Source organism: Sapajus apella, unplaced genomic scaffold (assembly GCF_009761245.1).
Source record: "Sapajus apella isolate SASKATOON/1434 unplaced genomic scaffold, GSC_monkey_1.0 scaffold46, whole genome shotgun sequence".
NCBI classification, from domain to species: Eukaryota; Metazoa; Chordata; class Mammalia; order Primates; family Cebidae; genus Sapajus; species Sapajus apella.
The window spans coordinates 19,121,017-19,348,232 of NW_022436986.1; the positions used below are offsets into that span (position 1 = coordinate 19,121,017).

At 42.9% G+C, this 227,216-nt stretch overlaps 8 protein-coding genes and 2 pseudogenes across 32 annotated transcripts in view; 5 read left to right on the plus strand and 5 right to left on the minus strand.

Moving 5' to 3' along the window:
• Window positions 1–2,783, plus strand: part of LOC116524620 — a 9,530-nt gene extending 6,747 nt beyond the window's left edge. Inside the window, exons 2-5 of the mRNA XM_032239899.1 lie at window positions 82–189; window positions 268–527; window positions 1,159–1,265; window positions 2,326–2,783. Of these exons, the coding sequence (XP_032095790.1) occupies window positions 82–189; window positions 268–527; window positions 1,159–1,265; window positions 2,326–2,774 (924 nt within the window). The 3' untranslated portion in view covers window positions 2,775–2,783. The remainder of the gene's footprint in view (window positions 1–81; window positions 190–267; window positions 528–1,158; window positions 1,266–2,325) is intronic.
• Window positions 2,784–33,882: 31,099 nt separating this feature from the next.
• On the plus strand, window positions 33,883–47,972 carry SLC31A2 (solute carrier family 31 member 2). 4 transcript variants are annotated; one of them, XM_032240392.1, is made up of 5 exons: window positions 33,883–34,036; window positions 41,851–41,917; window positions 45,074–45,263; window positions 46,600–46,771; window positions 46,882–47,212. In XM_032240392.1, the coding sequence occupies exons 1-4, from the start codon at window positions 34,031–34,033 to the stop codon at window positions 46,766–46,768; spliced, it is 432 nt and encodes a 143-aa protein (XP_032096283.1). In that variant the 5' UTR covers window positions 33,883–34,030; the 3' UTR covers window positions 46,769–46,771; window positions 46,882–47,212. The 4 variants fall into 4 exon arrangements, with proteins under 4 accessions (XP_032096283.1, XP_032096284.1, XP_032096282.1 ...); XM_032240393.1 differs by having other exon boundaries at window positions 46,600–47,972; XM_032240391.1 differs by lacking the exon at window positions 41,851–41,917 and having other exon boundaries at window positions 34,018–34,036; window positions 44,708–45,263.
• A 1,206-nt stretch (window positions 47,973–49,178) lies between these two features.
• FKBP15 (FKBP prolyl isomerase 15) lies at window positions 49,179–106,253 on the minus strand. Of its 5 annotated transcripts, none has more exons than XM_032240382.1 (28): window positions 106,050–106,141; window positions 96,531–96,646; window positions 90,857–90,941; window positions 90,330–90,399; window positions 85,993–86,067; window positions 85,559–85,657; window positions 83,148–83,297; window positions 82,183–82,251; window positions 81,349–81,495; window positions 78,776–78,918; window positions 78,244–78,301; window positions 75,222–75,329; window positions 73,147–73,249; window positions 72,550–72,656; window positions 71,012–71,126; window positions 69,477–69,586; window positions 69,075–69,182; window positions 68,529–68,623; window positions 67,550–67,652; window positions 62,502–62,673; window positions 60,132–60,268; window positions 57,649–57,804; window positions 56,679–56,831; window positions 55,526–55,648; window positions 54,774–54,881; window positions 53,491–54,209; window positions 52,469–52,565; window positions 49,179–50,303 (listed from the first exon to the last, which is right to left on the minus strand). In XM_032240382.1, exons 1-28 carry the CDS (start codon window positions 106,100–106,102, stop codon window positions 50,226–50,228), a joined length of 3,657 nt encoding a protein of 1,218 aa, XP_032096273.1. In that variant the 5' UTR covers window positions 106,103–106,141; the 3' UTR covers window positions 49,179–50,225. The 5 variants fall into 5 exon arrangements, with proteins under 5 accessions (XP_032096273.1, XP_032096276.1, XP_032096272.1 ...); XM_032240385.1 differs by lacking the exon at window positions 49,179–50,303 and adding an exon at window positions 50,524–50,709 and having other exon boundaries at window positions 106,050–106,253; XM_032240381.1 differs by lacking the exon at window positions 49,179–50,303 and adding an exon at window positions 50,524–50,709 and having other exon boundaries at window positions 67,580–67,652; window positions 106,050–106,241.
• A 131-nt stretch (window positions 106,254–106,384) lies between these two features.
• Window positions 106,385–150,723, plus strand: SLC31A1 (solute carrier family 31 member 1). Of its 3 annotated transcripts, none has more exons than XM_032240388.1 (5): window positions 106,385–106,539; window positions 142,376–142,545; window positions 143,044–143,116; window positions 144,915–145,083; window positions 146,510–150,723. In XM_032240388.1, the coding sequence occupies exons 2-5, from the start codon at window positions 142,411–142,413 to the stop codon at window positions 146,709–146,711; spliced, it is 579 nt and encodes a 192-aa protein (XP_032096279.1). In that variant the 5' UTR covers window positions 106,385–106,539; window positions 142,376–142,410; the 3' UTR covers window positions 146,712–150,723. The 3 variants fall into 3 exon arrangements, with proteins under 3 accessions (XP_032096279.1, XP_032096280.1, XP_032096278.1); XM_032240389.1 differs by having other exon boundaries at window positions 142,376–142,542; XM_032240387.1 differs by lacking the exon at window positions 106,385–106,539 and adding an exon at window positions 108,445–108,672 and having other exon boundaries at window positions 142,376–142,544; window positions 143,043–143,116.
• LOC116524873 lies at window positions 136,789–140,406 on the plus strand (annotated as a pseudogene). The gene has a single exon (XR_004257514.1). The product of XR_004257514.1 is annotated as a putative glycerol kinase 5 pseudogene (transcript).
• A 1,896-nt stretch (window positions 150,724–152,619) lies between the features above and the next one.
• CDC26 (cell division cycle 26) lies at window positions 152,620–161,689 on the minus strand. 4 transcript variants are annotated; one of them, XM_032240402.1, is made up of 4 exons: window positions 161,501–161,689; window positions 159,360–159,469; window positions 158,467–158,560; window positions 152,620–153,046 (listed from the first exon to the last, which is right to left on the minus strand). In XM_032240402.1, the coding sequence occupies exons 2-4, from the start codon at window positions 159,410–159,412 to the stop codon at window positions 152,870–152,872; spliced, it is 324 nt and encodes a 107-aa protein (XP_032096293.1). In that variant the 5' UTR covers window positions 159,413–159,469; window positions 161,501–161,689; the 3' UTR covers window positions 152,620–152,869. The 4 variants fall into 4 exon arrangements, with proteins under 4 accessions (XP_032096293.1, XP_032096294.1, XP_032096292.1 ...); XM_032240403.1 differs by having other exon boundaries at window positions 158,467–158,588; window positions 161,501–161,687; XM_032240401.1 differs by having other exon boundaries at window positions 161,349–161,514.
• Window positions 161,690–161,732: 43 nt separating this feature from the next.
• Window positions 161,733–178,789, plus strand: PRPF4 (pre-mRNA processing factor 4). Of its 3 annotated transcripts, none has more exons than XM_032240395.1 (14): window positions 161,733–161,884; window positions 162,662–162,839; window positions 165,146–165,332; window positions 169,002–169,089; window positions 169,487–169,566; window positions 169,740–169,833; window positions 170,629–170,723; window positions 172,186–172,244; window positions 172,685–172,808; window positions 174,144–174,233; window positions 176,382–176,504; window positions 176,615–176,722; window positions 176,813–176,931; window positions 177,418–178,789. In XM_032240395.1, exons 1-14 carry the CDS (start codon window positions 161,858–161,860, stop codon window positions 177,609–177,611), a joined length of 1,566 nt encoding a protein of 521 aa, XP_032096286.1. In that variant the 5' UTR covers window positions 161,733–161,857; the 3' UTR covers window positions 177,612–178,789. The 3 variants fall into 3 exon arrangements, with proteins under 3 accessions (XP_032096286.1, XP_032096285.1, XP_032096287.1); XM_032240394.1 differs by having other exon boundaries at window positions 161,748–161,884; window positions 162,659–162,839; XM_032240396.1 differs by lacking the exons at window positions 161,733–161,884; window positions 162,662–162,839; window positions 165,146–165,332; ... (1 more) ...; window positions 169,487–169,566; window positions 169,740–169,833 and having other exon boundaries at window positions 170,628–170,723; window positions 172,147–172,244.
• A 4,520-nt stretch (window positions 178,790–183,309) lies between these two features.
• RNF183 (ring finger protein 183) lies at window positions 183,310–190,416 on the minus strand. Of its 3 annotated transcripts, none has more exons than XM_032240399.1 (3): window positions 189,990–190,414; window positions 185,779–185,977; window positions 183,310–184,459 (listed from the first exon to the last, which is right to left on the minus strand). In XM_032240399.1, exon 3 carries the CDS (start codon window positions 184,420–184,422, stop codon window positions 183,844–183,846), a length of 579 nt encoding a protein of 192 aa, XP_032096290.1. In that variant the 5' UTR covers window positions 184,423–184,459; window positions 185,779–185,977; window positions 189,990–190,414; the 3' UTR covers window positions 183,310–183,843. The 3 variants fall into 3 exon arrangements, with proteins under 3 accessions (XP_032096290.1, XP_032096289.1, XP_032096291.1); XM_032240398.1 differs by having other exon boundaries at window positions 185,779–185,980; XM_032240400.1 differs by lacking the exon at window positions 185,779–185,977 and having other exon boundaries at window positions 189,990–190,416.
• Window positions 190,417–200,940: 10,524 nt separating this feature from the next.
• WDR31 (WD repeat domain 31) overlaps window positions 200,941–227,216 on the minus strand; it is a 26,969-nt gene continuing 693 nt past the window's right edge. For 2 of the 8 annotated variants that reach the window (XM_032240408.1, XM_032240410.1), the window contains exons 2-12: window positions 225,618–225,822; window positions 224,026–224,210; window positions 219,508–219,651; window positions 218,616–218,748; window positions 217,245–217,319; window positions 209,479–209,623; window positions 209,279–209,379; window positions 207,983–208,050; window positions 206,829–206,970; window positions 203,936–204,098; window positions 200,941–202,055 (exon numbers count right to left, since the gene is read on the minus strand). In XM_032240408.1, coding sequence (XP_032096299.1) covers window positions 201,895–202,055; window positions 203,936–204,098; window positions 206,829–206,970; window positions 207,983–208,050; window positions 209,279–209,379; window positions 209,479–209,623; window positions 217,245–217,319; window positions 218,616–218,748; window positions 219,508–219,623 — 1,104 coding nt within the window. In that variant the 5' untranslated portion in view covers window positions 219,624–219,651; window positions 224,026–224,210; window positions 225,618–225,822 and the 3' untranslated portion in view covers window positions 200,941–201,894. Of the gene's footprint in view, window positions 202,056–203,935; window positions 204,099–206,828; window positions 206,971–207,982; window positions 208,051–209,278; window positions 209,380–209,478; window positions 209,624–217,244; window positions 217,320–218,615; window positions 218,749–219,507; window positions 219,652–224,025; window positions 225,252–225,617; window positions 225,823–227,216 lie in introns of those variants that run through there. The other 6 variants (XM_032240411.1, XM_032240405.1, XM_032240412.1 and 3 more) reach the window with 5 other exon arrangements.
• LOC116524881 lies at window positions 214,602–215,429 on the minus strand (annotated as a pseudogene).

Below are 227,216 nucleotides of genomic sequence, written 5' to 3' on the forward strand. Positions count from 1 at the left end.
CAAGCACCACCGTGGCCCTCCGTGTCGATGGTTGAAGCCTGGAGAATGTGGTTGTGAAAACAGGTGTCTTGTGTCTTCCAGATTTTGAGGCTATGTCCTGTTTCCCAAGAGAACTTGGAGCAGGTCTTTGCATTCAGGCCTGACCGAGAGGGGATCCTATTCAGACATGTCAAAGGCATGAAGATTTCCGTACTTTTAAGCAGTGGCTCCAAGGCGTATCCCAGTAAAGGAAGCAGGCAAGGCTGAAGCCGAGCATCCCTCCGCCAGGAGCAGAGAGCAAGGGACCAGAATGTCAGCGATTCCGCGAGAGGCCGCCAGGGGCGAGCGACTAACGCTCGGCCGCGAGCTCCCCGCTCCCCTCGCTGCGCCCCAACGGCCAGCAGAGGGCGCGCGCCTGGCGTTGAGCCCAACCGCCGCCTCCAACCGGACAGGACGGGACCCGGCAGGACAGGATGGAGGTTTGGGTCCAAGCCCAGCTGTGTTTGCGGCGCGTACGGGGTCGTGGAAGCCGCTGGGCGGCGCCAAGAGTGAGTAAAAAGTCCTGAAACAGCCTCAGTTCCATAAAATTAATGAATTCGTTTCGGAGCGGGCCCTTCCTCTTCCGGGCTCCCTGGGCCCTGTCTTTGGTGACTCGGAGCTCCTGCGGCCCTCGAGCCGCGCTGGAGACTCCTGGGAGCCGCTCTCTGATCCCATCAGCTCTTTTCTGCAGTTGCACCCCCAGTTAAGTTGCCCACTTTGGCTCACGCCTGTAATCCCAGCACTTTCAGAGGCCGAGGAGGGCAGATCACAAGGTCAGGAGATCGAGACCATGCTGGCCAACATGGTGAAGCAACATCTTTACTAAAAATTCAAAAATTAGCTGGGTGTGGTGGTGCATGCCTGTAATCTCGGCTACTCTGGAGGCTGAGACAGGAGAATTCCTTGAACCAGATAGTCGGAGACAGCAGTGAGCCAAGATTGCGCCACTGCACTCCAGACTGGCTACAGAGCGAAATTCCATCTCTGAAAGAAAAAAAAAGAAAAGGAAAGAGAACACGATCGTAGGGTGGGCAGTATGTTTGCATCTTCCTGTGGCCGGCAGCCGGGACAGCAACGCTGTAGGCACCTCCTTCCCTTAGGAAAAAGTCGGACACTTCACCAAGTCCTCTGTCCTTTTAGACGAAAGTGGGAAATGGTCTTCGTCATGAAAGCCCCAGTCCTCGGGGAGCAGACCCCTGCTCTGTGGCAGTGCCATGCGCCTGGGAGCTGCATGGAACATTCCGCAAGTGAGTCCTTTCCCTTTGCTTTGGTGACAACCTTATAGGTTGAATGGAACTGGCCAAAGCTTCGTTTCCCACCGTGCCCAACACTCGTACAGCCCTCAGAGTGTTGCAGTTACAGGGTCTGACCACGGCTTGGTTTAAAATGTGGATGTTTTGCCCACGGTGAAAGGTTTAGCACGAATTTTGATTTTTTTTTCTTTTTCTTTTTCTTTTTTTTTTGAGACGGAGTTTCACTCATGTTACCCAGGCTGGAGTGCAATGGCGCGATCTCGGCTCACCGCAACCTCCGCCTCCTGGGTTCAGGCAATTCTCCTGCCTCAGCCTCCTGAGTAGCTGGGATTACAGGCACGCACCACCATGCCCAGCTAATTTTTTGTATTTTTAGTAGAGATGGGGTTTCACCATGTTGACCAAGATGGTCTCGATCTCTTGACCTCGTGATCCACCCGCCTCGGCCTCCCAAAGTGCTAGGATTACAGGCTTGAGCCACCGCACCCGGCCAAATTTTGATTTTTAAAATGTTGCATTAAGGCTGGGTGCAGTGGCGCTCACTCCTGCAATCCTAGCACTTTGGGAGGTCAAGGCGGGCGGATCACCTGAGGTCAGGGGTTGGAGACCAGCCTGGCCCACATGGTGAAACCCCATCTCTACTGAAAATACAAAAATTATCCAGGCGTGGTGGCAGGCACCTGTACTCCCAGCTACTCGAGAGGTTGAGGCAGGAGAATCTTTTGAACCCGGGAGACGAAGGTTGCAGTGAGCCGAGATCATGTCACTGCACTCCAGCCTGGGCGACAGAGACTCCGTCTCAAAAATGAAAATAAAATAAAAATAAAATGTTGCATGAATATCTTACTTTCTCATGGGAATGGTAACTAACGAAGATAGAAGTGATGACATCGCAGCACCGCGGCAATCGCTCTGGGAAGCTGAGGCGCGCTGCCCTTTTCCTCCCCACTGGGGATCCATCGGGGGCTCTGGTGGTTTCTTCCTAGACTTACTTCATGGGGACTCCCAGGCCACAGGTAGGTGAGTGCGCTTCTCCTGGGCTCTTCTTTTCCAGCGGTCACTCCCGGGCCCTGCATTGGCCTTGACCACAGGACCCGGAGGCACAGGGAGAAACCTCCCCTGGATGCGGTGAGCCGACTTCAGTGGCTGAGACTGTCCGGGAGAGCCAGGAGCACCGCATGCTTCCTGCAGATAGCGGGGAGGCCTGTGCGCATGAGCACCTGCATCCCTGAAGGGAATCTCCGTGGCGCCACCTGGTCCAGGCAGGTCACAGAGGGCTCCTCGGCCCTGAGCGCAAGAGGGTGCACCAAGGACAAGATTCAGCACCGTGACACCAGAACAGCTACACGGAGCCACAGGTTACTTTCCAAAAAGGCAGTTTCCAGGCCAGAAGCCACCCCTGCAGCATTGCTTTATGCTCCAAGAGAAGGTCTAGCACACAGCTCTGCTCAGATGGAAGCACTGTTCCCTGAGCGTCCTTGTCAGCACCAGGTGACTTTCTGACGGAACCCCTCCCTCCCTCTCTGCCTCGTTTTCTCAAGATGCCGTGTTTGCCTGAAAGGACATTTGCAGCCAGCAGTGGTGGTGGCTGGTCCTTTGGATGGGCACGAATGCCATTGTCAGGTCACAGGGACAGACTCCGGGAAAGGTGCTTCCCTTCCTCCAGGTATGTGCCCCGCAGGGAGTCCTCATTCTCAAGTTCAGAGTTAGCCTGCAGACTGCATCGCACCTCACCTGCTTCTCCGTCCCCCTCCGGTCAGCAAAGGACCCACCACAGCAGGACCCCCCACCCTGTGCTCACCCAGCGCTTGTCCATGGCATGGAAACTCCTTCCTGGTCCTGATTCCCTTCTGGGTATGGGGTGGGAGGGACATGTGGCCTGTGCCGAGGTCTAATGCTGTGTTCCCAGCATGGAAGTAAGCTCCCTGAAGAGGAGTGGGGACACCTATAGTGGCATGCAGGGATTCTGTGTAGAAAACCATGACGTTACCCCTCCTCCCCACTCGGTTTTGCTAGTGGACCACTCCCTGGCCCCCCCTCCTTGTCCGACTCCTGGCAGGAGAGAGGAGGAGAGGATGTCACTTTTCCCCTGCACCAGCCCACCCACGGTCTGCAGGGACCCTGAAGCTGGCCAGGGCCGATCCACACTTGGTGGTCAAGTAACTGTCCCTCACTCTGGGCATCTGTGTCCTCTCTGGAGTTGGGAGAGGAAAGAAAGTCAAGACCTTTAAATGTGCCTTGAGTCAAGACACGTTTCTGTGGAATTGGGTGAGGAGGAGCCAGGCCCCCGTGTGCTCTCCACACCCCAGAGCTGGCGCCCTGTTCCTCGGGTCCCGATGGACAGCAGGGAAAAATGGGGCTGCTGGACTGTGGGTGACAGTGCAGGGGGCGCCACCTCCAGCTGATGCCCAGGGACTCCTGGGGGCCCTGGCCACTGGTCCCAGCAGTGGGTTCTGTTTCTTCTTTGCCCTGTAAATGCAAGGCCTGCCACCCCCAAAGTGCCATCTGCATTTGGTGAAATGGGAAGCTCCGTGGCTCTTACTCCTCCTGGAAGCTGAATGAGAGGTTCCCTGTCATAGGAGCCGCGGTGGCGTGGCCCATACCCACCCTGCACTCAGCTGCAGAAAGTAAGGGACTGTCAGAGCACGGCAGAAATTAGGTTTATATATGTCCTTGGCCAGAGTTCTGTTTTTCCTCCAGAAGAGAGGTTTCTGAACATGCTGCTGTATTCTTCATTCCTTCTTTTGGAAATGTATGAAGAAAGGGTGGCATTTTGGAGTTACTGGTCTGTGAAATCTCTACAGAAGGCGGTAGATGTGGGTGTGTGTGGCCATCTCTCTGCCTCCCCAGCACAGTGGTGTGTGGGTAGCCCAGGCAGGTGCTCAGGAAGGGCGAGGTGGAGGCTCGCGTGCTCTGAGCACAAAGTCCTGGGATCCCTTCAACCCAAGCACTGCCCGGACAGCAGCCAGCATAGCTGATAGAAGAAGCGCTATTGGTTGGAAGTCCAGCTGTTGCCAGACAGAGGGCGTCACTAGAGAGCCGCTCTCCGTGGGGGTCATTCGTGTTGTCTCCGTGTACGCGGACACTGTTGCTTCTAGAGAGTCAGAAGTTCCATGTGGGTAGTGTTGGAGCAGGATTTTGGGACAGTGATGGAAAGCGTTCTCCCAAGCCAGCTGGGGAGTAAGGGGAGGGGTGGCTGGAGGAACCTGGCATCCCCGGGTTAGGGCCACAGGGGTGGCTCTGTCCGCAGCTCGGCCTCTGCCCACATCTTGCCTCTCCATGCTTTGGCCGTCAGTCTCCTCGTCCTTCCCTCTTCTCAGTGCAGGGGGACTCTGGATCAAAAGCCTCATCCTGGTTTGTATTTTACCCTTGGATGAAGCTTGCAAACCCTGGGGCTCTGTGGACCTTGCAGAAGCTTGCAGATTGTGGGCTCAGAGACTCTTCTCCCTGGGGCAGGAGGCAGTGCGGTGTGTGGACAGGGCTGGCCTGGAGCACAGTGGCTGCCCCGGGGACTCCCTAGCTTTCTGGGCCTTTCCAGCCCTGAGTGTGACCTTCCTATTCTTCATCACATCCCCTAACCTGGGAGCCTGCTGGAGCCTGCAGAATGCGGCCTCGTTCTCTTCCTCTGTGAGAAAAGAGGGGGCCTGGCAGTCCCGGGAGTCTTGGACCCTTGCTCCCCACCTCCCTGGTGAATACGTTGTTGGTGGACTTCTCTCCTTGCCTTCACTCTAGAGAATGCCCCTGTTTTGTGATGTACCATGTGGTCAATGACTGACGCGTTCTTCAGGGTGTCAATATCCCTCTTGACACGGCTCTGATTTCTGGTGCTCCCGGGCTCTGCACACAGCAGGCGCCACTCTGGGCTCCGTGAGATGCATCCTGCAGTTCACTGGTCTTCTAGGTGGCTCTTTTCCCTGCGTCCTCTGCCATTGCCCTGTTCTGGGCAGGAGGCTCTCACCCTCACGTGGAGGGTCCCGCCTCTGCCCCCCGCCTCCCGCCTCCCCTCTTTGACCCTTTCCTGTAAGGGTCTGCTGGGGTCCTGTGTGTCCTGCATTGTTGATAGATTCCCATCTTGCTTGCTGTCCTCTCCATTCTGAGGGACCTCTGAGATCCTGTGAGCACTTTACAGGGGCCTCTCCTGGCCCCTTCACCCATGGAATTCCCGCAAAGGGGACATGTTTGTGAGGGGCACATCCTGGGAGTTTGGGACCTCAGGTGAGAAGGGAGTGCCCATCCTTGTCCGATGGGCTGCTCCAACAAAGGGCATTAGCCTGGGAGTTATAAGCCCCAGAAATGTATCGTCAGAGTTCTGAAGGCCGAGAAATCCAAGATCAAGATGCCTGAGGATTCAGAGCCTGGTGAGGGCCGGTTCCTTAAGGCAGTGCCTCTAGCTGTGTCCTCATGTGGCTGAAGGGGCCAGGGGAGGTTTCTGGGGCCTCTTTGATGAGAGCACTAACTTCTCCAGGAGAGTATTGTTAACAGTGCTGGTCTGGCTTCTTGACAATTCCAAAGGCCCCAGCTGTTCATTCTACCCCATTGGGAATTAGGCTTCAACATATAAATTTAGGGGACACTGACATTCAGGCCATAGCACGTCAAAGATGAAGTGAGGTGTGCATGTGGAAAACCTCCCAGAATCTGGATGTGGACCAGACAGAAGGAAACTGAAAGTGATGGGGTGACCGATGGTCGCTGGTCTGTGTAGGACTCAGCTGTGAACGTGGCCCTGGGCACGGTGGCAGTGGCTGTTGGAAGATGACAGGGAACATGCGGGGTTTTGGGGTGGGTGGAACCCACCATGAATGGAAACTCCTTGCAGGCCCAGGAAGTAAAACTAGAGGAGGCTCCCCCCTCCCCTCGCTGCACAGAGCGTCACTTCTGTGGTGGTCCCGTTGTCTGCCTTAGCGCACAGGTGTCGCTGTAACAACTCCTGTAATTACCTTCAAAAGGAGGCTTGTGCAGGTGCCTGCAGGAGACAGGAGGCCTGAAGTGCATCCTCAGTGTCCCGGGGACCGGCAAGCCTGGCAGGGGTCCACACTCCGCAGTCCCAAGTGCTGCCTCAGGGACAGGCAGAGCATGTGCTTGGTTCTGACTCGCAAGGTCCCCATTTCAGAGCTGTGGATAGTCATAAAGGGTCCATGAGCATGAAGAGGGCCACAAATGACCCATGAACGTCAGGTCTCTCTGCTGCCATCAGCCAAGTGCAATGCACCAGCCTTTCGGGCCTCGAGATCCTTCTGTCCTCTGGGCCTTGCTGTTTTCCTCCTCTGGCCCCTCTGTGTGTATGCACACACACATGCATGCACACACACACATTCATTGCAATTCCTCTCTGTTTCCCTGTATTCCCCAAAATTCTATGGGTTCCTCTTTACTCCTCAAAGATGTAGACCTGGGCCCCATCTCAGCCTGTAGAGGCCTGAACCTTTCCCAGGACTGTTTCTAATTCTCAGGTCCTGCTTTCAAATAAAAAACTAAAACGCTCTCTGGAAGGAATTATACACCAATATAAAGTGCAGTTATCCTAAGCATGTGGTGTGTATGTTGTTTTGAACTGACTATGCTGTGAAACCACCATCTGTGTCAAAACCCAGTGTTTCCCAAGACCTGGAGGTGCTCCCCAGTTACTGACTGTGATCACCTGTCCTGATCACCACTGAGCCCTGAAGGTCACCCTCTCCTGACCTCTTACAGCACTGATTGCTTCTGCCAGGCACAATTTTATACCTTTGCTGTTGAACAATCTAATCAATCCCATAATCCTATGAGATCATCATTCCCATATGACAGAGGAGAAAACTTGGGGACATGGGAGCTGTGTCCTGGATGAGGCTTGCTGGCAAGAAAAGGCAGAGCTGGAGTCCAGCCAGGAGCCCAGCACAGTCCTGTTCTTCCCTCACTAAACTGGGCTGTGTAACATGTCATGGCAGTCTGGGGAGCAAATTAGCTCCGTGCCGATGGAGGTGCTGACGGATGCCCACCACTCTCCACTTGGTAGGAGGAAGCCTTCATGTCCCCCTCGGGTCTGCCTCTCTCTGTGACTCAGAGCCTTGGGAAAGTGGGAGGCTCAGAGGAGGAAAGGGACTTACTTGCCCAAGGCCCACAGCTGCTAAGTGGCAGATAGGACCATTATTCTCCTGTCCCTTTCACAGAGGACAGGAGGAAAGTGAGGCCAGGTGGGGTACATGAGCTTAGCCTCCTTCCTGAGGCAGGCCCAGATCAGCTCTGCACATGGTTGGTGCTGACCTCGAATGCAGCCTGAGAGGGCACTGTCTCTGTCCCGAGTGTTGAGGTGCAGCCTTCTTCTTTGTTCTGTCCACTGCCAGAACGGTGGACACACCTCCAATGTGTTTCTGTGGATATTCTTGTGTGCATAGATAACTACTGTTGTAACATTTTATGCTGATTAAAAATGCTCTAATGTATTGAAACCTTAAAAGGAATTGTGTAATAAAACATTTTAAATTAATATTTGTGTTTTTGTCAATGGATAAAATCAAGTTCTCTGTTAAATATTATGATTTAAAAGGTAATATTGACATTCAAAATGTTTCCTCAGCAGGAATGATGGAGAACCCTTCAGTTTTCCTTTAGGGATTAAATTTTTGAATTTCCACCTTGGGTAAGATATTCTTGGGATAAAAATGTTTGCACACTGGAAAATGGGCTATTTTATCTAAAACTAGCATGAGTGATTTTGAAATCACACAAAAATGATTTTATTTTGAATTTAAAAGACAAAACAAGAAGTATGTCCTGCTCTAGGGACCTGTCTTCAGATGCTTTCACCAGCTGCAAAAGCAGTCTCTTCCCACCTCCATCTGAGGATCCTTCCTCCACCTCCTCAAATCAGAGACTGCATCATCAGAACCACCTGGGGGGCTCGTGGAAACACCGATCGCATGGCTCGCCCCAAGGGTTTCTGAGCAAATAGTCCTGATGGAGCTGAGTAGTTGCATTTTTTTTTTTTTTTTTTTTGGGGGGGAGTTTTACTCTGTAGCCCAGGCTGGAGCGCAGTGGCATGATCTCAGCTCACTGCAACCTCCGCCACCTGGGTTCAAGTGATTCTCCTGCTTCCATCTCCCAAGTAGCTGGGATTACAGGCATTCACCACCATGCTCAGCTAATTGTTTTTTGGATTTTTAGTAGAGACAGGGTTTCACCATGTTGGCTAGGCTGGTCTCAAACTCCTGACCTCAGGTGATCCGCCTGCCTCAGCCTCTCAAAGTGGAGTAGTTGTGTTTTAACCGATTCCAGGCAATGCTGATGCTGTAGGTCCTGCATCCACACTTGTGAACCGCTCGCACACTTGGTAGAACTGGAAAGCCAGACAGGGCACCATGGCTCATGCCTATAATCCCAACAGTTTAGGAGGCTGAGGCAGGAGGATCCCTTTAGGCCAGAAGTTCAAGACCAGCCTGGGCAACATAACAAGACCTCATTTCTTCAAAATTTTTTTAATTAGGCAAGTGTGGTGGCGTGTGCTTGTCTAGCTACTCAGGAAGGCTGGTGGGAGGATCACTTGAGACCAGGAGGTCAAGGCTAAAATGAGCTATGATTTTGCCACTACACTCCAGCCTGAAGGACAGAACAAGGGCACGCACAGACACACACAAAAACAAACAACAAAAAAAACCTAAAGGCACCATTTCCTTGGGGTTCCTCATCTCATGTGTTCCTTTAAAGACCTGGAAGAAGTAAGCATCTTACATGGGAGATGTTTGCCAAGGACAGTTTGCCGTTGTTTACTCTCTGCACATTGGCACAGATAAGGTGGCCTTTTTTCTACCTAGAGAAGCTGTATGTAGAGGCTGTTTTAAAACAACAAAACCAGATGCTCCCCTAACAATTTAAAGATCGTTTTTAAGGCCTTTTAGGGAAAATAGTCAAATGCTTTTTTTTTTTTCCTAGAAGAGTTTCTGGTGCTCATGCATGTGGTTGAGTGAAATCAACATCAACCGTAGCACCAGTGATGGGGAACAATATTGTGGACACAAAGTGAGCCACAACTCTGAAAGGCGATCTCAGCGTGAATGATGTATAATGATCCAATAATTTTGTGGGAAAATGTGCTTGGCAAAGGGCAAGATGTTGTAGGTCATAGTACCTATACAGATGGTCCCCAGTTTACCATGCTTCCACTTATGATTTTTTTTTTTTGAGACGGAGTCTTGCTCTGCTGCCCAGGATGGAGTGCAGTGGTGTGATCTTAGCTCACTGCAACCTCTTCCTCCTGAGTTCAAGCAATTCTCACCCCTCAGCCTCCCAAGAAGCTAGGATTACAGACATACACCACCACATGCCTGGCTAATTTTTTTTTATATTTTTAGTAGAGACGGGTTTTCACCATGTTGGTCAGGCTGGTCTCGAACTCCTGACCTCAGGTGATCCACCCGTCTCAGCCTCCCAAAGTGCTGGGATTACAGGAGAGAGCCACCATGCCTGGGCAACTTAATTTTTTGACTTTATGATGGCACAAAAGCAGTTTGCATTCAGTAGAAACCATACTTCAAGCGCCCATAAGACATTTTGTTTTTCACTTTTGGTACAGTATTTAATAAATTACATGAGACATTCAACACTTTATTATAAAATAGGCTTGTGTCTGATTATTTTAGACCACTGTGGGCTAATGTCAGTGTTCTGTGCATGTTTAGAGTAGGCAAGGCTGAGCTATGGTGTTCAGTAGGTTAGGTGGATTAAATGCATCTTTGACTTAAAATATTTTCAACATGGTGGACTTATCAGGATGTAACCCTGTTGTAAGCCAAGGAACACCTGTACTAAAAGACACTGAACTGTTCACTTTAAAAGGATGAATTGTATGGCATGACATTGTCAGGGAAACAGGAGAATAGGAGCGCCAGGGTGATGCCATTTTAAAATCAACTCCATCTTATTGCATCTCAGCCTTTTGTCTAAAATCAAATGTAAAATCAGCTCCCTCTTAAAACTAGCAAGCCACATTCCTTGCCGATCACCACCCATGGTCTTAAGATGTTTATGGCTGAGTAAACAGCTTAATAATACCTGCAAGGACAAACTCCTAGGACAGCAGAATGTCCGGTTCTCCCAAGATTGCATAACGGTATATGCTTTGCAGATGATTACAGACATGCTTTGATGTACTTAGCCACTAAAATGCCAAAGATAGTTTTATTTAAATCAGAAAAATAATAAATTGTGTCACACTGTCAGCCCACCCACAAGTAGACATAGCTTAGCTTTTACATAGATAAGACCCCTGTATAAGGAAAACCAACCAGGCACCGTGGCTCACACCTGTAATCTCAACATTTTGGGAGGCCAAGGCAGGCAGATCACTTGAGGTCAGAAGTTTGAGACCAGCCTCGCCAACAGTCTGAAACCCCATCTCTGCTAAAAATACAAAAATTAGCTGCGCTTGGTGGTGCACACCTGTAATCCCAGCCACTAGGGAGGCTGAGGCAGGAGAATCACTTGAACCTGTGAGGTGGAGGTTGTAGTGAGCCAAGATCACATCACTGTACTCCAGCCTGGGTGACAGAGTGAGACTCTGTCTCATACACACACACACACATACACACACACACACACACACACACACACACACACACACAAATGGTAATCAACAGAGGCCGTGACTGTGCCAGCTATGGGGCAGGACACACTCATTAAATAATATTGCTGGCTTAACCAAATGCTGATACTTAGCCCCACGGATGCCTAAGGGAATACTCATAGTTAAATATGAAGGAGAATACAAATATGCAGCTGTAACATAGTTTTTAAATGTCATATTGACCCAGTTTTGAGGATCTGTGTAGAGGCCAGTTTCGCTTTCTGAGCAGTCTGCATCCCCAGCCACCTCTGTTATGGGGCTGTCATACTCCATGCCTCTGTACACGAGCCCTAATTGGCCCAGAGCCAGGTACCAGACGACCATGGACCCCCCTCTATCCCAGAGGCCACTGAAATTCTTCCAGCAAACCAGCCCTAAGCCTGCTAACCCTGTATCCCCTCTTCCCTCCCATGGAGACTACAATAAAGGCATTTACCTGATGTCCCATCTCCCTGCCCAGTGACCCACCCCAAGCTTATCCGAGTGGACCTTCAGTGGCCAGTGATTTCCCCAGGGAATTGTAAGCAACAAAACTAAAACTTTTTTCGGTTTCTCTCTTTTGATCTGTGTCTGGTCCTACCATGACTACAAATGAAATATCCAGAATAGGCAAATCCATAAAGACAGTAGACGAATGGTTATTAGAGGAGAGGGGGAGGGGGAATTGGGAGTGACTGAACATCAGTAAGGATTTTTTTATGATGAAAATATTTTGGAATTAGTGTTGATAGTTACACCACATTGTGAATGAACCAGAAACCATTGAATTATACACTTTAAAATGGTTAACATGAGGAATTTTGTTATGTGAATTTTGTCACAATAAAAAAAAATCTACCAAAAGAAAAAGGAATGACTCCAAGTTGCTTGGCTCTTAGCAACTAGAACAACGGAGGTGCCACTTTCTGAGATGAAGAATTATTTGGATGGGGGAATTCAGGGGAAGGAAGTGTTTCAGATAGATGTCTGCTAGACATCCAAGAGGAAATAAACATAAGAGTCCAGAGATCCTGGGGAGAGGCTAAATGGTAGTGCCTTCAGTACTAGATGGTTTTTTATAGTATTCAAAGCCAATGAGTGCATGAGATCACCAAGGAGTGTGTCTACATAGAAGAGTGGTTCCAAGAGTGAGCCCTGTGGTGCTCCAAAAAGAGGTAGGGTTGGCCAGGTGTGGTGTTTCACAGTAATCACAGTACTGAGGCAAGTGGATCACTTGAGGCCAGGAGTTCGAGACCAACTCCTGGCCAACATGGTGAAAATTTTTGTATTTTCTCTACTAAAAATATAAAAATTAGCTGAGTGTGGTGGCACATGCCTATAGTCCCAACTGAGAGGCTGAGGCAGGAGAATCCCTTGAACCGGGAGGCAGAAGTTGTAGTGAGCGGAGATTGCGCCACTGCACTCCAGCCTGGTGACAGAGCGAGACTCCGTCTCAAAAAAATAAATAAATAAAAATAAGAGGAGCCAGCAAAGGACATGGAGACAGGCAGGCCACCAAAGAATGTCGTAATGACAACTCCTGCTTATCCTTCCAAGTCGTAGACCAGTCTCCCTTAGATTGGGGTAATGCCTCCCATTTTTTTTCCTGTAACCTCAACTACATTTGTTTATGGCACTGTAAAAATTAATGTCCCTTTTTCTAACCTCTTGGAATTCCCTGAGGACAGCATTTCTGTGTCCCAAGCACCTAGCATCTACGAGTGGACAGGCATTTTCTGGGCTCAGGGCCCCTTACTGCTCTCTCATCCTTAAGCATTATCTGCTGGCTTACTTAAAGAGGAACCATCAGACTGAAGTGGTTGTAATGCCTTGGGTTCCCACAGAAGCAAACCAAAACCTAAGTCAAATGCATGTCTCATAAATGACTGACCGAGAGGAAATGAAGTTTAAGCTTCACCAATCCAAAACCTCCAACTAACCTCTAATTACATAACTAGGGGATTTCCTATCCAGATAATCCAAATAAGGCAACAACATAATTGTAAACAATTATTTTCCATGCTTTACGTCCTCATTCCCCTTATAAAATCCTTTCCTTCAAGCCCTTCAAGTGGAGCCCCAATCCGAGGTTGAGTGCTGCCCATTCCATGGACCTTTGTTTGCTCAAAAAAGCTCTTTGAAGTGTTAATTGTGCCTGTTTAATTTTTAACACAGTCAACCTTCTTCAGTCCTTCAGTGAGGTAGAAGATATGGAAGAAGTCCAAGGAAAAATTACCTAGGCTCCACACAGAAAGTAAAAAGAAATGAGAATGCACAGAAGAACAGTTCCCTTTGAAGTATTAAGGGAGCTTCCTTAATCCTACTTGGACAGTGAAGATCACTGAGGCCATCAGTGAGGACATCTTCAGACCACCCCCATATTGTTATTATTTTTTCATACAGAGCTGAAGTCTCTGTTGCCAGGAGTGCAGTGGTGTGAAATATCCAGCTTACTGTAACCTCTGCCTCCTGGATTCAAGTGATTCTCCTGCCTCAGCTTCCCAAGCAGCTGGGACTACAGGCATGCACCACCACACCCAGCTAATTTTTTGTATTTTTAGTAGAGACAGGGTTTCACCATGTTAGCCAGGATGGTCTCAATCTCTTCACCTCATGATTAGCCCGCCTCGGCCTCCCAAAGTGCTGGGATTACAGGTGTGAGCCACCGTGCCCAGCCCCCATATCATTTTTATTTTTTAAAAAGTTTTGAGACAGCATCTTGCTCCATTGCACAGGCTGGAGTGCACTAATGCAATCACAGCCCACTGCAGCTTCAACATCCTGGGCTCAAGCAATCCTCCCACCTCAGCCTCCTGAGTAGCTAGGATGACAGGCACACTCCACCATGCTTACCTAATTTATATTTTGTAGATATTGGGTCTCACTATGTTGCCCAGGCTTGTTACAAACTCCTGGGCTCAAGCAATACTCCCTCCTCAGCCTCCCAAAATGCTGGGATTACAGGTGTGAGTCACCATGATCGCCCCTACCCTCCGTATAGTGCTGACATGTCATTTCCTGAAACAGACTCTGTTTATTCTCTCATTTTTTCAGAAGAGAAACTGTTTCCATTATGTCTTCATACATAACTTTTTTCTTTTTAAATTCAGACATGCACAAATCTTTCTGTTGTATCAATTAGGAATAGGTATGAATGCTCACAACAGAAAACCAAATTTATAGTGACTTAGGTTTTATTTTTCTGAGGTAACAAGGAGAATAGAGGTAGGCAGTCTAGGACTGGAGTGATGGCTCTGCTGTGCCACCAAAAGTTCTGCTCCTTCTCTTTCTGCCTGCCCAGCCTGACCTTGTGGCTTGTGTCCTCATGCGTATCACCTTCTGGTTACAAGATGCCATGACTCTTCTGGTTACCCTTCTGCCGGCCCCATTTATCTTTCTATATGTCTGTCCTATTCCTGGCCTGCCTGGACCAACCTCTAGCGTAGGATTCCACTTCTAACCTCAAAGGAAAGAGAAGACAAAGGGCAAAAATCTTGCTCTGAGTTAGCCTCCTTGTAAAGAACTTTCCTAGAAGCCCCACCCAACAACTTAGGTTTACATCTCATTGGCCAGAACTGTGTCATGTGGCCAGTTAGGGCGCAGGGTAGGCTGAGAAGATTTAAGTTGGGCACATTGCTATCCTGAATAAAATCAAGGTCTGTCCCTAGGGAAGAGGAAAGAGTAAATATTGTGTATATTTACTCTTTGGACAGCAGTATCTAACGTAACTGTCCAAAAAAGAAAATTTGGGTCGGTATTAGATTGACATAATCTTCCTGGAAAATATTTTGGCATTATGCACAAGGGCCTTAAAAATAGCTCCACTCTCACCTAGCAATTACATTTCTAGAAGCCTGTCCTAAGGAAAGAGTCAGAAATACAAATTGAGAATTCTGTGCATAATTTTTGTCTTTAAATTTTAATTAAAATAAATTCTAACTTTTTAAAGAAGTCATACATTTACATGCTTCAGAATTCAAAAGGTACAAAAGACTTCAAAGAATAATCTCCCACCCACCTGTCTTCCCCTAATTTAGTTTATCTCTTCTGGAAGTAACCAGGGTTATCGCTTTCTTAGTCTATTTCTGAAAGTACTCTTTTTTTTTTTTTTTTTTGAGTCGGAGTTTCGCTCTTGTTACCCAGGCTGGAGTGCAATGGCGCGATCTCGGCTCACCGCAACCTCCGCCTCCTGGGTTCAGGCAATTCTCCTGCCTCAGCCTCCTGAGTAGCTGGGATTACAGGCACACACCACCATGCCCAGCTAATTTTTTGTATTTTTAGTAGAGACGGGGTTTCACCATGTTGACCAGGATGGTCTCGATCTCTTGACCTCGTGATCCACCAGCCTCGGCCTCCCAAAGTGCTGGGATTACAGGCGTGAGCCACCGCGCCCGGCCTGTCTGAAAGTACCCTTTACATATACAGCAAATACATGACTGTGCATTTGTGAGATACACACGCATTATTTTCTGTTCCACACAAATGCTAACATGCTATTCATGTGACTGTGTGTCTTGTTTTTTTTCACTTAACAAGGTATTTTGGAGATAATTTCAGTTAGAGTTTCCTTGTACTTATGAAAATATGGACCGTAATTTATTTAATCAGATTCTTATAATCAAACATTTAGATTGTTTGTAACAGCAAAACTATACTGCAGTGTACAATCCTGTATATAATGCCATTTTGTAAATGTTTTATCTACAGGATAAATTCCTAGGAGTAGGATTGTTGGGCCAAAGGACATGTGCATTCACAGCATTATTTATAGTGGGGAAATATGGAAAGTAAATTAATTGTCCTACTTAAGGGAGCAAATTATGTAAATTATATTGCATTCATATGTGCAATATTATACAGTCTGGGAAGATGCTTATGAAATATGTTAGGGAATTGTGAGGTACACATACATAGACACTTGTGCGTACATATCCATAAAGCTCTAACTATAACTGAAAGAACGTATCACTGCCCATTGTGGTTTATTTGGTAATAACTGTAGGATTACAAAGGTATGACAATCCCAGATTTTGTCCCATACTGGCATGTTATTAAAATAATAAAGGAGTTTGTGGATTAGCCAAGTATATTGTCTTCTCAGGTGTCTAGATTCAATATCATCCCCCACTTCTTTCAAGACTAGAATCTGCAAGAAGTCTTTAGAGAAAAGAAGGATGCTTTTTTGACATTCCAGGTATTTCCTAAGCTTGAGCAATTCAACTCTTTTATGTCTACCTTGCATTTATACTTACAAATAGGAACAGGCAGGTCACAGAAAAAAGCTTAACGTTCAAGCTCAATAATAAAGAAATATCGGCTGGGCATAGTGGCTCATGCCTGTAATCCCAGCACCTTGGGAGGCCAAAGCAGGCAGATCATTTGAAGCCAATAGTTCAAGACCAGCCTGGCCAACATGGTGAAATCCTGTTTCTCCCCAAAAATACAAAAATTAGCTGGGTGTGGTAGGACATGCCTGTAGTCCCAGCTACTTGGGAGGCTGGGACACAAAATCGCTTGAACCTGGGAGGAGGAGGTTGCAGTGAGCCAAGGTCACATCACTGCATGCCAGCCTGGGTGACAAAGAGAGACTCTGTCTAAAAAATAAAAATAAAAAGAAGGGGGAAAGACATACAAATTAAGGGAATAAGATTCATTCACCTATCAGATCGGCAAAGTAAGTTATGGTATATCTATATGATGAGATGTGGACATGCAATACAAGGCAAGTCTTTTAAAGAGACTTTAATCACTATTAATGGGCTTGGAAAGGGGGCCACAGTGTGTTAAATGGAGAGAGCAAAAATTGCTGTTCAATAAGTATGATATTTTCCCATTCTCTATAAATACATTTTGTCTCTGTGGCGATAAAGAAAAGATTCCTGAAGACCATATATAGGACTGTTAATAGCAGTTTCCTCTAGGGAATGGGATGAAGGGTGATAGTCTAAACTTTTTACTTTTCTTTTGCATTATTTGATTTTTTTTTTACAGTTTTACAGCAAGCATGTATTACTTTTGAATTAAAAACAAAAATTTAAAATATTATTTTACATGATGAGGTTGCTTTCTAGTCTCTGCCTGGAACACGTTCCCTTCTTAAAATTCTTTTAAAATGCTTTTTGCACATTGCCATAACTGTTTACTTTTTTAACTTTCCAGCCTGACTGCAATCATCCTGAGGGGATGCTGTCTGTTTGGTCTTTGCTGATTCCCTAACACCTGGCACTGATCCTGACATTAATAGGTGCTAGTTAATATTTGCTGAAAAAACACATCATCTCTCCATAATATTTCTGGGCTCTCTCCTGTTCTACCTGTACTCCCTGTTGTAGTCCCAGCTACTTGGGAGGCTGAGGCATGAGAATCATTTGCGCCTGGGAGGCAGAGGTTGCAGTGAGCCAAGATTGAGCCACTGCATTCCAGCCTGGGTGACAGGAAAGGTGATGGGCTGTCCAAGACTACAGAGTGAACAGGGCTCCTTAGATTGCCTTTCTGTAGCCTAAAAATAGGTGCTTCCTTGGGACAGACTTGGCTTATGTGAGTGGCACACCTGAGCACCGCTTTACACAGGGGCTAAGGATCTGACATAAGTGAGATCAGCTGCCCTATAAACCAAGCGAGCCTGTTCTCCTTCCACTGATGTTTGCCATGCCTTGAAGAGCAGCATCCAACCCCGAAGATCAACCAGACCCTCCCCAAAGCTTGACCTTCCTGTCTTAAAGACATACTCAGGGACTAATTCTGCCCTACGTTGTTTTTTGTCTCCTTAAGGATTTTCTTTTCTAACCTTAAAAATGGGAAATTCAATAACCTAAATCTGTCACATTGTTCGGTAGCTTTCACTTTTCCATTCTGTCATTCTGACAGTGGTGTGAACAACCCAGAAAATCACACTAGGAGTCAGTAATCTTTGTTTTCCACATTTGCCGAAATCATGCCTTGGTGTGCTTAAGACTATAAGAAAAGGGTTCAGTATCAGGAATGAGAGAACTCTTCTTGCTGACCTGCCTATAAAAGATTTGATCATGGAAGCCTGTCTGTATTATTGATTCAGTAGCTCCTCCAAATCTATTTACTCACAATGTTTATTGTGTCCCTCATGTGTGTCACACGCCACGTTAGTAACTGGGGACACGTGACCTGACTTTAGGGAGGCCTACACTTTAGCAGAGGAAGGTGTAGAAACAAGTGCAATAAAGGATTATAGATGTTGTGGTGGTGTGAAGTGTGTGTGTTTATGGTGTGGGACAGAGAAGAGAGTGGTCAGTTCTATCAGGGATGAGGAATTGCCAGAAGTTCTTCACAGGGGACATGATGCTTAAACTTTGTCTAGCAGAGGCATTGGGGAAAGAGCAGACTTTGAAGCCAATATTCTTTTCCAACCTTGAACCCCAGAATTTTCTAGCTGTGTAATACTGGGCTGGGGAACCTTTGAGCCTGTTTCCAGATATGTAACGTTAGAATAATAATCGTAATCTCATACTGTAGGGATGAAGCTTACTTTGTTTGGTTAGCTCTGAAAGTGCATCATCAACATGAAACTGCCATTTCTGAAAGCAACCACTTTCTGGTTCTCAAAAAAGAGCCTCTTGTAGGCGGAGGTTGCAGTGAGCCAAGATTGTTCCACTGCACTCCAGTGTGGGTGACACAGCGAGACTCCGTTTCAAAAAAAAAAAAAAAAAAGCCTCTTGTAAGGGGCAAATGAAGAAGATTCATACTGGCTGCCTCAGACAGGGATCTCCACATGGAAACATTAAAGAGCAGACAATTCCTGGTGGGCAGGTGAGTAGGGGAAAAGATATTCAAATCCACACTACCTGTGCTTAAAAGAACTCTAGTTCAAAGTATCTGAAAAGCCCGTGTCCTTGGAGTTGTCCTTGGTCCTGATCTCGCCAAGGCTTAACTCTTCTTGTCTTTGCAAAGCCTGCTTGGCTCTCTGCCATGTCACTTTGCAGGGGTCTGAACTGTTGCCTCCATCCAGCAGTAACTTGGTGGATTTTTCCATGTTCTCCAGCTGCATGATAGGAGTGCCAGGCTCGCATTCTAAACTTCTGCCATGGAAACACATCACTCCCACAAATGCATAGGAAATATTTAGCTCTTGCTAGAGAAGTGGTTCTCAACCTCAATCAGGGCCAATTCCACCCCTCCCCACCCCCCAGAGAACACTTGGCAATGCCTGGAGATATTTTTAGTTTTCACAACTCAGAGGTAGGGGGCATTTGCTAGTGGCTCCGAGAATACACAGGCCAGGGATGCTGCTAAACATTCTGCAATACACAGGACCATTCCCCTGTCAAAGAATTCCCCAGACAAATAATTATCTGAACAATTTAACCCAATGCATCAGTGGTACCAAGACAGAAACCCTCCAAAGGAGCTGAGGCAGTTGGTGTGGTGATTAGAACTTTGCTGGACATAGGTCTGGCTTAATAATCTGGATTTACCAGTTAGGACTTTGGATAAGTCACTGAACTGTTCTAAGCCTTATTTTCTATGTGTGAATGTTTAGGCACCTGAACTAGATGACCTCAAAGCCCCCCTCTGTTCTAACTCAACATGTCTTTAGTCCATAAAGAGTTGGTGACTAGTATGCTCCTAGCAACTAAAATTCTGCAAGACTATGAATATAAAATGCATTGGAATGTATAGGACATTAAAAAGAAAGGAACGGAATGGGTAAAAGTTGTAAGAGCTGATATGATAAAAGGTTACTACTCAAATATACAACAAATCTATACAAATATGCATGTTAGACAAAATACAGGTTGTAGATCTTCAAGTGGTGAGAAGAATGACACCTTCACCAGCAGTTAAAGAAATATAAAATAAAATATGCCACTTTTCCTAATATTCTAAAAGGACCAACTCAGTGGCATTGGGATCATGAGGAAGCAAATGCACTTAGATGTTCTTCTGTCTCTGAACAAACTGACAATCTGGCATCATGAAACAGTAGCAACGAATGTGGTTCTTCAGCTCAATCAAATTATTCCGTTATAAAGAGTATACTTGAAGTTCATCTTTACATCTATAAAATTCATGGCAACCTAACATTTTAAAGTAAAGACATACTAGATTACCCCCTACAACACACACTCACACACACACACACACACACACATACACTTTATCCACTAAACTGGATATCCTGACTTCAGGAAAAGTCACTGGATTTAAAGAGTTAGTTTTCAGAATTAGGAATAATCCTTTGTATTATGTCTTCCTCTTAAATATCTTAAATACCAGCTTTAGACCTCATGGGGGCCAGGAAGGCACACAGGTTCTAGAAGGACAGGAGCCATCCTGGATTGTGGGTCTGGTCTTCGGGAGAGGAAGGTGAGAAGCTCCTGGTGCAACTTTCCATGGGGAGATCCCTGTCTGAGGCAGCCAGTGTGGATCTTCCTCATTGTCCCCTCACAAGAGGCTCTCTTATAAGAAGAGTCAGATAGAGGTGCTTCCAGAAATGGCAGTTTCAAGTTGGTGATGCACTTTAAATATACAGACCCCTACCACGCTGGTTCCAAGTAACTTGGCAAGGACATGCCAACCTAGCTGTGCCAAGGAGAAAGCACACATCTCAGGAATCTCTTTTAAAACCATCTTTTCATGGCCTTCATTGCATCTCCCTTGAGTTTGAGGAAACATCTTTATCCTTCCTATAGATCAGGGATGGAGAAGTAGCTGCCACCACCACCACCACCAGCACCACACAGGAAAAGCTACAACTGTAGGAGTGAATCTAGGAAGTATTCCTCTGCTCCCTGAAGTCTCACTTGACCCTACAGCATTTTCAAAGGAACTTCAAAAGAGAATTCAAAGACAGTTAGTTGTAAGCAGTGACTGAAACAAAGGCAATGAGATGAGAGGTGGGAAGGAGAACAAATATAAAAGAGAGCAGAAACTTGAGAGGACCTGTGGCACAGAGCAAGACCAAAGGACAGCAGCTGTCCCCACCCTGGGCACAAGAGGTTGGTCGCATGAATATATGGTAGTGGACCAATACTGCATATTGCAAACACTGCAGGTATGGGCATGTGTGCACATGGTCAATTGCATTTGCCCGTTTACATATGTATTAAGATGTCTTTATGAACACAAATGCATATGTGTAATAAATGCATGTGTGTATATGAACATGTAAACAAAAGTATGCACATATATCCATACCTACAGTGTCACATTCTGAATGTTATATGGAGAACATTTTGGTAATTTTAGGCAACCTAGCATCCAAGGGACAATGTGCTCCTCAAAGCAAACCCATTGGTGTGTGAGGGGACCCTGTTCATATCTTTGGTCATAAGCAACTGGCTGTTGGTTGAATGATCCCTGGAAAATCCTCAAGAGAGTTGTCCCCTGATTGACGTGGAGAAGGAGATGGCTGCCTGGGGTGGAGGCCATCGCTGCCTCTATTAGTCCAGGGACCAGCAGCATCAGTGCCCAGTAGTCTAGGCAGGGCACTTGGCATACACAGTTACCAGGCCCCTAGGTTGTGCCAGAATGTTACAAGCTGTGGCAGTGGTCTTTCTCTTTTGTAAGACCTCCATGCCTTTGATCTAGATGTTTTCCTTCCTGGAATGTCTGCTCAATGTTTGGGGCCTGGCTCCAGCGACACTGTTGCATTCAGGAAGGCTTCCCTTGTCTCCACCTCCCCTTCTCCCAAGTTGAAATGTATCACTACATTCCCAATGCACTGTTTTTATCTTGTTGCATTGTAATGTAGTCATGTGAATACCTGCCTCTCACGTGTGTGAGAAACAAGATCTTTCTATCTTTGCATTTGCACCATCTGGTATAGTACCAAACATTTAATACTCAGTGTACTCAGTGTACTGTTGATCTGAAATGGCTCCGTGGCCTTGGGCATTCACGCCCCTGTATTTGGGGTTTGATGAGTACACACATCCTTCCTCTGATTAAGGCAAGTAACATTTAGTCACTGCTGGGGTCTCATAGTGTAGAGAAGAATACAGACATTTAAAACATCATTTTAATGAAGTGGTGACAGGATACAGGCACAGAAGTTGCACATATTTGGGCCTCAGAGTGACAGTGCAGGCACGGTTGCTCACTATGCAGTCCTTTAGCTGATGCGTGAGTCAGGCAATGGCCTGGCAACTGGGAAGGGTCAGAGAAGCCTTGCCAGCCAGCAGGGCCAGGTGGCCTCCCCATGAGCTGCTGAAACATGCCAGGGCTTGGAGCTTCATTCCTTTGCCAGGATAAAGCACCCAGATAGGGACACAATCATTCTCATGGGAACCAGCTAGGTCGCTCATGTTCCTGGCCCAGCTCCAGCACCCAGCCCAGTGCCTGAGGGAGGAAATGCCCTTCCTAGCCAAACCTGGTTTCAGCTTCCGACTGTGATGGAAATTGTGTTCTCTGGCCTTGCAAATACATAATGGAGACAATCTGGAGTTTTTTGACTCCATCTGCCTCAGCCTGGCCAGAGGAATCAAAACAGGGACGACCCACCTTTGGAGGATGCCCGTCTTTACCAGCAACCTTGTGACCTTGGACCAGCCATTTCTACTCTGGGCTTTCTTCTCAAGGCTGTGAACCCACAAAGACAGGACTGTAAATGCCTCATTCACCACTGAATTCCAATCACTTCGCGCCATGCTTGGCATGTAGGTATGCTCCATGGATATTTTTAAAGGATGTGAATATATCTCATCTGCTCTAGCATACTGTTTTAGAAATAAAGGACACTTTTACTCATAAAACTAAGTGGGTTCAGCTAAAATCATAATCTTATTTTGTCTTTTTTTCTCCATTGGGAATATTCTTGCACCTCAGAGTTTACTCACACATTCCTCAAATTACACGGAAAGCAGAGGGGTGACATGAAAGTTGAGATCAAGGGCCATTCTTCCAACTGTTGGGCTTACTCAAGTAGTTTAGGGAAGACACTCCAGAAGGGTAGTTTGGTCGGAAGGGAAACTCTGTGCTCTGGGAGCCAGGAAGCTTGTTCTGTTTCCAGGTGGCACCAGTAGCTGTGTGAACTGAGAGACAGGCACAGCACACAGGCTCTGTGGCCCTTCTCACCTCTCCCTTTCCAGGTGCCCATCCAGAGCATGCATATGAGGACATCTCTGTATCAGGGCCACATGCAGTCCCTCTCCATGTGCATGGGAGATAATTGCTTAATATTAATGAAAAACTGCCACTGCCACGCTGGGCACTCAGGCTGAGTGTCTCTTTTAACTCAGGACCATTCCAGACACCTCAGTAGCAAACCCTGCCAGAGGTCAGTCCATCCTTGGGTATCTCTTTTGTAAGAGAAGAGTTGCTTCAGCTTCACAATCAGGACAAGGAGGGCCAGCTGCAGCCCAGGGCAGGAGGATGAGCCCAGGTCTCAGAGTTGGAGTTAAAAGATTGTTAACAGTATCAGGAGATCAGGAAATTGGTCATTAGAAATTGTGCAACCTAGAAAAGCCATTTAGTGTCTCTGGACTATAATTTTTGGGAAAGTCAGTGAGACAATGCAGTTGAAAAGTAGATTCCTAAACTGGGCACAGTAATGCGTGTTGTAATCCCAGCTATTCAGGAGACTGAGGCAAGAGGATCGTTTGAGCCCAGGAGTTCAAGACCAAGCTAGGCAACATAGTGAGACCCCGTTTTTTAAATAAGCATGTTTTTTTACTAAACAGCTGTTGAAATTTAAACATTTACACCCTGCCTTTCACAAAGCCCATTTTTCTGAGAAGAAAAAGGAAACTGGTAGAACATCATTCTTCTTTGAAGAATTGTCAAGATGATCTTTCTACAACCCTCTGAGATCATTTCTCTCCTTTGCTCAGAGACCTTTAATGCAGGAATTATTGCCATTTTCTTTTTTGTGAATCCGATTAAAATTATGGATCCTCTGGAGAGATAAATCCGCCTGCATGTAAAGTTTTGCATATAACTCCTGTGGCTGTTTTACACCGGGAAGTCTATGAATCCGGGTTGTACAAATCCAGAAAAGGAGTGTTTGAACTCTGAAGCATCTCAGAAGCCAGGATTTTGATCCTTGATTACACTGGCCAAGCCAGTCTAGACAGTGCCAGTAGCCTGCCCTGTCTCTCAACTTCTGGATCATCTCCAGGAAATGTTCAGTTCAGACCCACCAAAGTTGACAGTCCAGGCAAAAGTCTGCCTTTGAATAGCTCTTCCCTCACCCTCCGTGCTCCTCAGACACTCTCAGCTGCCCTCAATTCGCGGCACTGGTATCAGAATAAGTACGATGGTGAAGCAGTCAGAAGCAGGTGGAGGTTTTTTGACGATGAATCAGGGCTGGTTTCCAGCTCTGCTCTGCTACTAGTGCTGCGGGGTCCTTGGCAGGCCAGGTCCCTTGATCCCAGGCCAGCACTCCTCCCTCCCTCTGCTGTACCACTGCCCTAGGCTCATCTGCAGAGCGATGCCTGGAACGTCACACTTGAGGAAACAGGCTGTCTCCTAGGAGAGATCTCAGCTTGAATATAAGGTCCCACAAATCCAAGAAACTCAGAGAAGGGCAACAGGGCAGATATGGAGCTCACACTGTGCTTTCTCTCACAGAGCATAACAGATGTCCTGTACTGTCCCTAAAAAGGGACAGGAATGGAAAATGACCCCCATCAGGCTTCCAAAAGTTTGGAGTCAAGGTATTGTCCCCACTATGTTGATTTAGTTAGAGATTTAGATCTCACACTGGGTCAGTGTCTGGAGGGTAAGAAGCTTCAGCTGGACACAGTAGCCCACACCTGTAATACCAGCACTTTGGGAGGCTGAGATAGGAAGATTGCTTGAGCCCAGGAGTTTGAAGTTATAGTGAGGTATGATCATACTGTCATACTCCAGCCTGAGTGACATAGGGAGACTCTGCCTGGAAGAGAAAGAAGACGAAAAAGGAAAAGGAGAAGGAAAAGGAGAAGGAGAAGGAGAAGGAGGAGGAGGAGAAGGAGGAGGAAGAAGAAGGAGAAATACCTGAAGTCAATGAGCCAGGGCCATAGCTCCAGCTCCTCCTTTGCCCTCTAAGTGGACCCTCTCGAGAGAGGAATGACCCTTGATGTACATAAAGTTTTGTATGTAACTTTGGTGGCTGTTTTACACCCGGAAGTCTATGAATCCAGGTTGTACAAAACCAGAAAAGGAATGTTTGAACTCTGAAGCATCTCAGAAGCCAGGATTATGATCCTTGATTACACTGGCCAGGGGAAAGCATTGTCTTTTCTGGCATCAGTTTTCTCTACTATCAAATGGAAAGTATTTAACATGATGATCCCCAAGGCTTTCTCATATCAAAATGTCTCATAATCTCTGTTATTTCTTCACTCCTGACCAAGCAAAGGGGAAAACTTCTAAGGGAGTGCCTGATTTCTGTTTGTCACAGGTACCCTTCATTTTTTTATGGGCTCAGGTCCCTTGGAGAGAAAACAGATACACTTAGCATCTCAGCACAATTCCCTCCTTACCAAGCACTGTCACAATGGCACTTTGGGACAGAGCAGCCAGGTGGTGATGGTTCTCCCATTTGACAGATGAGGAAAGGGTTTCAGAGAGGCTGTATGACTCACCCAAAGTCAGACATGGACTCACAGGATACTGGTGCTAGAAAAGATGCCAGAGATTAAAAGAAGATAATCCCCACTGTCATTTTAATGATAAGAAAACTGAGGTCAGGGTAGTGGCAATGGTTCTAAGATGACTAGTCCCAAGTTCTTCCCATAAAACTGCTTCCATTTCATCATCCATAAGCTGAGGCTAGTCATAGAGCCCAACTCATAGGGTAGTTGTGAGCCCTGAGTACTTAGAGGTAAACTCTCAATCAGTAACAGCCGTTATATGATGCTGCCTGCACTATCTTCTATATCCACTTAAGATTTATCCATCTTTGGCTAGAACTACGCCAAACAGACTTTTCATAAAATACTCACCTTTTTGTCACCTGCAGTGGGGACTGAGAATGGGTTGGGTAAATAAAGAGGAATGAGGGCTGCAAGAGTTGAGGGCCTTTTGTTTGGAGGGTGGGAAGGTAGTTGTGCTATTGGGAAAGATTCTCCTACAGATGTAGAAGAATCCAGAGCCCAACAGTCCCCCACTGCAGAGATGACTGCAATGGAGAGGGACATCCAGGCCCAGCTGGCAGCTCACAAAGAGTTATTGTCACTGTGTCTGACCTTGTTCAAAGTCACTGAAACAAGGGCAGCTGAGTTCAGTGCCAGTCATCAGAGCACAAAACAAGCTCTGTGTGAGTTCCTGCCTCTCTTCACATGATGTTATCTCACTTTGCACTGCACTTTACAGTTTATCCCGGGTGAGATTTAGGCAGACTTTATCTTACCTTATCCCCACAGAATCTCTGTGCAGGAAAAAGAGAATATCTGTCATCATCTCATAAGATTTCCATCTCCATTTTACAAGCTGGAAACTGAGATTCAGAGACAGTTGAACAATTTTATATAAGGTCATACAGCTAGGACACAGCTTAGCCAAGACCCAAACTATTGTCTTTGATTCCTTATTTAGTTCTGTCCAAGTCTTCTCTCCAAAGGACTATATTGACCAAGTGATTTTAGTGTCTTCCATTGCTTGACTCAAACCATAAATACCCTGAGAAGCTTCATACAGTTCTATGTGAAGGTCACATTCTTTCTTTCTTCTCTATTTTTCTACTCTGAGCTATCATGAAACTACAACAGAGCCCTGAGTATACTGCCTCATTTGCTGGGATGGAGCCCTTCAATATAATTAAAGGATTATAAGCATTTGTGCTCCAGGAAATCTCCAGGCCTTATAGTGATGACTTGCCATTTTGAGTAATCATGTTTTTTTAATAAAGCAGTGTTTCTAAGAATTACAAATAACCTCTGGGTTTCAGAGAAAATAGCCTGACACAGCAATTCCACTCCTAGGTATTTACTGAATAAAAATGAAAGCATATGTCCACAGAATTACTTGTACATGAGAGTTTATTGTTGTTGGAAACAACCCAAATATACATTGATAGGGAAAATATATCCACACAGTGGAACCCTATTCAGCAATTTAAAAAAACTGAATCTCATAGCTCAGTCTAATCTCAGAGACACTGGGTTTACCAAAAGGAGCCAAACACAAATGAGCACATACTGTATGATTCTATCTAGATGACCTTCCAGAACAGACAAAACTAAACTGTAGTGATAAAAATCAGAACAATGGTTATAGAGGGCAGGAGGGGTGATGGGGAGTATTGACTAGAAAGAGACACAAGGTAATTTTCTAAGGTGATGGAAAAGTTTGCATCTTTTTTGAGGTGATAGTTTTATAGATGTATACATTTGTCAGTGCTTACCAAAGTGTACATTATAACTTGTTGAGTAAATTAATTATATCTCATTAAATTATACCTCATTTAAAAAAGTCCAAACTGAGGGAAGAGCAAGAGTTACTTTAGGAAAATGTGTTTTCTTTATAACTCTATTCACTCACACACTTCGTTCTGCACATAGTTCCATAGGTTAGTGATATATATTGGTTAGATATATATAAATATATATATATTTAGTTTACAGCCCAATTTTCTAATATATGACATTTTACAGTATTGTAAATACTGTATATTATACTTTATAATATATAAGACATTATATAATTGTGTATAAATAAGCTCATATATTTAGTTTACATCTCCATTTTACAAGCTGGAAACTGAGATGCGAAGATGGTTGAACAACTTTATTCAAGACAAGACAGTTGAGTTTTATCTGTTCTGGAAGGTCATCTGGATAGAATCATACAGCATGTACTCAATGTCTCTGAAATTAGACTGAGCTATGAGGTTTGGTCTTTTTTATTGCTGAGTAGGGTTCCACTGTGTGGATATAGTTTTCCTGTCAATGTATATTTGGGTTGTTTCCAGCAACAATAAACTCTCATGTACAAGTGATTCTGTAAACATATGCTTTCATTTTATAGACATATATATCTAACTAATATATATCAGTAACCTATGGAACCATATGCAGAACAACCCATAATATATATCTCTAATAAATATTATGTATATATAATGTGGTCACTTTGAGGAAGACTTTCAGAAATGATCCTTGGCTTTTGATATTTAGTCAACCTAGCATGTTTTTTCTTTTTCCTTTTTTTAATATTAGTGGCTGGGTCTTTCTCTGTCATGCAGGCTTCATTGCAGTGATACAATCATTGCTTGCTGCAATCTTTGTCTCCTGGGATCAAGTGATCCTCCCACCTCAGCCTCCTGAATAATGAGGGCTACAGCCATGTACCACAATGCCCAGCTAATATTTTAGTTTTCTGTAGAGATGGGAGTGTCTATGTTGCCCAGGCTGGTCTTGAACTCTGGCCTCAAGTGATCCTCCTACCTTGGCCTGCCAAAGCACTGGGATTACAGGTGTGAGCCACCATGTCCAGCCTAGAACTAGTAATTCTCATATACTGTAACATCTGCACACACACTCTGCACACACATTCATATCTCCATACATACACAGGTGACACTTCACCCACAATGCTTTGCTGACCCCTCTTCACCAATCACTTATGATATCTCTAAAGGGGCCATTTAGGCATGTTTGGGAGAGATGCCTGGACCCCCCAAAAGCCTCCCCGACCTGTCAGCTTCCAGGTGGTTGGTTTTCTGTCCTGCAAAACGTGGACACCAAACAGTGCAAGGTGTTTGTTGAGTGAATGAGGTATCAACTGTTTATCATCCCATTCTTCAGATTTGCCTCTGAGTCACCGTGGTAGTAGTATGACATCTATGTGTCAACAACTTACTGCCAAATTTACACAACTTCTTTGTTTGGCTAAATTAATATTCCCTAATACCAATTGCATAAAAAAGAAGAGCTTATATATGGGGAGTCTCAACCAAAAAGAAAAAGATAGAAATGGCACTAATTATCCAGCCCTTCCACACCAATCCCTAATTGGTGGCTGCAGAGTTGAGATCTGGGAATGTTGCCTCTTAGAATGGAGGTTGCTCAAAACAGACATGATACAAATGAGTTCCTCCCGGGCCACTGATTAGTTCCTGGAGTCCCATCCTCCCCATCCAGAGAGAACAGAAGGGACAGGGATGTGTCTCAAAGGTATTGTCCTGGTGGGTGCACATAATACTAACCACCAGCCTCAGACTGTAGCTAAGATTCATTCAAGTGCCTCCCTGACCCCTCCCCTGTGACCAGCAGAAAAACACCTTTTGTTATCAGAGCAGAACCAGCTTTTCCCTCCCTATCTCCCCCAGAGCAATGTGTCAGAGCCAGGTGGTTTGCATTTGCTAGGCTTGCTTCCTCCTCGGACTCAGTTACAGGGGGTGGGAAGCCTACCTACAGTGGCCTCAGCTATTGGCTGAACTATGTATTAACTTGCCATTTTTTTTTCAGGTTAAAAATGGTCAAATGTCCGCCATTTCATCTGGTCAAATGAATACTTTATCTGACTCCAAGTGTAAGTAAGAATGTTTTTCCAGTTGGGTCCTTCTTCCAGCACCAAATGATCATTTGATTTATGATACATCGAGAGCCAAAATATACATAGTAGATCAACAAGTGGATATCAACAAGATGCCCCTGTTTGACCTGTTTTAGGGCTCCTAGGGGTGAAAATCCATTCATTTCTCCAAGAGGAGGAAGACCTGCTGTAGAGGAAATTTACCATACTCAAGCCGAAACCTGCTTTGCCAAATCTTTCCCTAAGATTAGGAAATGGTGTGCAGTCTGGATCAGGCAGAGATTTTCGGGGATATGTTTAGAACTGTGAATGCAGCAGGGAGCCTACACAGGGACAGAGAGAGGGGGTCCATTCCTATCTTCTTTTCATGAGACTGAAAAGAAGTACAGGGCCAAGCTTCTGGATAAGCACTCACTTTTTAAAACATTGTGTTTATAGACGCATGTTCACTGCAGCATTATTTACAATAGCCAAAAGGTGAAAGCAACCCAAGTGTCCACCAATGGGTGAATGAATAAACAAAATATGATATATACTTACAATTAAAAGTTATTCAGCCTTAAAAAGGAAGAAAATTCTGATACACACCACGGTATGGATGAACTTTAAGGGCATTATGTTAACTGAAATAAGTCAGTCACAGAAGGACAAATACTATGTGATTCCACTTAAGGAGTATCGAGAGACATCAAAATCATAGAGATAGAAAGTAGAATGGTGGTCGTCAGCGGGCAGGGGAGAGGGGACTAGGGAGCTGTTTAATGTGTATAGAGTTTCAGTTTTACAAGATGAAAAGCATCTTGGATATGGGTTACACAACATATAATTAATGAATATAATTAACATTACTGAACTGTACACTTAAAAATGGTTAAGACAGCAAATTTGGCCAGGCATGGTGGCTCACGCCTGTAATCCCAGCACTTTGGGAGGCCAAGGAGGGTGATTCATGAGGTCAGGAGATCAGGACTATTCTCGCTAACACAGTGAAACTTGTCTCTACTAAAAATACAAAAAAATTAGCTGGAAGTGGTAGCCCTTGCCTGTAGTCCCAGCTACTTGGGAGGCTGAGGCAGGAGAATAGCTTGAACCTGGGAGGTAGAGATTGCAGTGAGCCGAGATGGCGCCACTGCACTTCAGCCTGGTGACAAAGTGAGACTCCGTCTCAAAAAAGAAAAATAAATAGCAAATTTTATTGTGTGTGTGGTTTTTTTTTGTTTGTTTTTTTGAGATGGAGTCTCTCTCTGTTGCTCAGGTAGGAGTGCAGTGGTGCGATCTTGGCTCACTGCAGCCTCTGCCTCCCAGGTTCAAGCAATTCTCCTGCCTCAGCCTCCGAAGTAGCTGGGATTACCGGCACCCATTACGACACCCAGTTAATTTCTGTATTTTTAGTAGAGATGGGGTTTCACTATGTTAGCCAGGCTGGTCTCGAACTCCTGACCTCAAGTGATCTGCCTCAGCCTCCCAAAGTGCTGGGATTAGAGGCGTGAGCCAATGTGTCCTGCCTGTTATGTGTATTTTGCCTCAAGTTTGCTTAAAAAGTATTTGTAAATCTGTGATCATCAGCTGGATGGGACATGGACAGCTGTTTTTCAAACCTGTTTACCCTGCAAATGTGGAGCAGTCTGAGCACTGGCCTTCCAAGCTCAGTGCAGCATTGTTGGGGACACTGAGGCCCCTCAGTCTTCCTGGAGGAGGTAGGCATGCAGGAGCTGGGAGTCCTGGGCAACTGGAGTGGACAACCTCGCAGCAGCTGTGAAAGGAGGCTGTCAAAACAACTGAGGCAAATAAACTATACCTGTGAAGTCTCAGAAGTGTTTCCCTCCTCACCTCTGGCTTCAATAAAGAAGGGACCCACACCACACTTAACTTCCCTGTGAAACTAAAACAAACCATTGCTTTCTTTCTCTGCTGTCCAGAGGCCTGCTGTTTGCTCTGGTTTGGCTCAATGCCCTTTCAGAGAGGCAGGAAAGTTACAAATGTGGATACCCCCTACAATAGGCTCAATAATGACCCTAAAAATTATCCAGGTCCTGATGCCCAGAACCTGTGAATGTTATCTGGCAAAAGAGACTTTGCATGTGTAATTAAATTAAGGATCTTGAAATGGGGAGACAACCCTGGATTATCTGGTGGGTCCTAGATGTAATCATAAGAATTCTTAAAAGAGGGAGGTGGCCAGGTGTGTTGGCTCACACCTGTAATCCCAGCACTTTGGGAGGCCAAGGCGGGTGGATCACAAGGCAAGGGGTTCGAGATCAGTCTGGCTAATATGGTGAAACCACGTCTCTGCTAAAATTACAAAATTTAGCCAGATGTGGTGGGTGCCTGTAATCCCAGCTATCTGGGAGGTTGAGGCAGGAGAATCGCTTGAACTGGGAGGCAGAGGTTGCAGTGAGCCGAGATGGTGCCACTGCGACTGCAGCCTACGCCATAGCGTAAGACTTTGTCTCAAAAAAAAAAAAAAAAAAAAAACAAGGAGGCAGAAGGAGACTGGATACGGAAGAGAGAAGGCAATGTGAAACTTGAAGCTGCTGCACTGCTGCTGGCTTTGAAGATGGAGGAAGCCCCTCCCACCTCAGCCAAGGAATGCATCTCTAGAAGCCGGAAAGGACAAGGACAGGAAATAAGCTCTCTCATAGAGTGTCTGGAGGGAGTGCAGCCCTACTGATACCTTGATTTCACCCTAGTGAAACTGACTTCATCCCTCTGATCCCCAGAATTGAAAGAGAATAAATATGTGTTGTTTTAAGCCACTACACTTACGATCATTGGTCATAGCAGCCATAAAAAACTAATAGACCCCTATTTCCTACCCAGGTGGGCTGGCTGGTCCATGTCCTCCCACGCCCCAACAGGCTTCAGAACCATCAGAGGAGGATGGATGGGGAGTCCAGACTCTCAGGCACCGAGGCACTTGGATATTCCCTGTCTTCCTCAGGACTCTCTGCTGGAACTTGGATGCAGTGGGAAGTTCCCCAGCAGGGAAATGGAGCACCAGCATAGTCCTGGCTCCCTGGAAACGAGGAATCATGCAACAAGAACTGGGGGGAGTACCCTCTGTGTTCTCAGCCACCCAGGATGAGCAGGGTCATGTTCAGCCTGAGCTGTCAAAACACAGAATCCAGAAAGAATCTCTTGCCCTGGACCCAGGCTTGGGCGGCTGTTTTGTGATCTTATGATCTAAGATCGCATGGTTTGCAATAAGCTCTCTGCTTGGGGGACAGGGGAGGGGTGTCTCTGGTGGCACAGAAAGAAATCGGGCATTTTAGGACTTCTGGGCTAGGTGTCGTAACCAAAACATCCACGAGGAAGTTAGAAGTAAGTGTAAAGGTTATCAGATTGTGACAAAGCCAACAAAAACAGTCAAACGAATAAAGCTGTGCTGCAGATTCTTCAGTGCAGGTCTGGGGAGCGGGGTGCAGCAGAGCCCACTTAATGTAAAGGCCAGATCATCTTACTCTTGCTTCCCATTTAAGGCCCAGAGAGGTGAAAAGCTACACCCAAAGCCCTCCCAGCTCTTGGAACCCAGATGCTTCAGAGATAGCCTTAGCCCCTCTCCCCAGTGCTTCCCCATGACCCAGTAAACCCCGACAGCAGCAACTCTCCCCCTGCAGCCTTATCACAGCGCTTTGGACCATGTTCTCTCCCTGAAGCTGCTCCAGTCCCTGACTGCTCCCAACCCCCATTAGCTTTCAGACTGAGGATCTTAAAAGCTGTGTGACCTTGAGGAATCTACCATTTACTGAGCCAGTTCCCACTGCCAGGTTACATGCTGAGAATTTAACATGTATGTTTTCATTTAATCCTTACAATACCCCTATGACATAGGTTTTATTATTATTTTCATTTTACTGACCAGAAAACTGAGGTTCAGAGTATTTGCCTACGGTCCCAAAGCCAATAGTTGATGGCTATGGATGTGAACTGAGGTCAGCTCCAGGCTCAGGGTTTCTGCTAATACCGTCCTTAGTAAGGTTTCTCTGAGGAGCCTCTTTTCTCATAGTCTGATTGGCAAAGAGTTACTAAACATGCTTAAGAATCAATAACCGTTAAACTCCCTCACGCTACAAGAAACTCCCCAACAAAAAACTGGATCAGTGAAATCAACAGGCAATACACAGAAATGGAAGTAGCGGTAAGAAACATAGTTTACCACACTAGTAATCAAAGAAAAAACAAAATTACATGTGTGTATTCCTTTTGGCTTATCAGATTGGAAATTGTTTTTTAAAAAGAAAAATATAATTATCTTATAATGACTACATTAAAAATCTGGGGCATAATTGACTTAATTTACTCCAAATTTGTTGCTATTGTGTCCATAGCACGGACTTTTCCATTTTCAACTCAACATATGTTACGCTTGGGGTAGTTTATTACCATGAGCAATAAACATTCTCATAATCGCCGAGACAAACAGCCAGGGCGAAGACATTAGGCAGCAGGTGGCCCTGCTCGCTTGCGACTCCGGGAAGGCCAAGCCTCAGCCCTCGGGAACCTGGGGCACGGCGCGTGGGTCCCGGCCAGGGGGCGCGTGGGAGGCCGCCGGGGTGAGGCGCGCGTGGGGACCACAACTCCCAGGCGCCCGCGCGCCGCCTCTCCCGGACCATGTGATCCGCGCGGCCCGGATCGCGATCGCGGCGGTGGCAGCTGCAGCTGCAGCAGCTGAGGCAGCTGAACTGACTCGGAGCGAGGAGACCCGAGGAAGCGGACGCGGCCCTGGCGCCGGCCCCGCGCGCTCACCATGGCGGTAAGTGCCGGGCGCTGCGGAGAGGAGGGGACGCGGGTGGGCGGTTGGGACGGGGTCTTCTGGAGCTGCCACCTGGGCACCCCGAATCCTCGCGGCCGCTGGCTCGGGGCTGGTGAGGGGTGTGTTGGCAGCATTGCCAACAGCCGGAACAGGGTTGGGGGGAATGCGGCAGGTACAGGGGGCCGGCCTTGGGGGTTTTCCTCTTTATTTGTCCCTCCTGCTGGGAGCCAGTCCGGCTAGCAGCCAGGCGAGCAGTTACCGAGCGCCCGCGGTGGCGCGGCTTGAGAATGGGGGCGCGTGGCTGAAGACGGCCGGGTAAGGCTTCCACGAAGGGGAAAGCCCCAGCGCAGTTCAGCCCACAGCCCCGCGCGCACACCGAGCGCACACCCCAGGCCCCGGCCCCGGCCCTGCCCTTGTCAAGTTGCAGCCTGATTCTTTAGGGAATAAAACAGACCCAGCTACTTTCCAGCTTCCCTATACTTTGAGTCAGAAAATAGTGTTTCGGACAAGCTGTTTTTCTTGGTAGGGTTCACCTGGGCTGGAGAGAATGACAGCTTGCAAGACTCTTTCGTCTTTGAAGAAGTCATATCATTTTCTTCATCCCATGAAAAGTGTCATAGAATTTAAGGTCCAGGAAGCCCAGCCTGGGCAATGTTGCTAGACCCTGTCTCTACAAAAATTAGCCACAAGTGGTGGCAGGCGCCTGTAATCCTAGCTACTCGGGAGACTGAGACAGGAGGATGAGCAGGATTGCTTGAGCCCAGAAGCTCCAGGATGCAGTGAGCCATGCACTTGAGCCTGGGCAACAGAGCAAGACGCTGTCTCAAACAAACAAAACAAAAAACAAAAAAGGTGCGAGGGCAGTGGCTCACGCCTGTAATCCCAGCTCTTAGGGAGGCCAAGGCTGGAGGATCACCTGAGGTCAGGAGTTCGAGACGAGCCTGCCTAATATGGTGAAACCCCCATCTCTACTAAAAATACAAAAAATTAGCCGTTCGTGGTGGTGTGCGCCTGTAGGCTCAGCTACTTGGGAGGAGAATCGCTTGAACCCAGGAGGTGGAGGTTGCAGTGATCCGAGATCACATCACCACACTCCAGCCTAGGTGACAGAATGAGACTCCATCTCAAAAAAAAAAAAAAAAAAAAAAAGAAAAAAAAGAAAAGAAAAAAGAAACAGGAAGTCTATATAGGCTGTTTAGTCAAATAATCAGCCGTCCTCTAAAAAGGGAAATAGATGGGGAGCACTTGCAAAATTCCCCCAGCCAGTCAGCCTAGCACTGGGATCTTCATCTCCTTCTGAATCCTTGTTTACAAATAAGGAAGCTTTTCTCAAAGTGTAAGTAACCCCAGATGAAAAAATAAAGAAGAAAACAAGTTGCAGGGGTTGCTCCCTCCTTCACCACAGCCCCACCCTGAAAAAAAGCACAAATCAGCTAAACTGTCAGAGGCCAAGATTCATCCCAAGTAGGAAAACAAGATTAGGGCCCTGCCCCTTGCGTATCTGACCACAAAGCCCTTTAATCGAAAACTGTAGCCGGGTGGCTTCTCTCAAGTCAGGGTACGCTGATTTCAATCTTTTCCTCTAGTAAGAAGGCAAGAGTAGAAAGAGCTGAGTGACAGGTGAGTCTTGGTCCCTCTGGGGCTTCAGACTCTGTGGGTACTTCCAGCTCTGAACACACCATACAGTTCATCTTCCCAGCTGCCTCCTCCTCTGGCTTCAGAGAAAGAGTTTTACAGTATTGTTCTTACATCTTGCCAGGGCAGATGTCTCTCAGGTGGCTTGGTCCTCAGCACCCCCAGGGGGCTCCACTGTGCCTCCCTTTCTCTGATCTACACCCTGTTGTGATGATCTGCTCATTTATCTGTCTCCCCTTATAGACAGGTAGCTCCCTAAGGGCCAAAGACTTGTCCCATTCATCTCTGTATCTCCAGAGTCTGTACAGACTTAGCACAACAAAAGTAAGCCTTTCTAATTATTCTTTCTGTTCTGTGGGTGTTCAGGTCTATGGCAAAACATGTCTGGGCTGTTTTGGGCTCCTAAGATAATTGGCGCAGGCCCAAGGATGATAGAAGGAAACCAGTTATGGAAATTCCCTGACTGATTAATCAGCTACTAGAGACATTCCATTCATGCCATCTGCTTTACCAAATGGACTCACAGAAGGGATGATGGGCGCCACCCCTACTTCCACCTGGCAGAGATGGTGTTGGAGGCTTCTGCTGAGGATGAATGAGGGCATCTCCAGTGTAAATGGAGTTTTACAGTATTGTTTTTACCTGTTTGGTTTCGTATATCAATCTTGTGTGAACATTTTGCTATGTCAACAAATGTTCTTTTTGAAAGCCTAACAGGAGAGATCCAGCCGGGCCTGGTGGCTCACGCCTGTAATCCCAGCACTTTGGGAGGTCGAGGCGGGCAGATCACAAGGTCAGGAGTTCAAGACCAACCTGGGCAACATGGTGAAATCCCATCTCTACTAAAAATACAAAAATTAGCTGGGCACGGTGGCTCATGCCTGTAGGTACTCAGGAGGCTGAGGCAGGAGAATCGCTTGAACCCAGGAGGCGGAGGTTGCAGTGAATGGAGATCGCACCATTGCATTCCAGCCCGGGCAAGAAGAGCAAAACTCTGTCTCAAAAAAACAAAACAAAACAAAACAAAAACCAGGAGAGATCTTTGAATAGCAGAACTCAAAATGAATTTTTACTTTCTTTTTGGTACTATGTCAGCTTTTCACACTGAGCTAGTGCCATTGTGGGGGGGTGGGGGGATGAAGCTATTCTTAAACTCATCAACGTGATTTTTATCATGTTGTGATGTAACTGCCTAGATTTCCATTTTGAGGCTGTCATATAATTTACTTGACCAGTCCCCACTGGTTGACAGGAGACTATCACGGTTCCGATGATTTCTCAAGGTGTGATCCCCACAAACACCTATCCCAGAAACACCCAGAGTACTTGTACATTAAAGTTTGAGAACCAGCACAGGCTTTCCAGAAAGATCTCTGGCTCTGGGTACCTGATTGCTGAGTCACTATGGGGAGATAAGTGGGCCTTTTCTGTGTCTTCCATGTTAATTGAAAGGGGTTAGTAATAGCAGACACTTGCAGAGACGTCATGGGAGTGATGCATAATGAATGGAAGGTGAACACGGTGCAGGCACATGCAGGCCCCAGAAGACATGGAGCTGCGTGGCTGTTCTTTCCAATAAGATGCTTTCACATTTCTTTCTCTGTCCACGGTCCCCAGTGAGCTCAGTCCCTTGGTAGGTGCAAGCAGGGGTTGGTGACACAAGTCAGACCCTTTTTGGCACTAAAAGGCATGACGGCTGAGTGCAGGGAGTAGAACAGCCAGGTTATTCCCAGGCCTCTACCAAACCCAAAGTTGCAGTGTCCAAGTCTGAGAGGAGATGCATAGATGGGGTGCCCTATCCAACCCGGAAATACAGGCACACTGTTTGTTTGTTTTTGTTTTTTGAGACAGTCTTTTTCTATTACCTAGGCTGAAGTGCAGTAGCAGGATCTCGGTTCACTGCAACCTCCACCTCCTGGACTCAAGTGATCCTCCCACCTCAGCACCTCCCCAGTAGCTGGGACTACAGACATATGCCACCACACCTGGCTAATTTTTGCATTTTTTGTAGAGACAGGGTTTTGCCATGCTTCCCAGGCTACCACTTTTTTCTTTTACAAGATTTCAGGGAAAGAGTAGATAGAGCTCAGGTTGGGAGCTTGTGAAAGTGAGGCCAAACCAAGGGAAAGGGTTGCTAGAGGCCTATCCTCATTTTACAGATGAGGAGACTGAGGTCCATGGGGGCTTTCTGTCTGTCAGCAGCTTAAGGCCATGCAGCTGGTTCCTGGCAGAGCTGGGAGGTAGATCCAGGCAGTGCAGCTTTATAAACTGTGTCCCGACCCACTAGCCTTGCTGACTCTGTTCAAGCTGTAACGAAGTGCACTGAGCCTCAGAATCTCCTGAAGGGTGCTGGTTAAAATCTATGTCTTCCTTGCCTCCTGTGGCTCTGCCCCTGGACTCTGATTTAGGGGCCTGAGGAGGCCCAGGAATCAGCCCTTTTAATAAGGCCCTGGAGTCTAAGCAGCTGCTGCTGTCCCTCCACACTAAGCCACTTGCCAGTGTGGAGCTCATGACTGGCCTGTGGTTTCCCAGTGATTCACCTGGGGCTGACTCTGCCTCTGCAGATTCAGCAATAACAGCATCGTCATCCACACCTGTGATCCACTCCAGTGTCCTCCCTCCCAGCCCTTCCTCTTTGCCTTTTCATTCTGTTATCCCGCTGCCGTTCCTGGGCTCTAGCCTTACTCTCCCATCCCCAGACTGGTCCTTGTTTGTTTCCTTTACTTCATGTGCACTCTTTGTCTTTCTCAGGAAATACGGGCCAGCTGCTGGCTGAACATCCTTGGGGGGCTAAGCACGACTATCCCAATTGCACAGAGGCTTTTTCTCATACATTCCTTCCTCTCCCCAATTTCTGCCCGTATTTTGTCCCAAAGGGGCCATATCTGCTTCTTCTCCTGTTTGCATATCTTCCTGAAATGTTAAAACAAGTGAAAGACGGCGCAGCCCTCATCTCTGTCTAGTATTACACAAGAAAGTGGGCTCTTCTTTGCGTTGTAGCATCTGTTTTCCTCTTGCCAAATGAGGGCCTGGTGAGAAGACCCAGGATCCAGTCATGAGGCTGCCACCAACTGACAGTGTGACCCTGGGTGTGTCACAACTGCCCTTGGACTTCCTGTGGTGCCCTGAGAGGCTGCATTGAGAGCAGTTAGGAGCACAGAATCTAAAGCCAGCCCACCCAGGCAAAATTCTAGCTAGCAACTTGGTAAGCTACTTAAATTCTCTCTGCCTTATAGTCTCATCTATGAAATGGAGGTAAGAATAATCCCCCTTGAAATTAAGTGAGTTAAGACATGTAATATTTTTAGAAGAGTGCCTGGCACAGAATAATCAGTAAGTGTCATTTCCCTCCCAAGTATGAAAAAAGAGGGTTGCTCTAGATTAGCACTTCCTAGAGGAGAGTCTATGAGATTCTCTCCTACGGGCCACTCAGCAAGAAAAAAAGGGTAGGAGAGAGTTTTAGGTACAGGCTTCTGGCAGTGCAGAAAGCTGATGAATCTTATTTTGACCAATTCCAGTCTCTCCCAAACTCCCTTGACCATAGAATCCATTTCTCCCAGTACCTCCTAGCATCCTGTGCTTCTCCCATGGAACACTTCTGAGAAACACCCCTCCAGCTTTAACATGTATGGGCGAAAGGCACTGGGATGAGCCCTTTCTGTGTGTCACTGTGTATGGATGCCTTTGCAGGGTTTTCTCCCAGCTCCCCTTGGAGGAAACTGAGGCCAGACAGAGGCCCTGGTTAACAAATCTGTTTTGTTCCAAATCCTAGACTCAGTCTACTATTCTTTACCATCTCCTTTGGTCCTAAATATTGAGAAGGGGACGACTGGAGGCGGCAAGAACATGCAAGGCCTGTGGTTTAGGGCTGTCAGCTGCAAGCAGAAGTTTGTGGCTCTGGTTTCTGGGAGGCCACGGGACACCCACATGGCACAGCTTCCTGTCAAAATGGCAGCTAATCAAATCTGCCCATCCTTCCACCCACCACTGACATTTGCCTCTGCCTGAACTCCTTTTCTCTAGGAACTGATGGCCCCCACAGCCTTCACGAAAACCCATAGTCTCCTTATCTTCCTCCCTTGAACACAGAGAGTAACCATGATTTTTTTTTTTTTTTCTGGGACGGAGTCTCTCTCTGTCAATCCGGCTGGAGGGCAGTAGTACAATCTCTGCTCACTGTAAAGTGATTCTCCTGCCTCAGCCTCCCGAGCAGCTGGGATTACAAGTAGCTGGGATTACCACGCCCAGCTAAATTTTGTGTTTATAATAGAGGCAGGGTTTTACCATGTTGGCTATGCTGGTCTTGAACTCCTGTCCTCAAATAATCTGCTAACCTCGGCCTCCCAAAGTGCTGGGATTACAGGCATGAGTCACCTCGCCCAGCCAGTAACCACGCTTCTAAGGAAGTCGGGCAAATCACTTTCCTTCTTTGTAATCATTTTCCTCATCTGGAAATGAGAAGGGGTGGAAAGGGACTGAAGTTGGGCCAGATCAGCATTTTTCAACTGAGTTTCAGAAGAGCTCAGATTTCTCTCCCATCTTCACCCAGAGCCCCGTGTTTTATATAATGGAATTACAAGAAAGATTTAAATTGGCTAGTGTTCCCTGATGAAAAAAGTTGAAAGCCATGGCACTAAAAACTCTTGAGGATACTTCTAGTGCCGACATTCAAGGATCCTAATATTTGCCTCTTGTCTTAGAAGGCAAAGGCTTCCGCTAGCTGATTACAACTCAGCCAGGCTCTCCTTAGCTGGGTAAGCACTGACAGTGTTTGCAGAACTGCTTGTGCTGGCTACAGAGGGCTTACCTGGGGACCAGAGGGGGCCTTCCATTCCCTGAGAGGGTGAACTGACTGATAGATCTGTTGGGCCCTCGTCTTTCCAAACAGTCATTAAGCCTGGTGTGGGTGCTTAAACTCGCCATCCGGCTCCTATCATACCCTCCCCTCTTGGAGACTGGGAGGAAGCACAGTGTCCTGGAATGTCCAGGGCTTTGGAATCCAGCTAGACTCAGGTTTGAATCCCAGCTCTGCCAACTTACTAGCTTTGTGACCACCAGCAAATTATTTCTTTAAGGCTAGTTTCCATAGTTTTCCTTCCTGTAAAATGGACCTAATTGTCCCTGTCACACAGAGGACTGTTGTGACGTTGAAATGAGATGATGTAGAAAAAGGCCATGATGCCATCCTGAACATGGGGTGGAGCAAGCACCCTTTGAAAACGCATCTGATGGGCACTCCAGGGCAACTGGTTTACCTGCAGTCTTTCCTGTAAGGCTGTGAACTAACCAAGGTCAGAGACATTAACATACCTCCATAACGCTGGGCACATGAACAGGGAACAGGGCAAATGTTTAGTGAATGAGTGGACAGATGTGGAGTACAGACTGAAGACAGCTGCCTCTGGGCCCCTCCACGATAAACACAATGGGATCTATCTGGACTCAGCAGGACAAAGAGGACTCCAGGCTCCCATCACATGGGAGCCAGAGCAGAATGGCTAGAGCCCCGGGGAGTAAGAAGAGGCAGCTGCTCTTGGAACGCATGGAGGGGACATTCTCACATAGTCTAAGGACACTTGTCACATCCCAAGCCAGTGGTCCAGTGAGGATGGGCACTCCCAGACCTCTATTTTCTTTTCTTTTTTCTTTTTTTTTTTTTTTTTAAGGTAGAGTCTTGCTCTGTTACCCAGGCTACAGTGCAGTGGTGCGATCTTGGCTCACTGCAACCTCTGCCTCCCAGGTTCAAGCGATTCTCCTGTCTCAGCCTCCCAAGTAGCTGGGATTACAGGTACACACCGTCACTCCCGGCTAATTTTTGTATTTTAGTAGAGAGGGGGTTTCACTATGTTGCCCAGGCTGGTCTCGAACTCCTGATCTCAGACAATCCACCCCCCTCAGCCTCACAAAGTGCTGCGATTACAGGCATGAGTCACTGTGCCTGGCCCACACCTCTACTTTCATATGGAGCAGGCCCAGCTCAATTACAGCTCTGCTACTGACCCTCCTGGGCAAGTCTCAGTTCCTTATGGCCTCAGTTGGTCCTGATGACTTCTGATGACCCTCCAGCACTTCTAGTGACTCCATTTTTCTGTGCTCCCAGAGGAGGCTGCTGGAGAGCATTAGAGACCGTGACTTCCTCTGTCCCGAACCCCTATGATGCAGATTCCCTTCTTTTTCAGATGCATTTCATCTTCTCAGATACAGTGGTGCTTCTGTTTGATTTCTGGAGTGTCCACAGTCCTGCTGGTAAGAATTGGGGAGCTCAAACTTGTAGCTTGGAAAGCTCTGTAGCACTAGGCAATAGAGAATCTGGGTTCTCTTGATTCTCTGTGGGCATTTAAGTGAGGCTGGCTCCTCTGGCATAAACACTGAGCAGGAACTTTGCTTTTATCATTCCATTTGCAATGACTCCCCTTCAGGTCACAAAGGGCTCCATTATCCTACTGATCCTCACAAAGGCCAAGAGAGGCAGGGAGGCAGCTTTTCCCTCTGTTACAGTGGAAGAAACTAAAGCCCAGAGACAGGAAGAGACTCATGCAGGGTCACACAGTAAGTATGCATCAGAGTCACAATTAGATCAAGGCCTCCTGGTGGCCCCTGGCACCTCTCATATCCTGCGTTCATTTTTCTGCACCACTTCAGAAGCCCACAGCAGATGCAGTAGATGAAACACCAGTTTGAAAGGGACTCCTTTGACTTGAAAAAGCAGAGTCTGGCTCTAATTCATGGAGAAGTTATTTTTCAACTTAAATAACTGCATCTTAAAAACAGACTGGAAATAGCCCAAATGCTCATTGTTGCAAGTGGAGATTAAATAAATTATGGTCATCCTTACAATGGGTTACTCTTTCTTGTTATCTATTGCTGATAAACAGTGGCTTGAAACATCATGTTATCATTCTCTCTCAAGGTTCTGTGAGTTGACTGGACCCAGCTGAGTGGTCCTCACGGAATGTCTCTCATGCAGTATAGTCAGACAGCGGCTAGAAGTACGGTCATTTTGAAGAGTTCCTCACATGTGGGGTGGGGTATATTGGAATGGCTGTCTTTGGAAAATATAATCTATCACAGATATGATGAAGCCACCGGGGAAGTGAACTGAGGTACAACTGGATGATGAAGTCAAATGCAGAAGAGTCTGTAGATAGGATGCTGTCATTTGGACAAACAGAAGCTGATATACACATTGAGTAAAAGAGGTCGCTCTGAGGAAGAGAATTGGGGTATAGGGAGACTGGGGTGGGAAGTAAACTGATTTTTCTTTTATTTTTTTGTTTTGAGATGGAGTCTCTGTCACCCAGGCTGGAGTGCAGTGGTGCGATCTCGGCTCACTGCAATCTCCACCTCCCAGGTTCAAGCGATCCTCTTGCTTCAGGCTCCCGAGTAGCTGGGATTACAGGCGTGCACCACAACACCCAGCTAATTACTGTTTTTCCTTCTCTTACATTCAACACACTTCTGTGACCAGATGTGTGGGCTTTCCCCAGTGACCAATTTTCTAATACCAGCTAGGTGTCCTACAACTCAATTCAAATCTGACACTGACCAGAGTTAGTGCAGATCCCACAGGTGAAGGGCGCGGTCCCACAAGACTGCCCCCTACTTCAGGCACCAATTGCAAGTCCCAGGTTTTCTCCCGTACTTCTGGGCAACCGGCTGTACATTGGAGTTCCCATAATACCTTCATTGGGGTCAATTATTTGCTAGATTGGTTCATAAAACTCAGGGAAACACTTTATTAAGTAGTTTACCCATTTGTTAAAAAAGAGTACAAATGGGCCAGGTGCGGTGGCTCATGCCTGTAATCCCAGCACTTTGGGAGGCCGAGGCAAGTGGAACACCTGAGGTTAGGAGTTCAAGACCAGCCTGACCAACATGGTAAAACTCCGTCTCTACTAAAATTACAAAAAAAAAAAAAAAATTAGGCAGGTGTGGTGGTGGGTGCCTGTAATCCCAGCTACTTAGGAGGCTAAGGCAAGAGAATCGCCTGAACCCAGGAGGCAGGGGTTGCGGTGAGCAGACATCATGCTTCTGCACTCCAGCCTGGGCAACAGAGCGAGACTCCATCTCAAAAAAATAAAAAAGTACAATGAATAGCTGGGTGGAAAAGATGCATGGGGCAAGGCATGTAGGAAGGAGTTCAGAGCCTCCAGGCCCTTTCTGGGCTTGCCACCTTCCAGGTACCCTCACGTGTTCAGCAACTAGAAGCTTTTCAAATCCTGTCCTTTTAAAGAAATCATTCATATATAATATCTGTACATGTTTTGGGGGTACATGTGATATTTTGATACCTATATATAATGATCAAATCAGGGTAACTGGGGTGCCTGTCACCTCAAACATTTATCTTTGTGTTGGGAATATTATAATTCTGCTTTGAAATATATAATAAATTACAGTTAATTATAATTTCCTTCTATCTAACTTATTCCTTCTATCTAACTGCAAGAACGTATTCCTTCTATCTAACTGCATCCTTTTGGGTTTTTATGGAGTCTTCATCATATACAGACATGACTTTTTACATCACTGGCCACTGGTGATCAATTCAACCTTCAGTCCCTCTCTCCTCCCAGAGGTAGGGAGCGGGGCTGAAAGTGCCAACCTCCAAGCACAAGGTTGGCTCCCCCGGCAACCAGCCCCATCCAGAGCCCATCCAGGACCCCAGCCATCAGTCATCTCATTAGCATATAAAAAGACAACACTTCAGAGTTTCCAAGGGTTCTGGAAGTCGTGTGCCTGGAAACCAGGGCAGAAACAGGATATATATTTCTTATTATGTCGCAGAGTCCAATCAAATACTTTAGCTGGACCACTTATTATCCCTCTTAGCGAAATGGAAGTAGTAATTGGCAGTTAATTTTACATAGCAGCTCTAATAAGCACTTGATATTTTCTATAAAATAACTTACTGGGTTTTCCCTATTATAAAGGTACAAAAGAAACCTCAGAAGGTTAGGCAAGGTCATACAAACCACCTGTATCCTACTTTGCTGAGATAACTATTACTCTTCTGCTATTTATCTTTCCTTCCAGACTTTTTTTTGCATACTTACATATACATAGGACCTTGCAGTAGTCAGCCCTTAACAAGAAGTCACGACAGATTTGTGCAGCCTGCAGGGGGAGTGGCTGGGGTGATGGCAAAAGGCTTCTTCCCCCTCAGCCCCTGGCTTTTTCAGGCAGCTTCTCTTCCTGATCTCAGAGCCACACTCCAATAGGCCAATCCTAAAGAAAGGTCTGGTGAAGATGAAGATAGTGAAGAAGTTTGGAGCTCAGCAAGGGTGGGGAAGAAGATGCAAGAGAAAGGTGGATGGAATGGATACCATGGACCGGGTGGAGGTGCTGGAAGGGAAACAGTGCGGCCTGGCCAGGTCTCCACAACTCTGCCTCCTTTGACAGGCATGGCCCTTTCGGTGTTGGTGGTCCTGCTTCTGGCTGTGCTATATGAAGGCATCAAGGTTGGCAAAGCCAAGCTGCTCCACCAGGTGCTGGTGAACCTGCCTACCTCCATCAGCCAGCAGGCTATCGCAGAGACAGATGGGGAGTCTGCAGGCTCAGATTCATCCCCTGTCAGCAGAACCCACCACAGGTATGGGCAGTGGGAATGGGAAAGGGTTAGAGGCCTCACAATCACCCTGAGAGATAGGCTGGCCCAGACAGCATCAGCCCCACTTCAGAGAGAGGACAGCGAGGCCCAGGGAAGGACCACGACTTGCCAAAGGGACTACACATAGTCAAGTGAGCTAGAGCTTATGTCTCCTGATGCCCAGGTGAAAGCACTCTCTGTGAACAGCCTCTCAGAGGCTTTCTTCAGGGAACTGTGATCTTCAGATGTGGGCCCCTATCTAGCAACAGGGGTGGCCACCCGCCCCCAAATCTCACCAGTTCCATGTGTAGCTAGGCTTCCATATCCAAGGGGATCTGCAGCTGTCCTGAAGCAATATATTCCACTTGGTGGGAAGAGGAAGACAAGCTCGCCTCTTCTCCCTTCCCACTCGAATCAGGCAACCATTTAGGGTCCCTGTTCCGCCTCTGTCCAGCCGCAGCCTCGCCTGTGCTTAATAAGCCTGCCTGCTCCATCACTAGCCACCCTACATGAGCACCTCAGATCTTCACAACTGCACTGCAAGGGAGGTGTTCTTCTTCCTGTTTTACTGATAAGGAATCTTAAGTTCAGAGAAGTTAAGACATTTGTCTAGGCCACTTTCAGTATGTGGCAGAGGTAGGAACTGATATGTCACCTAAGTCCATGCTTTTTCTTCCTTTTTTTTTGAGACAGAGTCTAGCTCTATCACCAGGCTGGAGTGCAGTGGCGCAATCTCAGCTCACTGCAACCTGTGCCTCCCAGGTTCAGCGATTCACCTGCCTCAGACTCCCAAGTAGCTGGGATTACAGGCACACAACACCAGGCTCAGCTAATTTTTTTTTTTTTGTACTTTTAGTAGAGACAGGTTTTCACCATGTTGGCTAGGATGGTCTTGACTTCCTGACCTCGTGATCTGCCCACCTCGGCCTCCTCCCAAACTGTTGGGATTACAGGTGTGAGCCACCGTGCCCAATTGTCCATGCTTTTTCTTTCCATTGTCATATTGCCTCCCAAGTAAATTCAGGGGGAAAATATGCCTTATTGATGATTATCTCTGGTTCCTTGTCAGAAAGATAGATTTTATATCCCATCATTTTCCCCTTCGCCTAGGATGCCAGGAAGTTCAGAACCAAATGTAGTGAAGATATGTCTCTTTAAAAAGAAATCTCTTGAGTTCTTTCTGGTGGTGGGGGTTGGGGGCAGAAAGAAATCTCTCCTAGGTTAAGCATACAAGTTATAAATAATCCGGTCGCGTAACTCAATAGCTTTCTACTCCCTGATATCAACTCCCAGCTTCTAGCTCATTACCAGCATTAACTTGATTCTCCTTTTTATCTAGGTGGTATTTGTGTCACTTTGGCCAGTCTCTAATCCATGTCGTCCAGGTGGTCATCGGCTACTTCATCATGCTGGCCGTAATGTCCTACAACACCTGGATTTTCCTTGGTGTGGTCCTGGGCTCTGCTGTGGGCTACTACCTAGCTTACCCACTTCTCAGCGTGGCTTAGCTGGTGAGGAATGTGTAGGCGCTGAGGCTGGAGGGACATGGGGCTCCCTCTTCCAGGCATTGTACTTCCAGTGGCCCTTTCTTCTGATGGCTGTTCCTCCCCCTTGTTCGCAGCCCCTGGGAATGTTGAGCTGAAGCCAGCACTTGCTCCCTGGAGTTTGGACGCCATTGCAGCAACCTTCTTCTCAGCCAGTCTGCACAGGGCCCAGGCCTGGTCTTGTGTCTTAAGACAGCTGCTGTGACCAAAGGGAGAATGGCGAGAACAGGGGTGGCAGGGTTGCTGAGCCCAGGACAATGCATTTCTGTGACTCAAACCAGGAATTTCCAAAGATTTCAAGGCAGGGAGAAGGGTTCTTGGTGATGTAGGGCATGGAACCTGGACACCCTTAGCTCTCCTGCTTTGTGCCTTATCTACAGGAGTGTCATCCATAGGACTCCCCGACCTCTTCTGTCTTTGAGGGACAGAGAACAAGCTAGATCATTTTTCTCACCTTTCTGCCTTTGGAATACATGAAGATCATCTCTTCTGTGGATGATGACACACTAACATTTTTTATTTTTCCCATTAAACTCCTAGTTGGCAATTTTGCACATTCATATAAAAAATTTTAATGAAATGATTTCATTTTATTCATGATGGATAGCAGCAACTGCTGGGACCTATTTCCCTTTCTTGGGGGGAGAATAAGTGACAGCTGATTAAAGGCAGAAACACAGGACTGCTTTCAGGCTTCTGGTTAATTCTCTGATAGACTGAGCTCCTTCTACCAGAAGGCACTGCCTGCAGGAAGAATCATCTGATGGCCTTGGCTGTCCGGAAAGTTCTTCATGGCCTTAATGCCCTCCTTTATCCTCATCTTTCTTCTATGCAGAACAAAAAACTGCATTTAATAATGTTCAATACTTAATGTTCTCTATTTATTACTTACTGCTTACTCGTAATGATCTGGTAGGGAAACATGATTCATTCACTTAAAATACTGATTAAGCCATGGCAGGGTACTGACTGAAGATGCAATCCAACCAAAGCCATTACAGTTTTCAAGATAGATGGGACTCCCTGGATAGTTGAACCTCTTCACTTTATAAAAAAGAGAGAAAATCACTGCTGTATACTGTACCTCACAGACTAAATGAAAAGATGGTTGTAAGCTTTGGGAATTAAAAACAAATACATTTTAGTAAATATATATTTTTAAACAGTCTATGACTGTTCTTCTGTTCTCCTCATTCCATCAGAAAGCACATGAACCCTTATAACAACTGCAGGAGCCGAGTGGGGCTAAGCTGAGTGGAGCTGGTAATGCTCTTTATAAGGCTATCTGAGGACAGGGTCCATCCATCTGCTACGAAGACAGCTCTGCTCAGGGAAACCCAGCCCTGAAATGCTGCACCCAGGTCGACACCCCAGAATGCCAACTTAGGCAAGTCATTCTTCATTCATATAACAAGCATTAATTGGGTACCTGCTGTAAGAAAAGTAGCTGTCACATAGACTATAAACACCTGTGTTAGCACAATTGTTTAGCATCTTCTCTCCCTGCTTACAGAAGAAAATATAATAGCCACTAGTTAATTTACAATAAGAAATAACTGCCCTAGAGAGTAGAGTATGTCACACCCTTAGGATTCATCAGGGCATCCCCCATGTTTGCAGGGAATTTGGAAGCTGCCTGGAGTCTCAGTAGCCTGAAGATTTTGTACAGCAGATGTGTTTTCACTGATGGAGCGTCAACATCCATCTCTTAAGCTAATGCTCCCTCCCCTGTGGTACTGTGGAGATTGGCATCTCCATGGATGATTGGCAACCTCTTCAGTTTGACAGTCTCTTTAAATGCGGTTAGACATTTGTGGTTTTTATAGTATGGAGGACTTAATTTTTTTTTGAAAAGAATCTATGCTTTAGAGCCAGATCATGCCTGTAATCCTGGCACTTTGGGAGGCCGAGGCAGGAGGATCACTTGAGGCCAGGAGTTTGAGACCAGCCTGGCCAACATGATGCCCTTCCCCAAAACAGTGATGGTCAGGCAGGGAATGCTGCTGTGCTGGCCAAGAGCACAGGCTCTGGAATCAGATGGCCAGGATTTGAATTCTTGTTCTTAGGCTTCCTAGCTATGTAACTTTGGACAAGTTACTTTACCTCTCTAAGTCTCAGTTTTCTCCTCTATAAAATGGGGATAACACTGTCTTCTGCAATGGTTGCTGGAGATAAGCCAGTCTGTGTAAAGTGCCACACAGCACTGCCTTTTGTTAAGCAACAAATAAATAATTAGTTCTCACTGCCTCCCAGGCCCACACATGGGAGACATACCCAAAGCCTGCAAGGATGATGCTAGGCCAGATGAAATGGAATTTGAGTGCTAGCTCATAAACATTTAAAATCAAGGAATATTTTTATTAAAATTACTCTGTTTTTTTGAAGACTGGTTGCATGGTCTTTGGAAGATCCTGGAATCAAGAAAATGACCACAAATATTTTCTCACTACCATTCTCTGCATTAGACCTGGTCCCATGAGTTCTAAGGGAATGGAAGCTGCTCTCATAGTAAAGAATCCCTCAGGTGCCGTTAACAATGGAAAGAAGGGACCTTCCCACCTTCTCTGCATGGCTTCCTAGACAGCAGGACTAAGCCTGCGGGAGCAGCAGGATGACTGGACTGGTCCTCACAGAACCATCATGCCCCAGGGATGGGCTAGGACTGCAGAGTGGTGACTTTCTTTGAGAGCCAAAAAGTTCCAGGGTTAGATACCAGAGGGAGTAGTATGTCACAATGTTCTGTGCCTGTTAACTGACCCAGATCTGTTATGACTCCTACCCTTCGATTCCCATAAAGGAGTAGACAGCCCTTGGATCCAAACTCAATTTCCCTCCAAGGGCTTGAGCCAAGTTTCATTATAGACATTTATTTTAGTTTTATTTTCAAATAGTCCTTGACCTCTTGTATCAGATTTAAGGCAGAGAAAAAGATACATGTCCCAGGACTACAGGCCAGACTGTTAACTGCACCGGGATTTAGATGGTATAATCTCCCTTGGTTCTTCTACCAGGGAGACCTCAGCCCAAGTGACTTGTCTTGTTGCTGGGGCAGAGTTGAGCACTGGATTCAGGTAGAGGAGGGCTCCCAGGTCAGTCTGAGAGTTATAGAAGAGGTTAAAAAGTTTGGCAGAGGACAGGACTCTTGCAGGTGACTGACTGGCTGGAGGGGAACCTGCCAGTCCTTCTTCCAACTTGCTGCTGAAAACCCAGTGTTTTCGAAGACAGGGTTATGATCCTCTCTACCAGGCCAGGCAGGGGTGGGGCTCAGAAGATGGCTAAGTCACCTTCTGAGCCCGAACTATTGTTCCCAGAATGCTCACCTTGACCTCACCCTGTGGCTCGCCTAGACCCAGGGTTGGCTGTGCAAAATCATGCTTAGGGAAGGGTTGCAGAGAAACCTTTGCACCAGTTTCCTGGGTCTTCATCCCAGCCAGTCAATGTCATCGTCATCATCATCATCTCCAAAAAGGGGTGTTGGGGGCGGGCGTCCCTTCATGCTCTGATAAAACAGGAAACAGTAGTCAGTCCTCACTTGTCCCTGCACCACTGGACTTTCCACCTGTGTGTAGAAGCAATCCAATTTCTGTTCCCAGCTCTAGGATGGAAAGGAGGTTGTACTGACAGGGCCAACTCTGAGGCCAGCAAACCTAGGCTTCCAGATAACTGAGACAAGCAGGCAGAGAAGGGAGGCAATCTTCCAACAGAGACAAAAGACCAACTTTGTTTGGCTAATCTCATCATTTATTTGTGAAGCACATGTATTGATTTGACAGGTTCCCCTCTCATGCAGTAACTTACACATTTTGTGTGGAGAAAGAAGGGTCAAAGAGAAAACACTGGAGTGGGAGAAAGAACCAGAAGCAGAGCAGCCCTGAGAGAGCAAGAGGATGTGGGAAGAAGGGAGGCTGAAAAGAAGACAACCACATATGAAAAAACACTTGTTGTGGCCGAGGCTGACTGGCTCTGGGTGTGATCCCATCATTTGAAAAAGTGTTTAATTTAGAGGCTTGGCCAAGTGGAGAATCCCAAGAGGTGAAGAACACAGAGCCACAGCCTCCCACACCTCTAGCTCCTTCCAGCTAGGTAGTGAGTGGGTGAAAGGGATTGATGGGCCATGAGAGACCCACTCTTTTCACAACTTGAGCTCCTGAACTTTCTTTTCCTGTTCCTGGCAAGGGAACAGGACCTACGTGGGCAGCAGGGACTGATGCTAGAGATAGGCATGAACCGAATAGTCTCCACCAAGTCATTCTCTGCTCTGGTGAGCTACTGCCAACCAGGATCCACCTTCACAGGGCCAGGCAAAAGGGAAGGCAGCAAGGTGTGTGCACACGTCTCTGGTCTAATCCCATGTCACTACCAATTAACCAGACCTCGTACTTCAGACATCAGTGAAGTGATCTCTAACTCTAACAGTATAGACAGTATAGGATTTTCAAGTGTGGCTCACAGCTTCTGTTTTGTCCTGGTTAAAGTTCTGGCCCTACGTTTACTGGCTATATAAGCTTAGTTAAATTATTAATCTTCCTGAGCCTCAGCCCTCTGATCTATAAAATGGGATAAAGTATCTACCTCATTGGATTAGTAGAAGATAAAATGAGACCGTTTGTGAAGTCATTTTCAGAGTACCCAAGAAATACATATTAACTTGATGGTATTAGTGCTAATCCAAGAATATACTCACTAATTAAAAACTTCCAGCAACATTTAGGGCAGTCACTTAGAATATCCTCAATTGGTATTCTTCCCCCTTTTTTCCTTTTTTTAGGGCAGGATTGGTATTCTGGATTCTCAAACAGAAATTTAATTCTTGGGAAGAAAGACTAATGGAAGGAACTGGTACATTCCCTCAAAGAAACACAGGCAAGAGGGAAGGGCTCTGGCACATACAAGCTGGATCGCAGATCCATCACAGCTCTCTGCTGCATTTCAGAGCAGTCAAAATGGCCTAGTGACAGCCAGAACAGCTGTAACCTAGCACAATGGGGAACAGCAGGTGCGAGAACCAGGGTTCTGTTTCAGTCCCTGTGGACACCCTCCTTTCCTGGCCTTCACTCTTGTTCTCTGTTTAATGAAACTATGCTATTAGTACCGAACCCATTTTGTGCCCAGGGATATTGTGATGACAAAACAAGGCAGCAGGAAAGCAGGCTGAGTAAGTGGAAAATGCTCAGGAGCAGGTGGTCTTTATAGGAGCCTGGGGGTTAGTTCTAGCTTTGCCGCTAACTCACTCTGTGGCTTCGGGTAAATCATCCTTTTGAGCCTCAGGTTCTTTATCTATGAATAAGGATGCCAGGCAAGATGATCTTCAAAGTCCTTCCCAATTCTAAAATATAAACAATATCCTAGCAGATTTGGGGAAGCCTAAGGCTTCAGCATTCCAATGTGGGACTAGGCAGCCCAACTTTCCTCCTCTCAGGGGAAAAATTCCTGCATGGACAGAGACTATGATTCTTTCTCAAAAGTAAAGCAGTATGTGACCGTCCCCACTCTGCTTTCAGAGCTGCACCCTACCAGCCCAGTCCTAAGACTGCTCCCACAGGGCCCTGCACACAGAGTCCAGGGAGTGGGCCACCAACAGACTCCATTTCTCTTCTCAGAGCCCGTGAGGAAGAGCCCCCAAGAGGCTGTGTGAGAACTTGGCAGTGCCTGGGATTTCCTTACCACCTCGTCTTCATCCTCCTCCTCAGGCTGTGCTTTGGGCCTCAGAGCTTTCAGAGTTGCCCCTTTAAAAAGTTCATCCTCTTCATCCCCAGAGAGACTGAAGGAAAATCAAATCATAGAAACTGTTGTTGTTCCTGCTCCAGGTCACAGTACCCACCACCTATAAGGGTCACAGGCCCTTGGGTAAGAATTCAAGTGTTGGTGGCTGCTCAGAAATTCTTCCCACCTCCGCTGCCACTATCTCTTCCCACATCCTACAGTGGCCTCCTAGTGTGGTTGGGCCCTCCAGAACCCACAGCCAGAGTGATCTTTTCAATTTTACCTTCTCAGAATCCTTCCCTAGCCACCCTATCAAAAGTGGAACAACCCCTTTAGAATAACACCCTGTTTCTTTTTTTAGGCCGGGCGCGGTGGCTCAAGCCTGTAATCCCAGCACTTTGGGAGGCCGAGGCGGGTGGATCACGAGGTCAAGAGATCGAGACCATCCTGGTCAACACGGTGAAACCCCGTCTCTACTAAAGCTACAAAAAATTAGCTGGGCATGGTGGCGCGTGCCTGTAATCCCAGCTGCTCAGGAGGCTGAGGCAGGAGAATTGCCTGAACCCAGGAGGCGGAGGTTGCAGTGAGCCGAGATTGTGCCATTGCACTCCAGCCTGGGAAACAAGAGCGAAACTCCGTCTCAAAAAAAAAAAAAAAAAAAAAAAGTGGAACAACCCCTTTAGAATAACACCCTGTTTCTTTTTTTAAAGCACTTACCATGTTTTTACAATATATAAGTATTTGTTGTCTCCACCTGACTGTCAGCTCCTTAAACTCAAGAACCAAACCTGCCTTGCCTACCACACTATCCAGTGCCTACCACAGAGCCTTGCACATGGTAGGTGTTGTTGAATTAATGCATCAATGAATGAATGAATACATGAGTAAATTAGTCTCTGAGGGATGAACAGAGACTGGAAAAAACAGAGACACTCAACACAGATAGTCACCCTGTCCCTGAAGCAGTGCTCAGAGGAACATACCTGGAACGCTGGGAATGATGGCAGGGTCTGAGGGCTGCTCCTGCAACTGTGGAACCTGCCTCTGTGCTTGACAGCTCCTCAGGGGGACCGGCGGAGCTAGTGACATCATCATCTTTTTTGAGCTCTGGAGGCTGCGGCTCTCCTAGGCTTTCAGGCCCTAAGGCCAGTGGGTCCCCCTTCTTGGGGTCTGAAGTCAAGGACGGTCTGGAGCTTTCTTGCAGTGGGCCCTCTGGTGCTACTTCCCTGACACAGAGCTTTCCTGATGGGCTGTCGGGCTTAGCTGCCATCGGGCTGGCAGCAAGTGTCTCCTCACACTCAAAGTCCATGATTACAGGGCCTGGGGGCTCAGGTGGAATTGACGTTGGGGGCCCCAGAACTCTGTGGGATGGGATGCAAGGCCGTTCGGGTGGAAGGGAACCATCTTTTATCTCTGAGAGTGCCTCTGCTTCTGAGTCCCCTTTCCTTCTGTGTATATCATCCTGGGAAGTGGTGAGGGCCTGAGTAGGCAACGGGACAACTTCCTTGACCACCTGCTCTAAAGGCACCATAGGGGACTCTGGCCTCTCCCTGTTCAGGGGTGCCCCAGGCTGCCTAGAACTGGCTGAGGCTGACTGCTGCTGGGAAGGTCTCCGTGGCTGCTCTTCCGCTTTTTCTTCTTCTTCACTGCTGCTCTCTTCCTTCTCTCGCTCCTGTTGGTTTAACAGCTGAAGAGTCACCATCTGTTCAAAAGCCAAAGAGGAGATGGTCAATAAAAGGAACACAGTAGCCACTCCTAATTCTTTTCACACTGCTGGCCATCTAGTTTAAATAACTTTGCTTCTTTCCTGTTAAAAGAGGGTGACCGTATCTGTCAAGTCACTCCAGGCATCCTAATTACTGAAGAACAGTCCTGAATAATTTTTTTTTGCCTTTGGAGACAGGGTCTCACTTGGGGCTGGAGGGCAGTTGGGGGCAATCATGGCTCACTGCAGTCTTGAACTCATGGGTTCAAGTGATCCTCCTGCCTCAGCCTCCTAAGTGAGCTGGACTGCAAGCACATGCCAACCCAGCTAATTTTTTAATTTTTATTTTTAGTCGAGACAAAGTCTCATTATGTTGCCCAAGCTGGTCTTGAACTCCTGGTCTCAAGCAGTCCTCCCACCTTGGCCTCCCAAAGTGCTGGGATTACAAGCATGAGCCACCGTGCCATCCTTGAACAATTTTTTTATTAATGATCCCTTAGAAGGCACTTAAGCAACATAATGCCCATTGTGATGAAACAATTGACAGCTGGCTGGCTGTACCTTGATAGTATTCATGATGGTTCCCAGGATGGTCCTGCCATTGTAAGATTCCTCCAGCTCAAACTCTGTCCGTAAGGACTGGAACACCTGGTTCATGATCTTCTTGACCTGTGTGAGCATCAAAACACATGCTGCCAAAATCAAGTCACTAAAGGATGCATTAAATTCCAGAGAAGGCCAAAATGAAGCCATCTTAGATCTCTACACTAGGATACCGCTGGTCATAACAGAGACACTGAAGGTTGTCACTGTGGAGAGGATGATATTAAATAATGAGCAGCACTTTGACAGAAGGGCTAGCCATAAGAGTTACCTATCAATGGCAGGCAAGCTGTGGTCTGGGTGCCCAAGACTGCTTAAAGACCATTTCTTGAAGTCCCCCTCCCACTGTGAGCACCACTAGGAGCTGCCATAGGCTCTAAGGGTCAGAGGCCAGTGAATGCTGGGCACACTCCCCAAGCCCCGTTCCTCTCCTGTGGTTTGGAGGCCCTTCCTGTACCTGCCAAAACCTCCGAAAGATAGGTTCTTTTGGGTTTGCCACTTAATATATAATATGTAAGTATTTGTTTATTTTCCCCACTAGACTGTAAGCTCCTTAAACTCAAGAAGCAAATCTGGTTCAGTTTAAAGTCATCAGACAGGTAAAACATCACTAAAGTTAGAAAAAGAGCTACTAACACAACATACTGGCCACATTCTTTCTGAATGCTTGCTATGGTATGGCTTGCTTCTCCTTTGAAATACCAGCTCACCTTCTCTGAGGGGTCAGACGCAGCAGCTTCAACCCCAGGCATCTGTGAGTTGTTCTCTAGTTTCTTGATGTGCTGTTCATTTTGCTCAGTGAGAACTGTGATTTGGGCCTGGAGGGCTAAACACTGCAAAACAAACAGACTGTGGCTGTGGCCTCAGGAACCTGGATTACCAGGTGAAGATCAGAAAACCCAAGGGGAGGAGAAGTACCCTAAGCATCAAGTATTAACTTCACCTAGGTCTGCTGGTGTCCACTTCCTCAGAGCCCCCACCTAAGACTCTCTGCCTCGGAGAATTCTAACTCCTTATCACTCAAATTCAACTCAAAACTTCACTTTCTCTTTCCCATGAAGGTCGCTTGCCTTGTTCCTAATCAGGTCAAAAATATAATGTAAAAAGGGCAGGAGGGTAGGTAATAACTCCAGTCATTTAGACATAAACATTCAGCATTAACAGTAACCCATTCATCTGCAAGATTGGCTCCAAGATCTCTAAGTCAAAAGTTTTCAACTGGGCACTTTAAGGAAAGAAACTGACCTCAAATACGGGACTTTCATACCATGACCCTAAGCCATGTCCCATCTTTCTTTTTTAGGCCTGATGATCCCACCACACCCCAGCCTCCATCCTATCTCAGGGCCTTTGCCCAGGATGTTCTGCCTCCTTTGCTGCCGTACAAAAGCTATTTGTCCTTCTTGGCTCTGCTCAAATGTCACCTCCTTTGGGAAACCTTCCCAGCTCTCCTGGGTACTTCCTCTTCTGCACCCCACAGCACTTAATGCCTGTCTTTGTTTTGTCTCCCTTTCTTAACTGTGAGATATGTGAGGGAAGAGTTCCTTGTATGCACTTTAACACAGTGGATGGAACACAACTGACACTCAATCAGTATTTGCTTAACAAATGAAGGATCCAAGAATAATGGGAAACGTGTTCCAGAACACTAGTGCTGTTTCTTCTCTTCTTCCAGTCACTGACCTATCACCCCAAATAAGTATGAGAAAGATAACTGACAAACTAAGCAAGTGCAGTAGGTGTGGTTTTGTCTTCTAGCCATTAATAACTTTCAGGCTCAGAAGGATCGGCAGGACTCAAACAGCCTGCTTGCCCCAAATTCACTGGGCTGCCTAAACTGTCTGGCTCAGGAAAAACATGTACCTTTTCCTGAAGTTGTACCAGCTTCTGCTGCTGGGCGTCTCTCTGCGCACACACCTCCTGGTACTGCTGCAGGTGCTCATCCTTGGCGGAGGCCAACAAATGTTCACATTTTGCTTCCCACTGTGTCTGTAGCTCAGCCTGTACTAAAGACAGCTGCCAAGAGAAAGTAATGACCATATCATCTTTGGGGGTGGGGGAGTGGTATTCCATTGGCACCTAAGGAAGCCCATCTTTCAAAAAGCACAAGAATAAGCTAACAGCCCAGAGTTAACTGGGAAACTGTTTAAAAGACTCTCATGACTTTTAAAGTAAATACACTTCGTAAGATGTCATTGGTTGTCAGGACTCCAAAAGGTACTCCCAGCAAAGGTGTGCCTATCTAGGTAGGTCCCTGGAGGGCAAGGCCATGTGATCATCGCTTTTCAGGGTCTGAACCCTAAACCTTATAGGTTCAGAAACTTTTTTCACCAAAATTCCCAGAGGTGGTCAAATTGAGGACACCAATGCGCTCTAATTAAACAAATGTATACATATAAATTTTAAACTTATAATGAGCAAGGTTGCTGTTGCACAGACTAGAGATCCAGCTACGTCCTGCCATTATCCCTGCTTCCCTTCCTGATGACCTAAATAAACCCCTTCTTTTCAAGGATGATAATGTGCCTGAAGGATGGTGTCTGACGGTTGATGGCTTTGGCCTTATCCTGTTTGGGATTTTTTATAAAGAAACTATTTTTCATTTTTACTTAGGTAATTAAATATTAACTAAGCTTTTAAAAAAAGGAAAGAAGATTCTCCATTTGATTCCTGGCTCTCCTGCATATATCTAATTACTTTTTCTACCTTTCTCCAAAGTGAGAGTATCAACTATGAAAAATGTCATCATAAGAGTAAGGAAGAACTAGAAGCTTTTCTCTCTGAGTTCTTCATACCTTCCCTCTATTTCCAGAGTGCTTCAGTTTCCCATTACCTGCTCTGCAGCTGCTTGGTCTGTGGACACTCGAGTCTTTTTCAAGAGCTGTCGAAGTTTGTCCAATTCCTCCTGGTATGACTTGCGAATCTCATCTATCTCCTCCTCAGCCTGACAACGTTCTTGAGCTGACTTCTTTTTCCTTTCTGAGAGGTTCTTAGGAACAAGAGAACCATCATCAGCTCTAGCTTGTTAACAGAGAATAAAAAGGGATGATGGCAGTGGCATTTTGCCTTGTGGGATCCTTACTCCATTTCTGGAAACTTCATTTTTTAGTTTAATTTTTCCCTAAATATTTAACATTCTTGGCTACTAGATTAGGAAAATGGTGACAGGAGAAGGAAAACAAGAAGAGCTTTATCTACCCCTCTATTAAGAGACAGGGAACATCGGCCAGGCGCGGTGGCTCACGCCTGTAATCCCAGCACTTTGGGAGGCCGAGACGGGTGATCACGAGGTCAAGAGACCATCCTGGCCAACATGGTGAAACCCCATCTCTACTAAAAAATACAAAAATTAGCTGGGTGTGGTGGCACGTGCCTGTAGTCCCAGCTACTCAGGAGGCTGAGGCAGGAGAATTGCTTGAACCCAGGAGGCTGAGATTGTAGTGAGCCAAGATTGTGCCACGCATTCCAGCCTGGCGCCTGGCGACAAAGCAAAACTCTGTCTCAAAAAAAAAAAAAAAAGAGATAGGGAACATCCTAACTTTAATGAGGGTACAGGAAATCAGACATTCTCATACCCTGATAGTAAGAAAATAAATGGATATACCCTCTTTGGATAGTAATCCCGTGAAAAACCTTTAAAAACATACATATTCAAAAATCCCACAAATTGTAATTAAGGATTCAATAAGTCATAGTCATAAAGAATATGTTACAAGAATAGTCACTGTAGTAGTATCTATAATAATGAAAAACTGAAAACAGCCAAGAGGTTAGAAGAAATTGGTTAAAAATAAATAAATAGGTCAGGCACAGTGGCTCACGTCTGTAATCCCAGCATTTTGGGAGGCCAAGGTGGGTGGATCACCTGAGGTCAGGAGTTCAAGGCCAGCCTGGTCAACATGGTAAAACCCCATCTCTACTAAAAATACAAAAAAATTAGCTGGGCATGGTGGTGCGTGCCTGTAATCCCAGCTACTCAGGAGGCTGAGGCAGGAGAATTGCCTGAACCCAGGAGGCGGAGGTTGCGGTGAGCCGAGATCGCGCCATTGTACTCCAGCCTGGGTAACATGAGTGAAACTCCGTCTCAAAAAAAAAAAAAAAAAAAAAAATGAAAAAAATGAAAACTATTAAATAAAGTGGAAGAAAATCCTAGAAAAAAAATGTAATTGCAGGCCAAGATTTACCCTCTTCAAAGGCACTTGGCCAAAACAGCTGTACTAATGAAATTTACTGAAGCCTCAACAGCAGTTTATTCTTTTCACATTTAAAGTATTCTAAAACATATGAAAAGACAGAAATATTCTCACTTTGTTCACTTAGTATTTCCTGATACCAAAATTTTAACCAACAAAAGATACTATAAATAAAGTTAAAAGACAGCAAACTAGAAAAATATTTGCAACATCTGTAACTGACAAAGGACTGATGGCCTTAATAGGGTTTACAAATCAAACTAATAATAGGAAAGAGGATAAATGACACTAAAAAGAGCTTTACATAAGAAATACAAACAGGTATTAAGTATATGAAAGCTTTACTACTCATAAAAATACATGTTAAAACAAGATAACATATTTCACCTGTCAGACTAATAAAGATCAGAAAAAGTGATGTACAGTATGTAGAGTGGGGAAGAATGTGACAAACGGGCTCACTCACATAGTGCTGAAAGTGTAAGCGCTATTCTTTGAGGATAATCTGGTAATATTTACAAAAATTATCTTTGAGGATAACCTGATAATATTTATAAAAATTCAAACATGTAGCCTTCCCTCTGATCCCATGATCATGCAATCCATCATATAGGAATGCTCAAACAAATCTGAGCATTTGAAGATTATATGAGGATGTCTATAGCTGCAATGCTTGAAATAATGAAAAATTAAAAACATAAATATCCATCGATAGGTGAATAATTAAATAGATTATGGTACAGCCTCACAGTGGGCTATTATGCAGCAGTTAAATATGAGTGAGAAAGATCTTCTTATGTAGTAGGAGTCCACAATATTTTTCTAAAAAGCATTAAATGTGATGCCATTATTATAAAAAAAATGTTGTCAGTATACATATATGTATGTGTGAATGAGTGTGAATGTATGTTTTATACATACAGAAAACAATCTGGAAGGATCATATACTTCATAATTGTCATCTCCAATGTATGAGATTAAAGAGGGGAAAAACTTTTAATTTTACACTTTTCTATATTATTTGTATTTGTTAAAAGAAGCATATACTTACTGTAATTTTTAAAAGAAAAATAAAAATGTTTATTAAACAGCTAATTCTGGCCAAATGGGTTGTAGAACTTACCTTTTCCAAGGACTCCTTCTCAGCTCGAAGGTCGGTCAGTTCCTCCTCCAGGGATGTCACCTTGAATTCCAGTTGTTTCCGGCTCTGCTTTTCACTTCTGAATTTGGACTGTGCTTGCTCAGAGGTTTCTTGGAGCTCTGGGATACAGGAGCAGAGACTTGGCTACAGAATCAGAGCTGTAGTGGCCATGTGTTATCCCAGCAGTTCTTTTTTAAAATTGTTTTTTGGAGACGGAGTCTTGCTCCATCATAGACTGGAGTGCAGTGGTATGACCATAGCTCACTATAGCCTCCACCTCCTCGGCTCAAGCAGTCCTCCTGCCTCAGCCTCGTGGAGTGTTAAGATTATAGGCGGGCCGGGCGCGGTGGCTCACGCCTGTAATCCCAGCACTTTGGGAGGCCGAGGCGGGTGGATCACGAGGTCAAGAGATCGAGACCATCCTGGTCAACACGGTGAAACCCCGTCTCTACTAAAAATAAAAAATTCAGCTGGGCATGGTGGCGTGTGCCTGTAATCCCAGCTACTCAGGAGGCTGAGGCAGGAGAATTGCCTGAACCCAGGAGGTGGAGGCTGCGGTGAGCCGAGATCGTGCCATTGGACTCCAGCCTGGGTAACAAGAGCGAAACTCCGTCTCAAAAAAAAAAAAAAGATTATAGGCATGAGCCCCTGCGCCTGGCCCCACTGCCTCTTTCAAAGCTACATGCTTCCCAATCCTGCCACACAAGTAGCCTCTACCCACTTTCAACATCACCTCACTAACCAGCAATAAGGTTTATCAAATTGTCAGCTGACTCCTCCATCAACCTATATTTATTGCTTAGAAAATAATCTCTGTGTGTACATGTTACCTTCTCCACATACAAAATTGAAAAGAAATGTTCCCAGCAGTCAAAAATGACCTTTGAAACAGAACACTCCCACAATTCCATTATGGCCTGTCTTAACACACTGGACTGATCATTGCTTAGTGTATAGTCCAGGTTCTTTCCCACTGTTTGAGTAAGATATTCTCAACTTTCTTGGTAGCTGGGACATTCTACCAAGAATTTGCTTTCAAAACATCCCTTCTCAAATAAAGCTCTTCGAAATAAATACAATGTATTTGTTTGAGAAACTTTTGAGACTCTCACAGCTCTTGAGGTAATTGTCATAAGGTAACACAAAGGCAGAAATGAGACATCTGTACAACATTCGAATCGAAGACTGTCTAACATGTTTGCCTCATGCGGGACCAGTCATGCTCTAAAAGGGAAGGAATGGGCTGGGAGCAGTGGCTCATGCCTGTAATCCCGACACTTTGGGAGATGAGGGAGGGAGGATGGCTTGAGATCAAGAGTTCACGACCACCCTGGTCAATATAGTGAGACTCCTGTCTCTAAAAAATATAAATTTTTTTTAAAAAATAAAAGGGAAGGGATGTATCTTCAAGGTAGCACCTTACCAACTGATAATCGTTTTTTAGTTCTCTATTAGGCAAATGAACTTTGCTTCCATCCAACTCTGCTGTTGCTCCAGCTACTCCTTGCCCACTGATCCCATCTCTGCCCTCCATATTTGTTTCTATACATCAATGTGTGGCCTTCACAAATCTTCTAACCAATCACCATGTCTTGCCAGGCACTGAAGTAACACTAATATGGAGGAGAGGACTTTACAAAGATGAGCAAAACACCATGCTTATCAAACAGTGGTAAGGGTTATAACAATGCACTCACTAAGAGATAAAGGATTTTTTTTAAAAGAGATAAAATGTTCTAGAGAAAACTAGGAAAGCTTCTGAAAGAAGCAGATTTTGAAGAAGATTGAAGGCAAATATTGGTAATGGTGGACATGTCAAATCCAGAGAATAGCATGGATAAGAAGCAAGACAAGAACTACAGGATGAGCTGAAGAGCAGCCAGCAGGCTTGCTGGTATGGTCAGAGCCAGGATGAACTGGACAATATAATGGGAGACAAGCCAAGCAGGAGGAGCCTTGAGTGCCAGGATGAAGAGTTGCAATCCATCTTCTAGGAAAGAAGAAACCACACTAGAAAGCATCTCTTTTTTAAACTTCCACTGAGTCATGAGTTAGAACAACATATTAACTCTTCTGGGCATTTGAAGCCAATCATAAGTACCAAAGATTTTGAAGCCAATGTCTCCCCAAACAGAAGGGAACTGTGGCACTGATCAATTCCAAATAATTAGTCAGTTCTTTTGTTGTCCCTTCTGTAAAACAATCATGTAGGTTTTATACTAGTCTTTAATTTTTGGCTCAGTCCTTCAAAAACTTCACGAGCATTGTGCCAAAAAGATCGAGAGAAAGAAAACAGCTTAATTCCTTGAGTTTAAATGGCAACAATCCCAGCATCCCCCACCTAGCACATACCTGAGAGCTTTGCCTGCACTTTGGTGAGCTGGCCCCTGAGAAGATCCGTTTCCTTCAAGTTTTCCGTCAGCTGCATCTGCAGCTCTGTTTCTTTTTTTTGGTGAGCAGTCATTTTCAGCTGCAGATGAGAGACCTGTGCAGTGGCCGCTGCTAACTCCTCTGTCACCTTGGCCTGAATAATAACAAAGTATGACGTCACTTTAAACATAGGTGTTCTCCATGTGAGTGATGAACCAACCTCACATAACTCTATGCAGACTGAACTAGTAAACAGGGAGTTATGGCTGCCTTCAACCTGCATTAAACCAAATTCAAATTATGGGAGTGGGCAACCTCTCTTATACTATTAAATTGCTACTACTATGACAATCCCTATGCTATTATACCTATACTAGTATACTTAAATTTTTTTTTCTTTTTTTAGAGATGCGGTCTCGCTAAGTCATCTAGGCTGGATGACCCATAGCTCACTACAGCCTTGAACTCCTGGGCTCAAGCAATGCTCCCACCCCAGCCTCTGAAGTAGCTGGGACTACAGGTGCAAGCTACTATGCCCGGCTCTATTATACTTTACATACATTTTTACAGTTGTCTATTTCCTTATTATAATTTGTCTCTTATTGTGTTCACTGTGCCCACTTGTTTTACATATATTTATTCCTTGCCTTATTCCAAAGTCTTTATTCGTTTTATAGATTGCATTTAAAATCTTCTCCTAAAAAAGAAAATAAAGGCTGGGCATGGTGGCTCACCCCTGTAATCCTAGCACTTTGGGAGGCTGAGGCAGGCAGATCACAAGGTGAGGAGTTCGATACCAGCCTGGCGAACATGGTGAAACCCCATCTCTACTAAAAATACAAAAATTAGCTAGGTATGGTGGCAGGAGCCTGTAATCCCAGCTATTCGGGAGGCTAAGGCAGGTGAATCACTTGAACCCAGGAGGCAGAGGTTGCAGTGAGCCAAGACTGCACCACTGCACTCCAGCTTGGGCAACAGAGAAAACTCCATCTCAAAAGAAGAAAAATAAAAGAAGAAAATAAATTTATATATAAAATAAAAATAACATGCTGCTGCTCTGCCTATGGAGTAGCCATTCTTTTATTCCTTTACTTAATAAGCTTGCTTTCACTTTAAAAAATAAATAAATAGGCTATAAATGACTATCTGAAAGTATATGTGTTCTTTAGTCTAAGCTTTTTTTTTTTTTTTTCCCAGAGGGAGTCTCACTCTGTCGCCCAGGCTAGAGAGCAGTGGCACAATCTTGGTTCACTGCAACCTCCGCCTCCCAGGTTCAAGCGATTCTCCTGTCTCAGCATCCCGAATAGCTGTGATTATAGGCACACACCACCACGCCCAGCTAATTCTTGTATTTTTAGTAGAGACAGGGTTTCACCATGTTAGCCAGGATGGTCTTGATCTCATGACCTTGTGATCTGCCTGCCTCGGCCTTCCAAAGTGCTGGGATTACAGCGGTGAGCCACCACACCCAGCCTAGACTAAGCTTTAAGATATTTATTTTTGCTATTCAGTGGCCTTAGGTTTTCACCTGTTAAACACAGATGACAATGAAATCTAGAACTTCCAGATATAGGAGTGGCTTTCATCTACTCATTGTCCTGCTTCAAATGTCCTAATGAAAACAAAACTAACTCAGAGCTCAGAGAGCTTTGCTTCTATTTGTAGCTCAGAGAATTCACTAATACCAGAACAAGCACCCCTCTCAGAAGAACTTGCAGCAGCTAAAACACTGGAAGGGACAAATTCCAAAGGCATGCCAATGAAATGGAGGGTCACTCTCTTGTTAAAGGTTAAGCAGAGTAGAATAGCACCCAAAAGCTCTTTTTATTTCAGGTCCTTAGCTAGAAAGGCCTATCAGAAGCATAAAAATTAATGCTGTCACCCAAATGCACATGTACACAGAAAACAATAAGGGAATGAATAAGACATTAACAATAATTATTTTTGAGTGGAAGGATTTATATTTTATGTTTGCTTATCTATATTTCTAAATTTTCCAGAATGAACAGATGCAACTTTTGTGATCAGAAAGTATATATATATATGTATGTATGTGTGTGTGTATATATATATAGGTGTATTTGTATTTATAATTTTTTTAAAGATCATGGTATAGTCAAGTGAGAAGGGAAAACACAAAAAAAAATTCTACACAGTAGATGGGATGGCTTCCTGATTCCTACCCCGGATCAAATTCTACTGCTGACATGGAGAGTGAGAAAAAGAAAGCAATGATGGGAAGAACCAAGAGTTCAGAAAACCAGTGAAAAAAAGCATGCAAGGTAAAAGCAAGAAAATGCTACTCAAGAGAGATGGTAATTTTACAAAGGAAAAGGAATATAGCTGAATGAAAGTGGGGGGTCCTAGGGAGGTCTTTTACCCTTTCATTCTCTGACCCTTACTTTGTCCCTGTAAAACAAAAAGGTTAAACTAAAAAGGTGACCTCTAATAGATCTTCCTGTTTTAGCCATTATTCCATGATTTTTGTGGTACTATTATATCATAGAGAAAAACAATTTCATTTACCAAATATTCATTGAACAGTCAACTATACCCTTCTGAGCTGTGTCTAAAGGCAGAAAATTGCTTCCAGGGATGAAAGGACCTTGCCTATCTCCCTTTAAAAGGAGAGATCACCAGGAAAACTGTTACATGAGAAATGGATCAAAAAGAAAAGAAAAAGAAGGGAGAGTCAAGGCTCAAAAAGTTTCACTGAAATAAAGATGATCAATGAAGCATGTGGTACTTGGTATCCCAGTCATACGCATCAAGAGATTCCCTCAAAAATTTGTGTGAAGCATGGTATCTATAACACAGTGGATTGTGGCAGATATTAGCTGTGATTACTATTGTTGTTATTATTACTTCTGTTTTTGCTATTATAAATAGAGCATCTACTGGCTCAATGCATGGCATCAGACATCTCTAGGATTTATCAACATGAAAGCATTTGGGTAGATTAATAAGCTAATTCGGAGGCTGGCAAACTATGACCTATAAGCCAAACTGACCTATTATTTTTGTAAATAAAGTTTTATTGGAACACATACATACATAAAACAGTGCTTCTCAACATGAGAATCACATGCTGAATATCTTAAAAATGCTGCCACTGGCCGAGGCAGGCAGATCACGAATTCAGGAGTTCAAGACCAGCCTGACCAATGTGGTGAAACCCCGTCTTTACTAAAAATACAAAAATTAGCCGGGCGTGGTTGGCATGCACCTGTAATCCCAGCTACTTGGGAGGTTGAGGCAGGATAATTGCCTGAACCTGGGAGGCAGAGGTTGCAGTGAACTGAGATTGCCCCATTGCACTACAGCGTGGGCAACAGACGGAGACTTCATCTCAAAAAAACAAATTTAAAATTTAAAATTGTGGCTCAAGCCTGTAATCCCAGCACTTTGGGAGGCCGAGGCGGGTGGATCACGAGGTCAAGAGATCGAGGCCATCCTGGTCAACATGGTGAAACCCCGTCTCTACTAAAAATACAAAAAATTAGCTGGGCATGGTGGCGCGTGCCTGTAATCCCAGCTACTCAGGAGGCTGAGGCAGGAGAATTGCCTGAACCCAGGAGGCGGAGGTTGCAGTGAGCCGAGATCGCGCCATTGCACTCCAGCCTGGGTAACAAGAGCGAAACTCCATCTCAAAAAAAAAAAAAAAAAAATGCTGCCAACTCCAGAGATTATGACAAAAGAAATCCCCAACAAAAGCAGTAATTCCGATACCTGGAATCTAAAGGATCTTTTTAAAAGTTCAGATTCAGGCCCCAGCTAGATATACTAAATTAGAATCTCTGGAGATTCAGGATTTAAGAATATCTAGTTTTAATCAAGTTCCCCAAGTGAGTCTGAGGCAGCCAGTGTTTGGGGACCACTGATCTAGAACTAGTTACAGTAATCATTTTAGCCTTGAATAGTAACAATGAAGCCAAATAATCTATTTAGAAGCCCCTTATAGGCCTAAAGAAAAAACAAAAAAACAAAAGGAATAAAGGAAAGGAAGAGAAAAAATAAAAGTAGAAATAGTAAAAAGTGCATTTAGTGGCTGGGGGGTGGTGAAGTGACTTCAGAACTTGTCATTGACCTAATGAGAACAACGTCACAGACTGCTGATCTTGATGTAGGCGTTAGAAGTCAGTTGCATCAACAAGAGATGTATAAAGTAATGGGAACAGAACAGGGTCAGGATTGGAAAGGGCTGTGCAGGACAAGGCATCTGAGGATAAGAGGTCAAACATTACTTGCTTAGATTCTATGGCTAAGAGAAGACAAAGATTAGCAAAAGACATAGTAAGGAATCCTCATTACCAGAATATGAGAAAGTGAGTAAACGTCATAAGTTATAAAGTGTATTTAACTTTTCAGGTTTTCAAGAAAACACAAATACAAAATGTAAACGATTTCTAAACCTCTGGGAAAAAAGACAGCAGATAAAAGTCAGAATCTCCTAGCTGAGGAGTGGTAGCCCTAACAAGAAGCAATCCATTTGGGATAAACAGCATCACTGGAGCAAGGGGAGGAGAAGCGAGCTTCAGAATCAGCAGATCCCAACCCAAGACCCACTAGAGTCTTCCTTACTGCTACTGCAGGAACGGGTCAAAATTCCTAATTTTGAAAGGACTGAGGTCAAACAGTAGCATTTTAAAATGCTTTGGCAGACACGGATGAAGGAGCAAACTAAACAATCTTAAATTCCACTAAAAAGAACCTACATATCTGTTATCTGCCATAATGGAAATTTTCTGTTAATTTTGTCAACAGAATAAATTTCATTTCTAATAAGCTGTGTAATTTTTACCCAATCAAATTACTGAGATCAGTGATTATTTTGAGTCACCTTACTGTGAAGCATATTATAAAACAGAAATGTAGATGATGGATACGTGAAAACTTATTGAGAGATTTCTAGTTCTTTATGCAGTGATGGCAAAAATTCTGCTGGAAAGCCTACTGGTGAATATGTACACAGGACCATTCCTTAGCTCTACCCATCCTGACCTGGGCTTTTCTCTCCCCAGTTGCTTTACCTTCTCTTGTTCAGCATGCAATACTCTTGCCTGTGTGTTTTCTGTGGCTGTCTGAAGTGAGTTGTTCCTCTTCTCCATCATCAGGTTATTCTGCTCAACATACCTGTGAAAGAAATAGGGAAAAAGAAAACATTTATCAAGCACAGAGTATATGGCAGGCACAACCCAATGCCCATTCTGTCCTCACAACATTGCTACTCTATACCTTCATCAAAAGCAATCTGAAAGCATTTTCTTTTCCTTAGATCTGAAGTAGTCAGATCTAAGGAAATCGGGCTGGAAGCAGGAATCTGGGCCAGCGGTGAACTGCCCTGAATAATGGAGAGGACAGGAATATGAAGGGTGTGTGACAATGAGAATGAGGAGGAAAGAGACAGGAGTAGGGAGGCTGTAAGAAAGAGGGAAGAAGAGAAAGCCACTCCCACCTCTGCTGTGTGGGAGACAAGAGACAGTGGAGAAGAGAAATATGGGAGAATGATTTTTTAAGTGGAATGCTGTGTTGTGATGTGTTCCACTCACCCTCCCTGCTCACCCCACCAAATCTTCAGGAGTATCTATAAAAAGTACAAAATACTTAGGTTTTATATGGGAATCAGTGAAGTTTTGGCTAAGTTCTTGTGGATAAAATAGAGTTAGCTCACACAGAAGAGAGAAGAGTTGACACCAGAGTTCTGTAAGTAATAATACTAGTTTTAAAGATAAAGAAACTAGGGCCAGCAGGAATAAATAAAATGCTCAGAGCCACAAAATGAATGAGGGGCAGAGCAGGTATCAAACACAGGTCTGCCCTACAGCACAGCCTACTGAGCTCTTTTGCTATAACGCCTCTCAGAAAACAGGCAATAATTCACATGACAGGCAGGAAACAGAAATAGCAGAAATACATACATACTGCCCTGAACAAATACATGTACTTAAGCTGGTATACACACAATAAACCCTTTGGTCCATCCTAGCCAGGCCCCGTACCTGTCATTACCTCTGATTTCGTTCAATTAATTCACTAATCTTGTCATTCTGTTCTTCTATCCGATTGCTCTTTTCAAGGAGCTCTTGCTTCAATCTTTCATTTTCCTAAATTCAAAATATATGATGTACAATTTAAGTGTCTTGAGAGAAAAGCAACAGATAGAAGAGAATCAACTTGAACTGACAGGTGACAATGTTAACCTATTTTGAGACAAAACACTAGAATTTATGTCCACATGTATGTTAAAATAACACATCAGATTATACCTAATGGATACAAATCACTAGGTCCAATGGATTGAGTGTATAAATAGCTATAAAATGAAGTGAAATTCTGAGGTATGGTCAAAAAAGCAGAGTTTTCTTCAGAATGTATAGTGATAAGTCACTTGGACAGAATTAAGCCATAATGGATTTTCCAGAACTGTCTAACCCAAGTGTGGCATTTATCAGAGGCTCTCTATTTCTGGGGTGGAGGTGTTAAAGGGCAGTACCTCTGGGAAGAGAACATGGGTAAGACCTCCAGCCTGAGTGGTCTATTCTCAATCACTCTCACCTGAATAATTCGCTGGATGTTGCTCATAATCATGCTTGTTTCCATTGTAACGGACATGCTAGGAATAAGCATGGAATTGCCAGCACTGTGTTTCTGTAACTCTTCAATCTACAAAAGGGATACCGGAAAGACCTTGTGAGAAATTATAAAATGAAGAAATACAATTTACCCAAGATTTGACCCCTTTGTTAAGGGGGTTAATGAGTTCCTGGGATAATCTCTAACTGTAAGCTAGAGCTCTCTCCTACTAACTGGATCCCAACATAATTATAACTAACCTTGTAGGGTAATAACCTCTAACTACTACCAATACAGGAAACCAAAGAAGAGTTTGCCTATAGCTCTGGCTGCTCCCTGTTTACATCCCCACTTTCAACATGGCCCCAACCCTGACTCAGTCACCTTTGTCATGAGATGATCCATTTTATCAGCCACTTTGCTGACTGCCATTCGAATTTCAGTGTTATGTTGCCGGGCTTCAGTCATGAGAAATGAAGTCATATCACCTGATCCTAAACAGACATAAGCCAAAAAGAAACTTATGAAACTGGTGCAGAGGAAACTGTCTGAAGAAAAGCCAGTAGCTCTTCCAGTAAAGAAAGAAATTAATACTTCGATACACAGGAAATGCTATAGGAGACTTCACCCTGTCAGGAGAAGATGTAGGGGGGAGAGTAGAGGCAAAAGGGCTTCAAATTAAACAACTAAGCTGTGTTCCTGCAAAATGCATCAAGGGCTGCATCCAAGGGCACAAGTATGTCCACTCTGCACTGACAGCATGCACAGCTCAGATTGCTTTCCCGTTCATCTAGCTGTATGCCAGCCATTGTACCAGGTACCAGGTACCAGGAATACAGCAGTAAATAAAATATGGCTTCTGCCCTTGGTGAGCTCTCAGTCTGGTTGGGAGACTGACGTGTAAACAAATCATTACAAGCGAGTGTATTAAGTGCAAAAACATGGACCATATGCTAGGTATAAAAGTAGCAGAGAGAAAAACATGATTAACTCTTTGGTGACACATATACACAGTTGTGTTTGTGGGAAGAGAGGAAAGAGGGACAGAGAATAGTCAGGAAGGCTTCACAGAGGGAGATGACAGTTTTGATGGAGGAAAAAGCATTTCCCAGATGGAGAAGGACAGAGAGACAAAGGCTGCATCCAGAAAATCCTGACCAGTCCAAAACCACAAATTATGTTGCAGGACATCCTGGCTTCTTCCTACCACTGTCCTAATACCAAAGCTGACTACTGAGCAGAAGACAAACAGCAGAACAAGGCAGGATTCCATCATAGCAGTTTACACTTTATGTTGGTTTGGTTTTTTACATTAGACACTCACACTTGTACACACATACAAAGCATCTGAAAAGTTACCAAAGTAACTGTTAACAACAGTTTCCCAAGGTCAGGGTGTTTAATGGATGGGAAAGACAGTAACTTTTCACTTTACACCTTTTCACACTGCTTGACATTTTTATAAAAGTCTCTTATTTTCGTAATTTAAAAATTGTAACAAAGCAGCTTTCATTAGAGATATTAAACACCTATAGTGTTCAACTTTCTCCCAATTTCCTCCAATGATTTACTCTTTTACTATTTTCTCTAAACTCTAGCTACCCTAACAGAGGAATTAAAAGGGCCAGGGGAGAATATCCAAGAAACAAAACACAGAATATGGACACAAGGAAATATTGGGGGATGATGGAAATGCTCTAAAATAGGACTGTAGTGATAAATGCACAACTCTGCAAATTTACTAAAAAACTTTTGAATTGTACATTTAAAATGAATGAATGTATGGAACACATATTGTATCTCAACAAAGCTGTTAAAAAAGAGAAGAAACAATGAGAGCTGTTGGAGTGAAAATGAAAGTGGAGCAAGAAGAGGGAAAGCACAGCAAGAGATGAGAAACTGAGGGAATCACTCCCTACCTTGGAAATGGGGAGGCTGAGAGAGCGGTGCTGGGTACAAAGGCCGAACTGGCTGCAGCTGGGAGGTGACGGCAGATGCCTGCGGATACGCGTAGGCTTGCATACCTGCATAAGGCTGAGAAACGAATTACCACTGGTTGATAAAACATTCATGTCTTTCTTTTTTGCTCACATTTTTCTTTGGAGGAATAAAGCAGATGAGCTGGGAGGAGGCTCAAGCTTACTGAAGCTAGAGATGGATGAGACCGGGGTTTGGCAGTGGGTAAGGACTGCAGCAGGAGAGTTATCTATGTAACCCAGTAGAAACTGGCCACTAAGATCCTACCCAGAAACCGAAGAGAGTATATCTTGGGTCACTACCCAGTCATCTGGTGAGATGATTTAATTAAGTGGGGGATTCATTCCCCACTATCAGGTCTATTGTCTAAGAAGTTTTTAGATTAATAAAATTCTGCTTAGTATCCACTGAGTTCAAAGAAGTGCTCACTGAGATTCGAAACCAAATCTGTCAATTTCCAAGGATGCCTCTCCCCTGCCAGATTCCGATGCTAATCCACAAGACCAAGAGCTCTCATGTTCCTCTGAGCCTCGGTCACATCAACTGTAAGAGGAAGGTAATAATGATAGGGCTGTTGTGTGGACCAAATAAAGTGAGACAGGTGAAGTTCTGAAAAGCTGTTAAGTTACATGCCTGAGAGATGGTAAGTGCTCAATAAACAGCAGCTTTTATTTTAATGAGGATGGTTACTCTTCCTTGAAATAAGGAAGTCTAGCTCATTTCCAGGTATAGCTATAACTACTCACCCATTTAAAAAAAATTCTTAGTCTATAGGATAGTAATTCTCCATGGAGGAGAGGAGGGGTGGGTAAAAAGAGGGCAACCGTGGGACTTTTTCCAGTTTGGAGACTCCCCATCTTAATGAGGCATGGCCTATCTACCATCACTCCCACACCTGCATTAAGCATCACCAAGAAGTGAGCCCCTGCTATCAGTGACAATATGTCTTATCCTCCAAGTCTGCTGAGGCAGAAGAAAGAGTCTACTACCCCTGGCAAACAGGCTGCTGCCATTGTCTTCTATGATAACAGGAAAAAAGCCTTCTTTAAGAGAAGTTTACTAGATAGCAGAGTCCAGCTACATTTTCTACATGGTTCCACTTTTAAACCATACCATTCTGCTGAATATATTCTGCAGAATGTTAGCCTGCCAACTTTTGATAGAAAAGAATACAGAGGAATGTGAATACACAGCCTTCAACTAGATATGTGTGAAAAGAACAGGAAACAAACATTGATTGGACCTTTACTACGTTGTACTGGAAGTTCTAGTTGTTCTTGCATTTTATCTTTACGGCACTCTAACGTAGGTAATCCTTTGCCTGTTTAGAGATGAGAAAGTTGTGACGAAGGAAGGGAAAAAAATTACAAACTCTGATTTTGGGAACTGCTACTGTATGAATTGTACAGGAAGAAGAAAAGAGACTGACTAGAACCACAGTAAATTATAAGATATAATTAATATGGTTATAAAACGTTACCTGAAAGGATTGGGCATTTCCAGATACAGCTGAATGGGAATCGAGAGATGCAACTTGCATTAAGGCAGCAGAAGGTGCCTGGAGCCCAGAAACAGATGGCTGAGGTGCTAAAATAAAAGGAGACATTTTCACTGTTATCCACCCATGCTTCTTGGTGTGAGTCTGGACTAGCACCTTTCACACCATCATGCTTCAGACTCCACTATTTTCCTTGCCTAGTCTCCCTACACTCAGCTCTACTGGAATCTCAGGAATGAGCCAGTAGAAGGAAACCGGGTGCTCTCATGTGCTTCTGACTCAGCCCTAGGATCCCATCTGCTGACAGGAAGTGCAGAACACACCCAGGGAGACATCGCAATAGCTGAGTGCATACTTCCAACACTCACAGTGCAACACAGCAGAAATCACAACAAAGCAGCCAAATCCATCTCTGGGTCTGAAAATGCCCTACCCAGGGACAAACTGACAAGTGTTACACTCTTACATTTGCACTTTAGTCCTCAGTACTGAAACAATGCAGCCTAACAGTTTAAGGAACAGTGATAATTTTCGTGCTGAGCCAGTTCAAGACCACAGAGCCTCAGAGAGGTTCCTTACCCTGTGAGGTCATCTGTGGTAATGCTGGATGGGCTGGCTGAAGAGAGGGCTGGACGGATGGAGTCACCACGGGCTGCCCACCTCCTCGCAGAGCATTCACATCCTGAAACAGGAACGAGCATTTGGGTTACTCTCTACTGAAGACCAAGGCTGACTGTCTGCCCTAAACCTGCTTCCAACACAGGATTTCTAGGCAAAGAGGAGGAAGGAAAGGTAAGCAGAAGGCTAAGAGTTGAGGGTGTGAGTTGTGGAGAAAAAGCACTCTGCTACGCAATAAAGTAAGAATCCTTCTCCCTGTAAATAATATTGAATAAGTAAATATAGTTAATTTCCACAAATATTCTAAGAGGTTGATGTTCTATTGTCTGAAGCAGCTAAACTAACCACTCTTGAGAATATATCATTTTCCAAACCAGTAGCTACCTTAAGGCAAATCTAATCTATTCCCACAAAAAAAAAAAAAAAAAGGGTCTTCTGCAAGGAACAATCCAGCCTCTTCACTTCTGACAAATTATCTCCATAGGCCTCAAGGCACTCAATGAAAATCAGATAACGCAGGATTCATTGCAGCTCATTAACATGCTGTTTTGGGATAATATAGCTTTAGAATGTTTTTCCAACATTCTTTTCATAAAACCAAAGCTTTTCATAAAATCAAAGCTATAACTCCAAACAAAGTTATTCTATATCTTTTTGCTTCATATAAGAAACAGAAAATCTTGAGGCACAATATATAGTGACTGTAATCTGCTATGCTACAGTTCAAGGACTGAAGTTTCAGACATTCTTTTACTTTAGATCTTCCCCTTGTCTCCTGATAGTTTCTTCTAGAAAAACATCCCAGTTTTAGATTTCTACAGCTCTTAACAAACCTAAATGACCAACAATAGCGGGAAAGGAATTATAATAAAATGACAGAACACTGGGTTTCCTTTAAACCGCTTTATTTACTTAAATCATTTATGTTAACGTAAATGTTTATGATCTAACATTAAGTTTAAAAATCAGGTTATAAAGCAATATATAAAGATTAATGCCCTTTTTTGTTCAATATGTTTATTTTCTATAATTATAAATTATTCTAATATGAACAAGTAGCAAATGAAATTTTTAATAAAATCATTCTTATTTGAACTACATTTCTAGACCATAAAAAAAATTAATCCTTTAAGAATAGGCCCCAGAAACCCTATCTTCCTTTAAGATGTTAAATCTACGTAGAGCTTTTCCAAGAAGAAATAAAACAAAAATGTAAAATATAAAGTATAATCCAGAAAAAATTTGAAGACCATCACCCTTTCCTTATTTTCTATCAAAGTAAAAGAACAACAAAAATCAATCTAAGTTATGTATTTCACTTCAATTGAGAAAGGACGATTTTATTCAATAAAGAACCACTGGAAAAGAATTAAGTTAAAATTAAGCTACTTCATAGCATACACCAAATTCCAAATGGATTAAAAATTTAGATCTAAGTATAAAATATTGATAAATATCTTTAAAAATACATGTGATATTTATAATCTGAAAGTGGGGAGGCTTTGTAAGCATAATGTCAAAAGCAAATAACAAGGGGAGAAAACTTACAGATTTGATTTCAATAAAATTATTGAACTTCTAAATAGAAAACAAACACAAAAATACCACATACAAGGTCAAAAGACATATTAGTTTGAGCTTTAGAGATAGGCACTATCAGTGAGAAGACCAACATTTCCCAAAAGAATCTAAACATTTGATCAAGAAGTATGAATTGAGCACCTGCTAAGGATTGGGCATCATGAAGCCCAGAGGTGATCTTTAGTAATAACAGAGATTCTAGTAAAGAAGGCCAAATCAACGAATGAAAACTGTCTGGTTCTTGTAATAAAAGATCCACAAAATTGCTTCCATCTCTCAGGGGAAATACTAATCTCCGTAGAAATACATGTACCAATACCAATCTGTATGATTTTGCCTATTTGCCCTCTAAATGATTCTGCCTTAGAGGCAGAAAAAAATCATTTCAACCAAATGAAAAGAAAGATGATGGTGACATCTGTACTATTCATTCTAATACAGCCAAGGGGACATACTTCGATTTCTGAATCATTGGAATCCAGCTGTGGTGGAAGGATGGGCAGCATGGGCTGGCCCATTTTAGCCATCCGAGAGATCAACTTGGCCTTGACTGCATCGGGACTCTAAAAAGAGAGGAAAGTCACAAAAATCACCATGATGAAGGCTCATCACCTTCAGGCAGCTCTATCCCTTTGGCTCTTGTATCAATTCCTTCAACAAATCCCCCTACCATATCTATTTAAGAGCATTTCCTCTAGAAAATGAGAATCAAAGATTTCTTGTAATAGAAGCATACATAGATGATAATTAATAGCAGTAAAAATAATTCCCTGTGTCTTTGGAATGGACAAAGTGGTTTCACATGTATTACCTCATTTCAATCAAGTCTCCCCAGCAGGCATAATTAGTCTCATTTTACAGATGAAAAACTAAGGTAGAGATGTTAAGAGAGGGAGGCATTTTAGATGACAGTACCCTCACTCAAAAGCCTGAAGCAATTCAGTGGATAGATATTCAGAAGAGATCTGTGGAGAAAAGGAAAGAGGAGCTCTTTGTTTTAACTTCAGGTTCATTAAAATATGACTTGGCATTAACTACACACTAGACTCTGTGCCAGAAGCTTCCATTAACTGGTCCAAAATTTCAGAATGGCAAGAAGTACAAAGGTGCACAAGATGATCTATTGGGTGTAGAAGGAAATTACCATAACTTCCATTTTCTTTATTATTACTATCTTTCTTTCTTTTTTTTTTTTTTTTTTTTTTGAGATGGGGTCTCTATCACAACCAGGTTGGAATACAGTGGCATGATCTCAGGAGCTCACTGCAACTTTCATTTCCCAGATTTAAGCAGTCCTCCCACCCCAGCCTCCCAAGTAGCTGGGACCACAGGCGCTAATTTTTTGTATTTTTGGTTGAGACAGGGTTTCGCCATGCTGCCCAGGCTGCATTTTTATTATTTTTCAGCTACAAACATAAGATACTGAGTTTGCTTACAGAGATTGGTGGTACTTTATGTACATAATTCGTCGATAAACATACCAGGAGTATGTGCTTATTTTCTCTTAACTGATGAACTTTTTTTGGATACATCTCTTGTATCCAGATGTATCTACAAAAAGTTGGATACATCAGGAAAGGACTAGTTATATAAATCACATGCACACAATGGAATATCATGATCTACAGATTAAAATGAGGAAGCTCTCTATACACCAACATGAAAAGATTCTGCATTTTATATACATATAGTTATGTGGAAAAGGCAAGGTGCATTATACACAGAGTATGATACTTTGTGTGTGTGAAAGGCAGGAGAAATAAAATACACATTCCTACTTGTGTGCACCTACATAAAGAAACACTGAAAGAATATATAAGAACCTAATGAAAGCAGTCACCTAAGTGGTACGAGATGGAATAGGGTAATGGGGACAGGAATAGGAGTGAGTCCTCACAATGTAGATCTTGTTATATTGTTTTGGTAACTGTGCCATATACATGTAATTACCTCTTCAAAACAAAAGATAAAAACTTAAATGGAAAAGAAAAAGAAAGGTGGTTAATTTCATGTTATGTGAGTTTTGCCTCCATTAAAAAAAATTGTTTTAAAAAAAGAAAAAGAAAAATAGTTGGAGACCATTAGTCTGCTAGAAGTTACTATAGCTCACAAATAGGTAACAAGAGTTAGGACTACAGAGTACAATGGAACCAATAGTGGACCGTTTCTGTGGCTGGTCAAAGATCTGAGATAATAATTTTCTTCAATTTTCTTCTAATTCTTTGATTTAACTTCTGGGTTTAGGAGATCACTTTAAAACAATTATTTGCTTAATAATTCCTGTTGGATTAAATATAAACAACTAAACTAGGGTTGGAGAGCTATTAGCAGCAATTTCACCACATGCACCTACTCTGTTTCCCAGTGCAGTAGGTAAAGGTCACAAGGCTTTAGAACCTGAAGTGCTTCAGCTACTGTCTGGTCCTCAGGCAGCAAACTAAGAAGCCTTGACAGACCAGGCAGGCCAGCGGCAAACTACTACATGTATCCTTCCTAAAGGCATTCAAATCCAGATTTTACTAAAACAGCATGCTGGCACCCTCATCTTACAACTGAGGAAATACAGAGGCTCAGTGGCCTGCTCAAAGTCAATCAGTTGGTGAATTAGTACAGAACTCCTCTGTGGGAAGGAAAGTATAAAGATATGTAATGTTAGCAATACTTATGATAATAACAAGAGCTAATGTTTATTGAGCTCTTACAATATGCCAGACAGAATACTAAAAACTCCATAGGCATTATTTTATTGAAAAGTCATAAAAATCTTTTTGAGATGGGCAGTATCTCCATTTTACAGATGAGGAAATAAACATGAGGCTAAATTGCTCAAGGTCACAGAAAGCAAGTAGAAGAGAGGGCCTAGGATTAAGCACTAACATAATCCTCTGGATAAACAATATTTCTAAAGTTGAAGCGCACTTTGAGAGAGGCTCCTCCCCCAATTGAACACCAGTCTCCTAATAATAATCGCAGTGACCGCTTATTAAAGACACACTAAACGAAGGCTCTGAGCTCAGCACTTCACAAATTATCTCTAATCCTCACAAAAACTGTTAAAAGAGGCTATGAGACTGAGTTCTTTTTTATAAATGAAGAAGCTGAGGATCACAGAAGTTAGATAACTTTCTCAAGGTCACATGCTTATAAGAATCAAGATTTGAATCCCTATGCAGAAGCTGAGGCTAACTAACACTGACTCCCAAGTAAGGGGAAATGAACAAAGTAACCCTTGATTTCTAGGCTAAATCAATGGTTCTTAACTGTTTTTTTCTCTAACCTACCATATCCTAAGCACTTAAAACCTCAGCACACTAGAGGTAAGGGAGGAAAACTTTTTTTTTTTTTAAGGAGAGGCAAGGTCTCACTATGTTGCCTAGGCTGGTCTTTACTCCTGTGCTGAAGCAATCCTCCTGCCTTTGCAAAGTGTTGGGATTATAGGCATGAACCACCATGTCTGGCCAAGACTCTTATACTTACTGTGTTTATTGTAAGTTGTTCACTGAGGGAGTTAGATTTGGTACGAAGAGCTGGCTCCCTGAAAGCAAATAAACCATATTCCAAGACTGAAAACAAAATCCAGAATCACAAGTCCAAATTATACTGGATAAATAAATTGTTGTTTTAGATGTGTGTCAATTTAATGGCTGTAAAAGAGAATTTTAACTCTTCTTTAATTTGCATAATCTTTGAATGCTACTAAAGGTGAATACCTTTCCATCCAAATGCTTATTATTTACATTTTTTCCATGAGTATATAATTTTGTATTTATACCCTTTGCTTAGTTTTCTTCCAGAATTTTGTAAGTATTCTTCTGAGTTAGTGCTTTTGTAGCCTATGAATATTAAACCTTTGTCAGAAAAATCTGACGTATTTTCCCCATTTCCCTGATCCCATTTTTTCCAGTTATTTAGAATTATTTTAGTTTTTAACTCTATCTCTATTTCTGAACCCCTCTAAGAATCATTTTTATAAGTCATAAAAGAACTTGATACAACCACAGTATCTTACCCTGGTTTGAAAGGCATTGATGTGGATGGTGACACAACAGGATCAGCAGAGAGGTTATCAGCACCAGGGACGGGGGAAGGAGCTGCAGAATCCCGGGAACTAACGCTGTGCCCGTCAGAGCCAGAATCTCTGGCAAACTTCACCTAGGGAAAGAGTCAGGTGAAATAGGCTACAGATAACCTTCCCCCTCCACCCTCCTTCCATTTTACTTATTCTTCATTACAGAAGCCATTACCTGTTTATTGTAGGCAAATGTGAAAATGTAGCTCAGCCAAAAAGACAAAGGTGATAATCACCTGCAATCCAACTACCATTATATTATCTGTGTCTGCATATACCTTTTACAAAAATGGGCCATGCTGTTTTGTAACCTGTTTTGCTCACTCACTGACATATTAATGTATTTCCATATCACTAAATATTAATTTGCAACATTATTTTTAACTACTGAAGAGTATATTCAATTTCAAGGGTCAGCTTTTCACTGCTATGAGCTATAGGAAAAAGTCTCCAGAGGATTTTACGAACTAAAACCATAAATATCTATGCTATTACAAAGTATATTTCACCAATTCCTCACTGTTAGACAGTTTATTTCCATCATAAACAATGCTTCCATGAATAACTTTGTATCTGTATTTTTATACATTTTTATACATAATCTTAAATATATCTAAACTATAAATTCCCAGAAGTTAAATTTGTTAGATAAAAGGGATGCTCATTTTGAATGCTTTAAACCCATTTATGCCTAGTGTTCCATTCTTGGAATGCTAAGCTTGTGGGAGTTATTTATATCCTACTGCTCAAGATCATCGCCAAGGTCTGATTTTTCACAAAAAAATTTGCAACCTCCAGCATAAATGGGTTAATATATACCATTAAATTTCCCACCAGAAAGAGTGAACCAGTTTATTTGCCACAGTGGTGTAGAAACCTTTCTGAACACTCTTGCCACACTGGGTATCATCATTCTCTACCAGCCTTGTGAATTTCGTATGCATATCAATTTGTCATTCTTCAATTATTGGTAAAACAGAAATTTGTTTTATGTTTCATGGGCCAGTCATGATAAACTCAAACTGGTTTGCTATCTATCATCAGCCATGATTTCTTCAAGCTCAAAGGAAAATTGACAGAGCATATAAAAGATGTAAAAAAGAAAAGGCAGCAGGGTCCATGTCACTGAAAGAGGGCTGGGGTGGGCCAGCATGATGACAGTGTCCAGTTAGGAACAGTTAGGAAAGTGTCACTGAGAAGAAAAGCACATCCTTTCTCCGTGGCAGGTGTAATAGCCGCAATGAAGATGACCATAATATTCCCTATTTGTATTGTATTTTATAGTTTATAGTAACAAACTCTATCACATTTGAACCTAGCAAACAGTATAAAGCAAAAAGGATCATTTTGGGCAGGGAACAGATAGTATTAAGTTGACTACGCACAATTTGTTACAATTATAGAAATTTTATATATTCATGTTAAATTTTGTACATGGTACAAAGGTACAGTGACAAAAAGTAAAGCTTTCTGAATTCTATTCTACAGAAAAAAAAAATCACTTTTAATGATTTCTTTTAAAGTTTCCAGAAACTTTCTATGAATAGATGAGCATATGTTTTACATGTGTGCATACACATATATGTACATATGACTGTATATATGGACATGTATATGTGTATACACACACACATGTACGAGACCATACTATCCACAATGTCCTGTAACTTGCTTCCCTAGTAATAGATTTTTCATATTCTTTAAGAGCTACATAAAAGTCTACTCTATGAAAAATACACAATTTAGCCAGTATCTTAATGATGGACATTTAGGTTGTTGCCAGTTTTTTGCTATTACAACATGGCAGAGATAGGAAAATACACACACACACACACACACACATTTTTGCACACTTACGTAAAGATAGAAATAGAATAAGTTTGTAGCCCTAGAGTCACTAAGTAAAAAGTATATACATTGAGCAGGAGTCACTATTTTACAGACAAAATAAAAAGCTTAGTGGGAAGATGTGACTTTTTTTTTTTTCTTTGAGACAGTCTTGCTCTATTGCTCAGGCTAAAGTGCAGTGGCGCGATCTCAGGTAACTGAAACCTCCACCTCCCAGATTCGAGCGATTCCCCTGCCTCAGCCTCCTGATTGGCTGGGTCTACAGGCACACACCACTACAACCACCTAATTTTTTGTATTTTTAGTAGAGATGGGGTTTCACCATGTTAGCCAGGATGGTCTCGATCTCCTGACCTCATGATCCGAGGTCTCCCAAGGTGCTGGGATTACAGGTGTGAGCCACCATGCCCAGCCAAAGATGTGACTTTCTTAAAGTCACAACCACTTCTACACTCTGAATAGAGAGCCAAGAAGGATATAATACTTTGGTCCCTGGATTTCAAAGCTGTTGGAATCTTTGCTCTTTCTGTCTGCTCCATTTCTACTTTTTCAAGGAAATCTATGTCTTCAGAACCTGGTTTTCAAGTATCTTCATTTATTTTACTTAACTAGCAAAGAGACATTCAGAAGGCTCATCAAACAAAACACAGTTAAGTTTCACTCACCCGCCTAACCTCCACTTCGAACACCAGGATTGAGTCCGCTGCTTGAGTCCAGCCTATTACCCCTTCTGAGCCAACAGCACAGGCTGGAGGGACAATAAGCAACCGCTTTCCTCCTTTCTTCATGCCCAGCATTCCATCCTCCCAGCCCTTTAAAAATCAGATGGGAAAAGCTCATTAAACAAGAAGCTCCTCAGAAGACCAAGTGAAATACAGGAGCAACAGGTTTCACTCATCCACGCTTTCAGGTTTACTTAATGCCTCCAGAGGCCAGGACTGACTACTGTCCCACATTGGCATAAGACTATCTAGAATACACCCTCTAAACCTCCTTGTGAAAGCAGGCATATCTGGGGTTGGATGAAACATACTTATGTTAGATGATGAGAGAAAATGAGAGGAATAAAAGAACAGCAATAAAAGAGAAAGAAAAGATATCATTAAAAAGCACATTTTCAGGCCGGGCACAGTGGCTCACACCTGTAATCCCAGCACTTTGGGAGGCCAAGGCAGGCGGATCACCTGAGGTCGCGAGTCTGAGACCAGCATGACCAACATGGAGAAACTCCATCTCTACTAAAAATACAAAACTTTGCTGGGCATGGTGGTGGGTGCCTGTAATCTCAGCTACTTGGGAAGCTGAGGCAGGAGAATCACTTGAATCCAGGAAGTGGAGGTTGTGGTGAACCGAGATCGTGCCACTGCACTCCAGACTCCAGCCTGGGCACAAGAAGAGCGAAACTTCGACACACACACAAAAAAAATTCCACAAAATTTAATCTAAGTTAAACCCGCTGCAACTGATAAAGCCATACAAAAACATAGGTAAGCCTTTACCTTGATGACTTTTCCTGATCCTAATTTCAAGCGAAGCAACTTATCTTTGTTAGCAGTGGAGTCGAAAACCTGCAATTTGATCAAAGAAAATGAGGCCAGCCAATTTCAAAAATAATAACTCTTATGATATTCAACTAATTACATACCAGCACAGTACTTCTGGAATAGGGAATGTCAAATATACTAGGAAGGTAGTTTCTAAAGGGCCTGAAATATTGGACCACATCATAGCTAAAGGGTGTTATCATAATGATTATCCCTGAAACAATGATTTTCCAGGTTTAGAAAAAAAAAAAAAACCACATTCTTACAACTATGTATTTAAGCATTTTTCATCCATAATGCACTTTCAAAAATTATCTCATTTTGATGCTGATACTAACCTTGCTGAGTAAGCACAGCAAAATCATTAACCTCCATTCGCAAATGGAAGAAAATAATTCAGAGTATAAATGACTTGATCAAGGTCAAATTAGTATACAATTGGGTCTTGAATCCACACTCTTCTAAACTTATAGTCTAAAAGTCTTTGTCTCATATAATATATTGCTTTTAAAGGTTTAATAATTTTAAAACATAATAAGCTTAACATATTTACAGTATCTACTATAAGAAAAACTGTAAGGAGGGTCTAAAAAGAAGTTTTAAGACTTAATCCCATAAGAATATATTCAAGTGTAAAACTGGTATAGGAGGACAAGATGTACACATGAACAACTAGCAAAAATAATAGTACTTGGGAAATTGGTTTCCACTAACCCTAAGTAGAAGTGATAGAGTGGCACTGAGGATATTTTATACATTTGCATTTCATAATATGCCCCCAAAGCAGTTAGTGTCTAAAGCGGGCCTCCTATTAATTTCCATTTGACAACAGCAGCAATTCACAGTACTAGTATCTTTCCTTGGAATAGCCCTCATGCTATATAAGTTTACAGAAGAACTTGCAGGGTGCATTTTCTTACCTGGCCCAGCACATGATTCTGAAAGAGCCAGCCGGTATAGGCCACTTCCAAAGAATCTCCAACTTCTACAGCAGGGCCTTCTGTCACAATGAGGTCCTGGGAGAGCACTGCATCCAGGGAAGAGGTACTGTTGCACTTAGCAATGCACACCTGCGAGACAAAATCGAGGCAGCATAAATGTAGTTTAAACTCAGTAAGTACTCATTCCTTTATTGCTACTGCTCTTTCTCAAACCGCTTCATCCACTAACAAAACAGATGACATGTTTAGAAGTAAACCAAACCAAAGTCAGACATCTTGCCAGGAATCAAAGTGCCTAGGAGTATGGCATTATAGTCAGAATGTCTGGGTACAGATCCAGACACTGCTACTTATTAACTCTGTGACCTTGGCCAAATAATCTCTATGTACCCAAGAGTCCCCATTTGTAAAATGGAGATAATGCCTCATGCATCTCATAGGATGGCTATGAAAAATAAATGAGCCAATGTAAGTTAAGTACTTGACAAGGTACCTGGTAAATAATAGTAAGTACTCAATAAACATTAGCTATTGATTATGATACTGATTTACTGTTTCAGTGTTTGGGAACCTAGGAAAGAAAGGGGAGCTTCTAAAAAAAATGTCAAAAGGCATTTCTAAAGCCTGCAGTAGAAAGGAGGCATTTACAAAATCATGTTGCATTCCCAGAATTCACACCACTTCCACCTACAGATTTGGTCATATTATCTTAGCACAAATCTGGGACAAAGGAGTCAGAGGCATCTTTGTGAATAATTATTCTATTCTACTTATGAATATTTATTCTTGGGCTTGTGTTTTAATATCATTAAGCCCTCAAAAGCAATATAGTATGAAAGATGTTTGGACTATGAGTTCAGAAAAATGTGGATTCAAGAACCAATTTTATCAATGTTTTAACATAGTATCCATTAGAAACCTGCTGCTCATTTTCTTTTTTAAAAATTTCATTATTACAACCAAATAAATGCTAAGTAAAACAATGAGGCATCTTTTTTTTTTTTTTAAACCAAGTGAATAAGACCAAAAGAAGAAAAGGATCATTCTAAATGCTGGCAAGGGCCCTATGAGAAAATTGATATGAATGTGAAATAGTACAATCTTTCTGAAAAGCAGCGTTCCAAAGTGTATTCAGAACCTGAAACTATCTGGACCTTTTAACCCAATCACTCACTTACTGAAACAAAGCCTATGGAAATATGCAGGGGGGGGAGAAAGAACAGACTTATACAAAAAACGCTCACCATGGTATCACTTATTGCAGAGACAGAAAGCAATCTAAATGCACAACATAAGATAATGATAACATAAATTAAGGAACAAATGTTATGGACTGAATGTCTGTGTCCCCTCAAAATTCTTACACTGAAATCCTAATTCCCAGTGTGATAGTATTAGGAGGTGGGGCCTCTGGGAGGTAAGTAAGCCAGGAGGGTGAAGCCCTTATAAATGGGATTAGAGCCCTTATTAAAGAGATCCCAGAGAACTCTCTCACCCTCCTTCTACTGTATGAGGATACAAGAAGATAGTCTGCAACTCAGAAGAGGGTCTCACTAGAACCCAACTATCCTAGCACCCTAATCTCAGATTTTCAGCCTCCAGAGCCATGAGAAATAAATTCCTGTTGTTTAACCAGTCTGTGGTAATTTGTTAACAGTAGCCTGAACTGACAAGATGTATATTATGCTGCCTTCAAAAATGTTTCCAAATAGTTTTTCATGAGATAGAAAAAGATGAATTGTACATTCTTAAATAAAAATAAGCAAGATAAAGAACTATTAAAGGACTGTACTGCTTATGTACATTATGCATAGGAAAAAGGAAATACAACATTAACAGTGGTTACTTTGAGTAGTAAGATTATGAGTGTTTTTTTGTAATGCTTTTCTAAATTTTCTACAATGAGTATGTAGTAACTTAACTCACTCTCTCTCTCTCTCTCTTTCTTTTCTTGTATGGATGGGGTTTCACTATGTTGCCCAGGCTGGTCTTGAACTCCTGGGCTCAAGTGATCCATGTGTCTCAGTCTCCCAAAATGCTGGGATTATAGGCATGGTGTGAACCACCACACCTAGCCTCAAAGATCCTTTGAAAACACTATTTTTTTAAGATAGTTTTATTTATTCCTTAAGATAATTTATGCAGTAGAAAAATTTTTAATATAGTAAGTTTACATTTAGTCTTTCCCTGTTAAAAAAGAAAAAGGCTAAATTGTCAAGCAGTTTCAGTAAGTATTCCTATTATTTTCCTGAAATCATACAATAGGCTGAAGTGGCAAATTTAGTGGGTTTTTTATGTTTGTCACTAACAAAACACTCTATGTTTCCCTAAAATTAAAGGAAATCCAAACAATATTCTGGCCTTTCACAGGGAGAATAAGATGTTATCACCTGCTTATTGAACTCCACAGCAGCCTTTTCCGACTCAAACATAATGGACCAGTTCTGTCTCTGGTCGTCATAAAAGGTGCTATAGTTATTGGGCCGGACCTGGAGAAAGGAGAAATGTTAAGATAATTCATCCACAAGCAGTATGATACCAGATAAACATGACTGCCTAAGCTCATAGAGTAGGGTTGTGACTCAGGTGGACCCAAAGAGAAGTATCAGAGATCTTTCTTCTTCCCTCTCACCCTCGACAATTCACCCCTTCGTCCACATTCCCAGAAGGAGCCAAAAGACCTTTCTGAAAGGTTCTGTTAGATACTCACAAGGACACCCAGGGCTGAAGCAGTGGATCTAATTTCTACTAGGTACAATCAGATCAATCTCTCCCGTAAACCTACCCCAAAGGACCTAATGATTGCAATATGAAGAAGTCTTACCGTTAGCTCAAAGTTCACATGAATCCTAGCAACCGTAACTGGCTGTTGCTGACTGATATAAAGAAGAATCCTATACTGTAGTAAAGCAAAGACAGACAGAAAAAGAAAAAAAGAGAACAGAAGTTAAAAGGCAATACAAAATCAGCAGTAAGTATCAGGAATTGTGCTTCATCCAGCTATTAATCTCAAAATCTATTCATTCTTGAAGGCTTCAACTTCAGATTTTATCTTCTCACTATCCACGTTAACCTCTTCATATTTTGGCCTGACTGTTTAACTGTAATTGGCAATGTCTTCATTTTGTTGGTGTTTTTATTTATACAAGGGGTGACTAAGAGAGAGTGGCTGGTTGTGTAAATGAAAATACAAATGGTTTTTAAATTGATGAAAAACATAAAATACATGTATATTATACATGTACATGCCCACGTGACCATCAACCACATTAAAAAAACAGCAGAACACTTCCCACACCACAGAAGCTCCATCATACTTTTCCTAGTCAATAATCCCCGCCCTGACGTAACCAATATTCTGTCTTCTATTGCTGATTAATTTTGCTAGTTTTTTTTTTTTAGATGGAGTCTCCCTCTGTCACTAGAGTTCGGTGGCACAATCTCAGCTCACTGCAATCTCTACCTCCCCAGGTTCAAGTGATTCTCCTGCCTCAGCCTCCCAAGTAGCTGAGATGACAGGTGCACACCACCATGCCTGGCTAATTTTTTTTAAAATTTATTTTATTGCATTTTAGGTTTTGGGGTACATGTGAAGGACATGTAAGATTGTTGCATATGTTCATGGTTAGGAAGAATCAATATTGTAAAAATGGCCATACTGCCCAAAGTAATCTACAGATTCAATGCTATCCCCAACAAGCTACCAATGACCTTCACAGAACTGGAAAAAAACACCTTAAACTTCATATGGAACCAAAAGAGAGCCCGCATAGCCAAGGCAATTCTAAGCAAAAAGAACAAAGCGGGAGGCATCACACTACCAGACTTCAAACTATACTATGAGGCTACAGTAATCAAAACAGCATGGTACTGGTACCAAAACAGAGATACAGACCAATGGAACAGAACAGAGGCCTCGGAGGCAACACGACCTATCTACAACCATCTGATCTTTGACAAACCTGACAAAAACAAGCAATGGGGAAAGGATTCCCTGTTTAATAAATGGTGTTGGGAAAACTGGCTAGCCATGTGCAGAAAGCAGAAACTGGACCCCTTCCTGACACCTTACACTAAAATTAACTCCAGATGGATTAAAGACTTAAACATAAGACCTAACACCATAAAAACCCTAGAAGAAAATCTACGCAAAACCATTCAGGACATAGGCGTAGGCAAGGACTTCATGACCAAAACACCAAAAGCATTGGCAACAAAAGCTAAAATAGACAAATGGGACCTAATCAAATTCCACAGCTTCTGCATGGCAAAAGAAACAGTCATTAGAGTGAATCGGCAACCAACAGAATGGGAAAAAATTTTTGCAGTTTACCCATCTGACAAAGGGCTGATATCCAGAATTTACAAAGAACTAATTTTGTATTTTTAGTAGAGATGGGGTTTCACCATGTTGGCCAGGCTGGTCTTGAACTCCTAACCTCAGGTGATCCACCCACCTCAGCCTCCCAAAGTGCTGGGATTAAAGGCGTGAGCCACCATGCCCAGCCAATTTTGCTCTTCTTAAATGGGATTATACAGTGTATACTCTTTTGTCTTGTTTCTTTCACTCACCGTATCTGTAAGAGTAAGCCTTGTTACTTCATGTTCTGGTATTTTGTTCTCTTTTATTGTCATGTAGTGTTGTATTATTTAAATATACCATAAACTTTTCATTCATTCTCCTATTATGGACATTTGAGTTGTTCCAGCTAGAGGCTATTATGAATGATACTTCTATGAAAATTCTTCATGTCTTTTGAAGGACACAGACATTCATTTCCTTCAACCTAAAGAATGTCCTTTAATATTCCCTGTAGTGCAAATCTACTGCAATGAATTCTCTCACTTTTGTTTGGCTGAAAGTTTATTTTGCCTTCATTTTTGTTGCTATAGAATTGTATAATAGGCAGGGTTTTGTTTTCCTTTCAGCACTTTAAAGATGTAATTCTACTGTCTTTGGATTCCAATTACATGGATGTTAGACCATGTCCCACATCAATCTTTGCCCTGGTATCTTTCTATTATTTCTTCTTCCTGTGCTTCAGTCTGGGTATTTTCTATAGACCTGCCTTCGAAGTCACTAATTCTCTCTCCTGCTGTATTCTTATTCTGTTAAACCCATCCAATATGTTCTTTCAGAAATTGTATTTTTCAAATCTAGAATGCCATGTGATTATTCTTATAGATTCTATTTTTTTAATTCTCCATCTTTTCATCTCTTTTGTACTTCTCTATTTTCTTTATTATTTCTAGTTGTTTTAAGTGCTTTGTATGTTAACATCAATATCTAGATTATTTGTGAGTCCACTACTAATTTATCTGTTACATTTTCCCACCTCTTCACATGTCAAGTAATTTTTGATTGTAGGCCCGACTCGTATATAGAACAACATGGGGGGATAAAATCATCAAACTCTTAGAAGAAAACACAGAAGTAAATCTTTATGACCTTGGTTTTGGTAATGGATTCTCAGATAAAACACCAAAAGCACAAGTAACAAAAGAAAAAAGTTGATAATATGAACTTCACCAAAATTAAAAACTTTTGGACATTATCAAGAAAGTGAAAAGATAATCTATAAAATGGGAGAAAATATCTGCAAATAAGGATTTAATGCTCAGAATATATTAAAAGACTACAACTCCACAACAAAAAGACAAACAATCCAATTTTTAAAATGAGCAAAGGGCTTGAATAGACATCTCTCCAAAGAAAATATACAAATGGTCAATAAGGAAATGAAAAGATACTCAACGTTAGATGTTGGGTAAAATGCATGTTAAAACCACAATAAAGTACCATTCCACACCTACAAAAAAGGCAAGAATTAAAAATAATAATAATAACAAAATGCTGGCAAGGATGTGAAGAAACTGAAACCCTCATACATTGCTTGTGGGAATGTAAAATGGTACGGCTGCTGTGGAAAACAGTTTGGCAGATTCTCAAAAAGCAATACATAAAATTACCATATGAGTCAGCAATTTCTACTCTTAGTAAACAGCCAAAAGAACCAAAAATAGGAACTTGACCATATACTTTTAGGGCAATCTTCATGGCATATATTTTTTTATGTCTATTCACAACAGACAAAAGGTAGAAACAACCCAAGTGTCCATCAATGGATGAATGAATAAACAAAATGTGGTATATGCCTATAATGAAATATTTCAGCCATGAAAAGGAATGAAGCACTGATATATACTAAAACATGGGCGAACCTTCAGGACATTATGCTAAATGAGATATATCAGTCGCCAAAGACAAATACTGTTATGATTCCACTTATATGAGGTACCTAGAAAAGGCAAATTCATCAAAACAAGAAGTCGATTAGAGTTTATGGGGAGCTGGGAAAAAGGAAGAAGTAGTTATTGCTTAATGGTTACAGTTTCTGTTTGGGAAATGGATAGTAGTGAGGGTTGCTCAATCAATACTGTGAGTGCAATTAATGCCACTGGATTATGCGCTTAAAAATGGTTAAGGCTGGCACGGTGGCTCATGCCTGTAATCCCAGTGCTTTGGGAGGCCAAGGCGGGCAGATCATGAGGTCAGGAGTTTGAGACCAGACTGGCCAACGTGGTGAAAACCCTTCTCTACTAAAAATACAAAAAATTAGACAGGCGTGGGGGCAGGCACCTGTAATCCCAGCTACTTGGGAGGCTGACGCAGGAGAATCACTTGAACCTAGGAGGCGGAGGTTGTGGTGAGCTGAGACCACACCACAGTACTGGGCAACAGAGCAAGACTCTGTCTCAAAAAAAAAAAAAATGTTAAATAGCAAATTTTATCTTATATAAACATATGTATGTATATATCTCTCTCTCTGTGTGTGTGTGTGTGTGTGTGTGTGTGTGTGTGTGTGTGTGTACACATGCACCCCACAATTAACCAACAAACAAAAACAAATGCCCAAATTCTTAAGCTAGGATTATATCACAAAGGTCAAACTTAACAATTTTGAATGGTTGGATTTGTTTTCATGCACAATAGTAAGAAAAATGTGATCACTTACTATATACCTGATATTATAAATTAACATTCAATACAAACCATCATTCTAATCTTCTGATTAAACACTGGGCAAGCCCAGATAAAAGCCAGCTCATTGGTATTATTTGGGGCATGTGAATATACGTGACATGTGGGAACACTCTCACCTCTCTGGCTGTGTGGTTCCCCAGGACTGCAGCACCAAATTTGCCCTGCTTTACATATTGACCATTTGTGCTATAGAAGGAAGAGAAACAACAAGTATTAATACTTCCCTCAACTATGCAGAACCAGCTTGCTTTTCTGCTATAGAGAAGTGGGAACAACAGTCATTCAGCCTCTAGACAGGGACACAGGTGAGCAGTTTATAATTTAAAGCTCGTATACTACTTCTTTACTCTGTAAATATAAATATCCATCATACATGCTATCTCAATGGAGTGGCTTTCTTTGAGCATTTGACAGGCTGTCAAGGGTACAAGCACTTCCTAAAGAGAGAAGACAAGATAATGGCTCTTCAAGTTTTACCACAGAAATCTTCAATTCAGATGTTAAAAATACTACTGTTATTTTGTCTGTGGAAGAGCTGAATAACTGTTTTGCAAAAAACCCAGAGGTTTTATGAGAAAAAGTAGGAGCTTAACTGCACGCCCTTCCACCAAACTTCGGAGAGTATTCCTTCTCAGGTACTTACTATCGATATGCATGGACTGCTGCTGCAACCAGTATTGTGGAAGTGCTTGCAGTGGTTGGTGCTGTTTTTGGTGTTGCCTGATTTCCTGAAGATGAACAAGAAAACAAAGTCGTCATTCGCTTCTTGTCTGAAACTAATTTTTAACCATTGAACTACCTTCAAAATTGTTCTTTATACTTTACAGTTAGTGGTGTAATGCTTTCATGATCATTATCCTTATTTGATCCACAAAGCAGCCCTATAACTTAGTCTGGGGATGAAGAAACTGAGGTTCGAAGCACCCAAGTGCCTCACACAATTACACAAGCCTAGGTGTGAAACTCATGACCCCAACTCCCAAACCAAACACCCCAAGTAAGTCTTTGGCTAGATAAGGAGTACTGTCTAGCAAATGAGGTCATAGTCCATCTACTTTATTTTCTCCTTCCAATATTTTGACCACTATAATATATGAAAATAAAGTTATTTCCCCTTCCCTGACTTCTAGGGTAGGAAATTCAGGAAGATATTTAAATCACACATATTATTTAACTTCACAAAGTACTACAGAGTAGGCCAGGCATGGTGGCTCATGCCTGTAATCCCAGCACTTTGGGAGGCTGAGGCAGGTGGATTACAAGGTCAAGAGTAAGAGGCCAGCCTAGCCAATATGGTGAAACCCCATCTCTACTAAAAATACAAAAATTAGCTGCGCGTGGTGGCGTGCGCCTGTAATCCCAGATACTCGGGATTACACACAAGAATCACTTCAACCCAGGAGGTGGAGATTGCAGTGAGCCGAGATTATGCCACTGCACTCCAGCCTGGGTGACAGAGTGAGACTCTGTCTCAAAAAATAAAAATAAAAAGAGCAAATCACACATTTATGTTCACTACGTGAATGTGATGAAAGAGTAGTAAGATAATACTGATGTGGACATGATATGCAAGAACTTATTTTTCAAAAGAACTCATTTGATTTTTTTCTCTATTAACATATTTTCCTGATTATAGAGTACAAATACATTGCAGGAAACTCAGAAAATACAGAAACACATAAATTAAAATGACACATTTTTGTGTGTGCTTCCAGTTATCTTCTTAGAATGCATTCCTTAAAATGGAATTATGGGGTAAAGGAGTACAAGAAAATCTGAGGTTTGGTTACATCCTGCCCAACTGTTCCTCAGGCCTGACATGGTGGCTCACACTGGTAATCCCAGCACTTTGAGAAGCAGAGGTGGGCAGACCACTTGCAGTCAGGAGTTCAAGACCAGCCTGGCCAACATGGTGAAACCTCATCTCTACTAAAAATACAAAAATTAGCCAGGCATGGTGGCATGCACCAGGAGACCCAGGTACTTGGGAGGCTGAGGCACAAGAACTGCTTGAAACACAGGAGGCCGAGGTTGCAGTGAGCCGAGATCACACCACTGCACTCCAGCCTGGGTGACAGAGCGAGATGCCCTCTCAAAAAAAAAAAAAAAAGCCATACCAGTGTGCACTCCTACCAGTAGTATGCATTGCTCTGTCTGTTTTTATGTTGAGATTTGAAGAGATTCAAGAACTATGCTGTAGCCATCTTCCCCACAAGAACTTCTTATACAAATTTCCCCCGAACAGTAGTCGCAGCTACTCAGGAGGCTGAGGTAAGAAAATTGCTTGAACCCAGGAAGCAGAGGTTGCAGTGAGTGGAGACTGCAACCTATACTCCAAGCCTGGGCAACAGAGCGAGACTCCATCTCAAATAAAAAAAAAAATTCCCTTGAACAGAGAGGGAATTTTTGTTTGTGTGTTGCTATTTTGTTTATTTGTAAATGCCTAAAGAAAACTGTATAGGCAATTTTGCCTCTAGAGCGCCCTGCTAAAAGCATAACAAACTCATAATTGCTGTCTTCCGATTTAAATAATCAAGTTGGCCAGGTGCAGTGGCCAGGAGTTCAAGGCCATAGGGCACTATGATGGCACCTGTGAATAGCCACTACATCCCAGCCTGGGCAGCAAAGCCAAGACTCTGTTTCTAAAATTAAGTAGAATAAAAAATAAAAATAAAAATCAAGTGCTTTCATTGGGTGGGGACTAAGGTTGTTTCTTTTTCTCCCATTAACTCAACCACTTTAACTCTGAAGCAAAATGCTGACGAAGAGATGTGCCAAGGGAAATATAAAAGCATAGCCTAATAGAAATCTGGCCAGGTTGTGGCCTGGAGAACAAGAGAAGCACCTACAGCAAAGCTGCCTAAAGTCATAGGTAATATTTAAAGCAGGGGGCAGCAAACATTTTCTGTAAAGGGCCTATAGGCTGTGGCATAATATGAAATATGTTTGCTCTTTGTCCTTGGTTCCCGACACAGTGCTCCCAAATCCCTTGTAATTTCCTGAGTGATAAGAACAGTAGGAACATCTTTTGTATAATCCAATTTTAGCCAGCATGATAAGGAAGGAAGTCCCCTTTGCTTTAACCTACACAAGAAGAGTAACTTCAAAATGACCAATTGCTTTTTGTTCTGTTTCTCCTTTCTTCAGCCCTTTTCTGCCTTAATAAAGCCAACCTCCTTTGCTCAGCTCATCACAACATTCCATTTTATAGAATGAAGTGTGACCCAATTCTAGAATCTCTAATAAAAGCCAATTAAGATCTTAAAACTACATATGTTATAACTGTATCTTTTGACAATGCTAATCAGGTGACTTAGAGTGGGGACCTAGAGGGGTGGAGCCTCAGGATGGAGCCAGTCACCAGAAAGACCAAGTGGTAAGACTAGAACTTTCAGCCCCACCCGCTAATCTTCAGGAAAGTGGGTGGGGGAAGCTGAAGATCCAGCTATATAAAAACACTTGGAAACGAGATTTGATGAAGCTTCTGGGTTGCCGAACATGAAGGTGCTACACCTAGAGAGGCATGGACCTCCATACTTCCCTCAATTCCTCAGCCTGTCTGTCTCTTCATCTGGCTGCTCATCTGTATTCTTGATAATAAGTCAGCAAATATAAGAAAATGTTTCCCTGAGTTCTGTAAGCCATCCTAGCAAATTAACTGAACCCAAGAAGGGGGTCGTAGGAACCCCCATCAAAAGTATAACTGGCTGGACTTGCACTTAGTATCTAAAATGGGGTATCTGAAATCTCCAGGTAGACAGCATCAGAATTAAATGGAATTATAGGATACCCAATTGGTGTCCGCTGGAGAATTCCCTCGGTGTGTGGAGAACTACCCTCCCACTCCATCACATTAGGGTGGCAGAAGTGTGCTGAGAGTGAGTAGACAGTAGAGAATTAGAGGCCTGGCACAGTGGCTCACGCCTGTAATCCCAACTACTTGGGAAGCCGAGGCGGGTGGATCTCCTGAGGTCAAGAGTTCAAGACCAGCCTGACCAACATGGTGAAACCCTGTCTCTACTAAACACAAAAAATTAGCCCCAGCGTGGTGGTGCTCGCCTGTAATCCCAGCTACTTGGGAGACTGAGGCAGGAGAATCGCTTGCACCCAGGAGGTGGAGGTTGCAGTGAACCGAGATTGTGCCATTGCACTCCATCCCGGGCAACAAGAACAAAAATTTCATCTCAAAAAAAAAAAAAAAAAAAAGAAAGCAGAGAATTAGAGGGGAAAATGGTTTGTTTTTCCCTTGTGCTTGGGCCATATGGCATCTGTTGTAACTACTCAACTCTAAATATCCTGACAAATATCCACAGTTCCAGCACTGTGTCTACCATGTAAAAGGCACTCAATATTTTTATTTTCACTCGACAAATATTTAACACCCCTCACCACCTGTACTGCTCAGGACTATCACTGTCTGTCCCTTGCTTCTCTTCAGGTTCTGACTCAAAGACGGCAAAGTGTAGAGAAAGGAATAAAAGTTTTGGAGTCAGTTCTATCAGGGTTCAAATTTCAACTCTGTCACTTATTACTGCATGATCTTGATCAATTCCCTAAACCTCTCTGAGCTCCTAAAATGGTGGTAGTCAGGTATGGTGGCTCACACCTGTAATCCCAGCACTTTAGGAGGCTGAGGCAGGAGGATCACTTGAGGCCATGGGTTCGAGATCAGCCTGGGCAACACAGTGAGACCCTGTCTCTACAAAAAATTTAAAAATTAGCCAGGTATGGTGGCACATGCCTGTAATGGGAGGATCATTTGAGCCTAGGAGTTCAAGCGAACTGTGCTCAAGCCACTGCACTCCAGCCTGGGCAATACAGTGAGACCCTGTCTATAAAAATAAATCAATAAATAATTTTTTTTAAATAAAAATATAAAATGACTGTAGCCTCACCTATTTCAAAGAATTGAGAGAATGGAGTAAGACAACCTATGTAAACCACCTGAGACAAGACACACAGCAAGCATTTTAGAAATATTAGTCTCCTTTGGCCAGCTGCGGTGGCTCACACCTGTAATCCCAACACTTTGGGAGGCCAAGGCAGGCAAATCACAAGGTCAGGAGATTGAGACCATCCTGGCCAACACAGTGAAACCCCATCTCTACTAAGAATATACAAATTAGCCAGGCATGGTATAGTATATGCCTGTAGTCCCAGCTACCAGGGAGGCCAAGGCAGGAGAATTGCCTGAACCTAGGAGGCAGAGGTCGCAGTGAGCTGAGATCACGTCACTGCACTCTAGCCTGGGTAACAGAGCAAAACTCCATCTCAAAAAAAAGAAAGAAAGAACTATTAGCCCACCTTTCTCTCCTTTCATTCAACAAATGTTCATTCAATAAATGGCCATCATGTCCATCATGATGAAAGATACAGGGGATACAGCAATGCATGTTACTATCTAGTTGGGAAAAATTCAGTCAGCCTACAGCTAACCTGTCCAGATAAAGGAAGTGAAAAGTGGGTCTTTCTTCTCGCCAAAACACTGGACAGTACCTACTTAGAGTGCCTTGGGCAGAGTTTGGGGGAGCAGCGTCCACATGGAGCAGAAGATCTTGCTTTCAAGCCTCTCCATGAGTTCCCAACAAAGCACACACTATCTAGCTGCTAGAAATCAGGATCTCAGGTCTTAGAGATGCACCCACCACTGGGCATGAGCTTAGCCAGACTGGTCGAGGATAAACAGCCTGGCACGTCACTTTTGGAAGGCTGCTAACCCTTCCATCTAACCTGTTAAGGCACAATCCTAGTGCCAGTTGTGATGGCTAATACTGTCAACTTGATTGGATTGAAGGATGCAAAGTATTGTTCCTGGGTATGTCTGTGAGGGTGTTTCCAAAGGAGAGTAACATTTGAGTCCATGGACTGGGAGAGGCAGACCCACCCTCAATCTGGGTGGGCACCATCTAATCGACTGCCAGGTGGCTAGAGTAAGGCAGGCAGAACAAGGTAGAAGGAGCTGACTTGCCGAGTCTTCTGACTTTCATCTGTCTCCTGTGCAGGATGCTTCCTGCCTTGAACATCACACTCCAAGTTCTTTGGCGTTTGGACTCTTGGACTTACACTAGTGGCCAGCCAGAGGCTCTGGGGCCTGCAGCCACAGACTGAAGGCTGCACTGTTGGCTTCTCTACTTTTGAGGTTTTAGGACTCAGACTGATCCACTACTGGCTTCCTTGTTCTTCAACTTGCAGATGGCCTATCATGGGATTTTACCTTGTGATCATGTGAGTCAATTCTCCTCAATAAATGCCCTTTCATATACACATATATCGTATTACTTCTGTCCCTCTAGAGAACCCTAATACACTCAACTTACCTGTTGCTCCCGTTCCCTGGCCTTTCTTAGGCTGTTTTGGGGCTGTGTACTGGAAAAATTCATTTCCATGGCCAGCAGCTGCCTGATCCAGTCCAAAAAGGGAGGCCAATCTGGCACTGTTAGTAGAAAATGAAAGTGAAATTTCATTGATCTATCCCAAACCTGGAATCATTACAAAAGCTGCTCATCTCCAACACTGAACAAATACTTCCTTGACTATATCCCACCATTCAATACTAGAAGCCCTTCAAGCTAGGAGAGCTGATTAAAAATTTAAAAAAAAAAAAAAAGAAATAAAAATACTGGACACAGCAGCTAAGTGTCTTTGAAATCAAGACTGTATATTTGATGGGAGCATCATCAGCTGACCCTGCTCATCCCCAGGACTTTGGTCAAGGCATTTCTTTTTTCTGGACCTCAGTTTTTCCACCTGTAAATTGAAGTGATTAGTCCACGTGCTCTCCATGGTATCTTCAAACTGTAAATTCTTGCTTTTAGTAAATCATAGTTTCTAGTCCCCTCTACTGATTACTACTACTCCTGCTTTTTACTAGTTTATTCCATTGAAATGAAACTATGATACAAAATTACCCATCGAAAATGGTCCTTGCCATCCTTTCATCTAACAGAACCATTCTTTCATCATCCCTTGCAAGGAATCTTATGCCCCCACCATTCCACTAAAACTGGTCTTGCTAAGATCACCAACAACTCCCTTGTTACTAAACCCAGTTTACCAGTCCTTATCTTATTTGACCTCACACCACCGTTTTATACTGTCAATTAATTTGTTCTTCTTCAAACTCTTGACTTCTCCAGGGTTCATGGAAGGAACAGGTCCAAATTAAAGATCAATAAATACTAATATAATCCCTTGCTTGTTTTGCCCCATTTCTCTGGCTTGTCTTTTTTTTTCTTCTTCTTCTTCTTTTTTCTGTGTGCATTTCTCTGGCTTGTCTTTAACTCCTTGGACTCTTCTTGCCCAATCTTTAAATGTCGAGGTCTCCAGGGTTCCATATTTTCTCTCTCTTGGTAGAGTTTCATACTGTCTCTCTCTACTTACTTACATTTGTATCAAATGCTATCCAAATGCTGATGATGCTCAAATCTGTATTCCCAGCCCAGAACTTGCTCTTGAGTGCCAGAAAACATAGATATCCCTCAGGCAATACAAATGTATCCTGTCCAAACCAGAACTCATATCCTCCAATGTCCACTGCCCCAGCAAAACCTGTTCTTCCTCTTATGCTCCAAGACCATCATCAGGTTCAGTGATTCCATAGAAGGATTCAATGGTCTCAGCATATAGTGGTACTTAGGACTAAGATCTATTACAAAAGGATATACAGCAAAATCAGCAAAAGTAAAAAGTGCATTGGTGGGCTGGACATGGTGGCTCATGTCTGTAATCCCAGCACTTTGGGAGGCTGAGACAGGTTGATCACTTGAAGTCAGGAGTTCGAGACAAGCCTGACCAACATAGCAAAACCCTGTCTCTACTAAAAATACAAAAATTAGCTGGGTGTGCTGGCACACACCTGTAGTCCCAGTTACTCAGGAGGCTGAGGCAGGAGAATCACTTGAACCTGGGAGGTAGAGGCTGCAGTGAGCTGAGATCACACCACTGCACTCTAGCCTGGGCTACAGAGCAAGACTCTGTCTCAAAAAAAATAAAAGTGCATGGCTCAAAATCCAGAGGAAACCAGGCACAAGCTTCCAAGAATCCTCTCCCAGTGGTGTGACACAGGACATTCTTAATTCCTCCAGCAGTGAGTTACAACACAATACACGCGAAGTGTGGTCTATCAGGGAAGCCAATTACAGATTCAGTGCCAAAGGTATTTAATAGTGCCTGGTCACACAGACACCCTCTGCCAAGCATGTACCAAAATTACAGACACCCAGAAAAAAAGTAGGTGTTCAGTACGAACCATATCATTTTACAAATGACTTAGGCATAGTGGGCCACTCATGATTTAGAAAAAGCTTTGTACCAGGGTGGGGAACTGTTCATCAATCATGTGCCCAAATGCCAGCTTCTATGGTTTATTCAACCCCTTTAAAACTGATGTAGACATATAATCCCCAATGTGGCAGTATTGAGAGGTGGGACCTTCAAGAGATGATTGGGTCATGACGGCTCTACCCTCATAAATGGATTAATTCAATCATAGATGGATTTCTAGGTTAGGCCAGATGCAGCGGCTCTTATATGTAATCCCAGAACTTTGGGAGCCAGGTGGATCACTTGAGGCCAGGAGTTTGAGACTAGCCTGGGCAACATAGAGAGATCCCATCTCTATAATTTTTTTTTTTAATTATCCAGTCTTGGTGGTAAATGCCTGGAATCCTAGCTACTTGAGAGGCTGAGGCAGGAGGCTCAATTGAGCCCAGAAGTTTGAGACTAGAGTGAGCTATGATCATGCCACCACATTATAGCCTAGGCAACAGGGCAAGACCCTATCTACCCTGCACCAAAAAAAAAAAAAAAAAAAACGATTACAAGATTATCATGGAATATCATGGGAATGGGACTGGATTGGTGGCTTTATAAGAAGAGGAAGAAAGATCTGAGCTAGTATATCCAGCATGCTTGCCATGTGATGCCCTGTGACATCTCAGGACCCTGCAGAGAGTTCCTACCAACAAGAAGACCCTCACCACATATAACCCTTCTGACCCTGAGCTTCTCAGGCTCCATAACTGTAAAATAAATTCCTTTTCTTTATTGCACTTTAGGTATTTTGTTATAAGCAACAGAAAACAGACTAAGATATCAGCCAAGAGCCAACCTTGTAAACAGAGCTTTTTAGGAATAATAGTCTCAGGCTTGCTGTGTTAGCTCTTTAAAACAATTTTTTTTAGACACAGGTCTCAATCTGTCACCCAAGCTAGAGTGCAGTGGGACATTCATGGCTCACTGCAGCTTTTACCTCCAGGGCTCAACCAGTCCTCTCACTTCAGCCTCCAAAATAGCTGAGGCTACAGACATGCACCACCACGCTCTGTGGATTTTCCCACCTCAGCCTCCTAAGTAGCTGGGACTACTGGCATGTACCACCAAACCTGGCTAATTTTTGTATTTTTTTGTAGAGATGGGGTTTTACCATGTTGCCCAGACTGCTCTTGAACTCCTGAGCTCAAGTGATCCACCCACCTTGGCCTCTCAAAGTTCTGGGATTATAGGTGGCCAGTGTGTCCAGCCATGAAATGTATTTCTTAAATGGTAAGACATGATCTCAGGTGCAGAACGGATGTTGTGTTAACGGGCATGAAAACAACATTAATCCCCTTATACATCTCCATCAGAGCTTGTGAGTGACCAGGTACATCGTCAATGAGCAGTAATAATTCGATGGAAAGCTTTTTTTCTGAGCAGTGGGTCTCAACAGTGCACTTAAAATATTCAGTAAACTATGCCATAAACAGATGTGTTGTCATCCAGGCTTTGTTGTTGCATTTACAGAGCATAGGCAAAATAAATTTAGCATAATGCCTAAGGGCCCTAGGATTTTTGGAGCAGTAAATGAGCAATGGCTTCAACTTAAAGTCACTAGGTGCATTATACCCTAATAAGAGTAAACCTGTCCTTTGAAGTTTTGAAGTCAAGTATTGACTTCTCCTCTCTTTTATAGGCCATAAAAGTCCTATATGTCACCTTCTTCCAATAGAAAGCTGTTTTGTCTACATTGAAAATCCATTGTTTACTGTAGCCACCATCACCAGTTCTCTTTGCTAGAACTTCCAGACAACTTGTTACAGTTTGCAACCACTTGCTACATATAGCATTTTTATGCTATGAAGATGATTTATTTCCCTGAACCTCATGAACCAACCTCTGCTCACTTCCAACTTTTCTTCTGCAGCCTCCTCACCTCTCTCAGTCTTCACTGAATTGAAAAAAGTTAGGGCCTTGCTCTGAATTAGGCTTTGGTAAGGAAATCTGTGACTGGTTTCATGTTCTGTCAGATCCCTCAAACTTTCTCCATGTCAGCAATAAGGCTGTTTTGCTATCTCATCATTTGTATGTTCACTGGAGTAGCACTTTTAATTTCCTTTAAGAATGCTTCCTTTGCATTCACAATATGGCTAACTGGTACAAGAGGCCTAGCTTTGGGTCTATCTTTGTTTTTACACACCCTCCTCACAAAGCTTAATCATTTCTACCTTTTTTAAAGTGATAGATGCATGACTCTTCCTTTCACTTAAACACCTGAGGTCATTTTAGGGTTCTTAACTGGCCTAATGCCAATATTGCTGAGCCATGGAGTATATAGAGGAAGGCCCAAGAAGAGGAAAAATCAAAGAGAACTGCTAGGCAGCGGAACAGTCAGAACATATACAACATTTATCAATTAAGTTCACTGTTTTTTGTGGGCGTGGTTTGGGGCAACAACAATTACAATAATAACACCAAAGATCACAGATTACCATAACAGATATAATACTATTGAAAAAGTTTGAAATACAGAGAGAAAATATGTATGTGTGTGTGTGTGTGTGTGTGTGTGTATATATATATATATATATATATATATTTTTTTTTTTTTTTTGAAACAGAATTCTCACTCTGTTGCCCTGGCTGGAGTGCAGTGGCACGATCTCGGCTCACTGCAACCTCTGCCTCCTGGGTCCTGGGTTCAAGCAATTCTCCTGCCTCAGCCACCCCAGTAGCTAGGATTACAGGTGTGTACCACCACACCCTGCTAATTTTTGTATTTTTTAGTAGAGACAGGGTTTCACTATGTTGGCCAGGCTGGTCTTAAACTTCTGGCCTCAAGTGATCCACCTGCCTCAGCCTCCCAAAGTGCTGGGATTACAGGCGTGAGCCACCGCACCTGACCGAGATAATATTTTTCAATATGAGGGAATAACCAAAATGTGACACAGAGACACAAAGGGACTAATTTTGCTGTTGGCAAAATGATGCCAATAGACTTGCTCAGCATAGGGTTGGTCACAACCTTTAATTTGTTAAAAAAAAAAAAAAAAAAAAAAAGTCTGCAACACACAATAAAGCGAACTGCAAAAAAAAAATGGGGTATGCCCAGGGTCTGGTATGTAATAGGCTCAATAAATGAATTTAAAATCTAGTCTGGCTCTGAGCGCCTCTTCTCCAAAGACATCCTTAGTTTAGGTGAAGTAAACATTGAAACTTCCCAACAAGCTATTTTGGCTTTTCCGGGTTTTTTAAAACAAATTTTATGTATAAAAAAATACGTACTAGCATTTTACAAAATAAATTTAGTATGACTTGAAATTGTTGCCTTGTTTTCTCAAAATAGTCTACTATAAGTTTAAAGTTTGCTGTAAATAGGCCAGAAATGCCTACTTTAAAGGACTAAGAGGTTTAAGTGAGATTGTAAATGCAATGCTTGAGTGAGAGCAGCACTGGCCCAAAAAGACATCAACAAATGCTTACGGAATTTAGAAGAGAGCAAGATTTTTCCTTTCAGGTAGGAAAATTCCCTAAAGGGGTAAGATTCTGGAAGAGTTGGGTTTCACTGTCTCTAAACACAGTAAAAAATGTACAAAGCTTAGCATCTAGTTAAGATAAAATAGCTTATGCACCAATTACTGATAAGAAAAGAATGTCCTTGTTAGCTTCAGTAAACCATGGGTATTGGGCTTGCTGTTTTAATTTTGCAGATGTAACCTTTGTGAAACGAAAGACAAGAGTGGCATAAGTTAACTGTGTTTCCACAGATGTCCTAAAGACCAGCCAGTTGAAGACAACAAAGTCAATACAAAAGCCAGGTCAACCTACTTAGTTTTCAGATTAATTCCATTTTATATTAATATCTTTAATGGACTCTACATCAACTTGGGAGATAAGTACTTGTAAATTATTAGCAGGGCATGGTGGCTCACTCTCAGAGGCTGAGACAGGAGGACTGCTTGAGGTCAAGAGTTTAAGACCAGCCAGAACAACAAAGCAAGATCCCATCTTTACAAAAAATTAAAAATTAGCCAGGTGTGATGGCGTGCACCTGTAGTCTCAGCTACTGGGGAGGCTGAGGCAAATGGATTGCTTGAGCCCAGGAGTTTGAAGCTGCAGTGAGCCATGACTGCACCACTGCACTCCAGCCTGAGCAACAGAGCAAAACCCTGTCTCAAAAAAAATAAAAATTAATTAATTAATTATTAGATTTTTCCACTACTAAGGTGCTCTCAAATATACACAATCTCCCTATGTTGGCAAGAATGAGCCTGCTAGCTCTGGACTTGAGTCTATGTTAATAATTCATAGGAAAAGTCATGACAGCATTAACTAAATTTGAAAAATAAATGTTAGACAATGCATTTAGTTGCAAGGACCTCACCTCACCTCAGTTTAATATTATTTTTCTTTCCCGTCAAAAACAAAAACACATGCATTTATACTGTATGAACATATTTTAATAAACAGGGATTCTTCTTGTTGATAAAGTATTAATACTTTTTAAATATACTGACATCAAACATCTATTTCAATCATAACAATAACGGCACAGGCAGGTCTGGTAGAATCTGCCTACCTGATTTCAGATCCAGGCTCTATTACTTTCTAGCTGTGTGATCTTGAGCAACTTATCACTCTGAACCTTTCCCATTTGAAAAATGGATATAATGGATATAATAGTTAATAGTAGCCTCATAGAGAAGAGTAAATACAATAATGTATATACACATTTCTCATTTGTAAAATGGGTATAGTAGGTAAAATTACTTCATAGAGTGGAAGGGAGGAATAAATACAATAATGTCTATGTATTCCTTAGTACAGCAGGTAGCATACAGTAAGCACACAGTATGTATTTATATACTTGTGAACACACCTTATTATCTCAAAATGTGGCTCAACTCAGATACCCCTGCAAGGGTGGAAGCATACTGATTGATGTACAAGTTGACCTAGAACCATAAGCTGGTATTAGCATTAACATTAAAACTATGGAACTGGGAAAGGTCTCAAAGATTATCTAGGGCAAACCTCATTATTTAATAGGCTGGGGTATGGAGGGACAAGGATGGGAGATGATCTGTACAAAGTCACATTCCTAACTGGGGATAGAACCAAATTAGACTTTAGGCTTTTTCCTATCTTTTACAGAAGTTAAAATGTTTTCTGATGATCAGTTAATTTATCGCTTTACCATCTTTACACTACTGACTTATCATTACTATGCTAATCAGATTTGCCTACACATACCTTTATATTCTGAAACAAATATATACATGACTGGCCTCTTAAAAATGCTTTGTGATTATTCTACCTGGATTGATTTTATTCTATTACTAAAATAAAAGTTTCTTAGGGACAGAAACTGTGACTTATTCTTCTCTGGATTAGCTGAAGCCAAGTACTATTACTTTGTTACTATTACTTCCCACAATGGTGAGGAATGGGCTAAAACAAACTAACAAACAAAATTTTGTTAGTTTTGCCTCCTGATTACTACTTCTAGATTAATAGTAAACTCTAAGAGGCCTAGAAACTGAGAAGGGAGATTATCAGATGCTTCCACTTCTATTATGCTCGAATATATCCTTAATGGAATCAAGCAAGTCATGTGTTTAAATCAAGAGACTTGAAACTTAAGCAAGTACACTTACAGTGATATATGGCTATAAAAGAGGAAGTGAAAAGCAACTGCCGTATTCACTGTCATATGTTCTACTTCCTTAGAGAAAACCAAAAAAGGAATAGCTAAATCAGAGAATGTTGGTGAAACTTTCTAAATTCTCAGTGTTAAATTTGATTTGGTTTTCCTGATAACCATGGGGAATAAAAATAAACTCTAACTTTCCTCAATAAGTCTTTTATCATCAAATTAGCATTGTCTATGTCCAGGAGTACAGTTACATTCCTAAAATTCAAGTGTCTCAGATCTTTGAGAAGCCTGCTCAGGAAAAAAGAATAATTGAGCCACCAAGGATTTATCTCTGGCCAGGAATCTGGAAAAGAGCACATGACTGTCATTACCTATCTTAACATTTTCAGTCAGCATGGACTGATTGCTGCGTGGAAGTTGGAAGCCTTAACATTACAGACTTCTCTCAAATACTTTCACATAGGGAAGACTGTGGATTTAAAGTATACCTTTGAAATTTTCAAGCAGTGTAATATACAGCTATATACAAAACGGGTTTGTTGGAAGGAACATTACTTCAAAAGGCTGGCTACAAACAGGAGTCAACAGCAGCAAGGAGGCTGGAATGTGTGGAGATTCGTTAATGTTCTGGGTGGAATAGGGGAAAAAAAGGAAGCGAAGGACAGCTTAACTCTAAAATAACTGAGAAAACGAAAGAATTCAAAGTGGAACTAAGTGAATGCAGGCCATCCAAAGAGGCGGTAGTTGTGGAACAGCGACAAGAGTGAAAAGACTTCAGGATAGGTAATACAGAGCTAGTCAGTGTAAATCAAAAGATCCTATTTAAGGACAAAAAAAGGCCAGTGTCGTTTTTATGATCATTCATGTATCGACCTCTCCAACAAATCTGGAAGCAACTTAACAGCAGGAACAGCAGCCTAACCATTTTTGTAACCTCTTAGCATTTAGCAGAATAAGGAGCATATGTGGTATATTTGTCATTTTTCCAGTACATTCTTCAGCATGCACAAAATTTGTTAAGCATATGCTCAAAGCTTGCAATGATCACAGCTTGGTAGCTCTCACGAGTTTGGAGGAAGTCAAGCTGTCCATCGGCACAACACAATAGAAAAGGCTAAACTGACTACTGAAAGAGACAAAACTCTGCCTCTTTTTAAAGATTTCTATCCCGGGCTGGTATATATTAATACAATGCTTGTAAAACTGGAGAATGAAAAAGTCTGTTACGTTGGTTTTAAGCTTTAAAATTTACAAAGTGCAATTTCGCAGCTATCATTCATTCAACAGGCACTTCTTGAGCACTCACTATGTGCCAGGTACCATGCTGAGTGCTAGACAAACATGAACAACATAAGCAGTCCCTGTCCTGTGAGGAATCATAATCTAATAGGTTCGGGGTGCAAGAATAGAGGCAAACACACTTAACTGTAGGAATAAGGAAGGGAAAGCAATTTATTCTGCCTGAGGCTGCAGAAGGAAAAGCACCCAAAACGTGACATCCGAGCTGGGCCTTGAAGAATGCTAGAGCTGACCCACCAGGGCCTGGTTCTAAAGTGTCATCGCCTTTTCCACCGAGAAGAGAAAGTCTCATGTCAGTCCCAGGTAACTCCTACAAAAACTCTGAGGCAGGAAGTTTCGTCAGCAATCATTTCCATCTCACCAGAGAAATTGTGACCCAGAAAGCAAAAGGCAAACCCCAGGGTTATCTTCGCGCCAAGAGAGATGCCGGGTCCCGAACCTCAGATCGGCAGAGTCAGCACAGTTGCAAGCTCTGCCCAGATTCTGAGAGGTGTAGAGCACCGGAATGTGGCAAAGGTCTGCACCCGGAAGTTGGGAAAAGGCCTGAGAAGAGATCGACCCCCCTCCAACAATCTGCTGGTATCTCTCAGCCACGTCCTCCAGCGCATACTTCTCAGTCACTCACCCGCCGCTGGGCGAGAGGAAATCGGTGTCGTCCTCGTCTCCCGAACCGAACATTGCGTAGGATTTCACCGAATAGCAGGGAGGAAGCTGCGTGTTCCCAGCATCCCAGGGCCTGTCACCGCCGACGTTGTAAAATGCCGCGGTAGCGTGCTGCTTTCCGGCAGGATGAACTCCCGCACGGTCTCTGGGCCGAAAGCCGACTAGGCTCCGGAGAAGGTGGGGCAAAAAGGCAAATGAGAGACTCGCGCGGGCACGCGCGCCGCGTGACGTCAGGCCTCTCCAGCCCGCAGGGGGGCGGAGCTTCATAGCCCCGTGGAGGGATTGGTCGGTAAGGCAAGGGGGCGGGGCGGGGGCGGGAATCCTCGGTCTCGGTGGCGGTCGTGGACACGTCGAGCCGGGCAGAAGTGGAGGGGCCAGTCGAGGAGTCGCGAAGGGGTGACGGGTTAAGATTCGGAGAGAGAGGTGCTAGTGACTGGACTCGACTTGAAAAGGTAAGGCTTCTCTCGGCCCCTCTCTCGCACCCCTGTGCATGGGTACTCTCCTTTCCCCAGCGGGACAAGGACCCTTCTCTCCGCTCTCCTCAGCGCGGCAGAAGGAGAAAGAGCTCGGGTCTGGAGGGCTGAAGACCTGGGCTTCGGCCCGGCCCCTGCAGTGGCATAGCTAGAGTGACCTTGGTCCGGGGTGCTCGGTGCCTCAGTTTCCCCGTGTATGCAGCTGGCCATTTGTCGAGTGCTTCCATGTGCTGGCTGGTCCAGAAGCTTTTAGAGCTCAGAGGCCATCGAATTCAATCCCGGTCTCCTTGTAATCGCAGAATTCACAGATAGGGAAACGAAGGAACTGCCCTCGGGTGAGGGCTTAGTCCGAGGTCACAAAGAGTAAAGGGCAGACTGAGATTGGATTCCTCTATCTTTGATTCAGGATATAGTGAGCTAGTGAGTGAACAAGACCCTTTCCAGCCCTTAAGCACTGTGTGCCCTTACAGAATGGCTACTGAAAGACTGTAGCATACACCTCAAGGAAAGTCCCCCTTCTAGAGTCCACCTGTATTCTACTCAGGTGAGCTTCAGAAGAGCTAGGATATTCTGGGGGTGGGTGATGGAAAGGAGAATACTTTGGAGGCAGACACATCCCCAGCCCAACCTTGGCGTAGATTTCTCTGGGTCTTCCTGCGATAGTCCTAAATCAACATCAATTGTGGCGGACTCCTCTACCTCCAGTTTCCACCCTGACTGTAGCTCACATAAATATTTCTTTGGTTAACCTGGTATCTCAAAACAATCCTGGGATAGTCCTGGCTTAGCCAAGGTGTGGCTAAGGAGATAGTGTCCCAGTGTAGCATCCATTTCCACAGACTCAGTGGAGTTCTTGGGCTTCTTCTCACAGTCAGGTTGGTACTACAGGTGTCCCTTACCTGAATGTTTCAATCTGTCAGTATGAAATTGAAGTGAAGTGATTGGTAGCTCCCTCCCAGAGAACTTTGCACCTCCTGGCACTTGTCCTGTTCTGCTTTTTATTATAGTTTGCATACTACTGAATTGTAAACCTTCTTGCCTATAATAGGTTCTTATTAATTTTTATTAGACTGATTAATGAAATTCATCCTTGTTCCCTTGTTCCTTAATTTACAATCTTAGGATTTCTTTTTCCCGAGTGACCCAGCCTAGCGTTATTTCTTGCCTTTCATAGGTAGCTCCCAGAAAGATAAAAATGCTGTACTAACTGTGAGCTATCTGGGTTGCTTAATCTCTTTTGTTAATTGAAGGTGATTGTACTATTGTCTAAAGCTCCAGGGGAGGGGGAACAGGGGAATAAGAAAGCTAGAAATATTATATGTAACTATAATTTTCATAAGGAAATTATTCCTCTCTTTAACTGAGGATAGAGCTGTTAGTCTGCTTCTCATGTTTATTTTGTAGATCTAGATATTAAAGCAGTGAAGGTTCACAGTTGCAATAATGCAACTGGAATGTAAGTGCTAGAGTTGGAACTGAAACTAGAATCTAATAAGCACCAGCGCTAGAACTGTTGCAATAGCTCTGTTTAGTGTGTGAACTTGGCTACCTCTTGGAGGTGTTGAGGGAATAACTGGATTAAGTACCATGGCACTTTCTAACCCCCCTCCCCAATGCCGGCTGTGATTGCAGTACTGAAACATCTAAGTGGTGCTTTTATTTAAAAAATGCCCGAGGGAACATTTGAACTCTTATCTTGCATTCTTGGGTGGAACTGTTTTTATCCTGGATGTTTAAGTAAAGTGGCTTTTGTAGGTACTCAGAAATCCTAAAATCAGTAGCCTTGTTGGTGATTAGAACATCAAACGTGCATACCCCAGTTATCCCTGTGGAAAAACAGCTGCTGATTCTCGTTGGCAGTATGTGGAGAAAGATGATGGTGAAATTTCCCCAGGCTTTGAACTGCAGGACTGAGTGAAAAAAAAAAAAAAAAACCACTGTCTTCTAAATTCATTTATCTTCAGATTGGTAATATTGGACTAGGAATCAGGAAATCTGAATTCCTGTCCCAGCCCTTCTAACTCACTCTGAGTTTGGGCCAGGCTCCCTAAACACTGTAAAAGGAGTGGATTAGACCTAGACTTCTACTGAGTAAGAGCTGGAGATACAAAGGTAAGTAAGGCACAACCTTGATCTCAAGTTTAAATTAAGCATTTTTATTTGTTTTGCTTAAGTATACAACTTTTAGAATATTCATAAAATGTATTGTTGACCCCTTGAAGATTGGCTAGGAAGCAGCAATTATTTTTCTCCACCTTCCACCCACCTTCCTCCCTCAGGGAAGCAGCAAATTTAATAATTCTTTTCAAATTATCCGCAGTTTTGCAACGGAGATGACAGTCTTTATATGCAAGTATACCCATACTAATCTGTACTGATGAATGCATTTTAAAATTAATAGTTTAAAGATATAACCAAGTTATATCAGGTATAGTGATAGGGATATGAATTAGATGCAGGTTCTTGGGGATCGATAACATTCTATTTACTCAGTCACTAAAAGCAGACTTTTAGGGCCATTAGTTGGTTAACTGAAGAAGTAAGTTAAAGCAGGAATCATACAGATAACAGTTATGTGCATATCATAAACATTTTAATGAACACATAAACATTCTTTTGCCAGTCTTTTAACACAATGCCTCAGCCTTTTCTTGGAGTGTAGGAACCTATTGCCTGTTTTTATAAGTAAAGCTTTATTGGAACACAGCCTTGCCCATTTGTTATGAATTGTCTAGGACTACTCTCACCCTACAAAGCAGAGTTGAGTAGTTCCAACAGAAACCACATGGCCCACAACACCTAAAATGTTTACTTTTGGCCCTTTACAGAAAGAGCTTGCTAGCTTCTGGCCTACGTTATCTATGGGATTTTTAACATGGAATGAAAACTTTAAGTCACTTGCAAAGCATTTTCAGTGCAGAATCTTTTAGGGGTTTATGAAAAGTCTTCCCAGCCTTTTGTGTTGTCTCTCTCACCTAACAACAAGTTTATGTGTTACCTGTATGCTCACTTTTATCTAGTCTTTCCAAAGCATTCAATGTGTTTTTGTTTTTGTTTTTTTTTTTTTTGAGACGGAGTTTCGCTCTTGTTACCCAGGCTGGAGTGCAATGGCACAATCTCGGCTCACCGCAACCTCCGCCTCCTGGGTTCAGGCAATTCTCCTGCCTCAGCCTCCTGAGTCGCTGGGATTACAGGCACGCGCCACCATGTCCAGCTAATTTTTTGTATTTTTTTAGTAGAGACGGGGTTTCACCATGTTGACCAGGATGGTCTCGATCTCTTGACCTCGTGATCCACCCGCCTCGGCCTCCCAAAGTGCTGGGATTACATCAATGTGTTTTTTATAGAAACAACTTCTAGAGAGGCTATGTAGTACAGTCATTTAATACTTGAGCTCTGGACCCAAATTGCTTTGCCACTTATTAGTTGTATAGTAGACCTTAGGCAAGTTACTCAGCTTCTGCCTTTGTAAAATAGGGATAATGGTAGTATCCATTTCTAGGTTTCTTGGGAAAATTATAGGAGTTACTTGGTGTAAAGCATGTAGAACAGTGCCTGGCAGGTAGTAGGTACTCAATGTTAATTGCTGCTGTCATTTTTCTCTTCTCATTTATACTTCATTGCTTTACATAGTATTTACATATTTTCAATAATAAGCACAACTGGCATAAATTGGTTTGTGAACAAACACGCTGACACCATTGAAGCACACTTCACTGAAGGGGAACCAGAAGTGTTCTCATCACGTTGGAGAATAGCCTAGCCGGTGTGATGTCAGTTAATTAGATAAGAGAGTTCTGTGGGATAGTTTGCTAAGAGTATAAGGCAACAGTTCACATAAGGAAGTAGTGGATTAAAATTGAAAAGGAATACAGGAACGTATTTGTCAAATACATCGAAGGTGAAGGTGACAAGTTTATACTTAGCTCAGTAGGAAGCGGAATATTTTACTCTAAATGGCATGATCGATGTAAAAACATTCAAATGGCTTAGGAGTACATGAAATAAAACGTTAAATTTCCCCAGCTCCATTCCATGTCAGTAGCCACTTCATTTTCTAATGGTCCCTAGAACATGGGGTGGTTGTGTGAACTGAATGAGGTAAGGCATGGTAAACACTACTTGGGGCACTGGTATTAATTTTTTTTTAATTTCAATTCAGCTTTCCTTTGGATTATAATCTCAATTTTGAATGGAGAAAAATAAAGTTTCCATACTGAATGTGGATAAAATGAAATGACTGCTTTGAAAATAGATACCATGCTCGCAAGAGTCTTTGATTCCTAAGTCTTTCTTTACCTCTTGTTTCCAATTTGGAAGTCTTGGTAAAGAAGGACTTAGGAATCAGAGACTCATTTCCACTGTTAATTCCATTTTGCACCTTTCCTACCAGAAGTGCTACAAGAGGAAAGATGATATAATTATCACAGAAAAGCAAAGTGTTTGGCCAGGCATGGTGGCTCACACCTGTAATCCCAGCAAAGGTGGATCACCTGAGGTCAGGAGTTCAAGACTAGCCTGGCCAACATAGTGAAACCGCGTCTCTACTGAAAATACAAAAATTAGCTGGGCATGGTGGTAGGCACCTGTACCTGGGCGACAGAGTGATACTCAGTCTCAAAAAAAAAAAAAAAAAAAGGAGAGCAAAGTGTTTACAGTGACAAAGTGATTTCAACTAGCAATTGTCAGATAACTTAGTAACAAGGCATCACCCAAATAACTACATTTGAAAGTTGACAGGACAGACCTGACTGGGGCAAAGGGAGAGAAGGGGTAGGGGCTTGCTGCTGCCTGCACTCCCGCATGCAGCTCTTAAAACAAAGCCGTTTAAAAAACTCAAACGTTTTCTGTAGTTTTGTGACTTAAGTATGACAAGCCATCAAAAGTCTGATACTTAATACATTACAATGAACAGTTTATGCCAAAAGAAATCTTACAGTAGGGCCTGGGAAGGAAATGCTTTTGAAGTTCCACTGCTTTGAGTAGTATCATATTATAATTTAGGTAACATCCCCAAGCAGAGGAGGGGCCCATCCTTAGGAATGCAAAGCCCTGCAGAGAAGGAAAGGGTTGAGAAGGGTCCACCCTACCTCTTTTCCTCTACGCAATGGCCCTAGGCTTTTGTATGCAACCTGCTTTTGTAGGCTAAGGACATTATGAAATCCAGCATAAGATGGAAGCCTGAATCTCAAAAGTAAATATGAGAAATGTTTTGGAGGCAACACATAAAAAGAGCAAAATTCTAGCAACACGTGACATATTTCCCTAGATAGAAGAGTTATGGTAGAACTATGATGAGTGTTTATATAATTTTGAAGCAGTTTAGAGCATCTAGAATATAGTCATTTAATTTATGAGATGAACGACAGAGGAATTCTGTAACTTATACGCCCACATCCTCTCTCCCACCTTTTCTGATGGCTTTCTATGAGCTCTCACACAACCCTATGCATAATCTATACCTTAGTACATTTTACATTATCTTTTAATTATTTACATGTGTCCCTCTTTCACCAAAATGGATTTCTTAAGGTTAGGGTTTCATCAAGGTACCTTCATTCAATAGGTATGCAATAAATAGCAAAAGAATAGTCCGAGTTCCTCGGAGTTACCCAGCAAATGAGACCTAAGAGCCAGATCTAGAATGCAGATCAAGAACCTCTTTCAATTCCTAGCCCTGTACTTTTACTACCACACCAAACTGAGATATTGAACAATTTTTATCTCAGTATCTCAGCCTCTATCTGAGACGCTGAACAATTTTTCTTTTTCATTTTCTTTTTTGTTTTTTTCTTGGGACAGGGTCTTGCTCTGTAGCGCAGGTTGGAATGCAGTGGCATGATCTTGGCTCACGGCAACCTCTGTCTCCCAGGCTCAAGCAGTCCTCCCATCTCAGCCTTCCAAGTAGCTGGGGCTACAGGCATGCACCACCACTCCCAGCTAATTGTTTGTATTTTTGATAAAGTTGGGACTTTGCCACGTTGCCCAGGCTGGTCTCAAACCCCGAAGCTTAAGCAATCTGCCAGCCTTGGCCTCCTAGAACGCTGGGATTACAGGCATGAACCACTATGCCCAGCCTCATTTTTATTCTCTTACTACATTTTCATTAAATCATTCTTTACTAATTAATGTTTTGCCGAGACATAAGTTCCTATTAACTTGTATAACATTTAATTGCATTTTCCTACTGAATAAAAAAAAGGAACAGTTCAAATGTTTCCTAGTTTCCATCTTATACACCGTGTTAATTCCCAATATTATTCACAGGCAAACCAAGATTATTATCCAGACAGTTGAAATGCTATATAACTAAAGCAAAGTTTAGACAAGGAGGACCATTGTCTACCTTTAATTATAACAAGAAAGCAGTTAAAGCAATGCTTTGCCAACGTATATTTGTCTGACTAGCCGGTTTTACTTAAATAAAACTGTAAAAGAGATTGTATACTTCAAGAGACATGAAAGTGAGCCTTATGTGTGACTTAGCTCCTTTCAGAGATTAATTTTGTCATCTAATGAGCAAGCAAGCTTTTAATTATATTTCATATTTATTGTACCTTAAAATTTGAAAGTATTTAACATATTTTATTTGACCCTTACAATCCTATGAGATTGGCAGCGTAAGTAGTTTAATATCTGTTTTGCAAATGAAGAAAATAGTTCTCACTGGGTTTTAGTGATCTGCTTAATGTCACATAGCTAGTATATGGCAAACGTGGGTCCAGAGCTCAGAGCCTTTGATGCCTAGTGCTGCATGCTTTCTCCACTCTAAGATATTATCTAGAAAACACTGAAATCTTCACATACATCATACTAAAGCACAGCCTGGAAGTGTGTTGAGGCTACAAAAGGATCAGTTAAGAGAAGCATGAAAGGGTACATCTCGTGATTTTATTATTCCAGGATGTGGCTTAGCCAACAACAAAAGGTATCAGAAATGGAGTAAAGTTGCTGAGAGATCCACCCACCATTGGACTTAGGCCCTGCTATCATTACACAACTAAGACCTTTTCAGTTTGTTTGTTTGACCTATCAATTTAAGTTGTCCTGTTAAAACCAGGCAAATAAAAGCTTTTCTAAAGGCCTTTGGAAGAGTGTAGTTGTACACTTGATCTTCTTTGTACAGAAGGGTGGGAGTGGGCAAGAGAAATAGGAGCTTTGGTGTTATTTGCCACCAGAACAGGATACGTAAAGCTTGGAAACCCCTCCTGCTTAGCTGCTTCCCAGCAAGCTATCTGGAGAAATGGGGCTGGATAAAGTGGTTAGTCTACTGTTATGGAGCCTTCTATCAGAAGCAGATGTTATGGGTTCACCTAACTAATGAGTATTAGTGTTATTTAATAACATGGACCTCAGTTTCTACATCTGTAAGATAAAGGAGTTGAATTTGATGATAATTTAACTTTTTAAATAAGAAATATATTCACATGGCTTGTAATTCAAAAAGTACACAGGGTTATTCAGTGAAAAGTATTTAATTTACTCCTACCCACATCTGACCAGTTCCGCTTAGGGACCACAGTGTTTGTTTTGCCTCCCAGCCTCAACCAACAACTTTGTTGTCCGCCCCCCCCACACACATTCCCTTGGAGATAGTATAGGTATATACAAATAATATGTACATACTCTTTTCCGTTTTTAAGTTTTTCACAAATTACAGCATACAGTATAATCTGCTTTTATTTCGTTTTATAATATGTCTTGGAGATCATTCTATATCAGTATATAAGAGCATCCTCGTTCTTATTTTGCACAGTATTCCATTGTATGAAAATATGATAACTCATTTAATCAGTGCCCTATCAATGAACATTTAGATTGTATTTTCAATATTTTGCTATTATAGACAACCCTATTGTAAATAACTTTTTACATATACATTTCACATATGTTCCAGTTTATCTGTAGAATGAAAATTTAGAAGTGGAATTACTGTGTTGAAGAGTGTGGGCGTTAGACTGTTCTAGTTTTGATCTTCTATGAGACTTTAATTGAAAATGATTAGTGGAAAAGAAAAAGTATCATTTTCTTGGAAATATCTTAATTTTTATCTCTTATTATTCAGAACTAAGTCTTAAGTAAGAGCCAAGTATAGGTAACCTCCCCAAAATTATGTGGAATTGCAGACTTCACTAAGGTCACCTGCATCATGATCTTACAGATTTTTCTAGTGCCTTTCAGTATGATACTAATCAAGCTGATTTGCGAGGTAAATATTATAAACTCAGAACAAAAGGAGACTGTCTCCCAACTATGTTTACTAGTATTTACCAAGTAGACGATTCAGAAGATTTGCTCTTTATTACAATTTATGTAGGGGATGAAAATGGAAAGATAAAACAAAGAGAGCCTAACTAATATCCGTCTGTTGATGTCTGTTTTTTACTGTCTTCCCAAAGTTTTGGATGGTTATGAGGTGTGTGATAACTTTACAAAGTGTATGATACCATAACAATTACTAATCTTTTGGGGATTTCTTTGTTCATTTGTTTGAGAGACAGTCTTGCTATTGCCCAGGCTGGAGTACAGTGGCACGATCTCAGCTCACTGCAGCCTCAACCCCTTGGACTCAAGCAATCCTCCCACCTCAGCCTACCAAAGTAGTGCAAAAGTAGATCCTATAGCCTCAGCCTGTAGCTAGGAGTACAGGCATGCACCTCCACGCCTGGCTACTTTTCTTGATTTTTTGTCGAGACAAGATCTCACTATGTTGCCCGGGCTGGTCTTGAACTCCTGGACTCAAAAGATCCTCCCACCTCGGCCTCCCAAAGTTCTGGGATTATAGGCATGAGCCACTGCACCCAGTCTGTTTTATTTTTAATTAATACATAATAATTGTACATATTTATGGGGTAGAGTGTATGTTTCAGTATGTATATAAATGGTATTTAACATACATAACAAGGGTATTTAGCATACACATCACCTCAAACATTTATCATTTCTTTGTGGTAAGAACATTCAGAATTCTCCCTTCTAGATATTTTGAAATATGCACAATAAATTGTTTACTATAGTCACTAGTCTTTTTGGGAAGCTAGAGACCATAAAGCAGGTCAGAATTGCATTAGCCCCTCATACTTTCTCAACTATAACCTACTAACTTTTCTTTTATCCCCATGTCACCTCCCTCATTCTCTCTCTAGGTACAATAAGCCATTTGTGAAATTTGCTCTGTTCAATAGCAGGTTTAAGCCAGAGCCTCCATCCTTTCCATCTCTGAATTCCCTACAGCCTCTGGGGCGGAGGGTACTTCATAATACCGGTTGAGTTGAATTGAGGTAGATGTCAAAGTGATCTAACCTCTACTTTGCTCCCCTCTTAAGTGGCATATCCTTCCTTTTTCCTGCTCAGCCTTGACACACCTATCAAGCCATTTCTTTGCACTCTTAATTTAGTTCAGGGAAGGACAAGAGACCATATAAATGATCTTGAAGAGGAGTCTGTTTCTGCCTATGTTTAAGTAAATGTGCACACATATCTATCTCTGGCTCCCACTGCGGTTCTTAGTGTTTCACGTAAAAATTGGGGGCTGGGTATGGTGACTTACACCTGTAATCCTAGCACTTTGGGAGACTGAGACAGAAGAATCTCTTGAGGCCTGGAGTTCAAGACCAGCCTAGGCAACATAGGGAGACCACCTCCCCACCCCCGTCAGCCGTACAAAAATTTTTTAAATTAGCTGGGCATAATGGTATGCACCTATGGTCCCAGCTACTCTAGAGGCTGAGGTGGGAGGATCACTTGAGCCCAGGAGGTCTAGGCTGCAGTGAGCTGTAATCATGCTACTATACTCTAGCTGGGGCAACAGAGTATGACCTTGTCTCAAAAAAAAAAAAAAAACAAATGAGGAAATTATTTATTTAGTTATGCATTAGTGGTAGCTGTGGAGTTAGGCACACTTGGTAGGAACAGCATTGGAATAAATAATTCAAAATACACATGTATCTTTTTATTCACATGAATTTCATTTTATGTATATGAAATCATCAAGATCAAAGTGAATATTAGATGAATATAAACTCTAGCTTTTTGGACATTTAGAAAGTAGAGTTTGATTAGTGTTTATTTTTCTGATTTTAGGTTTTAAAAACTTGTTTATGGGCCGTACATTAGGTACTCAGTATCTCTGTGGAAGAGCTCTCTGATAAACTCTGGGATAGGAGATAGCCAGGCCCACATGTGGACTATAACCCCTATAAAGTTCCAGGTAACAGAGCACTATGGTCTAACATGCAGCTCACTTAGGCAGTCCTACCTTTCCGAAAATGTTTTCTTCAATGCCAGATTCCCAGGGAAAATTGCTGCAGGGTAGTTGAAACTAGCTGCCTCCCTGGATTTCTTCCTGTCTATTATTTGGGCAACTCGTGAAAGCTTACAAACTTTCTAGAAAGTGGCACTGAAAACAGTTCCTTTGTTATGTTTTTAGCAATACCACAGAATACGTGGCTCTATGTTATAGCTTAGAATTGTTACTACTGTTAAAAAATTTATAGAAAGATGGACAAAAACCTAGTATAATGTATCATTATTTCCATGTCAAGATGGGCGTTTTGAACTCATCTCTTTCCCAAAATCCTAGTGAAATTATCATAGAAATATAAAGAAGCATTATTTATAGTCAGAAAACAGGGAGACAAAAGCCAGAAACTTTGAAACATTTCAAAGAAAATGTGATACAGATGGGAATGAAATTGGAAAAAATGACCCAACACCTGATTCAACATAGGTAAAGGCCACCCTCTGTCGGTAAATTTAAATGAGTAGGATTCATTTGCACGCCTCTGCAAACTCCTAAATCAAGAACAACAGAGATGGCCAGACACAGTGGGTCATGCCTGTAATCCCAGAACTTTGGGAGGCCAAGGCGCGTGGATCACCCAAGGTCAGGAGTTCAGGACCAGCCTAGCCAACATGGTGAAACCCCATCTCTACTAAAAATGCAAAAAGAAAACTAGCCAGGCGTGGTGGCGGGTGCCCGTAATCCCAGCTACTTGGGAGGCTGAGACAGGAGAATCATTGAACCCAGGAGGCAGAGGTTGCAGTGAGCTGAGATTGTGCCACTGCACTGCAGCCTGGTGACAACAGCAAAACTCCGTCTCGAACAAAAAAGAACAGCAGAGATTAGGAAGAAGGGTTACCTATGGGGTAGCTGGTGGACAAAACAGGGATTTAGGGAATTGTACGTATACCAAATGTAGAGAGAACAGTAGATTGAGAAATAAAAATTATGAGTATTTATCAAGAACTTCCTGTGTTTAGACACTGCTTAAGTAAGTGTTTAAGTCTATGCCATCAAGAGGTAGTTGCTATTAACATCCTTTATTTAGAAGAAACTAACTTTCCCTCTTAACCACTGTGCTATTGCCTCAGTGAACTCCTGCTAATAATTCTTTAAAACAATCCTATGAAATAGGTTACTCTTATTATCTCAATTTTAGAGCTGAGGCACAAAGGTATTAAGTAATTTGCCCAAAGGCCCACAACCAGTAGGTACGGTTTTACCGGTTAGAGAATGAGATCTCCTTGCATATTTGAACAGCTGCCATAATAAAGCAAGGGGAAATATCTTTTCTTCCCACAGCTTCCTCCTTATGTTTTTTGTTTTTGGTGGGCTGTTCAGGATCTCAGATCAAATCCCAGTCTCAGAAAGACAGGTGACAAACCCTGGAGAGGTCAGCTGTTCAAATACAAGCAATGTAAGTCATAGCAAAACGGTGTACTTCCTGTTTGAGGTCCCTGTATTTCACAACTAATCTAGAAAAATGAAACTACAAAAATATATAATTTCCCCTTCATCTGGGATTTAGAGATTTTACTTACACAGTACGTTAGGAAACCTCTCTCAAATTTCAAAGATGAGTAATTTGATATTAAATTCAGTGTTAGCCCCCAAGTTTCTTTGATTTTTAGGTGGTGGTCTGTGTAAATTTTATGTGAGACTGGGCTAATTCTGTGACCTTTTTGGAATTTCAAAATAAACAAATACGTTATTTTAGTTCCTGGTTGAATCTTGGCTTTTTTTTTTTTTTTTTTAAATTACTGATGCATAATAATTGCACATATTTATGGGCACAATAATTAATAATTATACAATATATAATGATCAAATCAGGGTATTAGGATATCAATCACCTTGAATATTTATCATTTCTTTGTATTGGGAACTTTTCAAATCTTCTAATTATTTTGAAATATACAAGGTATTGTTGTTGACTGTAGTCACCCTTCTGTGCTATCAAACACTAGAACCTATTCCTTCTATCTAAGCATCTATTTGTACCATTAACCCATCTGTCTTCATCCCACCCTCACCCTACCTCAAGTACACACACATACACCCTTCCCAGCCTGTGGTGACTATTATTCTACTCTCTACCTCCATGGGATCAACTTTTTTTGGCTCCCACATATGACTAAGAACATTTTTGTTTTTGTTTGACCTTTTCCTTTTTTCTTTTTTGAGACTGAGTCTTACTCTATCACCCAGGCTGGAGTACAGTGGCGCAATCTCGGCTTACTGCAACCTCTATCACTGAGTTCAAGTGATTCTCCTGCCTCAGGTTTCCAAGTAGCCAGGATTACAGGTGCCTGCCACCATGCCCAGCTAATTTTTGTATTTTTAGTGGAGACAGGGTTTCAACACATTGGCCAGGCTGGTCTGGAACTCCTGACCTCAAGCAATTCACCCGCCTCGGCCTCCCGAAGTTGTGGCCACCTTTTCTTCTTCTTTTTTTTTTTTTTTTTTTTTTTGTTTAGTTCTCACTTGTTGAATGTCCAGTTGTTAGATTCTGTGTGCTATGTATCTATGTTGTACATCTCTGTAATTCAGAACTGTGGTTCTCAAGTTTTAGAGTACACAAGAATTGTCCATGGAACTTGATAAGCATCTACATTTTGAGGCCCTGCTCCCTGAAAGGTGATTCAGTGGTGTGGCATAGGGTCCATAATTTTCATTTTTAGCCAGACTTCCCTGATGATTCTGATCCAGGCGGTCCTTGGATCACACTTTGAGAAGCACTTGAGTAGGAGGAAAGTAATTAACATTTATTATTTACTATGTTTGTTATTAATATGGCAGTCTCTTTAGTATGTATTTTTACACTTGATATTCATACTGTTGTAAGGTTTTATCCCAGTTTTACATGTACTTATTATTCTCACAAAGTTTTTGTAACTTGTTACAAGTTTTAAGGATGGCATTGCCCCTTAGGATAAAAAATAAAGCATGATAAATAGACTACATTAACAGTAAGAACTTGTGTTCATCAAAAGACACAAAAAAAGAAATGAAAAGGGAAGCCACAGACTGGGAGAAGATATTTGCAATGCATGTGATGATAGAAGACTCATCTAGAATATGTAAAGAAACATTACAAATCAATAAGAAAAATACCTCACAGAAAAATAAGCCACAAACTGAAACAAATACTTAACAAAGAAAAGATATCCAGAAGACAATACATGTATCAAAAAGTTTCCACTTCAATAGTCATGAGGAAGATGCAAATTAAATTTATACCCACCAGAACTGCTAAGATTAAGTAGACTGTTAATAATAAGTGCTGAGAAGAATGTGACCAATCTTGGGGAGGGGAAATATTTGCAAATGTTCACAGCAGTGTTAAAAAGAAACAAACAAACAAACAAAAAACCTGAAGACAGTTTAGGTACCAAGAACAGAAATGAAAAGTTACGTTGCTTATTCACTCAAAGGAAACTATAGAACAATGAAAAATGACAAACTGCTGCTACACACAATATGGATGAACCTCACAAGAATTATGTTGAACGAAGAACCCAGACACAATAGTACATTCTGTCTGCTTCCCAAATTTCAAAATCACAGAAGACTGTATGATTTTAGAAGTCAGCAGAGAAGTTCCCTCCAGAGAGGAAGAGGAAGCATGACTGGGAGAGGCACAAGGCCAGCTCCTAGAGTACAGGCAATAGTTACCGTTACGGGTAACAAATAAAATTTACTTACTTTATGGGGAAAAAAAAAAAAAAAAGATGGCAGTGCTCTGCAACAGCGAGCAGCCTGACTCCAAGAACAGAGTGGGCTCTTGCTGTTTCTGCTTTGGCAAGGTGCCTCTCAGAAGAGATGATTAAGATTGGTGAATTGGAAAATTCTAGAAAGTCATATGAAGAGTATATTGTGGAATGTGTTTAATCAGTGTTAAAGCCACTGAAATGTTGGAATGGCTGAAGTATATCAATGATTATTCAGAGTGCATTTCATTTTTTTGTTTTGTTTTGAGACAGCGTACTGTTGTGTCGCCCAGGCTGGCGTGCAGTAGCGCAATCTCAGCTCACTGCAACCTCTGCCTCCCAGGTTTAAGCAGTTCCCGTGCCTCAGCTTCCTGAGTTGGTGGAATTACAGATGCATCCCACCAAACCTGGCTAGTTTTTATATTTTTCGTAGAGACAGGGTTTTGCCGTGTTAGCCAGGCTGGTCTCAAACTCCTGGCCTCAAGTGATCTGCCCGTCTTGGCCTCCCAAAGTGCTGGGATTACAGGCGTGAGCCACCGCGCCCAGCCCTATTATTCAGAGTGCATTTCGAAAAGTCAAGTATGCATTTGTTTCTCACTGAAACTATTCTTATATGCACCTAAACTTTTCAGACTGAAATAGGCTCTAAAGATGAGTTAGTCTGTTTCTTGACTCAGGAAAGGCTAAATTACCGAATGTAATAGAAAGCCAGGTCTAGAACAAAAGTTTCTAGTCTTATATTTTTTCATATCGTAATCATTGTAAAGATTAAAGTGGGCTCCAGCCCACCAGTTCCCCTTGCCTGGGAATTATCCAGAACATTGTTGAGTCAGTATTTGAGAGTGACAACTCTGTGACAACATTCAGCATTTGAAATTTCACACAAAGCCATAATAATCAGAGATGATCTGATATTTTAAGGGAATAGAATAAATGGTGACATTTTTATGAATTATTCTCAAAAGTTCTGTTTCTGACCCTGAAAATACATATAGTAGAAAAGCATTTGGGGCTTTCATGCATTATTTTAATATATTTTTTTATTTATTTATTTTGAGATGGAGTTTCACTCTTGTTGCCAAGGCTGGAATGCAGTGGCTTGATCTCAGCTCACTGCAACCTCCGCCTTCCGATTTCAAGCAATTCTCCTGCCTCAGCCTCCCAAGTAACTGGGATTACAGGTGCCTGCCGCCATGTCTGGCTAATTTTTGTATTTTTAGTAGAGATGGGGTTTCACCATGTTGGCCAGGCTGATCTTGAACTGCTGACCTTGTGATCCGCCCGCCTTGGCCTTCCCTGGGATTATAGGCATGAGCTACCACATCTAGCCTATACATTATTTACAGAATGCCAAAATGTGGCCTAGAGCGTGGGGCTGTATGGAAGTCCATTTTCACCCACTTAGAGCCACTTAGAGGTAGAGTAGCCAAGAATACTGCAGATGACAGTTGTGGCACACTGTATGCCAGAGCATGGTATAAAGCATTGCAAGACACAACTGCCATGGAGGGAGGTAACGATTAGATTTCGCTCCTCCTGGATAACTTAATGGGCAAGGATTTCATAGACTTATCAGAGCATTAGGATAACTTGACATTGGTTTACCCTGAATGTAAAGAATATTCAGTCGTGCCTCAATAGGAATAGTCTACATTTTTTTTCCAAACCTCTCTCAAAACTACAGCTGTTTCCTTGCTTCCGTTTTTCTGAGTTGCCCTTAGAACACAAACAAAAACTAACTTTGTATGAAGGGACTAGGAACATGGATACAGGAGATAATTGGATGGAAAGACCATGCTGCAAATAATAAAAAAGAACTGGGCTTGAGGTCAGAATCAGGCTTCTGATGACTGACAACCATGAGACTAACTGCCCTGTGACCTTGGCTAGTCCTTTAACCGTTATACCTCAGTTTTCCATCTGAAAAATGAATAGCTGTTCTTGTTTAATCTAGGCCTATTCTTTTAAGTGGAGTTAAGTTTGGAAACATACTATAGTGTTGTGGCTCAGCAATTCTCAGAAAAGGTGTGCATGAGAACATGCCACAAAAGTAAATGATGTTACTGTTGGACCCAGACTTAGAATCAACCACTCAACAAGTACTTATGGAGTAGCCACCTAAAGGGTATATTAGATTGCACATAGCCTTGACCTAAGCCTTATAGTGAATTCTGTAAACAAGATATGAATGGTTTGTTTCACTCTCACAGAGCATAATAATAATATTAATACTGTCACAGAGTAATAATAAGGCTTTTACATATGTGGTCTTTTCTGCCCTCATTTTTCCCATTCATTATCTTATTTGAATCATATAGTAACCCTGAAGAGGACAAAATAGATGTTATCTCCATGTTTCCATGAGTCTCAGATGAGACATTGAAACTCAGAGTATGAAAGTGCTTCTCAAGGGGGTAGGACAAATTGAGAAATGTCTGAAGACGTTTTTGTTTGTCACAACTGAGGCAATGATACTGGCACTGAGTCGGCAGAGGTCAGGGATACTGTTAAACATCCAACAACACACAAGACAGCTCAGACAACAAGGAATTATCCAGTCGAAAATGTCAGTAATGCTGAGGTTAAACCCTGACATAGCTGTTTCCCCAAAAGAACTCAAAGTGATAGAGTTGAGACCAGAATCCAGATCTTTGACTCACTCTAGTGTGTTTTCACTATCTCTAAAGCAGGGCATTAAAATCTGGAATTCACAGGCCAGGTACAGTGGCTTACACCTGTCATCCCAGCACTTTGGGAGGCTGAGGCGGGTGGATCAGCTAAGGTCAGGAGTTGAAGACCAGCCTGGCCGACATAATGAAACCCTGTCTCTACTAAAAATACAAAAATTAGTCAGGTGTGGTGGCACACGCCTGTAATCCCACCTACTTGGGAGGCTGAGGCAGAAGAATCGCTTGAACCCCGGAGGCAGAGGTTGCAGAAACCGAGACGCTGCACTCAAGCCTGGGCAACAGAGTGCAACTCTGTCTCAAAAATTTTTTTAATTAAAAAATAAATAAAGTCTGGAGTTCACAAATCTTAATCACTAATGTTTTGAAGAGGTGTGAGCGACAAAGGGAGTTTGTTTAGATCACTGCTGAAGGTGTATTACATAGATTATGTAGTTTTTTTTTTTTTTTTTTTTTTATTTTTTTTGGGGAGGGGGTTTGGCTCTTGTTACCCAGGCTGGAGTGCAATGGCGCGATCTCGGCTCACCGCAACCTCCGCCTCCTGGGTTCAGGCAATTCTCCTGCCTCAGCCTCCTGAGTAGCTGGGATTACAGGCACGCGCCACCATGCCCAGCTAATGATTATGTAGTTTATTAAGCCCTTGCTGTGTGTCTCACAGTCTGCTGCCCATGTCCCTCCCGGAGGCTAGTCTGCCTTCATCATATTTATTGATTTATTTATTGAGCAAGTACCAAATTTGAGTCATTTTACCGAAATGACTGTTGAAATCTGGACACAATCCCTGTAGGAATCTCTATGTGTAGTATCTGTTGCCAAACTAAAAATCCATGGGACTTTTATAGGAAATGTCACCAGGAGACTCAGCTAGAAATTAGTAGAGCCAGGATTTGCATACCTTCTGACCCCAGATGTTTTTTTTTTTAATTCCTACCCCAAAAATAGTCTGTAAGATCAAATCTCACCTGCAAAGAGTGGCATGTAACTTAAGAAGCTCTTAAAATCCAGAAATAAATTCTTATCTCTAGTTCTTGTAGAATATTCTTAAGTTGTGCCCCTGAATCATTTTATGCCCAGAAATTAGATGATTCTTTTCATCCTTTTAAAGTTTTAACAGATGACATTCTGGATCCTGGCAAATTAAACTGTAGCTGTAAGAATTTAATCTATAAAGATTTTTTTTTCCTTTTGTAAATCTGCCTCAAAGAAGAACTTAAACAGGAAATATAAGTCGCTGCATATTACCTTTAAATAGCTTCCAATTGCTGTGGAAATAAAATTTAGAATTCTTAAAATGATCTTTTTTTTTTTTTGAGACAGAGTCTCGCTCTGTTGCCTGTTCTTGGCTCACTGCAACCTTTGCCTCCCAGGTTCAAGTGATTCTCCTGCCTCAGCCTCCCAAGTAGCTGGGATTACAGGCACCCGTCACCATGCCCAACTTATTTTTGTATTTTAGTAGAGACAGGGTTTCACCATATTGGCCAGGCTGGTCTCGAACACCTGACCTCAGGTGATCTGCCCGCCTCGGCTTCCCAAAGTACTGGGATTACACACCACACCCAGACATTCTTAACTGAGTATCCCTTATGCCTCCCTCTTCAACCTCATTGGCTTCTCCTCTGCTCACTCAGTGTGTTCTCTTCATATTGACCTTGATCCCTTATTTCTTCTCTCCCCTCAAGAAGGATCTTCCTTTTCTTTCTACCAAACTCCAATAATTTATCAGTCTAAGTCAGCTCCTTCAAGAAAGCTCCTCTTTCTATTCCCACCTGTCCTCCATCTAAATTAGTTCTTTCACTGTTATTCTCTGCCACAGTTCATTATACTTCCTTCATACCACTTATATAAATTGTAATTATACCTACCTATATATATTTATTTGCTTACATTTTTACCGAGAGCCTTCCTCGTGTTGAGTAGGCCCACAAAGGCAAGTACCTAGTCTTTTTGCATCTGATCCTTTATAGGTCGATATTGAAACCTACATGGATTTTGTAAAAATTAATAAATACTTTTTGAATGAATGAATATTTGGTGAGTACTCTTCCAGATGCTGTAAGGAAGTAGAAATTAGAAAGTTTCTTGCCCTCAAGAAGCTTGCTGTGTACATATGCCATTTTTTATCTTGTATTTTGAAAACTGTACGTCAAAATTTCTGAAAGAGAATATTGCTAGGGAAATTCAAAAAAGAGATTTCTTAGGAATTCAAGAAAAACTTCCTGGAAAAGGTGGGCATTCTGGCTAAGCCTTAAAGAATTAGCTAGATTATAAATCAAAAAGATCAGGAGCCATGTTTTAGCTTTATCCTTAATTCTGGCACATTTTAGTACATGATAAATATGGAATAAATAATGGCAGGATTTGTACATATATAGAAAATGAGGGGGGGAATAAAAGGAATTCCAAGGAATTATATAAGCCAGAAAACATATAGAAATATTAAAGTGCTCAATTTATTGGGGGGCCGGGTGCAGTGGCTCATGCCTGTAATCCTAGCACTTTGGGAGCCCGAGGCAGGCGGATCACTTGAGGTCAGGAGTTTGAGACCAGCCTGGCCAACGTGGTGAAACCCTGTCTCTACTAAAAATATAAAAATTAGCCGGTCATGGTGGTTTATGTCTGTAATCCCAGCTATTCGGGAGGCTAAGGCAGGAGAATTGCTTGACCCCAGGAGGTATAAGTTACAGTGAGCTGAAATCACGCCACTGCACTCCAACCTGGGTGACAGAGGGAGACTGTCTCAAAAAAAAAAATTATTGAGGAAAGTGAGTAGGTCAGTTTCAGTGGAACATATGAATGTAAAGGGGAGTAGATTGAGATAAGGCTGGAAAGATAAGTCTGTAACAGATTTAAATGCCAGGTAGTGAGCTTAAAAATCAGTGTATCAACATCAGAAGTTGGGGGTAAAGATACTTAGGTTTCTTTTTGCAGGCAGAAAGTAGTTCTTGGGAGTGCAGCCTAAGAAGCAAATCACAGCGTGAAAAGTACATGCAAATAGTATCTGCAGTACAAATACTGGTTTAGCTTGGAGTACTGGTTCATCGGCATCATCACTAACAACAAGCAAGATTCAAATTCCTATGAGGCATCTTCTGTATTTGTCTTGGCTGGAAAGGTAATTTTTCTTCCTTCTGTTTTTTGAAGGAGCAACACGCTTGCCTGACAAGTCCCCAGAGGTATTTGAACAGTTATTTTAGGATTTGTGTATTTTTGAGGAGCACGATGCAATGACTGCTAAGATCTTTCCAATTCTTAGTGGGATTCTTTGACCCACAAATTAAGAGACAGGACACTCAGGTTTCAATTTCAGGCGATCTTACATATAGATGAAGAAATGGCTTATCCATCTCTTTCCAGACCAAATTCTTTGGAGCCAGACTTCTCTCCTTAGCTGAGTCAAGAAAGAGTGGCATCCAAGAGGGGCTCATTAAGCGTCTGCAATTGATAAAGATGAGAAAGAATTTTAGAATACTTTCATTCAATTGTTTCTCCTACTATTTCTCAATACCATTTTATCAGTGTGATGATATAAATGGGCACTGATTGAAAATACCATAAAAAAAATTTTAGAGTATTGTGTGAGACCTAGTTTCAGTAGAGTTATTAGGAAAGGCACAATATACTATGGATGTTCAGAGATCTTAAAACTAGACCTTGAAGGATGAGGTGGGTTTGTTGCACTAGAGATTGTAAGGATGGGCATTTCAGACTGAAGAAGCAATGTAGGCAAAGATACCAGACAAGTGTGGGATGTTTCTAGGAGCGCTATCAACTTTGGCTATTGGACTTGTTTGGCTGGAATACAAAGTACAATAGGCAGAAAAGGAAGGTAGGTTGGGTTCTTTTGTTTTGTTTTGTTTCATTTGAGAGAGTCCCACTTTTGCCCAGGCTTGAGTACAGTGGCATGATCATGACACACTGTGGCCTCAACCTCCCAGGCTCAAAGCAGTCCTCCTACTTCAGGGTCTCCCTCAGTAGCTGGCACTACAAGTGCATGACACCACACCAGGCTAATTTTTTGCTTTTTTTGTAGAGATGGGGGTCTCACTATATTTCCCAGGCTGGTCTCAAACTCCTGGGCTCAAGTAATCCTCCCACCTCAGCCTCCCAACGCACTGGGATTACAGGCATGAGCCACCATGCCAGGCCTAAAGTCATTTTTAAGTTGATCTTATCTTACAGTTTGTTCCGTTTCCCCTGATGTCCTTTTATGTGGCACTTGTCAAGCTTTCATAGCTTAGAGACTTAATTCACATAAAAGATTTGCTTTAGCATTTAAGACCACTTAAAGGTCAATAAGGCCGGGCGCGGTGGCTCAAGCCTGTAATCCCAGCACTTTGGGAGGCCGAGGCGGGTGGATCACGAGGTCAAGAGATCAAGGCCATCCTGGTCAACATGGTGAAACCCCGTCTCTACTAAAAATACAAAACATTAGCTGGGCATGGTGGTGCGTGCCTGTAATCCCAGCTACTCAGGAGGCTGAGGCAGGAGAATTGCCTGAACCCAGGAGGCGGAGGTTGCGGTGAGCTGAGATCGTGCCATTGCACTCCAGCCTGGGTAACATGAGTGAAACTGCGTCTCAAAAAAAAAAAAAAAAAAAAGGTTAATAGCAGCCAGCTATCTCTTCCCTTCTTCTACTTTGAGAAACGGGTATGAGTTTTGTTTACAGTCTCTCTCCTCGTATTTGTCACAAAACGCATATTTTCCAAAACTATCTATGAAGGTAAATTTGGCCAGAAAATGTAAATATTCAGATCTCCCAAGAGCTTTACGTTTTATATGCTAGGCTTCCAAGCCTCCCAAGAGCTTTGTGTTTTTATACTCTAGGTGGAACTTCATGGATTATATAATTCAGTAATCTTACAGTTAAGGAAAATGAAGCTCTAAAATATAAAATAACTTACCCAATGTAGTATATATCACCTGTGTCCTCTCTCACATTTAAACTAGTTCTTTGCCTTTATATTTTGTTGTTTATGTGGTAATTACATGGTCCATTCATGTTTACCCAGAAGACATAGGTGACCTAGGGATTGGACAATGGGCATTTTAAAAATTAAGTTTGACTTTAGTGTATTTTCTCATGCAAATAATAGCCTTCAATGGCTCTATAATTCATCATGTAATCAGTTTCTCCAGGATCTGTCTTGTTCCAACAGGTTTCTCATCTGCTTTGCTCAGTTGGAACAGCTTAATAAGCTGGAGTGATGCAGGAAGATGAAATTTATGATGGAAGGGGATGACTTGAACCATTATCTGGAGATGAAGTGTTTCTTTGTCTTATTCCTTCATTTTAAGAGATGTTGGAGGGGGGTCTCACTATGTTGCCCAGGCTAGATTCAAACTCCCAGGCTCCAATGATCCTCTGGGTAGCTGGGACTGCAGGCACGCATCACTGTCCCCAGCTTTTTTCTGTCTTGTTCTGATTAGAATTAAATCACAGGTTTTTTGTTTTTGTTTTTTCTTTCCTTAAGTACAGTTAAAATAAGATTCTCAGGGCAGCTCCCGAGATATCGTCCCTTTTTGCTAAAATGGGTATTTTCAGCCAAGAGCTTGTGAGTAAAGAAGCTATTCCTACTAATTCATAGCTTCTGTTTCATTCTTTTAAAAACTTGTCACTTCGTGCAGCATTTCTTGTTTGTCTAGATCGTTGGCCCCCTCATAAATGAAGGCACTTAAAGTTTTAAGTGTAATTGTTTGAAGTAGTTTTCTCCTTTATGTCTCTGACAGTTGGTTACTTTTGATGCAGCTTATTAGTCTGATGTATGAGTAATTCATCCTCATAAATTCTGCTATTCCTTGAGTATGGAATAGTTTGGCTTTTTTACATGAAAAGTACTTCAGGAAAGGCATATGGTGAAGAAAGAGAAAATACCTCCATCTGTCAGGGTCAGAAAAAAACAAGAGAGAGAGAGAATAATATAATGATAAGGATTATTGAAATCTGCAGATAATCACTAAATTAATACTTGCCCAATTCTGTTAATATCTTTCATAGCCCCAACATTGCTATGAAGAAAAGCAAGTGAGAATTTATTATAGATGATTCCTTGGAGTTATTATCAACAAAGGCAAAAGGGAAAACAGTAGCTGGGTTTTCCTGGAGAAGTTTTAAAAAGATAAAATCTAAGATTTTTGTGTGGGTGTGTGAGGTAAAGGTAATTATAGTGGTGGGTTTGGGATAATTACTTTCCTGAGTGCAGACGGTTCTTGTAAGACTACCGTTGTAGCAAGTTTAATCTAGGGAGAACAATATGTGTTTGAATATATATAATTATAAGGTATTTTACATTTTTTTTTTTCTTGTTGACCTGACCTATTTTCTTAGTACTGCCAACAATCGTTTTACTTACTGTTTTTAATGTGTTGGTATGGCACAGCTTTAGGAATATTTAAGTTTTTGCCAGTTCTGGCTGAGACCCATAGTTTACTCAGGCCTACCCTTTATAAGAGAAATTGATCAAATTAAGTGTACCTATGATCACTGCACTTCAAGAAAGACATAGGCAAGGGAAAGGCAGCTAGTGTATCAAAAAGGATTATATGGTTATATTAATCCAATTATGGTGACATTTCTGTCAGTTAATTTGGGTTTTGTTTTATTTTTTGGCTTTTTGTTTTGTTTTTCTTTTTTTTTAGCAGAGACAAGGTTTTACCGTGTTGGCCAAGCTGGTCTCAAACTCCTGACCTCAAGTGATCCACCCACCTTGGCCTCCCAAAGTGCTGGGATTACAAATGTGAGTCACTGCACCTGGCCTCTGTCAGTTAATTTGGAAGAGGAATATGAAGCCAGAACCCAGGGAATGAGTAGGAAACATTATGGCCTTCAAAAGGAAGAGTCTTCTCCATAAATATTTATCAAATTGTATTTTCCCTCCCACTTACTGGGAGCTACGATGTTTTTTCCAAGCAACTCCAATATATTGGCCTGGAATGCTACTGAGTTCTTTTTCTTTTCTTTTTTTTTTTTTTTTTTTTTTTTTTTTTTTTTTTTAAAGACAAGGTATCACTCCTGTTCTCCAAGCTGGAGTGCGTGGTGTGTTCATGGGTCACTGCAGCTATGACCTCCCAGGATCAGGTGATTCTCTCACCTGAGCCTCTCGAGTAGTTGGGACTACAAGTGCACATCACCACACCTGGCTAACATTTTTGTATTTTTTTTTTTTTTTTTTTTTTTTGAGACGGAGTTTCACTCATGTTACCCAGGCTGGAGTGCAATGGCACGATCTCAGCTCACCGCAACCTCCGCCTCCTGGGTTCAGGCAATTCTCCTGCCTCAGCCTCCTGGGTAGCTAGGATTACAGGCACGCACCACCACACCCAGCTAATTTTTTGTATTTTTAGTAGAGACGGGGTTTCACCATGTTGGCCAGGATGGTCTCGATCTCTTGACCTCGTGATCCACCCGCCTCGGCCTCCCAAAGTGCTGGGATTACAGGCTTGAGCCACCGCGCCTGGCCACATTTTTGTATTTTTAATAGAGTTGGGGTTTCCTCATGTTGCCCAGGCTAGTCTCAAACTCCTGGGCTGAAGTGATCTGCCTGCCTTGGCCTCCCAAAATGCTGGGATTATAGGTGTGAGCCACTGCAACCAGCTCTAAGTTCTATTTATATTAAGGTTTCCCCTTTTTTTGCCTATATCTCCTTCGCCACCACTCTTCCCCAAAAAGCCAACATAAGTGTGGAATTCATTGAGCCATCAAGACATTTTTTTTTTTTTTTTTTTTGAGACAGGACCTCACCCTGTCACCCACGTTGGAGTACAGTGGCAAGATCACTACTTACTGCAGCCGTGACTTCCCAAGCACAAGCAAGCGTCCCACCTCAGCCTCTCAAGTAGCTGGAACCACAGGTGCACACCAGCACGCCTGGCTAATTTTTGTATTTTTAGTACAGACGAGGTTTCACCATGTTGCCCAGCCTGATGTCAAACTCCCGGATTCAAACAATCTGCCTGCCTCGGTTTCCTAAAGTGCTGGGATTACATGTGTGAGCCACCATGCCCAGTCATTAAGATAATTTTAATTTTAATTTTATTTTATTTCTTATTTATTGAGAAAGAGTCTTACTCTGTCACTCAAGCTGGAGTGCAGTGGCATGATCTCAGCTCACTGCAACCTCCGCCTGCAGTGTTCAAGCGATTATCATGCCTCAGCCTCCCTAGTAGCTGGAACTACAGACACAGATCACCATACCTAACTAATTTTTAATAGAGATGGGGTTTTGCCATGTTGGCCAGGTCTCAAACTTCTGATCTCAAGAAATTCACCCGTCTTGGCCTCCCAAAGTGCTGAGATTACAGGCATGAGCCACCATACCCAACAAAGATAATTTTAAAATTTACCTATAGGAGCAATCAAAACAAAGCCAGAGCCAATTTCTCCGAATATCTACTAACTCCCTACAGGTCATCAAAAGCCAGGATTCACCCAGTTAAACTGGTTGTTTGATCATGTGGACATAGTCCATAATTTTCTTTTAAGCTTGAATTTTCTTTTAAGTGTTGGCTGAAAACTTACAAGTCACCAAGCATAAGTAATGACTACAGAAAGCAGAAGATAAACTAGACAGATTTCTCTTTGCTTAATGTTTTTACACATCTAAAAAGGAATATGACCCTAATCGTTTTAGGAATAAAGACTTTCTTCCTTATCCTGGAAGCCAGGAAAGACTTTAGGCAGTCTCCAAAAGAATTGTCCGAGGCTCCAGATTATTTTTGTCTGAGCTAGAGAAGACAGCCATGTGGCAGATGATGTATGACTACTTCTGTGTAGTCTTTTAGTACAATCTAATCTCCATAGCCCCTAGGGATTATTGTATTTTACTCTTATTGCTCAATAGAAATAAAGCCAATGTTCAATGCTAAGACTCAGAATAGACATCAGAATTTAGCTGTCTTGCTAATTTCCTAACTTCCGACCTTAAATTCATATGTATTTTTGTTAAAGATACTAGATTTTGCAGATTATGTCTGTGTGGGAGGTGATGGGGCAGATAGAGGGAAAACTTTTTATAATCTCCAGAGGTTGACTCTGAAAGACCCTTGACTAAAAGGAGAGTTTGAAAGCTGTTTGTATAAATATCATACCATACTTATTAAATGAGGGAAAGCAACAGAAGGGCAGAGCTCTTCAACAGTCAATATAGCATGTGCTGTTTCCTATATTTAATGACATTCAGAGCAATAGAAACAAGTTGGCATGTAGCCAACTTCAGGCACCTAACTGAAGATAAATGTTCCCTAGAAACAGAGTAGTGTACAGCCTTCCTGAGAAAGAAACTCCTTTTCTTATTTTATATAAACTAAATTCCACATAAACTCATGCTTAATTTTTTTAAATAGTCAATTCCTAGACCATTCCTCACCTTCCTTAAAGATCCAGAAGTCTATGTGGGAGCCAGGTACAGTGGCTCATGCCTGTAATCCCAGTACTTTGGGAAGCCAAGGCAGGCAGATCATCTGAGGTCAGGAGTTCAAGACAAGCCTGGTCAACATGGTGAAACCCTGTCTGTACTAAAAATACAAAAGAATTAGCTGGGTATGGTGGTGCACACCTGCAGTCCTGGCTACCTGGCAGGCTGAGGCAGGAGAATCGCTTGAACTGAGGAGGCAGAGGTTGCAGTGAGCCAAGATCGCACCACTGCACTCCAACCTGGGTGACAAAAAGAGACTCTGTCTCAAAAAAAAAAAAAAAAAAAATCCAAGAAGGTTTCTGTGCTTTTCTGTGCTACCAGGAAGAGCTCTTATGAACTATTCACATGAGTGTTCATAGCCACTTCAGAAATCACTACAGGCAGAAAGGGACTTGAGAGTAGTGTTTTTTGTTTTTGTTTTTGTTCTTGTTTTGAGACAGAGTTTCACTGTTGTTGCCCAGGCTGGAGTGCAATGGCAGTCTCCACTTACTGCAACGTTGGCCTCCCAGGTTCAAGCGTTGCTTCTGCCTCAGCCTCCCAAGTAGCTGGGATTACAGGCACCCACCACCACGCCTGGCTAATTTTTGTATTTTTAGTAGAAACAGGGTTTTACCATGTTGGCCAGGCTGCTCTCAAACTCCTGACCCCAAGTGATCCACCCACCTCAGCCTCCCAAAGTGCTGAGATTATAGATGTGAGCCACCGCGCCTGGCCTCAGTAATCATAATCTTTCTACCCTAGTTATAAACTCAACTTGGTAAATAAAATATTGTAGGTGGATTTTATCATAGATTAAAAGTTAGGAATCGTAAGGGGTTTATTGTTTTTCAGTTCCATCCCTGAGTTACATATTCAGATTTTTTTTGGTTAGTATTTGTAACAGTGGTAAGAGCTGGTAGGACTTATAGAGAGGCATCTGGATCATGAGGGATCCACCCCCATGAGTAAATTAATATTCACTCTCAGGAGTGAGTTCTTGTCCTCACACGAATGGATGTGTTCCTGCAAGGCTGGGTCGTTATAAAGTGAGCCCACGTCTCCTTGCACATGCCCACTTGCCTTTCTGCTTCTCTGCCAGAAGCCCAGCAGATGCTGGCACTATGCTCTTGGATTCTCCAGTCACCAGAATCATGAGGCAAATAAACCTCTTTTCTTTATAAATTACCTAGCCTCAGGTATTCTGTTATAGCCACACAAAACAGACTTAGACAGTATTCTTCTTTACAAATAATTTGTAAATTTGGCCTGGCATGGTGGTTCACACCTGTTATCCCAGAACTTTGGGAGGCCAAGGTGGGCAGATCATTTGAGATCAGGAGTTCAAGAGCAGCCTTGCCAACATGGTGAAATCTCATCTCCACTAAAAATACAAAATTAGCTGGGCATGGTAGCACATGCCTGTAATCCCAGCTACTAGGGAGGCTGAGGCCAGGAGACAGAGGTTGCAGTGAACTGAGATCATGCCACTGCACTCCAGCGTGGGTGACAGTGAGACTCCATCTTAAAAAGCAAACAAATAATTTGTAAATTTGATGAAATGACAGAATAAGGATAAGAACAATGAACAGCAGAGGTTTAAAACAAGAACAGGAGTTTTGGCCTAGAATTAACAAACATGCACATAGATTGTCCTAAAACCAGAAACCCAGTGAATCCATAAATACCACTTTACAAAGATTTTGCCAACTTTCCACCTGTCACTCCTCATTACTCTCTCATCCACAAGTTTCATTAATTGTAATTGCTTTACAAATCAAGAATCTTGATTCCATAAAAGTATAGTCCAGCTACATATGAACCTTGAACCAAGTTAAAGTAAACAGTTCTTAGAGCAGAAGTAGTTAAAGTTAGCTGTGAAGTTTAGAGAAACTTGAATAAACCAAAGACAAAGCAGTGCAGCTCATAATTACCATGAGGCTAAACTATTCTCATTACAAATAGAGCAAAGGCTGGCACGGTGGTTCATGCCTGTAAACCCAGCACTTTGGGAGGCTGAGGTGGATGGATCACTTGAGCCCAGGGGTTCAAGACCAGCCTGGCCAACATGGTGAAACCCTCTCTCTACTAAAAATACAAAAATTAGATGGACATGGTGGCATGCACCTGTAATCCCAGCTACCCAGGAGGCTGAAGCAGGAGAATGATTGAACCCAAGAGGTGGAGGTTGCAGTGAGCCAAGATCGCACCATTGCACTCCAGCCTGGGTGACAGAGTGAGACTCCATCTCCAAATAAACAAACAAACAAATAGAGCAAAGATTGCTGTGACCATGGATTTTGACTTATTCTTATATCAGTACCCATTTTTATTTTGGAAGTAGCCGAGCTTGGGTCATCTTAGATTAAAACTACCAAAGGAAACAGGCTAAAACGAACCAATGCTAGTTTACCTCCTGTAAGTTGAATTTCTATTCTAGAGAGAATGGGTTAGGTGTGTTTGATTGCTTTAGAAGATGAGTTATCCAAATACATATGGCACATCACTGATAAGTGGGAAGAGAAAAAAATCACTTTTATTATGTTTTAATAATTAATTTCTAAGTTTTTCTTTTTTTGATATCATTTAGGTTTGGCATATTCCTGTGGGATTTTTCCTAGAATAAGACTTTTAGTGAGCATAAGGACTTACCAGGACTAGTTTGTGTTTGAGCCTACAGAGTGTATGTTTATATATCAATCTCTACCAGCTTTGTACCTTCCTATTCATATACCATGGGGTAAGCTTTGCATAGAATTCCATTACAATACATCCATTGTACACCGACAATGAGAGCAACTAGATTCTGCTCTTGTTCTATCTTGTAGTATATTTGGATGTGAAATATATCCTTTACAGATGATACTTCAAAACAGGTGCATACTTTGAAAGGTTTTCTTGAGATTTGTATATACCATGTCCTGGATCTGAAGAGATTTGATAATGTGCCATCATTGAGTAGATTTCTCTAATTGATAATGAGGGGCCTGAATAATTAAGAACATGTGGCTCTTCAAAATTAGTTAATGGTAATAATTAATATTATAAAAGTTCATCAAGGAAATCAAAGTTACAACTTTTAGGTAGTTTGTGGTTCTATAGTCTTGCTTTTTTAACAGTCCTTTACATGTTATCTTATGTCCCAAAATGAAAATTATGACTGTTCCGTTTCTCTTTCTAGCTTTTTGCCTTAAAGCTCCCTGAGGAAAGACTGTGTGGTACTCATTTCTTTATCTCCTTTGGTCTCTCAGAACAGAAGGCACTGTTGCAAATATTCACTGCCTCTTCCTCACCAGGATTTATATGGATAATATGGAATGAAATAATCCTTTATGGTTTTCTTATGCTATAATCATTTTTCAGACTTATTAGAAGAGAACAATATTTGTGTCTTCTGCCTCTGTCTCTTTATGAGAATGTGTTAATAGTCTTCCTGGCTAGCGAAAATCTTTTCATTCTTACTGCATTTGTTTGGTTCCGTATCATAATTTATGATCACTTAGATACCAGTGATTTCTCCATCCTACCATGATTGCCTCTTTATCTGAAAACAGCTGTCCACCTACCATTTGTCCCATCACTGACACTTTGCACATGGTCTCCATTTTATTGTGTATTGTATTTTTTAGTGTTTACTCTAAAAACACTGCAGACAAAGACCCTGTTATATATCTCTTTCTGCCTCCCATCTAATCTCTTTATGGTAATAGTATTAATAATACCAGATTGTCAAGCTCTATAATTACAAAATGATGTAGTGTCTGGCATGAAAGCGGATCTCTAATTATGCCTACCTGATGCTTTGCCTTATCCTTCACTAGGAATAAGAACCTATTTCTTAAGCCAGCTGTCATAGAACCATGGGGTAGGAGTTAACAAGGAAAAAATAGATAAATAGATGGCTCCCTTAATCTATATAAATTTCCTACCCACAGTCTTTTTTTGAGACAGAGTTTTCCTCTGTCACCCAGGCTGGAATGCAGTGGTGCAATCTTGGCTTACTGCAACTTCCGCCTTCCAGGTTCAAGTGATTCTCATGACTCAGCCACCCAAGTAACTGGGATTACAGGTGTATACCACCACACCCGGCTAATTTTTTTGTATTTTTTAGTAGAGATGGGCTTTTACCATGTTGGCCAGGCTGGTCTCGAACTCCTGGCCTCAAGTGATTCGCCCACCTCAGCCTCCCAAAGTGCTGGGATTACAGGCACGAGCCACCATGCCTAGCCAATTCTTTATCACTTAGTAATTCTGTCCTATTTCCCAGCTTATTTCCTTCACAGCATGAAATTGTGTTTATTGTTTGTCTCCCTATCAGGAACCTTGTTTGTCTTATTCACTGTTGAATTATTAGCACATAGTTCAGAGTTTGGTGTGTAATAGGAGCTTGATAAATATTTATTTATTGAATAATGAGAAGCATACTTGGTTTCATGTACATGAATACCTTGGAATTTTTAAAACCACTTTCTCTTCCACAGACTGGAGTTGAAGGACACATAAGATAATCCACAGGTGGCCTAGCACGGTGCCCTGGGGCCCTGGAGCACCGGGATTTATAGCGTGCCTGCTGGGGAGGTGGCTGTAGGAGAGGCCTGTGGGGTTGGGATGTCGGGGCTGCCCATAGACCCAGAGCAGAGCGTGCAGGAGCCACGGCACACTGGCTTTGTCCTGGGGCTGGACATGGGCAGTTCTGTGATCCGCTGCCACGTCTGTGACCAGGCTGCACGAGTTTGCAGCTCCAGCAAAGGTGGAAAGTCTTTATCCTCAAATTAGCTGGGTAGAAATTGATCCTGATGTTCTTTGGATTCAATTTGTTGCCATATTAAAAGAAGCAGTCAAAGCTGCAGGAATACAGATGAATCAGATTGAAATCTTGACATTTCAACACAGAGAGCAACTTTTATTATGTGGAACCAGAAAATGGGAAATCATTTTCACAACTGTATAAGTTGGCAAGACTTAAGAGCTATTGAACTTGTAAAATCTTGGAATAATTATCTTCTAATGAAGCTATTTCACAGTTCTTGCCAAGTGCGTCACTTTTTCACTGGAAGTAAATGAGTTTTTGCAGCCAATTTGTTCACTTTCACAACCCAGCAGACTTCTTTGAGATTGGTCTGCATTTTACAGAACCTGAGCAAAAGGCAGCTGAAGAAGAAAATTGTTGCTTTGAAACTATTGATACCTGACTGTTATGTAAGCTCACAAAAGGTTCTGTATATGCCACAGATTTTTCAAATGCTAGTACAACTGGACTTTTTGACCCATATAAGATGTGTTGGAGTGGTATCATTACCTCCTTAATTTCAATACCATTTCTCTTGTACCTCCCGTGTGGGACATAAGCCACAATTTTGGATCCTGGATGAAGAGATATCTGGTGTGCCTGTACCACTAGGTGCCTTGGTTGCTGACCAGTAGTCAGCCATGTTTGGAGAGTGTTGCTTCCAGACAGGTGATGTGAAAATGACCATGGGAACTGGGACATTTTTTGATATTAACACTGGAAATAGCCTTCAACAGACAATTGGAGGTTTTTATCCATTAATTGGGTGAAAAGATAGGGCAAGAAGTTATATGCTTAGGTGAAAGCAATGCAGGAGACACTGGTACTGCCACAAAATGGACTTAACAGTTAGAGCTTTTCACAGATGCTGCTGAGACTGAAAAAATGGCCAAAAGTGCAGAGGACTCTGAAGGAGTTTGTTTTGTTCCATCTTCTAGTGGATTACAGGCTCCATTAAATGACCCCTGGGCATATGCCTCTTTTATGGGGTTTGAAGCCTTCCACCAGTAAATACTATCTCTTAAGAGCAATATTGAAGTCAGTAGCTTTCAGAAACAAACAGTTATATGAGATGATGCAGAAAGAGATTCATATTCCTATAACAAAAAACGTGGGCAGATGGAGGAGTCTGTGAGAACGATTTTGTCATGCAGATGACTTCAGACCTGATGAAAGAGAATACAGACAGAACTGCTGACGTTGGCATGTCATTCCTGGGTACAGTTTATCTAGCTGGCCTGCTATTGGGTTTTAACAAGGAGGAACTAAAGAAACTGAGACAAAGTGAAGTGGTTTTCAGGCCACAGAAGAAATGTCAAGAATATGCAACAAGTATGGAAAACTGGGCCAGAGCAGTGAAATGCTCCATAAATTGGTATAACAAGACATAGCACTAAATGAAATGATCAAAACCGTAGATGGCTGATTTATGTGACATCCAGATGAGATGAAGCTCAGGGATAACGAATATGACAATGACTGAAAGGAGAAAATTTTAAATAAGCTTCATAACTTAAGAAGCATTGCTTTAAAAAACAAAACAAAACAAAAGCTCTTATTTTTTTCCCCTAAACCATGGTAAGGCAGCAATACCTCAAAACTTTATATCTTTTATTTTGTAGCAAATTCCAAAGGACATTAGTCATTTCCAATCATATTTTGACAGCTATAGGTTCTCTTCCTTTTTATACTGAGTCAGTGGTACACAGGAACATAATGATTTTCCTTCCAAGCTAATGGTTCTGGGTCAAGCACCGTGCACATTGTTCCAAAACTATGTGAAATATTATTTCTTTAATGCTTTAAAATTAAGTGGGCTATTTGAAGTGCACATAGCTAAAAAGAATGACTGAGAAAATGTGGAATTTTGAAACATTAATATTTTATGTTTAAAGCCATAATTTTCTAATATTATATCCAAATATGAGCTTAGTATGACCCTCTCAGACAAGCTTATGAGTTAATGCTTTCCTTTACTGGTCTTAAAGACACTGCCTTAATTTTTCCTTGTTCAACCAAAATCTGAGCATTCTTTCTACATTGAAAACACTGAAAACCTAATTTTAGTTAATGAACTAAAAAGAATACTGATTTTTAAGAAACAGAAAAATATTACTTATTTTCCTTCTCAAATAACATTTCTTTCAAAAACTTCTGGCTGAAGTATAACATGCTGTTAGTTAATGTAAATCTTCCCTTTCTCTTGTTCTTTATCTTTCTTCATTGTTTAGATGCTTATATAAATGTCTTTCGTTTTCATTAAGTGCCTAATTGACAGAGCTTAATTTGAAAAAAGTGCCCTAATTTATTGACCACTTAAGAATTGTCTTTATTGGGGTATTTATTTGTTTCTGCATCTTTTTGATGCTTGTTCAGTCTACTCATCCCTCTGCGTATGTGCGGTGGATAGCTGATAGAGGGGAGGAGAGTGCATCTATGCTCAGGATTGCCCTTTGGCCACTTAGCCAGAGATCCACAGGGCACAGCAGGGACACTCTCATATTCTCAGACTTTCTTGCAAGAAACAGTGAAGAGGAGTAAGTTGTGAGTAGTGTCAAGCTGGATGTAGAATTGTCCTAAGGCAGTTGACCCCACCTTCTAACCTGTTTTGCCTTTATTTGCCCCTCCCTACATTTGGGGTAGGTTCCATTTGGATATGCAGCAATAATGACTTTATTTCTCTCTTGGTCAGGATTTATCGCATAAAATCCTTTTATTATAGAGCTAGCTATTTAGTTACATAATAATCTAAGGGAGAGACTTCTAATTTTGTTTTTGCTGTCATATATGTCTATTTTGGAGACAGGTATGATAAAACTAGAAGTTAAATTGCATTTCTGCAAGTTCCATTTAAATAAACTTCAGATATCTTCTTAATCTAATTTTCTGATGAAGGCATTGTAGCAACTATATATTATCATTAAATCTACTAATGAAGATTTGGAAATATTTTTAGTATTAATAAATAGAGGTGTTTTATTTACTATAAAAAAAAAAAGAGAATTCACCGACACCTCCCCCTCCATACACCCCAGCTTCCCACTCTCCCACTCCGACTCTAGCTATAGGAATTATTGCTCCTGGGTTGAGCTTGGTGGCTCATGCCTGTAATCCCAGTACTTTGGGAGGCCAAGGCAGTCGGATCACTTGAGCTCAAATGTTCAAGACCAGCCTGGCCAACATGGTGAAACCCCCATATCTACTAAAAATACAAAAATTAGCCAGGTGTGGTGGCACGCATCGTTAATCCCAGCTACTTGGGAAGCTGAGGCACAAGAATCACTTGAACTCAGGAGGTGGAGGTTGCAGTGTGCTGAGATCACACCACTGCACTGCAGCCTGGGCAACAATGTAAAACTCTGTCTAAAAAATAAAAAGAAAAAAGAAAATAATTATTGCTCCTTGGTTTGTGTCCCAGATGGACTTTTGCAGCAATATAGTGACGGGGTAGTAAAGATATGAGGCTGAATTTGTAGTTGTCTAGACTTAATTTAATATAGAGTATCCAATTTATACCTTGTTTTTCATGCTCTTCACTCTAATGTCCTGGTAGGATTGAAATTGTATCTAAGGTCTGAGCACACAGCTTGCCTAAGGCTACAGTAGACCTTTCTTCAAATTTAAATTAGCTGAAGGCTGGTTGTCCTGTATGTGAAAATGTAATCAAACTATCCTGATTAGGCACAGGGCACAGCAATTAGGTGAATTATCTGAAGTCCTTGCTTTTTATCTGCTGACATTTATGATTAGAAAGCTTTAAAGAAGTTAAATTTCATTAATGGCATCCATTTGTATCTTATTACAGAATGTCTGTTTCCTGCAACCCAAAGAAGCTGCTTTTCTTTTCCTTATCTAATATTTAAGTTTGAACATATATTAAACATACCTGTTAAAGGAACTATACTGGCTGGGTGCTGTAGCTTACACATGTAATCCCAACACTTTGGGAGGTCAAGGCAAGAGGATTGCTTGAGCTCAGGAGTTTCAGACCTGCCTGGGCAACATAACAAGACCTTATCTGTATAATAAAACAAAAAATTAGCTGAGTGTGGTAGTGATCCAGGCCTGTGATTCCACCTACTCAGAAGGCTGAGGTTGAGGCTGCAGTGAGTTACACTCCAGCCTCGGTGACAAAGCAGACCCTGTCTCAAAAAAAAAAAAAAGGAACAATCTGCAGAATAAGGGTTAGGCATCTGTAGCCCTAGGTGTAAACCCTTTTTCTGCTACAGTCTCCAAAAGTGATCTCTATTAGCACAAGTTCCTTCTCTCCCCATCTGTAGATTATGAAAAAAAAATTCTGAGTAAAGATGCTAGGAGAATATTCATTTATTAGATGAATTCCATATAGACAAAGTATTTACCAAGAACCAAGCCCAGGAGCAGGGGACCACCAGGTTGCTTGGTGAACTGGCTTGGGTCAGAAATGGAGCAGGTCAAAACTCTTGTGCTAATCAGTAGTGGGATCGTGCCTCTGAATAGCCATTGCATTCCAGCCTGACCGAATAGCAAGATTCCATCTCTAAACAGATTTTTAAAAAGAAATAAGGTTTTGCCGGGCGCGGTGGCTCAAGCCTGTAATCCCAGCACTTTGGGAGGCGGAGGCGGGTGGATCACGAGGTCAAGAGATCGAGACCATCCTGGTCAACATGGTGAAACCCCGTCTCTACTAAAAATACAAAAAATTAGCTGGGCATGGTGGCGCGTGCCTGTAATCCCAGCTACTCAGGAGGCTGAGACAGGAGAATTGCCTGAACCCAGGAGGCGGAGGTTGCGGTGAGCCGAGATCGCGCCATTGCACTCCAGCCTGGGTAACAAGAGCGAAACTCCATCTCAAAAAAAAAAAGAAAAAAGAAAAAAGAAATAAGGTTTTTATATCCTTAATTATTATATATAATTATAATTAAGGATATAATTATATCCTTAATTATATTTAATAAGAATCTTTCTCTTTCTCTTAAAAGAATCTTTTGCTGACTCTCAACTTTTCCCGGAAAAAATGGATCATTCCCACCATATGGAGATGAGCTATATGGACCACAACAGTACCATGCCACCTTCTCACCATCACCCAACCACTTCAGCCTCACACTCCCATGGTGGAGGAGACAGCAACATGATGATGATGATGGTGAGTGCCATAGGAGGGGCAATGTGGGCCCTTTCCCATCCACTTGGGTAATAGAAATAATGGAATTGTAGTACTGGAAGTTTATTATCTTTAATGGTCAGTTTACCAGTGAGGAAAACTAAAGCAGACTCAAGCAAGTCAACTGATTTGCTCAAGATTATATAGCAAGTTCCTTACAGAGTCACACCAGAACCAAGATTTTAGGCTTCTTTCTTCGGTAATCCCTTCTAAAATCGACTATTTTCCGAATTAAGTTCTGGTCCTTATGCTTTGTGTGGAAAAGAGAAAAAGACAAAAGTTGATGGTGGGGGCCTGGGAGAGTACTCATGGTTGGTACCTATGGTAGTAATGCTCAATTAATGACAAAAGCCTCTCACTCGCATGAAGGTCTCTTCTTACTATCCAGGTCTTCTACTTTTAAATGTTCTAAGGTTCTTTGCCCATAATTCTCATTTAGAATTGCCATTCCTCTCTAACTGACTTGTTTTGGTTTTCTGGCAGCCTATGACCTTCTACTTTGGCTTTAAGAATGTGCAGCTACTGTTTTCCGGTTTGGTGATCAATACAGCTGGAGGTGAGTAAGCTATCAGGTAGTTGGAAGGGGATAGTCACATGAGAGGCAGTGACAAATAATTTGGAAGTCCAGTACCTCTTTCTTTCCTGATTACTGAGTCAACATGGTAATGATACATAACCATCTTGGTTCCTATTTTCCTACCTAGAAGGTAGGAAACACAGTACTTTTTTGGTCCTCTGGTAAACCTCCCTTAACTAACATGTATGTTTTGGAGCTCTAAAAAATAATTTAGATACCAGATGGAAGTCATTTGCAATCCATTTTCTTTCATTCTTTTCCAGAGTGTTTACTTTTTTTTTTTTTTTTTTTTGAGATGGAGTTTCACTCTTGTCACCCAGGCTGGAGTACAATGGCAGCAATCTTGGCTCATTGCAATCTCCGCCTCCCAGGTTGCAATCTTGGCTCATTGCATTCTGCTGCCTTAGCCTCCCAAGTAACTGGAATTACTGACACCTTACTACCATGCCCAGCTAATTTTTGTATTTTGTCTGTTATGAGATGAAGTCTCACTCTTGTCACCCAGGCTGGAGTGCAATGGTGTGATCTCAGCTCACTGCAACCCCTGCCTCCCAGGTTCAATCAATTCTCCTGCCTCAGCCTCCTGAGTAGCTGGGATTACAGGCACCTGCCACCACGCCTGGCTAATTTTTGTATTTTTAGTGGAGACAAGGTTTCACCATGTTGGCCAGGCTGGTCTCAAACTTCTGACCTCAGGTGATCCGCCCACCTCAGCCTCCCAAAGTGCTGGGATTACAGGCGTGAGCCACCACGCCTGGCCAAATTTTTGTATTTTTAGTAGAGACAGGGTTTCGCCACGTTTGCCAGGCTGGTCTCAAACTCCCGATTTCATGTGATCCGCCTGCCTCAGCCTCCCAAAGTGCAGGAATTACAGGAAGCCACTGTGCGCGGCCTCGGAGTGTTTACTTATTAGTCCTGAACATAAGACTAAGTCAAGTTCAAACACTACAAAATAAGTTAAAAACTATTGCTTTAATATAATACTTCTATTTTACAATAAATGACACAAAGAGTGAAATGACTTGCCCTCAATCGTAGAGTTAATACGTCAGAACTAGTACAAGGACCCAGACCTTCTAGAGCTACCTAGACCAGTGTTCTTCTAGTCTACCAAACTATGGCCCATATCCTTCCCGATTCTTGTCATGGCCATCTTAGTCATGCCTAGTTTGGGGGTAGATGATTACCCATCTCTTTGTGTCTATTGTGTTGTGTGGTATACTTTAAATTTAACTTGTGCAAACTCAGTAGTCAGTTGGACTGTCTTAGGTAACAGATGTCTCTTTGGAGCCACAAAATCAATTTGTTTTGGGAAGAGGGAGAGCATTTAGTTCACGTAATATGTTAAATTAGCAGTTTGAATACATTTATATCATTACCAACATGTCACAGTGTGACTTAGAATTGAAATCCCTATTCAGGAAATGTAGTCAGTCATTTATGAAACTAAATTGTTTTATTCCCTGTTTCCATATTCTACACTGTGTTTCAGTGTAACCTAATTTGATGACATCAAGCAGTCTGACCAAAAGGTTATTATTGTTCTGATTATTTTTCTTATCTTAATCAGAAAGTAAATATGTTCTTGGCAGAGGCAGTGGTTTTCAGTTACACCATCTTAGCTGTTCTCCTATCTGGGTAAGAGAAGAGGTAATAATATAATGTCTTCAAAAATTGAGAGTAGCATTTTTTCCTGTGTGTCTTTCTAGCTGGACAGCACATTGGCTAATGATTTTGCACGTTTGACAGTACTACCATATTTTCCTTCCATACTTAGAAATGGCTGGAGCCTTTGTGGCAGTGTTTTTGCTAGCAATGTTCTATGAAGGACTCAAGATAGCCCGAGAGAGCCTGCTGCGTAAGTCGCAAGTCAGCATTCGCTACAATTCCATGCCTGTCCCAGGACCAAATGGAACCATCCTTATGGAGACACATAAAACTGTTGGGTAAGAACTGAACAGATCCAGATGAAGTCCTAAAGAGCTCGATCAGTTAAGCAACATGGTAATGATGCATAACCATCTTGGTTCCTATTTCCTACCTAGAAAGGAAAGCAGCTGTCTGATCAGCAGCAGCCCTCTTCTTGAGTTAGTAGTTCTGTATGACCTTGATCAAAACTGTCCTTGGAGGTCTGGGTTTGTAGGTCATAAGCAGGCCAAAGGAGGAATGAGAGGAAGTCTTCTGCAAATACGAATATTTCTTCTGAGTTGTACATATTGGTCACTTTGGAAGAAGGGAAGTGAGGAATCCATATTTTATAATGTTTACCAAAATAATAACAAGAAATTCAGGTCAAGAGATAAAAGAATGGCAGATGGCAGTTGATTCTGTAAAAGGTTACACCTAGTCAGCTCTGTCCTCTTTTTGTTTACAATGTAAGACTATATTGATTTCTGCATTCTGTCTAAGAAAGTGTTTCGATGATTATTGGTTTTTCCCGTAGATTGGCAAATGCTTTTTGAGATTATTTTAATAAAATGTAAGTCTTAAAACCAAATTGGACCTTAAGAAATCCTATAGACTGACATCCTGCTTTTAAGCAAGCAATGTTTATTCCTGTTGTACTGATGAGCTTATTGAGGCCCAGAAGGATTGTGACCTATCTAAAGTGATACAGGGGATGAGTAGCCAGGTCTCCTTATCCCTATTTAAGTGATTTCTACTACACTACCCAACCCTCAATTCTATTTTTTTTTTTTCTAGAGACAAGTTCTCCCTCTATTGCCCAGACTGAAGTGTAGTGCCACGATCTTGGCTCACTGCAACCTCCACCTTCCAGGCTAAAGCATTCCTCCCACCTCAGTCTCCCAAGTAACTGAAACTACAGGCATGAGCCATCACGCCCAGCTCATTTTTTTATTTTTTGTAGAGATGGTATTTTGCCATGTCGCCCAGGCTGGTCTAAAACTCCTGAGCTCTGGCAATCAGCCCACCTTAACCTCCCAAAATGCGGAGTTTAAAGGCATTAGCCACCACCCCCAGCTTCTGTTTCCATTTTTGTAGTATGTAAACTTTGCAAAGGTGGGAAGCCTAAAAATATTTTTAGGCAGATAAGCCCAAGAGGGTTTATGGCCTCCCTTTCAGGATCTAAGGCAGAGATAAGTCGGGATTTCTCCTTGTTCCTTTCTCCTCCTCCCGAAAAGTGTTCCTCCTGCTGGAGGAACCACAACCATATCTGGCCAATGCTTATAAGCCTGACAGCCTTATGCTGTTTCATTTCCAGGAACCAATCAAAGAACATTAAATTACCCATGAGTTGCCGGAGTGGCTGTCCAGTTCCAGCTGAGCTCATAGCAAGAACCCTTCCCTCTTTCTCCTGATCTGCAGAACTCCTAGGAGTCCCTGACTGTTGTGTTCCTGTTTACTCTCCAGGCAGCAGATGCTGAGCTTTCCTCACCTCCTGCAAACAGTGCTGCACATCATCCAGGTGGTCATAAGCTACTTCCTCATGCTCATCTTCATGACCTACAACGGGTACCTCTGCATTGCAGTAGCTGCAGGGGCCGGTACAGGATACTTCCTCTTCAGCTGGAAGAAGGCAGTGGTAGTGGACATCACAGAGCATTGCCATTGATGTCAAACTCTATGGCGTGGCCTTATCGATTGCAGTGGGAAGCTGTTCAAGACTTGAAGACGTGATTCCTGCTCCAATCATCCCTTCTTGCTCCTCTTTGTATGCACACATGTGCACACACACACACACACACACACACACACACACCCCTGCTCAACAGAGGTTTAGTTTACAGTGTCTGAGCTAGTTGTTAAAGTAGTAACCTCCCAAATTGTTTTTTCTAATAAGCTGAGATTCCTATTTCTTGTAAGAAGCCACCTATGAGATGTCGTTTCCTCCTCTATAATCTTAGAGCCAAGTTATATATTCTTGTCTAGTCCATGTAGCTTTCTTTTCAATGACTTGATCATCAGCTTCCTTTTTTAATTTTTAACAGTTAGTAAATTTGGTGGTTTTTTCCCCTGGGTCAGTGATGGAAAGGGGTTAACTTCAGGCGGGATTAATTGCAGCTGAGGGAAATTCTTGCCCAACTAAACCCAGAACTGAAACATAACATTAGAAAATAAGGTCCAGGGCCAGGCGCAGTGGATCATGCCTGTAATCTCAGCACTCTGGGAGGCCGAGGCAGGCTGGATCACCTGAGGACAGGAATTCAAGACCAGCTTGGCCAACATGATGAAACTCTCTCTCTACTAAAAATGCAAAATTAGCTGGGCATAGTGGTGGGAGCCTGTAATCCCAGCTACTTGGGAGGCTGAGGCAGGAGAATTGCTTGAACCTGGGAAGTGGAGGTTGCAGTGAGCCGAGATGGCACCATTGCACTCCAACCTAGGCAACAAGAGTAAAACTCCATCTCAAAAAAAAAAAAAAAGAAAAAGAAAAGAGGTTCAGTTTTGGATTCAGTGAGTGGGAAATACACTGTGCCTTTCTCTAGATATGATGCATTACACCAGAATCTTTGTAGTGTGCAGAGGGATGGTTTGACACTAAACACACTGAGAGCTTGCAGAGTGTGTATTCTTGGATGGCTGACTCATCCACTTGCATTCCCACTTAACACTTTGATTAGCATGAACTTGCCAATCAAAAAAATGACAATCAATTTGAGAAAACAGAAATAGGTATTTTAAAATAAAACCATTCGCAGTTTGCTTTGATACCTTGGTTTGTCCCAGCTGAAGTGAAGCAAAAGAGTTTGAATTATTTTTCCCGTTATTGTTTTCGCATGTCTGCCTCTAAAATAAGTGATTTTCAAGCTTTAGTGTGCATCAGAATCATCTGTAGGGCTTGTTAAACCACTGGTTGCTGGGCCTCAACCAAAAAGCCCCCAAATTGGCACTTCTGAGTTCCTGCTGATGTTACAGGGGACCACACTTTGAGAATCTCTGCGTTAAGCTAAGGAAGTAATTTCCTTGTAGGTTGGGCTGCTTGGTATTGAGCATGGAAATTTGAATTGCTGATTGGTAGATGGTGTGTCTGGACTTAACTCACTTGGTAAATACTACTGACCAATACCTAATCATTCTTTTTTTCACCTCCACCTGTGTGTATGTGTACCCAAGCACACATGCGTGAAGGGCTTTAGCCAAAGTATTTTTACTAGTCTATGTGAAGTCACTAGTCCTTATTTTTAAAGGTCTGTGGTTTCTTGGAAGTAGTTTGATTGTTGAGAGAGACCTTTGATCTGCAGTGTAAATCTACCAGTCACGGGCCAGAGGGGCAAAAGCCCAGCTTCCTCTTTGGAAAGACCTAGTTTGCTGATGGTCAGATTTTCCTCAGGCTCCAACAACTGTGCTCATACCAAGCAGATCCTCATTTTCCATATAACCATCTTTGTTATTCGTGGGGGGTTAATTACAAGTGGCCAGAACCCCTGTTCTCAATGAAGAATCACATTGGATTTTTATTCTGTTCAGTTGTAGTCTACACTGCAGTCTTATTCCCAGTCCAAACTACCTCTATAAATTGATTTGTCTTGTGCCGGTTGTTAAATCCTGCCCTCCTTGGTGCTAGATCCAGTTGTGCCTCAGGGCAGAGGAAACAAAACACAGATATTCTGTTGGCCTGTGTTGTGGTTTTGAAGTTTGTACTTTCTCCATGGGTGCCAGTTAAATATTGGAGAGCAAGGAATGTGTACTTGTATGGCTTTGAACCAAGAGAGGGTTATGGGCCTCTGGATTGAGGTTAAAATCCAAGAACCAACATTTAGAGCCTTGTGCTTTTCTCTCATTCCATCCCCTTATAATGATGATACTTAGCATGAGCAGAGTGAATAACAGGTACTGACAAAGTCCAACACAAAGGTATAATACAGCCTGTTGTCTTAAGCCAAGAAATCATAAAACCATGCGTAATAAATAGGAATCAATAGTTAGTAGTGACTCTGGTGCTCTCTAGAAATCTCAGCATGAACTGCTATAGAATACCCTCCCAGCAGCAAAACCTTATCAGTAAGGTAAAAGCAAGGCCAGCCAGACACAATGGCTCACGCCTATAATCCCAACACTTTGGGAGGCCAAGGTGGGAGGATGGCTTGTGTCCCAAAGTTCGAGCCCAGCCTGGGCAACATAGTGAGATCCCAGCTCTATAAAAAAAAAAAAAATAGCTGGGTGTGGTAGTGCACACCTGTAGTCCTGGCTACTTGGGAGGCTGAGGAGGATTGCTTTAGCCCAGGAGGTTGAGGCTGCAGTGAGCCATGATTACGCCACTGCACTCAGCACAGGTGACAAAGCAAGATCCTGTCTCAGCAACAAAAGAAAATTCAAGGCCAGTTAAGACAAAATACTATGACTTTGAAATTCACAGAAATATCAGTTTGGATTAGGTCTTTAGGTATTAAGGATAATCTCCTGAAAAACGAATTTCAGAGATTCTTAGACTAGCTGCCAAAGGATGAAGCTACTGAAGGAGAAAAACAAAGCTCAAAGCTTAAATTTCATCTTGAGCTCGTGGATTGTGATAATACAATGATTTCATTGACTTTTCATTTCTGTATACCTGCATTTGGAATTTAATGCTTCACTTCTTTGTTCATTTTGGATCTAAACTTCTTCCTCCTTCTCCATTCACATCTATTAGAAGACTACATCACCATTTCTTTGGCCCCTTACTCTGCTGTCCTTTCCCTTTTCTTTCAGTTTTTAATCTCATATGTCTAGTGTATTAAATCTCCCTAGCTCTCATGCAGTAAACAATGCTATGCTGTGGATATAAATACCAACCAGAAATTGGTATTTATAAACCGGTTAGAGACTTTAAGTCTGCTTCAAGAGGCAGGTGCCCCACTGGAATTTCTATAAGACTGGTACCATCCCCAGAGTTACAGAATCTTAGGTGCTGTCTCTAGTCTGTGATGGAGGAACACCCAGTATCCCCATTGCCCACAAATGGAATCCTCACTGTATCCACCAGATTAGAAATTAAGGTTTCTTCACTACTTCTATGGTAGGGTTGTCTGAAATTCCCCTTCAGGCTGTGGGTACTGGTCTTGGGTTCTAGTTACAAGGGGTTCCTTATAAGGCACAGGCGGAGGGGAGTACACTTTCATGTCATTTAATTTTAATCCTGCCCTCTCCAGCTGCTTCTTCAGAAGATACATCAAAAGATACAAAGTCTGGGCCGGGTGCAGCAGCTCACACCTGTAATCCCAGCACTTTGGGAGGCTGAGGTGGGCAGATCGCCTGAGGTCAGGAGTTCAAGACCAGCCTGGCCAATGCAGTGAAACCCCGTCTCTACTAAAAATACAAAAATTGGTCAGGTGTGGTGGTGTGCGCCCGTAATCCCAGCTACTCAAGAGGCTGAGGCATGAGAATTGCTTGAACCCAGGTGGTGGAGATTGCAGTGAGCTGAGATCGCACCATTGCACTCCAGCCTGGGCGACAAGAGCAAAACTCTGTCTCAAAAAAAAAGATACAAAGTCTGCATTTGATATAATGCCTTAATTACTGGGTCTACAATTAATATTGACTGTTTTAGATTGTAAGCTCCTGGAGAGCAGTATTGCTGTAGTAGGAATGTTTTAACAGTGTCATATGCAAAAGAACAAAATAAATATTTTGATTTTGTGATTCTATGCAAGTCTTTCTACCCAGAGTGATAACACAATAAGCTAGTCTCTTCATCATCTGCATAGAGCCTGGCCATTACCATCAGTTTTTTAAAGTGTCAGTATTTCAGGTAGTATGATCCTTTTAGATTTTCAACTCACTCTCCTCCTACTCTACTTAAAATGACATGCCTAGAACATGCTAGAAGATTGATGTGACCTTCTGCACAGGAGACAGGGTCTTCACAAAGCCACAAGTATTTCAGTATATTGAGGATTCCTCAATTTGAAAGCCAACTTTTGTCACATCATAATCCATTCCTGTTTTTGCTGTCAGGCAAGAGATTCTGAGCTGGGCCTATAGGAAGTTCACTGCCATAGCTTGAGATGTACAGTGACCCTGCCAGTCCCTTTGGTAATGCTAAAATGCTGACATTACTTGCTCTTCCCACTGACCCCCAGTGAGCCTTTTGCCGTCAGCACCATTCCTAGTGTCTTCTTTAGTGTAGTATGATGAGCATGGACTTCGGAGTCAATGGATTTGCATCCTGGCTCCACCGCTTACTCGCAGTATGACCTCAGGAAGTTAGTTTAACAATCCCTAAACCTTAGTTTTCTCATTTATTTATTTAGAGGTGGAGTCTCGCTCCATCACCCAGACTGGAGTGCAATCTCGGCTCACTACAACCTTCACCTCCCAGGTTCAACTGATTCTCTTGCCTCAGCCTCCCAAGTAGCTGAGACTACAGGCACACACCCTTGTGCCTGGCTAATTTTTGTATTTTTAGTAGAGATGGGGTTTTTGCCATGTTGGCCAGGCTGGTCTTGAACTCCTGAGCTAAGTGATCCACCTGCCTCGGCCTCCCAGAGTGCTGGGTTTACAAGCATGAGCCACTGCGCCCAGCTTTAACACCTATTTGAATTAGGCATCCAGCATAAAATAGGCATTCAAGCCTTAGTACCTTAGTAAGTATATTTTTTTATTATCTACAATTGTTACTCCAGCTTTCAGGAGAATGAAAAGTACACTCTTCTTGATAAGGTTACAATTTTTCTTTTTTAATTTTGTAGAGCCAAGGTCTCCCTATGTTGCCCAGGCTGGTCTCTAACTCCTAAGCTCAAGCAATACTGCCTCAGCCTCCCAAAGTGCTGGGATTACAAGAATGAGCCACCACACCTGGCCCTCTCCCACTCGTATTACTCAGATTTAAACTACCCCAAAAAGGCTCAAGTCCCACTAAGAGTCTCTGCAGAACTGAAGATTTAACAGGCTCTTACTATCACAGCTGGCGATTCCATGTTGAATTAGTGAAAACAGGCCAGGCACAGTAATCCCAGCAATTTGGAAGGACTGCTTGATGCCAGGAGCTCGAGCCCAGCTTGGGCAACATAGATCCTTGTCTCCACATAAAACAATAAAAATTATTTAAGAAATTTGTTTAACTTCAAAACAATAGGGCATGATTCAAAATTATCCTCTGAGCTGCCTCTCAGATTGGTTCTTTCTGGGAAAAATTCTTAAGCAAGTTGAGAAAGGAAGGAAAGTTGGAATAATGATAAACTATCAGAAGCATTCCTCATATTCCCTCCATTGCCTGTCCTCCCAACGTTGTACCCAAACTAGTTACAACGCCATTCTGTAAAGAGATCTGGTACCTACGATTTCTTCAGATTTACGCAATATCACTAGAATTTAATTTCTACAAGGGCAGGGATCTTTGAGTAGCACATAGTAGGAACTCAATAAATACTTGTTGAATAGATGGGTTAAATCCAAGTGTCCGGGATCAACTAGAGTGTCCTGTGCTTACGGTCTTTTAATAAAGATGGAAAGAATGATGTTACATCTTATAGCAATTACCTTTTAAACTCTGGGGGTTAACTGCACTGTTATACCTGTTATACTTCATTAAGGATGCCTTATATTTTTCCAAAAATATATTTATTTTTAAAAGCAAAAAATCAGATCAGTTTTATAGAATCAAAGTTTCCAGAGACAAACCAGAGTCTGGATTCCAGCTTAGAGTGCTAGTTAAGCATCAGTAATCTCATGCAGAAGCAGTTATCTCTGACATTCTGCTTGACTGCAAGCACTCAATTCTCTAAATCTGGTTTGTACTTCTGCCATCATTTTATTCCATTCCATGGCTCTGGCATGCAAGATAATCCATCTCTAAAATTCAAGACTTCCAAATTGAGATGAACGATTATTGGGCTTGGGTTGGGGTTTATAACCAATCCGATCATTGATCATTTGCTCCCGGCTCTTGGGATCACTGCTGAGCCCAATGGCTCCTTCTCCATCACTGCCTCCTATGACTTCCACATCTTCCTTCTGTTTCTTACGGGTCTGAAAGTATAAAAGTTTTAGGATTAAGGTAACATTCTTTCAATTAGCAAATGTTTATTTAGAGCACCTACCATGTACTAGGCATGGAGTAAACAACAGAGTTAAGGTGAGAAGAACAACAAACTGAAATCCTAGGTTCGGAATAGTTAGGGCACAGTGAGGATACGGTGATAAAAGATGTAACCCTTACCCTCCAGGATGTCACAGTCTAATGGGGAAACAGGCAAATAGACAATTATAGGGTGATTAGGGCTATGACCTACGACAGAGGAAGTCCACACTGCCAAAGAGACAAGAGGTGAGGAGCTAGGGGTGTGGTACAACAGGAAGCTCCAATTGGAAAGATGTAAGCGTTAGCAGACAAGGGGAAGCAAAGGGTATTTCAACAAATGTATTATTCTAGAGAACAGACCAAAAAAGAAGTGGTAAAGATTTTTGGTGGTAAAGAAATAACCACCAAAATTCTATAGCCTGATTGATTTCCATGAGATACATGAGAAGGTTTTATGCTAACTTATCAAAAGGTCTGAGTTTTGGGCCTTCATTTTGTTTTCAAATAAAAGGTTTGGCTCTTAAATCACATGTGACTGCAAAATCCACAAAGTATGTCTTAGTTTGATCATTTTCAAAAAGAGACATTTAGCCCGTAACTACCACTACCTGACTGTAAGGATAACACATGATAACTTTCTCTAAGAGAGTGAAATGATGTTTTATCCAAAGCTCCTTAATATTCATAGAAGAATGGCTCAGCTACTCAAATCACTGGAATTATCACCATGCTTCACCACTTGCTGCAGAACTGTGAGCATTTAAATGCCAAAATCAGGCTGAGCACAGTGGCTCATGCCTGTAAATCCCAGTGCTTTGGGAGGCCAAGGTGGGAGAATCGCTTGAGCCCAGGAGTTTGACACTAGCATGGGCAACATAGTGAGACTCCATCTGTCTCCACAAAAAATTTAAAAATTAGCCAGACATAGTGGTACATGCCTGTATTCCCAATTATTCAGGGGGCCTGAGGTAGTAAGATCACCTCAGCCTGGCAGGTCAAGGCTGCAGTGAGCTGTGATCATGCCACTGTACTCCAGCCAAAGCAACAGAGCAAGACCCTGTCTCAAAAACAAAAATAAAAAATATAATAAATGCCAACATTCAAAGTATTACAGTGAATAAAATAAGGTATTGCCTTTTACGTGGCGAATGACCTTCCTGATTACTCTCTAGTTAATCTACACTACTAGTAAGTGATGTTAGGAAGTTCTACCTAAATACCTTTGTGAAAACAAGTTCTAAAAGGCAAAAGACTCTTATCATTCTGAGACTATCCAAATAGAATGAAATCACTGGCTTCCCACTTTGAGCAACTGCTGTTTCAGAAGCTCGAGTCACGGTAGTCTAATCAAACTCATGTTGGTAATAAATGAAACAGGCCAGTTTTTTATTGGTTTCATCGTAGTTTAGGGCATGACTATCCCTGCTTTCTAAGTTACTCTAAAACAGAGCAAACCCACTAGATAATTGTCTTTAGTGGAAAGGCAATGTCAACTTAATAGTGAGCTGACTCTGTAGAGTCAAAGTTCAGCATGCTAGCATTTTATGAGATTCATTACAACTGAAGTGTAAGCCATACTTTAAAGCTTATCCTTGATAAAAGTTTTTAAAAAGCAAAAACTATGAGTTTCGAGAACACTAAAGTCTCTTGGGATGAAGCAGGGGGAAAGAAATCAAAGTTATTAGTCTTTTTTTTTTTTTTTTTTTTTTTTTTTGAGACGGAGTTTCGCTCTTGTTACCCAGGCTGGAGTGCAATGGCGCGATCTCGGCTCACCGCAACCTCCGCCTCCCGGGTTCAGGCAATTCTCCTGCCCCAGCCTCCTGAGTCGCTGGGATTACAGGCACGCGCCACCATGTCCAGCTAATTTTTTGTATTTTTAGTAGAGGCGGGGTTTCACCATGTTGACCAGGATGGTCTCGATCTCTTGACCTCGTGATCCACCCGCCTCGGCCTCCCACAGTGCTGGGATTACAGGCTTGAGCCACCGCGCCCGGCAGTTATTAGTCTTAATATGAAGAATATACAATACATAATAAGGCTGTTGGTGAATGCATGCAAAATGTCCTGTTCTCTAACATGGGTAAAACATATCTACTAGGATAGGAAATGAAAATAGACTTGCATTGAACCCTCCTTTGGGCCTGGTTTTGCAGGGAACAGATGCAGAAAGAAATATACTAATCCCTGACTTCAAGGAACTTATGGCCCAGGGAGGGAAAACAAAATCAAACAGACAATTACAACAGACAGTGACAGTGTCTGAGAGAGGTTAGCACAGGAGGATGAGGCTGAACCTAACCCAGCTGAGGGCTGGAAGGACTAAGAGTTAGCCTGGCAAAGAAAAAAGAAAGGACTTTTCTGGCAAAGGGAACACTGTGTATAGGCATTGAGATTAAAGATAAGCCAGCAGTGTAAAGTGGAGAGAGAAGCATGGACCAGGTCACAAAGGACCTCATATGCCATGCTAGGGAATTTGGAATTTACTCTGTAGGCCACTGAAGATTTCAAGTCTTATTAATGGACATCTAATACTGTGTAGTAAGGCCACACTTAAAAATACATATAAAGCTCCTACTACGTGCTAGAGGCTAGGAACTCAATGGTGAAGTAAACAGACATGATTTCTGCAATCAATCTTCCTAATGTAAATGACTTAACAATAAATAAATAATTGTAAATTATAATAAATGCTATGAAAAAAAAAATATGGTACTTCGTGAGAGCCTACAGAGATGGAGGCAGCATGGACGGGAATGACACATCTAACCTGAATACGGTCAAAAGAGGCCCCTTAAATTGAAGAGCTGACATTTAAACAAAGACTGTCTCTACTAAAAATACAAAAAATTAGCTGGGCATGGTGGTGTGTGCCTGTAATCCCAGCTACTCAGGAGGCTGAGGCAGGAGAATTGCCTGAACCCAGGAGGCGGAGGTTGCGGTGAGCCGAGATCGCGCCATTGCACTCCAGCCTGGGTAACATGAGTGACACTCCGTCTCAAAAAAAAAAAAAAAAACAAAGACTGAAAGAAAGAGAGCACTCCAGGCAGGGGAAAATAGTATGTGTAAAGTCCATGGAAGTGATAAATAGTTTGGTTTGGCATGTTCAAGGAAACAAAAGAGAGCCAGTGTGGCTAGGGTATAAAGGGCAAGGCAAAGAATGGCACAAAATGAATCTCAAGAGGTGCTAGAACATATAAAATCTTGTAGGCCATGGTAAGGAATTCAGATTTCATTCTAAATGCAGGACACCACTGAGGAGTTTTAAATGGGAATGACAGGATTTGAAAATTTTTGAAGATCTTTCTTGATACCGAATGCAGAACGCACTGAAGAGACAAAAACGGAAGTAGAAGACCAGTTAGGATGCTTCTAAAATTATACAGGGAAAGACGATTACTTAGAGTAGGACTATAACAGTGGAGATGAAAAGGTATGGGTAGATTCTAGACATATTCTGGAGGTAGCATCAAACGGTTTACAGACAGATCTAACACAAACGGTAAGAGAAAGGGAGGACTCAGGAATGAGTGCTAGGTTTCTGGCCTGAGGAATTTAATAGATACTGAGATGGGAAACGGGGAAGAATGGAGGGGATGACTGGTTCGAAGGAGAAATCAAGAGTTTTCTTCTTTTCTAACATGTTAACTATAGCAGGCTGAAAAATGGCTCCCAAAGCTAGCAGGTCCTAATCCTGAAGCCTATAAATGTTGCCTTATATGGAAAAAGGGCCTTTGCAGGTGCAACTAAATTAAGGACCTTGGGACTGCGGGGGATTATCCTGGGTTAGCCAGGTGGGCCCTAAACACAATCACATATCTCCTTATAAGAAGGAGGCAGAGGAAGTTTTCACAGACAGAAGAGAAGACAGTATGACTCTGGAGGCAGAGACTGGAGTGATGTGGTCACAAGTCAAGGAATGCCAGCAGCCACCAAAAGCTAGAAGAGCCAAGGAATGGATTCTTCCTAGATCCACCATAGGGAATGTGGCCCCCCTGACACCTTGATTTCAGCCCAGCAATACTAATTTCTGGCCTACAAAACTGTGAAAGAAAAAATTTCTGTCGTCTTAAAACACAAGGTTTGAAGTACTTTGTTACAGCAGCCACATGAAATATATATGAGCCAGGCGCGGTGGCTCACGCCAATAATCCCAGCACTTTGGGAGGCTGAGGTGGGTGGATCACCTGAGGTCAGGAGTTCGAGACTAGCCTGATCAATATGGTGAAACCCCATCTTTAAAAAAAAAAAAAGGAAACATACATGAAGTTTGAGATGCCTGTAAAGCATCCAAACAGAGATTTCAAATAAGCTGTTGGTTTAAGAGTCTGAAGTTCAGAAGTTAAAGTTAATGTGTATGTTCAGAAGTTCAAGTTATTGTGTACGTATGTGTGTGTATGTACGTATTTATGTATGACACAGAGTCTCATTCTGTTGCCCAGTCTGGAGTACAGTGCAATCACAGCACACTATAACCTCAAATTCGTGGGCTCAGCAATCCTCCTGCCTCAGCCTCTTGAGTAGCTAAGACTACAGGCATGTGCCACCCTGTCCAGCTTTAAAACAAATTGTTTTAATATTTTATAGAGACGAGGTCTCACTATGTGCCGAGACTGGTCTCAAACTCCTGGCCAGAAAGTGCTGGCATTACAGATGTTAGCCACTGTACCCACCCAAGAGTTATTGTCATAAATATTCCTAAAGCTTTGAAAGTTGTATCCAGCTGGGCATGGCGACTAACACCTGTAATCCTAGCACTTTGGGAGGCTGAGGCAGGCAGATCACCTGAGGTCAGGAGTTTGAAACCAGCCTGGCCAACATGGTGAAACCCCATCTCTACTAAAAGTACAAAAATTAGCCGGGTGTGATGGCGGGTGCCTGTAATCCCCACTACTCCGGAGGCTAAGGCAGGAGAACAGCTTGAATGCAGGAAGCGGAGGTTGCAGTGAGCTGAGATCACACCACTGCACTCCAGCCTGGGTGACAAGAGCAAGATTCGTTTTAGAAATCAAGACTCCATCTCAAAAAAAAAAAAAAAAAAAAAAAGAAGAAAGAAAGTTGTATCCATGGCTGGGCACAGTGGCTCACGTGTGTAATTCCGGCACTTTGGGAGGCTGAAGCGAATGGATCACTTGAGGTCAGAAGTTGGAGATCAGCCTGGCCAACATGGCAAAATCCCATCTCTACTAAGAATACAAAAATTAGCCAGGCATGGCGGCACGCGCCTATAGTCCCAGCTACTCGGGAGGCTGAGGAGGCAGAGGTTGCAGTGAGCCAAGATCATGCCACTGCTCTCCAGCCTGTGTGACAGAGCAAGACTTTGTCTTTAAAAAAAAAAAAAAAAAAAAAAAAAACAAAGTTGTATTCATACCTCCAGGTCCTTTCGAATGCTCTCAAACTCATCAATGTCATCGAGCTTTAGCTCTAGGCGTGTTGGTTTTCGTCTCAGCATATTGAAGTCAACACTAAGGGCCAAACCCAGTGAACTATTAGCTGTTGAAAATGGCAGAGGAGGAAAAACTGAAGGTGATAAAGTTTCAGGTATAAACATAAAATCAATTTGCAAGCATGTATATTAAAGTGAATTCAAGTATTAAAAATTCATTTGAATTTACACATAGACTTCTAAAGTCCTTTTTTTTTTTTTTAAAGAGATAGGGTCTGCTCTTTGCCCAGGCTGGTGTGCAGTGGCATGACCTTAGCTCACTGCAGCTTCAACTTACTGCACTCAAGCAATCTTACTGTGTCAGCCTCCTGAGTAGCTCAAACTCAGGTGTACACCACCACACTTGGCTAATTTTTGTGTTTTTTTGTCGAAATGGGATTTCTCTCTGATGCCCAGGCTAGTCTCAAACTCGTGGGCTCAGGTGTTCCTCCCTCCTCATCCTCCCAAAGTGCTGGCATTATAGGCGAGAGCCACTGCACCCAGTGACTTCTTAAGTCTTTTTTTTTTTTCTTTATTACATTTTTAATAGATTATGGAGATCCACAACTCTGAAAAATCAAAAAACTCTTTCTGTGAGAATTTAAAATAGCAAACTGCCTATAAGAGAGAAATTCCAGGCAACATCACTTTAATTTCATGTTCCAGTCACATTCAAAGAAATATTCTAGCTAAAAGAATAAACTGTCACATCTTAACTTAGTATAGTGGGGAAAGTGGACAAACCGCTGAATTTAATCTACATGAGGACTGTCAGAGATTTGTGATCACTCCTGAATGCCAGAATCAGTTTGCTAAATCTCATGAAAACGCCAACTCACCAATTCACAGGATTATTCTCAGCGTTTAAACAGAGCCTAAATGTGTCCGTCATTCATTAAACAAATACTTCTTGTGCTCCAGCTACAAAGTTAAAAGGTACAGTCATAATCTGTGGAGAAAACAAAGAGAAAGCTGTGATATTGCATAATGAAAACTCTGATGAGGGTAAGGCACTGGCGTCACACGGGCACCTAATCCAGTCTGGGCTGAGTGTGGGGTGGACAAGGATGTCAGGCAAGCCTTCCTGGAGAAAATGATGTCTTAGTTGACTCCGAAGGGCAGGCACAGAGAAGAGTGCACAAAGGAGGCTCAAGTCCGGCTTTGGAAACATAGCAAGACCCTGTCTCCACAAAAAAGTAAAAAAAATTAGCTGGGCTGGTAGTGTGTGCCTGTAGTCTTAGCTACTCAGGAGGCTGAAATGGAAGGATCCACTTGAGTCCAGGAGTTTGAGGTTGCCACAGTGAGCCACGATCTCACCATAAGACCCCCAACTCAAAAAAAACAAAACAAAACAAAACAAAAACCAGGCTCAAGAGAGCATTCCACAGCCTGAAATCCCAAAGTAAAGGTTAATAAAAGCTGTTTTGTGTTTTGTTTGTTTTTTGAGAAAACACAACTCCCCCAATTGAGTTTAATATTTGTTGATGGCATCACTTGTATATTCTCCACAGCATCCCCTAAAATCCCCTAGAGCGTATCCATAAAAACAGTCAGTAAGGGCCGGGCACGGTGGCTCACACCTGCAATCCCAGCACTTCGGGAGGCCGAGGCGGGCAGATCAGAAGGTCAGGAGTCTGAAACCAGCCTGACCAACATGGTGAAACCCCGTCTCTACTAAAAATACAAAAATTAGCCAGGCGTGGTGACGGGCGCCTGTAATCCCAGCTACTCAGGAGGCTGAGGCAGGAGAATCGCTTGAACCCGGGAGGCGGAGGTTGCAGTGAGCCAAGATCGTGCCACTGCACTCCAGCCTGGGTGACAGAGCAAGAGTCCGTCTCAAAAAAAAAAAAAAATCTGCTACACATTTTACCTTTTCTGCAAACTGGGAAAAACTCTCCACTAGGAAGCAACAGTCAAAAGTGTGGCTGTAGGGGTTAATCCCACTACACCACTGATCTTGAACAATTAGTTTCATCTCTCACTAGACCTTAGTTTCCTCATCTGTAACCTACTCTGCTATTGTAGGTGAATAACATAAATGCAGAGTAAGCTCTTGGAACATAATTTTGCATTTAAAAAATGTTCAGTAAATAACATCTATTATAACTATAATTTTTCTAGGGGGTTGGATGGGGATCTGGTCAGCTAGGGAAACGTCAATATTTTGAGAATCTTCCACCGCCCACGTGGGGATGAAAGCCTTATCCTGGCCGGGTGCGGTGGCTCGCTCCTGTAATCCCAGCACTTTGGGAAGCCGAGGCGGGTGGATCACGAGGTCAGGAGTTTAAGATCACTCTGGCCAAGATGGTGAAACTCCGTCTCTACTAAAAATGCAAAAATTAGCCGGGCGCGGTGGCCGGTGGTGGTAATCCCACCTAATCGGGAGGCTGAGGCAGGAGAATCGCTTGACCCAGGGTGGTGGGGGGGGGGCCGAAGGTTGCACTGAGCCGAGATCGCGCCACTGCACTCCCAGCCTGAGCGACTGAGCGACAGTGAGACTCCGTCTCAAAAGAAAAAAAAAACTTATCTTGTCTCTAATGCCCCAGCATCCAGCAGGGCACAGGGACGTACAGAGCTACCTGACACCTTCCTATCCGTCGTCTTACTCTCAATCTGATACAACGACCGGCTGAATACAAATCAACAAAATCAGGCCGAAACTCCTCCGCCGGGTCTTTATTTGACTTTGGCACTAGAGGGCTCTTTTAGCTTAAACTCTCGCCGCAGCCTAAATCCACCGCGGAGCCATCAAGCTCAGAGGTGGCCCCAAAGAAGACTTCCGGACCGTGGAGGAAAACAGCCCTTGTCCCCTAGCTCCAGGCCTGTACCTCGGATCCCTGGCGAGGGTTTCCATGGTAACAAGGTCTTCGGCTCCAGGAAGACTTAAACGCTCCGGTAGGCCCGGGGGGCACAGCGGACCCCGGAAGTCCTCGACTCGCTCCAGAGTTCAGCCCCGAGTCGCGCGACGCGACGCACCTACCTCTTTTCAAGCCTGTTCAGCCCCTTCCCGGAACCTCCGCTCCCCCAACGAAACTACTGGTAAACCAACTGGACTACACTTCCCAGACTACTTGGAGCCTCTCTCTCAGCAGAACCTCGTCTTGCGCGAGCTTTCTCACAGGTTCTAGGAGACATGCCAGTCAATACGATCACACCGCTTCCTACTACGACTTCCATCATGCTCCGCGCCGCTCCGAGCGTGGCGACGGCTCTCGACACACGTCCGGTCGGTGACGCACTTCCGGTCGGATGATGCCCATCCGCTCTCCTGGGCGCGCCGTGGACGGTCCGAATCGGAGAGCTCGGGTTTCGCTGGAGCTTTTCTCCAGAGCCCAGCATGGCTTCCTCACGAGCTTCCTCCACGGTACAGAGCCCGGGATCTCAGCTCACTCTGGCAGGAAGCGCGAAGGGGGAAGGGGTCCTTGCGGGAAGGGGCCGTTAGGGAACGGGAGAAGGCGGTGGAGGGCTGAGGAGGAAGGCTGTGGGACTCAGTCGTGTCCTAGACAGCGGAGCACAGTTTTCCTGATCCCTAAGCGCTTTCGTGGACTATAGCTTATTTGCACGTTTCCTACTACATCCCCGAAGGGCAAACATCTCTTCCGACTGATCCAGTAACGGTGCTCAGAAATAGGGAAGTGTCTTGGCCAAGGTTTATGCCTTTGGCAGATCTCAGAATTTTAATGAGACCTCCTAACTCCTACTGCCCCACGTCTAGAAACGTTTGAAATATATACACTAGTAATCTTGTAACTTGTTCCTCTTTAGCACCGCGTTGGTTATTTCGTCTATCCTTGGTATTTCCCCAGTGATGAGCGGTAACCCTGGAAGCATTGTAAAACACGAGATTGCACACTTCCAACAGAATGAAGTACAGATTCCAGAGCAAACCTTTGATAGAAAAATACCCGAGAGAACCTCGCTAGTTTTATCAATCCTGTCAACCAAAGTGAGGGACTGAAACACCCTCCCCCTACCCTCATCTCCTCAAATCAATGAAGAACATCTTAAGCAGTGTCCAGTTTGTCCTTTCAATTACGGAGGAAGTAGGACTGAGAAACTCAGGGTGAGCTTCGTCCTCTGGGGAAGTCCGGTAAATTGTTAAGGTTAAGCCTTAGTTTAATTCAGATCTTTGATTTAGCAGGCAACCAAAACTAAAGCGCCTGATGACTTAGTTGCCCCGGTTGTGAAGAAGCCACACATCTATTATGGAAGTTTGGAAGAGAAGGAGAGGGAGCGTCTGGCCAAAGGAGAGTCTGGGATTTTGGGGAAAGAAGGACTTAAAGCAGGAATCGAAGCTGGAAATATAAATATAACCTCTGGTAAGATGCAAATTGTGAGCCCATCTTTACCTCTTGATGTAATGAATACCTTCCTAAACTTAAATATCACCAGTATTATAATGTCAAAAAATTTCAATTCTTGTGTTTTGTTTTTGTTTTTGTTTTTGAGGTAGAGTCTCATCCTGTCACCCAGGCTGGAGTACAGTGGCGCGATCTCGGCTCACTGCAACCTCCACCTCCCAGGTTCAAGCAGTTCTCCTGCCTCAGCCTCCTGAGTAGCTGGGATTACAGGCGTGCGCGACCACACCCAGCTAATTTTTGTATTTTTAGTAGAGATGGGGTTTCACCATGTTGCCCAGGCTGGTCCCAACTCCTGACCTCATGATCCACCCACCTCGGCCTCCCAAAGTGCTGGGATTACAGATGTGAGCAATCACACCTGGCGGAGATCTCTTTTTTTGTTATAAAAGTAATAGTGGCCAAGCCCAGTGGCTCACCTGTAATCCCAGCACTTTGGGAGGCTGAGAGGTGGGAGGATGGCTTGAGCCCAGGAATTTGAGACCAGCTTGGGCAAATAGTGATACCCCATCTCTGCAAAAAGTAGAAAATTAGCCAGGCATGACACGTGCGTGTATTCCCAGCTAATTGGGGTTCTAAGATGGGAGGTCGAGACTGCAGTGAGCCATGATTGTGCCACTGCACTTCAGCCTGAACAACACAGCAAGACCCTACTCAAAAAAAAAAAAAAAGTAATTGTTATTTTTCTTTTACTAGATCAAACAATGTATGAGTGTGTGAAGTAGAAAATCCTGTATTTTTTAATTAATTGGTTGTATATCTTCTGAGAATTTTAATACAGATATAAAAATAGGTAATTTTTTCCCTAAATGAAGACATGATATATATAAATTGTTGAATAACCTGCATTTTTCATTTTATATACCATTGAGGATATCTTTCCATGTCAGTAATGTGAGGTCCACTATATTTTTTAAATAAAATGATGCATATTTGTCATAAGAAATTCAGACAATACCAAAGTGCATAAAGTGAAGACTCCTGTGCAGTAGGGCATCAGTCAAGTTTCTCAGTGATCCTCTTACACATTTTCTTTTCTAAACACATGCACTATAGCCTAGTGACTTTTTAAACTTTTTTTTTTTTTTTTTGAGATGGAGTCTTGCTCTGTCACCCAGGCTGGAGTGCAGTGGCACAATCTTGGCTCACTGCAACCTCCGTCTCCGGGGTTCAAGCGATTCTCCTGTCTCAGCCTCCCCAGTAGCTGGGACTACAGGCACGTGCCACCATGCCCAGCTAACTTTTTGTATTTTTTTTTTTTTTTTGAGACGGAGTTTCGCTCTTGTTACCCAGGCTGGAGTGCAATGGCGCGATCTCGGCTCACCGCAACCTCCGCCTCCTGGGTTCAGGCAATTCTCCTGCCTCAGCCTCCTGAGTAGCTGAGATTACAGGCACGCGCCACCATGCCCAGCTAATTTTTTGTATTTTTAGTAGAGACGGGATTTCACCATGTTGACCAGGATGGTCTCGATCTCTTGACCTCATGATCCACCCGCCTCGGCCTCCCAAAGTGCTGGGATTACAGGCGTGAGCCACCGCGCCCAGCCCTTTTTGTATTTTTAGTAGAGACAAGGTTTCACTGTGTTAGCCAGGATGATCTCTATCTCCAGACCTCATGATCTACCCGCCTTAGCCTTCCAAAGTGCTGGGATTACAGGCATCAGCCACCGCACCTGGCCAACTTTTTTAACTTTTTATGTTGTTTTTAAACAGAACATCACCACTGTACCTCTCGTTTTTTATCACACTTGTATTTTGGTATGAGTTTCAAAAACTATTGCTAGATTATCCAGAAATCCTTATTGTTGTGAAACTCTCATTTTCAGTGTAATTATTTCCAGTTTCCTAGTTAATTATTTGTTAAGTATTCCTATACCAGGACTGCTTTAGAGAATAAATATTTTTGGCCACTGTTACAATAATGTTTCTATTACATCTTCTAGAAAGACAGCCTAGTTAACTCATTTGCAAAAGATGTTCTGTACTCTTACTTTCTGGTCTCAACCAAGGTGTGTGTTTATATAGGTGTAAAGTTAATAAATGAAACAAGAGGTGGCTTGAACCATTTTCCTCCCTTTTGAAGCTGTGTCATTTAGATTTAGGTGTTTGGCATAATTTAATAAACTGAAAAACAGTAAAGTATAAAATGTGTACTATATTAGACAATTACCTTTCCCTCAGGGCACACAAAGACTGCGGTTACTAGAAATTATTTCTTTCTCTATCAGAAGAAGATCTGCTGATGTTGCCTGTTTTCTTTTTAATAGGAGAAGTGTTTGAGATTGAAGAGCACATCAGTGAGCGACAGGCAGAAGTATTGGCTGAGTTTGAGAGAAGGAAGCGAGCCCGGCAGATCAATGTCTCCACAGATGACTCAGAGGTCAAGGCTTGCCTTAGAGCCTTGGGGGAGCCTATCACACTTTTTGGAGAGGGCCCTGCTGAAAGAAGAGAAAGGTACCCTTTCTAAATATTTACTTTTTTCTTTATTATAATCACAGGGTTCTAGTACAAATTTCGGTTGATCTTTCAGTTGAAACTTTAATAGAATGTCTCAAATCATGTTAACAATATCTTACTGTGTTTATATCAGTTAGCCCATAATCTGTCTTGGGCCGATTTTTACTCTACTGTTAATGTTTCTTTTTTTTTTTTTTTTTTTTTTTTTTTTTTGAGACGGAGTCTTGCTCTGTCACCCAGGCTGGAGTGCAATGGCATGATCTCAGCTCACTGCAACCTCCGCATCCCAGGTTCAAGCAATTCTCCTGCCTCAGCCTCCAGAGTGGCTGGGATTACAGGGACCTGCCACCACGCCTGGCTGATTTCTGTATTTTTAATAGAGACAGGGTATCACCATATTAAACTCCTAACCTCAAATGATTCACCCAACTTGGCCTCCCAGAGTGCTGGGATTACAAGTGTAAGCCACCACACCTGGCCAGTTTTTCTTTATAGACTGTGAAGAGCATGCTAACATGCTCCCTTGCCTCCCCTCCCCAGTGTGAGTTTTGAATTAGATAAACATTTGTTGTTGAGCTTTGAAAGTTTAGACATCAAATATATTCATATCAGTGACATAAAACAATGATAAATGTTTTTTGGATTTTATTGAATCGGGGTACCGTTCTCGGATAATGCCCTCTTGGGATCTTAAGGTTGCAAAGTCATTTAGTTGTGATCTAGTCATATACAATTATGAGGAGCCCCTCTGATATCTCTGTCCACTCCCTCATCTCTCCTTCATCATCCAGCTTATTAGAAGGGTTTTTTGTATTACTCTCTTGAGGTCCTTACCCTTATTTACTCTTCAACCTGCTGCAAACTGACAGACCCCTACCACATTAAAATTGCTCTTTGTTAAGGTCACCAACCCATGTTTACTAAGAATAGCCCTAGTATACTGCCAGCCACTCCCTCCTTGAAATAATCCCTTTCTTTCACTCCTAAGACCAAATCCTCTCGATTTTCTTCTTCTCTCACTAGCTAATTCTTCTCACTTACCTTCTAAATCTCTTTTTCTCTGCCTACCGTTTACAGTCTGCCTTCTCCTCCTCTTGCCCTTGGTGATCAGATCTACTTCCTTGGCATCGTTCACTGTGTGTGTTCTGATGATTCCCAAATCTATCATAGCTCAGGTATCCCACAGGTACTTCAAACTTGAGACATGTGAATTGAAATATTTCCCCGCCTCTCTCCTATTCTCATACAGTTCTTAGTTAAAAACCCACCTAGCCTCCTTTTTAATACATCAGCAAAATCTAGTCTATTCTACTTGCAAGATATACCTCCAATCTATCCTCTTTGTGATATCTTTACTGCTTTCAAATCTGTTCTGTTGTGATAGCCCCAGACATTGTGTTAATTGCTTGCTTAAAATCCTAGATTGTCTTCTCATCCTTGTAGTAAATACTCTTATCATGGTCTGTAAGGTCTCAGCCTTACCTGTACCACCCTTCCCCAATTTACTGGAATATCCACATTGGTCCTTCCAGAATATGCTAGCTCTTTTTATGTCTTTCCACATAATTGGTCTCTCTTTGTTGCTCTCTCTTGCGTTTTAGAGCCGCCCTCCCCCCCCTTTTTTTTTTCTGTGACAGAGTCTTACTCTGTCACCCATGCCTGGAGTAGCCTGATCTCGACTCACTGCACCTTCTGCCTCCCAGATACAAACCATTCTCCTGCCTCAGCCTCCCAAGTAGCTGGGACTACAGGCATGTGCCACCATGCCCAGCTATTTTTAGTAGAGACAGGGTTTCACTGTATTGGCCAGGCTGGTCTTGAACTCCTGACCGCAAGTGATCTGACCACCTCGGCCTCCCAGAGTGCTGGGATTACAGGCATGAGCCACCGCACCTGGCCTTTGTTCTTCTTTTTTTAACCTAGATCCTTGTCAAACTTTATTCTTTTGTTTCAGCATAAATGCCATCTATTCAAAGAAGCCTTTTGTCACACCTAACGCCCTCAGTTCTCTGTCATAGTATGTTATTGGCCTTTTCAAAGGGTATGGTTTTTTATTGTTTAATAAATGAGAGTAAATAAGAGGCTATTTTTTCCACCAGCAAAGTCTATCTTATTCATTATTATGTTCCTTAAATGGATCCTTTGAGTCATTACTGCTACTGTCTGAATTTCAGTCCACTATTGTGACATACGGAGTTGCTACAACAGTACTGTCTGATTTTCCTGCCTTCCTGCCTTTATTCTTCCCTTTTAATTCATTCTCTGTACGTTTTCAGGGATCTTTCTCACCCGTAAATGCTCCTGAACACGGCATTAGCAATTCTTTTTTTTTTTTTTTTTTTTTTTGACGTGGAGTCTTGCTCCGTTACCAGGCTGGAACACAGTAGTGCAATCTCGACTCACTGCAACCTTTATCTCCCAGATTCAAGCAATTCTCCTGCCTTAGCCTCCCGAGTAACTGGGACTAAAGTGTGTACCACCACACCCAGCTAGTTTTTGTATTTTTAGTAGAGATGGGGTTTCACCATGTTGGCCAGGATAGTCTTGATCTCTTGACCTCGTGATTCACCTGCCTCAGCCTCCCAGAGTGCTAGGATTACAGGGGCATTAGCAATTCTTTGTGACCTGGCCCCTCCTCACATTTGCAGCCCTATTCTTCACCAGCCCTCTTCTACCTTCCACACTCCAGCCAAACTGAATTATTTGTGACTGCAAGCCCAACATGTTTTACTTACCTCCAGACCTTACTTGATTAAAGAATCAGCATTCCTGGTATAACCATCTGACTTTTTCTGGTTCTTGACCTGATTAATTGAGGACTCAATTTAGATATTATCTTTTTTTAGTGAAGCCTTCCCTGATCCTCTAAGCCTAGTTAGATGACCCTTCTATAGTACCCTCTAGCACACTGTGCTTACTGCTGTCCTGATAGGTAACATAATGTACTATAGTTTGCCAATACTCTGTCTTTTCCCCAGGACTAAGCTACCTGAAATCCAGAACTGATTCTTAGTCATCACTGTACAGTTAGCACCTGAGTCAATATCCGGTACATTGTGGCACTGAGTGAAAGTTGGCAGTCTTCACAGACCAAGTGGTAGCAGTGTAGGGGCTGGTTGACTCTAAACTGAATAGAGTAATTGCTTATAGTTGGATTTTGGGAATTTCCAAATAGAGACCACTGAAAGAAATCTCACTGGGATTTTAGGTGTCCCCACTTGACTCTTAAAGAAGGTTTCTGGAGGGCCTGGCATAGTGGGTAGTGCACGTAATCCCAGCACTTGGGAGGCTGAGGCAGAAGGATCGCTTGAGCCCAGAAGTTCAAGACTTGCCTGGATAACATAGCAAGACCTTGTCTCCATAGATAAATTTAAAAATTAGTCAGATATAGCAGTGTACCTGTACTCCCAGCCACTCCGGAGGCTGGGGCAGGAGGATCGCTTGAGCCCAGGAGGTCAAGGCTGCAGTGAGCCATGATCGTGCCACTGCACTCTAGCCTGGGCAACAAGACCCCATCTCTTAAAAAGAAAAAAAAGAAAAAAGGTTGCTAGGTGATTTGAATGGTGAGAGAATAGTAGAGGCTTGTTCCCATCTTAGATGTGCGTTTTTACAGTCTTATCTCAACCATGTTTAAATTCTGATCTTTTTTTTTTTTTTCTTTAACAGGTTAAGAAATATCCTCTCAGTCGTCGGTACTGATGCCTTAAAAAAGACCAAAAAGGATGATGAGAAATCTAAGAAGTCCAAAGAAGAGGTAGAACATGTCTTTAACTTCACAGTGTAAACGTGAAGAAAATGAGGGGATAGGTTTCTCGTTTTCTGCTTTCAGTGGTTTGGTCTGCTAAGATGATGGGGGGAAATGTCTTTGAAGGCTGTACCATTCAAGAATAATTGCTGAGTAGTTTTGGTTCCTTTGTAAGTATAAGTGGAGCTAAGGGAGTTTTCCAGTCAGGAAAGATTCATAGTATTCCTGGTATAACCATCTAATTACATATCATAGAAAAATATATAGTAGAAAGCTATATGCCTGACATCATCCTATTACCTAATAAATTCACCTCCTTTCTGGACAGTTAAAATAGAGAAATGACAGTTATGAGAGGAGTAGAATGCTTCAGACTTGACCTTTCTGCTCTTAATTTGCCTTTCAGTATCAGCAAACCTGGTATCATGAAGGACCAAACAGCTTGAAGGTGGCGAGACTATGGATTGCCAATTATTCACTGCCCAGGTAAGGAGAGCTTCCAGTGGAAGAAGGAAGCGTATTTTTTGTGTGTGTTTCCTCTCAGGAACTGAGTGCTTGATGGTGACTGGGGTTGTTAAGTGAAATTGAGGGGTTAGAGATACATGTGGGCCCTTGTTTACAACCCTCTTGCTCCTGGTGTTGATTTTCCTGTGTCACAGGGCAATGAAACGCTTGGAAGAGGCCCGACTCCATAAGGAGATTCCTGAGACAACGAGGACCTCTCAGATGCAGGAGTTGCACAAGTCTCTCCGGGTAAGATGCTCTCAGTGATTGTCCTACGTCTTAAAGATTCTTAATGTTTGATTTTTCTGCTTTGGCCCACCTCTGGGAAGGTAGAGGCGGCCAGAGTGATTCCTCCCTGCTTGAGTTGAGCTGTTGCGACATGGAAGGAGTCATCAGTTAGCGTGGCAGGAGCTTACTATGCTTTGTACTCAGCAGAGGCCAATGGTTCTGTTCCTTAATTCTCCCTGTTAATATGTCAAAGTTTTAGATTTCTCTGGCGTTTTCTGTTTATATTTAACTGACTCAGAAGTTGTGACTGTAGAAAACAACTGGACACAGTGGCTTATGCCTGTAATCCCAGCATTTTGTGAGGCAGAGGCAGGCAGATGACTTGAGCTCAGGAGTTTGAGAACAGCCTGGTGAACATGGTGAAACCCTGTCTCTACTAAAAGTACAAAAATTTGCCAGGTGTGGCATGTGCTTATAATCCCAGGTACCTGGGAGGCTGAGACAGGAGGATCACTTGAACCCGGGAGGTGGAGGTTGCAGTGAGCCAAGATCGTGCCACTACACTCTACCCTGGGCGACAGAGCAAGACTCTGTCTGGCAAAAAAAAAAAAAAGGACTGTAGAAAACAGCCCAGAGTTTCAGATAACTTCATTTATCAATGTACGTGTCTTCTAACAGCAACAACAAAACCACAGAAGAATCTTGGGATGGGTTAAAACCAAAAAGTTGCTTTGTTCTTTTTATGGTGGAAAAACTAAGGAACTCTTAGATTAACCTATTAATGACCACCGTGTGTGCTTTTTTTTTCTTTTTAAGTCTTTGAATAATTTTTGCAGTCAGATTGGGGATGATCGCCCTATCTCCTACTGTCACTTTAGTCCCAATTCCAAGATGCTGGCTACAGCTTGTTGGTAAGTTTCATTTTGCAATGACACTTTTTCCTAAATGGGGAACAGGCTCAGGAAAAAAATCAGTGTTTGTCTTAGACATCTATTTCTACATTCTCTTTCTTTCCTTCTCATGATCACACCAAACTACAGATGCCAGCGCTCTACCTGTTGTATAATACAATGTAGCCTTTGTTCAGCTCTTCTCACTATTCACCAGTGACCCCAGAGATCCATTACACAGAGCACTCTGTCACATTCTTGACACTAGTGTTTTGGAGCAGGTCAAGTAGTGAGTTTATGGACCACCTAGCATCCATAACTCAGTCTAGGTTTTCTTATTCAGTTATGTGACCTCACTAAGATACTTAATCCCTGTAAGCTTCAGTGTCCTTATCTGTAAAGTGGGACGAGGTAGTGTTTGTAAAGCATTTTGCCTTGACAGTGCCTGGTATGTAGTAAGGACTCATTAAACATTAATTATTGGTTTATCTTTGTTTTAATTTTTTTTATCACCACATATGCAGAACACTCTTAGGATATGGTAACTTTGTTGTTTTGTTTGAGTTTGTTTTTTGTGGGATATGGCTATCTAATGAGAAAGGAAACTTTGAGCATTGAATGCAGAGGAGCTAGTTGACTAGGCAGACCTTGAGACTGCTTCAGGAGAAAACCAAGGGACTGCACAAATCAGTCCACTCACCACCCTTATCACCTTAACTATAAAGGGTAAACGATCCTTCCTGCCGTAGCTGCTTCACAGATCTGTTAGAAAGATCATTTGAGGTAATAGATATAAAAGTAATTTGTTGAAAAATTTCCAAAATAAGAAGTCTCTTAAAAAGTGTAAGGCCAGCCAGGCACGGTGGCTCACGCTTGTAGTCCCAGCACTGTGGAAGGCCAAAGCGGAAGGATCACTTGAGCCCAGGAGTTTGAGACCAGCCTGGGCAACGTAGTGAGACCCTGTCTCTACAAAAAAAAATTTTTTAAATATATTTAATTTTAAAAATATTAGCTACTCAGGAGGCTGGGGTGATAGAACTACTTGAGCCTGGGAGGTTGAGGCTGCTGTGAGCTGTTAATCACACCACTGCACCCCAGCCTAGGTGACAGAGTGACACCCTTTCTCAAAAAAAAATTTAGTACTTTGTAATCAGCAAAATACTATTCATATTAAGGATGGTATCACTATTAATATTATTGGATCGTTTAATTTGCCACACCTTCCCTCAAAAATGGATCCAAAAGTTAAGGAGAATGACAACCTGTGCAGGGTTAATTATAGTCCAGTAAAAGCCTCTGGTTGCATGCAGGCTGGAGGTGGCTTTTTGTTCTATAACCTTCCAACTATAAGGCTTTTGTTTTTTGGTCAGCCATTGTAAAGTTGATTGGGGGTGAGAAGAGATTGTCCTTTAGTAATGTTACCAAGGTACCTTTTCCTTCCCAGACCAATCCTGGCTGAGATGCTTTCCTTTGTATTTGATAGGAGTGGGCTTTGCAAGCTCTGGTCTGTTCCTGACTGCAACCTCCTTCACACTCTTCGAGGTAAGTTAGAGTCTTATCTAAATTCTCAGTCTTTTTCCCAGTGTGAACTCAGAGAAGCCGTAAACTCTGCTTGACGCTTAGACCCTGTACACACAGCATTAATTCTTGATTTAATTTGGCTTGGTTTTCTCTGGCTGCAAGACTGGACTATCACAACTTTATACATGTTCACTTTTCTCTTGTGTCCAGTCACACTCTGGCATTTTGTCATCTCTAAACCAAAAAACACAACGGGTTTTTCTTTTTAACAAAATATACTTTAAATATTAGCTGGAATTAAAATAGTTCATGTTTTAGTAGTTGAATAGTCACTTTAATACTCTGTATGTCCACATGTTCCCTAGTATATACTTAACTGTGATGTTCATTATAGTCTGTATTTGTACACAGGTTATAAAGAGGCAGAAACCTTATAACTTTCATCTCTTACACTCCTTTAGGACATAACACAAATGTAGGAGCAATTGTATTCCATCCCAAATCTACTGTCTCCTTGGACCAAAAAGATGTCAACCTGGCTTCCTGTGCAGCTGATGGCTCTGTGAAGCTTTGGAGTCTCGACAGGTGAATATCACTGTTCTGTGGTACATACTGCCTTCACTAAAGTAGACATTTAATTGGTTGGCCCTCAGGACCTCAGGTTAAAAATCTGGCATTTAGGCCAGGCAGGGTGGGCACACCTGTAAGGCTGAGGCAGGAGAATTGCTTAAACCCAAGAGGCGGAGGTTGCAGTGAGCCAAGATTGTATCACTGCATTCCAGCTTGGGTGACAGAGCAAGACTCCATCTTGAAAGAAAAAAAATCTGGCATTTAACCCCGAAGGTGGTCTAAGAATCAAGGTAACTTAGTGTGTAAATGAAATAAGGGAAAGATTTCATTCTTAGGCCTTTTCTTACTAGAGGAGTTATGTCAGTTTTTTCTTATCTGTTAACTTTGGATCTTGATTTTTGCCTGTAGCCTAGTGACCACTATTTCCTAGCTCCATTTATTTCAGAAAGACCAAGCCCACTTCCTACATGATAGATTAACAATGAACTAAAGATGATATTCTTGGCAGTTCATTGGTTCTTAGCAAACAGCCATAGGGGAGAGGAAAGTGGGGTTCTGTGTAGCAGTATTGCCAAGGAAATGACATCTCCTCCCAATAGCATCATCCTTTACCTAGAGTATATTTTCCAGCTACAACAGGTTTTTAAAATGTGTTTATATGATTTTTTCCAAAAAAAACTTTGGAAGCACCCTGTTGACCAAAAGACATCTGAATTTAATTGCTTAGTTTTCTTTCTTTGGGAAAGCATATGAAGGTTTTTACTCGAGAATTTTTATAAGAACTAATTATTGTTTTTACTCTTTGCCAGACAGGGTCTCACTTATGAGCACAGCGAGTTTTAATTGGCTTTGGTAATACTTAGTAATATTTATTCCCCTAGGGCTTTGACTTGTTCTGTGTATGCACATTGACAGAGTTCCCTTTTTAATTGCCCTCCTTAGAGATCGTGTTTATTTCCTTTTGTTGATGTTTCAGATCTTTTTGTGGTTGCTAGGTAGCAGAATTTAATGGCCACCAAAAGGAGACTAAGCCTCATCTCTGTTTAGGAGTTTCTTTTTCCATTTGGGTCTTGGAACAGGCCTAAATCTGAAAAAGTTTTATATGTAATCCATTTGTACCAAAACTATGTGATTTCTGTGTCCTTTTATCCCCCAAAGCATGTTGTCTTTCTAGAATCCAGGTACTCCTTTGGGTGCAGAGTGACTATTTTGCTTATTGTGTCAAAGTATACAAGTATAGTTACAATTTAGCCTCTCAAGTTGTACAGAATGAGTATATCTGCACAAAAGCTAATATTTCATGAATATTTTATATCTGTAAAATTGTTTATATGTTTGATTTCTTTTCAGTGATGAGCCAGTGGCAGATATAGAAGGCCATACAGTGCGTGTGGCCCGGGTGATGTGGCATCCATCAGGACGTTTCCTGGGTACCACCTGGTGAGCCATCCTGTTATTTTTTTATCCCTACAGGCCTGTGGCATCTTGTTAACCCTTTATGGCTATCTGCCAGGTAAATGTTTAGAGCAGAGATTTTCAAGTAGAATTTTCTTGGGCTGCAGGGAACCAGAATCAGAGAATGTTTAATATAGTGAGGGATAAGTATATTTGCCATTTTTTTTTTTTTTTTTGAGACAGGGTCTCGCTCTGTCACCCAGGCTGTAGTGAAATGGCATGATGTCAGCTCATTGTAACCTCCTCTTCCCAGGTTCAAGTGATTCTTCTGCCTCAGCCTCCTGAGTAGCTGGAACTACAGGCATGTGACACCACATCCGGCTAATTTTTTATTTTTAGTAGAGACGGTGTTTCACCATGTTGCCTAGGCTGGTTTCGAACTCCTGACCTCAGGTGATCTGCCCACCTTGGCCTCCCAAAGTGCTGGGATTACAGGTGTGAGCCACCACGCCTGGCTGTATTTGCCTTTAAATTACAATTAATCTGAAATTTCAGAGTTACAAATTGCCAGAAAACAAGGATTTTCACTCTTGACCACTGCTACAGGTATACAAGTCTCCCTTCCTGGTTCTGTAAATTCAAGGAGGCTAGAATCTGTTAGGAAACTTTTCCGTTAAGCTATAATTTATATACAGTGGAATGGATTTATTTTAAGTGTACAGTGATAGCAGTCTTTACAAATGCATACCGTTCCTGTGACCCAAACCCCTGTCAATGTAGTGAACGGTTCCATCACCCCAGAAAGGTCCCTCATGCCCTTTTCCAGCCAACTCCCACTTCCAAAGCAACCCCTGATCTGATTTCTATCACCATAAATTAATGATGCCTATTCATCCTGTATGAATTCATCTTGGCAGGCTTTTACTCAACATAACATTTTTAAGAGGCATTCGTGTTGCGTGTATCAGTAATTCCTTTTTATTGCTGGGGGTTATTATTTGTGTGACTGTACCATAGTTTATCCATTCTCCTGTTGATGGACACTTGGGCTGTTTCCAGGTTTGGGCCAGTCAGAATGCAGCTGCTATAAATATTCTTGTACCAGGTCTTTTGCGGACATGAGAACAATTGCTGGGTCACAAGGTAGAGTTGTTAGGTGTATATTTAACTTCTTCTAAACTCCCCACCAGTTTTCCAAAACAGTTACACCATTTTACCTTCCCAGAATTCTGGTTATTTCACATCCCTGTTAACATTTGGTGTTGTCAGTCTTACCATTTTGCCCAATCTAGCAAGTGTGTAGTGATATCCCATGGTGTTCATTCTTATGACCCTGATCACTGTTGCTGTTGAGTACTTTGTCATATGCTTTGCCTGGTTTTTTTAAATTGAGTTTGTCTCTTTTGTCTTTATCTCCATGTGCACAGTCAATTCTGCCACTGTGTATTGAAGAGACTTTCCTTTGTCTGTTGGAGTTGTTTTAATACCCTTATTGAAAATCATCTGACCATTCATGTGTGGGTTATAAGTGATTTGTGTATCCCCAACATCCAATTAAGGGCCTAGTAAGTGTATAAATGCTTGATGAATGAAAAAACATAACAGTGGAGGACGAAAGAAGGCAACAGAGTCTTTTCTGGACCATTCTTGGGGAATCCGGTTATTAAAATAGCCACTAGGTTGTGCATGGTGGCTCATACCTGTAATCCCAGCACTTTGGAAGGCCAAAGTGGGCAGATCATCTGAGCTCAGGAGTTCGAGACCAGCCTGGCCAACATGGTGAAACTCCATTTCTACAAAAAACACAAAAATTAGCCAGGCATTATGGTGCACACCTATAGTCCCAGCTACTCAGGAGGCTGAGGCAGGAGAATGGCTTGAACCCGGGAGGTGGAGGTTGCAGTGAGCCGAGATTGCACCACTGCGCTCCAGCCTGGGTGATGGAGTGAGACTCTGTCTCAAAAAAAATAGGCATTAGAGGTTTACAGCTATTCCATGGTTCTCAGCACCTAAGACAGATAAGCTTAGTTGTTAAGTTATTGTTTATGTCAGAAAGGAGCTTCCTGTTAATACGTTTCTATGAATGGTTTCAGAAGCATTAATAACTTAAGGTATGATGACTTATAATACCTTGTGTGTTGTAGAAACTGAATAAATACCAGCTGGTTGATTGTTAGTGTGATTTCATTTTAGCTATGACCGTTCATGGCGCTTATGGGATTTGGAGGCTCAAGAGGAGATCCTGCACCAGGAAGGCCACAGCATGGGTGTGTATGACATTGCCTTCCATCAAGATGGCTCTTTGGCTGGCACTGGGTAAGGCTTCTCCCATATAGCCAGGGGCAACTCAGTACTCTCACCTCTGTGTATGCCTGCTTCCGCAGAGAACTGGATTCACAGTGTTCATTTATAAATTATTTTATCAGGGGACTGGATGCATTTGGTCGAGTTTGGGACCTACGCACAGGACGTTGCATCATGTTCTTAGAAGGCCACCTGAAAGAAATCTATGGAATAAATTTCTCCCCCAATGGGTAAAATAAACACAGTAAATGAGGGGTGAAAAGGGGTTCTTGGTCAGAAAGTACTCTACTTCTAACTTCAGTACTGCATCCGATCCACAGCTATCACATTGCAACCGGCAGTGGTGACAACACCTGCAAAGTGTGGGACCTGCGACAGCGGCGTTGCGTCTACACCATCCCTGCTCATCAGAACTTAGTGACTGGTGTCAAGTTTGAGCGTAAGCTTTCCTCCTGGTTTTAGGTCTGCATGACACAGACAAGCAGGATGTGTTTCTCTGGAATGCAGGCCAGGCTTTAGCTTAACTGAGAAGTAGAACAGGAGAGAATTTGACCAGTGTTAAAGGAACAAATTCTAATTTCCTTCCCCCTGCCATGGCTTAGATCTGTGGGGAAGCATGCCGTGAGTGCTTTGCTTCATTCTTTCCTCTATGGATGTTCTGAGCACTGAGTCCTTAATATTATTCTGAACAGATCCTCTGTCAGGGAACGCGCCAAAAGACCTTAGTGTTATTTGATCCCTTAAGTCCACCTGGGGTTATCTCCTTTACCTGGAGGCCTTGTAGGAAGATAGCATCAGTGTTGAATTTTTTCTGAATGTAGAAATAAGTTTTCTTTAAATAGTATGTTTTTGCAGACATTTGTGATTTTGTTGTCTTCTGCTCTTTTGAATAAAGTCTTCAAGCAATTCCCCTTTTCTTCTGTAGCTATCCATGGGAACTTCTTGCTTACCGGTGCCTATGACAACACAGCCAAGATCTGGACGCACCCAGGCTGGTCCCCGCTGAAGACTCTGGCTGGCCACGAAGGCAAAGTGATGGGCCTAGATATTTCTTCCGATGGGCAGCTCATAGCCACTTGCTCATATGACAGGACCTTCAAGCTGTGGATGGCTGAATAGACAAGACAATGGAAAAAGGACTTGAACCTCAAGCGCTCTCTAATGAGCTATTTCCTCAAAAGAAACGAATTGAAGTGTTTAGTTATATCATGTTTTCTGCCAATTACCATGTGTTGTAGACCCTCTGTAGAATTGGATTTCCATGTCAGCCCCCACTCCAGGCAGGCAGCCCAGTCCCTAGGTGATGGTGAACCCCTCTCATGGTTGAAAATTTATTTCTCCTTTTTATGCCCTGCCACAAACTGTGTAGACATTGTTTTCATTTATCTTTTGTTTGGCCGGGCATGGTGGCTCACGCCTGTAATCCTTGTACTTTGGGAGGCCAAGGCAAGCAGACTACTTGAGGTCAGGAGTTCAAGACTAGCCTGGGCAACATAGCAAAATGCCATCTCTACAAAAAAATTAAAAAATCAACCAGGCGCGGTGTCTTGTGCCTGTGGTCCCAGCTACTCGGGGGACCGTGGTGGGAGGATCACTTAAGCCTGGGAGACAGAGGTTGCAGTGAGGTGAGATCATGCCATTGCACTGTAGCCTTCGTGACAGAGTGAGACCCCGTCTCTTAAAAAAAAAACAAACTTTGTTTGAATGGCCTATAGGCCTCCCCACAGCACTCAGGATTGTGACTGACTCTGCATTTTTAATTCTTGAAACTTGGTTTTCCATAACATGGTGCATGCTTCAGGACTGCATGTGACCCAGAGAGCAAGGTAGCTGAACTAGATAGAGCCTGGAAGCCCTCGGTAAAGAGGCCCTCTCACCACTCTTTGGTTAAACGGTGCGTAACAGCGAGCACTTTTCCTTTCCTTGGAGAATGGGAGGCGAAGCAGTAGACTGCAGCTACCCCGACGGTTATGCAGCGAAGAAGACTGACCTCTTCCTGTGGTGTTTGCTTGGAATGCTGACTGCATCAGGAAACTGAACTGAACATTTCCTTTGTCAGAAAATATCTTTTACTTTACTTTGAAGTTTGGCAACCTTCATGTTAACGTTGAAGCAAAACCATTGTGTCAGGATTCAAACAAACGTTTAGAAAGCAAACATGATGTCTCTCTTGTACAACCTGCTTTCCGTTGGGTATTTAAAGGATGTACTTCCACATTTGCTACAGTAAGATCCTGTTACAAAAACTACCCTATACATAATTATTTTCTATAGTTAAAGCATTTTCTGAATCCTAACCCTTGGTCTATAGAGGTCTCCTTTTTCTGGTCTGGGATATAATGGATCTCAAATATGGATTACTTCGATTTCTGTCTCCTTAATAAGCACCTTGTTACCAATTTTTTTTAAATAGAGGGCTGTTTACATTTTGGGCCAGACTATCAGCCAGGTGTGGACTCAATTATAATTCTAATTTGTCATGCACCTCTTTTCACCTCAGCTGAACTCTCTGTATAACCTCTGAACTCTCAAATTGCACAGTAAATTCACAAAAAATACAGGAATTTGGAAGAAGTTGTCTATGGAGGAGAGTTAAAGAAGGGCTTCTCGGCCAGGCCTGGTGGCTCACGCCTGTAATCAATCCCAGCACTGGGAGGCCGAGGCAGGCAGATCACGTGAGGTCAGGAGTTTGACACCAGCCTGGCTAACATGGTGAAACCCCAATTCTACTAGAAATACAAAAAAATAGGGCATGGTGGCATGCACCTGTAATCCCAGCTACTTGGGAGGCTGAAGCAGGAGAATTGCTTAAACCCTGAGAGGTGGAGGTTGTGGTGAGCTGAAATGGCGCCGTTATACTGCAGCTTGGGCAACAAGAGTGAAACTCCATCTCGGACAAAAAAAAAAGGGGGGCTTCTTTGCTCTTTTCCTTGAATGTTTAAAACCCTTTTCAGGCCGGGTATGGTGGCTTACACATACAATCCCAGCACTTTGGGAGGCCAAGGTGGGTGGATCACCGAAGGTCAGGAGTTTGAGACCAGCCTGGCCAACACAGTGAAACCCTCTCTCCACAAAAATTAGCCAGGCATGATGGTGGGTACCTGTAACCCCAGCTACTCAGGAGCCTGAGGCAGAAGAATGCTTGAACCTGGGAGGCAGAGGTTGCAGTGAGTCAAGATCATGTCACTGCACTCCAGCCTGGGTGACAGAGCGAGACTCCATCTCAAAAAATCCCTTTTCATTTGCTGTTGCAGAGAGGTTGAGAATGGCTTTGGTCAGCTCAATTCTGTAGACTATAAATGTGATATATAGCCAAAACGACTGGTTTGCTTTGTTTCGTTTTGAGACAGTCTTGCTCCGTCGCCCAGGCTGGAGTGCAGTAATACAAGCACAACTTACCACAGGCTTGACCTGTGCTCAAGTGATTCTCCTGCCTCATCCCCTCATCTTCCTGCATGACTGGGATCGCAGGAGGATGCCGCCGTGCCTGGCTTTTTTGATTTTTTGTAGAGACAGTATTTCACTTTGTTGCCCAGGCTGGTCTCAAATTCCTGGGCTCATGCGATCCTTCTGCCTTGGCCTCCCAAAGTGCTGGGATTACAGGCATGAGCTGCTGCGCCTGACCTAAACATAGTTTTTAATCTGATTTCAATTATAACCAAATAGTTGCATTTCCTATGTAGTTGTTAAGCTTCCAAATTCTCAGGTCTACACTGTGTTGGTTAACTTTATTGTTTAAGTATTAATGAATTCTATTTCATAGATTTCCATGAAGAGAAATTTCTTTCTTTACCTTCTTTGTAGTATGTGTAAAATAATGAAGAACACTGGCGTATTAGCATGCAATTTGGATATAATGTGCCAACAAAGATTTTTAGTTTCTCAGGTTTAAATTTTACTATTAGTTCCCTTTGACTTCTTTTTGTTTTTTGGTTGTTCCAAGAGGTAGCAGTTGAGTGAAAACATTTCATCTAAGCCTTTGACAGAACAAACACCTTGTGGAATATCCATTTCTTCACAGGAATTAAAACATCATTGTAAGAAAGTGGTTAAGAAGCACAAAGCCAGGCATGGTAGTTGTGAAAATGGCAAGATAAACATCATAGCCACCATTTCACAGGATACTTAGTCCCTACCTAGACTGTGTACTAAGCACATTCAGATATTTAATACCCACAATCTTTTGAGTTTATTACTCCCTTTTTACAGACAAAACTGAGGCTCCAAGAAACACTTGCTCAGGTTTACCCAGCCAGCATGAGATGGAGCCTGAATTTGAAGCGTCATCTGACCATTGGGGATGCTATGAAGGTTTCACTGGTTCCCCACACTGGCCAGACAAAAGGACCAGTGCAGCCAGGACGGCCTGTTTTCTATGCGATGTCAGCTTTTTAAGGACTCTCCACTTTGTATAATGCCCACCTACCTTTTTATTTTTTAAGAGATGGGATCTCAAACTTCTAGGCTCAAACGATTGTCCTGCCTCTGCCTCCTGAGTAGCTGAGACTGCAGGCATGGGCCACTGTGCCCAGCTTGTATACTGCCCTTTGACAAGTCACCATCTCTGAGCTCATGCCCAGTGGAGTTAAAGCAACTTCCCCATGTCTTCCCAAATGGGTGAGGAGCCTATTGTTATCAACAAGATAACTATTTGCATTTGTGGATAGATGATCGTTCATCCTGTGGAACTGTGGCAACATAAGCATCGCAGCAGGTGTTAATATCCCAGACCTCTGAGCCCTAAAATGTGAGCAGCGCAATTCACCTCCTCCACTGAGTGCAAAAGATGTTCTCGTGCATTTCCAGATACATTCCAGGAGGATGGGACTGCCCCAAGGCGAGAGCTACTGAATCTGAAAATAGGAGACACTATAACGTTCAGCCAGCCCTCCATCTGTATCAGCAGGTTCCACATCAGGGATTCAGCCAACCATGGGTCAGAAATACACTACTGAACATAGACTTTTTTTTCTTATTATCCCCTAACAATACAGCACAGCCACTTTACATAGCATTCACATTGTATTAGGTATTGCAAGTAATCAACAGATGAATTAAAGTATACAGGAGGGTGTGTGTGTAGGTTATATGCAAACACTACATCATTTTGTATCAGGGACTTGAACATCCTCAGATTTAGTTACGTTTAGGAGATCCTGGAACCATTTCCCCCTGAATGTCAAGGGACGACTGTATAGCCTCACCTATCGAAAAAAAATAACCATCAAACTTACGTCTTATTTGGGTGATGTATGAATCACTCCAAGGATGTAAGTTCTTTTTTGACTGAAAAGACTCTACTACCCACTGGCTGGGTGACGTTGAACAAGGTAGCTAAACTCATGGAGCCTCAGTTTCATCCAACAATGGGAATTAAGCTTGCTGAGATTAATAATTAAGCTTGCTGAGATTAATAATTAAGCTTGCTGAGATCGGTAGGCCCTAGTGCGGAGGCAAGTGTTCCTTCCTGGGCTTTCCTCAGCATCTCCTGTCCGGAGCTGCCCTCACCTGTCCACTTAGCTCAGAGGACATGGTGAGATTATGGCCTAATTTACCTGCCACAAGTTTAAGGAGCAAAGCTGTGTAAAGCAATGAAGTCAGTGGGGAAAGGTGGTGGAGTCCCAGCTTTAGTGTCATTATCTTTGATGGCGCAAATGGAGAGACAGTTGCTAGTCCCCTGAGTGGGCAGTTTTCCAACTTTGTAATGGATAATTTTTCTTCATATTGGAGCTTAAACCCATTTGTTTTTTTCTAAATGTGAAATATACGTCTTGAATATTTTGGAGTATTTTGTACATTATACCCGCTGAGGGGAATCTGACATTATTTGGAGCAAATCAACCAACTCAAGTTCTGGCCTCTCAAAGCTTATTCCACATATATTAAAAAAAAAAAACCCAACTTCAAAAGTTATCCTTATATATTTATGATGGTATCTTTTTTGTGTGATGATATCTTTTTTTTTTTGAGTGCAGTGGTGCTGCAACCTCCGTCTCCTGGGTTCAAGGAATTCTCCTGCCTCAACCTCCCCAGCAGCTGGGATTACAGGTGTGTGCCACCATGCCCAGGTAATTTTTTGTATTTTTAGTAGAAACGGGTTTTCACCATGTTGGCCAGGCTGGTCTCAAACTCCTGACCTCAAATGATCTGCCCCCCTTGGCCTCCCAAAGTGCTGGGATTACAGGCCTGAGCCACCGCGGCCGGCCTGTGATGGTATCTTAACCACTGTAAAATTGTTTCAGAGCCTTGAGCCACCAGCCAAGGTTAAAACTGGGGAAACAGAAATCAGGGTTTTAGACACTGCAAGGTTGCAACTTATTAAGCAACAGCATGAACCCCCAAATTCTGTCTGATTGGTTCCTGGCTTCTATCACGTAAAGTGAAAGCCAAGGTTCCCCCCGCTGCCTTCTATGGCCTGGGATGGGAGCTAAGGCTTTGCCTCTGTCCAGGGTTTCTATCTTCTTGAAGCCAGAATTATGGAGCCTGGGGGAGGGGAGTCAGAGCTCTACCCTGTGTCCATTCTAATCAGAGCTTCTGTACCTGCCCAGTGGAAGAAAGACCTATTCCTCCAAATCCCAGACTTCCCCTAGTCCACTGATATGGCGTCTTTCACCTTTAGATTTGTATACACCTAACACTCCACGAACTGTGTGCTGGCAAGAGGTGTTCTCCTAGAAGCAGCAGCTGAATGAGCACACCCCTTCCTGCTAGAAAGGGCCGTCTGCCACCCCTGGATAATCCTACTCTTCTCTTCCCTTAGTTCTGGCACTCAGTGCCAGCCCAGCTACTGGTCATAGAATGGATAAGTGAATGAATTAATGAATGCAGCACAGTTTTACTGCAACTGGTGGCAAGACATCCAAAAAGAAAGCTGAAAAGAAACAAACACATTTACCCACAGAATTGAAGCTCACTTCCCAATTTTTTTTTTTTTTTTTTTTTTTAGCAATCCATAGTAGGAAGAGCAGCTCAAAAAAAATGTGCACTGAGTTTGAAGCAGCTCCAGTGGGAAATACAACTTGCTATTTGGGCCAGTCAGGTTCCTGGACCCTATTGTACCACCCTTTGGCACAGCTTGCTGGGTAGCTCTGTGGTCAGAACTGCTTCTCTGCCCTTCCATGATGTCACACTCACACCTGGAGGTCGAGGTGGTTCCACTTCTCGCAGTCCTTCAAGCTTTTAGTTAGTTTTTTTTTTTTAAATTGTTCCCAGAATCAAACACATGGCCTAACCAATCCCTGGATTGTAAAATAAACAACACTACAAAGGAAGACAATACCAAATGAGGCTCCGCAGTCACCATGCCCAGCAGCAACCGAGAAAGGCTTGGTTTCTTGTCTGGGAACAGCGCTCACCCTACACCCCAAAGGAACTGCTTGGTCCAAAAAATGGAGAAGATGAGCAACAGAGTGACGCTGAGGATGACAGCCATCAGGTAGGCAAAGATGCGGAACTGAGGGTTGCGGAAACACTCCCTTGGGGAGTAGTGGCTGGGGATGGGGATGGGCGTAGGCACGGTGGCAGAGGCTGTGTCCGGGGGTGGCCCTGGCTGGCCCCCAGACTGGGGGCCAAGGTCCAGCGTGTAGACTCGAGGCTGGCGCAGGAAGTAGCGGCTCTTGGGCTGGTCCTTGAGGCAGAGCTGACGGCCTTCCAGGATGACATGGTGGGGCTCCAGGCGGAGCAGGGTGAGCATGGCAGTGTCCGTGGGCAAGTCAGTGACGGGCTGCCCTGAGGCCAGCACCGTGGGCTGGCGACAGAGCGGGCACAGCAGGCGGCGCCGGGCCGGGGTCACCAGGCTGAGGTGGGCCAGGCATTCCACGCAGAAGGAGTGGCAGCAATCCAGCATTTTGGGGGTATGGAATGTGTTGTTGAAGGGGTTCCAGCAGACAGGGCACTCAGCCTCGAGCTCCCGGCCCTGCTGCTCAGCCATCCTCAGACACACGCGGGGAGGCCTCGTGGGAGTCGTCCTGGCAGAAGGGGGAAAGGAACAAAGGAACAGCCATGAAACCCCGTCCCTGTGCTTGGCCTGGAGCGAAGTGTTTTGTGGGTGTTGAAAGGTGTAATCACTCAGGTTTTACTTAGGTTCAAAAGCGTTTTGTTCTCGATCACCAGTTCCTAAGCCATTGAGTTGAGTCTAATGCTCCTCCAGCCTCCCCTCTGTCAAGGGGAAAGCCTGGGCCACCCCTACTAAGAGCCCCCAAGTGAGCCGGCATTGAAGGAAACAGCGCCCCCAGCTTCGGGCTTTGGAGCTGAACGCAAATGCTCCTTATGGTCAGTGTGTGTGCCCGTGGCTGCCCTGAATCCAGGGAGCTGGGGATAAGCTGCGAATTTTGCTAGAGAAAGGAAACAAATGTTTCCTTCCCTGCTACCTCAAATCCCTGACTAGCACAGAGATGGGTTTTATGAATTCCCTGGTCTGTCCCTCCTATGGGGACAAATGCCAGGCCCTCTTTCCCTCCTCCCCTTGAGCTAGAGGGCCAACCCTCCAGAGTCTACTCACCCAATCTGTGGCCTGGCAAGGAGGCCCCTGGTAAGGCCTTTCTCCTCACCTAGAAGTCTTGCAGAAGCTTCCCTGCCCCAGTCCCCAGATTAGCCCTTCCAGAGCCTCTTCCCATCCTCTGCCTCCCCTGGCTCCTCCTCCCTCCCTTTGTCCTGGGAGCCCTTCAGGGCACGCACCTGGGCTTCTGTGGCCTCCAGGATGGCAGGCAGAGTACTCTGGAGGGCCTGAGGCTCCAGACACTCCCTCCCCTGAATAAGCAAAGCTTTGGGAGACTGCCTTCTTGCCACCAAGCCAGGAGCCTGTCTCCATGGCAGCACACACGCAGCACCTGGGGCTGCCAAGTGGCCCAGTCTGCAGCCTCTTGAGCACACCTGTGTGGAGCTAAGGCCCAAGAGCTTCCTGGGGGGCAGGGTGGGGAGGGAGATGGTGGACCTGAGTTCCCCCAGGGCATGGCAACTAATTGAACCTGGAAGCCAAGCACCCACAAGATTGTAGGCCCTCCCTTCAAGACCTGGAATCCCTGGTCTGGAAAGGTAGGGTGGCAATTTCCTCTTTCTAGATGTGAAAAGGGTAAGTGAGTCTTCTGGGCTTCCTCTCTCTGGGGCCTTCATTTCTCTTGGAAAGTGGGTGGAACCTCCTCCTTGCACAAAGGGGCTGCCCACTCAGCACTTTGTTTGATGTGAAAGTTACTTACTTCAGAGCTTAAGAGCTCCGACTATCAGATTCAGTCCAGTCACCTGCTGATCTTTTAATGTACCTAAGTAACCGCAAGCAGCGTGCACAAGCCCTGCTGCGGTCTGCTTGTTCTTAGCACACAGCCGATCAGCCTGCTGAGATCTTAGAGCTGGCCATCCCTTCAACCTTAGGGAGTTCAAGGGAGGAGTTGGAGGGAGGCGCACTCCAGCCTTGCTTCTCCGCTTCAAACAGAAACACCTGGCTTTTCTCTGCTTCTCTACGGGTCATTTGAATAATTTGAAGAACTGAGCTGCTAGAGAAAAGAAAATGTTTAAAAACCAATTCTCCATCTGAACTACTTGCTTTGCAGATGAGAAACAAGAAGTGACTCACGCAAAGTCACCCAGCTAGTTAATGGTGACATGGAACCCATGTCTTCAGACTCACAGTCTTCGTAAAGACAGAAGGCTGCACCCGTGCCGTCCGCCTACTCAGTGTGTGTTGCTAGCTAGATAGCAAGTGTTTGCATGTTATCAGGAATCCCTTATGGCCAGGAGACTCGTGGTAGAAATCCAGGAGCTAGGCAAGAGGGGATCTGGGGAAAGGGAGTCTCCCTGGAGCCCCTGATATGACATCATCTACCCCGACTGAGTGGCTTCCTGGTTTTCTTCTAGACCCCTGGTACTGCTCCAAACAGGGAAGGAGGAAATGAAGAGAGGCGGAGGGAGATGGAGCCCTAAGTGAAACTAGGGTAGTTTGCCAGGCTCTGCACCAGGGCTTTATTCTGTGGTCCATTCATCCACTCGATCATTACTGAGTGCTTACTCTAGCCCAGGTGCTGTGCAAAGTATTATTGGGTATCATGGTGAACAAAATAGACATTGTCTTTGACCTCATGACACTTAGAGTATAGTGAGGCAAAGAGACATTTAATGAATAATGGGCAATAAATAAATACACTTTTTTTTTTTTTTTGAGATGGAGTCTCACTCTGTCATTCAGGCTGCAGTGATCTCGATTCATTGCAACCTCTGCCTCCCGGGTTCAAGCAATTCTCCTGCCTCAGCCTCCCAAGTAGCTAGGACTACAGGCACCCGCCACCACGTCCGGCTAATTTTTTGTGTTTTTAGTAGAGACGGGCTTTCACCAAATACACGGTTTTAATGGCTGTTAATAAAGGGCAAAAAGGAAAATGGGCTTGAGGTGTTTGGTGGCTGCTCCTGATGAGACGACCAGGGAAGATTTCTGCAAAGAGGTGACAGAAGAGCTGAGACCAAAGTATAAAAGAATCTAGCACGCAGAGTGGAGGAAGAGCGTTGCAGGCCTGGGGAACAGCAGGTGTGGCCCCGAGGTGAGAAAAGCTCTGCCAATTTGAGAAAGTGAAAGGAGACCAGGTGATCAAAGTGTGGTGGCTGGAGCCGGGGTAGGCAAGGTGGGGAGGGGTAGGACGCGGGACCTGTGAGCTCAGGAGCTCGTCTGGATTTTATTCCAGGGGTGAGTGGCAGGGTAAGGTACCTGATCCTATTTCCATTTTTTTTTTTTTTTTTGAGAGGGAGTCTTGCTCTGTCGCCTAGGCTGGAGTGCAATGGCACAATCTCGGCTCACTGCAACCTCCACCTCCTGGGTTCAAGCAATTCTCCTGCCTCAGCCTCCTGAGTAGCTGGGATTACAGGTGCCCACCACCAAACCCGGCTAATTTTTGTATTTTTTGTAGAGATGGAGTTTCACCGTGTTGGTCAGGCTGGTCTCAAACTCCTGACCTCGTGATCTGCCCACTTCAGCCTCTCAAAGTGCTAGGATTACAGGCATGAGCCATTGCACCCAGCCCCTATTTCCATTTTTAAAACACCATTGTAGCTACAGAGCAGAGGACAGACTGAGAGGGACAAGCTTGGGAAGGGAGGACCCACTCGGACTCTGTCGGATGTGTGGCGGTGCCAGTGCAGGTCAGGTGGTGGTGGAGAAGGTAAAAGGGGATGAGGTAAGTGACATCTTTGGGGACAGAATCAAAGCCACTTCCCAAGAAGCAGTGGAGTTCTTAGGATCGAGATTGTACTTTCTGGAGCCAGGTTGTCAAGGTTCATGACAACAGATCCATGGCTTTTTAGGGCTGTGATTCCAGTTGAATTGCTTGACCTCTCTGTGCCTCTATTTTTTCCATATGAAAAGGAAGCCAAAAGTAGTAAAGCTTTTAGTTAGAGCCCAGCACCCAGTAAAGACTACAAAGTGATGCATTGGCTGGGCACAGTGGCTCACGCCTGTAATCCCAGCACTTTGGGAGGCTGAGGCAGGTGCATCACCCAAGGTTGGGAGTTTGAGACCAGCCTGGGCAACACGGAGAAACCCCGTCTCTACTAAAAATACAAAAAATTGCTGGCAGGTGCCTGTAATCCCAGCTACTCAGGAGGCTGAGGCAGGAGAATGACTTGAAACTGGGAGGCGCCATTTCACCCCAGCCTCGGCAACAAGAGCAAAACTCCATCTCAAAAAAAAAAAGAAAAAAAAAGCCAACAATGCATCACCTAACAATGGGAATATGTTCTGAAAAATGCATCGTTGTATGAACATCACAGAGCGTATTTACACAAACCTAGATGGTAGCGTCTACCTAGGCAATATGGTCCAGCCTATTGCTCCTACGCTACAAACTCATACAGCATATCATGTTCTGAATACTGTAGGCAATTGTAACACAATGGAAAATATTTGTGTATTTCAACATAAACTTAGAAAATGCACAGTAAATATATGGTATTATAATCTTATGTGGCCACCATCATATATGTAGTCCGTTGTTGACCAGAACGTTGTTATGGATATATGAGGCAGCTGGGATTATTAATGTAAATAGATTTGAGAGAGAGGAAGGGTCAAGGTTGACTTCAAAGCCATGACAAAGTTTTCTGCATCAAGTTTCGAGGAGCACCTGAATTCCAGAGAGTGGCAGAAACAGACCTTTAATACTTATTGGAAGCCTTAAACTATATGTAGCCCCAACTCATCAACTCCCTCACTGGGAACGGATTCCATGGAAATCATCAAGGACTTCTGCAAAGATGTGATTACAGAGATTCCCATCGGGGCCCTGATTTAATAGTGACCTATGGAGAACTGCTTTATCATCCAGTAATAGGACATTGATTAAGTAGATTCTGCTCCATCCATAGAAAGAAACATTATGCACCCTTTAAAATGATGTGATAAAACTATTAATATGGATATATGCCTAGGATATAACATCATTAAGCAAAAAGAACCAGCAACAAAACCATATTACAATGTAATCCAATTTTCAAAACCGTGTGCACCATGGGAAAAATGTCTGGAAAGATAAACAACCAACTATTAGCAGTGGTTATCTCTGGGGGCAAGATTAGACTTTGGTTTTTAATTTTTAATTCTTTTACCTGAAAATTCTAGCTTTACTCCGATAAGCTTGTATTACTACAAGTAAAGATCTCCTGTTTCCCCCCACATCAGATCTACATTCTCTGAAGTTCCACAGCCAGAGCTGTAAAGGGCTGTCCAAGCGGAGGAAGGATCATTATTCCCTGGGCCTTTATCTGTGCTGCTCCCCCAGGGGTCCACTGTTGTTTCGGGATCAGCTGGGTTGAGGCTCTGGCCACGCACCAACCCCACCCCACATCAGGACATCTCAGCTACAGTAAACCCTAAACACTGCCCCAAAGTCATCTCCTTGGTCTAAGAACAAGTCATCACCAAATATCAATTGTCCCAAGCGTCACTCCAATGTTTTCAGCCAAGAATTGGCATTTGCATAGCACTTCACAGTTTAGCCCTTGCTAAAATCTAAGCGTGATGATCCATTTGATAGGTGACTTGCCTTTTAGGATTTTTTTGTTGTGTTTGCAGAAGGCCATTTGATCCTCTAAAACCACCCTGTGAGAGAGGCTGAGTGGGGAGTAGAAAGCAGGCTGGCTTTGGAACCAGATTTGGAACCATTTGTCTTGGACAAATGCCTTAACCTCTCTGAACTTCATTTTCCTCTGTAAAAAAGGCTAATAATCCCACTCCTCCAGAGTTGCTCTGTGGAAGGAATAGTCTATAAGGTGCCCAGCAGAATACAGAAGGCGCTGAATACAGACCTACATGATTATTTTTAGATCCATTTTCTAGATGGGGAAGCCAAGGCTCAGAGGATGAGGCGACTTGCCAAAGGCTTCCCAGCTAGAGTGGCTGAGTTGAAAGATGAACCCAGGAGCCTGCCGTCCCAGGCCAGAGTTCACCTGCCGCACACTGCTGCAGCTCAGGACCCTGGGGCCTGGTGACCCGCCCCTCTGCGACCCTCTCTGGCTACTTACCTGCCCCCTCAGAGCTGCAGCCTCCTCCACCCGTCCATGCAGCCCTGCACACATGAGCTTTGTTTTCTGACTTCCCAGGCCCGATTTCCAGGCAGCGTGGGTGGGTCTCATTTGCATAGGTCCTAGCAGGCTTGGCCAGCTCTGGCTGTTTCAGGTTTTCTTCTTCCTTCTGGTGACTTTGGACTCCCTGCACACCCTGGAGGCTTTGGTTGCTTTGTCTTCCTCCTGTGAGTCACTCTGGCTTTTGCTCCGAGGGGGTCGAAGTGCACTCATCCTTGCAGGCTTCTGTTCTGGATGGGTTGATCCCCTGCCATCCCCTCCGGTTCCACTTGCCCTCTGTGGCTGACCCGCCTCGACTCCTGGCTTCTGCCCAGATGGATCCTTCCCCCCGCTGAGCCCCTGCAACCAAAATACAAACGGCTCTAACAACAGTGGCCATTAATACAGCAGAAAAAATAGCTGGAGAGAGGCAGTTGAGCATCCGCCAGGGTTCTCAAGCCAGGCATACTTCTAGGTCAGAGTTCAGTCCTCACTGAGAGTCCAAACTCCGCTTAACTAGCGATGGAGACTTGAAATCAGTTAACTTCTGGCAGCCTCAGTTTCCTCACCTGAAAATGGCCATAATAACCTACCTACTCAATCTGCAGATTAACAAGGTGATACGTATCGGGATCATATAATAACACAGTGCCTGGCACACAGTAATTCAGTAAACATTAACCAGAACTATTACTGTTATATGACCAGTCTGTTCATGTGGCCCACCTTTTGTTCTCATTCAAATTCTTTTTGTACCTATGGTCCTCTTCTTTTCTCTCCTCTCCTCTCTTCTCTCTCTTTCTCTCTTTCTTTCTTTGACATGGTCTTGCTCTGTAACCAAGGCTGGAGTGCAGTGGAGCGATATTGACACACTGCAACCTCCACCTCCCAACTTCCAGCGATTCTCCTGCCTCAGCCTCTGGAGTAGCTGGGACTACAGGCACCCAACACCACACTCAGCTAATTTTTATATTTTCAGTAGCGATGGGGTTTCACCGTGTTGGCCAGAACAGTCTCGAACTCCTGACCTTAGGTGATCTGCCCACCTTGACCTCCCAGAAGTGCTGGGATTACAGGCGTGAGCCACCGTGCCTGGTCCCTTATTTCTTTACTGACATATTCAGCAGTGCTTGAGAAATAAACAAGTAAATAAACGTATCTGCTTGGTGATGTAATCAAAAGCCCCAGTCCCCTCATTTTGTGTTTTTTTCACACTAATTTTTATGTATTTAATTTGAGACAGTCTCACTCTGTCATCCAGGCTGGAGTGCAGTGGCATGATCACAGCTCACTGCAGCCTCAACCTCCTGGGCTTAAGCAATTCTCCCACCTCCGCCTCCTGAGTTCCTGAGACTACAGGTGCATGCCACTGTGGCTGGCTAATTTTTGTATTTCTTGTAGAGATGGAGTTTCTCCACATTGCCGAGGCTGGTCTCAAACACCTGGGCTCCAGCAATCCACCTACCAAAAGTGCTAGGATTACACTTGAGCCACCACGCCCAAATTTGATTTTTAAGTAGGTAATATATTTACATGGTTGAGCATGTGAATGGTTTGATTTCATAGTGAAAACTTTCTCTTCCCAGCCACCTGGTTTCCCTGGAAATCTAAGTCTTATACCATCAGTTTGTTGTGTATCTTTCCAAAGATGTTTTATGCATGCACAAACAGCATTTCCATGGCAAAACATCTGTGCATTCCTTTTCTTCCTTTTCACACAAATGTGTGTTATATACGCTTTTCTGCATTTTCGTTTTTTCATTTGATGATGTATTTGAGATATCATTCTACATTAGTACATAAAGACCTTCTTCAGTTTTTGGCTGGGCGTGCTGGCTCACACCTGTAATCTGAGCACTTTGGGAGGCGAAGGTGGGTGGATCACCTGAGGTCAGAAGTTGGAGACCAGCCTGGCCAACATGGTGAAACTCCGTCTCTACTAAAAATACAAAATTTGACTGGGCATGGTGGCAGTCTCCTGTAATCCCAGCTACTCGGGAGGCTGAGGCAGGAGAATCGCTTGAAACCAGCAGATGGAGGTTGCAGTGAGCTGAGATCACACCATTGCACTCCAGCCCCGGTGACAGTGTGAGATTTCCTATCAAAGGAAAAAAAAAAGGCTGGGCACAGTGGCTCACGCCTATAATTCCTGCACTTTGGGAGGCCGAGGCGGGTGGATCATCTGAGGTCAGGAGTTTTTGACCAGCTTAGCCAACATGGTGAAACTCTGTCTCTAAAAACAAAAAACAAACAAACAAATTAGCCAGCGTCGTGGCACATACCTACAGTCCCAGCTACTCGGGAGGCTGAGGCAGGAGAATCACTTGAACCAAGGAGGCAGAGGTTGCAGTAAGCTGAGATTGTGTCACTGCATTGCACTTTAGCCTGGGCAATAGAGTGAGACTCTGTCTCAAAAAGAAAAAAAAAAAAAAGACCTTCTTCGATTTTTGAATGGTTGTATCCAATTTCACCACATGGCTATACCATAAATCACTTCACCAATCCCCTATTGATCTAATCCCCTCATTTTAAATATATAAATATTGAATGGAAGAGTAAATGCAAAAATGATTGCTGATTTTAAGTTAGTCTAGAATTGTGTGAAAATAAAACTGAGGACTTTGGGAAGTTTTAGATCTCTAAAGAAAATGTCTAAGTAATTCTCTTTCTAAACTAGAGACAAGAGGCATATGATCGCTGATGACCTCGAAGTTCCTCTCAGCTCTGGAATTCCCTGCTTTTTGGTGTCACTACTGATTAACTGAGGTTAGTGGGGTTTTGAGACACTGATTTAGACCAAAGAAACTGGTTTGGTATTTGAGCGTTTGGAAGTCATGCTTTCTGGCTTGGCAACATAAGAAAACATTAAAAAGTTCATCTACTTTGACCTAATAATATAATTCCCCAGAAGTAACAAAAAGATATATTTTGGTTGAGTGAGGACATTCATTGTAGTTTTATTTTAATCACAAATGATTGAAAACACTCCGAAACCCCATTAATTAAGTGGAAAACTACATAATCATTTAAAATGATGATGTAGAAAGATTTTCATTGACTTGTAAAAATGGTCACAGTATACTGTAAATGAAGGGGAAGCAGTTTAAAAATGGTGTCTGTAGGCGTGGCTCACACTATAATCCCAGTACCTTGGGAGGCCAAGGTGGGAGGCTTGCTTGAGCCCGGGAGTTCAAGACCAGCAACATCACTGCTTAAAAAAAAAAGAAAAAAAATAGCTGGGCATGGTGGCACATGCCTGTTATCTTAGGAGGCCGAGGTGGGAGGATCACTTGTGCCCAGGAGGTCAAGGCTACAGTGAGCCCAGATTGCACCACTACATTCTAGCCTAGGCAACAAAGCAAGACCCTATGAAAGAAAGAAAAGAAGAAAAGGAGAGGGAAAAGGAAGGAAGGAAGGGAGGGAGGGAAGGAGGAAGGGAGGAAAAGGGGAAGGAGAGGGAAGGGAAGGGAAGAGGAAGGGTAAGGAAGGAAGGAAGGAAGGAAAGGAAAAGAGAATATGTAGCATAAACCAGATTTTATAAAGCATAATTTATGTGTAAAGACTGCAAGGCCTTGAGGCAAAATGTTACAATGGTTATCTCTGGGTGATAGCCACTCACGTTTTCACTTTCTTCTTGCTTGTATTTTCTAAGTTCTCAAACAAATATGTATTACTTTTGTAGTGAGAAAGTTCACTAAGAAAGTAAGTTAAGTCTGAGTTTTCTGCAACGAGGGTATCCAGAACTTAAAAAGATAAGCAAGTAGGGCAGGTAAGAAGTCAGTCATGACATTGTAAGCATTGAAATAAAAATAAAACAAGTCATGGCCTTTTTCAGGGTCACTAATTGTCTAGTGAGTCAATGCATTATCACAATGTCTGTGGGTGGTCAGGCTAAGTAGTGCTTTCCGAACAGTGGAAAATTTTTCCAGGGAGATACCCAGGAGAGATAGTGAGGCATCTCAGGAATTTGAAAGTTAAACTAATTTATTAAGTTCAAGCTTGTAGGGGCAAGGTCAGCCAGCCGGAAAAGCATCTCACCTAAGCACTACCTTAGACCCGGGTGAGTGAAGAGTCATGAGACTCTGTGGAGCCCAGCCAAGGTCTGGAGCAGAGGCGTGGGGTGGTTTTAACCCATCTGGGAAGGAAGAGGTGGTGGGAGGCAGAAGGATGGAGAAAAGGTGATGACTGCAGCAGGTTTAGAATCCAAGATGGTTAGTGTTTAGCAAGCCCCAGTCAAGGGCAGAGGGCAACTCTCCCTAGGAGGCCACCATGTCTTCATCACTCAGAACCTTGCCTGAGGCTTGTCTAGCATTTAGGACAGTTCCAGCAACACAGGCATCACTTAGAGATTGTTAGAAACGCAAAATCTGGCCAAGTTCGGTGGCTCACGCCTGTAATCCCAGCACTTTGGGAGCCTGAGGCAGGCAGATCATGAGGTTAGGAGTTTGAGACCAGTCTGACCAACATGGTGAAACCCCGTCTCTATTAAAAATACAAAAATTAGCCAGGCATGGTAACACGTGCCTGTAATCCCAGCTACTTGGGAGGCTGAGGCAGGAGAACTGCTTGAACTTGGGAGGCAGAGGTTGCAGTGAGCTGAGATCATGCCACTGCACTCCAGCCTAAGAACAGGGCGACACTCTTGCAAAAAAAAAAAAAAAAAAAAAAAGAGAGAGAGAGAGAGAGAGAGAATAAATTCACCTAAAACCCTAGACACATAGATAATTGACCACACATTTGGATTACAGCTTTTCACTCTTTATATTTTAAATGTATACTTTATATATTTTTAAATTATATATTTATATAATAATTTCATACAAAATGTCACACTGTGTATAGTTTTCTAGCCTGTTTTTCACTTATCATCATTTTATATCATCAAAGAGTCTTCTACAGCCTTTTCTTCAAAATGAAGGTAGTTGTATTGTATTTTGGTTGTAAAAGTGATAATAGGAAAAAAACCAATGTTTGCTTATATGTGCATAGTCTCTAAAAGTATACACTAGTTGCTGGTCACACTGTTTACCTCTGGAGGGAGCCAGATGGAAGGCAGACACGGATGAGAGAAGGAATTTTTTGTTTTTGTTTTTTGTGTTTTGAGATGGAGTTTTGCCCCTGTTGCCCAGGCTGCAGTGCAATGGCATGATCTCAGCTCACCGCAACCTCCACGTACCGGGTTCAAGCAATTCCTCTGCCTCAGCCTCCCAAGTAGTTGGGATTACAGGTATGCACCACCACGCCTGGCTAATTTTTGTATTTTTAGTAGAAATGGTGTTTCTCCATGTTGGTCAGGCTGGTCTCAAACTCCCGACCTCAGATGATTCGCCTGCCTTGGCCTCCCAAAGTGCTGGGATTACAGGTGTGAGCCACTGTGCCTGGCCAAGAGAAGGAATTTTTAGTGTATAATCTTTTGGACTCTTGATTATGACTTTGTGAAGGTATTCTCTATTAAAAAACAATTTTAAAAAAACCTGATACCTCACTGCCAAAAAAAAAAAAAAAAAATCAAGCAATATAGAAAGACACAAAGTAGAAAGTAAATTAATCTTTAAACTCAAACTCAATACCCAGTTACAACACTATTAATATTTTTCCATATTTCTTCCAAGCCTTTATGAATGTACAGACATGTATAGGGACATATTTTTACCAAAACAGGATGCTGCCGTACTGTGGTTTTTGTTACCTGTGTTTTTCATGTAGGTTGAATCACAGGCAGCTTCCATGCAGCCTCATTTTAAACATCTGCATTGTTACTATGTGAAGGTAGCCAGTTACCAAAAAATTAATCCAGGCAAACTGAGTCCAGCATCTGAACATGCAGTGCCAGCTGACAACAACCCCTTGACCCAAAGCTGGGATTTTCCTTTTTTTTTTTTTTGAGATGGAGTCTCGCTCTGTGGCCCAGGTTGGAGTGCAGTGGCGTGATCTCAGCTCACGGCAACCTCTGCCTCCCGGGTTCAAGCAATTGTCCTGCCTCAGCCTCCCAAGTAGCTAAGATTATAGGCACACACCACCACGCCCAGCTAATTTTTATATTTTTAGTAGATATGGGTTTTCATCTTGTTGGCCATACTGGTCTTGAACTCCTGACCTCATGTGATCCTCCCACCTTGGCCTCCCAAAGTGCTGGTATTACAGGTGTGAGCCATGATGCCCTGCCCAAAGCTGGGATTTTCAATTTGCTGTCTGTAGGATCTTGAATGGCAGGATGCTATGTTCCAGACCCTGGAGAGATAACATCTGGAAATGGGCTGTATGTTCCTTCCTTCCATGATGTTTAAACCCATGTTCCTTATTCCATAGATGCAAACACCTTCTACCTGCCCACCTCCCCTCAGCCTTCATGCCCACTACCACTGGGACGATGCCAGAGGGAGCCTTGGTGGCCAGAGCCAATCTGCACGTCAAAGACCTGAGCTTCCATCTGGGCTCTGCACACACTGTGACCCTGGGCAAGTCACTTTTTCTTCTCTGTAGAACACAGGTAATAATCTCCATGTTGCCTTTATTAGAGTGTTGTTTTACTGGAAGAATCAGATGAGGTTATGATTGTGAAAGTAGTATGTAAAATATAGGGCACTGTACACATATAAGGTTTTATTGTTAAAATCCGGCTTCTTCACTGGAGCTGTCAGGGAGAAGGTAGATGCCAAAACTAACTGGCCCAGCTTCCTTCTGTGATTGGCTCTGGAGCAAACATTCCCCTGGTGCACTCTTCAACATCTACACACTCATCTTTAACATCGAGGGTTGTAAAGGTCAAGGGCACAAAGTGTTGCCAAGGGCATGGAACAGCTGACACTCCACTAACGCTTCTGCACAGCTTGTGGGAAGTAAATTGGTACAACCTCTTTGGAAAATTGACAATATCTACTAAAACTGATCATGTGAATTCCCCTATGTAAAGCCCAGCAAGTCCTCTGCTAGTTACGTAATAAACACAGGTATTGCAGATGTTCACCAAAAGAGTTATATTAGGATGTTCATAGCAGCACTATTTGTAAGAATCTCAAACTAGAAACTGTCCCCAAATGTCCATCAATAGTTAAATGGGTAAATTACAATATTTTCATGCAATGGAATAGTATACAGCACAAGAGTTAATGGTATTGAACTACATGCAGCAATATGGAACAATCTTATAAACATGTTGAGCAAGAGAAGACTGACCAAAAATAAGAGTACATGCCCGTTTCACTAATCTGTACTCGTTTCGATGCATAATAAGGTTAGAACCCAAAACTTAATGTCTTAAAATAACAGATTGGTTACTTCTCATGAGAAGATGGAATAGCTGTGTAATTTCTCTTCTGATTTCACCTCAGTTGACTCATAAGGCTGCATTCAGCTGCAGATTTGGCTGGGTGGGAAGGTCTGAGGTACCCTCACATGATCTCGTTCTGGCAATGCTCCATTCTTTCCCAGGTGGCCTAGACCACTTTCCTTACACGGCAGTCTGAGGGCAGCATTCCAAGAGAGTGAAAGGAGAAGCTGCAGAGTCTTAAAGCTAAAGGTTGTAACAGGCAAGGGTTGTCAGGGCCCAGCCTCAGGAGCTGTATCGTGTCCGTTCCTCTGCATTCTATTGATCACACCTCAAGTCAGAAGGCCAGCCCAGATTCAAGGGTGTGAAAATAGACCCTGCCTCTCCATGAGTAGAAGTCACACTGCAAAGGGGGGTCACACATACAGGAATGGAGAAATCTGTGGTCCAGCTACCATAATACGCTATGATTCCATTTACATAAAGTAGAAAAAGGGGTAAAATCCATTTATGCTGTTACAAATTCCTTGACAAATGGGCCTGGAGAGGCTTATGAGAGACCGTCTGGGTTCCTGATGTGTTCTGCTTCTTCATCTAGGCACTGATGACCAGAATGTTCCGTTTATGAAATCCAGCAAGCTATGAATTTAAGATATCTGAAACTTTTTATATGATTACTATACTTGAATTGAACGTTAGCGGTTATATAGTGGTATTAAAAGAATGCAGTTCATTTCCCTTTCCAGTCACAGTCGCATCCATCAGGCTGGTGGAGGAGCTCATCTCCTCAGTGTTACTCGGGGCCCTCGCTTTCTTCTCTCTTGCTGTGCCATCATCTTGTCCTCATTGAGAGTTGAAGCTGTTGCTGGCAGTCTGCGTTCCAGCTAGTGGAGAGGGATCAGAGGGGTAGTCTCAGACAAGCACATTTCTTGCAAACTAATAAGGTAGAAGTTACACACATTACTTCCACTCACAATCCACTGGCAAGCACTGATTCTCATGGCCTGCCTAGCTGGGAATGCAGTCTCTTAGCTGGGCAGCCTGTGCCAAGGAAATGTGCCGATTTCAGGAAAACAAGTAGCAGTCTACTGCATTTCTTTTCTTTTCTTTTTCTCTCTCTTTTTTTTGTTTTGTTTTGTTTTGAGATGGAGTCTCACTCTGTTGCCCGGGCTGGAGTGTAGTGGCGCAATCTCTACTCACTGCAGCCTCTGCCTCCCAGATTCAAGCGATTCTCCTGCCTCAGCCTCCTGAGCAGCTGGGACCACAGGTGCGCACCACCATGCCCAGCTAATTTTTGGATTTTTAGTAGAGATGGGGTTTCACCATTTTCTCCTTGCTGGTTTCAGACTCCTGGCCTTCAGTGATCCGCCTGCCTCAGCCTCCCAAAGCACTGGGATTACAGGTGTGACCACTGCCCCTGGCCCGTCTACTACATTTGTAATGATAAAGCTGCTCTTTAATAATTACATTTCAGAAGGCCATTTGGAAATAGTTTTTTTCTCACTGTCAGACTTTAAAAACACCAAGTGACCTGAGTTCTACACTTTTCTGTGCCAAAATGAAGAACATTAATAATAAACATCCGTTTTTCCTTAAGCCTATATATTTAAATCATGAATATATAAGTAAATATACACACTTATTTCCATTTAAAATATGCAATTGGTCAGATTCCAAGGGTTTATACACCTTCCTGGAAAAAAAGTCATCTACCTTTGGAAAATTCCTTGATAAGATTTTACAGGTGTAGCCTCTAAAATGAAGTGTTCAATGAATGTTCAAGGAATGAATGAATTTTAGCAGCCTGTATCTTAGGTGCTGAGAGTATCTCAATTACATGGTATTCAACTACATACAGCATTAGGGCATATCAGACTAAAAAACGTCCTCTACAAACACTAACATTTACTAATCTATTTTCTACTTAAAATGAATAGATAATTTGACATGAAGCACACGTACAGTTTGTGGAAATAATTTCATTGGTAATAGGACCCTACCGGCTCATCAGAGCCCTACTATTTTCTCACATGTACTTCCCTTCTCCTGGCAGCCTGCCCCCTTCTCTGGGACCCCCTCCCAACTCATTCCTGTGGACTTTCTGACTTGCCTCTCTCCCTTCTGGGAAAAAGTGTCAGCTGCAGCACTAATAATCCAGCACATGCTAGGACTGTCCCTGAGACAGCTGTCTACTGCCCCTAGGCACTTGGGCAGTGGGTCTACTTGGAGCCAGAAAGTTAGTAACTGGTCTTGAAGATACAAACAATGTCATGGTCTATGACTTTGTGACATCATCCAAACATCACAAAAGGCTGCAGAGGAAAGGGTTTGGGCTTTGAGTCAGGCAGACCCTGATTCATACCGAGTAGCTGGGACTACAGGCATGGACCACCACACTCTGTGGTGTTACACTTATGTGTGTAACTTTGGGCAAAGTACTACATGTCTCTAGAGTCGGCTTCCTCATCTGTGAAATGGAAATAATACAGGAATACTGGGAATAACAAATGAGAATAAATGTATTTAGCCCTCTGTAGATGCTCAGCAACACAGCTTCCTCTCCCACTACCCCTTTGCCTTTCCAGAGTTGAAAGATCCATAACAAGGAATCAAAGGAGTGTGAAACAATGACTCAAGTGTTAGAGGAGAAGATCTAAGAATGGACGAAGGAACAGTAAATGTTTCAAATGGAAAAGGGAACATTTAGTTTGGCAGGGAGGACAATAACTATGGCTACCATTTGTCAGTGCCTACCACCTTTCCTGGCATTTAAAGTAGTTATGTCTAGTCTTCAGAATGGCCCTGTGGCGAGGTATGATCATGAGCCCTATGTTATAAAGTGAAGAGGAAAAAGATTTTATAACTTGTCCAAGATCATCCAGCTAAATGGAGAAGTGGAGATTCTCAGTCTGATATGACTCTTTGTATTAGCTTAAGAACAGACTCTCAGTTGGATGCGGTGGCTCATGCCTGTAATCTCAACACTTAAGGAGGCTCCGAGACAGATGGATCACCTGAGCCCAGGAGTTTGAGATCGGCTTGGACAACATGGCAAAAACCCACCTCTACAAAAAACACACACAAAAAAATTAGCCAGGTACGGTGGTCCATGCCTGCAGTCCCAGCTACTCCGGAGGCTAAGAAGGAAGGATTGATTGAACCCTGGTGATCAAGGCTGCAGTTAGCCATGATCACACCAAGAGAGGGAACAAGGAAGGGGGCTGTCAGCCACTGGTATCAGAGACATGCAGAGGCCAGAGAAGACAAATGCAGAATCTTTCTTTGGCTGGGACTTGTCAGAAAGGGAATCTCCAGGCCTCATGTGCCTTATGTGTGGGCGTCTCTGAAGGCAGGAAGGACTCCATTTTCCCTGGAGGAAAATGGGCCTGTGAGCACGAGGCTGAGGACTGACTCCTGGGGGCCACACAGGCAGGCCTGAGCACCTTTCCCCTCCTCACTGAAGGGGGCTTAATATCTGGGGCACCGTTGACTCCATCCCTTTCCTTTTTCCTGTATGTTCTTTTTTTCCCCCCAAGATAAGGTTTCACTCTATCACACAGGCTAGAGTGCGGTGGCATGACCTCAGTAGCTGGGACTACAGGCATGTACCACTACACAGGCTAATTTTTGTATTTTTTAGTAGAAATGGGGTTTCACCATGTTAGCCAGGCTGGTTTCAAACTCCTGACCCCAAGTGATCCGCCCACCTCATTTTCCCTACATGTTCTAATGTTATTTCAGAGATCCCCTTTGCCTCACTCTGGCCATTCTAAATATATATATATATTATATGTTTCATTTATATAAATCCAAATAAAAATATTAAAATTGCAAATGAGATATTTTTGGCCTTGATCTTTGAATCTCAATGTTTTCTCATCTGTAGAACAGGCGTGCTAACTCCTATAACTCTGGCCAATGCCCATGTGGTTCTTGGCTGCTTCAAGCCATCTCAGGTCTGATTTTCACACAAGCTCAGTAGCTTTGGACTAGAAGGGTACTGCTCCCCCCTTCCCCCCTCAACTCTGCTGCCACTTTGAATAGAAGTCAAAGCTTTCACTTTCTTGCCCTTACTTTGATTCTTCACATTGCTGAGGAGCAGTGACTGGAGCTTAATCTCATTGTCTATAATCTGTCTCCTCTATGGAGCTGAACTATTCTTTCCCATCTCCGTTATTTTTGAGGTAACCAAAACAGTCTGTCTCCCCACTGCCTTTTTTCTTTTGTAAAGACTTGGAAAGGATCGGTTCCAGAGGCTTGAGCCCTGTTCTGACTTTCACAGAGGCCTGCCACTCTTTACACTCACAGGTCATCATTCTGAGCAATAAACTTTTTCTGAAGAGTAGTCCTGAAAGTTCACTAAAAAGCTGCATTTGTATTTAACTTAGAGAACTTTAGTCCATGTTTCTGGACTCTATACCTGATTTTGAATTACTGAACTTAAATTATTTGACTTACAATGCTGATATATCTTCTAAATGAACCTAAGCAAAGAATACCAGCCCTAAATCACACTCCCCGCAAGATAACAGGGAAAGACACAAAGCCACGCTGAGGAGGGGCCATGGTTTGATATTGTCCAGGGAGTGTCTCTTGGCCTCAGAAAGCTGCCACTTCCTGCAGTTCCAGCCCTCGGCTGTGGTCCACTCTGAGTAAGTGAATTCCTCTGTTAAAACTTGCACATAGTAAGGAGGTGGCATCACCAACAGCCAGAGAAGTCAATGGTCCTGATCCATCCAGAGACAAGGTGAAAAGGCAGGCTGGGGGAAAAAGTGGAACCGGCAGATTAGGCCAAGAGTGTAGCATCATGAAATGTGATGTCTTCATGAGAAATGCGAGGAAATAAAGCATTTTCTGTACATATCTAAGCTGTATGAGAGAGGCCCCACTTCTTCTGAGGAAAGCATACCAGGGAGGTCAGAACTTGGGCCAACCCCATGACTTCAATGGTAGAATATGGCACATGGGCCAAACAGGATGTATATCATCACCAAGAAGTATGTTCAGACAATCGGGGTCTCGTGGCTAAGGACATGTTACAAAGATGCCCTCAGTCACCTGCCCAGAGAATAAAGCAGGGCCCAGGTAGGGAAAGAAATACAAGGATACTGATCTTTAGCTGCTGGCTTCCTGGGGTCTTGATGTCTTGGAGATCAAGGGTAATGGGGGAGCCTGAAGGGCAGTCTTTGGGGGTTTCAACTGACCCAGTCTCCCTCCATCTGCATCTTGGAGGCCACTCCTCTAAGAACTACAGGCACATACCTGGTGGGCAGAGAAGCTGAGCCACTTGGTCAGGTCAACACTTTCAGACCTCATTCTGCTTGGTCAGGTTTATGATCATTAAGTCTAAAACATCTGCCTTTTCTCCTCATGCAACTGTTACACCTGGGTGCCTGGAGAAGCCACTCCAGGTAAGGGTACAGCAGCCTGTCCTTACTATGGAAGTTTGGCTTGTGGCCACAGCTGTTTGCAGAGTGCCCACAAGACATGGTCCCGCGTCTTTTCTCTGAGGGAACTACCCTGTCTCCCCTGAGAGGAGCTGAGTTCTAGAAGATTGCTGTGGGAGAGATTTGGTTTAAAAAGTTCTTTAAGTCAAGCTATTTCTGTCTGTGGTAGAACCCTGCATCCAGGACAGAGTAGATGGAGGCAGTGGGGTGCTGGTAAACCAGCTTTCTGGAAGAAAAAACACCACCACTACTGATTCACAGCACTTGTCAATTTTAATGGTGTAAATACCTCCACCATGATCAGATTTCAGGCTACCAAGGGCTTAAAAGTCAGCTAATAAAAATCCTGAATATTTAACATAGGCCAGCAAGAGCTGGCTCCAGCAGATCCAGGACTCTGGGGAGCTCAGTTGCATAAGACATCTTTTTCTCTGATGTTTTGAAATGTTATGAGCTTACCGAGTTCTTTTATTTTTTTCTTTTTTTTTTTGAGACAGAGTTTCGCTCTTGTTGCCCAGGCTGGAGTGCAATGGTGCAATCTCGGCGCGATCACTGCAACCTCTGCCTCGCGGGTTCAGGCAATTCTCCTGTCTCAGCCTCCTGAGTAGCTGGGATTACAGGCATGCGCCACCATGCCCAGCTTATTTTTTGTATTTTTAGTAGAGACGGGGTTTCACCATGTTGACCAGGATGGTCTTGATCTCTTGACCTCGTGATCCACCTGCCCCGGCCTCCCAAAGTGCTGGGATTACAGGCGTGAGCCACCGCGCCCGGCCCCCGAGTTCTTAAACTTCAGCTACAGAATCAAAACAGGGCAGAGACTTTCTGAAACTGTCCTTACCCCCACCAAGAGCTGAGGCTTTCATTTTAGTCCTTAAAAGAAGAATCCAAAAGTGGCAATTCTTGTTCTCTTTTCCAGATATTTTGAGTGTCACAAATTAGAATGTCATGAGGAACTTCAGTTAGAAGGAATGTAAGAGCCAAATCTACTTGAGTTCTCAGGAATAAGTCTACACAACATGGTACCAGGGGATACATGGGGATAGCATCTTGGTATCACCTCTTAACCATGGGCCTGGACAGTGGCAAAAGATGGGTGGCTTTGTAATGCTGAGCAGTGGGAAGAAGGAGTTTTAAAGAAGGCTTCAGGACTTCATGTATCTTTTGAGGAGAACTGATAGCAGGCTTCTTACCTCCAGTATCTTGGTTCCAAATCTTCACCTTGCAATCATGTGATGAGGTAGCAATTAAAGGCATCAAGGCCAGTGCTCTTGGTAGAAAGACACAAGATGAAACAGTCTGGAAATGCCCCCTATACTCACATATTCTGTTTCGAGTCTGTCGTAGGTCCCACAACTGCAAAGTAATGACATGGACCAGCTCATACTTACTTGTCTAGCTTCATCCATGAATATCCATCTACCCCTGCTCCCACAATGCACCTACTCCCTCCACTTACCTGCTCATGTAGCTACCCCTTATCTTCATGCATCCACAGACCCAACAACCCATCCATCCAGTGATTATTTTAAGCCTCAACTATGTCTCAAACAACCCTGCTTAAGAATGTGTCAGAAGGGTTTTTGCCTCTTTAATGGTTAGAAAATTCAAAGCTCCCAGTCCTACAGCATGATGGAACAGCATGGGGTTGTTTGCTTTCATGGCAACTCAACAGCTGCCTTATTTCAACCTCTTGATATCTGTGCGTCCCGTGGGGACTCCGTGGTTAGAGGCACCCCATAGGTATAAGTACATCTAGGTGGAGACATTCTGATTTAATGCCTAGATGCTGACCCTTGATGTGGGAAGCCTAGTGTCTACAAGAGGGAAGTGCCAGCCAGTGCTGCCAGTCCCACTCTCATTGACACAGATCAGACCACAGCTGGAGAATAATGTTCACGGAGGAGAGCAAATTGAATTATGTCCAAAAAGATAATGAAGTTATTGGACAGCATGTTATCCAGGGAATAGCTGTAGGAGCTGGAAATGTTTCACTTATAAAAGAGATGCTACATTCAAAGGCTGTGACACCCCAATCTACCATTTACTAGGGATGTGGTCTTGTGTGAGAGATGTCAACTTGCCATGCCTCTATTTCCTTGTCTGTAAAATGGGAATTATAGTAGTACCTAACTCATGGGGTTGTTTTTAAGAATTAAATGAGATAGTACATGTAATGTGCTCAGCCTGGTGCCCAACACACAAGAAATGTTCGATAAAATGGGAGCCATAGGCAATGAGAAGTGGCTCACGCCTGTAATCCCAGCACTTTGGGAGGCCAAGGCGGGTGGATTACGAGGTCAAGAGATCAAGACCATCCTGGTCAACGTGGTGAAACCCCATCTCTACTAAAAATAGAAAAAATTAGCTGGGCATGGTGGCGCGTGCCTGTAGTCCCGGCTACTTGGGAGGCTGAGGCAGGAGAATTGCCTGAACCCAGGAGGCGGAGGTTGCGGTGAGCCAAGATCGCGCCATTGCACTCCAGCCTGGGTAACAAGAGCGAGACTCCGTCTCAAAAAAAAAAAAAAAAATTAGCTGGGTGTGGTGGTGTGCACCTGTAGTACCAGCTACTCAGGAGGCTGAGGCAGGAGAATCACTTGAACCCGGAGGTGGAGGTTGTAGTAAGCCAAGATCACACCACTGCACTCCAGCCTGGCGACAGAGTGAGACTTCATCTCAAAAAGAAAGGAGCCATAATTGTTCTGTTTGAATACTAGATAACCCTTTTAATGGATATTCTACAATTATAAATCTTAGGTACATTGGAGGAGGTTAGACAATCTACCCCAAAATTAACTGCAAGGCAGGCATATGAGTAAGCGTTGGCCCTGGACCAACACTGGAGCTCCAAATTTCCTAAAAAGCTTGAGCTTCCCTTACGGTGGCCATGTGTATAATGGGAATAAATCTGGTTCTTCAAACAGTCCCCCCCTCTGCAAGCTCTGCTGATGTCTCTGGAGTAGAGACCTCAGCCAGCGGGTTCTGCGTTTAGCTCTTCTCTATCTTGACTCTCATCCCCTTCCTCTTTCCTACTACCACTTCAGAGGGCCCAGTTTGATGAATGTTTCTTTCTTCCTTTCTTTTTTTATTTTATTTTATTTTTAAGAGATGGGATCTCTCTTGCTGCCCAGGCTGGCCTCAAACTCCTCAGCTCAATTGATCCTCCCACCTCAGCCTCTGAATAGCTTGGACTAAAGGCGTATGCCACCATGCCCAGCTAACTTTTTATTTTTTTTTTTTATTTTTTTGAGACGGAGTTTCGCTCTTGTTACCCAGGCTGGAGTGCAATGGCACGATCTCGGCTCACCGCAACCTCTGCCTCCTGGGTTCAGGCAATTCTCCTGCCTCAGCCTCCTGAGTAGCTGGGATTACAGGCACGCGCCACCATGCCCAGCTGATTTTTTGTATTTTTAGTAGAGACGGGGTTTCATCATGTTGACGAGGATGGTCTCGATCTCTTGACCTCGTGATCCACCAGCCTCGGCCTCCCACAGTGCTGGGATTACAGGCTTGAGCCACCGCGCCCGGCCTATTTTTTTTTTTATAGAGACAGGTTCTTGCTCTGTTTCCCAAGCTGGTCTCAAACTCCTAGGCTCAAGTAATCCTCCGCCTTGGCCTCCTGTATGATTTTTTTTTTCTTTTTGAGATGGAGTTTCGCTGTCACCCAGGCTGGAGTGCAATGGCACGATCTCAGCCCACTGCAGCCTCCAACTCACTGGTTCAAGCGATTTTCCTGTCTCAGCCTCCCAAGTAGCTGGCATTACAGGCACGTGCCATCATGCCCAGCTAATTTTGTATTTTTAGTAGAGACGGGGTTTCATCATATTGGTCAGGCTGGCCTTGATCTCCTGACCTCACGATCCACCCGCCTTGATATCCCAAAGTGCTGGGTGTGAGCCACCATGCCTGGCCAGAATATTTCTTAAATGAAGCACGTGGAATGCAAAGGATCACTCAGAGTATGCCTTTGAAAGAGGCCTGAGCCATTAGCAGAGCCTGCCTGTATAGCTCAGCGACAGGCACGAGGCCAGAGTAAGCGACCTATTCATCAGCAATCAGATACCTGGACCCCAGACAGTCTCCTACCGTGGCTTCACAGCCTTCTCCTCCAAAGCCATTGCTGCAGGAGATACACTTGTGTCCATCCATGCTGACTTCACAGTAGGTCTGAATGTGCTGCTTTGCAGGAAACATATGAGCTACCTGCAGCCCCCGGCTGTCCCATAATCTGAAAGAGATTAGGGCAGGAATTTAGCTTGCAGTAAATGTGGCTGAAATACACCCATATTGTCCCACTACCATAAAAGTCTTGGCTCTTTGCTGCGTAAGCCAGTCAGATTGGAATGGCATGATTTGCCTAAAAACAGCAGCATGAACCAGATCAATCTCTGAGATTCTAAAGCTGGCAGGAAGTAACCAAAGTGAATGACATCTGAGTTCTTTCTATTTTGAGATCAGTTAATAGAAATTGAGACCAAGCATCTTAATTGTACAAGTCAATTTGTTAATTTGGCCCTTTGAGACACTGCTTTCCATGGACAAAAGGATATTTCTGTGCCTGTGACTTAAATTTTTAAAAAGATACTTATTATGATATGGAAGATCAGTCATCATTCAGAATCAGTTACAAAAGATTTACATCCGGGTCACGGCCAACCTTGGCTATGGCGTCCGCTGGGGAGGGTTTTGTTTTGCTTCTTATTTCATTTTTCCCTCTTTACCCCATTCCTACCATTTTCTCAGGAGAATCTCTTCTGAGAACCAAAGTTTCTCGTTGTGCTCTCCGGTCTAAGAATTATCGACTTTACTGACTCCCCTGATGCTGATTTAAACCCTGCTTCCCCAGGGAGGGCTTCAGCTAAGAGCTGGGTGACTGAGAACACCAGGAGCCATGCAGAGGTAGCAAGGAGAGCCAGGCAGCCCGACAGGGTATAACAAGCAAGTGACTGATTCTGGGGTTAATCTGAACACGTTCACACAGCAGGAGCTGGCCAAATCAGATGCTTTGAAACCATCCAGAACAGGGGCTCTTACCTGGCCTGATCTCGTGGCATCTAATCTCTACCTTAATGATCCATGGGGCCAGAGCAGAGAGGCCCCAGCACCAGTGAAGTTCAGAGGAAAGGAAGGCTCTGGGAAGGGCAGAGCCATGTGGAGCAGTAGAGTGGGAATGGAGCCACGTATACATGGGAGCCACAAACCTCACCAGAAACACTTTCACTGCTGCTCAGTAAGCGCACCTGAGGGTTTTATCTTCAGAGGTCTGTAGTATGTATGGTTCTCTGGGGACCCAGCACAGGTGAGTGACCTAGAAAAAGCAAAATGTTCAGAACTTCTCCACACCAAGTCACTCCTCTGCTGTAATTCCTGCCAAATGTGCTAACTAGCATCACTGTGCCTCTTCTCAAGGATTCTGAACTAGCAAAATCATTTACAGGGATCTTAGGTTTTACAGATAACCTATCAGTCATGCTCTACCTGCATCTCTTAGGTTATCAGCACCAAAGTAGCAGCTGGGCCAGTTGTAAGCACCAAAATACATACAGACGCCCTTAGAGTGCCTGAAACCCCAGCTGTGTGGCAGCTAAACAGCCCCTGTTGTAAGGTGGGCTCACTGAAACTCTAGCCCCAACACCTCATGGGGATCAGGAAGAGCATTTGTGTTTCTCTTTACCCTGCAGGCCCCGTCTGGACAGGCATAAAACAGTTTCCAAAATAACAGGATTCTCTTTACTTCCAGTAACCTCCACTAACATAGAGGGCATGGGGCAAGCAGATCTGACCATTGGCAGTGGTCTTCAAAATTAGAAAAGATAACTGGGACTGAAATTTGATGACCACTAAAGAACATTTACTGTGGGTCAGGCACAATGACAGGTATTTCACATCCAGTATCTCAATTCAGCCTCTGAAGAACCTTAGCAGGTAATAGAACACTCCCCATTTTATAAATGAAGACACAGACACTCTAAGAGATTAAGTAACTTCCTTGAGATAACATAGCTCGTAAATAATAGATCCATGATTTGAACCTGGGTATGACTGACTCTAAAGGCTCTGCAGTTTATACCATAATCTGCTACTAGAAAACAATGGGTCCTTCAAAAGCAATGCAAATTCTACATAAAGCAAAAGGTAATGCTTACTTCATGATGTTATACATATGAACATACAATAAGCATAAGCTGTGAGCTCCTAGAAGACAGGAACTATGTCCTTGGTCACTAAACCTGTTCCTAGCACACTGTCTGGCCCACAGAAGAAATGGAATAACAAAAGAAATAATGAAGACACCTTCTTAAATTCCAATATAAGTGAGTAAAATCATTGTCTGGAGCAGAAGACTCAAGGGACCATCTAATCTAATAACCCCGAGAGGCCAGGGTCTCACATCAGGTTAGGGGACAGCAATCGGGACCCATGCTCTAATTCCTGCCCATGGGCCTCCTGATCTCTCCCCCCACCTCCACCGGGGCCTTTCCTTTACCCCATGCTCCTTCCTGCCGCCCTGTTCTGTACCGAGTTTGAGTTCATACCACGTTCCTGGAGACAGATGCTCTTTCCACAGTCTGTCCTGTCACCACATCCCACAGAAGCAGGGTGTTGTCCCGGGAGCCAGTGCACAGCTGTGATGAGTCTTTGGAAACAATGGTGAGAAGACAGCCTGTGAGTAGGGACCTGAACGGGGCTTTTCGGAAAGTACAAAGGTGTTGGGAAGAGCTCCACTTTGTTTTACCTGGACTCACAGCCAATCCAGTGACCACCATGGAATGGCCACACAGTTGCTGCCTTGGTTGTGATGTATCGTGCAAGTCCCACATCATGACCATCCTGTCACGAGAGGCGCTGAAGAACTGGCTGGATTTGGGAATACAGGACACCTACTCAGGGAAAAAAACAACAAAATTGAAATAGCTCTAGTGTGCTGGTTGGACTGGACTTTAAATTGGGGGAAAGATGGGTCTGCATAACTCCCTCCCCACACACACTTCATTTGAGACAGAGTCTCGCTCTGTCACCCAGGCTGGAGTACAGTGGCACGATCTTGGCTCACTACAGCCTCTGCCTCCCAGGTTCAAGCAATTCTCCTGCCTCAGCCTCCCAGGTAGCTAGGATTATAGGCACGCACCACCACACCCGGCTAATTTTTATATATTCAGTAGAGACGGAGTTTCACCATGTTGGCCAGGCTGGTCTTGAACTCCTGACCTTAGGTGATCCACCCGCCTTGGCCTCCCAAAGTCCTGGGATTGCAGGTGTGAGCCACTACGCCCAGCCCCACACACACTTCTTAAATGAGTAATACCTAAGCTTGAAATCTATTAATGTAAAGCTTGGGCCGGTCTGAATTTCCACCTTTTTCAATGTTGAGCTACCTTTTACTTTATGTAGCAGTATTCTTCCTGTCCTTTGGGGTAAGGTTAAAAATCTTGCCTCCATCTCTACAAAAAATACAAAATTTTGCTGAGTATGGTGGCGTGCGCCTGTAGTCCCAGTTACTCAGGAGACTGAGGCAGAATAATTGCTTGAATACAGGAGGCAGAGGTTGCAGTGAGCTGAGATCATGCCACTACACTACAGCCTGGGTGACAGAGCAAGACTCTGTCTCAAAAAAAATAAAAAAATCTTGCCTTCTCAGATCATGTCACCTTGGTGGGGATGTCCCCTTCTTGGGCTTCGTATAGAAATTCCTTTTGCACTTGATCATCACCACACCCTAAAAACGGGTACTGTACTGTTATGACAGGTGATTCTGCTGTGCTGATGATGAATTTGAGGTGAATGTGTTCCATTTCATGCTTTTTACCTTGAATACAACTTTGCTCGATATTGTTATCATCCCAACTCCTGCTCTATTTGTTTACATTTGCCTGATACATCTTTGCTCACCTGTTTTTCCTGTTCTGATCTCCTCCCTCGTGTTTCTTCTTTTAAATTGTGGTAAAATATATAAAAAAAAAAAAACTTGCCATTTTAACCATTTTTAAGTGTGCAGCTCAGTGGCAACAAGTACATTCATTGTTGTGCAACCATCACCACCATCACCTCTAGAACTTTTTCATCATTCCAAACTGAAACTCTATACCCCTTAAACAATTACTGTCCATTTACCTCTCCCCGCAGCCACTGACACCCACCATTATTCTGCTTTCTGTCTCTATGGACTTGACTATTCTAGGTACCTCATATAAGTGGAATCATACGATATTTGTCCTTTTGTGTCTGGCTCTTACTTAGCATAATGTTTTCATTGTCAAGCTTCATCCATCTTGTAACACGTATCAGAATTTCATTCTTTTTTTTGTTTTTTTTTTTTGAGACAGGGTCTTGCTCTGTCACCCAGACTGGAGTGCGGTAACCTGGTCTCAGTTCACTGAAACTTCCAGTTCATGGGCTCCAGCAATCCACTTGCCTCGGCCTCCTGAATAGTTGGAATTATAAGCATGCACCACCATACCTGGTTAATTTTTGTATTTTCTGTAGAGACAGGGTTTTGCCGTGTTGCTCAGGCTGGCCTCGAACTGCTGGGCTCAAGCGATTTGACTGCCTCGGCCTCCCACAATGCTGGGATTACAAGCATGAGCCACTGTGCCTGGCCTATTTCATTCCTTTTTAAGGCTGAAAATAACCCATTGTATGTATATTACCATATTTTGTTTATCCATGAATCTGTCAAAGGACATTAGGGTTGTTTCCAACTTTTGGCTATTGTAAATAATGCTGCTATTAATATGGGTGTACAAATATCTGTACTATCTTTACTTACTGTTTTACTTTCAATCTTTAAGCTGCTGTGCATTAGATATGTGTCATTTACTTATTTATTTATTTACTGAGACACAGCCTCACTCTGTGGCCCAGGCTGGAGTGCAATGGCATGATCTCTGCTCACTGCAACCTCTGCCTCCCTGGTTCAAGCAATTATCCTGCCTCAGCCTCCCAAGTAGCTGGGATTACAGGCACATGCCACCCTGCTTGGCTAATTCTCTTTTTTTATTTTTAGTAGAGCTGGGGTTTCACCATGGTGGCCAGGCTGGTCTTGAACTCCTGATCTCAAGTGATCTGCCCACCTTGGCCTCCCAAAGTGCTGGGATTACAGGTGTGAGCCACCATGCCCTGCCTAGGTATGTCTCTTTTAAACAATGTATAGTTGGCTTTAGTTTTTAACTCAGTAAGAGTACTTTTCCAATAAGTAAATTTAGGCCGGGCATGGTGGCTCATGCCTGTAATCTCAGCACTTTGGGAGGCTGAGGTGGGCAGATCACCTGAGGTCAGGAGTTCGAGACCATCCTGGCCAACATGGAGAAAACCCATCTCTTAAAAAAAAAAAAAAAAAAAAAAGTAAATTTATCTCAATTACATTTATTGCTATCATATATAAGTTTGGTCTTATTTCTTCCATCTTTTCTGTTAGTTTTTTTTGTTTGTTTTGTTTTGTTTTTTTTGAGACGGAGTTTCGCTCTTGTTACCCAGGTTGGAGTGCAATGGCGTGATCTCGGCTCACCGCAACCTCCGTCTCCTGGGTTCAGGCAGTTCTCCTGCCTCAGCCTCCTGAGTAGCTGGGATTACAGGCACGCGCCACCATGCCCAGCTAATTTTTTGTATTTTTAGTAGAGATGGGGTTTCACCATGTTGACCAGGATGGTCTCGATCTCTTGACTTCGTGATCCACCCGCCTCAGCCTCCCAAAGTGCTGGGATTACAGGCGTGAGCCACCGCGCCCGGCCTTCTGTTAGTTTTTGAAAAACACTTTGTCATTTTCATTGTCTTCTTTTTCTATGAAACTGTATATTTATTTTTTCTTTTTTTTTTTTTAACTTTTATTTTTGAAAAAAAGATGGGGTCTCACCATGATGGCCAGGCTGGTCTTTAACTCCTGACCTCAGGTGATCCACCCACCTCAGCCTCCCAAAGTGCTAGGATTACAGGCGTGAGCCACCATGCCTGGCCAAACTGTATATTTGTTTTAGATTTATTTTTCCCTCTCTTTATATTTTTAATGTAAAGAATACATAATTTAAATTCTTCTCATGATACTTCTATATATGTATTAATAACTTTAAAATTATATTCTCAATTTATTAACTTCAGAAAGAAAACAGAATTTTTTTTTTTCTTTAATTAGCACAATTATATTACTTCTGGCTCATTCCCACGTTTGTAGGAACTCTCCTGGATTTTTATCCAGTCTATTATCATATTATTATTTTGCATTTTATACATATAAATTTTTAAAATAATTAAAACAATTACATTTCCTCTCATAACCCTAGTTTTGCCAATTCTTTAGATATAATTCTGTGTTTAATTGGATTGAAGCCTCATACAGTGAATTCAGTTTGCAACTTCTTTAATATTCATTGGCTTTATTATTCATCATTCATTCACATTCTTTAATAATATAACTTCAACTACATTATTGAGGAATGCTTTACATATGGCAAGATTTTACAAATTTAAGCATGTCTTTCTAGGCTGGGCACGGTGGCTTATGTCTGTAATCCCAGCACTTTGGGAGGCCAAGGTGGGCAAATCATGAGGTCAAGAGATCAAGATCATCCTGGCCAACATGGTGAAACCTGTCTCTACTAAAAATACAAAAATTAGCTGGGCATGGTGGTGCGCGCCTGTAGTCCCAGCTACTTGGGAGGCTGAGGCAGGAGAATTGCTTGAACTCGGGAGACAGAGGTTGCAGTGAGCCAAGATCGCATCACTGCACTCCAGCCTGGTGACAAAGCAAGACTTCATCTCAAAAACAAACAAAAAGACAAAGAATGTTCTTCCATTGACTTTCCATATGAACGGCATTCTCCCCACATAAAGATCTTTCCTTCCTTCCCTCCTTTCTTCCTTCCTTCCTCTCTTCTTTCTCTTTTTCTCTTTTTCTTTATGTCTGCCTTTATTGTCTTTCTCCTTCCTTCCTTCCTTTCTTTTCTTTCTTTCTCTCTCTCTCTCCTTTCTCTCTCTCTCCCCCCTCTCTCTGTCTTTCTGCCTGGGTCTCGCTATGTCACTCAGGCTGGGGTGCAATGGCACAACTATTGCTCACTGCAGCCTTCATCTCCCTGGCTTAAACAATCCTCTTGCCTTAGCCTCCCAAGTAGCTGAGACTATAGGCGTACATCACTACAACTGCCTAATGTATTTGTATTTTTATTTTTAGTGGAGACAGGTCTTGCTGTGGTGCCCAGGCTGGTCTTGAACTCCTGAGCTTAAGCAATCCACCCGCCTCGGCCTCCCAAAGTGTTGGGATTACAGGCTTGAGCCACCGCGCCTGGCACTTTTTAATAATATTTTTCCTCAAATCTTTTCTCTCCCAGATAATTCTTCTATTGTCTTACTTTTTTTTGAGACAAGATCTTGCTCTGTCACCAAGGCTGGAGTACAGTGAAATGATCACACCTCACTGTGGCCTCAGCCTCCTGGGCTCAAGTGATCTTCCCACATCAGCTTCCTGAGTAGCTGGGACTATAGGCATGCACCACCACATCCAACTAATTTTTTAATTTTTTTTTTGCATTGTTTTAATTTTTTTTTTTTTTTTTTGAGACGGAGTTTCACTCTTGTTACCCAGGCTGCAGTGCAATGGCGCGATCTCGGCTCATCGCAACCTCCGCCTCCTGGGTTCAGGCAATTCTCCTGCCTCAGCCTCCTGAGTAGCTGGGATTACAGGCACACACCACCATGCCCAGCTAATTTTTTGTATTTTTAGTAGAGACGGGGTTTCACCATGTTGACCAGGATGGTCTCAATCTCTTGACCTCGTGATCCACCCGCCTCGGCCTCCCAAAGTGCTGGGATTACAGGCTTGAGCCACCACGCCCGGCCTAATTATTTTTATTTAAAGAAAACAGTATACAGTTAACCTAGTTTCATGGCAAGTTCTTTAGCCTTTGCCTTTTTGAGCTTGGCGATGCGAGCCACAGACTTGGGACCCAGGACATTGCCTCCCCAGTGACGCCGGATCTCATCGTATCTGTCATTATAATTGGTGCGGATAGCTTCCACCAGCTTAGCCAAAGCACCTTTGTCTTCCGGATTAATGTGTGTGAAGGCGACAGCAGTGCAGGTCTTCCTGTGTACTAGACATCCCAGTCTTGCCTTTCACTTGATAATGCAGTAAGGGACTCCCATTTTACGACAGAGGGCAGGCAAGAAGACAACGAGCTCAATGGGATCCACATCATGAGCAATCACCACCAGCTGCGCTTTCTTGTTTTCCACCAAGGTGGTGACGGTGTTGACTCCTGCTCGAAGGACAGGTGGTCTCTTCGTGGGGACGTCCCCTTTGCCAGCCGCTTTCTTCTCAGCCCGGGCCAACAGCCTCTGCTTCTTCTCTTGCTTGGTCTCTGGTCTATACTTGTGTGCCAGCTTAAGCAGCTGAGTAGCTGTTTGGCGGTCCAGGGCTTGGGCGAATTGGTTAATTGCAGGAGGCACTTTCAGCCGCTTATAGAGGATGGCTCTCTGCTGCTGCAACCTGATATAGCGGGGCCATTTCACAAAGCGGGTGAGGTCTCTTTTGGGCTGGATGTCTTGTCCAATGCCAAAATTTTTAGGCTTTTTCTCAAATAGTGGATTCACCACTTTCTTGGCCTCCTGCTTCTTCATGACAGCAGGGGCCGGAGCCACCTTCTTCCCCTTGGTCTTCTTTCCTTTCGGCATCTTGGGCGGCGGGAAGAGCTAATTTTTAAATTTTTTGAGGAGATAGGGTCTTGTTATATTGCCCAGGCTGGTCTCAAACTTTTGGGCTCAAGCAACCCTCCCGCCTTGCCTTGCCAAAGTGCTAGCATTACCGGCATGAGTCACTGCACCTGGCTTGTCTTATTTTTTCAATTTCTTGTTTCATAGAGTACATGTTCTCTTAATTTATAACGAATAAAAAGTATTAATCAAATTTTGTCTCTGCTTCTTGAGTAGTTCTTCCTTCAAAGTGTATTTTCATCTGACATTACCTTGTTATATGTATATCTTTTTTTTTTTTTTTTTGAGATGAAGTCTCGCTCTGTAGCCCAGGCTGGAGTGCAGTGGCAAGATCTCGGCTCATTGCAAACTCTACCTCCCAGGTCCTTGTTCAAGCAATTTTCTTACCTCAGCGTCCCAAGTAGCTGGGATTACAGGCATACACCACCATGCCCAGCTAATTTTTGTATTTTTAGTAGAGATGGGGTTTCACCATGTTGGCCAGTCTGGTCTTGAACTCCTGACCTCATGTTCTGCCCGCCTCGGCCTCCCAAAGTGCTGGGATTACAGGAGTGAGCCAATCTAGGCATATAGGCCTCACTTTAGATCCTTTCTGCTTGTTAATCTTTTCATCTTTGAATGAGGGCAAGTCCAATCTTTGGTAATAAGTCCAATAAGGCTTGATATAGGCTCAAGTATTACATGCACACACATACACACACATGCATGTGCACACACATACACGTGCGCACATGTACACACACTCACACACAGTCAATTCTCTCTCATTTTCTTTCCTTTTAGTCCAAGGTCTACTATAACTTGATTTGTCATCCTGAATATCGCTGGTTGATTATGTCTTGTCTGTTCAGTACTCGGTCCTTCAGCTCTTTTGTGTGTGGTATTTGTTTGTTTGTTTTGAGACACGATTTCCGCTGTCACCCAGGCTGGAGCTCAGTGGAGTGATTATAGTCACTGAAACCTCAAACTCCTAGATGCAGTTTTACATTGTCTTGTTTTACTGGTAAACAATCTATACCTTTAGTCCTCATCTTTCTAAACAAAGGCTGTCGGGAGGACCATTCAGGATCAGCTCTTTTAGTGAAATCTGCACTCTGCTAAATATCTGGGAATAAGTGTATTAGAGCATGGTGTTCTCTATCAGAATAGTTCAAAACACAATGTATCTGGCAAGCAAATATCCTATTGTATGCTATGGGATTGTGTGTGGCTGATGCCTAGTTTCATTATAAATGAAGTGTGCATCTTAATTTTTGATTCATTTGTATGCAAATGGCTTTTGCAATACATTGCATACATTAGGTGGACTTCACAAAGAGGAATTATATAAATTGGCTTCTCTATCATTTTTGCTGGAAGCTTACTCTAGTCTGCAGTGCTATCTAATAAATTAATTTTCATTTCACTTTTATTGAATTTTTATTAAATGTCCCCAACTAGACTAGAAGGGTGCTGAGCACAGGGATTTTGTCATTTTCCTAGCTATCGTAAGTACAGGTTAAGCCTTCAGTACTGTCCCTGCTGAGTCAGGATAGGTCAGGGAGAGCTGTTATCAGCTGTGTTCTATTTACTACTATGCTATTACAGGCTTAATAACAAAAGAAAAATTGCGTTCGAGAGGCTTGCAACAATAACTAAGTGAATGGTTTGCTCTGTTTCTCCTGGAATAGGACTTCGCAGCATCAAATGAAGCCTTTGCATTTTTCCTTAAGACCGAGGATTCAATCACCCTTAATATCTAAAGCTATTAGTTATCCTTTATTCAGTTCCAAATTGCCTTCATAATCATCATTTGACAGTTACCTTGGTGATCTCATGTTCATGTCCTTTGAACCTTTTCACCACATTTCCAGTTTTCCAATTATAGGCCACAACTGTCTGAAGAGAGTCAAGATTTTAGTTTCATTACTCAATTCTTGTTAAACTGAAACTAGCCTCCACTTCATTCCCCAGCTTCCTTTCTCTCTTCTCACTTACTCCCTCTCTGTTCAGGAACCTGCTTGAAGCATTAGGCCTTTACTGTTGTGTCCGCCCCTCCTCACATGCCCCTCTTTTGAGTTTCTTTTCTTTCCTCCTGGTTGTTCTCGGTCTCTCCCTCAGACACTGGACCACTGCTGTAAACTTACTGATGGGTTTGGGCAACATTCCCCAAGAACTGATTCCACTGGAGATTCTGGTTGTAGATGCTGACAGAGAATCTAACCCTTCCACATAGGGTTAGATTTGTCTTCTCTATTGTACTGTATTTTTTTGTTGTCGTTTTTTTTTTTAAATTTTACCATTTTAGGCTGGGCACGGTGCCTCACGCCTGTAATCCCAGCACTTTGGGAGGCCGAGGTGGGCAGATCACCTGAGCTTGGGAGTTCAAGACCAGCCTGAGCCTCCACCTCCCAGGTTCAAGTGATTCTTGTGTCTTAGCCTCCCCAGTAGCTGAAATTATAGGCATGTGCCACCATGCTGGCTAATTTTTATATTTTTGTTAGAGATGGGGTTTCGCCACATTGGCCAGGCTGGTCTTTAACTCCTGTTCTCAAGTGATCCACCTGCTTTGGCCTCCCAAAGTGCTGAGATTACAGGTGTGAGACACCGCCCTGGCCCATTATTAGTATTATTAACTACACAAAGAATTCGCAGTTGTGCTACCAGTATCCCAGCTGTGAGTGCTATGATAGATCCAAACACGAAAGACAAACGTGAGATGGGAGGCAGGAGGACAAAACCATAGGGGAGTCACGATGCATACCAGTGTAGAGAGCATGAAAGAAGAGATTAGAAAGTTCCTTTTGCTGACAATTAACTCCTCTGTCTCCACGTAGGTGTAATATGGGATTAGTGGGAAGTATAATTTTTGCCATTTATAGAAAGCATGTGGGTGGCCAGGCATAGCGTTAAGGATCTCACCTCCATTCTTTGATTTAATCTTTACAACCAACAATGAAGTAGCATTATTATTCCCACTTGACAGATAAGACTAAAGCTCAAAAAATGTAAAGGCTTGTCCAAACTAATGGGAAGCAGCCAAGCAGGGATTTAAATCCAGTCTTTCTAACTCTAAACACATATTTTTACACTCAACAACCCTGCTCCAAGAAATGCAAATCCTATACTTCCTTTCAAAATATCTTCATTTCCCTGCAATAAAGTTCGTTTCCCAGGAAACATGGCAAACCCCACCTTATCTTTCCCTCCAGAGACACAAAGGTCTGAGTTCAAAGCAGCAACGACAAAGACGGTATCCATGTGAGCTGGGCTATACTCTTGAAAAGCTTTGGTTTGAATTCTCTCTTCTATAATTTCTTCAGGCCTGCTAAAAACAGTATGGAAAATGAGAGACCCAATGGCGTGGGAGTGGATGGGGCTACGGTGAGGTGGGATGGGGAGAAGAATGTGGGCTAAGAAGGCAATTCAGGCTAGACTAAGGAGAAATATTTAAAAAGGAGAAGAGAAAGGAGACTCACTGACATTGTCAGCAATGGTATTATTTACTCTGAAAATGTGCAGAATGACTGAAGGGTTGGAATCCGATAAAGGGGAATCCTGAAGCCAAGAAGCCAGGAGTCTTTCTTTGCTCACACTAGTGATTAATCTTAAAAATTTAGGGCCCTTCTGTGTACGGGTGCAGACACTAGCTAATACTGTTGCTTTCTTTTGAGACAGAGTCTCTGCTTCCCAGGCTGGAGTGCAGTGGCGCACATGGCTCACTGCAGCCTTGACTTCCTGGGCAAACAATTCTCCCACCTCAGTCTCCCAAGTAGCTGGGACTATAGGCTTAAGCCATTATGCCCAGCTAACTTTTGTATTGTCTGTAGAGATGGGGTTTTGCTGTGTTGCCAAGGCTGGTCTCCAACTACTGAGCTCAAGCAATCTGTCCACAGCGGGCTCCCAAAGCGCTGGGATTACAGGCGTGAGACAGCACACCCGGCTTTGGCTGTTTCTTATCCAAAAGAAAACACACTAAACTATTCAGGGAAGGTCATCAACATTTGCCCTGGGCCTTCTCTTTCTTTAGCGGGGAGTTTTAATGAGGCATGATAAAACCTGGGATCCCAGGGGCGGATTGCTGTACCTGTGTTTATAAGTGCTGTGTTTGAGTTTGCTTTGCAGTTTCCCCATCATGGAACAAAACCGACACGAAACTTTCTGTGGAGGAGCTGGTTTCAGTTGGCACCTGAGTAGCAGCATCCCTTGTGGCTGCTGGAAGTTGTGTTCCCTGTTTAATAAAAGGAAGAATACATACTGTTAATTTTGTTAGGCACAATAATGGTAGTATGATGTTAAATCCTTTTTTTTAGACGAATTAATTGTATGCTTTTGATTTTCCTCCTCACCCTACTTCACCCTTATGGCCCTAAGGTTGCAGATACACAAAAACAAAACTGATTTTAAAAAAGACTAAGAAGTCCTTTTATAAGTAAAACACAGAACTGCCATATGGTCCAGCACTTCTACTCCTGGGTTTACAGCCAAAAGCACTGAAACAGATGTTCAAACAAAAAGTTGTGCACAAATGTTCACAGCAGCACTGTTCACAGTGGCCAAAAAGTGAAAACAACTCAAATCTTCAACAGATGAGTGAATAAACATCATGTGGTCAATCCACACAACGGAATATTACCTGTCCATTAAAAGGAATGAAGTACTTGTACATACTACAACATGGGTGAATCTTGAGAACGTCATGCTAAGCAAAAGAAGCCAGGCACAAAAAGCTACAAATTTTATATTCTATTCTATGTATATGAAATATCCATAGTTGGCAAACCTATAGAGACAAAAAGCAGATTAGCAGTTGCCAAGAACTGGGATAAGGAAGAGATTGGAGAGCGACTACTTAATAGATACAGATAGAATGTAATACAGAGTATCTTAATAGGCCAGATATACTTTAGATATGTGTCCCCTCCGAATCTCATGTTGAAATTAGATCCCCCACTGTTGGAGGCAGGGCTTAGTGGGAGGTGTTTCGGTCATGTGGGCAGATCCCTCATGAATGATTTGGTGACATCTCCCCCTGGTAATTAGTGAGTTCTCACTCTATTATTTCCTACAAGAACTAGTTGTTTTAAAAATGTCTGGCACCTCCCCCCTCACCTGGTTCCTTCCCCTCTTGCCATGGGATGCCTGCTCTCCTTTGCCTTCTGCCATGGTGGAGGCTTCCTGAGGCCTCCCCAGAAACAGATGCCCACATCATGTTTTTTCTACAGCCTGCAGAACCATGAGCCAAATAAACGGCTTTTCTTTGTAAATTACTCAGTCTCAGTTATTGATTTTATTTTATTTTTGAGACGGAGTTTTGTTCTTGTTGCCCCGGCTGGAGTGCAATGGCCCGATCTCGGCTCACTGCAACCTCCACCTCTCAGGTTCAAGCAGTTCTCCTGCCTCAGCCTCCTGAATAGCTGGGATTACAGGTATGAGCCACCACGCCCAGCTAATTTTTGTAGTTTTAGTAGAGACGGGGCTTCTTCATGTTGGTCAGGCTGTTCTTGAACTTCCAACCTCAGGAGATCCTCCCACCTCAGCCTCCCAAAGCATTGGGATTATAGGCGTGACCCACTGGGCCCAGCCCTCAGTTATTTTTTTAAAGCAATACAAACAAACAAAGAGGCAGAATTTCCTTTTGGGGTGATGAAAATATGCTAGAACTACACAGTGATGATAGTTGCACAACATTGTCTCTATATACTAAATGTTACTAACCAGAAATTTTATGTTATGTGCACTCTGTCACAATCAAATAAATCCTAAGGGGATGTAATTAAAAATAAAAAATAATTTACACTACTGAAGCTTCTTGAAAAAGAAAAGCCTTAGTTATTTCAAAGGTTATAACCTTCCTTGGTTGCTGGATAGTTTTTTTAAAAAAATAATTTCACTATGGCACCTCTCAGTGTGCCAGAATCATGAAATAGATGTTCTAAGAATGAGATGCTAGAAATAATGGCATTAAATGAGACAATATAGGTAATGACTTAGACTAGCAGTTCTCAAAGTGTGAGCCATGGATCATGGGGGATTTCTGAGAGCTTTTCAGGGAGTCTGGAAGGACTTCCCTTTTCCATCTACATCTCTTGGTGAGGCCCTTCTCGCCTTCCTTCCCTCCCTTTCTTTCCTTCTTTCTCCTCCTTCTTCCTTCTCCTTCCTTCCTTCCCTCACTCCCTCCCTCTTCCTTCCTTCCTTCCTTCCTTCCTTCCTCCTTCTTTCTTTCCTTCCTTCCTTCTTCTTTCTTTCTTTCTATTTCTTTCTTTCTTTCGCTCTCTCTCTCTTTCTTTCCTCCCTTCTTTTCTTCTTTCTTTCTTTCAAGACAGGATCTCACTCTGTCACTCAGGCTGGAGTGCAGTGGTGTGATCTCGATATAACCTCGACCTCCCAGGCTTTGGTGATACTCCCACCTCAGCTTCCCAGGGAGCTGGGACTACAGGCTTGCACCACCATGCCCCACAAATTTTTTTTGTTGTTGGTAGAGATGGGGTTTTGCCATGGTGCCCAGGCTGGTCTCCAACTCCTGGGCTCAAGCAATCCACATGCCTTGGCCTCCCAAAGTGGAGGCCTTCTTTTCTTTTTATACCTCAACATAAACAATATACTGTAATAGACTGTGTTCAGAAGCAGATATCAGAGTCCAATTGTCTTCTGTTTAAGGCAAACATTAGAAATTTGCAAAAACATAAAGCAATATCACTTTTTCTAACTAAATATTTTGGTTTTGGAAGTATATTTGTTTTTCATAAAATTATGTTTTATGTTAATATGCAATAGGTTTATTGTTGTTATTTCAAAATTAACAAGTAAATGTCTTTAAAATTTCTGATTTTTTAAAATTAATTAATTCACTTAATTGTTTATTTTTTTTGAGTTGGAGTTTCACTCTTGTCACCCAGACTAGAGTGCAATGGCATGATCTTGACTCACTGCAACCTCCGCCTCCTAGGTTCAAGCAATTCTCCTGTCTCAGCCTCCTAATTGGGACTACAGGCGTATACCACTACATCCAGTTAATTCTTTGTGGGTTTTTTTTTTTAATTTATTTTTAGTAGAGATAGAGTTTTACCATTTTTTGGCAAGGCTAGTCTCAAACTCCTGACCTCAGCTGATCCAACTGCCTCAGCCTTCCAAAGTGCTGGGATTATAGGCGTGAACCACAGCACCAGGCCTCATTTGTTTATTTTTAAATTTAACAAACCCTGCATGTGGCATTCAATCTCAGTTTTAATGTCAAACAATGGTAGCAGAGCAGGATTCAAATCCAATCTACAACCTACAAAAGCAAAACCTCTTTGGGGGGTCCTTAATTTTTAAGAGTGAAAAGAAGTTCTGAGGCCAAAAAGTTTGAGAGCCAGTGACTTAGAATTTAAATCATGTTAATATTGGATTATATATTAGAATAAAAAGAATAATGAAACATCTTCCAGATTTACTTGTATCATTCCCCCCAACTAAATAAGGCTAGAACTGAAAAGAAAGAGAATGAATTATGCATTCAAAGATGTTCCTCCACTCACTCAGGAAACGCCTCCAAAGCACCTTATCTGTACAGGTCCTATACCAGTTGCTGGTGAAACAGAAAAAAGGAGAAACCTGAAGATGTGACCAGCATGAACATTTACTGGGACTGAAGGAACCTAACTAGGTACCAGTCTCAATCACTCCAGGTCACATGTCCTCTGCAACTGGCTGCAATATCAAAGAGCTGAGGGAAGTATGTGGGGCACTGGGAGTGCCCAGTCCCCATTTCTTCTGGGGTTCTGCTTAAAATTCTAGGAGATGAATTTCTTATGGGCGTGACCAGCCTACTTCTAGGAAGAACTGTCTACAGGAAGAACTGCTTACAGGAGGGAACAGCAGCTAAAATGCACCAACTTCATATTCTCATTCATACCATTAACATTGAAAACTAGAGCTTTCCAGAAGGATTTCAGCCTACATTTTGAGAAGTTGCTAGAATTGACCTCTTGACAAGAATAGGTAACCAATACAGAAAAGCACAATGCAATGGAAACAACGTGAGTGGCATCACGAGGCCTAGGCTCTCCCCGAGCCCTGCCTCATCCCACTATGTGTCCTTGAGCAGTTCCATTCCCCACTCTGGCCTCAGCCTCCCCATCTAGAGAATTAGGACACTAGATGAAATGATTTTTAGTAGACTATGTGTATAATGAGAGAAGGACTTTCATTATTCATCTTTGTACCCCAAGTGGCTTGCATAGTACTGGACAACAACAACACTTGTGAAGTAGTGAATCTGAGGTCCCTTCTACTTCAAATATTCCAGGATTTTCTATAAGAGACCACAAGAGGTACTGAGAGGTAAAATTCAGGATAGTTTTCAAAAAGCTTGGGATGTCGTATTGTTTATAGATAGATAGAGGGTGCGGGGCTTCTTATCTGCCAGCCTAACCTATTTTTCAACATTGTCATCAAACTAATGGCAGATGCCATCCATAGATCTAGGTCACTGGAAATTGCAGGTACTATAAATGGACTGGCTCTGCTCGAAACTGATTGGTATAGTCAGAGAGCCATACTTCTCAAGTAAAGCATATTCATGGGACCTTCTAAGGAAAAGATAACTTCTAGAATTACTTACCCCCAAACCAATACGATCTTCTTGGTGAACTGCCCTATTCAATAATTTGTAACGTGTATCCTTTGGAAAATAGTTCAAGCAGCCACTTCTTAATCTCTGTAATTAGTGGAAAGCCACTCAAGTTAATCTCTTTTCTGTCTAAGCATGTTTGCCCTGAAAAGAGATTTGCAAGGTAAATATAAGACCTGGTTTATTAAAGAGATGGTTAGGTATAGTTTTCCCTCACAAAGAAATATTTTACAAAATTCCAAGATTATCTCTCTCACATTTCCACAAGTCAGGAAAGTATACTATAATGTTAATTATATATCTATTTTAAATATGCAAAATATATTTTAATACATCATTTAATATTTTTATTTTGCTCATAACACAATACTTCTGTTCATCAAAAATCTTGAGTTGACTGCTTACTTCAGAGTTTACTGCTTTTGTGAAAAAGGCAATTTCTCCCATTTTAAATAATTATACTAGAATTCAAGATGGAAGAGCTTTTCAAAATCACCATATATAAACCATTTATTTATTTCAAGATCTGCAGAATAAGGGTAGAAATATTATTTGCTCAAAATTATAACTAAGACCATTTATTTAAATATCTGAAGATTAAGAATAGAAATATTATTTGCTCAAAATTATAACTAAGTAAATCTCTTGACTTCTAGTCTAGAATTCCCATTATAAATGCCTACAAAGAATAAACAATTTTATTCCATTTTAATAACTCAATTTTAAGAATTCAAATTCTAAATATTGATTGACAGTACAGCTTATTCTGAGAATTAAAGGCAGCACAGAATAGTCAGAATATTGGATTAAACGCATTAGTGTCTGCACTAGATGGAGCTAGTTCTGAATTGTAGCCCTACTGTGGCCTCAGACAAGTTTTTGAACCTCTCTAAGTCTCACTTGCCTATGTGTAAAATAGGATAACTCTATCATTGACTTCAGTGAAGATAAAAATAGCACTTAAAATGTACCAGGAACAGCTCTATATGTTTTATATTTATTAACTCATTTAATCTATTCTACAAGCCTCCAAGATACATATTGTTACTACAGGTTAAGCATCTAATCCAAAAATCTAAAATCCAAAATCCTCCAAAATCTAAAACTTTTTGAACACTGACATAACATTCAAAGGAAATACTCATTGGAACATTTTGGATTTTTTTTTTTTTTTTAAGACAGAATCTTGCTCAGTTGCCCAGGCTGGAGTGCAGTGGTACAACCTCGGCTCACTGCAACCTCCACCTCCTGGATTCAAGTCATTATCTTGCCTCAGCCCCCTAAGTAGCTGTGATTACAGGTATGCACCACCACACCCGGCTAAGCTTTGTATTTTTAGTAGAGACGAGGTTTCACCATGTTGTTCATGCTGGTCTCGAACTCCTGACCTCAAGTGATCTGCCCGCCTAGGCTTCCCAAAGTGCAGGGATCACAGGCAAGAGCCACCATGCCTGGCCACATTGGAGCATTTTGGATTTCAGGTTTTCAATTAGGGATGCTCAACTCTTACGTATATAAAGCAAATATTCTAAAATCTGAAATTTGAAACACTTCTGGTCCCCAGCATTTCAGATAAAGGATACTCATCCTGTATGACCATTTTGCAGATGAGAAAAGTGAGGCACAGAGCTATCAAATAGCTTGCTCAAGTTTATACTGCAAATAAGCGGCAGAGCCAAAAGTTGAATCCAGGCAGTCCAACTCCAGAGGCCCTGTTCTCGACCAGCATATTATACTGCATCTCCATAAAGGCTAGTGCATATAAAGCCTTCGATTTAATCTGGCAAGCTGTTAAAAATAAATTATGATTACTAACATGATTGCAAGATTAACAGTGATAATACTGGCAACAGTAATTTCACCATTAATACTGTTCATAATGCATGAATATTAAACACATATACCAAATATACACAGAGAACATATACAAATGGATATAGGAATCTAAATGATATTAAAGTTGAAGCCAATTATGGCCTCTGATCAGAGTGATTAATCCCAATGAGGCTAAGAATTCATTATGTTATATAGCAAGGCAATTAAAAAGTCTCAAAAACAAAGTATATAAATTTGGGTTATGTCTACATTGTTGTAACTTATTATGAGTTGACTAAGAAATAAAAAATACTACTAAGTTATCTTCCACTATTTTTATTATGAACATGTAATATACTTGAGAGGAGGTATACTGTCTGTTTCATTTTTCTCTCTCTGCTTTGACCTTAGCCTGGGAGAATGAACGCAAGGCAGATGAATACCTGTTGAATGAATGAATGGAATAGTAAGATGAAGCGTCGGCTTGGTAGGACGCTTTTTAAGGACCCAACAACATAAGGGTCCTTTAAACCTGCCCAACGATGTATCCTTTAGAAAGCAGTCACCCTGTTTCATCCCAGACTACAGACCCAGAAAGGCTGGAGAGGACATGCGAATATCTATAGACTCTCTGATGGCTCTGGATGTCCCTGTTGGTTCTAGTTGGAACCAGGTCTCAGTCTGAATCCCAGCACTTATTTCTATTCCAATCTGCTTTCCAAAGGCCTTGGGATATATCCAGTCATCACTCTAAACCACCCTAAACATAAAGCAGAGAATTATCTTTTAACTCTCCAGTGCAATATTCCTTGATCTACACCAGTACCTATCCAACTGTTCTATTCCATGAAGGAACTGGGGCTCACAGGGTTGTGACTTGCTGAAGGTCAAGGTCACGGGGACAGAGCTGGGTGGACTGGACCTTATTTCCCTGGTTCCCTGTTCATGCAAATGCTGATATCCTATCTCCCTCCCTCTCCCCAAATCTCCCTCTGCACACTTCTGTCTTACACTCTGGAAGACCAAGGCATCTTTAGCTGCCAAAACAATGCTCAAAGAAAGAAAAGTATGAGTAGAAACACCTGGAAGCTGGCCTGGTTCAACCCTCTAGTGGTACAGATAGGGGAAACTGAGGCCCAGAGAATAAGAGGGTCTTGCCCAGAGTCACATAGGGAGTCAGTTCTAGGGCAGCACTCTTAAGGTTGCCTCAAATTTTGGGGACGACTTGCGTGCAGTTTTCCTTTCTGTAGCTTCAGATCGCAAATGCTCCTCTCCCTGCTCATTATGAGAACGACTAAACCTATTTCCAGCACTTATTTCTATTCCAATTTTCTTTCCAAAGTTTTTTTGTGCACTCTGATTCGAGA

Bases quoted from the DNA above. Each gene is read 5' to 3' on its own strand.
- SLC31A2 (XM_032240391.1), top strand. From the start codon at position 44,968: ATGCAAGAGAAAGGTGGATGGAATGGATACCATGGACCGGGTGGAGGT. The intron at 45,264-46,599 runs GTATGGGCAGTG...CTTTTTATCTAG, and splicing joins GTCAGCAGAACCCACCACAG to GTGGTATTTGTGTCACTTTG.
- FKBP15 (XM_032240385.1), bottom strand. From the start codon at position 106,102: ATGTTCGGTTCGGGAGACGAGGACGACACCGATTTCCTCTCGCCCAGC. The intron at 90,942-96,530 runs GTAAGTTGAGTG...GTTCATCTTCAG, and splicing joins CCAGGGAACGGGAGCAACAG to GAAATCAGGCAACACCAAAA. The intron at 62,674-67,549 runs GTAAAGCAACTG...GTTATTATTCAG, and splicing joins TGCATGCTGAACAAGAGAAG to GCCAAGGTGACAGAGGAGTT.
- SLC31A1 (XM_032240388.1), top strand. From the start codon at position 142,411: ATGGATCATTCCCACCATATGGAGATGAGCTATATGGACCACAACAGT. The intron at 143,117-144,914 runs GTGAGTAAGCTA...TTCCATACTTAG, and splicing joins GGTGATCAATACAGCTGGAG to AAATGGCTGGAGCCTTTGTG. The intron at 145,084-146,509 runs GTAAGAACTGAA...TTTACTCTCCAG, and splicing joins GAGACACATAAAACTGTTGG to GCAGCAGATGCTGAGCTTTC.
- CDC26 (XM_032240402.1), bottom strand. From the start codon at position 159,412: ATGACGGACACATTTAGGCTCTGTTTAAACGCTGAGAATAATCCTGTG. The intron at 158,561-159,359 runs GTGAGTTGGCGT...TTTGGCCCTTAG, and splicing joins GAGAATAATCCTGTGAATTG to TGTTGACTTCAATATGCTGA. The intron at 153,047-158,466 runs GTATGAATACAA...TTATACTTTCAG, and splicing joins GCATTCGAAAGGACCTGGAG to ACCCGTAAGAAACAGAAGGA.
- PRPF4 (XM_032240394.1), top strand. From the start codon at position 161,858: ATGGCTTCCTCACGAGCTTCCTCCACG. The intron at 162,840-165,145 runs GTAAGATGCAAA...TCTTTTTAATAG, and splicing joins AAATATAAATATAACCTCTG to GAGAAGTGTTTGAGATTGAA. The intron at 176,505-176,614 runs GTAAGGCTTCTC...TTATTTTATCAG, and splicing joins GGCTCTTTGGCTGGCACTGG to GGGACTGGATGCATTTGGTC.
- RNF183 (XM_032240400.1), bottom strand. From the start codon at position 184,422: ATGGCTGAGCAGCAGGGCCGGGAGCTCGAGGCTGAGTGCCCTGTCTGC.